General features: G+C 46.8%; 6 protein-coding genes and 1 pseudogene across 6 annotated transcripts; 5 read left to right on the top strand and 2 right to left on the bottom strand.

Moving 5' to 3' along the window:
• The first annotated feature begins 7,783 nt into the window (after nucleotides 1-7,783).
• On the top strand, nucleotides 7,784-13,106 carry LOC127665753 (RIMS-binding protein 3). Its single transcript, XM_052158275.1, has one exon. It carries the CDS (start codon nucleotides 7,865-7,867, stop codon nucleotides 12,692-12,694), a length of 4,830 nt encoding a protein of 1,609 aa, XP_052014235.1. The 5' UTR covers nucleotides 7,784-7,864; the 3' UTR covers nucleotides 12,695-13,106.
• Nucleotides 13,107-50,585: 37,479 nt separating this feature from the next.
• Tmem191c (transmembrane protein 191C) lies at nucleotides 50,586-73,750 on the top strand. Its single transcript, XM_052158287.1, has 12 exons — nucleotides 50,586-50,678; nucleotides 69,360-69,456; nucleotides 71,310-71,721; nucleotides 71,880-72,003; nucleotides 72,089-72,139; nucleotides 72,214-72,291; nucleotides 72,433-72,489; nucleotides 72,569-72,628; nucleotides 72,732-72,796; nucleotides 72,872-72,944; nucleotides 73,046-73,086; nucleotides 73,167-73,750. The coding sequence occupies exons 3-12, from the start codon at nucleotides 71,567-71,569 to the stop codon at nucleotides 73,369-73,371; spliced, it is 909 nt and encodes a 302-aa protein (XP_052014247.1). The 5' UTR covers nucleotides 50,586-50,678; nucleotides 69,360-69,456; nucleotides 71,310-71,566; the 3' UTR covers nucleotides 73,372-73,750.
• On the top strand, nucleotides 50,596-59,253 carry Hic2 (HIC ZBTB transcriptional repressor 2). The gene is made up of 2 exons (XM_052158276.1): nucleotides 50,596-50,678; nucleotides 53,292-59,253. Exons 1-2 carry the CDS (start codon nucleotides 50,653-50,655, stop codon nucleotides 55,114-55,116), a joined length of 1,851 nt encoding a protein of 616 aa, XP_052014236.1. The 5' UTR covers nucleotides 50,596-50,652; the 3' UTR covers nucleotides 55,117-59,253.
• LOC127665767 (60S ribosomal protein L27-like) lies at nucleotides 60,421-60,797 on the bottom strand (annotated as a pseudogene).
• A 2,228-nt stretch (nucleotides 73,751-75,978) lies between the features above and the next one.
• On the bottom strand, nucleotides 75,979-193,740 carry Pi4ka (phosphatidylinositol 4-kinase alpha). Its single transcript, XM_052158274.1, has 55 exons — nucleotides 193,498-193,740; nucleotides 180,950-181,066; nucleotides 177,991-178,084; nucleotides 173,537-173,625; nucleotides 168,514-168,586; nucleotides 166,980-167,239; nucleotides 164,749-164,815; nucleotides 159,685-159,833; nucleotides 156,330-156,395; nucleotides 152,315-152,411; nucleotides 150,799-150,990; nucleotides 150,189-150,289; nucleotides 149,485-149,614; nucleotides 147,835-147,967; nucleotides 146,713-146,808; nucleotides 145,560-145,743; nucleotides 144,083-144,186; nucleotides 142,147-142,315; nucleotides 139,748-139,798; nucleotides 114,551-114,659; nucleotides 113,922-114,058; nucleotides 113,642-113,775; nucleotides 111,784-111,866; nucleotides 108,031-108,101; nucleotides 107,821-107,945; nucleotides 106,903-106,984; nucleotides 106,584-106,667; nucleotides 104,857-104,946; nucleotides 103,413-103,532; nucleotides 100,598-100,690; nucleotides 99,102-99,258; nucleotides 98,749-98,876; nucleotides 94,848-95,006; nucleotides 94,559-94,710; nucleotides 91,964-92,071; nucleotides 90,350-90,477; nucleotides 88,741-88,860; nucleotides 88,403-88,482; nucleotides 88,092-88,285; nucleotides 86,694-86,784; nucleotides 85,087-85,254; nucleotides 84,180-84,233; nucleotides 82,916-83,036; nucleotides 82,264-82,393; nucleotides 80,926-80,996; nucleotides 80,294-80,366; nucleotides 80,139-80,209; nucleotides 78,902-79,011; nucleotides 78,433-78,537; nucleotides 78,227-78,352; nucleotides 77,889-78,009; nucleotides 77,495-77,654; nucleotides 76,642-76,731; nucleotides 76,332-76,415; nucleotides 75,979-76,245 (listed from the first exon to the last, which is right to left on the bottom strand). The coding sequence occupies exons 1-55, from the start codon at nucleotides 193,666-193,668 to the stop codon at nucleotides 76,194-76,196; spliced, it is 6,324 nt and encodes a 2,107-aa protein (XP_052014234.1). The 5' UTR covers nucleotides 193,669-193,740; the 3' UTR covers nucleotides 75,979-76,193.
• Serpind1 (serpin family D member 1) lies at nucleotides 126,429-134,364 on the top strand. Its single transcript, XM_052158296.1, has 4 exons — nucleotides 126,429-127,551; nucleotides 131,121-131,394; nucleotides 133,551-133,695; nucleotides 134,046-134,364. Exons 1-4 carry the CDS (start codon nucleotides 126,723-126,725, stop codon nucleotides 134,235-134,237), a joined length of 1,440 nt encoding a protein of 479 aa, XP_052014256.1. The 5' UTR covers nucleotides 126,429-126,722; the 3' UTR covers nucleotides 134,238-134,364.
• Nucleotides 193,741-193,899: 159 nt separating the features above from the next.
• On the top strand, nucleotides 193,900-219,833 carry Snap29 (synaptosome associated protein 29). Its single transcript, XM_052158288.1, has 5 exons — nucleotides 193,900-194,265; nucleotides 207,567-207,763; nucleotides 213,117-213,202; nucleotides 217,328-217,432; nucleotides 218,612-219,833. Exons 1-5 carry the CDS (start codon nucleotides 194,029-194,031, stop codon nucleotides 218,767-218,769), a joined length of 783 nt encoding a protein of 260 aa, XP_052014248.1. The 5' UTR covers nucleotides 193,900-194,028; the 3' UTR covers nucleotides 218,770-219,833.
• Nucleotides 219,834-237,063: the final 17,230 nt, after the last annotated feature.

The raw sequence follows: 237,063 nt of genomic DNA, 5'->3' as shown, positions 1-237,063 counted from the left end.
TGAGATCTGATGCCCTCTTCTGGGGTGTCTGAAGACAGCTACAGTGTACTTACATATAATAAATAAATAAATCTTAAAAAAAAAAAAGATTATTTCAGGCACTGCTAAACATTGTGAAAAAATCAAAACTGGGAGATGAGAAAGTCATTCTGTTACTGAAGACATGATACAGTCGGTAAAGTGCCTGCCTGATCAAGAAGGACCTGAGTTTCGATTCCCAAGAACCCACACACAAGCAAGCATGGTCACCAGCACTAGGGCAGGGAACTTACAGTTAGATCTCTGAAGTTCTTTGTCTAACCTGCCTAACTGAATTGGTGAGCCTCAGATTCAAACCTGTAAAGTGCAACAAGGACAGACTTCTGTGGACCTCAGGTCTCCACATGCATGTGTATGCATGCCCACACTAACATTCACATAGAGCCTCCTACACACAAGAACTACAAGGACCTACTTTTCAGGACGCCTCACTGAAGAAATACTGTGAATAAGAGGGAGCAGAGCAGCCAAAGATAAGTGGGTTGTACCTTTAATTCCTGCAGAGGAAGGCAGAGGCAGGCAGGACTATAAATTCTAGCCAGCCTAGGCTACGTAGTATGATCTTAGTAATGGCTGAAAGATCCAGAGAAAGAGAGAGAGAGCAGAAAGCAGCCCCTACACTCACCCAGCACTTTTACCAGTGGAGAGGTGTTAGAGGTTGCGGGATGAGATGTAGATAAGGTGTCGTGTAGCCTAAGGTGGCCTCAAATTTCCCTCTATAACTAAAGATGACCTTAAACTCCTGATCCTCCTGCTTCTACCCTCAAGTGCTGGGAGTACCTGTACCCCACAAGTAACTTCCATGTGCCCATTAGAAGGAATCTTGTTTTTTGGCTTTTGATTTTTGGTTTTTGGTTTGTTTGGTTATTTTTTTTTAAAGATTTATTTATTGTTATATCTAAGTACACTGTAGCTGTCTTCAGACACACCAGAAGAGGGCAACAGATTTCATTATGGATGGTTGTGAGCCACCATGTGGTTGCTGGGATTTGAACTCAGGACCTTCTAAAGAGCAGTCAATGCTCTTAACCACTGAGCTATCTCTCCAGCCCTGTTTGGTTATTTTTGTTTGTTTGTTTGTTTTTGGTCTTTTGATGCCCTTTCCATCTAGAGTGAATAGACTCCCTAGGGGGGAGTCACATGACACCAGTGGGGAAATGTGGGCTAAGTCACCAAGACCCCAGACTCCATGTGTCAAGAGGGCTGAGGTTCTAAGGAGAAACTAGCAGAAGTACAGGGCTGGCAACACGAGACCACCTGAAATGTGAAGAGCACACACTGCTTTCATTCAGCAGACTCTTCAGGACGCTTAACTCAGAGGGTTTCAAATTTGCTTCAAACAATGTAACTCTTTTTTGTTTGTTTTGTTGTTGTTGTTGCTCTTATTTTGAGACAAGGGCTTGCTGTATAACCTTCACTGGCCTTGAACTCAGAGAAATCCACTAATCTCTCCTTCCCAATTGCTAGGATTAAAGGGTTACAATACCCATTTTAGAAGCATATAATTTGGGGGCTGGAGAGATGGCTCAGTGGTTGGGAGCACCGACTGCTCTTCCGAAGGTCCTGAGTTCAAATCCCAGCAACCACATGGTGGCTCACAACCATCCGTAATGAGATCAGATGCCCTCTTCTAGTGTGTCTGAAGACAGCTACAGTGTACTCACATACATGAAATAAATAAATCTTAAAAAAAAAAAAAAAAAAAAAAAAAAAAAGAGCACTGACTGCTCTTCCAAAGGTCCTGAGTTCAAATCCCAGCAACCACATGGTGGCTCACAACCATCCATAATGAGATCTGATGCCCTCTTCTGGGGTGTCTGAAGACAGCTACAGTGTACTTACATATAACAATAAATAAATCTTTAAAAAAAAAAAAAAAAAAAAAAGAAGAAGAACACTGACTGCTCTTCCAGAGGTCCTGAGTTCAATTCCCAGCAACCACATGGTGGCTCACAACCATCTGTAATGGGATCTGATGCCTCTTCTGGTGTGTCTGAAGAGAGCAATGGTGTGCTCATTAGATTAAATAAATCTCAAAAAAATCAGATAATATGAGCCTGGAGGTGGTAGAGTCATATCCTCTGATTTTCCACACTCACACCATGAGTATGTATGAGCACACACACACACATACACACACACACACACACACACACATGGATACTCTTCTGAAGACCAAAGTTTGATTCCTTTTTTTGTTTGTTTGTTTTGCTTTCCTAATCAGGGTTTCTCTATGTAGCCCTGGCTGTCCTGGAACTCACTCTGGAGACCAGGCTGGCCTCAAACTCAGAGATCTGACTGTCTCTGCCTCCCAAGTGCTGGGATTAAAGGTGTGCATCACCACTCCCCTGCACCAAATTTGATTTATAGCATCCATATGGTGGCTTACAGCACCTATAACTCTAGTCTCAGAGGATCTGATACCCTCTTCTGGCCTCTGAGGGCACTGTATAGAACTGGAGCTGCTCAGACATACATGCATATAAAATACCAATACACATAAAAATACATTTAAAAAATTAAAGAGAGGAGGAAGTCTTGATGTGAAAGGGAGACATGGGAAGGCAGAGGCAAGAGTAATCAAATTTTCAATTCTGTTTTGTTTTGAGACAGGGTTTCTATGTATATAGCCCTGGCTGTCCTAGAACTCACTGTTTGTACCAGACTGCCCTCAAACTCACAGAAATCCACCTGCTTCTTGCTCCCAAGTGATGGGGTTAAAGGTGTGCTACACTACACCTGGCTTTTTTTAATGGTGTGTGTGTGTGTTTTACCTGCTTATATAGCTGTGATCCATTTGTATGTCTGGTGCCTGTAGAAGCCAGAAGAGGGCATTGGATCCTAGAACTATATTGATAGATGGCTGAGAGCCATCATACTGGGAGAGCGCTGAACAATCTCTACTACCTCTTTGTTAAAGCAGTGTCTTTCTTAGAATGTAATACATGACACTTATGAGGAGATCTGTACACTAGGGCAGGTAGAAATTCTCTTCCCTTTGCTTCCTTCAGGAATCACTCCTGCAGGACTATCTCCTGGGAACTCTGAAGCCCTATAGAATCCAGTTTGCTGCCCAGCACAAAGCTCTCAAAAATATAACTAAAAAAAAATAAAGTCTAACAATTAAACAGGTAAAAAAAAAAAAAAAAAAGAATCCAGTTTGAAAACAGCCCATGTAGTCTTTCTCTTTCATTTTGTAAGTGGGGAAGTGAGACTCAGAGAAAACAGTAACATGGATTAATCTGCCTCCAAGTCTGTAACTCGTTCTCATAAATCTCAAGCACAGTGGTGTCCTGGGTCCCATGAAGGAACAGACACTTTTCTGAAACACTTCTGACATGCTGACATGCCGCAGGAGGCTCTGGCATGACTAACAATGCCAGCTGGTGAGTGAGGTGACTCTAGAGATCTACTCCAAATCCTCCCCTGGAGACAGGCTGATCTCAAGACTTCATAGCCTGAACCCCAGTCAAGTAAGTCATATGAGCTGTGAGACTACCCATATCACCATGAAATAACAACCTAAATACTCAGCCTCCGTTGCCAGGTCCGACACCCGTGGACCTTCACTGTAAGGCAGCAGCTAGTAAGAGTCCCATCAAGACAGCCCTGTAAGGCAGGACAAATTCAAAGTTAAGGCTTCTCACTCACTAACCTCATCTGCTTCAGTTCTGAAAATGAATTGTGTCACTGATAAGTGGATATTAGCCCAAAATCTCAGAATACCCAAGATACAATTCACAGACCACATGAAGCTCAAGAAGAAGGAAGACCAAAGTGTGGATACTTTGGTCCTTCTTAGAAGGTGGATCAAAATATCCATGGCTCACAGCTAACCAATGGACTGAGCATAGGGTCCCCAGTGGAGGAGCTAGAGAAAGGACCCAAGGAGCTGAAGAGGTTTGCAGCCCTGCAGGAGGAACAATAATATATACCAACCAGTACACCTAGAGCTCCGCTCCCAGGGACTAAACCACCAACCAAAGAGTATGCATGGAGGGACCCATGGCTCCAGGCGCATGTGTAGTAGAAGATGACCTTTTCAGACATCAGTGAGAGGAGAGACCATTGGTCCTGTGAAGACTTCACGCCCCAGTGTAGGAGAATGCCAGGTCAGAAAAATGGGATGGGGAGTTGGTAAACTGTGGGAGGAGGGATGGTATAGGGAGTTTTCGGAGGGGTAATGAGGAAAGGGGATAACATCTAAAATGTAAATAAGGCAAATATCTAATAATAAAAAATTTTTAAGGCCGGGCAGTGGTGGCGCACGCCTGTAATCCCAGCACTCTGGGAGGCAGAGGCAGACAGATTTCTGAGTTCAAGGCCAGCCTGGTCTACAGAGTGAGTTCCAGGACAGCCAGGGCTACACAGAGAAACCCTGTCTCGAAAAAACCAAATCCAAAAAAAAAAACAAAAAAAAATTAAAAAAAGAAAGAAAATGAATTGTGAACCATAATTCTCATGTTCTTGTTTCCAAAAGGTATTTTCTTTTCTTTTATTATTATTATTTTTTTAATTTTCATTTATTTAATGTATGAGTGCTCTGCTACATATGCATCCTCAGGTCAGAAGAGGGCGTCAGATCCCCTTGTAGATTATTGCAAAACACCATGTGTTGCTGGGAATTGAAATCAGGAAGAGCAGCCAGTGCTCATAAACCGCTGAGCCATCTCTTCAGCCCTCAAAGGTATTTTCTATAGGGTCAGGGGAATCCTGTTTGAAAAATAACTATAGCAGTAATATGCCAGGTGCCAAGTGCAAACAGTTTAGAAGTCCCAGGTGTAGCCAGGGATTGTGATACACACCTTTAGTTCCACCATTCAGGAGGCAGAGGCAGGCAGATCTCTGTGAGTTCGAAGCCAGCCTAGTCTACAGATTTCTCTGTGTAGCCTGGGCTACACAGAGAAATAACTTGAAAAAACAAAAAAACAAAAAACAAACAAACAAAACAAAAACAAAAGAAAAAGGAGAAGAGAAGGAAGAAGAGGAGGAAGTCATCTTAGTAACTTCCTCGGCTTTGAAGGCGCCACAAAGGATCTTTCTGATGGACTATATGAATACAGAAGGTTAATTATCACTATGGACTTTTTGTAAGCCACTCATGCGAGAGCCTGGAAGAACAGGGAGGAGCCAGATAGGAGGAACGTTCCTGAGCTTCTAAAGTAGCCAGGCAATAGAGATGCATGTGATTTTTTTCAGAGACAGATTTTTCTCTGTGTAGACCTAGCTGTGCTGGAACTCCAGGCTGGTCTCAAACTCACAGAAATCCACCTGCCTCTGCTTCCCTAGTGCTACGATTAAAGGAATGTGCAGTCACCACCTGGCATTATTGTTGTTGGTGGTCTTGTTTTTCCTTTAGGGAAGGAGAGTCTGCTGCTGGCTGAAGACTGTCCCTCATTCCTTGCCCAGCACCTTCAGGTCTCTTCCCAACACCCCCATGCCCAGTGCACACCCTAAAGCTCCAGGCCTTGCTGACAGGTGATTCCTGGGTAATGGAACTAGGCAGCCAGGGGACCAAGTACAGTGCCCTCTATGTCCTTTCTCTCTGCCTGGTCCTAGGTCTTTATCCCCACTTGCATGTGAAGGACATTGCATTTCACCTCCTCTGCATCTGCTCTGGGGAGCCACAAAGGTCTCTTAGCCATACCCATCCCGTGAAGGTGAAGCAGCCGTGCCCAGTGGTCAACCCCATGGACTAGAGCGTCTTGGGAATGCTAAGCCCAGCCTGGGGAGTCCGGAAAGGCTCCTTGAAGTAGGGAAGTACCAAGTCAATGCAAAGGAAAAGTGAGCAGCAGGAGAGAGGACAAGGGCAGGCTTGAGCCCGAGGAGGGAAGACCGCCAGCGCAAGGCCAGCCTGGGCAGTGTAGCAAGATCCCAACTCAAATGCGAACTTAGAAAGGAGCTGGGTATAGTGGAGTGCACACCCCTCTAATCCTACTTGGGAGGCAGAGGCAAGTTGATCTCTGTGAATCTGCGCCCAGCATGGTCTACATAGCAACTTCCAGGTCAGCCAGGACATAGAAAGACTGTCTCCAAAACAAAATATACCACCACCACCACCACCACCACCACCACTACCAAAAGCTTCAAACAGACATTCAAGCATGGTGCACACCTTTATTCCACACAAGGTCTCTGTGAGTTCTAGGATAGTCTGGTAGACATAAGTTCTAGGCCACCCAGAGCTACAGAGTGAGACCATATTTTAAAAAAAAATGTTTTTGGGGAGCTGGAGAGATGGCTCAAGGGTTATGGGTGTTTACTGATCTTGAAGAAAAAACATGGGTTTGGTTTCCTAGCACCCACATAGTGACTTAAAACCACCTGTGGCTTCAATTCCAGGGCACCTGATGCTCTTTTCTGACTCAAAGAGCACCAGACATGTATGTGATGCACATAAACTCAGGTAGGCACATACACATAAATGAACAAAATAACAAAACATCTTAATTTTTTTGTGTTTGTTTTGTTTTGTTTTTGTTGTTGCTCTTTCAGACAGGTTTTTCTGTGTAGTCTTGCCTGTCCTGGAACTCACTCTATAGACCAGGCTGGCCTAGAACTCACAGAGTTCTGCCTACCTCTGCCTCCTGAACGGTGGGGATTAAAAGAATATACCCCCACTGCCCATCTTACATTTTTAAAAGGGCTGAAGACTGAAGATAATAGTGAACAAGAAAGTGCTTGCCTATCACTTACTGCGTGAGACCCTGGGCTCAGTCTCTACTACTACCACTACTAGTACTAGTACTACTTCTCACACAGAGAGAGAGAGACAGGCAGACAGACAAACAGACAGAAAGGATATGAATCTCAGTGGTATAAAATTTGCCTAACATGTTTGAGGTGGGTGCAATCAATACTTAGTCGTTGCCACCTTGCTGATTAAAAAAGGCTCAGACACTGCCAGGCAGTGGTGGTGCTCACCTAATCCTAGCACTTGGGAGGCAGAGGCAGGCGGATTTCTGAGTTTGAGGCCAGCCTGGTTTACAGAGTTGAGTTCCAGGACAGCCTGTCTCAAAACCCTAAACAAAAAAACTAAACAAAAAAACAAAAACAAAAAGGCTCAGACACAAGACATTGTTGGTCAACTCCTGCAATCCAAGCACTGGGGAAGCAGAGATAAGTGGATCTCTGACTTTGATGCCAGCCTGGACTACAGAGTGAATTCTAGAACAGAGAGAGCTACACACACACACACACACACACACACACTTACACACACAGACCCTGTCTCAAACAAACGAACAAGTTTCATTTGATATAGAAATAGGTTTAGCATGTTGGAGTCCTTGGACTTAGGGGCTCAGAGCTCAACCACAAATTTAAACAGATGCTGTAATAAGTTTTCGGTTAGTTTTAAGTTTTTTAATTTTAATTTTAATTTAATTTAATTTAATTTAAAAACCTAGTAGGGCCAGGTGAGAATCTGACCAGGCCCAGGAGCAGCAATCATCTAGGAACTCTATTGGGGATCTAATTCTGGAAAGGACTGCACACTGCCAGGGAGGGAGCGGAATGGGTCACAAAAGCCCTAAAGCAGGTATGTGTGGGCTCAGATATATACCCGGGGTATATGGGGCAGTCCAGAGGCTAGTTTGAAAGGTGTCTCAGGAGTTTATGAAAAGGAGAAAGGTTCTCAGTCTGTGGAAAGGCGGCAGGTTATAAGGGAGATCACCCCCAAGGCGGAAGAGGCGCGCGGAGGGCACCTAGGGGCGCCGGAAGGGGCGCGCGGGGCGGTTGGCAGCGGCCGGGGGCGGAGGCCGTTGGCTAACTGGCCTACCAATACCAAGCTATCTCTCTGGCTTCTTGCCCGGCTGCGGCCACAATGACAAAGGATTCACCCACCCCCTTGGGTGGTGGCCGCGCGTCGCCCAAGAAGCCAGGCAGCCCCGGCCCAGCGGCCGCAGTGCTGGAGGAGCAGAGACGAGAGCTAGAGAAACTGCGGGCAGAGCTGGAGGGCGAGCGCGCGCGCGGCCGGTCGGAACGGAGGCGTTTCGCTACCCAGACGCGCCAGCTGCGGGAGTCGGCCGAGCAGGAGCGGCAGCAGCTGGCTGACCATCTGCGCTCCAAGTGGGAGGCACGACGCCTCCGGGAACTGCGGCAGCTGCAGGAGGAGGTGCAGCGCGAGCGTGAGGCCGAGATCCGGCAGCTGCTGCGCTGGAAGGAGGCAGAGTTGCGGCAGCTGCAGCAGTTGCTACACCAGGAGCGCGATGTTGTGTTGCGCCAGGCTCGGGAGCTTCAGCGCCAGCTGGCCCAGGAGCTGGTGAACCGCGGTTACTGCAGCCGCTCGGGGGCATCCGAAGCCTCCGCGGCACAATGCCGCTGTCGCCTGCAGGAAGTGCTGGCGCTCCTGCGCTGGGAGACCGACGGCGAACAAGCCGCGCGCATCCGCCATCTGCAGGCGGCGCTAGACGTGGAGCGCCAGCTATTCCTTAAATACATCCTAGAGCACTTCCGTTGGCAGCCGGCTTTACCAGGACCCGCGGACCCCCAAGCCACGCATTCCTTGGAAGAGCCGCCCCTAGAAGCCCAGAGCAACACTGATGGCACCCCAAAACCTGCTCGTAGACTCGGATCCCTCGAAAGCCTAAACACTGCCGTCCGGGTTCATTCTCCAAACGACCTGCTGCCCACGCGCGCCAGCTCCCTCGAATCCTTGGCAACAGCACATTCCTGCTCACTGGACAACACACTGAATTGCCCCCCGGCTTCTGAATCCGAGGTAAGGGCCTCTTCGACCAGCGCCTCTATTCCAGACACCTCCAGTCCCCAGCCGCCGCCTCAGCTACCATCAGTACATAGGAAGTCTAATGACCTGCAGAAAGAAAGCTCCGAGAACAAGCCCTGCGAAGCCTCCACCTCCTCACCTCCAGGTCTGGACTACCACGAACTGGTGAGGCAGAACTCGGAGCTGGCTGAGGCATTGCAGGTGCTGGTTCGCCGCTGCTGTGACCTGCGCGAAGAGAACCTGCATCTGCGGCGCACAGGCTTCTCCGAGGAGGCCGGAGAGAAAGTGAAATGGCTCAAGGTGAAGCACGCAGAGCTGACGGATCTCGCTCAGCGCCTTGAAGACAGGGCCCGCAAGCTGCAGGAGACCAACCTGCGGGCCATGAGTGCTCCAGTGCCAGGTGAGAGCCTCGAAGGGATGGACCTGGGCCAAGTGTTTACCTGCCAGCGTGCTCAGGACCTGTCAGAACAGGCTGGTGCTCTGCAAGCCAAGGACCTACAGATCGAAGCCTTGAGGCGGGAGTGCCACCTGCTGCAGGCACGCATGGCCGCAGACCTTGGCAGCTCCTCGCATCCTGAAGAGGGCGCCACGTGCGCGCAATGGTGCAACATCAGTGACTTGGACCGGCTGCAGCGTGAGTCTCAGCGGGAAGTGCTGCGCCTGCAAAGACAGTTGACTCTACATCAGAGTAAAGCTGGCGCCTGGGCGGACGCAGGCAGCCCCAGCGCACCCTCAGAGATAGCTCGGCACCAGGTGCAGGCGCTGGAACGCGAGCTGGGTTTACAGCGGCGGGAATGCGAGGAACTGAGCGTTCAGGCAGCCGCTGCTGAGCGGCGCTACGAGGAGACAGAGGCACAATTGCAGGCCGCGCTTCACAAGGGGGCCAAGCTGTCAGAGGAGAACGCACGGCTGCAGGCCCTGGCCAACTGGATGAAGAAGATGGCAGATGAGAACAGTAATGTTTCCCGGCAGCAAAGTCACGCGAGGCAGAGGCAGGAACTTGAAGCCACTAGCCTGCTGGCTGAGCAGCTGCTGCAACAAGACGGATATGCGCCAGACAGGCGGCAGCAGCTGCAGCACTACCAGAATAAAGCCCTAAGTGACCTTAGGACTTCCGGGAAAGAGATGCAGTTTCAGCCTGGCCACCCCTCAGAGACATCGGAGACCACCCAAGCTTCAGAGTCCCAAGCCAGAGCTAACAGGAGACCCAAGTTCAAGACAAAATCTGAAGAACATGTATTGCCATTGCCGACCAGGGACATTCAACTTCCTGCTTGTCTCTCCCAGCAGGAGAACCCAGTTACCCTTGGGGAGCCAGCTGCCACCCCCCAAGTGTCAGACAGAAATCCAGTCAGTCAGCCTCTGGACTCCAAGCCCCAAGCCAAGAAAACCAGTTCACAGTCCAATTCTTCCTCAGAGGTAGAGTCCATGTGGGCTACGGTGCCATCTTGCCTTTCTCTGGACATGGACACAGCAAGTGAAGTGGATGATTTAGAACCAGACAGTATGTCTACTCCCCTGGAAATGAGGAGCCTTGAGACTCCTATCATTCCTAAGCTCAAGATCTTCTTGGCTAGATATAGCTATAATCCATTCGAAGGGCCTAGTGACCATACTGAAGGCGAGCTGCCCCTCACAGCTGGGGATTATGTCTATGTCTTTGGGGACGTGGACGAGGATGGCTTCTATGAGGGGGAGCTTGTGAATGGCCAGCGAGGGCTGGTCCCTTCCAACTTAGTGGAACCGATTTCAGGGTGCCCTCTCCTGAGCCACCTGTTCCTCAAGTCCCCTGATATCGGTCCCACTGCACTCCCAGCCGAGCACAGCAAAGCCTTGAAGAAAGGCGGTGTATTACTTGGGGAAGTACAGGAGACAGGTCTGTGTCAAGTAGGAAGGGTAGACTCGAAGACAGATATGGCAGCAGAGAGTCTGAGATCCAAGACCGAAGCCTGCTGGCTGGGCTTGAAATCAAGCGTGGAGGAACAGGGCTTCTCTAGACCCCTCCTGGAGGCCAAAGGCGCATTCTGTCTGGCCCCCATGGAACTGCAGCTGCAGAATATCACAGCTACCTCCGCCACTATTACCTGGGCCTCTGGCAGCAACAGATACCCCCATGTGGTGTACCTTGATGATGAAGAGCATATCCTAACTCCCTCGGGTGTGAACCACTACACCTTCCAAGGCCTACACCCTGGCACACACTACCGGGTGCGGGTGGGGGTGCAGCTACCTAGGGACCTCCTACAGGTGCTCTGGGAAACAATGTCCTCTACTATAACTTTTGATACACCTTTAGCAGGTCCCCCTGACCCCCCTCTGGATGTGCTGGTGGAGCACCATACCTCCCCAGGTGTCCTAATGGTCAGTTGGCTCCCTGTGACCATAGACTCAGCTGGCTCCTCCAATGGAGTGCAAGTCACCGGTTATGCTGTGTACGTGGATGGCTTCAAGGTGACAGAAGTTGCTGATGCCACTGCTGGAAACACCCTCTTGGAATTTTCTCAGCTTCAGGTTCCCCTATCATGCCAGAAGGTTTCGGTGAGAACTATGTCACTGTACGGCGAGTCTCTGGATTCAGTGCCAGCTCAGATCCCTGAGGACTGCTTCTCTTGCTGCCCATTCCTAGGGACTCCTCCCTTTAACTACACAGATGGTGACCCTTTCCCTGTCTGTCACCAGAAGCTGGTACAAGCTTCTCTGGGTGCCAAGTCCAGTCCGCGTGCCCCCGGAAGCTGTGGGGAGCCCCAGGTCAAGTTTCTAGAAGCATTCTCCGAAGAACATCCAAGGAAGCATTTACCACTCTCCAGCTTGAGCTCAGATGGGGCAAACAGCCAAGCCCAGGGGCCCACAGAGGCCTGGAAGGGCTATGAGAAGGGACTGTCCTTTCAGAAGAGTCCCCAGAACCACAAGCCACCGCTACTCTTTGGCCAGTCTGGGGTAGAGGAAGGACATGGCCCACACTTATGCATCAGTGGGGGTCCTCCTCCAGGATTCGTCCATCTCTCCTCAGAGATTGGACCTGGAAAAATACTTTGTTGGGAGAAGCTTGGCCTTGAGAAAGCCCTTCTTCAACATCAATATGCCCAGATGGTCCCAGCTCTCCAGCAAGGCTCTAGCCAGTGCCGAACAGCCGACTTCCATCATGTTTTTGAGGAGAAGGAGGCCCTGTGTTTGGCTTCTCGGTGCACAGAGAAGCCAGAGCAAAGAAAGAACAAGTCCCAAAATGGACAGAGACAAGGGACTCTGGGAAGCAAGAGAGAGTGCCAGCTTCATGAGCCTACCTCGATGCTATGCCCAGCACCAACCAGCAAAGTCATTAAGATGGCAAGTGGGGGCCCGGAGCAGCTGGAGACTGAAGCGGACAGTCCAGTCAGGGTCTTCCTGGCCCTCTTTGACCACAGTCCCCTGGTAGTATCTGTCAACTCAGAAGCTGCAGAAGAAGAGCTGTCCTTCCAGAAAGGGCAGCTGCTGAGAGTGTGGGGCCCACGGGACGTCCACGGCTTCTACCATGGAGAGTGCAATGGGCAAGTGGGCAAAATCCCTGGGCACCTGGTAGCTGAGGTAGAGGTGGGCACACAACAGACTGATGAGAGGTGGCATTTGCCAGCACATGGGCATCTGCATTCTGAGATTCAACGTGAAGACTTGGAGGGTCTAACCAATTCCCAGGGAACTTACATGCCTCAAGGGAACTCCAGAACACCCACACTGTGGACCCCAAAGACAATGGTGGCGGCTCTGGACTATGACCCCAGGGATGGGAGAGCAGGGGTCCGGGCAAAGGGCAAATTGGTATTGAGAGCTGGAGATGTAGTAACAGTGTATGGGCCTGTGGACGATAAGGGATTCTACTATGGTGAGTATGGAGGACACAGGGGCCTAGTCCCAGCCCATCTGCTCGATGACTTGCCTGTCCTTGGAGAGTAAGCACCACTCCCTTGTAGGGTAGTAGCCTCTGGTGGCCCACACCCCTGGGAAACAGAAGCAGGCACATGTACCTTCACACAATATCCCTCCTCACTAGCCACCCTAAAAGCAACACTGGCTCCAGGCAATATCACCTGAAACTGGCAACAGTCCTCAGATGTTTTCCTAGTATCCAGCAGCAGTAGGACTTCAATCTAAGTTGTTTCCAAAAGAAGAGTAAACCAGACAACCCCTGAGAGTTTGGTGGGCTATTTCAAAGACATGAATAACCATGGTGGGTATTAGAGATGCCTTTTTCTGTGGTCAGTATGTTTTCTTTAGCAGGTTAACATTATCCATCCATCCATTGCCTTGTATGAAAGTCTCAAGAAAATTTAAAAAGAAAATTTAAAAATGCTATTTTTCTATTTTATGTTCAACCCTCATTAAAATGTTCATAGAAAAAGAATACTTCGGAAGTTAAAGCATGACCAGGGAAAGAGGAGCTCGCCTCCTCTCTGCTCCCGTTTGCCCAGTGGGTGCGGAATGGTGGCAGAAGCATTTTCCTGAAAGGACAGGAGGTCAATTCTCACTGTAGGGTGAGCCTTGCTCAGGGCAGGCTGATCCAACTAAGGAGAAGGAGGTAGAAGAACCAGCTAGACAGAGCTGAGAGGGACCTGGGCTGGAGCACTGTACTGTTTGGTGGACTCAGTGCCCCTAGGCTGCCCCCCCCCCCCCAGTCCAGGAACTGCTGGTGTTCCCGAGATGCTTTGTGAGGAATCCCCTTGAGAAAGTGTTTCATGTGTGCTTTACAGAAGAGCCTACAGCAATTTGAAGGAGACTGGTAATGTCCAGGGTTGTGTGACACACAACCAAGAGCTGCCTCCTCCCATGGTCTTCCAGGGCTCTCCAGGCTGGCTGGGGCTTCCCCTCAGATCCAACAGGGTTGTTAGAGAAAGAACTCTGCCTTCTATAGTGTAGCCAGAGATGACTGGAAGCCCCCTAGGGCCAAAATATTGAGCCGTCCACCAGCTGTTCCAAGTTAACTTGGACTTGAAGGCTACTATCTGAAAGTGGGAAGGAGAAGAGAACAGCGGGGAGCCCCTCAAAGGGCTTACTCGCCACATGGAAAACCACCTGAAACTTCACCCACTCAGCACTGGAGAGCTGAGGTGGTAGAGCAGAGAGGAAACCCAGCCAACTCCCCATAAACTGAGGGCCACTGTCCTTTTCACTCAGTCTCCATGACCCTTGAGGAAGGAGCTCAGACGAGCTCTGCAGCTAATCAGAGGAGGTCACAGAGACCAGCTCACCTCGCTGGACTTCATGTCCAACTCCGGAGGGCAGGTAGAGCTTTTTCTCTTAATCCATAGCAGTTGAGAGCAACACCTTTCCCAACTGTTTTTACTTATTAGGGTATTTGTACTTTTATGCGTGTTCCTGCACACTACGGTAAAAGTGTTTGTATGGAGGTCAGAGGACAACTTGTGGAAGTCAGTTCTCTCTTTCCACCACGTGGATCCCAAAGATCAAACTCAGGACTTCAGGCTTGTTGGCAAGTGCCTTTTACCTAATAAGCCATCTTACAGGCCCTACAAATGGTCTTGTCTTGTCTGTCTTGTCTTGTTTGACTGTGTAAACTGGTGCTAATACGATGGTTCTGTATCTAATGCTGCTTGCAGGCAACCTGAAGATTTGAGTTCAGTCTCCAAAACCCACATTGTTGGTGGGGAGGACTAATTCAAGTTGTCCTTTGACCTCCACACAGGTACCATGGGACTCATAGGCCATCATACAAACACAAACAAAATAAGGGTTAAGGAGCTGGAGAGATGGCTCAGTGGTTAAGAGCACCAACTGCTCTTAAAGGTTCAGAGTTCAAGTCCCAGAAACCACATGGTGGCTCACAACTGCCCGTAATGAGATCTGACACCCTCTTCTGGTGTGTCTGAAGACAGCTACAGTGTACTTACATATAATAAATAAATCTTTTAAAAAAATAAGGGTTAAAAAAATAAAACCAAAACACTGGGCATAGGGGCAAATACCTTTAATCTGTGTTCTCAAGAGGCAAGGAAGCCGGGCGGTGGTGGCGCATGCCTGTAATCCCAGCACTCTGGGAGGCAGAAGCAGGCGGATTTCTGAGTTCGAGGCCAGCCTGGTCTACAGAGTGAGTTCCAGGACAGCCAGGGCTACACAGAGAAACCCTGTCTCGTAAAAACCAAATCCAAAAAAACCAAAAAAAAAAAAAAAAAAAAAAAAAAAAAATAAGAAGAGGCAAAGAGCAGGTGGATCTCAGTTTAAGTCCCCTTGGTCTAAAGGTTAAAGAACAGCCAGGGCTATAGAGAGAGAGACCCCTGCCACACTCCCTCATGCCCCATTCAAAGGGGCTAGAGAGATAACCCATTGGCTGGAAACCCTGGCTGCTCTTCCAGAAGACCCAGGTTTCAATCCTACATCAATGCTCACAGCTGTCTAGATCCAGATCCAGAGCATCGAATGCTTTCTTCTGCCCTCTGTGGCACCTGGCACACATGGTGCTAATAATACATGTAAGTAAAACACTCATATACGCATAACTCCTGAAAAAATTAAAATGTAGAAACCAACGTATCTCAGGAATCAGAAATATAGCTTAGAGGTGAACCATTTGCCTAGGATATGCAAGGTCTGTGTTTGACACCTAGCACATTAAAAAGTACCCTCATTTTGTTTTGTTATTTGTTTGTTTCTGGAGAAAGGCTTCCTCTGTGTAACTCTAGCTGTCCCGGAACTCTTCAGACCAGGCTGGCCTCGAACTCAGAGATCACTTACGCTTATCTCCTGAACACTGGAATTGAAGGTGTGTGCCACCTCCACTTTGGTGGCTAATTTAAATTTTTTATTAAGCTATACCAGGCTAAACTCAAACTCTGTGAGCAGAAGCTGGCCTTGAACTTCTGGTCCTCAGCCCTGGGGTTAGAAATGTGCACAATACACCCAGTTTATGCCTGGTCCTGCTGAAGACTCACTTTGCCCCACCCGCCGCTGTCCTCTAACCGCCTTGGATCTTGTTGTTTCCCCCTCCCCCAGAGACCCCCCAAACAAGGATTCTCTGTGTAGCCTGGCTGTCCCAGAACTCACTCTATAGACCAGGCTAACCTCAAACTCACAGAGATCTGCCCCGCCTCTGCCTCCCATGTGCGGGTGATTAAAAGGGTGCGCCACCACCGCCAGGCCATTTTAAAACACTTTTAGCTGTACAGTTTCAGCAGATCTCTAGAATCTCACCACCTCCACTCCCATTTTTCATTTTATAAACTGCAACTAAATCTACCAAAGTAAAAAGGCCATCCATCACCCACTCAACTCTTCCCACCTTCCTCTCAAACACTGCCCTAGGGCACTTTCTGAGCTTCTCTCTCTCTCTCTCTCTCTCTCTCTCTCTCTCTCTCTCAACCCCCCCCCCACTAGCATGAGTCTCCTGAGGCTTTCACCCCCATTGGCCTGGGCCCCCCATTTTTCTTTCCTATTTCTCACCATGTCGTTTGGGCAGACCTTTTGGGGTCACATTTGCCTTGTAAGACCTCATGCCAGGAAAATAGCATTTTTTTTTTTAACCCTAAAAACCTGGTACCCAGCCGGCTTTTCCCTTCTCCCCAAAACGTTCATTTACTGGGGAAGGGCAAATGCATGTACAGGTCAGAGGACAATCTGTGGAGCTGATGACCCTTTCATGGGGGTCCCAGAAATGTGGCTTGGGTCGCAAAGTTTGACATCTCCACCCAATGAGCCGGCACCTCCCCCACCCTCACCCCCCACTGAAGGAGCCTTAGAACTGCCTCACAAACCCAGGCAGTCATCTTCTCAAAGGACTGGAAGCAGGGTCAGGCCTGCCCGGCCTGGCACCACTCGAGACTCTTCTCACATCCAGAAACCTTAAATCCCGGGGCTCACAGGAAATTTAGTGAGTAATTCTTCAAAATATCTTGGAAGAAGCAGGACAGTGGAAAGACAGAGAACGCTGATGAACACACGGTCGGGATGCCAGGACAGAGAAAACTGAGGAAGGTGCTGGTGGGATGCTGGGATAGGGTGACATTGTTTGGGGGCCCAACCAAGCAACCCCAGTATTCAGGAGGAAAAGGCGGATGAAATAAAAGGGTCGTCATAGAGTGTGGTGTCAACCTTGTTTAAATTAGATTCTATGAAAAAAAAAAAATTCCTGCCGGGCGGTGGTGGCACATGCCTTTAATCCCAGCACTAGGGAGGCAGAGGCAGGCAGATTTCTGAGTTCGAGGCCAGCCTGCTCTACAGAGTGAGTTCCAGGACAGCCAGGGCTATAACCAGAAACCTTGTCTCAGAAAAAACAAAACAAAAAAATCCCCCCCTGAGCACATGAGGACACCAAGGTTAATCCCGGCACACAGGAGGCAGAGGTGGGTGGATCTCTCAGTCTGAGGCCAGCCTGGTCTAGGTCTACAGAGTGAGTGCCAGGGCTGTCAGGGCTACACAGAGAAACCCAGTCTCAAGAAACAAAAAACAAAAATAACTAAATACAATAAGTAAAAATCAATTCTGGAGGCTAGAGAATAGTTAATAGCACTGGCTGCTCTTCCAGATGACCAGGGTTCAACTTCGGGCACCCACGTGGGAGACCATACCATCTGGAACTCCAGCTCCAGGGTCCAGTAACCTTTTCTGACCTACCAGGCACAAATGTGGTGCATACATACATGCAGAAAAAAACCAACCAACCAACCAAGCACCCATACACAGATTTATTTATTTTTTTAATTCTTCGTGAGAGTAAGCAGAGGAGACTTCGGATACAAGGCGGAGTTCCTCACCCCCGGAAGTTTCTTGTTTGACTCTCAGCTCTAATACGGCCTTCTGAGAGGACCAATGAGAAGGCCCAGCGGATGAAGGTGCTTGCTACCAAGGCTGATGAGTTAAATCTCCAGGCCTTGTGGAAAGAGATAGCCAACTCCTGCTCATATGTTCACATGCAGATTGTAGAATGTGTGTGCATGTGTGTACACACATAAATGTAATGCTTTAAAACATGGCCTTCAAAGAAAGAAAGAGAAAGAAACAGAGAAGAAAAGAAAAAGAAACAAAACCTTAATCTTCCTCTTTGTGGTCTCCTGGAGAAACCGTCTCATCTCGCTCAGTGCTCCCTGCAGTTTGCTCTCGTCCTACAGGCTAGAGCAGCCCCTGGTGTAAACCCAGCCCCTGGAATACTAATTTACTCCAGTATCTCCCCCAACCAACTGCCTTGACCCTACTGTCCACACACACAGCTGGCTGTGGGACAGAACAGGAATGGTACCTTAGGAAAGGGCCTGCCTGCTAGAGACTTGAGACCAGGTGCCCTTCGGGACTGCCTTGCCCTGAGCCCTGACTTTGTGCCTTAGCTCACATTTTCCTGCTCTGAACAGCCTTATTCAGAGTTCTGTACAGCTCAACTTTTACAGATTTGAAGAACTCTCAGGTTCAGAGAGCAAAGGTCACCTGCCAAGGTCGTTGAGCAAGTAGGTGGCAGGGCCTGGGTCTGAAACCAGGTGTGTCCCTTGCCCTCACCTTATCTGGAAGATTCCTTCCCCCACCCTGGGGGAAAAAACAGGGGTGAGGGAGAGTGAGGAATTCAAATTGGTAGGGCTGGTGGGGGGAGGGGACAGGGAGTGGCTGCAGCTAGGACTTGGGCAACTGGGTGCAGGGCTTAGCAACAGGCCTAGGAGGGGGCCTAGAGCAAATCCTGCCTGCTGAGTCAGAGGTGCCTGAGGCACTCCAGGTGGAGACAGATTTCTGAGAGATGGATGGGGGTGGGAGTGGTGCTGAGGGTGGACTGGCTGGAAAAAGCACTCCAAGATGGTGGGCCGAGGGGTCGAAGTAGGTGCTAAGGACCCAGCCCAGGAGAAAGAGGCCTCAGAGAGGGCAGAGAGCCACCTTTTCCAGAAGCTGGGAGTGGTCAGTCTCCACAAGGTCAGGCCAGATAAGAGCAGCTATAGGCCCAGCCTCTCTTGTGATTATGACCACAGCTCTAGCCCCAGCCCTGGGGCTTCCTGGTATCCTGGCCAGGCCAGGAGATAGCCCCTTCCCCCACTGCCACATGAGACCCATCAGGCCCTGGTGATGGGGGAAGGTTGAGATTTGGACATTTCATGCTTTCTCCCAACTGCTCTGGCTCAGCCCCCAGCCGTCGGGAGATTCTTGGCGCCTAGGACCCTCCATCCAGTGCAGACTGAAAGCTGTTTCAACTGTTTCTGTCCTCTCAGCTGCTGAGAAGGAACCTCTGCTAGGGAACTAGTCTTGTACCCTCTTTATCCTGGAATACCCTCTATGCCCACTTCTCTACACAGCTGTGTGTGGAGACTGCCAAGTGCCTGCCTGATTTCCTCACATTCCCCCTAGCCTAAGAAGCAAACACAACTATTTATTCCTGTCCTAGAGGTGGGAAAACCACAGGGGTCAGTTCTGAGGCCACTGACCGGTCAACAATATGGCTAGGATTTGAACCCATGGGGTGCCCACAGAAACATACACTTCTGGCCCTCAGAAGTTCTGGCAGAAAGTGTCCTCTGCGTTACTCATCCTTGCCCCTGGCTTGTAACATCCTGCAGATAGATCCTAAGAAGACCCTGCCTGTCCACAGATAGATTCAGGAAATCCAGGGTCAGCTGAGAGATGGATGATGCTGTTTAAGGCCAAGCAGGTAAAGGGTACGGGAAGCTTGCTGACTTTTCTTCAAGGAAGGAAGGCTTCATTTGGCTTATAGTCTGAGGCTATAGGTCATAAGGGAAGAGGAAGAGGCGATGGGGAAGTTGTGAGGCAGCTGCAGACATCACGTATGTATGCGTATGCAGGAGGCAGAGAGAGCGCCTCCTCCCCACTTTTGTTTCTTTTACTCTTTTCCTTCTTTCCTTCTTTCTTTCCGTCCTTCCTTTTGTTTGGGGGGTGGTAATTTTTCAAGACAGGGTTTTCTTTTCTTTTTTTCTTTTTGGTTTTTTTGAGACAGGGTTTCTCTGTATAGCCCTGGCTGTCCTGGAACTCACTCTGTAGACCAGGCTGGCCTCGAACTCAGAAATCCGCCTGTCTCTGCCTCCCAGAGTGCTGGGATTACAGGCGTGCACCCGGCACAAGACAGGGTTTTTCTTTTTTTTTTTTTTAAGATTTATTATATGTGAGTACACTGTAGTTATCTTCAGACAGACCAAATCTCCTTACGGATGGTTGTGAGCCACCATGTGGTTGCTGGGAATTGAACTCAGGACCTTTGGAAGAACAGTCAGTGCTCTTAACTGCTGAGCCATCTCACTAGCCCCGACAGGGTTTTTCTAGGTGATAGTTTTGTCTGTCCTAGAACTCACTTTACTTTGTAGACTGTGCTGGCCTCAGATTCACAGAGATTCCCCTGCCTCTGCTTCTGCCTTCCTAGAATTGGATTTAAAGACATGTACCACTACTGCCTGGCTGTTTTTCTTTTTTTGTTTTTATGAAGGGGCTTCTATAATCCCCTTATGTTGCAGAAGATGACCTTCAACTTGTAGTGCCCCTGCCTTTTTCTCCTGAGCACTAGACTAGGGTTTGAGTTTGTAACACCACTAGCCACCTATTCCAAACTAAGGACCAAAACTAGTGCTTTTCTCATGTTAGGCAAGCACTTGACCAAGTGAATTATGCCTCCTGTCTCACTGTAATGGTTTTTCTAAAAAGCAAGCCTGTGTGGTAACATACACCTGGAGTTCTGGCTACACAGGAAGTAAACATCATTTCCAAAATGATCTGGGGAGATATATCTGTGGCTGAGAACAGAGGCAGGCAAAGCCAGCCTCATTGGAAGTGCAAGTTCCAGGACAGCCAGGGCTCCAGGAGAGCCTGCACACTGCCTTCATCCACAGCCTAGGACACTGACCACATAGGGAGGTTCTGTCAGTAATAAAGGGCTGTGTTGTTCTTGTTTTTGTTTCTTGGGTTGTTTTGTTTGGGGGGCTTGATTGCCTTTTCCCCCTCTCTCTCTTCCAGGCAGAGTTTTTCTGTGTATGCCTGGCTATCCTGAAACTAGTAGCTCTGTAAACCAGGCTAGACTGAAATGCACAGAGATCTGCCTGCCTCTGCCTCTGAGTGCTAGACTCTAAGGCATGTGCCACCACTGCCCAGCTAAGTGTTTAATATTTTATATAATCATCATCATCATCATTATTAAATTTAATTTTATGTTCATTGGTATTTTGCCTGCATGTGTCTGTGTGAAGGTGTCTGAATTCCTGGAGCTGGCGTTATAAACAGAGGTGAGCTGCCATGTGGCTGTTGGAAACTGAACCGGGGTCCTCTGGAGGAGCAGCCAGTGCTCTTAACCACTGGGCCATTTTTCCAGCCCCAGATTTTTTTAAATAATACTGTGTATTTAAGAAATAAATGAAAATACAATGGAAAATAAAATAAAATTGCACTGGTCTTCAGAACAGTAAGGTGGCTGCAGGCAAACATTCTTACTACCCAAGCCTGACAACTAAGCCTGTGGCCAGAGGAGGAGAGAAGCAGTTCTCACAGGGTCCTGACCCCCACACATGCAGTGGCGCGCAGGCATCCACTCAATAAAAAAAATTAGAAAACTAAAATATTTTAAAAACCATTTTTAAAAAATTTTATTTAGGCGGGGCAGTGGTGGGCGCATACCTGTAATCCCAACACTTAGGAGGCAGAGGCAGGCAGATTTCTGAGTTCAAGGCCAGCCTGGTCTACAGAGTGAGTTCCAGGACAGCCAGGGTACACAGAGAAACCCTGTCTCAAAAAAACAAAACAACAACAACAACAAATTAGAAGCAGGGTCTCAATGGGTAGCTCTGACTGACCTGAAGCTCGCTGTGTTCTCCAGGCTGGGTATGAACTCCCAGAGATCCCTGGCCTCAGTGTCCTTACTGCCGGAATATTAAAGTAGTACACCACCTATAAATGTTGAAGGATCAGGTGAATAAAGCTAAGGGCCTTGAGGAGACTCAGCGGCTAACCTCACTTGCCTGCTATAGGGGAGAACCAGAGTTCTATTCCCGGCACACACATGGTCACAACCCTCTGATCCAGCTCAAGGTTGGAGCTCACACTCTTCTAGCCTTCCAGGACACTTGGAAGCCATGCACAGACATGTTCTGCATGCAGAACACCCATACACATAATAAATCAATAAGTAAGAGGATGCTGGGTAGGGTAAGAGGAAAGAGAAACTCTTATCCAGTACTGATGAACTGCTAGCACCATTGTGGAAATGAGAATGAAGGATTACAAAATACAAAAAACAAGGCCTGGAACTGCCACGTGGCACTCTCCTTTAATCCCAGCACTGATAAAACCAACACAGGAGGATCTTTATGAGTTTAAAACTAGCCTCCTCTACATAGCAACTTCCACTATAGCCAGGACTACATAAAGAGACCATGTCTCAAAAAACAAATAGATAAACCTACCTGTGGCCGCTACAGAACTAAGAAAGAACTTTGCATCTTGTTCAGTAGCCTTCACACAGACACACATGCGTGAAAAACATCAACATGGCGGAAGAATTAAGACAGAAGCGCATGGGGGCCAAACGGCCTGGGCAACCTGAAAGAGGAAAGGACGCTGGAGCCACGAGAGACTCAGAGAAACGGGGAGAAAAGGGGGGAAGGGGAATAAAAAAGATGCTTAAAAATGTCATTGTGAAATATAACAGTGTGTGTGCTCATTTAATTTTGTAAGTTAAAATAACACAAGCCAGGCTCTGTGGGCATCAGCACTGGAGAGGAAGAAGGTGGCCGTGTGGGGCTCGCTAACCAGCCGGGGACCCCAGCACTTAGAGACCATTTGGTATGGTGGCACCAGGGCCACACAGAGAAACCCTGCCACAGAAAAACAAAAAGGAAGGGGTGAGGTGAGGTGATGGTGGTGACACACGTCTGTAATCCCAGCACTCAGAAGACAGAGGCAGGAGGATCTCTGTGAGTTCCTGGTCTACAAAGTTCCAGGACTGCCAGCCAGGGCTACACAGAGAGACCCTGTCTGTTTAGGTTAGGATTAGGTTATTTATTTAGTTAGAAAATCCAAATAAAATAACAAAGTGCAGCTAGTTAAGTATGAACCCCACTCTTCCACCCTAATCTTGTCTCTTCTTCCCACAGGATGCCTGCTCCCCAAGACTTTGTTTTTGCTTTTGCTTATTTTGTTTCTCTCTGTAGGCCTGGCTGTCCTGGAACTTGCTTGGTAGACCAGACTAGCCTTGAACTCATAACCCTGAGATCTGCCTGCCACAGCCTCTACTTCCCTTCCCCTGTTGAGTGCCACCACTGGCAGCTTGTTAGGAAACTTTAGGTATGCTTACTAAGGGAAGCTTACTAAGATTATACAGATGTTCCCTCTCTCTCTGTGTTTTTGTTTGTTTGAGACAGGGTTTCTCTGCGTATCCCTGGCTGTCCTGGAACTCACTCTGTAGACCAGGCTGACCTTGAACTCAGAAATCCACCTGCCTCTGCTGCACAGAGAAACCCTGTCTCGAAAAACCAAAAAAAAAAAGAACTTCAGATACTAGTCGGGGCTCCCCATCCCGGTAGCCCACGTTACCAGCTCTGGCAAGCATCCTCTGGAAGCCTGTATTCCTTCAGGACCTTAAGCTGGCCTTAGTGTGGCACTTCCTCAATTCCTCTCAAATGTCTGTCTCCCAGCTCTCCCCTGCTTATCCCCCCTGCCCACCCTACAAGACTACACAAAAGCTTCCCTAGGTAAGAAATGGTACTAGCCACAGTAGTGCTCTTGTGGATAACCAGGTTGAGATCCTTGGAATCCACAGGGTGGAAGGAGAGAACCAAACCCTAGGTGTTATTGTATGGACACACACACATACACACACAAACACACACACACACACACACACACACACACACACGCATGCACACACAAACACACACACACACACACACACACGCATGCACACACACACACCACACACACACACACACACACACACGCATGCACACACAAACACACACACACACACACACACACACGCGCGCGCGCGCATGCACACACACACACACCACACACACACACACATACACACACACACACACACACACACACACACACACACACACAGGCTCGCTCAGGAGCTGGAAATGCAGCTCAGTTCTTAAAGTGCTTGCCTAGCATACATAAAGCCTTGGGTTCAATCCCAACATAAAAACTTGGCATGGCAACTCATGTGTATAACCCTAGTGTTTGGGGAGCAGAGACAGGAGATGTAGAAACTTAAAATCATCTTTGGCCCTGTCTAGAAAAACCAAACAAAAAACAAACAAACAAAAAAATCTTTGGCCGGGCAGTGGTGGTGCACACCTGTAATCCCAGCACTCTGGGAGGCAGGGGCAGGCAGATTTCTGAGTTCGAGGCCAGCCTGGTCTACAGAGTGAGTTCCAGGACAGCTAGGGCTATACAGAGAAACCCTGTCTCGAAAAAACCAAACCCCAAAATCCAAAAAAAAAAAAAAAAAAAAAATCTTTGGGTACATAGGGAATTCCAAAACAAACAAGTAATGACTGTTTTTTGGGGGTGGGAGGTTCAAGGCAGGGTTTCTCTGTGAAGCCCTGGCTGTCTTGGAACTCATTCTGTAGAGAAGACTGGTCCTGAGCTCAGAGCTCTGCTTGCCTGTCACCTGAGTGCTGGGTTAAATTAGGTCTATGCCAGCCAGCACACTGCACTCAAATTACCACTCTTTTTTTTTTTTTTTTGGTTTTTCGAGACAGGGTTTCTCTGTGTAGCCCTGGCTGTCCCGGAACTCACTCTGTAGACCAGGTTGGCCTCAAACGACTCATTTTTCCTTTTAATCAAATAATCTGTGTGTTTGTACCCATCTCTTTCTTTTTTCTCCATCTCTCTGTGTTACCACATGTTCGTGTGTGTGTGTGTGTGTGTGTGTTTATGTATACACATGGTAGGGTATGGAGGCCAGAAGTGTCCACCTTTATTGTGCTCTGTTTTATTTGTTTTTCTTTGAGATAGGGTCTGTCACTGAGCTTGAAGCTCACAGATTGGGTGAGAGTGGTCGGCCACTGTGCTTCAAGGGGAGCCCGCCTGTTTGTGCCCAGGTACTGGAGTTCCGGTGGGCACTGCTCTGTCCACCTTGATATTTGGGTGCTGGGGATTCAAAGACAGCCTCAAGCTTACTAGAGCAGGCCTTTTACTAACTGAGCCATTTACTCCACCACCACATTTTATTTATCTATTTAGCTGTTGATAAACACCTCACTTAATTCTTGAATATTGTAATTATTGGCACAAAACAAACAAACAAACAAAAACCAAGCAGTAATTAAAAGTCTTCCTACCAAAAAGGCTATAGGATTCAATGCAGACTTCTACTATACCCTCAAAGAAGAGTGGGCAGGAACGGTCTTCAGGAAATTCTGTGAAATAGAAACTAAAGAGAGGGACATTTCCTAACTCTTTTTACACCGGCACTATTACCCTGTTACCGAAACCATACAAAGAAAGAAAATTACAGACCATTTTTTATATAAACATAGATGCAAAAATTCTCAATAAAACACTTACAAACTGAATCCAAGAACACATCCAAAAGATAATTTACTTTGATCCGGTTGGCTTCCTTCCAGAGACACAAGGTGGTTAGACATATGTAAATCAATAAAAGTACTACACCACAGAAATAGACTGAAAGAAAAAAAAACACATGAAATATTTCTCAGAAATAGAAGAGGCTTTTGGCAAAATCTCAGCCTACTTCATGATAAAAAGCCTTGGAGAGAATATGGATATAAGGGACATACTGCAAAAAATAAAATAAAGGCAGTTTATAGCAAGCCCATAGCCAACACCAGTAATCTAAATGGAGAGAAACTCAAAAGTATTTCCATTAAAATTAGGAGCAAGGCAAGGCTGCCCCGCTCTTCACACCTACTGCATACAGGATAAGGGAGGAGATACAGGAAACGACAACTGTCCAGCTGTGAGTCTGCCTCCTCCAGGCATGCTGCTCAGGGGAGGCAGAACATTATCCGTGTTTTCATCGGGGGTATGGGATGGTTGTGGTTTCCAGTCTCCTCTGTATCCAGACACCGCTGAGATGCTGCCGGACAACCCTTTGAAGGATCATATGGAAAGCTACTACTGTAGAAGCTTTCTAAAATATATGCTACAAATATGAAAGGAATCTAAATGGAGCCCTCAAATAATGGGGGAGATAGTGCCCCGACTAAACGTCTTTCATCACCAAGTGAAATATCCAGTGTCAGGAACAGGTTACATCTAGTTGAGTCATTGGCCAAAGGTTTTTCCATGGACACTCACAAACATCTCAGGCTACTACCAAGGCTGTTTCCACAAAGTGATGCTAAAGCTCTGTTGCTGAGCATGATGCTTACACGTGTCACTAAACATGGAGAAGTCAAGCTGTGGCCCACCCAGCAGCTGCAGCCCTCCTGACGAGTGTTCATGGTACTGGTGAGAGAAGGAGAGCACTGTGCCGGCCACGCGTTGCACAACTTACAAGAATGATCCACCTGAGAGATTTGCTGGTGCAATAGTGGCATAGACATGGGAGTAACCAACCACTCTCTGCCTGGCCTTAGGGCCGACGTCATGAGGTGGAACCCATGCCACAGGCTGAGTCCACCACACCAATAGATCAATGAAGCCATCATCAGAGGATCTTCTTGGGAACTAACACAGAGACCCACAACTGGAACATGTACAGCGTGAGAAATTCTGGAGCACATAGTGCTAAATAGCATGTCTTCATCTACTCCTCCTCTCAGGACTCCAGGAGGCTGGAAGACTGTGAGTTCCAGAGGTGGTGGGTGATTCCCAGGAATCAGTGTCCTCCAGACACAGCAGCACTGATGCACATGAACCCACAGACTGTGGCAGCATGCATAGGGCCTGTGCAGGTTGAAGCCAGATGGGGTCCCTCTGCAGAGAGGGAGATGCAGACACAAAAGCTTGCACCCCTAGCCAAGATGCTATCTGCAATTGGCATTTGCTTGCAAAGGGAAAACCAGTCTTCTCTACTGGAGTTTCAATGGTTGTATCAATCACACTTCAGGGTGGTCCCCATGCCCAGGAATAGATGACCAACACAATGAACTGAATAGTGTTTTTGCAGATGTTTTCTCTTCAGATTGCTTTGTCTAAGCATTTTTTTTTTTTTTTGAGACAGTGTTTCACTATATAGCTCTGGCTATCCTGGAACTCATTATGTAGACTAGGTTGGCCTCAAACTCTCAGCAATCCACCTGCCTCTGCGTTCCAAGAGTTGGAACTAATGGTATGTGCCACTATGTTGGCTTAGTCTTTTGCTTGTATATTTTGGTTTCTGATTTTGTGAAGTTTTTGTGGGGATGTGGTGTGTTAGGCTCTTGTTTTTGTTTTTTGTTTTTTGTTTTTAAAGAGAGAAGTGGGCCCAGGAGAGGTTGTTGGTGCACACCTCCAATTCTAGCAGTCAGGAGGCAGAAGCGGGAACAAGCATGGAGTCAGCTTGGTCTATAGAGAGAGTTCCGTCCCGGACAGTCAAAGCTACAGTGTGAGACTTTTGTCTTAAAAAAAAAAATAAGAGGGGGGATGATGTAGACTTGGGTAGGTAGAAGCTGGGGGGGGGAAGCATGATCATATATTGTATAAAAAAAGTTATAAAAAGGTAAAAAAACGTATAAGATAAACATGGATGTGCTGACGTACTGGTACCTCAGGTAGCCCGCTAACCTAACTACCCCAAGAGTGGTACAGCTGGATCATACAGTAGTAGTTCTGCCTTTCACTCTGTACTTTTTATTAGCATATATTAATCACATGTAACAATGGGTCTCCTGACACAGTCATGTAAGCACACTGCACAGCTGGAGCCGTCAGCCCACGACCTTCTTCTGTTTCTTTCCCAGCTTGTCTCAGCTCTGCTTTTTCTTTTTTATGTGATTTAGTGAATTTAATTAGAGCTGTTTACAGGGGAATAAGTGGATGATTATTTATAGGATTCAGCGCAATTTACCAGTGACTATAACGGCTGGAAAAAATGTTCCTTCTTGTAACCATCACCTAGGGAGTGGCAGGACCTCTACCCTTGGCTCAGTAAGTCTTCAGAAGAGCCCATTTTTAAGCTCTTCTTCATGACTGACATTTCCTTTAACACGTGCTTGATAGTTCTATTTTTCCTTCCTGAGGTAGGCTCACTGTGTGGCCCTGGCTCAACTGGAAGTCACTATATAGATCAGACTGGTTCTAATTCAGAGATCTTTAGAGTTCTGGGACTAAAGACATGCCCCACACCACCATTTTAAGTCTATTGTGTTTTCGTCATTTCTAGGATGTTTAGGCATTGTATTCTATTTCTTGGCTAGTATAACTGACAGCAGTAGCTTCATAATTTGCTTTAACATGTTAGGACAGATGTACTCTTATTTCTGTTGTTTGGTGTTTCAAAGATGATAGGTGTAAAAACAACTAGTATTAGCTATGTATTTGGATAAACTAAGAATTTTAAATTTTTTTGTTTGTTTTTGTTTTTTCAAGACAGGGTTGCTCTGTGTAGCCCTGGCTGTCCTGAACTCACTTTGTAGACCAGGCTGGCCTCAAACTCAGAAATCCACCTGCCTCTGCCTCTCAAGTGCTGGGACTAAAGGTGTGCGCCACCACTGCCCGGTGAATTTTACATTTTTATCTGTTACTTTAAGCTTTTACATTTGGAGAGCATGCTTGTCTCTGTGAAGGGCTTGTGCCTCTGGGTCACAGTCTCCTTATAGAACAGTTGTAGGTGCTGGCTAGGACTTTTCTGACCTTAAAGTGGAGGGCTTTAATGCTTAGTGTTTAAAGTAGAGAGAAGGCCATTTAATAACTCTGTAGAGAATAACTCCGTGTGAATCCTAATACAGTTGGATGGCCACAAGTTTTGGGTCTTACTGGGCTGTCTAAACTCCTGTGACCTGCTGCGGTCACCAGAAGACTCTGGATAAGCAAAGGGTGTACACGGACCTCTCTGCCCCCTGCACAATCCGGTTGACCTTCGCGAGAGTGGATGTAAGGATCCCAGGAGGAGTTTAGGGTTAAGACTCGCAGCCTCTTTTCTCCTTTAAAATCAGAACCACGCAGGCCTTCCTGCAGCCCAGGCCGTGGAGCAAGCAGCCTTTGGGGGCTAAACTTTGTAGACTGAGATACTCTGCGAGGTTGAAGATCAAGGGGCTCAAACAGAAGGAAGAGAGGCGCAGGCCACCTGAACCGGGTTAGTGGGGATGATGCTGGGGGGGTCTGGTCCGGGTCAGGCTCAAAACGGGTCAGTCTTCAGTCTGAGGGCTGGGCATAGTCCTGTGGTACAGAGCAGACTTCTGGTTCCGCTGAGCGTTGCCCGTCAAGTATTTAGCGGGGAGGTTGCCGTCTCGTTCGGGCGCCTGGATCGGGATCTCGTAGGCATCCCAGTCAGGGCTCCGGTGACCTCCCGTGCGCCCCTCCCCCATTACAGTACCCTGCGGCCACTGGCCCATCCCTGGACTCAGACCCCTCGTCCGCCACGCCCAGCCTCAGGGTTCCGCCCCCACGAGGGTCCGCCTCCAGGTCCGCCCCGTCGCTCGCCCATTCAGATGTGGGTCAGGGGTGAGCGGGTGGAGCTGACGTCACAAGCTTCCAAGATGGCGCGGGGCGGGCGGCTGTGAGCGGCGCTCTGAGCGCGCTGGGCGGGGAGCCGAGCGGGGCCGGCGGAGGGCGGACAGGGCGGGCGCGTGCAGCGCAGGTCGTGCGCCCAAGACGAGGGGCCGCTGGCAGGCACATGAGGTAAGCGGTGTCCTCGAGTGAGGGAGACGCGGGCCGGGCGCGCTCCCGGAGAGGGGGGCGTGGGCGCGCGTGGGACAGAGCGCGCGCACGGCCCCTAGTCCCGAACCGAGGCGCACGCGGGACCCTGGACGGGCAGGGGCTTTGTGGTTCAGGTGCCCGGCGGGCTGCGGCCGGGAAGGGACTCCGGGCACAAAGCCCCCAGGGCCGCGCCAGTCCTGGGGCGCGAGTCTGTGGAGCGGGGGTCGACCGGGTAGCGGGCGCCGGCTCTTTGTGCCTTTTCATTAGCAATCTAATCCGAACGGCGTCGGGCGAGCTATGCTGCCTGACAGGCGGGCGTTCTCCCATTATGCAAACGGCTGTACGCCTGCGGCTGTCCCTCACTGGAACGCGCTACGGTTTCCAGAACTGCGCTTGTGTCTGGTCTGCAGTCCTTTTCCTCCAGTACCCTTCCTGGCTAGGAGACTGGCCGTGCCAGGGACAGGGTAGGGCTTAGAGGGGCCGGGCTCCGTGGCTGGGTGGGCTTTCTGCCCTGCCCCCAGACCTTTGCTGTAGGCAGCCGCCTGGCAGGAAGAGAGATGGGCTTGGGGGAGGGGGTCGGGTGGCAAGAGGAAGGGACTGGCTGGCCCAGGGAGTGAGCTGAGGGGCCCTAGCTTGTCATTCTCTGTTTATCTTCCAAAATGGTTCATATGCACACAGGCCTGGGTGTGAGTGCTGGGGGGAACATACCTCTCCCCGGGGAGCAGTGACTTAAGGTACTTGGAGTGATTGAGGCCAGATAATACTCTGAGCAGCCGCACCCAGAACAGTTTTGGACTACCTTGAGAAGAGAGCCCATTGCTGATCTTGGCTGGCCAGAGAGATTTAGAAGTTATTTACTTATGTGCTCTATCGCCCTCTTCACAGTATCTTTTCTAGTTATAATTGTCAGGCGCATTTGGAAAGCTGTGTTTCAGGTTCCTCACTTCTAAACAGCAGGAGGGGTGTAACACTGAGGGGCCACCCCCACTGACATATGTGGCGGTGGGGGAGGGGCGGATCCTTGCCTATAGGAATCCTGTGACTGGACTGTTACTGGGGTTTGCTGGCTTGTCTTTTGCTTCTAGGACCAGGAAATCAGGCAGGTAGTGGAGGGGTTCGTCTTCTAGGCTGAACTTGGGATTTCCAGACTAGGACAAAGGTTGGAGTGGTAGAGGCAAGCCCTAGAGGGATGCCACACTTCTATGCTTCTGATTCCCCCTAGCTTTGCCCCTCTTCTGTTATCTGCCTGTATCTGGAATCCCTGGCTTTCAAGCAGACATTTTTAGGATCGTAGTCTGTAACCACTCTGTAGCTCTGTCTCAAGAAAAAGTATGCTGGGTGGAGCAGAGCTTTTGGAGTAGTCTGAAATAAAGCAGATGGTCCAGCCTCAGGCTGGCCTCTAGAGACAAATGTGTGGCCAAACCTTCAGACTAAGGTTTTTGCAAGAAGTCATGTGGCTGCAGGTGATCTTTCTGCCCTGTGCAGTTAGAGTTTGTAATGAAAACCTCTGAGACCTACAGAATAGCCATGGGAAGAGCTGTAACAGTCTGCATTGCCTGTGTGTGCGCTGAGAGGGAGCAGCGCTGGTCCTGCCCTCTGCAGCTTAGTTGTAAGGTGCTGGGAGTGCTTGCTAAGCAGCCTGTATGGCTGTGTGGGTTCAGCTTGGTGCCCAGAATTTCTTCCCTTAGTGTCTCCATGCCAGTTGTTGGCACATGTACCTTAGTCACCGAGTGTTTATGAGCAATTCCTGAAAAGAAAATATCTTCTTCCGATTGCTGGCTTTGCATGTAGGAAGAAGCAGCTTGAGGGAACCCTGTCTTTAAAGCAGAACTAAAATGATTGGCTGTAATTGCTAGAAGGAGAAGAGGTGCAGACAGGGCAGGGGTAGTGTGTCCTGTTCTGCTACATAGTACCTGCTCTGAGGACAGGTAGGTAGGATTCCTTCCTCACTTCCTGGTCTTGGCCAGCAGCCTAGCCTTTTCCACAAGCTGCAATTCTAGATTAATCCTCACGTAGTGTTTTCTTTCCACAGATCAAATTTCTCATTTTGTTAATAAGCGCAGTCTCTGATCCTCTTGGAGTCAGCTGTTGTGGACTGAGAGCAACAGGGTTTTGCATTATTGAGCTGTAGGGAATGCGGTGCAGTCTTCCTATGAGTCCTTATTGCTTGTCAAGGTCAGGCTCAAAGGGGTGAGGTTAGGGGCATGAACTACCCTCCTCCCTTTTAAGCCAGGCTGGACTTTGTTAAGAGATGATACTACATTTCTTCATTCATATGTATGCATGTATGTATGTATGCATGTATGTATGTATGTAGATGGGCAGGCACTCTGCTAGAGTTGAGGGACAGCTTGTGGGAGTTGGTTCTCTCCTCCCACCCTGTGGATCGTGGGGATCAAAGTTGTCATAAGGCAGGCACTTTTGTCTACTGAGCCATGTCTCTGGCCCAAGAAAGACGCTTTCACTGTGTACCCGTGGTTAGCTTAGACCTCACTGTGTAGAGCAGGTTTACCTAGAACCCAGAGTCACCTATGTCTGCTTCCAGAGTGCTGGGATTAGAGACAGGTACCACTATGACCAGTTCTTTGATGGTCTCTGAGACAGGGCCTCACTGTGTAGCTCTGACTGTCTTGGAACTCAGAGAATGGCCTGCCTTTGCCTAACAAGTGCTGAGGTTAAAGGTGTGTGCTACCAGAGTTTGGGGTTTTATTTTTAAATAAGAAACCAAGGGTTGGAGAGATGGCGCAGAGGACCCAGGTGGCTTACAACCATGTATCCCCAGTTTTAGGGAACCTGGTGCCTTCTCCCTTCCCAAGGTACAGGCACTCCTGGGGCTGTGTTTGTAAAGTTAAAACAACAACAAAAACAAGGAAACAAGGTCTCTTACAGCTCTGACTGGCCCAGGAGGCACAGACATCCACGTCCCTCCCATAAATCCTTTGCTGTTTTGTTTTTAAGACAGGGTCTTTCTAGCCCTGGCTGTCTTAGAAATCACTAGATAGATAAGGAACTCGGAGATCTACCTGCCTCTGTGTTGAGTGATAGGATTAAAGGGGTGCCACACTGTATCAGGCTCCTGAGATATTTTAATATAGAATAGTCCTGGCTGTCCTGGAACTTGCTATGTAGACCATGCTGGGCTCAAACTCTGGCATTAAAGGTGTGTACCACCACCACCTGGCGAAGATTTTTTTCTTCTCCCCCTAAAGGCCATGGAGGAAGGACTAGGAGACCGTGGAAAACATTCTCTTGCAGGTGTTTGAAGCTTGGGAAGTGTGTGCCCTCAGATGTGGGACTCTTGCGAACTTTGTATTTTACTCAGCCACATTTTCTAAACATAACTTACCACTTAGCCCTGATAGCATGTCTAAATTATGCTGGCTCTGGTGCCCACAAACTTGTGTACCACTGCTCTGCTTTTAAGGCAGAATGATAGTATCATTCTAGGTCAGCAGGAATCTCTTGAGACTGAGGTTCATACCTTGCTGGGATTGGAGGGTAAATGCTTTTGACTTGAGAGCCTATGAGAGCCTTTATTACATAATGTCTGTAGATGCTTGAGCTCAGACCAGGGAGAGAGCCTTTTCTCCAGACACACTGGATTTCTGTTGGAAGCTATAAAACAAGCCTGTCTACAGGTACACACACACACACACACACACACACACACACACACACACACACACACACACACACGTATGGCTGGGGAAGGAACAGGAAAAGGAGTAAGCTTGCCTAAGGGTTAGGGGACTGAACTGGGGAAGATCCCTAAGGAATAACTGATCTCTTGAGCCAGTTGGGAGATGGGGGTGGGGAGCCCTAGTAAGCCTGATCCACTGAAGGCCAGACACTGTTGCAGTCTAGGAGGGGAGGGAAAGGTGGGCCTGGGCAGGGCATGCTGGAGTGAGTGGGGAGAGTGACCCCGTAACACTCCTAGGATCCTCAGAAAGGTTACCATAACTGATGAAAGTGTTGTTGGTAGTGGGAAGAAGCATGTTTGGGGGCTTGAAGTTGGGGAGCTGAGGATCTTACACCCTCCAAGTGAGAAAGCATGAGCCAGCCACTTGCATCTGGGCCAAAAGTCCCTTCTGTTTCTTGTGAGATGGAGGTGGGTGTAGGTCCTTGTTTCCTGATTGAGGGTGAGCTACCTCACCATAACCTTCTTGTGGTGAAGTGGGGGGTATGGGATATGGAAAGCGGCTGCCTCCTCGGTTGCCCTGTCTGTCCTGTGTGAATTCCTGGAGTGGCAAGGACGAAGGGTCCAGGTCAGGATGGGAGGGCTGTTTGCTCTGCCTGAATACAGCAGTTCTATGTGGCTGTGGGCAGCAGGCCTTGTTTATTACTAGCCAACGCCTGTAAGTAGACAGACGCTTCTGCTGATGGGACCACTCCCGGTCTCATGGTAGCGTGGGCTTGAGCCCCATTGGAGTTTTCATCTACCCAGCTGAGGACTCTTCCCAGTGAGGGACCCCATGGCAGCTCCTGGTGTATGCAGCCTCCTCGCCCTGCTGCTTGGAAGCCGCATAAAGCACATGAAAAGGAAGATGGGCCTGAGACCTCAGGGCCTTTCCTTATATGGACAGTGTCTGACTGTGTGAGATGATCACCTTGGGCTGCCCATGAGTCCCGCACTGTGTCTTGTGTCATACTGGACTTAAACCTTGGGATTTGTATCAGGCCTCTGGGGAGTTTGCTTCATCCATAGGTAGGCCCTGTGTTGCTGCAGTGAAGCTGGGATGTGGCAAAGTGTAAGAACCACTGCCCGAGCGAGTGGTGTACAGAGTAAAGCCAAGGGTTGAGCAGTAAGGCTGAGCACGGTATGCTGTTAACTGATTTGGGTAGCAGTTATGCACTGGGTGAATGGGCTTAGCAGATCCGCAGGCAGCAGAGGGACGCCGAAGAAGGGTAAACAGTAGGGCCTGAGTGTGCACTGAGGGGTGTGTAGTAGAATGTTCTCTGTGGAGCCACCTCCTTCCCTGTGTGTACCTAAGACTCAGTCTCACCCAGCCCGTGGCATGTGCTTCCATCTTGTCTGGCCTTGACTCAGTTGCATTCTTGGGTTCCCACTGGCCCTCTTTGTAACCTGTGAACCTTCTTTGTCTGTTGGGGTTAGGGCTATGGTTGTGTGACAGGAGTGCTAAGACCCCTTGCTGTCCTGGGTAGGAACTGTGGTCCTCCAGAGGAGGCAGAGCCTAGGCACAGGCAGTGAACAGATGCTAGGGGCACAGGCAGAGGGCTTTTCTGTAGTGTGCATATCGGCAGACAGGCCTGAACAAACTGTTTTATAAGTATAACCTTCTAGTTTGTGTGCGTGTGTTGTTGTTGGGGGGCTTTCACACTCAACACATACATCCCTTGCTTGTACATGTGTGTAACACCATGCCTAATTTTTTTTCTAGGCTGGGAATCAAAATTCCCATGCCTGATAGATTCTCTACTAACTGAGCTACTGACCAACCCTACCTTTTCCTTTAGTAATAATCGGGGTGCTCCGGGAGCCTTCCAAAGTTCTTGGCAGAAGGCTAGGAAGGTGCTGGGGGAAGAGGGACAGCCATTTCTTCTGAGCCCTTCGTCTTGCTCAGCCTTGTGGTAGCATATAGGCAGGCCAGCATTTAATGCTTGAATGTACTGTGCAGTCCTGATCATTTCATCAGCCCCTGTTGTACATATGACTCAGAGTGGTACTGTCACACAGGTAGGAAGTGCTCAGGGACATTCTAGCAGTGGGCTGTGTGTGTCGGGGGGAGCTATGCGGACAGTCTGCGGGCGCTTTATTTATTTTCAGTGGTACTTGGGCTGGAACACCTCGGTTTCAAGATAGGATCACTATGTTGCCTTGGGCTGGAACTTCTTATGTAGACCAGGCTGGCCTTGAACTCACAGAGCTTGTCCTGCCTCTGTCTCCCAAGAGCTGCAGAGTTGGGATCAAGGGTGTTCACCACTATGCCAGGCAGAGTACTTTGTAGATATTTAGGTGTTCTTTGTTTAGTTGTTTGTTTGTTTGTTTTGTTTTGGAGACAGAATCTCACTATGTAGCTCAGGCTGACCAGTTTACCCTGTAACTCAGGCCTCTCTTGTTTTTTTCTTTTAAGTTTTAAAATTAAAATATTACAGAATTTTCTCCCTTCTTCCCTCTAATACCTTCCATGCACCTCCCCTTTGCCTTTTAAATTCATGGTCTCTTTGTTTCTTTGTTGCATATATGTATGTGAGTAAATATACATGCTCTTATATGATTTCGGGGCTCACCACTTGGAAGTAGATAATCAATTGGGGTGAGTGACTTACCCCTGGGAACAAAGTCTTCCTTTTTCCTTAGTCCTGAGTTGCCCGAGTTCTTTGTGTACCAGTGGATCTTCTTGAGATTTTTTTCCCTTCCGCAATAGTATGTCTGTTGGTGTGATTTGGGTCCTATTCAGGCAACCATATTTTTGAAGCATCGAAAATACCTTTCAATAGCAGAATTCCTGGTCCTCTGACTCCTATAGTTCTGTGCAATTTTCCCTGAGCAGGAGTTTGTTATAGATGAATGTATTCATTGGGTCTGGATATCTCTGCATTTTGACCAGTTGTGGATGTTCCTTCCACACCCCTCTCCTCCCCCCCCCCCCCCCCAAGACAGGGCTTCTCTATGTAACCCAGGTTATCCTGGAACTCATTCAGTAGATCAGGCTGGCCTCCAATCTAGCGATCTGCCTGCCTCTGCCTCTCTAGTGCTGTTAAAGGCATGTGCCATCACCACCACCACCACCCCTGTTTTTGAGACCGGATCTCAATATATAGTCTTTGCTGACCTGGAATTCACAGAGATCCATCCACCTGCCTCTGTAGTGCTGGGCTATCACACGTGGCCCTGAAGTTTTTTTTCTTTTCTTTTTTTTTTTTTTTAAGATTTTATTTAAGTATATGAGTACACCATTGCAATCCTCAGACACACCAGAAAGAGGGCATCAGATCCCATTACAGATGGTTCTGAGCCACCATATGGTTGCTGGGAATTGAATTCAGGACCTCTGGATAAGCAGTGTTCTTAACTGCTGAGCTATTTCTCCAGCTCTACCCCCTCTACCCCCTTTGGTTTTCTTTTCTTTCTTTCTGGTTTTTTTTTTTTTTTTTTTTTTTTTTTTTTTTTTTTTGGTTTTTCGAGACAGGGTTTCTCTGTGTAGTCCTGGCTGTCTTGGAACTCACTCTGTAGACCAGGCTGGCCTTGAACTCAGAAATCCGCCTACCTCTGCCTCCCAAGTGCTGGGATTACAGGCGTGTGCCACCACCTGGCTTAAGGTTTTCTTTGACATTTTTGTTTTGTTTTAAATTTTGTGTGTTTTGGGGAAGCAGGTCGGGGAACATGGGCATGTGGGTTTATTTCTATAGCATGCAAGTGGGACTCAGAAGGGAACTTAGAGGAGCCAAGTCCCTGTGGTCCCCAGGATTGGACTTAGGTTGTTAAACTGAGTTCTCCTGCCTATTTTTTCCTCTTAAGTTACTTTTTGTGTGCTAATGTTATGATGAGTGTGTGGGTCAGGAGCACCTATGGGAGTCTCCTTCTCCCTTATGGTTTGGGGAATCAAACTTGGGTTTGACAGCATGTTCATTTACCTGACCCACAGATGAGGTTTTCTTTTTAAAATTGCATTTGATTTTTTAGGGGGAAGGGTGCTGCACATGTGGCGGTCAGAGAACAACTTGAGGAAGTTGGTTCTCTTCACTCTGGGTTTCAGGACCTAACAGCAGGTATGCTGACTTGACTGCAAGCACGTTTACAAGAATGGCTGTGGCCGAGGGTTTCAGTGTAATTGGGGTGATGCTCAGAGCTGAAGGGCTCCCTGGACCACTTCACTTTAATAATAGCCCCTCTGGGATTTCTGGTACTGTACTTCAGAGCTTCCAGCCTTCCCTTCTCCTAGACATTTTTCAGTCTGGGCAATGAGAGGTGCTCAGTTGCTGCCACTGGTGGTGCTAGGAGCAGGGTGGGACTTTCATTAGAATGAGCACTGGGGCTGGAGCGAGGGTGGGAGAAACAGAGCACTGGTAATCAGGCACTGGGCTTGGGTTGCCCTTTGGCTGTGATAAGTCACCTAAACTCCAGAAGGCGGGCCAGGTGTGAGCCCGAGGCAGCCCCCATCCTGCTGAGGGAGAGGGCTGTTTCCAAAGTCCCACATTCCATGCATGTATGCACGCTGATAAGAGCAGCGCTGCTTGCTTAGCTTTCTTTGGGTAGAAGGGGACTTTGACTTCATGCCCCCAGCAGGCAGCCTGCTCATCCACATCCTGCTTCCTGGTAGCACCCTTCCCCCACAGGTCTCTTCCTTGTATCCACAGCACCAAACCGGAGAGAGTCATGGATGCCATTTCAAACAGTCCTTTCATTCATTTATTTAAAAATTGCTACTCTAAACTGGGCAGTGGTGGCACATACCTTTAATCCCAGTGCAGGCGGATCTCTGGGTTCAAGGACAGCCTGGTCTACACAGTGAGTTCCAGGACAGCCAGGACTACACCGAAAAACCAAAAACTGTTACTCTAGTTCAGTAGAGAACCTTGTTATTGCTGTGACCTTATAACATAATTCATTGTGTTGTAGTGACCCCCAACCATAACATTATTTTGTTGCTACTTTATAACTGTAATTTTGCTACTATAATGAATCATAATGTAAATAACTGATGTGTAGGATATCTCACGTGGAACCCTCAAAGGAGCTGAGAATCACTGTTCTAACCTTGATCTAGCACTTGAGAAACAGACAGGTGAGCCTCTGAATTCTAGGCTAGCCAAGGTTACATAGTAAAACCCTATCTCAAAGTTTAAAAAACAAGTTGTCACACTCTAAAGTTCTCTAGGGAAGCCCCTTTGCCCAGGATTTTGGCATTTTCAAACATCAAGTCAAACTCTGATATTTCTTAACCTCTTTGACAATGAAATGTCAAATTCTCCTTGCCTATGAAATGTGTTGTTAGAAATGTTTGAGTCAGGGGCTGGAGAGATGGCTCAGCGGTTAAGAGCATTGACTGCTCTTCCGAAGGTCCTGAGTTCAAATCCCAGCAACCACATGGTGGCTCACAACCATCCCTAATGAGATCTGATGCCCTTTTCTGGTGTGTCTGAAGACAGCTACAGAGTACTCATCATATATATCATATATATCATATATGTAAAATAAATAAAATCTTTTTAAAAAAAAAAAAAGAAATGTTTGAGTCAAAAAAAAAAAAAAAAAGCCAGACGATGGTGGCGCACGCCTGTGATCCCAGCACTCTGGGAGGCAGAGGCAGGTGGATTTCTGAGTTCGAGTCCAGCCTGGTCTACAGAGTGAGTTCCAGGACAGCCAGGACTACACAGAGAAACCCTGTCTCAAACAAACAAACAAACAAGCAAAAAGAATTTAGTATAGGGCCCTCAACTTTTAATCCTCCTGTGTCTTCCAAGTGCAAGGATTACAGGCATGCACTATCATGCCTGGTTTATTGAGTACTGGGGATTTATCCCAGGGCTTCCTGCATGCTACACAACCTTACCAATAAAACCCCTTTGTTGCTGGTTTTTGTTTTTTTAAGACAGAATCTTACTATGTAGTCTGTAGCCCTGGTTGTACTAGAACTCACTCTGTAGACCAGGCTGGCCTAGAATACACAGAGATCAACCTGCCTCTTCTTTCTTCCTCCGGAGCAATGGGAGCAATGGGATTAAATACATGCATTGCCACACCTAGTCCCAGCCACCTTTAAGGGTGTCTGTTGCACACGTTCTTAGTGTTCTCTTGTTAGCCAAACAGGTTCAGTCTCTTATGCCCAGGGAGACAGCCCCAACCCTCAGTGTAAATCCCCATTCCCAGATGCACATCTCTGAGTATTCAGACTGGTTAGTGGGAAGAACACATGAAGTTCTTCTGTAGAAGAGTTGAGTACGAGATTGTGCCCAGGACAGGTCTGTGTATGTTTGTAGTGGGAGACAAACTTTCAAACTTTTTCCCTCTTTCTTTCTTTTCTTTTTTTTTGGGGGGGGGGGTTTCGAGACGGGGTTTCTCTGTGTAGCCCTGGCTGTCCTGGAACTCAGAAATCCACTGGCCTCTGCCTCCCAAGTGCTGGGATTAAAAGCGTGTGCCACCGCTGTCTGGCATACAACGTTCAAACTTAAGGAGACTGACATTTATTTATGAACTAAGTGAGCCTTAGAAATACTGGTTGCCTATGATACATTTGAACATTCAAGTGAATATTATAATTTTGGAAAACCTGTATCCCTGACTGTGGGCTAGGCACTTGCTAAATAGATCGGTCAGTTGGCAAAGTGCTAGACGTGCAGTTGTAAGGATCTGAGTTAGGTTTTAGCAAACATAAGAGGCTGAGCATAGCGGCTTGTGCTTGTAATCCTAGTTTTAGTAGGATCTTCAATTCAGGTCCAACCTGAGCTATGTAGTAGTGATCCTGCATTAAAAAAAAAAGGGCCGGGCAGTAGTGGTGCATGCCTGTAATCCCAGCACTCTGGGAGGCAGAGGCAGGCAGATTTCTGAGTTTGAGGCCAGCCTGGTCTACAGAGTGAGTTCCAGGACAGCCAGGGTTACACAGAGAAACCCTGTCTTGAAAAAAACAAAACAAAACAAAACAACAAAAAAAGGGTATATGTATTGTATGTGTGGATGAGTGTGCACCCTGGCATGAAGGCCTGAGGCCAGCATGTGGAGGTGGCTCCTTCTCCCATGTGTGTTCCCTGAAGTCAGAACGTGCCTTTCGCTGCTGAGGTGATTTTGCTGCCTCTTGTTTGCCAGGCTTGGGATGGGACCTTGGACCTCATGTAGGCAAGCACTCTACTTAGACTGGGTCTCAGGAGGGGGTACATGTAGTTAGGTGTACCTGCTCTCCACATACATGACAGTCTGGCTTTCCGTTAGGTAGTGTGATGCTCTTGGTAAGGTCTCCAGTGGGACTGAAATCCTCCCCCCTCCCCCCATTTTTAATAGAGTTGAGTAATGTTGGGACCCTGTACTGGGTCGTCCTCACTGTGGAGCTGTTTCAGGAGTTTTATACAGAGCAGTCCCAGCTTTTCTAGGAAGTTAGGATATTATTACAGTGGTGTAGCCAGATGATGTGTAGAGTTCAGAGTAGAAAGCCTACTGCAAAGGAAGCTCTCCTGTGTGACTTGAGAAGCAGCCATTCACCCCGGCTTCTGGACGCTGCCATTTCTTTATGGCTCATGGAGTTGCCGCACATCGGTGTCGTGGACTGACTTGCATCTGTGTGGACCCTGAAACACGAGTGTCTTGTTGGAGTTGGGGAGTTGCTTTGTCTTCTGTCCACACAGTGGTAGCAGTGACAGTCGCACTCCACAGTGGAGTTCGGGGCGGTGCTGCCCCCGCCTTGCCTTTCTAGTAGCTCATCTTTCACAGCGGAGCTGTGTTGCTCCAGGAAGAGAAAGCCCTGTTCTTTTGCCTTCTGTCCCTGAATCCCCTTGCTCAAAGCTAAACCTTTCCAAAATGTGCTTTCTGTTATTTTGGTGGGAATGGGAATTGTCAGCTAGAATGTATCACAGCTTTATATCTCCAGTTCTTTGTTTACTTCTAAGGCTTATATCACCAAAACCAACTTTTTTTTTAAAGATTTATTTATTTTATGTATGTAAGTACACTGGCCTGTCACTGTCTTCAGACACACCAGAAGAAGGTGTCAGATCTCATTACAGATGGTTGTGAGCCACCATGTGGTGGCTGGCAATTGAACTCAGGACCTCTGGAACAACAGTCAGTGCTCTTATCCACTGAGCCATATCTCCAGCCCCCAGGTTTTTGTTTTTTTGTTTTAAGATTTATTTATAGCTGGACAGTGGTGGTACACGCCTGTAATCCCAGCACTCTGGGAGGCAGAGGCAGGCGGATTTCTGAGTTCGAGGCCAGCCTGGTCTACAGAGTGAGTTCCAGGACAGCCAGGGCTACACAGAGAAACCCTGTCTTGAAAAAAAAAAAAACAAATCCAAAAAACAAAAACAAACAAACAAAAAAGAGATTTATTTATTTATTTGGTTTTTGGAGATGGTTTCGCTATATGTAGCCCTGGCTGTCCTAGAACTCACTCTGTAGACCAGGGTGGCCTCAAACTCAGAAATCTGCCTGTTTCTGCCTTCTAAGTGCTGGGATTAAAGGCATTTTTCACCACTGCCCGGCTTATTTTATTTTTAATGGGTGTTTTGCTTTCAAGTATGTGTGTGCACCATGTTGTACTCGATGCCTACATAAGAACGAGTGCTCTTAACCCCTGAGCCATCTCTCCAGCCCCTAGATTTATTTTGCTTTTTATTACATGTTTGTGTAAGGGTGTGTCCACACGAGCACAGGTACCTTCAGAGAACCGAGGTGTTGGATCACCCTGGAGTTGGAGTTGCGGGTTTTTGTGAGCTGTCTGGAGTGGGCGCTGGGAGGAGGACCGTGAGATCCGGAAGAGCGCCCATCACTTGCTGCTGAGGCGTCTCTCCAGCTCTTATCTGTGCTTTGAGACAAAGTCACTGAGCTCCTAGGCAGGCCTTAAACTTGTGGTCCTCTTGCCTCAGTTTCCTGAGTACCTGGATCCCAGGCCTGTGTACCAGGCTCCTTCTTGTAAAGTCAGTTTTGAGACATGGTCTTGTTTGTGTAGCTAGTCTCAAGCTCAGTCCCACCTGACTGTGCCCTCCTGAGTGCTGGGACAGTTGCTGGGATTTTTCCATTTTTGAGGCATTATTTCATGTAGTGCAGTTTGGCCTTGAACTACCATGCCAGCCACAGGAAACTCTAGATCCTCCTTCCTCTTCAGCCTCTGAGTGTGGGATTATAGGCATTTGGCACTGTGCCAGGTGGATTGCTGGAGCTCAGACCCAGGGCTTTGTACACATTAGACAACTTTTATTTTTCTTTCTTTTTTTGGGGGGGGTGGGGGGAAGGATTTCTCTGTGTAGCCCTGGCTGTCCTGGAACTCACTCTGTAGACCAGGCTGTCTTCAAACTCAGAAATCCTTCTGCCTCTGCCTCCCAAGTGCTGGGATCAAAGGCGTGCGCCACCACTGCCTAGCTAGACAACTTTTCTAACTAAGCTGTATTCTTTCTCTCTCTCTCTCTCTCTCTCTCTCTCTTCCCCCCTTTGGTTTGTTTTTTTTTTTTTTTTTTTTTTTTTTGGTTTTTTGGATTTGGTTTTTTCGAGACAGGGTTTCTCTGTGTAGACCTGGCTGTCCTGGAACTCACTCTGTAGACCAGGCTAGCCTCGAACTCGGAAATCCGCCTGCCTCTGCCTCCTAGAGTGCTGGGATTACAGGCGTGCGCCATCACCACCCGGCTCACTAAGCTGTATTCTTGCCTCTCTACTGGGTTTCTGGGATTAGTCCTGCTCCTATTTTAAAGTATCCTCTTTAAAGGAGCTAGATGGCCCAGTGAGTAAAGGTGTGCGCATACATGCATATATTAGACACATGGGGACCATATTAAACACACACACACAGCATTCATGGATACATATGACACATGCACATTTAAAACCACCATTTTCTTTTGATCCTGGGAAATGTCCTCAGTCCTTGTTGGGTTAACTAAATTCCATTATTGTGGGTCAGAAGTTGAGAGCACTGCTTGCTTTTGTAGAGAACTTGGGTTCCATTCCCAGGACCCGCGCGGCAGCTCCTATCTGTAACTATAGCTCCAGGAAAGCTCACATTCTCGTGTGGCCTCTGTAGGCATCAGGCATTCTTGTACTGCACAGACAAACATGCAGCAACATTTCCATTCATGTAAGGTAATGTTTGCCATTGGTGGCTTGTGTCTTTCATTCCAGCATTCAGGAGGTAGAGGCAGGCAAATCTCTTGAGTTCAAGGCCAATCTAGTCTACAAAGTGAATTCCAGGACAGCCAGGGTACACATTGTCTCTGGGGGAAAAAAAAGACACCAAAACAAAACAAAAAATTTGTGTTCGTCTGTCCGTGTGTCCATCCATCCATCCATCCATCCATCCATCCATCCATCCATCCATCCAAGACAAGGTCTCTTAGTAGCCCTGGCTGTCCTGGAACTCACTATTCTGACCAAACTGGCCTTGAAGCCATAGAGATCCACTTCCCTTTGTTGGGATTAAAGGTGCATGTGTCCCCACTTCCAGGTTTAAAAAAAAGAAAAAGAAAAGAAAAGAAAAGAAAAAGCGCCATTCCTTTCTGATGGGATTTTTCAGACTCCGATCTTGTTGATGCAGTGTACCATCTCAAGTTTGTCCTGGTTAGAGGTCACAGTCGTGGGCAGTGTGGGGTGCCTGCTTGCTTTGGTGTATTGTAGTTCAGGTTTTCCTCAGATTTGTGCTGATGCTTCAGACTCAGTGCTAGATCTGTAGGCATGAGCTGCCTGCCATTCCTGGTCTCACCTCAGCTTTTACCAGTGAACGAAGCAGCTCTGTCTTGGGAAGACACCTACATAGAAATGTGTGTTTTATGAGTAGAAGATGTCAGGCATTTTATTTTACTTCTTGAGCTCCTACTTGATTTAATACTTTGCTGGCTGCTAGGGTTGGTTTTAGGGAAGTTGGAGTCTTGTCTCCCAGAGCCTTGGGCTACATGGCTGCCTAGTGACTCAGCTGTGACATACACCTCCCTCTGGGGTTCAGTTATCTCAGCTGGAGGATGTCCTCAGGCAGGTGAGATGGCTCTGATAGTCCAGCTGGGTGGCCCAGGCTTCCTGGTGCCCTTGCAACTCCTTGCCTGTGGAATTCTACTTACTTGTACCGTGCTGTCTCTGCTTGTTCTCCTTTGCACACTTACTTTACTTTTGTTTTAGTGTTGGAGATGGAACCCACAGTTTCTTCATGCTAGGCCTGCCCTGTACAGTAAGCCGCACTCCCTAGCCTGCAGAGCCTCTTTTCTTTCTCCTTTTAAAAATATGTCTTTAACCAATGGTGGTGGTGGTGGTGACTTTAATCCAACTCTAATCCTAGCCCTTGGGAATCAGAAGCAGGCGGATGGATCTCGGAGTTTGAGGCCAGCCTGGTTAAATGGTTAGCATGGCTCTAGGACAGCCAGGTCTATATGGTGTGTGTGCGTGCGTGCGTGCGTGCGTGTGTGTGTGTGTGTGTGTGTGTGTGTGTGTGTGTGTTTCTGGAGCCTGTCACACAGTACCTTTGTAAATGAGAGGGCAGTTTCTGTAGCAGTCATTGTTGTACTAGCATGTGGGCCCACCTGTAAACCTCAGTTGGTCAGGCATGGCCATATGTACTGAGCCATCACCCCAGCCCGAGTCTTTTCTCTTCCAGTCACTCTTGCCTCGTCTCTAGTGCGTGCACATTGCCCAGGAACGCCCGCATCTTTAGTTACAGTCATAGTTGAGGGTGCCCATGGTATCAGTGCTGGGTCTCAGCTAGCTGTTGTTGTAGGCATACTGTGTGTAGTCACCAGCTGTTGGACTTGTTGACTTGGAAACTGTCTTTTTTTGGAGGCTTTGTCTTTCTACTGACATTACTGTTGAGTACCTAGGATGAGTGCAGCTCCCTGGGCTTTCTAAGAAGTGGAAAGCTCGTGCTCTAGACAGTTCATCTCCTACCTAAGCATGTTGCATCCCCGGGGACTAAGGTGCAGGCTCTTGGGTGGGTGGATTGGGTCTTGAGATTGATTCCAGGGAACCAGATGTTTGAAGGAGAGAACCAGATTCCACAAGGTGTGATTTTACATCCATAGATATGTGGCCTGCTCATGTGCCTCCCTCTCTATGAAATGAATGAATGAATCTAAGAAAAATGATGTAGATTCTTATGACCTGTCTATAGTGGGGTGGGGCGGGGCCTAAGTACCTGCATTCTAAAGACTCAGCAATGTTGCTGCTGCTCTTCATCATACTCACTAGCAAGCAGGGCGGGGAGAGGCATGGTGTGGGCAGCGCTCAACTTGTCCTGTCTTGCCTCCTGAATGCTCACCCCTACATAGTTCCTTTCCTTTCCTTTCCTTTCCTTTCCTTTCCTTTCCTTTCCTTTCCTTTCCTTTCCTTTCTCTCTTTCCTTTCCTTTCTCTCTTTCTCCTTTCTTTCTTTTCTTTCCTTTCCTTTCCTTTTCTTTCTTTCTTTCTTTCTTTCTTTCTTTCTTTCTTTCTTTCTTTCTTTCTTTCTTTCTTTCTTTCTTTCTTTCTTTCTTTCTTTCCTTCCTTCCTTCCTTCCTTCCTTCCTTCCTTCCTTCCTTCTTTCTTTCTTTCTTTCTTTCTTTCTTTCTTTTCCTTCCTTCCTTCCTTCCTTCCTTCCTTCCTTCCTTCCTTCCTTCCTTCCTTCCTTTCCTTTCTTTCCTTTCTTTTCTTTCTTTTCTTTCTTTCTTTTCTTTCTTTCTTTCTTTTCTTGTCTCACTGTTTGTCCTGGCTGTCCTGGACAACCTGATTGTCCTGGACCTTACAAGATATCTTCCTGCCTTTGCTTTTCCTTGTGCAGGGATTAAAGGCATGCACCTCCACACCTGGCCTCCTGAATCCCCACTTTTACATTGCCTAGAGGGGATCCCCCTCTCCCCGTGTTGATTTTGCTTTGTTTGTTTGTTAGCTCCTGTTGTGTTGCAGGTAATCTGTTTTTTTAAAAAATAATAACTCATCCTAATCTCCAATTATTATTTCATTGTCAAGGGGACTCATCTGCTGTCCTCAACTAGAGTAGCCTAGAGTTGGGGCTCTCCAGGGCAGATGTTGCAGGGAATCTTTGTTCTAGCTCTTGTTGACTCTAAAGTTAGGCATGAGAGGGGATGAACAGATGAGGCTGTGCCTTTGAGGGCAGGCACAGAGCCTGCTGGGGTGGCGCTCTATAGCTCATCTCTCCAGACCTTCCTTGTGGCTTCTTTTTCTTTTCCTGTGGCATCTTTTTTTTTTTTCTTTTCCTTGTGGCATCCTTTTCTTTTTCTATGCTTTCTTTTCCTTTTTTTTTTTTTAAAGATTGATTTATTTCATTTACAGGAGAACACTGTAGCTGTCTTCAGACTCCCCAGAAGAGGGCATCAGATCCCATTATAGATGGTTGTGAGCCACCATGTGGTTGTTGGGTATTGAACTCAGGACCTCTAGAAGAGCAGTCAATGTTCTTAACCACTGTGCCATCTTTCCAGCCCCCCCTCTGTGGTTACTTATAGCAATGGTTACTTGCCTAGGGAGTAGCATGCTTGTGGTCTGGATCTAAGCAAGTCTTAGCTTTGGGTAGGCAGCAAGAAGTCTCTAATAGGGCCCTCAAACTTTTCAGGATAGACTGGGAAAAGCTTAGAGTATGTTCATTCTCCTCTATGTGCTACAGAGCTGCTGTTAGGGTTGGAATGGAGGGGGCGGCCATTCCTGGTCGCCAATCACATCACCTATGTTCTTAGTAGAACCTGTGAATTGCATTTTGTAGAAACTGTGGTGAGAGGAGGGCTTGGCTCTTGGCATTGAGGTGCCTGTTGCTTTCCAGGATGGTGCTGGGAGAGAGCCAGGAGTGGCTGGCTGGCTGGCATCCAGGTCTGGGCTGAATGGATTGGTGAGGCTTGCCCAGAGCAATGAGTCCCACCCGCTGCGAAGCCCAAACCTAAAGGGCAGGTGGTCACCACTCCTGGCTAGGGATATTCTCAGAGACACAGCGAGCCCTGCCTAGCCCCTAATGCTGGCAGATGGCAGCTCGCCTTTTCCTCCTGGTGGAGCTGATAGACCTGCGCCCTCTCAGTGAGTAGGTTAGAGCATTGGAGCAGGCAGGTGGTGGGAAAGTGTGCTGGATTTGAACCCAGGGCCTTACACAAGCCAGGCAAACACCCTGCCAGTGGGCTAGGCTTTGAGGCCTTCAGGGGTAGGAGGGAAAGGAGTCCGAGCTTTCCCAAACAGCTCTGTAATTAGAGGGCCTTTATGAGAGAGGAGAGTTAACTACAGCACCCTCCCAAGTCAGGTCTTAGACCCTCACTCTGTTACCTGTGTACTCTCTTTTCTGTGGGCAAGTTGCTTAACCCCCAAGAACCTTATCTGCAGCTGGTGGTAGAGATAATGGTCCTCTAAGCCTGTGGCAGGCTTCAGGGAGAGCAGGCTTGCTCAGACCTTTTCAGTCCCTGCACAGCCCCCACTCTACAAGACCTATCTGACTCGGGCAGATGAGACTGGAACGCACTGTGGTGGAAGGCCAGGGTGGATAGGACTTCATGGAGGAGTCCAGGACAGGGACAGGGTTAAATGGAATCTTAACTTTGTGACTGTGTCTACCCATAGTTAGGCCCTGGCCTGGGCATTGTGAATCTTCTAGATCCTCAGTTGCTTACTCTCTTCCAGACAGTCCAGTCTTAGGATGAGCCACGTGGAATATTAGATCACGATATGGGAAGTGAACCAACTGTCCTCACATTAAGGTCTCTGGACGGTAGGAAAATGTTTGGGGTCCTCTCTGACATTAGTCAGATGTGCTTAACTCTCTGGGGTCTGGAAGGTGCCCAGTGGTCATGACTTGTTCATCACTGTCCCTGACTCAGCCAAGCCTCTCACCTGGCAGTGGCACTCAGAATGATGGCTGTGGTGGGAGAAGCTCCTTGGGGTGAGCCAAGCAGAGCTTTCTCAGTCCAGACCTTCTACTCATGCACACTCTGGTGGGTTAGTGGCTTGGGGGCAGGGGCAGGATGAGAGGGTTCCAGAGGCCTGAGTGGGATGGCCCCCTTTCCTGGCCTTTTCCCTTTCACAGGCTTCCTGGCTGGGTGTGAAGCTGAGGAATTCCAGTCCAGGTGCCCTAGGATGCCTCCAGGAGGGTTCATTCCTGCCTGAGGTGATGAGGCATTGAGTAGAAGAAGGGTGAGGAGAATCATGTGGCTTGAAACCACACCCTGAGTCTGGGCCTCACTGTGGGCCTGGAGTCCTCTTGTCCTAGAAGCTGGGCTAGCAGCCTCGTGTGCAGAGGGAGTCACAGGAGGACCGTGGTCAGGCTAGCACTGCGGCGTGAGCCTCTGGCATTAGGGAAGGTGGGTGTCTGGGCTGATTTGGTTGGGGCAGTACTTTTTGGAAGGGATCGAGTGGAGACTTTCTCAGTTTCCTACTTAAGCAAGAATCACTTTTATCTTAAAACCTTTCTCAATTCCTAAGGCTGGGCCACAATAATGCTGTCCTGTCCCATTGTAGGGAACAGAGAGAGAAAGAAGCCTTCTTTACTAGTCCTTGAGGCTTCCTGGACACTAGCCTTCTCAGCAGGATTGTGGGCGGGCCAGTTCCCCAATGAAGCTCTAGTCTGAGAGTCAGGAGGCAGCACAGAGATAGTGGGAAGGAAGCCCAGACTGTCATGTCATTTTCATTAGCCACTTGAATGCTGTGTGTTAGGCAGGGAAGCAAGACAGTGAATATTGAGATTGTGGGTGCAGCCTGGCGGTGGTGGCGCACGCCTGTAATCCCAGCACTCTGGGAGGCAGAGGTAGGTGGATTTCTGAGTTTGAGGCCAGCCTGGTCTACAGAGTGAGTTCCAGGACAGCCAGGGCTACACAGAGAAACCCTGTCTCGAAAAAACCAAATCCAAAAAAACCTGGGGGAGGGGGGAAGAGAGAGATTATGGGTGCGTGGGGGAAGGGAGGGAGGCTCTGAAGAACTGTGCGGGTTGGGGCTTTGACTGACTCTGGAGAAACACCAGTAGTGGTGCCCCGGTCAGAGAAACCAGGGCAACAAGAGTGTGTTGCTGTGTGGTTGTTCTGTCTATGCAAGCCTGCACTGATTTGTGTCGTTTTGCCTTGTGTAGAATTGATGTCAGTTACTTCTTCGGCCTTGAACTCACAGATGAGGATTTGGCAAGTGCTGTGGCAGAAGGCTGGTCAGGTTGAGGTGTCTGCTGGCTAAGATGGTTTCACGCCTGTCTGATCCATCAGCCCATTTTGTTGGCTTTTCATTGCCCTCTTGGGTGACCAGCTGATGAATCTTGGGGCTCCAGAGCTGGTTCTTTGTTCTGTGACCTGGGATGATGAGCCCACTCTGAAACGGGAACTGCTTCTAGGACTGGAGAGACAGCTGAGCCTTACGCCAAGGACTGAGACCTCTCAGTCTAAGGTCTACACCTCAGGTCTGCTCACATTCCTGAAGGACGTGTCCTCTGGCCCTAGGGATGGTGTGGGGGAAGGGCTGTCAGAGATGGGTTCCTGGCTGCTGCAGGCTCCTCCTACTTTTGCTTGTTCCAGGGGAGGCTGCTGTTCTTTATGGAGTACTGGGATCTAGACCCTCAAGATTCTTCCTCCTGTAGAACCCAGAGTGGTCGTGCTTGGGAGCGCCCCTCACCTGGGGTTGCTGTTGGCTGTTGTGCTGGGTTAAGCCTGTAGACAGAAGAGCCCTGTTGCCAAGGAAAGAAGGGGAGGGAGGCCGGGGAGGGGAGTGGCTCTTATAAATAGCCCTTCCACACGTGCCTGGGGTTTGACCTTTTGTTATGTAAATATGGCCAGCCCTGCCCCAGCCTCCTGACTGCCAAGTCTTGCCTTTATCCTCCCAAGATACCCCATCCCCTTATTATTTTTCCTCCCTTTCCCTTTCCTTCCCTCCATCCCTTCCTCCCTCCATTCCTCCCTCCCTCCCTCCCTCCCTCCCTCCCTCCCTTCCTTCCTTCCTTCCTTCCTTCCTTCCTTCCTTCCTTCCTTCCTTCCTTCCTTCCTTCCTTCCTTCCTTCCTCTTTCTTTTGACAGGAACCCTCTTACATAGAGCAGACTGGCCTCAAATTTATAGATACCCACCTGCCTCTGTGAGTGCTGGGATTAAAGGCCAGGGACATGTACAGTGTGGTTTGAGGGCTACATAATGCCACCTAGCTGCTCATAGCTAATACAAGGCCTCTCTATTTTTGGAGGTGTAAAATAAATAAATCTTTTTAAAGATTTATTTATTTTATATACATTAGTACACTATAGCTATCTTCAGACTCACCAGAAGAGGGCATCAGATCCCATTACATTTATTTTTACTCCCATTGTGAGTCACCATGTGGTTGCTGGGAATTGAACTCAGGACGTCTGGAAGAGCAATCCCCTTTTCTGTGTGTGTGTGTGTGTGTGTGTGTGTGAGTGTGAGTGTGAGTGTGATTTTTTTTTTTCTTCTTGCTTTGTTACCTCAGGTATTTGTGGCCCTCTTTGGGAGTAGAGACCCCGCCTTGTTCCTCTCCTCTCCTCTGCCCTCACTGATGCCCGCCTTCTTTTCTCTAGGTAACCAGGCTTTGATGCACCCTCAGGAAGTCTGTGCGCTCAAGGAGGCCACCCCCGCCGGCTGCTGCTCACATGGTTTCTGGGCCCCTGGCACTCCGGTAGGCCTGGGAGGGGAAGAATCACCACTGGTTTCCAGTCCTTGGGGCTTTCTGGGTCTCTCTCTCTCTCTTTTTAAAAGATTTATTTATTGTTACATCTAAGTACACTGTAGCTGTCTTCAGACACACCAGAAGAGGACATCAGATTTAATTACGGATGGTTGTAAGCCACCATGTGGTTGCTGGGATTTGAACTCAGGACCTTCAGAAGAGCAGTCGGTGCTCTTTAATTGCCGAGCCATCTCTCCAGCCCTTTCTGGGTCTCTCATACTGCTTTGCAGTTTACACTCTGTCCTGGCCCTCAGAATTCAAGTTGCTATATGTGCACAGTGCAGGCAGGCAGCATGTGGGGTTCTAGGACTTGTGGCCCAGGCCTTGGGCACATATAGCTTTTCTTTTATTTCTCTTGCTAGGCCTGAGGTACCAAGTACTATTGCTAGCAGAGCTGGCACTGCCATTGCCTTAGGGCTGATTTACAGGCCTGGTGTGGAAATGATACCCGAGGCTCTTCATTTCTCCCTAGCATGGAGAGGAGCCTTGCTTCTCATCGTCCCCAGCCTCTCAGTATCCCACTGATGTGCTTCAGCTGCTGTGGGCAAGGGGCAGGCAGAGCCCTCTGGCAGGTGCTGCCGGGGCTGAGTGTTAGCATTCCTGTAACACTTTTGTTGACACACACAGTGTGCTTGATTGTTAGTTTCCTTCTCTGAACAGGGCAGATATTGGGCTGAAGGGAACTTTTTTTTCAAGGGAAGGGAGAGAGAGGCCACAGCAGGTCCACCCTAGAGGAAGACAGGACTGGGAACATTTTGAGGAAAGGGCAGGACATTGGGGGTGGTAGTGAGCTTCAGACTAGTTCAGCTCCGTGGACGCCTGGCATGGTGTGCATAGCACATCCCTCTGATCCTGCTGCTTGGGAGGCAGAGGAAGGGTGATTTCCCGTGAGCCGAGGACAGCTGGTCTACATCACATTCCAGACCAGCTAGGGTGAGATCCTGTCTCAAAGTCGAACCCTGGTTGGAGGCTCACAGCTCTCCATGGCCCGATGCTGCAGGGCTGGCAGCTGTGTCCCCACGGCTTGGTGCCTGGGAACTCTGGGTCTCCTTGGCACTGGTGTGGCCCGTGCTGCTGGGTGGAGTCAGGAGTGCTGCAGAGGTCCACTTCTGACCTCCTGGTGCCTTCGCTACACTGTGCTACCCTCGTTCTCCCGGAGAGCTCTTTGGAGAGTCGTGCTTCTCTGCAAGGCCGATCCTACCTGGATGTACTGTTGCTCTGCTGGTGATTCCTTTGAGACCAGAGGCCTCTGTGTTTATTACTTAGTCACTGCAACTGGAGTCTATGTGGCCTCTCTGGGAGATCCAGCTTGCTGCCTGTCCCAGGCTCCAGATGGCAAACAGTACTTCCTAGAAAGGGCATGGAGCTCATGAAGGTCACAGGTTTGGACAGTGCCTGGTGGCTTCTATACTCCTGGATAGTGGTGAGCTTGTAAGGAAGGACACGACAGTTATGGGAGAGAGGACCAGTGTTTGGGTCAGGACTCAGAGCTAGCACATGAGGCCGCCATGGCTGCCTGGAGAGGTGTTGAAAGCCATGCCAGGGTAGAACAAAGGTTGTGGGCCGGAGGCTAGCGAAGGAATTTGGTTTGGTTCATAGGGTTTTTTGGGTTTTGGTTATTTTTTGTTTTGTTTATTTGTTTGTTTGGCTGGTTTGGGCTTTTTTTTTTTTTTTTTACATTTTGGATTTTTTTGTTTTTTTCGAGACAGGGTTTCTCTGTGTAGCCCTGGTTATCCTGGAACTCACTCTGTAGACCAGGCTGGCCTCGAACTCAGAAATCCGCCTCCCTCTGCCTCCCCCAGTGCTGGGATTACAGGAGTGTGCCACCACCACCGGGCTTTTTTTTTTTTTTTAACAGAGCTGAGGACCGAACCCAGGGCCTTGCGCTTGCTAGGCAAGCGCTCTACCACTGAGCTAAATCCCCAACCCCTTTTTTTGCCTTTTTATCTTTTAAAATTTAACCTTTTAGCTTAAGGAAATTACAAAAAAAAAAAAAAATGTGGGAAAAGCAGTCCTGTGGGTTTGCAAGCCTAGGCAGGACTGGCCAGCTTATGCTACGGCCCTACTGTGCTAGAGGGGCATAGCCACCTGCCAGTCATTTTTGTAGGTTCTCTTTGTGACCTTTGTGAGTCTCTATGAATGACTTCTTTCATAACCAAAAGGATAACAAAGGAAAATTCAAACCCCATTAACATTTATTTTTATGTATATGAGTGTTTTGCCTACATGTATATAATAACCGCTTGAGTGCCTGTTGCCTGCAGAGGTAGTAAGAGGGCATTGATCCCTGGGAATCAGAATTACGGATAGTTTGAAGAACAGCAGGTGCTCTTAGCCAGCATACCCCCTGCCCAGCCTATAAACCTCGTGTTTTGCCTGGCTTGACTTGTCGGGAGTCCATGTGAGTGGATGGCAGGGAAGAGTGGACTCGCGCTCATGCGCAGTGAAATCTGTCCTGAACACTGTGCCTGAGGAGGGTGGAATCCCGGGGCTCAGTGCACAGCCTGGGCCAGGCTTTCATGCAGGTCGCAGGTTAACGATCCTGCCTGTTCTTGCCCACAGGTGGTGCCCGTGGGCGGGGCACAGGGACATGGGGCCAGACATGGAGCTTCCCAGCCATTCCAAACAGCTCCTGCTCCAGCTGAACCAGCAGAGGGCCAAGGGCTTCCTGTGTGACGTCATCATCATGGTGGAGAACTCTATCTTCCGGGCCCACAAGAACGTCCTGGCCGCCAGCAGCATCTACTTCAAGTCCCTGGTCCTGCACGACAACCTCATCAGCTTAGACACAGACATGGTCAGCTCCACTGTGTTCCAGCAGATCCTGGACTTCATCTACACGGGCAAGCTGCTGCCCACTGACCAGCCGTCTGAGTCAAACTTCAGCACTCTCCTCACTGCTGCCAGCTACCTCCAGCTGCCTGAGTTGGCAGCCCTCTGTCGCCGCAAACTGAAGCGAGCTGGCAAGCCCTTTGGCCCTGGACGAGTGGGCACTGCTGGCATAGGGCGACCAACCCGCAGTCAGCGGCTTTCCACAGCCACTGCCATCCAGGCGCGGTATCCAGGGCTTGCAGATGTGCATAAAGGACACCCTGCTCCCCAGGAGCTCCCCCAGGCCAAAGGCTCGGATGATGAGCTTTTTCTGGGCAGCTCCACCCAGGAGAGCACACAGAGCCTGGGCTTGGGGGGCCCAGCTGGTGGGGAGGTGGGCTGCAGCACCAGTACCAATGGGAGCAGCGGGGGCTGTGAGCAGGAGCTGGGCTTGGACCTGTCCAAGAAGAGCCCACCCTTACCTCCCACAACCCCTGTCCCCCACCTCACTCCTGAGGACCCAGCTCAGCTGAATGACAGCCAGCGAGAGTCACCTGCACCCACTTCGACCTCCGCCCTGCCTGTCAGCAACAGTGCCTCTTTTGTTGAGCTGGGGGCCACTCCTGATGAGTCCATGGATGTGGAAGGAGCTGAGGAAAACCACCTGAGTCTGCTAGAAGGACAGGGAGGGCAGCCTCGCAAGAGCCTCCGGCATTCAGCCCGCAAAAAAGAATGGAACAAGAAGGAGCTTGTGGCTGGGTCCCCCTTTGATCAGAGAGAAACGGGGTCTAAGGGTTCCTGCCCAGGGGAAGAAGGTGAGGGGCCTGGGGACAGGGTTCCCAATGGCGTTCTGGCTAGCAGTGTTGGAAGCGGCCCCAGTGCATCGTACGGGGAGCCATCATTCCCCTGCAAGGAGGAGGAGGAGAATGGCAAAGATGGGAGTGAGGACAGTGGGCAGAGTGGGAGCGAGGGGGGCAGTGGCCACACTGGTGCCCGCTATGTATACCGGCAGGAAGGCTATGACGAGACAGTGTCATATGGGGACAACCTTTATGTGTGTATCCCCTGTGCCAAGGGCTTCCCCAGCTCTGAGCAACTCAACGCTCACGTGGAGACACACACAGAGGAGGAGTTATTCATCAAGGAAGAAGCGGGGTATGAGGCCGGCAGTGGGGGTGCAGAGGAGGAGGCTGAGGACCTGTCGACACCCAGTGCAGCCTATGCAGCTGAGCCTCGGCCTTTCAAGTGCTCAGTTTGTGAGAAGACCTACAAGGACCCGGCCACGCTGCGGCAACACGAGAAGACACACTGGCTGACCCGTCCGTTCCCCTGCAACATTTGTGGAAAGATGTTCACACAACGAGGCACTATGACACGCCATATGCGGAGCCATCTGGGTCTGAAGCCCTTTGCCTGTGATGAGTGTGGCATGCGGTTCACTCGCCAGTACCGCCTCACAGAGCACATGCGTGTGCACTCAGGTGAGAAGCCCTATGAGTGCCAGCTCTGTGGGGGCAAATTCACTCAACAGCGCAACCTCATCAGCCACCTACGCATGCACACTTCCCCTTCCTAGAAGCCAAAGACCCGCGGGAGCCTCTACAGACTTGCCACTTGGGAACCCACGGGAGCGTGGTGGGAGGGTTGAGCCCCAAAGTCTGACGGGAGGCTCCTGGCAGCCCCTCTGGCCCAGCCTCCCCATGCCCAGAGCTTTAATCAACAGTATACCAAGGGAAGCCAAGAGGCGAGAAGCTGACCAGTCTTGCCCTATGCGTGTGGTGCTGGTGACTATTCTACCTCCACGGTCCCGCTCGGCTTTGCCGCTCCCCGAGGAGCTGCTGGAGAGCTGGTGGGAGTCCATCATGTGGGTGCCAGTGGACCTGCAGGTTGGGCTGGGCCACAGGGCTTCCCGTGGCCAAAAGTGGTGCCTGGAGCAGGCCTAGCTGGCAGGGACCTCAACTGTGTGTGCATGTGTGTTGTGTCTTTGCAGTGTGACTCTGGTGTTGGGATGTTGGTGCTGGGTGGCAGTTCCTTTCTCTCTGAGCTGGGGTGACAACTGCTAGCCGGCACTGGAACAGTCAGGGTGACCACTGCCTACCTCTCTGCAACTAAAGAACCCTCAGCCTGCACTGCAGTTATTCCTACTGAGCTGTTCCTATTTCTGTTTTTACAGTTTTTAAAAATTCTTTTTTAAAACCAAAATGAACAATATTTTCCTCCTGCCTCTTTGGGGATGAGCCTGGGTCTGCAGACTGAATGTAACTGGGGCAGCTGCCCCTCCCTGTCATTTTCCTAGTCCAGGTGCTGGGGCATGGTTGAACCTGCCTCTTCAAGGTCCCTGCCCCTTCTTGCCCAAAGGCTTTCCTGATCCTGAGCCCTGCCTTCCTGGGCTTTCTCAGGAGAAAATGCTTTTCCATAATTTCCAAGGAATGTCCCTTGTTAGAGGTACTTATTTTTATTGAGAACCATACCCTCCCCCATAAACCTTTTTGAGGTGTTAGAACTGGAAGGTCTGAAGTTTCAGAGGGTAGAGGGGAGGCTAGATTCAGTGCCACGGCCATCGGTACTCTCGCTCGTGCGTGTGTGTGTGTGTGTGTGTGTGTGTGTGTGTGTGTGTGTGTGTTGCTTATGCACAGATGCTTCACTTCCTTGCCCACTGAACATGGTGGGGAGCCTTCTGACCTTTGCTACCTCTTGAATTCAATACCCAGGACAGTTGAGGCTGAGCCACTTGCTTTTGTTTTTCTGTAGTGGAGGAACCTGGGCTTGGCTGGCCTGAGCCCCTTGTGCGATCAGTGTTCTCTGAAAGGCTGCTGCTCAGGGGATGCTGTGTGTGGGTAGGTTAGGTGCTGGGCATCTGAGTAAGAAGCCATGAGGAGGGAGCAGCTCCTTTTTATGAGCCAGGGTCTGGTGGAAGTGAGCCCACTCCATCCTGTCCTGACCCCTCCTTAGCTCAGGTATGTCTGGTAACCTACTCCTGCAGAGCCAGAGGTACTGGTCGACCCCTCCCTATGCTGACTTAGAACAGGGTCAAGCTAGCTCTTGCATGGATGTATCAGCAAGCCTCAGGTATTTGCTTGGGCTCCTGCAAGGGGCAAGGCAAGACTGAGGTTGTCTGTGCTCTGTCTAGGGGAGCCACGGAGCTGGGCCCGTAGGCCTGCCGTATCATCACGTTGCTTCATGGCTTTTCAGTTTCCTTTGGATTTTTACTTCAGACCAAAAACTTACAGAGTCGTCCCCTGTTTGCCTCCACCCCTCAGAGACCCTGGAGCCTGAGTTCAGTACCCAGAGAGTGTTGGGTGTGGGGGTGAGGGCACCTGGCCAGGCCTCCACATGGTGCCCTTGTACTGAGCCAGCTCTCCACCAGCCCTCACCTGGAATCTTGGTTCTCTGACTGAGCACCTGAGTGCAGAGCAGGGCACCATTCTACCCAGGGGGTGGCAGGGCTTGCTCGCCCTTCCCACCCAGCCTCAGCACTGAAGTCCTAGGACACAAGGTCTCCCAGGCTGTGGGCACCCTCATCTGTAGAAATTCAGGGACTGGGAGCAGAGCCCCTCACTCAGCATGTCTGCAACAGAGTAGCATGCCCACCTTAGTGTTGTACCAAACCTTTTCTGTATTTTAATAAGAAAGCAAAACACTAGTTTCCTATATCAGATTTAAGGGTTGTTGGGATGGGTGGGGTCCACACTTGGATTCTCTTTCCTTTGTTTCCACTGGTGCATGCTTGTGAGTGTGTGTCTGTGTGTGTCTGTGTGTGGAAATTTAAGAGCCTCATGGAAATCAGGCCATAGGAGGCTAAGGCAGCGTACAGTTCTCTGTTTTAGTCATTTAATTCCTGAATGTTTTGGAGAAACAGAAAATAGCAGATGTCATGTAGAAAAAAAAAAGTTTTAAAAAAATCAAAAGAAAAAAAAAGCTCATATCCAAATTCACAAACCTATTTTTTAAACCAAAGCACATTTTGAATGAGTGTGGAACCTCAGTGGGCTCAGAAAAAAAAATACTAATATATTTATCTCATTGTTTACATAAACTTATACAGTTTCAGACCTCAGCAGCTATAACACCAGTCCTAGGGAAACTCCCTTCCCACCTGGGTCCTTCTGAGTCGACCCTTGAGCTCAGGGGCAGAGGCAGCCCTGGGTGCTGGGTAAGGACTCCAAGTCCCCCTAGCTTCACCTGAGCCCTCATCCCCATTTTTGGGGGGCCTTTTCAAGCTCAGCTGCCACCAAAGAGCATGCACCAAGCTGACCAGCCCCAGGCTTCCTAGCTGAACCCAGGGCTGGATGCTGGCCCTGCCTGTGAGCCTTGTGTCGTTGCGAGTCACTCAAGCCAAAAAAGCAGGGAGCTTTATGATGCTCGGTGGACTTGTGCACGCACTGCCCCGGGCAGCAAAAGGGTCTGACGAGTCTGGTTCTTATTAACAGATGGTGCGAACACTCAACAGTGTTGTTTTTGTATCAATGTTTGTGCAGTGATGAATGTATTTATTTCTCAGACTTAGGGCAAGCTGGTGGGGGCAGGCCCGGCTCTGCCAGTGCCCGTTCCCACCGGACCGAGCTGCTGCAAGGGCTCTCCCAAGGTTGCAAAAGGCAAAGATGAACTTATGGACATGTAAGAATCTCAGACTTGCAGCATAGCCATACACCTCAGCTGTGACTCCTGACCTCATGTGGCCCAGGAAGTGTGTTTTCCGTCCATCAACACAGGGGAGCCAGGTCCCCACCTGCTGCCCACACTATCAGTATTCACTGGACCTCAGGTCCTTGTGCAGGAGTGCGATCTGCTGGGCTGTCTGTCAGCAGGCAGACTACTGCCTTCCTGAGGAGGGGAGACCCTGGGCAGCCGGAAGGGCGGGGCTCAGGGAGCAAGTCTGTGAAGGAAGGCAGAAGCTAAGGGTGAGGCCTGTAGTCAATGGACAGGCCTCAAAGCCCTGCTGTGCTCTAACTAAAGGGACCAAGGTCTTCCTTTCCCCAGCCACGATGGGGCCAATGTTCCTGAACCTATGAAATGGATGCCAGGACTGAGGGAGAGAGAGGAGCCCGACCTCAGTCTGACATTCCAACCCAGGAAGGGTGGGAGCTGTGGAGCCGCGCTGCCCGGGACCCCTCCCCAGGACGCCTGCAGCTTCAGTCACCTCACTTTAACTTTCTACCAGGGACCCCTCCCCCTACCTCACCTTGCTATTTATTGCTGTAATTTATTGACCTCAAAAATGCTGCATTACAGACCTCACTTGGGTCAGGGAGAGTTCCCAGGGTCCTCCCCTCCACTTGGTGGGGCCCCATGGGGCCAGGTGCTGAGAGGAACCCCCTGTACCCACCCATCACTCATTTCCTCCAGGAGCCCCAGGTCGGGCTCTATCCATCCCATTTGCAAATACCTCAGGAGGGATGGGGTTTATCTGTTTCATTTAATTGGAACTGGAAGAGGGATCACGATGTCCTGTATGCCCTTCCCCGAGCAGGGGAGGGTGCTGGGATCGCACTCCTGTACTGGTCACCCTATTGCCACTCATCACATTGATTTGAGTTTACTTCCCTAAAGAGTTTGGATGGATGCATTCAGGTCAGAGCTGCAGCTCTGCAGCCCTCCGATGTTAGAGTGATTTATCCACGACTAATTTCTCCATTCAAAAGCGTGCAGTCTTAATGTACAGTGATGAGAAACTGTTATTTTATGATCTTTTCATTAAAAGCTTGATTGAAAACTGGTGTGGAGTCTGTGACTATACCCTCTGACAGATTGACAAGATGCCTCCAAATCTTAGGGCAGGAGAGTTCTGTGGGACGAACTCATGGTGGGGGAAACTTGCCTTTAAATGTGGGTGTGGTCATAGCAACACTGGCTCTAGTTGAGACTTTCCAGAAAGCAGATAGAGGACAGTTAGGGTGGGTGGGATGAGGGGGTGTGACTAGTACCAGGACCACAGTCGAAACCAAAAAAAGGCTGGGATAAGCACACATACCCCGCTCCCCTAGAAGTTGTTCTGTAGACCAGAAAGAAGATCCTCTGCCCTCAGTGGGTGTAAGGCTTGTGTAGCCACCCCCAACTGGTGGAGCTATCTCAGTGGGCCTAATCTCCAGAACTAGTGTTGCTGCCCTAAATTTTAGTTAAGTTTGATTTATTTAAAAAAAGATTCATTTATTATATATAAATAAGTACACTGTAACTGTCTTCAGACACCCCAGAAGAGGGCGTCACATTGCATTACAGATGGTTGTGAGCCACCATGTGGTTGCTGGGATTTGAACTCAGGACCTCTGGAAGAGCAATCACTGCTCTTAACCACTGAGCCACCTCTTCAGCCCAGTAAGCTTGATTTTATCAAAGTGGTTCCAATGGGCTTGGCTTGTGACAAGAGTAGTTTTCCTAGCATGTGGACACTAGGACACTAGCTTGATCTTCCAGGTGTGTGCTTGCAAGGTGGAATTTCACAAGATAGATTCGTGGGCGTCAGAAGCTGACTGAGCCTGGCAGTGGTGGTGTATGCCTTTAATCTTGGCCGAGGCAGGTGGATCTCTTAAATTTAGTCTGGTGTTCAAAGTTCCAGGACAGGCAAGGCTACAAAAAGCCCAACTCTGGAAACAGACTTTGGGCATATCGCCTACAGCCAGCTAGGTTTCTCTCTGCATGTGTGTCAGTGTACCATGTGTGTGATTGGTCCGCAGATGCCCAAGGACAAGGCAGTGGCTGAGAACCGCCATGTGGGTGCTGGGCATCAGACCCTGGGTCTTGTGCAGGAGCAACAAGTGACCCATCTCTTTGTCTCAGATTCCTAAAGATTTAAAAATGCCAGACCCTGTCCTGAGCATGGCAGAGGTTCTTGGCCCCTCTTTTTTTTTTTTTAATTTTTATGACGAAAACAAAAATATACCTAAAAGTGAAGCTTCTGGAAAAACCATTTGTTCTTCCCTGTCTTGTATCGTTCCTTAAACTTGACCTTGGCCTCCTGCCTGGCCTTGTGTTTTAAAGCTGGGTCCCTGAAAACATCCTTGTTGACAACAGTCTTGTCCGAGGAGATATCCACAGAGTACCTTGCGGGCATGATGTGGTTGTAGTTACGAACTTTCACAAAGGACTTGATCTTCTTGTCCGTGGCAGTCAGCACCTTTCAGGGATGTCGGTCAGTTCCAGCCACCAGGCGTGGCTGCAAGGGCAGTTGGAGGTGCTATCGTCAGGGTTCTTCACCACGACGGAGAAGTGTCCAGCCGGGACCGGCACTGCTTTCCCGCGTTTCGTGAACTTGCCCATTTGGACAGCGAGGAGCAGGTAACCAGCAGAAAGGAAAAGGGCGCCTGTGGTCATTTCACCTGTGAGAGCGGCGCCTGCCTTTTTGTGTGACCAGTCTACTTTCTCCTGGGCCTTGGAGGCCCCTACCTTTAATTCTAGCACTTCAGAGGTAGGGGATCTCTGACTTTGAGGCCGGCTTGGTCTACAGAGACTTCAGGGCAGCCAGGGCTACACGGAGAAACCCTGTCTTGGGGGTAGGCGTGCGTGCGTGCGTGCGTGCGTGCGTGTGCGTGTGTCTCTTGACTCTTCTGTGAGTGCCATGGTGTGTGTATGGTGTTCCAAGCTCTGCCAGATGAATTCTGTCCTAACTCCTAATTGTGATCCCTCTCTCCCAAGTGCTAGGGCCTAGACCTGGCTTATTTGAAATCCCCGTGGTTGGGGGCTGGAGAGATGGCTCAGCAGTTAAGAGCACAGAATGCGCTTCCGAAGGTCCTGAGTTCAAATCCCAGCAACCACATGGTGGCTCCCAACTATCCATAAAGAGATTGACGCCCTCTTCTGGTGTGTCTGAAGACAGCTGCAGCATACTTAGATATAAAAAGAAAGAAATCTTTAGGCCCGAGCGAGCGGGGCCGACCGAGCTAAGCAGAGGTCCTGAGTTTAATTCCCAGCAACCACAGGATGGCTCCCAACCACTGTGCAGCTACAGTGCACTCATAGACAAACAGTAAAAATGTAAGTCCCACGGATATAGCCTCCTCCCGCAGCCCCCTCCTGCCCTCCTGTTCTTGAGATGGAGTCTCACCTCAAAGCTCGGCTGTCTGGGGAGTGCTGCAGACTAGGGCGGCCTTGAATCACGGTCCTGCCTCTTCCTCCCCATTGCTGGGACTAAATGGCCACAGACTGATGTCTATTTCCTTCCTCATATTTTTTAATTAAAGATTTATGTATGTATGTATGTATGTATGTAAGTCATATACTGCATGCCAGAAGAGGGGATCAAATTCTATTATTATAGAAGTGATCAGGGGGCTTTTCTAAGCCCCCTTTTGTTCCGAGTAGTTCTTGCCAGCTTTAGATCCCTGGTAAGTAGCAGAGACCTAATCATTTATTTATTTATTTATTTTTATTTTATTTATTTTATTTTTTTTGGGAGGGGGTTTCTTTCGAGACAGGATTTCTCTGTGTAGCCCTGGCTGTCCTGGAACTCACTCTGTAGACCAGGCTGGCCTCGAACTCAGAAATCCGCCTGCCTTTGCCTCCCGGAGTGCTGGGGTTACAGGTGTGCGCCACCACCGCCCAGCGACCTAATCATTTATTAACATGCTGCAGCACTCTGTATGCAGGTGTGCATCTTTTCTAACCCTCCATGGCCACCGGCTTCCCCACAGGTTCTTTTCCATGTGTCTGAGTCTTCCACTGGCCTTTCCCCTGACTGAAGTCTGCTCCTTCTGCTCCCTCTCCTGCCCTCTGCCCGCTTCGCTTGGGCCTCTGACTGAGATTGTAGGTTCTCCCTATTGTATTCTGCCCGGCTATAGGCTGAATCAACTCTCTATTAACCAATCAGAGGTGATGGGAAATAATTGTTTTTTTACACACTGAGACAGGAGATGCTCCAGATATGACAATGCCAACATCCAGACTGCAGCTGGACCTCTGGGCACAGCGACCAGCATCTGAGCACACAGTGCACAAATTACCTCTCAACATTATAGGTGGTTGTGAGCTGTGTGGTTGCCGGACCTCCTCAAGAGCTCTTGGCCACTGAGCCACTTCTCTAGCCCCAAAATTTAAAAAAAAAAAAAAAAAGATAGCCAGATCAACTGTCTTGCATAGCTTAAAGACATTTCTACCGCCCCAAACCATGGTCTCAGCTGGTTCCTTTCTAGGTTTCCTTCAGTTTTCTTCTACAGTTCTGGAGGTGAGTGTACACAGAACTTCGTTTTGTTAGTGCTATGACCAGGAAGGCCCACAGGATCTGGACCCGACCCACAGTGAAGGACCACGGTGTCCTTTGATCACAGACGAGGAGCAAGGTTAGAGAGCGGCAGCTAAAGTGCTTGGTGGACCAGGCTGTGCTGCGATTAAGACTCACTTTTTTTTTTTTTGAGAATCTCATTGTGTCACTGTAACCCAGGCTGGCCTCAAATAGATCTGATTGCCTCTACCTCCTGAGTGCTGTAGTAAAGGTTTGTGCTGGCTGGCTGTGGTGGCACACGCCTTTAATCCCAGCACTTGAGAGGCAGAGGCAGGAGGATTTCTGAGTTCGAGGCCAGCCTGGTCTACAGAGTGAGTTCCAGGACAGCCAGGGCTGCACAGAGAAACCCTGTCTCAAAAAAAAACCAAAAAAAAAAAAAAAAAAGTTTGTGCTGGGACTGGAGAGATGGCTCAGCGGTTAAGAGCATTGACTGCTCTTCCAGAGGTTCTGAGTTCAAATCCCAGCAACCACATGGTCGCTCACAACCATTTGTAATGATATCTGACACCCTCTTCTGGGGTATCTGAAGACAGCTACAATGTACTCACATATAATAAATCTTTAAAAAAAAACAAAACCAAAGAGGCTTGTGCCAACATGCTTGGCAAGCCACTCTTATCTTCCCAGAGCCCTGTGTCATCCTGGATGCTATCTCAGCTACCCTTCTGTCTCCACCTCCCAAATGCTGGGTGTGTGGGCCCAGCTGCCTTAGACAGCACAGAGCCCCCCACCCTGGAACCTGGCTCCACCACAGAGAAGGAGGGGACCAGGGGAGGGGATAACAAAAGTCTGGGTCCTCGGCAGAAGCAGAGTGTTCAGAACCACTGAGCCATCTCTGCAGTCCCTGACACCTGCTCTTTAATCTGGGGGAGGTGCCATGCGGAGGTGCATGTGCGCCCCTGGTGTGGATGACTGGGTCCGTGTGTGCGTGGAGGTCAGGGACTGGGTCTGTGTGTGCGTGGAGGTCAGCGTCAACCTTGGCCATTAGTCCTCACATTCCGCTGGAGACTTTTTAAAAATATTTATTAATTTTATGTATATGAGTACACTGTAGCTGTCTTCAGACACAGCAGAAGAGGGCACTGGATTCTCTAGCAGGTGGTTGTGAGCTGCCATGTGGTTGCTGGGAATTGAACTCAGGACCTTCGGAAGAGCAGTCAGTGCTCTTCACCGCTGAGCCATCTCTCCAGCCCAAAGGGAATTTTTGAATGTCAGTCACATTCCCAGTATCCAGTGTAAACCTGGTGGTGGTGGTGGTGGCGGTGGCGGTGGTACCATCTGTAGACAATTATTGTTGTCAGTAGTGGTGTGCTGTTGAGCTGTGCTGCCTCCTTCACAGGCTGTGAGGTCAGGTGTTGTGGTCTGTCTCAATTCCCAGAATTTGAGTAGGAACATCTGGACACGTGCAACTACCTAGCCTGGATTGCTGAGGGCTTGTGAGCCTGTGGTTGTCCCCATGATCCATGCCGGCTCCCTGCCTCCCTCAGGCCAACTTGTTTTCAGCTGTAGCGGGCTGGGGGTCAGTAAGATGGACCGATAGACCAGGAAGTTCACCAAAGTCACAGAGGGAGGATGGAGTTTGGGAGTATGTCCGGGCTGAGGGAGGGCAAGTGCATCAAGGACATATTTTCATGCCCTCAGGGCACTGGGTAAATGGTGGCCTGTGGAGAGGTGAGGCCTGGCTTTTCTGGACACTCCAGAAGGCTCTGCTGTGTGTGTGTGTGTGTGTGTGTGTGTGTCAGAGGAAGATATCTGACACCGACTTGCAGCTTCTACACCACAACACATGAGCGTGTGCACACGCGCGCGTATGCGCGCGCGCGCGCGCGCGCGCACACACACACACACACACACACACACAGGAACAAGCATGGCCTAGGGCAATAGTCCCCTGCCCAAAGCTCATACATTCCTTGGCACAGCTGCTGACCAGCAAATTTATAAAAATGTCAGCCTCATATAATTCTGAGGTCAACCTATTAATTTCAGTGTTCTTTCTGACACAGGTAACAAAACTGATCACCACAGGGTATCCCTGGTATAGCATTAAGGCCAGTGCTAAAGAGCCATCATTGCTGGCTTCCATCAGAATGTGGCGATGTGGCGGATGCGAGCTCTCTCAGGAGCCCGGCATGCTCACTCTCAGCCTCTGCAAGGACAGCTGCCCCCAGCCTGCTGTACCAGGCTCTCAGGCCGTCTTCCCAGCCTTAGCCAGGACTGGTGAGACAGCAACAGGCCGGGCCTCCGCATGTTCGTACCCCTCTCCTCAACACAGTTGGCAGGTTTCCCTCCATATATAGTGTACACACATCTGTCAACCTGTCAGCAACCGAGGACCCTCCAACGATGGGGTTTCTCCTTATATGACCATCAAACAGATGCTATGCAGTGATACTCAAGATGTTTTATTATTGAAAAAGGCTGGCCTAGAACTCACTGTGTGGTCCTGCCTGCCTGCCTGCTGGGGTTAAAGGCACTCCTGGCCTGTACTCTAGTTATGTCCAGGCATGAGGACAGGAAGGTCAATTGGTGTGAGCTAGTTTTGACTTCATGTGCAATAAGGCAATAGTGTCCTTAAAGTTTAGAGGGGAGTCTCCTATTTACCATCTTAGACCTACAGATAGGTGTGTGGATGTGATTAAAATCAGGTGCATTGTGGGAAGGTACATGTGCAACAGAGATATGTAATTTAGCTTGTCAATCAAAATAGAGTGCCACTGTGCCCCTCAGCAACTAGCCCCTCTACACGTCCCCTACACGTCCCCTACACGTCCCTCTACACGTCCCCTACACGTCCCAGGTTACTACACTTCCCCTACACTTCCCGCATCTAGCTGGCTGTGAGCCTCACTCCCACCACTGCACACCGAGCCCTGCTGTGAGTGGTATCTGTGTAGTTTTCCTTAAGTTCTGAGTAAGGTGCTGAGGACCTGCAGATGCCCAGCCCCCACCCTGAAGGCTTGTGACACAATGGGGTCTCTAGTGCCACTTTAGTATTGGAAAAGTACTCAAGGCTGCTCCTTAGATGTAGGAACGGCTGGGTTGATGTCCTGGAGAAAGAACATTGTGTATAAGAACGGGTAGCTATCTGGCACCTGTTGGAATGTTGGGTGGTGTATAGGGCACTAGTTGGCTCCCCAGTGGCCTTGAGCCCACAGCACAGGCCGGCAGGAAAGCTCAGTGGTGTGGGCTACGCTGACTGTGCTCCTGGAGCGAGCAGGGCAGCGAGCGGCTCTTGACCTGCGCATGCGCGGTGTAGTTTAGTACACACACGTGCACTCACTCACACGAACAGTGCACAAGCCAAGTCTCAACCAGCTTGACTTTGGTACCGTTCTGCCATTCCAGTGTCCCCAGAGCCCCTGCCACAGACAACACTCGTTTTGATGAAGTGGCCACTGTAGCGCAGGTCTGGGGCCCAGTGCACAGGAACATGGGTAATGCATCTGGGCACATGGCAGACAGTGGCATTCTTCAGTGTGGTGTGGGTGTCGATGAAGCAGGTCAATGGAGTCCAGACCTCTTCTCCTTCTCCCCCAGAGTACCGTCAACAATCCATCTCACCTCTGACCTGCTCACAGTGTGGGGTCAAACCATATCAAGATAGCCCAAGGTATCTGTGACCAGCCTCTAGCGCCCCTGGCGGGAACGGGAGGGGGGCGGGGGGAGACTTAAAGTTGAAAAGTAAAGGCTGCTTGCTTGGCTCTCAGTTGCCTTGATAGCCATTGGCCTAGTGAGCCTGCCAGCTGTGTCACTGCGGCGGGTGGGGTGGGGTGGGGTGGGGTGGAGTGAGAGGACAGCACGGGGAGCCTGTGTCCGCCGTCAGCTTGCCAGGGCTCTGTAGCAGAAGCAGGCTATCTGTACAGGTATTACCTTAAGTTCTGGGCACCATCCTAACTGGGTTTCTGTGGCTGGCCCAGTGCTGAGAACCAAGGACAAAGTGACAGCCTTGGGGAGGATGGATCATATTTGAGGTGGCGGGTGCTGGAAAGAGGGAGGAACAGGGCCTCCCTCTGATAGGGGCGTGTCTGGAGAGCAGCAGGTGGCAGATGTTTGTGCCTCGGGCCCCAGTGAGGACTGGCTTGAACCAGTTTTGTGAAGTCACAGTCAAGGACGGGTTTAGGAAGGTGTAGTAGGGACACGAGGCAAGCAGACCTTGGGGAATTTGGCCATCCAATCTGAAACTTGTCGCCGATGGTGTAAGCAGCAGGTAGCACAGGGCAGCCTCCTCAAACTCCATTTATGGGGATCTCTCTGTGCTGGGCAAACAGCAATCAAATCGTGGTAGGCAGAGGCAGGGGGCTTCCTACTTGTAAGTGAGAAGTCTGTGGGAGAGAGAGGTCTGTGGTTTGCAATAGGAACTGGGACAGGCTAGGGATAAAGGCTGTATACGAGGCTGGAGAAATCAGAGGCCGGCCTGGGGGCTGGACTGGAGCGATGGAAGCAGCTGCAGGGGCATCCCAATGGAGCTAGACATCGAGATGGACAGGTTGGGATGTTTGTCATGGAGAAATTAGGACCTTGGGTGAGGTGGACAAGGCATGCGTGAACTCCAAGGAGATGCCCGCATGCCCAGAGAGCAGATTAAGGTGTCATGTCAGCAGGGAGAACTTCGACGGTTTCCCTGGCAACTACAGCCTTCTAGTACCGATTGGAGTACCGATTCTTTCCAAGGCCCGATGGTCCCTAGGTATCAGGAGAAAACCTCAGACCAGGGCCATCCTTCCCAGGTGAGCCTAGGTCCAGATCTGGCCAGCATTGTGCAGTGTTTCACAACCTGTCTGTGTGACTGTGTTTAAGGTGTTTGTGGCTTGAGTTTGCAGCCACGAGACAAGGCCGAGACAAGGCCTGCCTGTCTCCGTTGTGTACACAGGACGAGCCACCTGAGTACTCAGCCGCTGTTACCAGGGAGCTGGGCCACAGCTCACAGCCCGCAGCCGGCAGTCCGCGGAGGAGGGCCCATGCATCTTTTAGGGGCCTCAGCTCAGGCCGTATGCTTGAGGCTTTGACACAGAAGAGCACTGGCCAGTGTGAAGGAGAGCGAAAGTCTCACTAAACCTCGAGGGGCTGGAGGGGTGGCTCAGCAGTTAAGAGCACTTTCCTAGAGGATTTGGTTGGATTCCCAGCACCCACAGCTCAAAGCCATCTTAGGGGCTTTGTAATTCATTTTAGGGGATCTGATGCCCTCTTCTGGCCTTCATGGGCACTGCATGTATGTGGTGCATGGACATGCTGGTAAAACACGTATACACACATATAAAAACTAAATAAAAATAAACTTACTGTTTTTGTGTGTCTTTGATGTTGGGGGGCCAGTACACATGTGCCCACAGGCCTCTGTGTGTCGATGCCCGAGCACAGCTCTTGAGACGTCTCCCCTTTCACTGTGGGTCTACAGATTATCCAGTGACGGGCTGGTCGTCCTGAGCACACCACTGGCCTAATTACAGTAATAAAGACAGACTTCAAGCACGAGGGCAACACAAAGTCAAGGTGCTCAGAGGAACAACTTAGCAAAGGCGTGGTCTCCTCAAAGAAAAGGCTGAGCTGCAGGTGCGGATGAGACAATGTCTTCGACCTCAGGGAACCGATGACTTCAAACTAAAGTGTGGACGCTCTCAAAGCCCAACGTGTCGAAGCAAGTAGTGAACCAAAGAGTTTATTTGGGTCGCCTAAAGGAAACAGAAATGACGTAAGACAGCTGCACCTCAGAAAGCCGGCCCTGGCAGGGTGACAGCTCCTGGGAGCTGGAGCCTGGACTGCACCACACAGCCTGCAGGGCTGAGTCTCGTTGAGAGAATCAAGTCAGTCTGAACCTCTTCCAGGAAGCTTGGCTGGCTCTGGCTCCACAGGATTTACTACCAGTGTAACCTTGAGGAAGGGACCTGGTCAGGTTCAGGCACTTCCTGAGTCTTTGGTTGTTGGTTAGGTTTTTTCTGTGCAGCCCTGGCTATCTTGGAACTTACTCTATAGAAGTTATTCAGAGATCCACCTGCCTCTGTCTCCCAAGCTCTGGGATAAAAGGTGTGTGGCTTTTAAGGTAGAGTCAAATGTCATTGTTTACAGTGGTCCCAGGTAGGATTTGGAGCTATTATCTTCAAAGGGTGGCCCGAGGAGCCTGAGCCGAGATCACAGGAGGGGCACCTGACAAGGCTGTTGCTGATGAGACAGGAAGCAAAGTCAATGGGGATGCTTGTGTGTCTCTCTGTGTGTGTGTTCTTGCATGTGCACACATTTTTGAGTGTGTCTATGCCCACCCAAGGTCACACATATCACACTAAGCCTTGCTACATTAGCAATCAGTATCTATAAATGAAGGACTGATTTGTGTCTAGAGCCTCCACAGCTAATGTTGACAGCAGGTGAGAGATTTCAGGACAAGGAGGGTTCCTTTCCTCTCCCATATCCTAAGTTTGTTTCTGTGTCTTGTCCCAGTGGCCACATTTTTGTGTAATACAGTGTTTTCTTCTGCCAATTTTAATCCAGGGATGGTGGTACAAACCTTTGGACACAAAGACAAGATTGCCAAAATTTGGAGGCCAACCTGGCCTACGGGCTACCCAAGGTTACTTAGCAAGAACCTTATTTTTGTTTTATTTCAAAAGCAACGCTTCTGACCAGAAGAAAAAGGCCAACCCCAGAGGTGCAGCTGGTGATGTCGGCTGGAGGCGGGAGAATCCCAAGTCATCCTTGGCTACACAGGTGAGGGCAACATGACACCCCCCACCCTGTCTCCTAGGTAATAAAAGAAAACAAAGTCAAAGAATAAAGAACCCCGGGTCAGCAAAACTCAGTAAGATGCAGGTGGCTGGTGGATTGTGAAGGGAGCCATTGAAGGCCAGCGGGGAGGGAGGAAGGGAGGGAGGGCGGGCCTGCAGAGCTGCGGGAGTGGCGCGGGCGGGGAGTCTCACGGGAGCAGCCTGGGAACAGGAGAAGCACAGAGGGCCCAGGGTGCAGGTCTCTGAGGGAGAAGACTGGGGGGGGGGGGGCTTGTCTCCACTCCCAAGCACAGCAAACTCAAAAATCAAGTGTTCAACACCTCCTCCCAAATCACTGGGGCCAGAATACCCAGTTTCAGAGACCTGGAGCTTTGAACCCTTTGTGTAGACGAGATGTGGGGAGTTACAGCACAGGCTGGCTTTGAATTTGCAGCAGGATTCCTGCCTCAGCCTCTCTAATGAAGCTGTGAAGGCTTATTACAGCGTCCGGAAAGTATATTCTCCAAACTGTGTCATAAATTAGCTTCTTAAAATCTTTAGAGAGATTAGATCACCACAGGACGTGAAGAGTTCCAGCGTGCAGGAAAGAGCACTTGCTCTAGTTCCCATCACCCCACCCACACCCACAGACACACACACGCAAACAAACTGTAGAAGAAAATGAATAAGCAGAGGTTTCTGGGGAGGGGAGGGCGTGAGTGCAGACCAGGCTGGCTGCAGGGCGAGTCCTCTGCACTAAGAGAACTCCCAGATCACAAAAACTGCATTTCCTACTCTTTCCTACTCATACTGCACAAGCCCAATCAAAGGTTTTCTAGAGCTGAGACACGGAGGAGAGCCTCTCAGGCCCTTCCGGCCCCTCCCAGGTGCCCAGCAAGGCCCTGTACTAGGAAGCCCAGCTACTGAGACCACACCAGCGCTAGCATTATTGCAACACTCGGGAGAAAAAAATTAAACATTTTAATTTTAAATGTTTTTCTCAAAATTTTAGCACTCCCTGCTTGGTCACTCAGAATCTAAGGTGAGGTACATCTGATTTAGCCCGTAATTACAGTAATTCAACTTTCTTGTTTTCTTCTTTTTATTTTTTGTTTGTTTTGGGTTTTTTTTTGTGTGTGTGTTTTTGTTTTTGTTTTTTCGACAGGGTTTCTCTGTGTAGCCCTGGCTGTCCTAGAACTCACTCTGTAGACCAGGTTGGCCTCGAACTCAGCCGCCTGCCTCTGCCTCCCAAGTGCTGGGATTACAGGCGTGTGCCACCACTGGCCGGCTCTTTTTATTTTTTAAAAAGACTTATTTGGGGGACTGGAGAGATGGCTCAGCGGTTAAGAGCACTCCTATACATAAAATAAATAAGTCTTTAAAAATATATTTATTTATTATATAAATGAAATATGTATGTATATAATTAAATATATTTTAAAATTTATATACATAAAATAAATAAATCTTTTTTAAAGTATATTTATTTATTATATGTAAGTACACTGTAGCTATCTTCAGACACACCAGAAGAGGGCGTCAGATCCCATTACAGATGGTTGTGAGCCACCATGTGGTTGCTGGGATTTGAACTCAGGACCTCTGGAAGAGCAGTCAGTGCTCTTAACTGTGGAGCCACCTTCCAGCCGTCTCATTTCCTTGAGTCAGGGTCTTCTTGTTATACAGCTAGGCTGACCTTGAACTCTAGGTGGTCTTCTAGCTTCAGCCTCTAGTATTCTGGGATTGCAAAGCGCGTACCATCAAGTTCGACCCTTCCTTAGAACTTTAGTAATCAGATCTGAACTGTGATGTTTTTGTTGTGTTTTTTTTTTTTTTTTTTTTTTTTTTTTGAGACAGGTCCGCACGTAGCCTTGGCTAGCTTCAAACTCCCTAAGTAGCAAAGGATGACCTTGAACTCCTGATCTTCGCGTCCTTCACACCCCAAGCGGTACAATTACAGCCGTGGGTAAACAAGCTTGGCTTTGGAGACCTGAATTGGTCGGGCGTGACCGGCTCAGTCCGCCGGGCTCCGGCTCCGGCGCCCCCTTCTGCCTATTGTGACGCGGGCCACCAGGTCGCCCAGGCCGCAGAGGTCCGGGTGGAGCTCTGGAGCCATGGCTGAGCCGCAGGAGCAGCTGCTGCAGCTGCAGAAGGACAACCGAGATGGCCGCCTGCGGAAGCAGGAGCTGGAGGAGCTGGTGCGGGGGCTGGAGGCGGAGAGCGAGAGCCTCACCGGGCGCCTGGACGAGCTGCGGGAGCGCGAGCGCAGGTGCGAGGGACGCGCGAGCCCCGAGCCCCGGCAGCCTTGTTGCCGTCTCGCTCCAGGCAGTGGGACGTCCGCCGGGAACTCACGGGCGGGCGGGCGGCGGCTCCTTCCCTAAAGATCCCGGGCCCTGGCTTCACCGCAGCCCAATCCCCACTGTGTAGCCTGCAGCGGAGGCGAAGTCAGGCGGCGCGAGCTATTCGAGGGGAGGCGCGCGAGGCGGCGCGGGAGCGTGCGGAGCGGGCTCGCGGGCTGCTGGAGGCCGCGGAGCAGCACCGGCAGGAGCTGGTGCGGGCAAGAGCAAGAGGGGGCGCCCGGGGTGGCCAGGCGGGGGGGGGGGGAAAGGCCTGGACAGCCTGGACCCTGTTCGCAGGAGCAACACAATCGGAAGCTGCAGGAACAGTGGGAGGAACTGTCCAGCCAGGTACGTGCAGCGTCTCAGGTCAGGCCCTCGCCCCCGACACCCCTGAGCTAGGCACTCACGAGTTCGGTCCCCAGCTTTTCTACTACGGAGGGGAACAGCTGAGTCAACAGCGAGCGGAGCAGCAACTCGGGACTCAGCTTGTGGCGCTGCAGGTACTTGGGTGGGGCCAGGGCGGGGCTGTGGGCGGAGTCCGGCTGCGGGCCAAGGATAGGCCTTGAAGGCCGGTACGGAGCCTCGAGGCCAGCGGTGGGCGAGGTCTTCAGACCCTTGACATCACTTGAATCCTCCCGAAGAAACATCTGGAGCTGGCGGAGGCCAAATTCAGCATGCAGGCAGAGGACCTGCGGCAGGTGCATATGGCGCGGGCGCTCGGGAGGCATGTGGGAGGGCCTGGCGTGGTGATGCTCACTGCGAGCCCCTGGCTTCTAGGGTGCGCAGCGGACGGAAGAGGCCTGGGCCAGCTTCCAGGAGCAGAGTGGAGTCCTGCAGGTGCGGTCCTCTCTTGTGACAGCCGTCCTCTCCCTTCCTTCCTTACTCCCTCACTGGCGACATAGCGCATCCTCTACCCTGAATCCCTGTTGCCGCCCTTCAGGAGCTGCAGGGGAAAGTGATGGAGGCAGCGGCTGCGCTGGAGGCCACGCGCGGTGGCTCAGAACCGTAAGGACTGGGACTCGGAGGCGGCGGGAGGTGCGAGGCCCGGCCTGGCGGCCCATCTCCGCGCCTTTCCTGCAGGTGGAACTCACAGCCTCGTCGGGTGCAGGACTGCGCGGGTTCACTCATGGAGGAGGTGGCCAGGGCTGACTGCGTGAGCGCGGGCTGGGGAGCGCGGGCTGGAGCTGGGCCTGAGATTTGCCTAGAGCCAACGGCTGCCCAGGTGAAAAGCTAGATGCAGCCCTTTCTCTGCAGGAAAAGCGACTGTTCGGCGGCGCGGGCGCGGGGAGCCTCAGGTGAGCGGCCAGTGGGGGCCGGGCGGTCTGGATTCGGGGTCCCGGAGCCACCACCCACCTGCCTGTTGGTGCTTCTGCAGGCTGTGGGCGCTGAGCGCACTGCAGACACTGCTGCTGCTCCCGCTGGGTTTCCTGGTGCTGCCGCTGATCTACGTGGTGCTGGCGAAGCCTGACGCCATCGGGCCGGGGCTCCAGAGTCTCGGCTCCGACGCTGTCTTCCGCCGGCTGCGCTACACGCTGTCGCCTTTGCTTGAGCTGCGTGCGCGCGGACTGCTGCCTGCCTAGGGCGCATCATGCCGGCTGCGGCCGCCTGTACCTCTGTCTCCTTTGTGTTTTCTGGGTGCCTGCTTGTATGAAAAAGGGCGGGGGTGAAGTTCGTGTGTTCCGATGGGTCCCGTGACCTCTGTCACCTGAGCGCAGGTGCCTGTCAGTGGCGGGGTTGCTTGTGCCCACGCTGTCCTTTCTCGCGGCCCTGGCTACTGAGCGTCGGCCTGAGCCCTCTAGGGTGTTGTCTGCTATTTTGAGCTTGAGCTTTGGGCAGGATGGGTGCTAGCGGTGGATTATTTTCCCTGGATGCAGATGCGGTTACTCAGTTATCTTCCTCAACGTTGGGGTTCCCTCTTGGGCAGGTTCCAGTTCTCCATACCTCGCTCAGCATCTGAGCACACCGGGTAGTGTATGCTTGCCACTCTGGGCTTTGTGAGGAACATGGTGTATACGAGTGTAAATGAATCTGGGTTGAATTTTGATCCTGCACAAACAAGCTCTAGACTACTTGTTTATTTACAGGTGTGTGTGTGTGTGTGTGTGTGTGTGTGTGTGTGTGTGTGTGTGTGTGTGGTCTCAGCCCAGCTTTGAGTTCACCAGCTAGCAGAGTGACCTTGACCTGTCTTCCTGCTCCTGAGGAGTGGATTGCAGGCCTGAGCCACCAGGGATGGTTTAGTCCGTTCTGCAGAGGGAACTCAGCTCAGCACTGGTGAATGCTAAGCTATAACCACAGCGGCTAAACAATTACAGCTCCTCTGCTGAGTTCAGTGGAGACTCCCCTAATGGCCTGACAAAGTGACCTGTAAAGTACCTCGGAGCGCTCTGTGACACTTGGAGAAAGCACCTGATGTGGTTAAGGTTCTGCAGCATGCAGCGACCTATCAGTTGTATGCATTGGTGTCTCTCACTGCCTTGCAAGGACAAGGACCTGAGTCTGATCCCAAGTGCCTACGTAAAGAAACCGGATGTGGTGGTAATGTCAGTAACCCCTTGATGGGGAGGTAGAGGCAGTGGGAATTAGTGAGCTCCAGATATTAGGAGACTGTCTCAGGAAACTTGGTGGTCAGTTTCCAGTATTCACAACAAGGTGTTTGACAACATCCTGTAATTCCTGTTCCAGGGAATCTAATGCCCTCTTGTTCCCTAACCAAGCACCAGGTATGGTCAATGTCTTAGGGTTTCACTGCTGTGAAGAGACATCATGACCATGGCAACACTTATAGAGGAAAACATTTGACTGGGGATGGCTTACAGTTTCAGAGGTTCAGTCCATATTCTTCATGGTGGGAGGGCAGTGACTAGACAGGCATGGTGCTGGAGAGCGACTCAGAGTCCTACATCTTGATTCACAGGTGGCAGGAGCCTGCCAAACTGTGCAGGTTAAACATTTGAGACCTCAGAGCCCACCCCTAGAGTGACACACTTCTGACAAGGCCACACCCACTCCCATGAGGCCACACCTCCTAACAGAGCCACTCCCTATGGCCAAGCATTCAAACAAATGCATCTATGGGCACCAGAGCAAAAGTCATAGTGCACAAACTACATGCAGACACTCACACATACACATAATCTTACAAAAAGCCAAAACCAGCTGGTCAGTGGTGGCTCACACCTTTAATCCTGGCATTCAGCAGGCAGAGGTGGAGGCAGGCAGATTTCTGAGTTCGAGACCAGCCTGGTCTCCAGAGTGAGTTCCAGGACAGCCAGAGCTACACAGAGAAACTCTGTCTTGAAAAACCAAAACGAAGAAAAAGCAAACAAAACTAGGCTGAATGGCCCCAGGGCCCGGTGTGGCTGCTCTGGCCTGTCCCTGTCTCAGACTCACCCACCTCACCCTGCTTCCAGGCCCATCTACTGACTGATAATTTGGGGGGCTATTGGGGATGGGCCTTGTGCACATCAGGCAAGTACTTTACCCACGGAACTGCAGACTGCTCCAATTTATTTTGTTTTTTCGATTTGGTTTTTTCAAGACAGGGTTTCTCTGTGTAGCTCTGGCTGTCCTGGAACTCACTCTGTAGACCAGGCTGGCCTGGAACTCAGAAATCCGCCTGCCTCTGCCTCCCAGAGTGCTGAGATTACAGGTGTGCGCCACTGCAGCCCGGCTGACTGCTCCAATTTAAACTTTTACTTTTTGAGACCACTCTGGCATCTACTTCTTTGGTGCTTGACTTGCCACAGAAACACCTATATAGGGCCTTCAGACATATGGAGGCAAAGACCAGCTTAGGAAAGTCTCTTTTGGAGAGGAGTCCTGTTTGGATGAGGCTTCAATCCCAACAGTCAAAGGCTGGGGCTGTAGCTAGGGGATACCCAGGCCCTGTGTGTGATCCTCAGTACCAGAACCAAACATAGGTGTGACTCAGAAGGTTCAGGGCTTCAAAGAGCACCTTTAACTACAGGGCAAAGTTTTGGATACCTAACAAAAGCATGCGGGGCAGTGGTGGCACACGCCTGTAATCCCAGCACTCTGGGAGGCAAAGGCACAAGCAGGCGGATTTCTGAGTTTGAGGCCATCCTGGTCTACAGAGTGAGTTCCAGGACAGCCAGGGCTATACTGAGAAACCCTGTCTCCAAAACACAAAACAAAACAAAAAAACCAACAAAACAAAACAAAAGCAGCACATTTTGGGATTTTTATTTTTTTCATGTCAATTTTTCATGTTTACACAAGAAAATACCATGTACCAATGTAGTAAGACAGATGAACAATTAGGGAATGTGTCCAGTGTGAAAGACTCACACCTCTGCGTCAACGTTCCATGGCCCGCTGCCCCAGAGCCAGGCCCTACGGCGGCAGGGCGAGCTGCTGCACACTCAGGCTTCAGGTCCAGGCCTTAGTAGGGGATGTCATTCTGGTAGTACTGGATCATGTCGTAGGTCCGGCTCCTGCAAGGTCAAGCAAGGACAGTGAAGACATCGTTGGGAGCCCTCCGCAGCTGCTGAGGAGCAGGGACTCAGGGACAGTGACTTGCCTATTGCTGAGGAAACAGTTCTGGATGACCTTCATGATAAAATTTGCAGCCTCGCGCTCTGTCATGTTTGGGCTGAACCTGTGTCTGGGCAGAGACAGAAGGAGGCATTTGTGGGGATCGGTCCCGTTCAGGGACGTTCTGTGGCCTAGTGCACTCCCTGACCCTCACCAGCAAACACTCAGCCATGTGGGGAGCTCATGGCCATGTAGCCATTCTAGAAACCCCGTCTGCTCTGGGGATCCAGGGGTACACAAAACGTTTCTAGGCAGAGCTCCAGCAGATGGATAACTCTTCCCCATATGGTACCTACTTCAAAAGTTTTATTGTCTGGCCACGGAAACACGGCAGGCCTGTGTCCAACATGAGTGTAACCAGGGAGACAACTGCATCCATATAGGGGCTGTGGAGACAGTGGGACATGCAGTGTGAGGCACCCTGCTCAGTCCTGTGGTCCAGCTACTGCTTGCCCACACAATCTGGAGGACCACCTACGGCTTCGTGTGGCTGACTGACCCTCCTCACTATGCCAGGCTTCCAGCAGCGCTTTCAAAGATGTCCTCTGTTTGGTGTTAGTCACAGAGCATTTTGGATGTGTCAAAGTGATTCCGTGTGACATTTGGTTGATGCCAGTGTCTCACACAGCCTTGGTGGTGCTGGGGCTATGATGGAACGCTAGCTGGGAAGTCCGGAGGGAGAGGACGGTGCTGTGGCCTAACGGCGTCAGGTCAGCTACGGGAGCCTACGGGACGTGGCTGGAGGTTCAGAGTGCGAAGTTGATCCCACAGGTGAGATGGGTGACCAGAGCGTAAGGCCCTTCACTTAAAAAAAGTTATCTTGTCTTTGGTTGTGAGCCTAGCCTTTAATGGCCAAGCTATCTCTATAGCTTGGTCTACATAGTGGTTCCAGGACAGCCAGAGCTATATATAGTGAGGCCAGGTCTTGAAACAAAAACTGTCTTTGTGTGTGCATGTTTGAGTGCATGCCTATGTACAGGTGCCTCAGAGGCCAGAGTGAGCGACGGAGCCGGAAGAGCTGGAGTCGGGTGTGTGAGCAGCACCATGGCCGTCCTGGACCACTCCTCTTCAGGGCCCCTAAGCTGGACTCCCCAGGGCACAAGTACTCTTTCCCACCTTGACAGCCTTCCACATTGCCCATGGGCTCACCGCACAGCCAGATAACCTCGGACACACATCTCCATGAACCACTTGAAGGGTGTGGCTTCCATCTTGCCCCCCATAATCATCACCATCTCGTCTGTCAGCTTGATGTCTGGTTCCCAGCCAAGGTTGCCACCTGGTGAGCTTTCAAACATGAAGCCGAAGTCTGCAAAATCCCAAAAAACTGCCTGAACTGGGGCAGGGTTAGGTCAGGGTGGTTTATTTCTGGTGGAGGACTCAGCCACACATGGGACAGAAGCAAGGGAGTGTCAGGTTAGAGCGCAGGCATTTCACTAGCTCCCCTCCCGCCCGGCCAGCCACCTCTGCAGTGGTGTAACAGTGTGGCTGTGGGCAGGCCTGCTCTCTGCGGAAGGAGAGGGAGGGCGGCCTGCCTGCTGACCGATGTGGATGATGTGGCCCTTCTTGTCCAGCATGATGTTGCCGTTGTGCCTGTCCTTGATCTGCAGCAGGAACAGCAGGAGGCTGTAGGCGGCCATGCTCCGGATGAAGTTGTAACGTGCCTGCATGGAGAGGGCTGTGGTCTCACCCTGGCTCTGTGGCCCACATTAGAGGCAGAGCTAAGTCTGTGAGTGCAGCTGTGTAGAGACAGCAGCACTTTCTGTGTACTGGGGTTCTAGGCTTCCATAACACCAGAGAAAGCTATGGGTGAGGGACTTAGCTCCTAACAGAGGAAGACAGAAGGCACACAGTGGTGAACTGAGGCACTGGGATAGCTACCTGCTGGAAGGCCAAGGTAGACTCATCTCCATACTGACGTGTAAAGTAGTCATACATGCCGAAGTCAGTCTGGCGGCCCAGCTGGTCCCGGGAGGTACAGTCTGGGATGCACTCAATCACTCCACACTAGGAAAGGACGGGGGAGGGACATTAGGTGGGAGCAGTGATGGGATGATGTCTCTACACCTCATGTTCCAGCAACTCACCCCGGGGGCAGTGGCCACTACCCGATAGGGGAAAACGAAGAGGTCCAGGCCAACCAGCTGGAAGATGTTCTTGAAAAGATCGATGATCTGCAGGGCTAACATGTCCTGGGATGCAGAAAGCACAGGATGCAGTCAGTGTCTCCCCTCAGCCGCTGGACCCCATACAAGCTAGTGGCCCTGGGGGCTCACACAGGTTGCCAGCAAGGGAAGGGGGCAGACTGTGGCCAAATAAGCGTCTAGGGGTCAGACTGGGCTGTCATGGGGTTGCCAGTGAGAATACCCTTCAAAAATGATGAAGGGTGGGGATGGAAGGAGGGAGGGGCTTCTGTGTCTCCTCTAATGCTGTCACAGTTCTTGAATCAAATGAAGTAAAGAAAAGGATCATGCTTCACAACATGAGGGTCTCTTCTTTGGTGTCACTAGGGGCGGTGCCTTGCCCTGCCAGCATAAGTAAGGCCAGCTCTGTCACCTGTCGGCAGTCATCCCCCACTTTGAAGATGGCTGCTTGCCAGCAGATCTTCTTGCCATCAGCCTCTTGCCCGAAGCATTCATCCTCTGCATCTGAGCGGCACTGCAGACCTGTGGGCAGGGCAGGGTTGCCATCTGTGAGCCTGACTGCTATGAGGTGGCTTCCCAGGGGCCTAGAAAAACCTGGGATCTTGAGAGTGAGTTCTGCAAAGCACTAAGGGCTCACATGGGATCCCTGGTCCAGGAGCTCCCCTAAGAACATAGAATAGACAGCTTTATAAGGAACTGAAAACAATCCCCTAGAGTCCAAGCCGAGGACTCAGGGCAGAACACATCCAGGCTACTTAAGATGCATCTCCACACTGGCCTGTGTCCCCACAGAGTTCACACCCCAAACCACAAATGTGATCTTATTTGGAATTAGAATATTTGAAGATGCAATCTTATTTTTTTGTTTGTTTTTTGTTTTTTGGATTTGGTTTTTTTTTGGAGACATGGTTTCTCTGTATAGCCCTGGCTGTCCTGGAACTCACTCTGTAGACCAGGCTGGCCTCAAACTCAGAAATCCACCTGTCTCTGCCTCCCAAAGTGCTGGGATTACAGGCGTGCGCCACCACCACCTGGCGATGCAATCATTTTAAAAAGTCACACTAAGCTGGATGGTACAGTTGTATACTTTATATCGGCAGGTGAATCTCCGAGTTTGAGGCCAGCCTAGAGTATAATGCAAGTTCCAGTACAGCCATCACTATACAGAGAAACCCTGCCTGGAAAAACCAAACCAAACAAAAAACCAACCAAACCATACAAGATGTTAACTGTCCAAAAGTGTTCTTTTAAGAGTCTGCAGGCCAGGGAGCCAGGCAGAGGGCCTGGTGCTGAGCAGGGTCCCCACAGCTGCAGGGGTGGAGGACCTCAGTGCACCCAGCTGAGCACACCACACTGATGGTGGCCTTCAGGTCTCTGAGGCTGCACACTCCCTGTGCCCCTAGACTACACTCTTCTGTAAGAGCCTGAAGCAACTGTGCCCCACAGAGGCTCAGTATTGGTACTCGAGATGGGGTTCTGGGGCTCCTGTGACAGATTCCAGGGTAAGCAAGTGTCACTGCACAGCACCCTGCCATTGTCAGAGAAGGGTGAGCTGCAGGCAGGTGACTGCACACACCTTGTCTAGGATGTCTAAACAGGCCTGCCCTGCTGAGGAGAGGCACACAGACCGCCTCAAGTTCCTTACTGACCTTCTTTCTCAAGTTCGCTCACTCCGCATCGCTTCACCTTAAACTTGGCCAGATATGGCGCTTTTGCAGCACTGAGAAAAAGAACGCAGCACATGAGACATGAGACAGCCAGTAGAGACTCCTGAGCGAGGCAGGAACTGCGAGCAGACACTCACCTCTGCATTGGAGTCCCTGACTTGTAGTCAATGTCTAGCACAATGGCTTCAGGATTGCTGGGCAGGTAGCAGCCTGGGAGGCACAGAAGAGGAGCAGCTGCACATACCCACAGGGGACACGCCCAGTGCACATACCCACAGGGGACATGCCCAGTGCCCAGCGCAGGCTTCACATACACACCAGCCTGGTGAGGGCCCTGCCTGGCAGGAAATGCTTCCCCTTGCCTGGGCATTCCTGGCTTATTCAATGATCATTGTGAGTCTGTCCTTCCTGACTGACTTCACAATCCCTCCAGACAGCTAGCAAAGGAACCCAGCCTCCCAGGACATGCTTCTCCTTCTGCACAGTGCTCTGCCCTGGGTCAGCATCAGGTTAGTGCTTCTCTGGGGAGATTCCCACCCTGGCTGCACTGGCCTAGCATGCTGTCAGCACCCCTCCATCTTCCTGTTCTGTGCATTCAGGTACTCCTGAGTAAATGCATCCAGTAAGCAAACAAGAGGAAGTTCATCCTTTGTATTGTATGCTGAAGGGGCAACGTGTGCAATATAGCGGGCTGGCCTAGCACACCAGCCTCACCCCAGGTAAGACAGTAGCTCCCTCCTGCCTCCATGGCCTAAGGATGCCAGCTTACCAGGCTGTACCTTCACTTCAGACAGAGCTGACAGACAAGCCTTCTTTCTTTCGTCGCCTTTAGGGTAGGGCCTGAGGAATAAGAACGTGGTGACTGTACCTCAATACTCAGATCTGGAAGCCTGATTTAAGGGTACCTTCTGCTGTGTAACGACTCTGAGGCCAGTATGGGTCACATACTAAACAAATGAACAAAAGATTCCTCCTTGTCTCCTGCAGAAACTGGTTTCCAGTTTTTGCTCAGGACACTGTCTTCCTCATTGATGACCCAACTGCACCTGACTCTACCATGCTCAAGTTGTCAGGAAATGACTCACAGCAATGTCTGCCCTGCCTTCCTCAATGAAGCCACATGTTGACAATTCTTTCCTCACATTTTATGGTATGTGTGCTCTGGTGAATGGGGGCCCAACACAGTTCTAGGCTGAAATGCTGTTGTATAACTTACTGTATGACCCTCACGGGTAAGTCCTGAGGCTAGGCTAGATAAGGGTAAGGCTGAGGGTGACTGGAACTTTCTGGTTATTGCATCATGATGCCTTGGAAAGGTACCTATCTGTTATGACTTGAATCTGGGAATTCTCCCCAAAGGCCAGTGTGTAGGATAAGTCCTCACCTTTTAACTCTCCAGCAAGGCTGGGCATAGCGTGTAAGCCTTTAGTCCCGCACCCAGAAGGCAGAGGCAGGCAAATCTCTGTGAGGCCAGCCTGATCTACATGGCAAGTTCCAGGACTATCAGGACTATTTAGAGAGACACTGTTTTAACACCTTCCCCATTAAAAGAAAAATCTCCAATAGGCGTTTTAGGTCATTGGGACTATAGCCTTGTGGGGTTATGGGACACCATTCTTTCTCTGCTACCGTCCACATATGCCAAGCACACAGTAAGATGTTCACACTGTCCCATGCCACCTTGCTCCCAGTGTCTCTAAGCAGGCTGGCTCTAAGCAGCACTTGTCTCTGCCTCCCAAGTGCTGGGATTAAAGGTGCGCATCTGCCAATATGCCCAGTTAGTTAGTGTTCCTCTTAGGGTGATCATCTCAGGTGTAATCACATACTTCCCAACCTTTCTGTGTCTGTGGTCACAGTCCCTGCAACATGGTAAGGACTCACAAGGAACACACAGGAACGGCCTGAACACACTGGGGAGGAGGTGGAGAAGGCTGTGCCCTAGGTTTCCTTGGGCAAGTGACGAAGGTCAGTGATGCGCCGCCTTGTCCCAGGAATGGGCAGTGCTCCTGAAAGCCACCCGGGTGACAGCCCAGGTCAGAGTACCAGTGAGCAGCTGGGATGAAAGCAAGACGCCTCAGAAGACTGTGGTTCAAGAGTAGCCACTTACTTGATGATGGCTGATACGTTGGTGATCTTGTTAAAAAAATCAAATTCTCGTTGATAGAAATCTTTGGCTGGGCCTGATAGAGACCCTGTGATTTCTTCTACTAACTGCTCCAGAAGGTCACCAATGTCAGCTGAGGAGACAAAGATGATGAGTTTATCTTTGAAACAGAGAACCTTAAAGATGTTTTTTAGACAGCCATGCTGGGGAATCTCCTACTGTCTGAAGACAGCGACAGTGTATTTATGTATAACAATAAATAAATCTTAAAAAATTATTATATGTAAGTACACTGTCGCTGTCTTCAGATGCACCAGAAGAGGGCATCAGATCTCATTATGGATGGTTGGGAGCCACCATGTGGTTGCTGGGATTTGAACTCAGGACCTTCAGAAGAGCAGTCAGTGCTCTTACCGGCTGAGCCATCTCTCCAGCCCCTTTAACTGACTTTTTTTAGTTGTGTGTGTGTACATACACACACTATGGCACACATGTTAAGGCAGAAGACAGCTTGCAGGCATCTGCTTTCTCCTTCTACCATGTGTGTTCCAGGCTGGGGTAGAACAGACCACAGAGGCCTCTGGGAAAGCAGATGCCCTGTGCGGCCTGTAAGGCGATGGTGATGGGGACAGGCCTGACAGACCAAAATACTCACGGTCTTTCTGGTGCCCTTCTTCATCAAGGTAGATGTTAGTTTTCATGTTCCAAATAAACTGGTGTGCCAGAAGCTGGGATTTGGCTGCAGCCCAGAGAATGTACTCACGCACGTAGCCCATCTGCAGGAGGTCAAGGCCACAGTCAACCTTCGCTCCTGGAAGAAACTCTCCTAACCTAGTGTAAGAAGCAACTCCCACGGCTTGACGGTATGGCTCCCGCTATGTGCCTGTGCCTTTAGAGGCAGTGCTGAGTCTAGCCAGAGGCCAGGTGAGTAGCCAGGGGCTGGGCTAGGGCTTAAAGTCGGCACCACGGGCCTAGGCGTCCTGTGTTAGTTCCCTTGGTATTTAAGAACGATGGCTCTCAATTTCTACTGCTGCCACATACAAATAACTAGATGAGGTGCCCAAAACTCACTTATAAGGTTGTACAGGGTCCCACCCAGAGGGGGCAGGGTCCAGAAAGCTCTGTGAGGGTCTCAGAGTCGCACGTCCCCCACACTGATAGTTGCCATCTTAAAGACCTTTTCCACTTCATTTGTTTCCTGCTATTATCTGGTAGCTCCAGGTTTTTCTTTCCCTTGTTCTTTCTCTCTCTGGTATGTATCTCTCTCTGGTATGCACATGCATATGATGTTTGTGCATGGCTGTGGGGGATGTGAAAGGTCGGCACTGGTGTCTTCCTCAGGTTCTCACCAAACCCGGAGCTTGCCGATTTGGTTACACTGGCTGGCTGCATAGCCCCAAGGAACCTCTTACGTCTGGCTCCCCGGGTCTGGGTTTACAGGTGATGCAATGCCTGGATTTTTACGTGGATGCCAGGGACTGACTTCGGCCCTTACGCACACATGCTCCTTACATACGCAAGGCTGCTATTTTACTAAGCCATCTCACATTCCCAGTAACTTCTAGGTTTAACGACCATGTCTTAGGCTTGTCTCTGTGACCTCAGCAGGATGTACATCTGAGGCAGCCTGAGTGGGACACACCCTTTCCAGCTCACGTGAACAGCCAGTCTGAGGGAGGCCATGTCATTTGTTGATACCTGACCCAACAAAGGGGATCCTAGAAGAACAAGCTGCCCACCCGAAGGAAACAGCCAGAAAATGTACCAGAGTCCGTCCACCCATGCAGAGCTGGGCCTCAGGATGGGCGGGTGAGCGAGGGAGCGAGCAAGCAACGGACTCGCTCGGCCCTGACTGGACAGCCCTGCTCCTGAGGGCGCAGAGCCCATAGGCAGCAGGGCAGCTCTTGGAGGACACGTACCTTGTCGTATCTGAGGGCCTGCACAATCTGGGGGATGTAGAACAGAATGGCATCCTACCAAGGAGGAAAGATTCATTTCAGAGGTTACCACCCTTCAAACAGTAATGAACCCTGGACCTGCCCACGGGACGCTGCCCCCTGCTGGAGAACTGGGGAGGTGCAGAGGATAACGACGTATCCAAGGCTTGAAACACGCTGGAGAAATCAAACAAGGAGCAGCTAACCCAGGTAAAGGGGCTGTTACTACAGACTAGCTGGTGCACAGACTGTGGCGATCAGGGCTCTAGAACATTCTACAGAAACTTCCCTGCTACAAACTCTCCACCATGGCTCCGACATAAACTCTCCAGGGCCCCTGAAAGTTTGTTGTTGGAGTAAGAGGCACACTGCTCGCCTCTCGAGAGCAGGGGCTAAGCTCAAGCTTTTTCTTAAAACCAAAAGATCTAAAAACCCCAAACAACAAACACATACAACTAGAAAACATACGAATTATAACTCAACTCATCATCTCTCTAGTGTTGGTATTAAAGGCATGTGCCACCATAGCCCAAATTTATCCTCTTCAACTACTCAAGTCAGGAATAAAGACATACATAAGATGAACCTACATAGTTGGATGCGTGTCTGGTTGAGCTGTCTTTTTTGTTTTTTAAAGAGATTTATCTATCTATCTATCTATCTATCTGTCTATTTAATGTATATGAGTACACTGTAGCTGTCTTCAGACACACCAAAAGTGGGCATCAGATCCCATTACAGATGGTTGTGAGCCACCATGTGGTTGCTGGGATTTGAACTTAGGACTCTGGAAGAGCAGTCAGTGCTCTTACCCGCTGAGCCACCTCCCCAGCCCCAAGCTGTCTACCACACTGGTACCTGAGTCGGCTTACCGGGGCTCTGGACTCACCGGAGGGAAGGATCGCAGGACTTTCACCCCGTACTGTGCAGTGAGAGGGTGTGGGGGGTACATGCTGGAGAAGTAGGAGAGGCCGGTGGGCGGGTCCGTGGGTGCCCAGCACAGAACATGGCTGAGCTCTGGGGCATCGGCATCGATGGTATGCCAGGTGACCAGGAACTGGGGAGAAGTTGAGAGACGGCCGCAGGGGCCCTGTCAGCTATGGCCTGCTCAAGAGTGGTCACAGTAAAGAGTAATAGGCTGGGCATGCTATGCACGCCTTAATTACAGCACACAGAGGGCAGAACCAGGCAGATCTCTGTGAACCCGAGGCTAGCCTGGTCTACGAGGTGAACTCTAGGCCAAGAAAATAAAAGAAAATATGATAATAAAAGCTATTTATGATAAAAATGGAAAGTGCTTCTGACATGTTATGCAAAGTAGCATAACTGCAATAAAACCAAGTGGGGGGCTTGGAGAGTAGCTCAGCGGGTGGTGCTCCAGGCCAGCAGCCCTGACTCCAGTACTGCACAAACCAGCTGTGGTTGGATACATACTACCACAGGGCAGGTGGACAGTGGACAATCAGAAATTGAAGGACTGTTGAGCTTGCTGGGCGGTGGTGGCCCAGGCCTGTAATCCCAGCACTTGGGAGGCAGAGGCAGGTAAATTTCTGAGTTCGAGGCCAGCCTGGTCTACAGAGTGAGTTCCAGGATAGCCAGGGCTACACAGAGAAACCCTGCCTCAAAAAAACAAACAAACAAATAAAAACCAACCAAAACAAAAACAAAAACAGAGTTGAAGATTTCTTATTATAAACAAGGTAATTACTACATACTAGAAATAAAAAATGCAGGGAGTTAAAAAATCTTACAACTGAGATTACCCAGTCTTTCTAGTGTGATGCATGTAATAATTTTGTTTAAGAGACAGGGTCTTACTCTGTAGTCCTTGAACTCAAAAGGTCCGCCTGCCTCTGCCTCATGACTGCTGGGATTAAAGGCATGCACCACTGTGCCCTCTTCTCTTTACTGAGACAAGTTCTCACTAGGCTATCCAGACTGGTCCAAAATTCACTTTGTAACTTAGGCAGGCCTTGAACTTGTGAGCCTCTTGCATCATTCTCCAAGTGGCTGGGATTGGAGACACTTAACAATGATAGTTAATACCAACTTAACTGAGAAATGTGTAGATTAATAAAGCACACCTTTGAGTATGTCCATGGGGCCCAAAGAGGACTGGATCCTGAAGGCTCTGACCTGATGAACAGGTTAACCTTTTGAGGATACATAATATGGTGGTGCTATTTTAATCTGGTGCACACTATCTGGGTCCCTGCGGGTACACACTGGAGGCTGTACTGTGCCTGGGCCCCTTCTCTTGCTCCTCTGTTCATCTGGCAGGATGTGAACAACCTCGTCCTGTACACGTTCCTGTGGCTATGATGTTCTGCTCAGTCATAAAAGGCTGAGTCCTCTGAAATGGAGTCAGAATAAAGCTTTCCTCCCCAGGTTGTCTGTGTCGGATATTTGGTCATAGTCATGAGGAGTAGCCAGGCCTCTCTAGAAAACATTCTAGATCTAGTTTGAACTTGGGCTGGTGTATGTGGGCTGTGCTACCTTGATGGCTTCAGGGACATCACTAACAGCTCCTGGGTCCAAGCGAACCAGACGGGTTACTTCATTTCCAATGGCTTCTGTATTCTTGAACCTACAGTGCACAGAGGGTTTGTGTTGGGTAGTCTTACTAGCAGCTACATTCCTCAATGCCACAGATGAAGCAGAGGAAACACTCGGGGAGGGAGTCAGATCAGCACCATCTGACAGACATCTACATGTAGGCAAGTAATACATTACATTTGAAAAGTTATTACAAGGAGGTGACAGGAGAATGCCACAATTGGAGGACACTCTGAGGGACATAGAAGCCTCGTCTCAAGATGGTTTAGTGGACAAATGTCCTTGCTGCCAACCTTCACACACACACACACACACACACACACACACACACACACACACACACTTCTCCAAAGCAAAAACCAAACCAACAAATAAAAGGAAAAGGTAGACCATTCTTCAAACCCACCACAGCTCTTCCCCTGGCCCTCTGTGGCAGTCTACCTGTGGTGCAGCATCTTTTACTTCAGTCTAAATCCACAAGGCTCCTTACATAGCGGTGAGGAGGCAGATGGGGCCTGTATGTGTTATGGACTCAGGCTAATGCAAGGGGAAGTCCCCATAAACATTCTGCTCTGGAAGGACGTAAGAGCCAGAGTGCTGTCCTGGGCCTGAAGACCACGTAGAAGCAACAGGAAAGTGGTAAACCTTGGCTCAGAGTTAAAGTACCTATATCTCTGGAGGTAGGGAAGAAGGCTGAGGGACCATGTGGGAGTATGTCACTGGGCCTTTGCAGCCCATCTCACCAACTGTCAGGATAAAGGTTTATTTCTGTCTAAGAGAATCACCTTATAGCTTGTCACCAGCTTTGTGTTCAGAGGAATGAGAAGATATCTTCCTCTTGGTTTGCTGCTGTACGGCATGTCAGTATTTCTTCCAGAGTGTTCTGTTCTTTGCCCTGGAAAGCTATTTGTTCCAGTCTACTTTGGCTGGCTGGCTGAATGTATATACGTATGCATGCATGTGTGTGTGTGTGTGTGTGTATGACAAACTTATGGTACACTAGGCAGCTAGTCACAGCTACAGCAAGAGTGTCTACTCTTGGCTTGAGTTGAAAGATGGCCTTATTCAAATATAGTGCAAACTCTCCCAAGTTGTCTCTGTGGACTACCTCCCAGGAGGGAAACCTTTACAAAGTACACTGTGACTCTTGCCATTTTTTAAAAAATAGTTCCAGGGATTGAACTGGGGCCTTGTGAATACTAGGGAAGAGCTGTACCACAGAGCTACATCCCCCAGTCATCCATGTTGGCTCTGACCCCTTCTTGGGCTCTGGATGCTGTGGCATCTAGGCAGGAGTTGACAAGACCCTGCCGGTCAGTGTTGCCGCCTGCGGCCTACCTGGCTGGCAGCTGCACAGCGAGGTATGGAGAGATGCCCCAGGCCAGGTTCACGTTGTCCTTCCACTGCTTCTCGCTCAGGCTGATGTACTTGGACCTCCAGTTGGCGACACTGGTCTCCCCTGCCTGGTCCAGCTCCAGTTCTGGGGCTGACAGCGGGTTGTACCAGGTGATGAGGCGCTCAATCTCAGTGGCCTGGGGGAGCAGTCACAATGTGCACTGCAGTCTCTGCAGGGGTCATGTGCTGCTCCCCTCCCCCACGTCCCGGTGGTCCGCTGTCACATAGTGGGAGTGGTGTGGCTCAGGTCTTACCAACAGCGACAGCAGCAGTGTCCTGCGCTTCATGTAGTACTTGTGCAGCTGGGAGCCCCGGTTGGTTTTCTTAGACATACCTAGGAAGCAGAGATGAAACACAGTCATTGTCCTTTGAGATCACTTCTCTGCTGTCTTTTCTTTCGGTGGTGTGTTGGCACCTGAAACAAAAGTCTTGGCCATGTATTCTACTATCCCCAGTCTCTGCTGTTTTAGAACCTAGAAGATGCTGATGTTTAATGCTCTGTCCTGCCATCTGAGTGAGTGTCCATCACTCACCAGGAAGGGAACTTAAGATCAGCTTAAAAATGTAGGAGCCACCTCATGCCCTGACCAACCTGACTTTTTGGAGATGGTTGACATGCCACTGGAGAGGGGGTAAGTGTTGATCCAGCCCTGTGTAGCCTGTTGTCGAGAGCCCACAGTTATATCCAAGTTGCTTCGGGTGTCCTGGTTATCTGTAGACAAACACATTGAAGGCTCTGGGATGAGGTGGCTCAAGACATGGCATCACAAGAAGAGAGATTGAGAGGTCTTGCTTTGTAAGCACAGGTACCTAAGGTTGACTTCCCTACAACCTACATTAAATAATTTGGGTGTGGTGGTGCACCCTTGCACTCCTGATGGAGAGATGGAGACAGAGGTGGCTCATTGGCCAGCCAACCCAGCCTACTTGTTAAGTTCCAGGCCAGTGAAGGACCCTGTCCAGAAAAGAGAAGTCATCATAGAGCAGGGTGTATGCCTTTGATCCCAGCACTCGGGATACAGAGGAAGGGAGATCTCTGGGTTCAAGGCCAGCCTGGTTAGTCTACAGAGTGAGTTCTAAGTCAGCCGAGCTACCCAGGGAAACCCTGTCTTTGAGAACAACAACAACAACAACAACATCAGAAAGCCATCATAAAGAAACATGAGTTCTCACCATGAGAAGGCAGCTGCTGCACACTAGGCCTCTGCACAGCACTGGGCTGGCTGGCTGACCCTGAGGAGAAGCCCTTTCAGACTGAGCTTTCCAAACACCCATGAATTCTTTTACTCTAACCGTTCTACATAGAAAACTTCCTAAAAGTTGTCATAGTCCTAGATCTTTAAACTAGAATAAAACAAATACTATCAGTTTCAAAAATTTTTATGTGTATGAATATTTTGCAGGGATGTATGTATAGGGTTTATGGAGGACAGAAAACTGTGTTGTATTTCCTGTTACAGATGGTGGTGAGGTAGGACCTGAGCTCAGGGCCTCTGGAAGAGCAGTGCTCTTAGCCACTGAGCCATCTCTCTAGCCCGTCACAGGTTTTTTGTTTTGTTTGTTTTTGTTTTTCGAGACAGGGTTTCTCTGTGTAGCCCTGGCTGTCCTGGAACTCACTCTGTAGACCAGGCTGGCCTCAAACTCAGAAATCCACCTGCCTCTGCCTCTCAAGTGCTGGGATTAAAGGCATGCGCCACCACCACCTGGCTTGTTTTGTTTTTGAGAAGCACTGTCTTGTCCACCGGCACTGTCCTGTCTTATACAGCAGGCATCTGAGCACCCAGGGACAAACCACACACTTTGTTGGCTCTATTCTATATGGAACAAGAAAGAGAACTAGCGGTTAATGCTTTAATGCTTCTTTCCTTTTCTTGCTTGCGAGAGACTACTGCTGCAGGTCTGCCTAGAAGAACCCATCCCTCACCTCTTTGTGTGGCTTGTCACCAGCTTTGTGTTCAGAGGAATGAGAAGATATTTTCCTTTTGGTTTGCTGCTGCATAACATGTCAGTATTTCTTCCACAGTGTTCTGCTTTTTGCCCTGGAAAGCTACCGGTTCGACCAAGGCCTGTTCTTGAACCTCCTCTATTTAAGTTCTCTTCATTTGAGTCCATGTCATTCCACCCACAAGCAGCCCTTCTGCTTCTATGTATCGGTTTCACTCCAGCCCAGCAGCTGCTGTGCTGCTCAGGGCGATGCTCACCTGGGGGAACGAGCTGGCTGGCAGTCAGGTACTTCTTATCTGAGAACATCGCAGTCCAAAACTTAATCATTATGCTTATATCTTCACGCAGCCTCTTTTCTCCTTGAGTAGGGAACTTTGGCGGACAACTTCAAGTAATCACAAGAGGGAAAGAGTTGAGTGTTTGGAGTCAGAGACTAGAAAATATTCATAAGGCAATGAGAACTGAAGTAAAAATTCACCTTTTTTTTTTTTTTTTTTTGAGGTTAGCCTGAAGCTCATCAACAGCAAGGGTGCTGTCACTAACTCCCATGGGAAGTGAGGCTATCCTAGCAGCCCAGGACTGTCTACCCCATCACTACCCAATGCTTTCTGTTTAGCTTCATCTATACAGCTCAGACTGCCTGTAACTCCATATGTATTCCTATATACTGCAGGGTGGCCTCGACATGACACTCTTGCCACACAGCCTCTAGATGGATCACACTGTAGGCATGCCACCATAGATGGCTGACATTTATAGCTTCTGGTGAGTTAGTATGCTGTGAAAGATGACAACTTAGCTATATACATGCAACCATACACCTTACATCTGCAAAGACTCATGCAGCTGATATTTGCAGGTTTTTTTCCCCCACAGCAATCATTTATATGACTAGGAAAAATAAAATTAATAATAAAATTAATCTATTTTCCCTTAAGACAGGGTTTCTCTGCCCTGGCTGTCCTAGAACTTGCTCTATAGACCTCCAGCTCAGAGATCTGCCTGCCTCTGCCTCCTGGTTGCTGGGATTAAAGGCATACACCACCATGCTGGGGATATTTTTAAAGCCCTCCCCCCCACCAAGACAGGGTTTCTCTGTGTAGCCCTGGCTGTCCTGGAACACACTCTGAACACCAGGCTGGCCTTGAACTCAGAGGTCTGCCTGCCTCTGCTTCCCTAGTGTTGGGATTAAGCCTCACACACAGCTGGGACCTCAGGTATATGCCACTGTGCCTGTCTGATCTTAATTTAGACAAATAAAAAGGCTAGAACCTAGAGTTAGAGGTTATTCTGTCACCTGAAACGGGTGGTGGGAACTGAACTCAAGACCTCTGGGGAAGTAGCAGGTGCTCTTAACGAAGCACGTTTCGAATGGTTGCATTTGGAACCACGTCAGCATGCAGGAGGGACAGCCCCAAGGTTAGCATCTCTACAGGCTTGCTCCCTGCCCTTCTCTCTTACTTTCAACCTTTGTTTGACATGGATTAGTTATGGCTGCTGAGAGAAATGGGGATAAGGAGTTATTACACTAACATGGGCAATTAATTAGTTACAGAACCACTAAAGAAAATATCTGTCTTCCAGGAACTATTAACTACCTGAAGAGCCTCAGAATCAAGGCTTTATGAGTCCCTGACCCTAATCTCTTAATTCAAGTCAAGGGACAATCTGCATGTATTCCATTTGGCTCCTGGTTCTGAGTACATGCCTGAGGATATTGCAATATAGTCATACAAGGACTAATGAATGAGGCTGGTGAGCAGGAACCAGGTAAACTATGTCCTATGTGAGTAACTTCCTGGGGACAGGGCGCTGTAAGCTGGGTTGTAGTTGTTTCTGGGCAGGTACTACAACACAGCTCGAGGTAGTACCTGAAATAGTCAAAGGCCGTTGAATATATCTTCTCTCGAAGCACGTTTCGAATGGTTGCATTTGGAACCACGTCAGCATGCAGGAGGGACAGCCCCAAGGTCAGCAGTCTGAGAGAGAGCACAAGGTTGGAGCCCCGGGCAAGGGCTGAGCCTCAAGAGGGATGTTTTCCTAAGCACCCACAGAATCCCTGAATAGACGCTAGAAACATTACCAGCATATCATCATTATCAGCATATCATCATTACCAGCATATCATCATACCAGCATATCATCATTACCAGCATATCATCATTACCAGCATATCATCATTCAGCATATCATCATTACCAGCATATCATCATTATCAGCATATCATCATTACCAGCATATCATCATACCAGCATATCATCATTACCAGCATATCATCATTACCAGCATATCATCATTCAGCATATCATCATTACCAGCATATCATTATTATCAGCATATCATCATTACCAGCATATCATCATTCAGCATATCATCATACCAGCATATTATCATTACCAGCATATCATCATTACCAGCATATCATCATTACCAGCATATCATCATTCAGCATGTCATATCAGCATATTATCATTTCCAGCATATCATCATACCAGCATATCATCATTCAGCATATCATACCAGCATATCATCATTACCAGCATATCATCATTACCAGCATATCATCATACCAGCATATCATCATGCCAGCATATCATCATACCAGCATATCATCATTCAGCTGTTCTTTCCCCACTGCCTCTCCCGTCTCAGACAAGTCTCATGTATTCCAAGATGGCCTTCAGTTCCCTTTTGGAGTTTTAGGGTAACCATGAATTTCTGATCCTCTTGCCTATGTCTTTTAGGTGTCAAAGATTATGGTGTGTTTAAAAAAAAATCTATGCACGGATAAAGGTGTTGTCCAAGAAAGCTCTAAAGTTAAAACTTAGATAACTAAAATAAAAGATTTTCCTGTTCTAAGATGCAGCTCACTAGCTTAGCTCTTCTATGGAAGAGTGAGGCCCCGCACGATGTACAGACTGACACAAGCTGGGTAGAACTCTCTGAATGAGTGCTTGGGGAGGTGCTCTGTAGAGTGCTTGCCTAGCATGCTTGATGCCCTCAGTTCCATCCCAACCACTGCATAAGATGGGCATGAGAAAACATTCTTTACAAAATAAGAGAAAACATGCTTCATTTTTGTTAAGAGAAAAGCAAATGAACTCTCTGATGTTCTGACTGGGCCAAGACTCCTTGGCTCACAAACAACCTGCAGTTCCGCCCCCATGGACAATTCTACGATTTCATCCCATGGTGGAAAGGTGGCAGTGGAGGGGTTGTTTTCCTAGTGTGTGGTTTCTGCTAAACCAAGCCCCGAGCAGGGTGCTATGAAGCATAGGTAGGAAGGTACTGTTCTGCTCTTGCCTACAGGGAGCTTACAAGGCTGGGGTAGGATGGAGGTCAGGAACCAAGTTGGTGGGTAAGACACATTTCTCTGCACAGGGAAAAGCTAATATATCCCACACAATCCAGTTGCAATGGGGTTTTTCTCAAGGGCCAGATCCCAGCTACAGCCTGACAGTGACCTGAACCTTGTGGAACAAGCATGTTCACATGTAGCAAAAACAGGGTGACCCAGATTCTGGGGCAAGGAGCTCTAGAGGCTCAAGTAGTGGTGCTGCAGGGGCACTGTGGACAGTCAGGCTAGGCCTATGGCATGGTGCAGGATGAGTAGAATATAGCATAGCCACTTTACTGAGGCTGTCTATATCAGCAGAAGTATAGATGCTAGCTTCTGCTGCTAATGAGTCCTAGGGGATAGCCTGTGGCGGGGAGCAGATCACAAATAGGCCTTTATCTACTCCAGGGAACTTTGGATACGAAAGGAAAAAAGAGAGGTCTGACCCACCATTGCAAGGGAACAGAGGACAGCCAAGAAGGGAGGAGGGTAAAGGGAGATTTCTGAGTGCATCTGGGAGGCCAGCTAATCCCGTGAGTGAGGGCTGTTCCTTTGTGGTGGTGCAGACAGAGGCAGAGAGGAAAATTCTGCTCATTTCTGTGATGGCTACATGCTACTGGAAAGCAACAACAGGAATAATTTTCTATAACTTGTCCCTGTTGCCTTTAGAAAGCTATAAGTCAGTGACAGACTAGGTATTAACAAGAGGACTGGCCCTTCTCTGTAGGTGGTTGGAGAAGTGTAGTTCTAATGGGCTCTGAGGCCATGGTCTGGAGTTCAGGGAAGAGACAGACAATACCTGGTAGAAGCACGAGCCTCTACCATGCTGGAACAGATAAGCACACTGGCCAGTCCCTCCTAGACAACAGCAGAGGCCATGTTCTAGCCAGAAGGACTGTACTAGGGGACGGGGTTGGGGAGCCTCTTATCTAGTCGGAGGCTCATGGTCTCATGTCCTCTACAAGCTCTTCTTGATAGTTCTAGGACAGTACCATAAGATTCACTCTACACTGAGCAGCAGCGTCACAGGACATTGCCATCCACCCCTACCATGATTACACATTATATACAAGTGCTCCACATACCAGTAACAGGACACCCAGACGCCCCAGATAAATAGAGCCCTCACTTGAATCGTGGTCCGATGGCCGCCACGTGCCTGTTCATGCTCCCCCTGGCTCCACCGATACTGAGGGACATGGAGCGCTGCAGCAGGCTGGAGAAGATCTCCACCTGGTCAGAGCTGCAGTACTTGGCAATCTCGAACCGCTGAACGAGGAACTGGGGAAAAGGTAATGTAATGTCACCGCCCATTCTCCCAGGTCAGGGCCCCTAGACTGGCTGGCGTGCTGAGCTGACCCACGTGTCCCCAAAGCTGTCCCTATAAAGCACAGCAGAGCTTGAGGGTGGGCACGCACATCGATCCAGATGTAGTGAGGTGTCACTTCAGGGGGACAGGGCCTTGGCTGACTGGCTTCAGATGCTGCCAGGGGGTCTGCTTCCTTGGTTTCCACAGAGAAGAGGCCGAGCTTCTGCTCTACTGTCATGTGCCAGGCTCCTGCCATCTCCCGCATGAACTACAAAGTGGAAAGAAAGGTCAGTGCCTCCAGAGAGCAGAGGGTGGGGGGCTGCTTTGACTTTGAATTCCTGAATAAAGCTCAACATGTAACTCATGCCTGTGACCCCAGTACTCAGCAGGCTGAGGCAGGAGGGCTGTAATGAGTTCAAGTTTAGCCTGGGCTACATACAGAATGAGATGCTTTCTTAAAACAAACACAAAGTAAAACTATACTGGATGAAATTAGAAGGCCACCACAGTAAGAAACAGTACCACAGAACCCTTGTCTCGGGTTACTATTTTACCGTACAAAAGCACCAGCTTTGGTTCCCTTTCTAGCACCATTACCTACCCTCATGCGAAATATGGCTCAAGAGGCTGGAGATCATGAGCACTAAAGAGCAAGGTGGAGCCAACTAGGCAAGGTTCAGGAGAGGCCCAGGCATGCTTTATAAAGTCACACCTCTCTTCTGCTACTTCTCTTGATTCCTGAAGACACAGATGCCATTGGGAGGCCATGAGGGGGAAGACAAAGGACATTCATGCTAAGGGTAGCACTGTTATAGGCGGAGCTGAAGAATACCAGGGAAATATATACCCTGCTTCTTTTGGAGTCTGGCTTCTGGCTACTGTTAGATGTAATTTTTATGGTAGAAGTTGGGGTACCAAATTGGTTGGTAGTATAGGAAACCCCAGAACTGATGGGACAAGGTGGCCAAGCAGAGGCTATACCCCAGCTCATGTGTGTAAGATCCACTTCTACAATTGGCTTTCCTAGACTCTGGGAACAAACAAATGTGGATGGTCCAAGACATGAGCGACAGGCAGCACACTAACCCTGAGAAAGCAGCAGTATGGTGCATAGAAGGAAGGGGTCCTACACAGAGTGGCCAGGGAGTGCTGGTGGGATGGAAGGGAACACTGGACACAAGTCCTGGAGACGGCCAGCAGTGACATTCACCTAAGGAAAGGAAAGGGGATGCAATCAGGCAGAGACAGCCTGGGAGAGCAGGAGCAGCGGGGTCCAGCAGAGCTACAGCAGGGCAAGCGAGGAGGCTGAAGGGACAGAAGGAGGTGCAGGTGAGCTTCAGGTCCAGAACAAGCCTGTCAGTCTAAGTGGTGGGAAGAGCACCAAGAAGGCTGGGAACCAGAGAGATTCAATCCAGTGTAGTTTTTACTGCATGCTCCTATTGCATGTACACAGGACAGTGTAGAAGCAGGGAGCCTTGGTGTGCTAGTATGAATGCCATGCTCCTGTAAGTCTTGGTCCCAGGTTAGTGGCTGTCTGGGAAGGAGTAAGTGGTGTGTCACTAGGGGAGGAGGGTTTTTAGGTTGTATTTGAACAGGTCTCCAGTTGGTAGCACTGCGTAGGGTGTTATAAAAGCAGCATGGGTGCTGTGAGTGTGTTGCTCCATTCCAGTGTTCTCAGCTGCACACTCTGACACCTGCTGCCACGCCTCTGTCCCTTACAGACTTGCCCTCCGGAATCATCAGCTAAAATAAAAACGTGCTGCACAAGTTTAGCCATGGTGTCTCATCACAGCAGGAGACAGTAACTGACACACTGGGGCCGCCCTAAGGTCAGGGGAGAGACAAAGGAGGCAGGGCCACAGATGTAGCTGGAATGCTGGGATGTGACCAAATTTTGGGTCTATTTAAAGGTAAAAAAGATAAAGCTAGGGCTGGAGAGATGGCTCAGGGGTTAAGAGCACTGACTGCTCTTCCAGAGGTCCTGAGTTCAATTCCCAGCAACCACATGGTGGCTCACAACCATCTGTAATGGGATCTGATGAGCTCTCCTGGTGTGTCTGAAGACAGTGACAGTGTGCTCACATAAGTAAAAATAAATAAACCTTAAAAAAAAAGATAAAGCTAATAGGGTATGTTCTGGACTATTTGTAGGAAGTGTAAGATGTCAGTAGCAGCCTGGTCTACACAAAGATAAGACAGGCACAGCATCATCAATCATGTGGTGTCCAAAACAGGAAGCAACTGGATCCCTACGGCCCAGGCTTTTCTGTGCTGTCATGAACTGAGCGGGGGACCTCAGATGCCAGTAGGTGTTCTTCCATTAAGCTATATACTTAGATTTTTTTTCAACCAATTTAAAAAAATATATTTTATGTGTATGAGTGCTTTGTCTACATGTGTGTATGGGCATCATATGCATGTTAGTACTGTGAACTAAACCCAAGTAAGAACAGCAAATAATCTTAGCTGCTAAGCCATCTTTCCAGACCCCTTTCTACCTTTTGAGATCGTCTCAGTAAGTTGTTCAGGTGGGACTGAAATGTTGGATCTTCTGATGCTGAGTTTGACCCCACCAGTGGGATGCCGGTTAGCTAAGCACGTGGTGCTTGTGGCAGGGGACTGGCAGTGCCAGGAATAGAGGTGCTGAATACTCAGTGATGGTGGTGCTGTCCCGGCAGGCAGAAGGAATGCTAGGGCACACCTGCTGAGGGGTCCTGACTGGGCCCACCCTACCTACTTTTTTTTTAAGACAAGGATTTACTGTATAACTCTGGCTGGCCTGGAACTTGTTCTGTAGTCCAGGCTGGCCCTGAACTCACAGTCGCCTTCCCAGTGCTGGGATTAAGGGTATGTACCACCATGCTCAGGCTGGAAGGGAGAACCCATAAGAACAGTTACATTGCCACCACAGGTACTTTTAGGACCCACAGCCACGGGCAGCTCCACCATCCTTGCCACTAAGACTCCTTAGTGCTTCAAACCACCCACCCTGAAGACTGGAAGTTCAGCTATTCAAGGGTACCTGGAATCCAAGATGCAACATGAGGGTTGACAACAGTGGTCATGACCACTGCTCTACCCTGTGAAGTTAATCAGTCCTTATTTTCTGTGGTTAGGTTCTGTGTGAGAGCTGTGGCTCTACAGAACAGTGTGGAAGGCAAGCCTGACACAGCAGAGAAGAGACCTCTTCCCTCAGAACAAGCAGGCACATTACAAATAGCGCATGGGGTGGGCAGGAGAGGTGTTCACCGGTAAGTATCACTGGTTGCTATTCCAGAGCTCCTGGGTTCTGTCCCATATACCAAGGTTAGCTCCCAGCCACCTCTAACTTCAGTTCCAGGGATCTGATGCCTTCTTTTGACCTCCTTACATACCAGACACACATGAGGTACACAGACGTATGTGCAGGTAAAATAACTATATACATAAAATAAACAAAAATAAACTTATAAAAATACTGCATAAAATTTCCTTTAGACTATGGTATATAAGATGTACATACATGAATATGTGTCTTACATAAGGGACTTGTTTCCCATAAAATGTACTTCATTATCTACATGCAGATATTCCATAATCTGAAGGGAAAAATCCACAATTAGCTCCTGTACTAATCATGTCAGACAAGTGATACTCAACAGTATAATCGTGTCTGGAGGCTCCATGACAAAGTGATTCTAGAAGCACAGACCAGGGTAAAATGGCTGATTCCATAACTAGCAAGTCTAGAAAGCACTTGCTCCCAGTCAGCTCTGACGTCAGCAGGTTTGTAACAGACAGCCCTCCAGCCTCACAAGACCCTGCTCTCCATCCCGAGCCTTCCACAGATAGTCTGTATCAGCCACACCAACGTCACTGTACCTTTTGCCACGTGCAGCATTCTTTCTGGAGACCAGAGCTTATAAGGGTGGCAGTGTCCAGGACACAATACTCACTGGTGGCAGAGACAGAATGCCTCCCCCATGTGCAGTCCCACCCACCCACGGAGCTGAGCTGGGTCCGGGGCCTACCGGCACTTCCACTCCATTCTTGCCAGCCAGCAGCCACTCCCAGCAGGCCAGTGCCGTCTCCATGCCGTGCTCATTGAACATGCGGAGGGGACCCCAGCAGAGGTGATGCAGGAGCTGTGGGTCACAATCTGGAACACACACTCATCAGTCAGAGGCTCCTGCTCTGGCTGGGCCTGATGGGAACCAGTCCTATCTAGGGTCAATAATGCCTTTCATTTAAAGTTAGCTCATCAGAGATTTCTACTAGCAGACTGCCTGTTTCTTCTTTGACAGAATTCCAGGTTATCAAGGATTTCTAAGCAAATATTCACTTAGAAATGAACCCATAATTCCATGGGCCTTGTATGTATTACCTTTGCTGCTAATGAGCATTGCCGTCAATTTGAACATGGCTTGTGTATAGTGCTGAGGATGACTGTGGTCCAAAGCTGTAATCAGGTCCTGGACCATCATTTTGTTCAGGTCAGACATCTGGCCTGTGGCACCTGAGAACCGAATCATTCCATGTACCTGTGAAGAAGTCCACTTATTAGCAGCTGTGCACTGAGACCGGCACACGACTGTGACCCTGGTAGCCAGCTCCCCCAGTCCACAATAGGACTGGCTAGACCAGAGTTCACTTCAGGGGGGCTGTTACTGAGCATTTCTCTAGGAAATATATGCTAGCATTTTTACCAACTCTGATTCTTGAAGATGGAGACATATTTTCATCAGTGTACACAGTGTACAGCCAGGACAAGGTTTACGAACATAAGCTAGATAAATAAACTTCCTTCAGAGTCAATTAAAGACTCAAACAATAAAACTGGCTTCACTATCTTTTCATATAAACTTTTCCCCCCCAGAAAGCCTGCCTTTCTTTCTTTCTCTTCCTTCCTTCCTTCTTTCCTTCCTTCCTTCCTTTCCTCCCACCCTCCCTCCCTTCCTTTTGGTTTTTTTGAGACAGGGTTTCTCTGTGTAGCCCTGGCTGTCCTGGAACTTACTCCGTAGATCAGGCTGGCCTCAAACTCAGAAATTCACCTGCCTCTGCCTCCCAAGTGCTGGGATTAAAGGAGTGTGCCACACTGCCTGGCTCAGGCATTACATTCTTATTCATATACTTGGCTATACAGTAGATATGACTCTTTCCAAAAAAATAAGCCCAGGCCCAAAGGCAGACTTTCTGCTTGCACAGCATCATTCAAAATGACATAGAATAAGCTCTCTCTGCAGTTCTCGGCATGAGGTTAGCCTATGCTGAGTACTAGACTCACAGAAGGGCAGCCTCGGAATTGAGCAGCAGCAATGATGGGGGAGGTGAGCCTACCCTCAGAAGACTACTCTGACAAATTTCATGAGATTTCAGTCTCCACCTTCAGTGTCAACGAGAGTTGAATTTGTGGAAGAGAAAACTGAAATCAGGCAGGTGAGTGACTTGGTTAGCCTGGAATAAATGCTGTGAGCGAAAGCCCTCTGTGTGGAGCCAGCAAACATGGTTCTTGAGTCTACTCTGACAAGTTATTTAACCTCAGGAGCTGTGTTTCTTTACCTGTAAGACTAGAATATTGGCACATATATCCAAGTGTCCAGGAGAATGCATGACATTCCACATGTTTGCTATCATGTAACAAAATGCCCTGGTGTGCCTGAGTGTGCCCACTGATATCACTTTCTCGCACAGGTGCTAAATAGCTGTCATAAATGCCCTGCAATGTGACACTGAGTGCTAGCACCAGGCTCCCCAAGTCAACTGAGTCAAATGAGTAAATTCCTCATCACCCAGATCCCTCCTTCACATTCTGCTATGAAGTAGCTAAATAGTATGAAGTCAAGATGCGCACAACAGCTCTGCATAGGGCAAGAGAAGTACCTCGCCGGCATAGCGGTTGCGCAAATTCAAGGACGCCATGAAGTTGGAGTAGTCTTTCTTCACACAGGCTGGGCGCTCGGTTAGCTGAGTTGCCTATAGACAGGTACAGAGAACTGTTTTAGATGCCTGAAACATATTTTTCCTATGTTTAACCAAAGCCCTGGTAAGACGCAAGCTCTGATACAAACCATTCAATCTTCAGTGTGCCAAGCTAACATGACCACTAGACACTTGCATGCCTCATGGAAACATTTATTTTTTTCCTGAGACAGGGTTTCTCTGTGTAGCCTTGGCTGTCCTGAAACTCATTTTGTAGACCAGGCTGGCCTCAAATTCAGAGAACTGCCTGCTTTCTGCTTTCCAAGTGCTGGGATTAAAGGTGTGTGCCACTACACATAAATAACTCTGGTCTCCATGTATGTGTATGAGGGATATCCCTTTTAAGAATGTGAAGTTGGGGACTATAGAACAGAGGCACCTTAGTCAGGATCTCAAGCACAACCCAATCAAACAGAGCAAAAAGCATCCTTTCCTATTTATGAAGAATCTACTCAACTGGATGTAGTGGCCCACACTTTTGATCCTAGCACTTGGGAGTCAGACTCAGATGGATCTCCTTGAGTTTGAGGCCAGTCTGACAAGCCAATGTTTCATAATGAGATATTCTAAAACAAACCAAATCCAAAAAAAACCAACCAACAACAACAACAACAACAACAAGAAAACAGACAGCAACAACAACACAAATGTCTTTTCTTTACTTATAATCTATAACTTTCTAGGACAAAGATGAAAATCCTTCCAGCAAAACAGGTCCTTTGCAAGCTAGCTGGCTAGTACCAAGAAAGAGCACTTGGCTTTAAGCCTGCCCTCTGCTCAAATGTTCTGCAAGCGGTGGAGAGCTCAAGGCTGGGGATCTGATCCTGAAACAGGACACTAAGTTGGAGAAGATCTTGGAAAGAAGAGAAGGGAAACAAAGAAGCCCCGCACTCTGGGGTCTGGCTGAAGCATTTGCCAGCACGAGAGCAAGGGTTCCAGCACAGCGTGCCCCTAGCTATGAACCTGCACTTTTCCCAGCTGCTCAGCAGAGGCGAGCAGCCTGGCAGCCTCCGTCTGCATCATCACACGGAGAGGGGAAGCTCAAGGTGTCCGGGCAGCCGCCACACTCTCCTCCCTTACCCAGTGAGAGAGAAGGATCAGAGTCTCTCAGCAATGCTGACATATAAGGTGAGAGCCAGCAGTGTGCTAATGCCTGGTGCAACTGTACCTACACCTACGGATATGCGTCCTTTCTTCCACCATGTACTTAAACACATTGTTTAATACTTAAGGGCCACATAATGAGGCACTTGTCTCAAACCAAACCAAACCAAACCAAACCAAACCAAACCAAACCAACTTTGATACAATTTTTAAAGCTGCTTCAATTCTACTGTTAGTCCAGAAATCCCTTTCAGCAGCAAAGCTACAAATCCTGGCTTGGTCTGAGCTGAGGACTGTAAAATTCTAGGGACTTCTTCAGCCTGAGAAAGGTGGCAGTATAGAGCTGTGTCTCTGTCCTCTCACTGCTGACAATCTACTGTGCACTGTTAAGAGCAGAAAGGCCAGTGACAGCTAGCTGTGCATGGTCCAACTGGCCACGTCTGCCAAGGCCATCTTCAGAGGAAGTGCAGTAACACCAGCTACAAGCTCCACAGCGACAGAGCCACAGGCTCCGGGATGGCTCAGACCCTTCACCAGGTGTGTTTTCTTGGCTGGGTGATGAAGACTTTATGCCTCCACACAGCACATTCCACAGTCCACCTATAGTCCACTCAGAGGGCAGAGCACAACACTCATCTGGCGGTAGTCTGGGTTTGTATTAAGTGTGTGTGGGGGCGGGGGCGGGGCGGGTAGAGTGAAACGGCTTCTGCTGCAAGGCCAGCACCAAATCAGCAGGTGTGTCTGTCCCATCCTGACTTAAATTCCAGTCTAATTCAACTGTGAAACTACTGCTTTTGAACCTAAATTAATCTTTTTTTGTTGTTGTTGTTTTTTGTTTTGTATCCAGACAGGGTTTCTCGGTGTAGCCCTGGCTGTCCTGGAACTCACTCTGTAGACCAGGCTGGCCTCAAACTCAGAAATTCACCTGCCTCTGCCTCCCAAGTGATGCGATTAAAGGCGTGCACCACCACTGCCCAGCCTAAATTAATCTTAAACAAAACAGATAAAGCTGGGGGCCCATGTATGTATTTGAGCACCTGCAGGAAATAGAATCATGAAGTCCTGTGAGTATTCCAGACCAGCAGTTCTCAACCTGTAGGTTGTCACCCCTTTGGGGGCCACATATCAGATATCCTGCATATCAGATATTTACATTACAATCATAACAATGGCAACGTCACAGTTATGAAGTAGCAACAAAATAACTTTATGGTTGGGGGGGGCGTCACTAAAACATTAGAACTACATTAAAGGGTTCCAGAATTAGGAAGGTAGATTCCAGACAAATTTGACTATGATATAATGCTGTGTATGTTTAAGAAGCCAGTTTCTTTCCTCTCTATAGATACTAGAAAGTCACATTTCATCAATGCATCAAATTTTACCTTCAAAAATCTACATATTTCAAAACTTAAGCACAACAGAGAAATACCTGTTTGGATGGGCACCTCTTCTGGACCCTCATCAATCCCCATCTGTCAACAGATACCCTGCGAACCTCACAAATGTGTGGGATATGGGAGCTGAAGGGTCTTTCATGAGAATCTCACATAGGTGAGTCCTTCACCTATCACAGATTAGGGCTCACTGTTCATGGCATATTTGCACATACCCCAAGAGTTGTGTTCTGCTTGTTGTAGCCGGCAAAGTGAAGGATGCTCTCAGTGGCCATGGCCAATCCTGTGTGCTGGGACAATCCTGATACCCAGTTCTGATGCTTGTTCAGATATTCCTGAAATGAAGAAAGCAAGCTACGTCATTAATGTAAAGGAAACACTAGAAGCATCGAGCAGCAGATCAGATACCAGGCTTCAGCACAGGATCTCCCCTGATTTGCCAACCATGGGACCATCAAGGAGTCAAACGCTTTTCATTTACAAATGAGGAGGGGGCCCTGATCTCTGAGTGGTGGTTATGCAGTTGGCAGGTCTTGTTATATTTTGATGTCTTTTCTTTTTTTCTTAAATATTAATGATTTGACAAAAAAAATTCTGAAGAATTCCAGTGGATAAATATTAAAACTACACAGTGTCAAAGCGTGTCCTTTATAACTAGGTGTGGCTTTGCCCTCTTCTGTGTATGAATCTGGGTCCAGGTGACCCCTTTTCCAGCATTACTCAATCTTTGCTGATGAACCCCTTTGTGGATGGTAATCCTAGGCAAAAACCAGGGATTCGGGGGCTGGAGAGATGGCTCAGCGGTTAAGAGCACTGGCTGCTCTTCCAGAGGTCCTGAGTTCAATTCCCAGCAACCAAATGGTGGCTCACAACCATCCGTAATGGGATCCGATGCCCTTTTCTGGTGTGTCTGAAGACAGCTACGTTGTACTTAAAAAAAAAAAAAAAGCCAGGGATTCTTCCTCAGTGCATTTCAAACTGACTCTAAGTCTCTCAGAGCCAGCTGCTTTGCCCTTCTTGGGCTTCACCAAGAGGAATGCGTTTTTAAAATAGCATTGCCTTGAACCAGGTGTGGTGTCACAGGCCTTTAATCCCAGCACCCAGGAGGCAGAGGCCGGTGGATCATTAGGACTTCAAGAAAAGTATGGTGTCTACATGGTGAGTTCCAGGACAGCCAGGGGTATATAGAGAAATCCTGTCTTGAAAAACAAAAATAAATGATGAACATTTTTTTTAAATTTTTGATTCTTTTTAAGACAACTTTTCCCTTCTATATTCTCTGACATTTTTGTTCTTTTTGCAAGCCAGAACTTTAGTCTGAAGAAATGCAGATATATGTATGTATGTAGCCTAGACAGAGCTTCACTGAGACTCAAATCTTTGAATGTCTGCTCACGGCCTTTGTCAAGGCCCTCACTGCACTAAGGTGCACATAATGCACCAAGCCTATCACAGGGTGGCCTGTGACACTGTCCCTGACCCCCATATTGCCCCAACTTACTTTGCAAGCAGCCACAATCCTCCCCCAGCCATAACACCCTATAGCAGTCAGAGCCAGGTCCACTAACCTGACAAGCATACTCACCCCGAAAGGTATGTCCAACTGATAACCCCTGAGTTTATATTATGACTACTTTTTTTGATATTTGCAGAAAGTACCTGTAGGTGGGACTTAGTGACCGTGGGTGCCCACTTCATAGCTTCCTGTAGGATCATTCCACAGCGCGCAGCAAAGTCTTTCACGATGCTCTGGAAGTTGGAAAATCTGAAGTCAGCCTATCTAGGTTGCAGTGACTGCCACGGACTAAACTGTGTCTTCTTCAAAGTCTTAGGTTAAAGCTCCGATCCTCAGAAACTCAAAATGAGACTGTACTTGGATAGGGCTTTGAAAGAGGTGATTAACCGGGCGGTGGTGGCGCATGCCTGTAATCCCAGCACTCTGGGAGGCAGAGGCAGGTGGATTTCTGAGCTCGAGGCCAGCCTGGTCTACAGAGTGAGCTCCAGGACAGCCAGGGCTATACAGAGAAACCCTGACTCAAAACAAAACAAAACAAAAACAAAAACAAACAACAACAACAAAAACAAAAAAGAAAGAGGTGGTTAAATTAAAGGCCACTGAGGGAAAGCCTAGCCTAATGCAGATGGTATACTTATGCGACGATGAAATGTGGAAACCTCAGGGCTACCTCTCAGAGGGAAGACCACATGAGAACACAGTGAGAAGGACCCTGCATTCCAAGGAGAGTGATCTCAGAAGACTCCCCTGCTAAGACTAGGAGAGTGATCTCAGAAGACTCCCCTGCTAAGACTTTGTTCTTGGACGTTCTCTCCCCAGCACTGTAAGAAAATTACTTTCCTTAAGGCACCTAGTCTAAGGTAATGGACATAGAAGCTTTATCAGTGACCATACACTAACACCAAAGCTTCAGGGCACAGGGATTCTTAGTACACTATAGTCTGTGGTTCTTGCAGAAGGCTGTGTGGCAGCTCCAACGACATAAACAGTCTATCTTTTTTTTTTTTTTTAAGATTTATTTATTTATTTATTTAATGTAAGCACACTGTAGCTGTCTTAAACACATCAGAAGAGGGCATCAGATCTTATTACAGATGGTTGTGAGCCACCATGAGGTTGCTGGGATTTGAACTCAGGACTTTTGGAAGAGCAACAGAACAGTGTACTCACATACATAAAATAAATAAATCTTAAAAAGAAAGAAAGAAAGAAAGAAAGAAAGAAAGAAAGAAAGAAAGAAAGAAAGAAAGGAAGGAAGGAAGGAAGGAAGGAAGGAAGGAAGGAAGGAAGGAAGGAAGGAAGGAAGAAAGAAAGAAAGAAAGAAAGAAAGAAAGAAAGAAAGAAAGAAAGAAAGAAAGAAAGAAAGGACGGAGGAAAAGGCATGTTCTAGACTGGAAAAGAGTCCTCACAGGCACCACATCAATATGTCCAGGGAGGCCTGAGTTAGGGCAGGGCCCTGCCCGAGCTGGGAGAACGCTGGGCCAGTTCAGTACTCTGTACAGGGGCACCACATCAGACTCAGTGGGGAGAGGAGCTATCAGGACATCTTCCTTATCTGTGTCTACGGTACCATTTTCGAAGGGTATGGTGAAAGCAGCGTCTACCATTCTGTTCTACAATGAACAAGCAGTCTGAGGGGCTGAGAGCTGACTCATAGTTAGGAATACCTCTGGCAGCTAAAGCAGTAATGTTGCAGAGTCAGGGACACTGAGTGGGAAAAGTCAGAGGCCTGGAACACAGACAGGCTCAGGAATTCAGGAGCTCCCCTGCAGGAGGCCAGTGCCTGGGGCCTCAGGGACCTGCGGTATGTTGAACCCTGTCTTGACATCCTCTGGGAAGCCCTCATTCTAGGGGACCAGGTGGGACTGACCTCCCGGGCTTCATATGTGTCAGGAACCGTGATCCGATAGGGGGCATCAGGAATGTCGTAGTAAGGCTGGTCCTTGTGAATATCCTAGAAACAACAACAGACCCCTTAAGTCCTCAAGGCTGCTTCTGTCAAGCATATGACACAGTCAACAGTGTCACATGCCCCACATGGACTCCCAAACTTGCTACAGTCTAGCAAGAAACATCAGGAAACAATTTGGGTACCCACTCCATTCACCACATGTGCGTAAGTGAGGCTCAGGGGTATTATTGGAGTCAGCCCAGCACATAGTGGGAAGCTCATGTGTTAGGACACTCACAGCACTCAGTGACAGTGACAGGGTCTGCAGGATGTCCAGCATGGTCTTCAGCACAGTCCCGCTCCAGAGCAAGTGTGGAAACCTACAGCAAGAAGGGTCCTCAGGGCTGAGGAGATGAGCTTTCTAGGAGCCTCCCCTGCACAGGCATGAGACACTGAGACACAGCACCTCTCTCCACAGTGAGGTATAGGGAGCCTGGTCAGAAATGTTCTCAGGTCCAACCCACTCTACTTGTGAGAGCAGATGCAGGCCACACCCCTCCTTTCCACGTAGCTCTGGTGCTTTATGGGGGCCCCCAGTATTTCTCACAGTGTGGCACCAACAGAAAACAAGAATATTGGAATGAAGGAAAGCAGTGGAATGAAGGAACAGGTCGTGGGCTGCCGGCCCATAGACTGGAAGGACACGCCCTTGTGTAGTAATCAGCTTATACGTGGCCTGACTTGGGTGTACGCCATATGTGCACGGCTTGGTCCTTGTGAATATACTAGCTGGCTCCGGCCCAGCCTCCGGAGGCTGAAGGCAGGCTGTGTGCTAATTTGGCCTTTATACTTCAGCGGCTATCCAGCTTACCTTCTGAAAGGTGTCATGTCTAAGCCCGCTGTGTCTCTCAGTACAAGCAGTGGAAAAATACAAGTGCAAGCTTTTATTCTGAGAAACTCATAGGATTCTTACTCTCCTGGGGGACTTCTAGCTACTGGGGTGAGGAGACAGTGAGCCAATGCTCAGAATGAGTGTTTCTAGGCTAAAATGTAGGCTGCAACAAACTCATTGACATTCTTCAGGGATTCGTACCACCCCTGAGTTTTTGTTCTGACTTTGTTATTTTCTGGGCTGATGATGTAACGGTGGTTTTTCTGTGTTCCAAGGTATCAACATTTATGTGCATACAAAGCATTAGGGAGAAGTCAAACTTACTTATCCACCAGACCAGACAGGTATTTGTCAGCCACTCTCCTTATCCTCTTGTGAATATGGTTGAAGTTCACCAGCAAAAACTGGGCATGCCGCTCCAGCTCCTCTTCATTCTCCTTGGTCTTAGCCTAGAGTGAGAAGACAGGTAATAGGGCTCCCCCGCGTGCCTCTAGTAGGCACTGCTGGCACCCGCTGGCACCCAGGCAGGCTTACTTTCTCTGCCATCATGTTCAGGAAGGCGTCAAATACTTTGTCAGCAACAGCAATGACACACTGCATCATCCCTGCAACGAGGAAGGTCCCAGGAGTTAGACAGTCAGAGTTAAGGTTCAGAGATCAGGCACTGTCACAAGAGCCACCAACAATCTCAAACGCACAGAGCTGCAGAGTAGGACATCTGCCATAAGCAGCCTGCCTTTGTCAGAAGTAGGAGACCTGGCGCCATGCGATCACTAGGTTCTCCCACTCATGTCCCATTTCTGTTCCTGAAGCGAATACTGCACACCACACAGAATTTCCTCACACCTCTGTCTCTTATAACTGTGTTGGTCCCTCAGTCTATTGTTGGACCTCATGACCTTGATACTTTAAGGACACAACTTACAGAAGGTTTTCCAACTTGGCTATCTGAAACCTGTTCATTAGGGTAGGGTTCAGGGGACTTGGAGGGAATAATGAAAGTGATACGACACGATGATTCATTCTCATTTTCTCTCTTTTCTTTTCCTCCTTCCCTATCCCCTCCCCCCTCTTCCCTTCCCTACCCTCTCCTTCCTCCTCGCTACCCCCTCCTCTTCCTTCTCCTCTCTCTCTCCCTCCCTCCTCTCCCCCCTCCCCCAAAACACTATGTTTCTTGCTTCTCATGTGTAGCCTAGGCTAGACTTGAACTCGTGGTAATACTATGACCTGAGACTTCTGGGTGCTGGGGTGAGAGATGTGCGCTAGTATTCCTGTTTCTATTCTCTCATCATACCAGGCGCTATGGCATCTACAATATATTTATTTTTTTATTTTTTATTTTTTATTTTTATTTTTTGTTTTTTTGAGACAGGTTTTTTCTGTGTAGCCCTGGCTGTCCTGAAACTCACTCTGTAGACCAGGCTGGCCTTGAACTCAGAAATCTGCCTGCCTCTGCCTCCCAAGTGCTGGGATTAAAGGCATGCACTACCGCCACCCAGCAAGTTCTGGGTTTTTTTTTTTAAAGATTTATTTATTTATTATATGTAAGTATACGGTAGCTTTCTTCAGACACTCCAGAAGAAGGTGTCAGATTTCATTACGGATGGTTGTAAGCCAATATGTCATTGCTGGGATTTGAACTCAGGACCTTCAGAAGAGCAGTCAGTGCTCTTAACCACTGAGCTATCTCTCCAGCCCCCTACAGTAAGTTATTTTATAAAAATAATGATGTGAGTATGTCTCTGTGGGTTTATGTGCACGTGTGTGTATAGTGCTCATAAAGGCCAGAGAGGCACTGGGCTCCTTGGAGCTAGCTAGCCATGTTACAGGGATTTGCCTGATACGGGTGCTGGGACTGAATACCTGCAGGTCTCTTAATTGCTGAGTCATCTTTCTAACCCCCAAATTTAAAGTCATTTAAGGGTTGACATGACTTTCAAATCCTTTCTGATATCAGAGCCAGTCCTGACAAAAGCCCACCTGTAATACTGGTACTCAGGTGAAGGCAGGGTCACAAGTTCAAGTCTAACTTGAGCTGTACAGCCCCATCCAAAGGAAAACAAAGCCAGCCAGACTCATAGCGCACGCCTTTAATCCCAGCACTTGGGAGGCAGAGGCAGGGGAGTCTGAGTTTGAGGCCAGCCTAATCTATAGAGTGAGTTCCAGGAGACCCAGGACTACATGGAGAAACCCTGTCTTGAAAAACCAAAGGGGGGGATGGGGTAGGGAGGGGATGGGGGTTGGTGAGGGCTGGAGAGACGGCTCAGCAGTTAAGAGCACTGACTGCTTTTCCAGAGGTCCTGAGTTCAATTCCCAACAACCACATGGTGGCTCACGACCATCTGTAATGGGATCCAATGCCCTCTTCTGGTGTGTCTAAAGACAGCTACAGTGTACTTACATACATACATACAGACAGACAGACACACATACATACAATAAATCTTTTTAAAAAAGAAAGAAAGAAAGACCAAAGGCAGGGAAAAAAAAGAAAACCTAAACTAAGTAAGTGTATACAATGTACATATATACATGCATACATATACAACACTCACACACAAAGTAAAAATAAGTTGAAAATCATATAAGCTATTTAAATAATATTTACATTGTACTGGGTAATCTAAGAAATACAAAATGTCTTACAACATACCTGCAGATGTGTGTGGCCTCTATGCAAACCCTATGCCATTTTATAAAAGGTCTAAGTCCAAATGAAGTCTCCCTATTTTAGTTCTACATTTAATACTAAACTTTACTCTTTTTAGAACATCATTGATTCATACCATTTATAATGCCAAATCATTTCAATTAAACAAAGTTACCAAAAAAAATACTATTTACATTCAAATTATTCTAACTTGTTCACTAAGAGTCTGTTTAATTGGTTCCTTGACCCTCTCAGCAACAGAAAGATCCTTCAGATCCATAAATGGCCATCTAAGGAGCCTTGGTATTTTTTAGCAGAAGAAAGACTGTTGTCTGGACACCGACCTGCTTGCACACAGAAAGTGAATTGTTTTGGGTCTTTTTTTGCAGAGTGACAAAATCAGAAGGATATATACATTTTTTTAAATTAAATTTCTTTTTGTGGTTCTCGGAATTGAATTTAGGGTCCCATACACGCCCTCTCTCATTGAGTTTCATCCCCATAACCTCCCTTTGTGTATGTGTTTTGTATGCTTGTCTGCATACCTGTGTGGGGGTACACTTTGAATGTGCACATCGAGACGCCAGAAGAGGACACGGGTATTCTTTCCTACCACTGTTTATCTCACTACACCTGAAGCTTGCTGTTTTGGTTAGGATGGCTGGCCAGGAGCGCTTGGGTCCAGCTGGCACACTACAAGCATTTTCAGCATGCTGGGGACAGCCTGCATCTTCACAACAAGCACCCTTCTTTAGCTACTGAGAAATCTTCCCAGCCCTCGTTTTGCTTTTTTTGAATCTCTAAGTTAGCCAGGTTTGCCCTGAATTTGCGATTATCCTGCGTTAGCCTCCCAAGGAGCCTGGATACCTACCCAGCCGTTTGACAGCTTCTCGAGTATCCTGCTCTGCCCCTCATGTAGCTGAGATGACCCTCAACTTCCTTCTGCCTCCACAACCCAGTGCTTGGATAGCAGGGAACACTAGTACACCAGGAACTGAGCACAAGGCTTTAGACCCACTAGGGAAGCACTCTACCCACGCAACTATAACCCAGACTACCCTGGATTATTTAAAAAAAAAAAAGGTCTTTGGGGGACTGGAGAGATGGCTCGTGGTTAGTAGCACTGCCTGCTCTTCTAGAGGACCCAGGTTCCATTCCTAGCACCCAGAGGGAAGCTAATAACTGTCTGTAACTCCAGTTCCAGGGGATTTGACATCCTTACACAGGCATGCATGCAGGCAAAATAGGTTATAAAATAAAAATAAATCATTTTTAAAATGGGAAAAAGTATTTTACATTTATTATTTATTCTGTGTGTACATGTGCACTTATATTTCACAGTGCACATGGATTTTAAGTGTCAGAAGAAAATTTATAGACTCTCTCCTTCCACCACAAAGGTCCCATGGATCAAACTTAGGCTGTCAGGCACACATACCTTTATCTGCTGAGTCATCTTGATGGTCCTACCTTGCCTTATTTTTAAGGTTATATATTTTTGTGAAGATACTTCCAATGGAGTATGTAACATCATAAAACTATTTTCTCTATGTGAACAGAAAATAGGAAATATTCTTTTTTTTCCTACTAAAGCTCAATTTGTCATTATCATGAAAGTATTGTAATAATGAGCTTACCCGATTTGTCTTTCTGAATAGCTTTATCCTCAAAGTAGCAGAACATTACCTGGAAGCGATCTGGATCTGTAGAACGCAGCACCCTAACAAAAAGAGCAGCACTGAACACATGTCACAAACATATAACCCTCCCTTCCTCAGCAGAGACCTGCCACTGCTCTGAACTGGTCTGGCTTACAGGACAGCATCTCTGCTGTTTATAGGAGCACACACTCATTTGGACTTTCTACAGGCTGATGTATACCATACATAGTCCTATCTCGTTCAATCCACTAATTACACCATTAGTGACATAGTGGTATAATTATGTGACATAAAGGTTACATGAACCAAGGCTTTTTTCTTTTTGGTTTTTTGAGACAGGGTTTCTCTATGTAGCCCTGGCTGTCCTGGAACTTACTGTGCAGACCAGGCTGGCCTAGAACTCACAGAGATCCATCTGCCTCTGCCTCCTGAGTGTTGGGATTAAAGTCATGTGCTACCATGCCTACCCTGAGACCTGCATTCAGGGTTTCTTTACCTTTGGCATATTCTGTGCCATTCTTGGGGTTTCATTTGCATGTGTGTGCGTGTATGCTGTATGAGTGGGTGTCTACTGAGGCTGGGTTAGAGGAGACTGTAAACTGCCTTATGTGGGTGCTGGGAACCATGGCAGGTCCTTGGAATCACTAGGCCATGTGCCCAGCTCCTTCTACATTTTTGTGAAGAAGCTCACATATCTCAGGCTGGTCTCAAACTCATACCAACCCTCCCGCCTAGGCTTCACCAGTACTGGTGTGTTTCCTTTTGCCTTTATGATAATAAATACCTATCTGGGTCAGCCAGATGGCTCAGAGGGTGAAGGTACCTGCCTGATACCCTAAGTTTGATGACTAGGCCCCAATGGTAGGAAAGGACTGATCTTGCAGATGACCTCAGAACCCCTGTTCCATGCTGGCATCCATGTGCTACAGTCATGTACATGTATAAGATAAAAAGAATGTAAGAAGACAAAAAACAAAATGCCTATAACCTTTAGGGAAAGGGGAGAAAAGGAAATAAACTCATGTGCTTGAGCCATGGCTATAGTGGAGAGCCGTTCAGGTTCTTGGAGCTGCAGTTAAGAGCGCAGGGCTCAATGCGGGTTAACTGGCCCTTACACAAGTCTTTCAGGAGGTAGCTGCGCTTCTGGAAAGCAAAGCCAGGGTTAAAGTGAACAGATCTGTACAGGCTCAGAGACTTTTAACTTCTCACACCATGATTTCAACATTTCCTAATAAGCAGGAACCGGGAACTGAAGTCTCCTCCTTGAGTCAGACCTCAGGGGTTGTTCCATGCTGGCTAACACCCCAAACCACACCTGAGGGGTGCAGGGCAGCTCTTCTCACTAGGCACGCTGCACTGACCGCGGCCATCATGCTTTGGCTGCCACTTAGCTTCTTTCTTTCTTTTGTTTTTGAAATGCAGGCTGGGACGGAACCCTGCATGTAAGACAAGCACTCTACTGCTGGGCGCCCTCCCTTAGCTCTCTGGATGCTTTTCTTTGAGGAAGGCGCTACATCAACATGCTATAGGAGATGGCAATGAGATGACCACTCTCTTCAACCATCCTATTCTATTTTACGTTTTTAAGACTTGTCTGTGTGTGTGTGCACACATTTGCACACGCGCACACGTGTACATGGGTATGTAGTTCTGGCTGTCCACTTGCCTCTGCCTACCAAGTGATGGAATTAAAGGACCCTTTCCCCTGCCACCAACAGTTGTTTGCTTTCTAAATGCTTGTAGGTCTTGAGAGGAGTTGAAAAAGACCCACATCTATCAAGACACAAAAGTTAAAAATTAGTTGCAATGTGTGTGGAGGTGAAGACTCATGTACCTCATGTACTCCAGCCGATACACAGACAAGAGATAGGTAGACATGGCGAAGTCCAGCTTGTTGATGAGGGCAGACACCTCAGGAGGAGGGTCTAGCAGGTTGATGATGGTGCTTCGGAGCTCACTCAGCTCAGCCTGGAGGGAGACAAACACTCAGAGGTCCATGATGGTGCCTTCCCAGAAAAAGGAAGCCTAATGGTTAGCAATATATAAGGGCATGAAAAGGATTGATTCTAATTGTTTTCTGGACAGATTAACAAGAGTGACAAGAGAACCCGTACAGGGGTAACCGTATCATTTTTCATAGCTGAGTTGTACTGGAGGACTGATCGAAGAGGCTCTTTGCTGGGAAAGGTAAGCAGAGGCGACTTGGTAGCTATTTCACAGACTCCCTCATACCATTCTTCCGGCCAGAGTCCTGAAAGAGAGATAAGGGCTGGGTGTCCAGACCAGCAGGCCACCCGAGCAATATGAAATATGAGTGAGGCCATTTTCCCAGTACAGGGTAGATGAGAGAGAGAGAGAGGGAGAGAAAGAGAGAGAGAGAGAGAGAGAGAGAGGGGGGGGGGAGAGAAAGAGAGAGAGAGAGAGAGAGAGAGAGAGAGAGAGAGGAAATATATGAGAACATAGAGTACATAATGTAAGAAGTCTTACGCATTGACTGGCAATTTTTAGAGTCCTGGGTCTCCTAAGACAATTGTCCCCACAATGAGACTCAGAAACAAATCCTGTCTAAGTTTGTACAGGACGTAGCGCCCCCATTAGGAAGTGTAATGTTTGTAAGTACCTGCAGGAACAAGCAGCTACATTTGGGCTCAGAACGAATGCACCCAGACTCTGGAGTGGTTGAGTCTGACCTTAGCTGTTACTTGCACACTCGGCATTTCCTATGGAGACACCACTCCCTTACCTGAGCCTTCCACAGCGAATCCCATTAGCACAGAGTAGAGCCAGAAATCCCGGAAAAGCTTTTGTAGCCTAGGTTTAGCTTCTTTGATGGGTGGCAATCGTCGGGTGAGCTGATGTAGGAAGGGAGAAAAGTTATTTGCTAGTAAAACTCCATTATACCTAGCACACATTTTCCAAGAGCCCATCCCAGACTTGGCCAGTCAGAATGGATGCAAATAGGTACAAGCAGCATGGCTGGCACTTCTCAATCACTCTGCCCATGATCGGCCTCATTCTCCCCTGGCTACATGGAATGCTTACTGTGAGCCAGGCGCCGAGGTTAGCGCTCACTCAAAGTGCATCCCATCTAACTGGGAGGAAAACCCTTACAATGGGGGCAGAGTTCCTGGAAATGCTCTTCTGTGTCTACATGAAGCTGAGCCAGCCAGGAACAGACGACAGCACTAGTTGCTATAAGAAACCTCAAGTCACAAGGCTGGGCCTTCAGAGATTGTACCACACACCAGGCTGGCCTCAAACTCAGAGACCGGCTGTCTGCTTCCTGGGTGCTGGGATCACAGGTGTGTGCCACCGCCACCCAGCAGACTGAGCAGTATTACAGACAGAGTGAAGAAGCACCTTTCAGATCTTTTTTTTTTTTTTGGTTTTTTTGAGACAGGGTTTCTCTGTGTTTCTCTTATTTCTGGCTATGCTGGAACTCACTCTGTAGACCAGGCTGGCCTCAAACTCAGAAATCCGCCTGCCTCTGCCTCCCAAGTACTGGGATTAAAGGCATGTGCCACCATTGCCCAGCTCAAATCTTTTTCAAAACATGACTTTGTAAAACAGTAATCTTGGGCAGAATCTCAACATGTAGTAAAAGCAAACTAGTTCTCAGGAATGAGAAGTCAGATTCCCTAAATCCTTGCTTGAGAGAGCAGCCTGCCAGCTGAAAGGTACACAGTTACATGGCAATTCTAGAAATGGTTTTATTTGTACAAACTACTCCACTGAGCACATGGTTCTTATAGAATCTCTGAGGACACAGCGCCCATACAGTCATGAGACCCTGTTCTGTATACCTGTAGTGTGGGGCTTTGCCACCCAAACACTTGTGGATGTGTGCACCAGGTCCTGAGCCAGTAGTACAGAGTGTGGAGAAGTGATACCAAATGCCAGGTCATGTTCATATGCAACCAGCAGGAGTATAAATTGGTACAATATTTATTAGGGAGGATTATGGCAGTATGACTCAAGTTGAGTGTGATCATCATGGGGTCCACTTAGATCCAACACAACTGAAACACCAAGTCAATATAAGTTGACAAAAATTTATGATCAATCAAGGCTTCAGGGCCGACTTGGAAGCTGAACTGTGACTCCTGCCCCAGCCAGAATGTTACAGAGTTTTTAGGCTTGAAACCCACAGATATTTGTTACAAGTTATAGTTACACTTTTTTCTACCAATTGAGATTTAGGGAGAGCGAATTTCCTTGGGAACACGTCTCTTTGGTACATGTATCCTGCTGTCTTTGGTTGGTTCACTCAACTGTGGCAGGGTGACTTGCTTAGCCTCAACTCATTGAACAACCAGGTTGTCAGTTATCCACACACACGCCCCTTTTTGTCAAGCAGGGTATCAGTTACCCAGGGAGGTCTTGGGACCTTAAAATTCATTTGACCCTTATTCAAAAAATGTTTTATTCAAAATGGCTTTGGTTTGGTTCCTTTTTACATGATGAAACACACCTGTAATCCCAGCACTTGGAGGGGGGTGGAGGCTGGAAGATCAGGAATTCAAAGTCATCCTTGGTATCAGTGGGTTCAAAGCCAACATAAGCTACTTAAGATCTATCTTGAAAACAATAATCAGGCTGGAGAGATGGCTTAGCGGTTAAGAGCACCGACTGCTCTTCTGAAGGTCCTGAGTTCAATTCCCAGCAACCACATGGTGGCTCACAACCATCTGTACAGCTACAGTGTACTCATATACATAAAATAAATAAATAAATAAAAAAAGAAAATAATAATCATATTATCTATGATCATTTATTACTATGATCATGTCAGTAGGTAGTTGTAAAATCAAGTGTAAAGTAAAATATACAAATCAGATTTTAATATATATGTAAATATATGAGCACAGAACAAAGATGGAAAAAAATCTCAGGTGACCAATTCCTCATTAGCTGAGTGGTCAAGGACTTCTGTTCTCTTCTTTGAGACTGTATTTCCTGGCCTCCTGTCAGAAGCATCTCTTTGTACAAGTACAAGGAGGGCACAGATGCTGGTCTGGAGCTAAGCAGCCCAGGACAGAGGCTTTGGCCTCTCCTTTAGAACTGCCAGGGTTGGTTTAGGGCCGACTTCGGAGGTTCTAAGGAGATGGGGAGTGCAGTAGTAGATGGAGGAGTCACAGGGCAGAAAGCTCAATGTTCCACAGGACGGACACTAGCCACCAAGGACAAATGACAAAGTGCTTGCAGTTTGTTGAGAGGCCAAGGATGGCAAGCTTGGGTGGCTGTGTGACTGAGGACCTCTGATGAGGTTCTAAGAGGCAGTGGAAGCCCAAATAAGGTTCCAGATAGCAGGCGTCAAGGTGAATGTCACTAAGAGGGTCTGGTGGTGGGTGAATCTCTTTTTGTGAGTTCAGGCCAGCCTGGTCTATACAGTGACTTCTGAACCAGCCAGGACATACTGAGACCTTGTCTCCAAAAAAAATAAAAATAAAAATAAACAAAACAAAACAAACCTTCAAGTGGCAGAGAACCCCAACACCATTTTGACAGGCGAGAGGCAGTTATTAAACTTTCTGTAGTTTGGGGTCCTTCTCTTTACCCTGGGACTTCCTTGGCTCCCCATAGGCTATGCCTATTCTCTGACTCCTCCTGGGCCATCAGTTAGTATTGCAGCTAAAACTGCTCTAGTGCCTAGGAAGGGCAGGTGGGGGTGGCGTCAGGAAAGGAAGAAGCAAGCAGTTCTCTGGCACGTCCTAAGACAAGGCAGCTGTGGCAGCTTAGTGCAGGGTGATACGCTCCCCCTTTAATAGGATGGAAGGAGCTGGACATCCTAGAGAAGGGCCCTAAGGACAAGCAAGAGCTACTAGATAGCAGACCTGCTTATACTTAAAAGAAATCAGAGTCCTAGGCTAGGTGGGAGTGACCAAGCAAGGAGTCTGGAATCACAACAGAAAACCGCAAAGGATGGATGAGCACCTCCAGGTGCCTCCACTGCCTCTCTGTCTCTCCAGGAGTGCTAGGAGTACAGCTGTGCGATCCAATTCCAGAGACTGAACTGGGATCCTCGGCTTGAGGGGACAGTGACTGCTCGCTAAGATACTCCTTCCCAGTTTCTAAACTAAAGCTTAGCTTAGGAGCAGGAGAGATAGCTCTGCACTTAAGGGCAGTGCTGCTGTCTGCCACAGGAGCCAGGTTTGACTCTCAGCACCATATGGCAGCTAGCATTATCAGTGACTCTAGTTCCGGGGGAATCTGAGGTCTCCTCTCTGGCCTGCATGAGCATTGCATGCATATGGTGTACGTACACACACACACACACACACACTCTCTCTCTCTCTCTCTCTCTCTCTCTCTTTTCCCCTCTCTCTCACACACACACCTCTACACACACACACACACACATTCTTTCTTTTCCCCCCTCTCTCACACACACACACCTCTACACACACACACACACACACACATTCTTTCTTTTCCCCTCTCTCACTCACTCACACACACACCTCTACACACACACACACACACATTCTCTTTTCCCCTCTCTCTCACTTACACACACCTCTACACACAGACACACTTCTCTCTTTTCCCCTCTCTCTCTTACACACACCTCTATACACACACACACATTCTCTTTTCCCCTCTCTCTCATTTACACACACCTCTACACACACACACAATTCTCTTTTTCCCTCTCTCTCACTTACACACACACCTTTACACACACATTCTCTCTTTTCCCCTCTCTCTCTTACACACACACACTTCTACACACACACACATTCTTTTCCCCTCTCTCTCACTTACACACACACCTCTACACACACACACACATTCTTTCTTTTCCCCTCTCTCTCACTTACACACACACCTCTACACACACACACACACACATTCTCTTTTCCCCTCTCTCTCACTTACACACACCTCTACACACAGACACACTTCTCTCTTTTCCCCTCTCTCTCACTTACACACACCTCTATACACACACACACACATTCTCTTTTCCCCTCTCTCTCATTTACACACAGCTCTACACACACACACAATTCTCTTTTTCCCTCTCTCTCACTTACACACACACCTCTACACATTCTCTTTTCCCCCCTCTCTCATTTACACACACACCTCTACACACACACACACACACACACACACACTCTCTTTTCCCCTCTTTCTCACTTAAACACACCTCTACACACACACACAATTCTCTCTTTTTCCCTCTCTCTCACTTACACACACCTCTGCACACACACATACACACACACATTCTCTTTTCCCCTCTCTCTTACACACACCTCTATACACACATACTTCTCTCTTTTCCCCTCTCTCACTTACACACACCTACACACACACACATTCTCTTTTCCCCTCTCTCTCACTTACACACACCTCTACACACACACACACACACACACACACATTCTCTTTTTCCCTCTCTCTCACTTACACACACACCTCTCTCACTTACACACACACCTCTACACACACACACACACACACATTCTCTCTTTTCCCCTCTCTCTCACTTACACACACCTCTACACACACACACACATTCTCTTTTTCCCTCTCTCTCACTTACACACACACCTCTACACACACACACACACACACATTCTCTCTTTCCCCTCTCTCTCACTTACACACACCTCTACACACACACACACACACACATTCTCTTTCCCCCTCTTTCACTTTCACACACACACACACTCTCTCTCTCTTTTCCCCTCTCTCTCATTTACACACACACCTCTATACACACACACACACACATTCTCTCTTTTCCCCTCTCTCTCATTTATACACACACCTCTACACACACACATTCTCTTTTCCTCTCTCTCATTTACACACACACACCTCTATACACACATTTACACACACACATTCTCTCTTTTCCCCTCTCTCTCATTTACACACACACCTCTACACACACACACACACTCTCTTTTCCCCTCTCTCTTACTTACACACACCTCTACACACACACACAATTCTCTCTTTTTCCCTCTCTCTCACTTACACACACCTCTACACACACACACACATACACACACACATTCTCTTTTCCCCTCTCTCTCACTTACATTCACCTCTACACACACACACACACACACACACACACACACACACACACACACACACATTCTCTTTTTCTCCTCTCTCTCACACACACACCTCTACACACACACACATTCTCTTTTCCCCTCTCTCTCACACACACCTCTACACACACACACACATTCTCTTTTCCTCTCTCTCATTTACACACACACCTCTACACACACATTTACACACACACATTCTCTTTTCCCCTCTCTCTCATTTACACACACACCTCTACACACGCACCTCTACACACACACACACACACACACACACACTCTTTTCCCCTCTCTCTCACTTAATACACCTCTACACACACACACAATTCTCTCTTTTTCCCCCTCTTTCACTTACACACACCTCTACACACACACATACACACACTCTCTTTTCCCCTCTCTCTCACTTACACACACCTCTATACACACACACACACACACACTTCTCTTTTCCCCTCTCTCTCACTTACACACACCTATACACACACACACACATTCTCTTTCCCCTCTCTCACACCCACCTCTACACACACACACACATTCTCTTTTTCCCTCTCTCTCACTTACACACACACCTCTACACACACACATACACACACACATTCTCTTTTCCCCCCTCTCTCACTCACACACACCTCTACACACACACACACACACACACACACACATTCTCTTTTCCCCTCTCTCACACACACACACATACACACACACATTCTCTCTTTTCCCCTCTTTCTCACTTATGCACACATACCTCTACACACACATACACACACATACACATATGTACTCTCTCACACACATACACACTCACACTCACACACTCTTTCACATACATGTACATGCACACACATATATACACTCTCACACAGACACAATTTAGTACAATATAATCCAAAGGCATTCTAATTTGGTAATTATATGCTGAAGAATGACAATAGAAACACATTTTAAGTTTTTGAGGGGAAGACATAGTGATACATGCCTTCAATTTTAACACTCAGGAGACAGAGACAGGCAGATCTCTGTGAGCTCAATGCCAGTCTGGTCTTACATAGTGACATCCAGGATAGCCAGGGCTACACAAGAGAAACCAGTCTTGAAAACAAACAAACAGCTCAAAAGGCCTATACCAATTTATGCATTTCCTAAGTCACCAACCTTAACTTTCCCTTCACTTTTTTCTTTTCCCTTTTCTTTCTTTTTTTTTGTTTTTTTTTTTTTTTTGTTTTTTGAGACAAGGTTTCTCTGTGTAGCCCTGGCTGTCCTGGAACTCACTCTGTAGACCAGGCTGGCCTCAAACTCAGAAATCTGCCTGCCCCTGCCTCCCAGAGTGCTGGGATTACAGGCATGCGCCACCACTGCCCGGCTTCCCCTTCATTCTTCAATGAGGACCCAGCTCTCCACGAGTGTACAGTCACGCCAGCCAGCCTTCTCCCAGAGGGAGAACACTCAACAGTGCCTCAGCTCCACCTAACAAGGCAGTGCAGACATGCTGATACAGAGAGTAACACTCACAACCTCAGCCACACAGAAGAACTGTAGTTTGGAAGTAGCTTGTCCCCAAGAAGTGAACAAAGTCAGTCAAAAGGGCTCTGCTGACAGAGCTACTTGAGTGGTGTTTGGATTAGGACATATTTGCTTTGGAAAACACACAACAGCCCGCACCAAAGTTCACACTGAAATCTGCTGGTGACCCTCTCTGGTTTCATCTCTGTCACGCCACTGCTCAGAGGCACAGAGGTAAGTTTGGTTTCTAACATTTTTTTGCCAATTATAAATTTTTATTTTAAATGTTTAGAGCTAAACAAATAGTTCCTTTATTGAAGTACAAATTGGGAAAAAGAATATATTATTATTTTTTAAAATTTAATTAAACATTCTTTAAAATTTAGTTTAATGTTTATATTGGCACAACTGACAAAACTGGAATTTGAATTTTAAGAGGCAAGAGTATTATGCCTTTGATACTTTAAACTGGAAACTGGGCATGGAGGCATAAGGCTGAAATTCCAACACTTGTAGCCCCTGGGTATCTATCACCCTGGGGCACAAAACCATTTTCTTTCCAAATTAAATAATTGTCTAGTAATTAAGTATGAGAATATTCTTGTTCTTAGGAAGTTTCCTCCTAAGCATTACTATTAAAGGTTAGAGGAATGTAAGAAATCCAACCTAAAAAGGCTTAGAAAACATGTACATGTTAATACATATACATCTACCCCCCACACATACACACACATCACACATATACACATATCACACCACACACATACCACATATACATTACACACACACACAAACACACACACATACACACACACCACACATATACACATCATACCGCACCACACACGTACCACATATATACTACATACACACCATGTCACACCACACATGCACATGACAGTGAACAGTAAAGGGAACACAGCGGCTGCTCTTCTACTCTATTCTTTCAATTCTTCTGTAAGTTTGAAGTTATTATAACATAAAAATGTTTCCATGTTCCTCCCTCCCTGCTTGTCCTGTCTGGTCTGGAGCAATCACAGCAGGAGACAGTGTTCTCTATGACACATGTACATAAAGGCCAACTCCAATCCATGCAACTCTCACGAAGATGCTATATGACGTTCCCATGAAAACAAAATTTTGATGATTTATCTTAAAATTATAGCACTTCAATTCAAAGACAGCAACTTTTTTGTTGTTGTTTTGTTTTTCGAGACAGGGTTTCTCTGTGTAGCCCTGGCTGTCCTCGAACTCAGAAATCCGCCTGCCTCTGCCTCCCAGAGTGCTGGGATTAAAGGCGTGTGCCACCACTGCCAAAGACAGCAACTTGAATGCATACACAACTTACAGGTAGTTTTAAATGCCTTAATTTTTTTATGAAACTGATGAGCAAAATAGAAAGATTTACCTGTCAGATCTCTAATTTTCAATGCATAAAGTAACTTTATATATTTTTCCTTTCTCTAAGAAGAGAATAATGAAAACTATGTCTTATGGCTTTTGGACATATCTTCAGGAACAGGGTATATGATGCTTACCCTCCAAAACCAAACCAAACCAAACCAAACCAAACCAAACCAAACCAAACCAAACCAAACCAAAGCAGACCAAACCAGACCAGACCAAACCAGACCAAACCAAACCAGACCAAACCAAACCAGACCAAAGCAGAATGTGTTCGGAATTCCAGGATAAGATGAAGAAGATCTTTACTATTTGGGCTCAGACTCGTCTCCTCGAACCCACATTAATTCAAGTTGGCTTTTCTTTTGTTCTTTAACACTATTGTTACTAATTAATGTTTTAGTCAAGGATACTTTTAATTGTAAATCATAAAAAGACTTCCATTAAGTTGCTTCTGTCCTTCCTTTCTCTTTTCATAAAGATGTATTTTCTTTTTATTTGTGCATATGCACTTGTCTGTTCAAGTGTGCACCACATGTGTGCAGATTGCCAGAGGGTATCAAAACTCCTTGGAGCTGGAGTCACAGATGGCTGAGCCACCCACCTGGAGGGCTGGGACCTGAACTCTTGTTCCTCTGAAAAGCAGGAAGTATTAACTGCTGAGCCCCCTCTTTAGCCCACTTAATGTCAATGATACCCATGCCTGATTCTATCTTAAAACTAGTTCTATTTGCAGTTACACAGATGCTGTGTCTAGAAATTGTTCCACATGTGTAGATTATGTAGCCACTAGTCTAAGTGCTGAGGAGGGTCAGGCATATTCATAGTCAGAAATAAGCACTTCAGAAGTCCCCCAGCCAGCTGTAGATGTACCTCAGCCGGGAGAGCGTCCAGATAGCACTGACAGCCCTGTTTCATTCCAGCACTGTATAGAATAGGTATGGTGATACAGGGCTACAACTAAGGAGGTATAGGCAAAAGGGTCAGAAACTTAAGGTCAGCCTTGGTACACAAAATTTTCAGCTAGCCTGAGATGTACAATGTCTTTCTTTCTTTCTTTCTTTCTTTCTTTCTTTCTTTCTTTCTTTCTTTCTTTCTTTCTTTCTTTCTTTCTTTCTTTCTTTCTTTCCCATTACAGATGGTTATAAGCCACCATGTGGTTGCTGGGATTTGAACTCAGGACCTCTAGAAGAGTAATCAGTGCTCTTAACCACTGAGCCACCTCTCCAGCCCCAGCACAATGTCTTTTTAAAAAGTCCCTCAGGATTAAAACCATTCTGGGCCAGGAGGTGATGGTACACACCTTTAATCCCAGCACTTGGGAGGTAGAGGAAGACTGATCTCTACAAGTTTGAGACCAGCCTAGTCTAAAGAGCCAGTTCTAGGACAGCCAAGGCTGTCCAGAAATCTTGTCTCAAAAATCAAAACAAAACCAAACAAAACAGCCAGGCAGTTGTGGCACACGCCTTTAATCCCAGCACTTGGGAGGCAGAGGCAGGCGGATTTCGGATTTCTGAGTTCGAGGCCAGCCTGGTCTACAGAGTGAGTTCCAGGACAGCCAGGGCTACACGGAGAAACACTGTCTCGAAAAACAAAAACAAAACAAACAAACAAACAAAAAACAAAGCTGAGAATGCTAATTTTAACATTATAGGGGATAGTCCCTAAGGACAGAGACCGGCAACAGTTGTTCCCCAAGTGTGAGCAGTTCTGAGAGTCCTGGCAAGCAAGGCAGAGCACATGAGACCAGGGATCCAGGAACTTAACCAGCCTGGTTCAAATCTAGTCATTATCTACCATCCCTTAATCCCTACATTTTAGTGCTAGAGATTGAACCTGATCCCATACAGTCTGGGTGAGAGTAGTTAATGTTTATCTATATTCCTGCCTCAAACCACTGCCATCTCTTAGGAGCTGCAAAGGAAGCCTACATCTCATGATAGGTTAAAATGGCAGTAGAAATTCAAATAGAGCATCTGCAAAGCTAGTCCCTAACTATCTACAGGTCTAACATGTCTGAATACTTTGTCAGGATCTGACAACCCTCACTGAATATAGACTGGCAACAGATATTCTAAATCAAGAAATGGTCACAGGCACAAAATAGACTTCTTTTTTCCTAGAAAATATACCTAGCTGCTGGGACAAGGAAGCAACAAGAGAGGTCATCTACAGCTTTAGTAACTGGAGAGACTGGAATTGCAAATCAAAGCCACTGGGCAGAAAATCTGGATTTGATAAGTTATCAAGGTCTCCTCAGAAACAAGGCGAAGGCTGAGCAGATAAAGACACGGTCAGGGTCAACATGAACCTCACTGGTCTACAGACCTCTACAGAGGTTAGGCCTCGCTGACATCTCTCTCCCGCAGACCCTGCCTCTACAGTGAGATTGAAAGCAGGAAGTAGAAAAGATTTTCCTTCTCCTGACAGCAAAGTTCACCCTTCAGCAAGTCACATTAACCTTATAGCCCCTGGGATCGCAGGAGATACCAGGATCCCAGCCATACTCCTTTCAGTGGGTCCTAAGGAAGTCTCGTCAAGTTCCAAATCGTAAACATATTAACCCAAATGACTGCACAGAAAACAGCTATCTTTACAGAATGTTTCTGGAAGGCTGGCTCACGTTCATTCCTAACACTTCCTCCCACAGGTGAGCAGGAGTTTGGTAGGGCTCTCAGGGAGGGCTGAGTCCACCCACTGGAAACTCCTCCTACCTCAGGCATTCACTCTGGCCCAGTCCCCCACATCACAGCAGCACTGTTTGGAAAGCTATTGATCCTGGAAAGTTCTCCCTGCTTGTCCCATGAATCTGTGCCCCTCAGCAGGCAGACCTCAGTGCTCTAGTGCTAGGCCTGTTTTCTGGAGACAGAATGATGTTGGTGAATGAATGAAAGAGACTAGGAATCTCCTAGGTTCCCTCTTTTACACCATTGAAGAAGGCATTCTCAGATCAGTCAGCAGGTGAAGGTGCTTCTCGTGCAAACTGAGTTTCATCATCTCCACAACTCACATAAAGGTGGAACAACCAACACCACCGCGCGCGGGCTCTCTCTCTCTCTCCCTCTCTCTCTCTCTCTCTCTCTCTCTCTCTCTCTCTCTCTCTCACACACACACACACACACACATATGTAAATAAATAATAAAAAATGCTGATGCTTGCTCAGCAGGTGCAGGTGCCGGGGACTCACATGGTAGGAGAGAGTGAGTCCTATCAGTTGCCTTAAGATGTCCACACTTATAGCATGGCAAACCTGTCCAGTCCCACAAATAAATGAATACAAAAAAACTTAAAAAAAATTTTTTTAAAGAATAAATTTTCTTCTAGGGCAGTGGTTCTTAACCTGTGGGTCACCCTGATAACCTGATATCTGATAATCAGATATTTATGATTCATAAAAGTAGCAAATTTATAGTTATAAGGTAGCAACAAAAGATATATATTGGGGGGGTGTTGGAGTTATGTCCTACACAGGGTTTCTTTGTGAAACCCTGGCTGTCCTGGAACTCACTTTGTAGACCAGGCTGGCCTCGAATTCACAGCAATCTGCCTGCCTCTGCCTCCCAAGTGCTGGGATTAAAGGAGTACAACCACTGCCCGACTGCACTGAAATACCTTATGGTTGGGGGACCACAGCACAAGGAACTGTGTTAAGGGGTCGCAGCATTAGGAAGGCTGAGAATCATTGCTCCAGGGGCTCATAGATCCCAGGAGATGTATGAAACTTACAAACACTAACACTAGTTGTCTATTTTTATCAGATAGCTGGTGCGAGCACTGGTGCTGTGAAGCCTTCTTGCTGTGTTAAATCCTCAGAGAACCACTGTGTGCACAGAGTTTCAGCAGGGTGGTGCTAGCCAGGCTGACTGCTGCTAGCCAGGCTGACTGCTGCTCAGTGTCTGTTTTTACAGGAGCTTCAGTCTGCAGAAATGAAACGCTCACTGCACACTTTTCCTCCTCTTCTCATTGTGTTCATGTGTATTGGGAGCAAAGGCCTTGCTGAGCAGCTAACTAATGAAAACCTGACCACGGCCTTCCTGCCTGCTAACTTCCACAAAGAAAACACAGTCACCAATGACTGGATTCCAGAGGGGGAGGAGGATGAGGACTACCTGGACCTGGAGAAGCTGCTAGGTGAAGATGATGACTACATTTATATCATCGATGCAGTTTCCCCGACAGACTCAGAATCAAGTGCTGGCAACATCCTGCAGCTTTTCCAAGGCAAGAGCCGGATCCAGCGTCTTAATATCCTCAATGCAAAGTTTGCCTTCAACCTTTACCGAGTCCTGAAGGACCAGGCTACCACTTCTGCTAACATCTTCCTAGCACCTGTTGGCATTTCTACTGCCATGGGGATGATCTCCCTAGGTCTGAGGGGAGAGGCCCATGAGGAAGTACACTCAGTTCTACACTTCAGAGACTTTGTCAATGCTAGCAGCAAGTATGAGGTTACCACCATTCACAATCTCTTTCGAAAGCTGACCCATCGCCTATTCAGGAGAAATTTTGGGTACACACTTCAGTCAGTTAATGATCTTTATATTCAGAAGCAGTTTCCCATACAGGAGGATTTCAAAGCTGCCGTGAGGGAGTTTTACTTTGCTGAGGCCCAGGAGGCTGACTTCTCAGATCCTGCCTTCCTATCAAAGGCAAACAACCACATTCTGAAGCTCACCAAGGGCCATATAAAAGAAGCCCTGGAGAATATAGATTCTGCTACTCAGATGATGATTCTGAACTGCATCTACTTCAAAGGTAAGCAGCAGCTTTATGTCCTCCAAGGACATTCACAATACAAAAGGACAACTCCAAGAACTGTACTGAAGTGGTGATGTAGGAGGAGAGTAAGACACTAGGTTGATTCAGGGACAGGGAACACCACGATAAGGTGGGGGCTACTAAACCCTACTATTATTTTACACTCACTGAATTTCCATCTGGTAGGTATTGTGTCAGAGTTACCAGAATCCATGTCTCACAGACAAATTCATGAAAGCTTAGAGGTAACATGCCCCAAGGGTAAGGACTGTGGGGGCAATGTTCAGGCTGGGTCTTAGTAAGCTATCCCTAGTGATTTACTAATTAGAAGAGCTAATACAAGCTCTCTTGTTACAATTTGGCCAGTGTGGGTTAGGGTTTCTTCCTTTCCCTACCCAATTATCAGTGAGTAAGAATATGGGTCAAAGGCTAAAGAAATAGGTCTGGAACTGTTCAGTGACAGTGACTGTTAGAAATACAACTTCTTTCCAGGGTATTTTTTGTTATTTGAAACAGAGTCCCCCATGTAGCCTTGGTTAGTCTAAAGCCTGCTAGGAGGAAAGGTATTAGCCACCACAGCCAGTTTTCTCAGGGTACTTTCAAATTAACGGGTGATGGGAAATACACTGTTAATTCTGTTCCTTTTATTACTAACTTTTCCTTGGAGACAGTCAGTTAGTTCTCTCTTTCTGCAATGCCGATCTCTGTGATGGAACTCAAGCTGGCAGAATTGGCAGCAGGCATCTTTACCTGCTGAGCCATCTCTCTGGTCCTAAATAATTATCTCCCACCCAACATATATGGGCGTGTATGTGCATACACGCATACACATGTGTGTGTACCTATCTATTCACTAAGACCCAATTCAAAACTTATTTTTTTCTTTTTAAATATTTATTTATTCCACGTATGTGAGTACACTGTTGCTATCTTTAGACACACCAGAAGAAGGCATTAGATCTCATTACCGATGGCTGTGATCCACCATGTGGTTGCTGGAATTGAACTCAGGACCTTTGGAAGAGCAGTCAGTGCTCTTAACCACTGAGCCATCTCTCCAACCCTAAAACTTATTTTTTTAAAAAGGTCTTGCTATGTAGCCCAGACTGACTCAAGATGCTCCTGATATAGCCTCCTACAATGCTGGGACTAGCCAGGCAAAATCTAGACCTCTGACTGGAATCTGATGAAAGCAGACTTCCATCTTATTTAAGCCACAGGGCAGCACAGGGGTGGCTCAGCATCAGAGCTAAGAGCAGACCGCACAGCACATTTGTCTTCACTGAGATCAGGACAGCAGCCAGGGGAGGGTAGCTGGGAAGCCGATACATCCAGTGTACTGTTCAGAGATGAGATGAGGACAAGGCCTTCCTCCAGGCTTCTGCTGGTAGAGGTGAGGCCAGGGTCTCTCCTGATTTGTCAGTGTACTACATATAACTCCCAGTTCTGCAGAACAGGCTGGGCTACTAATTAGCACTAGAAAGGCCAAGACCTCATGGGGCTTGAGTGCTGAGATTTGACCCCCAGACATCCTTCCAGAGCTGGGAACTGCACTAAAGTTTCAATGAGGCTAACAGCTAAACCTCTCACAAGCCTATGACCATAGACAAACATAGTTGATATTTATGATGAGAATATAATTTTCTGGTACATGGCTTTAATCCTAGCACTCAGGAGGCAGGGGTGGGTGGTTTTCTGAGTTTGCAGTCAACCTGGTCTACAGACTGAGTTCCAGGACAGCTACAGTTATACAGAGAAACTCTGTCTCAAAAAAACAAAAACAAAAACAAACAAAACAAACAAACAAACAAAACAACAACAACAAAACCCAAGCAAACAAAAAACAAACAAACAAAAAACCCACTACTGGTTCTAAGTATCAATTTTGGTACTGAACAAACAAGAGTTGAAGTTCTGGCTTTTCTTTTCTCATTTGTGTGATGTAGGGAAACTTATTTGATAACTCTTATAGAAAGCATAAGATCTACTCAGATCTACTCAGATGGGGTGTAGAGAGAACTGAGAGACAATGGTGACCAACATTTGGCCATATTGTTACAAGCAATAAGAGCACAGTGACCTTGGCAGAATGGATATAATATAGTGTAATATGATAGGAAGTATGTATGATAGTGCTAGTAGCATTTACTTTAATAAGCAATTAGCCTATGCTTGGGAATGGCTTCAGAACAGGCTGGTGGGGATACCACCAACGCCTTCAGTCTTAACACTTTGCTGATTGCCACAGCCTTTACATTAATTAGTCATACTTGTAATTCTGAACAAGTCATACTTGTAATTCTGTCAGCACTGGAGTAGGTGGGAATATAGAACAAAGGAGACAATGATCATATCATCTTGTGAATATAGTAATCACAATACACTGAGGTATAAGAGTACCTTTCCTTACTGTGCTAGGAAACTCACTTGGCTCAGTGCTGGAAATCAGAAGGATGCATCTTTTTGTTTGTTTGTGACAAGGTCTTACTAGGTAGCCCTGGCTGTCTTAGAACTCACTCTGTAGACCAGGCTGGCCTCAAACTCTCAGAGATCTGCTTGCCTCTGCCCCTGAGAGTGCTGAAATTAAAGATGTGCACCACCAAACCTAGTTGGGAAGGTTGCATCTTAAAAGTTAGAAAATTCTGTAAGTACAGTTTTGGTTTCTAATTCCCAAATCTCTGTTCCTAATTTAACTCTGTGTTATAATGGCTTTGTTAGAGCAGCTTCACAGCACTGCTGGAAGAGCAGTGATTTTCAATGGGTCTGAAGTAGATGCCTGCTGGCACTTGCGACTATTGCAACTTGAGCTGGCATATAGCTGGGGGGGGGGGGGGGCTTAAGAATGCTGTCAAAATCCCTAAAAGCACAGATAGTCCTCACACTATAGCAATGAGTAAGCCAGAACTGTCTGGTGTCTGACTTCCTCCAAAGATCCCCATTTTTCTCCTCTCAGCTGCTCTGCATACAAGTTGAAACTTTGAACAAGTTAACTTTAACTTCACTGTGTCTCTGTCACCTATGGATAAAAATTAAAATTATCTATTTTATATAGTTTCTAGGAGCTGAAAAATGAAATGATACAAGGTGCTTATGCCTGGCACAGTTACCAACTTTATTAATGATGAGTATCTTAGAGCTAAGATTAATTCCTAAATAATAGCTCTATTCCCAGCCAGCATGGAAGATCCTGAGGATACTACTATGTCACATTCGTGTCCTGCTGAATGCCAGAGAATCATAGAGTGACGGGCTAAGGCCTAAGGGGCTACTTACTTTACAAAGAACTAGACTAGAGGCCCAGACAAACTAGGTGTCCCTCGGGGACAAATAAACAGTGTCGGATTCTAATCCACAATGCCTGTGGTCTTTTAAATTTCTTTTGTTAAGATTTTGGGGTTGGACTTTTGTTTTGTTTTGTTTTTGTTTTTTTGGGGTTTTTTTTGTTTTTTGTTTTTTTGATTTGGTTTTTTTTCGAGGCAGGGTTTCTCTGTATAGCTCTGGCTGTCAAGTAAGACTATATTCTAAAAGAACATTCTTCCACCTGTCTGCTCCTTCTGACTTTACAGGAACTTGGGTGAATAAATTCCCAGTAGAAATGACACACAACCACAACTTCCGGCTGAATGAGAGAGAAGTAGTCAAAGTCTCCATGATGCAAACTAAAGGGAATTTCCTTGCGGCAAGTGACCAGGAGCTAGACTGTGACATTCTCCAGCTAGAGTATGTAGGGGGCATCAGCATGCTGGTTGTAATTCCACGGAAGCTGTCTGGAATGAAGACTCTTGAAGCGCAGCTTACACCCCAGGTGGTAGAGCGATGGCAGAAAAGCATGACAAACAGGTACTTGAGGCTACCTGCTCCTTTGCTTTCTAAGGGCTGGGGCACCCAGGAGTTCTAAAGCCATGACCAGTCTCTGCCTTTCTTTCCCCCCACTACCTCACCCCCCCCCCCTTGTTTCCTCTGAGTCAGGATTTCACTCTGTAGCCCGGATGGCCTAGAACTCGGATGGCCTCAAACCTGCAGTGATCCTCCTCATCAGCCCTCCAAGTGCCAGGATAACATGTATGGGTCACCCTACCAGCTTTTTGTTTGCTTGTTTGTTTTTTAAAAAGGGAGAACTAATAAAAAAACCAAAACAAACAAACAAACAAACAAACAAAAAACCAAGAACTGCAACATAAGCCATGCCTGTTTATTTCAGCCTAAATTTCCTGTTCCATGGGTGTACTGATGAGGAAGCCATCTCTGCAGAGCTGATTCTGGAGGGAGGGGCAGGAAGCTTTGGGTCATCTTAGGAACAACCTCCGTCTGCTATTTTATACTTTGTGGCTCTGAGCCCCAGTTCCGTCAACCCCAGGGTGAGATCAATCACATTCCCTATCAGGACTCAGGGTGAGAAACCAACAGAGCAGGCGCCTTGACTGCCTCACCGTCAGCTCCTTACTCTCAGTGCCTGGAATCTAGGAGGCTTCCAGCAAAGATGAGCTGTCTCCTTCCCTGCCTGGAAGTCCCGACCGAGCCTTGTCACTCATGATTTCCCTTGATGATTATTTATTAATTAGCATTGAAACTGTTGATGTTAACTATCTGCCAAAGTTATTATTGGACCACTGCAGAAAGAATAGAGAAAAAAGATATATTTCTGTTTTACTAGATACTTACTGGTTAGACTCAAAATGAGAAATGAAATCTATTGGACAAGAAATACAAAAAAGTGCAACAAAACTGAACATACTGTTGGGTACGCAGCAGACAGCCATGACCCCAGCGCTGGAGAAGCTGGGCTGGGAGGTCATCACGGCAAGGTCAGACTAGGAAGAGTAAGACCCTATTTCACAAAAGCAAAGCCCAGGCCAGCGAGATGGATCAGCAGGTAAAGGTGCTTACTGCCAGGTTGACCCTGAGTTCAATCCCCAAGACCCACACGGGGGAAGGAAAGAACAGACACCTGAAAGCTAGGCTCTAAGCACACACCACATACCTTGGGCAATATAAAATATGTAAATACATAGATAAGTATAAAAAAATTTAAAACAAATTAAATCCCCTAACAGATAAAACCTTAAAAGCAGCCTCTTGGAGGAGGTGAATTTCCCTGCACATTATGCTATCCCACCCTGTAGACTCCTGTCTAAACCTCCCTGCTGTAATGCTGCACTGTCCATCTTCTTGCTCGCCTGCTCTGTTTATTTCTCACTCTGAGTCCTGCCCTGAATTTGAATGAACTGGGGCTCACAGTCACAAAGTATAGCAGATGGAGGTGATTCTTAAAATGATCCAAAGCTTCCTGCCCCGCCCTCCCTCCCTTCTGAATTCATAAACTGGCCTTATCTCCTCAGCAGTGACATCCTCTCTGGAGTCAGTGAGGCCATGCCAACTCTGACGTCTATTCCTAGTGCGGCATATTATTTCCATATCCCTCACCCTCTTCATCTCCGTGGACTCCCAGCAACAGGAACCTGACCGGCTTCTAGGCAGGTCCATAGAGCTTACCCTTGCTGGTTGGTTCTGTCTAGCATCTTTCCTCTTTCCCTCCCTTGGTCCTTTCCTTCCCTCCAGTCAGATCCAACGCCTTCATGTTTCCTTATATTTAAAACTGCCTAACATTTACATGTATCCCATGCATTTCCCCCAAAGACTGTAAGTCATCTCTGCCTCACGTCTTGTAATAATACTCTATGAAGCCCTGATAAACAGTTGCTCTAGTTCCTGCTTACAGAGTGAGGAGAGAGAGAACTCTGCACATGCTTAGGCAGACGCAGTTCTCCCTGAGGCTGAGAACCCATGGCTGATGAAACTCACTGATCTAAGGGCTAACTGTAACTAGACTCACAATGGATGCTTTCTTTACAAAACTCTCAGTGGACAGTGCCAGTATATAAGTTTTAAACATAAAATATGCATGTCAATTTTGTACTAAATGCAAAGTTAGTAGGAAAACTGTAATTATTTTGTCATTTGTATCCATAAAATTGACTCCCTTCTTCTCCAACCAGAACTCGAGAAGTACTTCTGCCAAAGTTTAAGCTTGAGAAGAATTACAACCTGGTGGAGGTCCTGAAGTCCATGGGAATCACAAAGCTCTTCGACAAGAATGGCAATCTGTCAGGCATCTCAGAGCAGAGGCTCGCCGTGGACCTGGTATAGCTCACCAGTGCTAGCCCAGTCCCTACCCTTGTCTTGTACTGCTGCTGCTTCTTTCCCCAGGATACAGGGGGTTGGGTGGCTATTCTGACTCCCACGGCCTCTCAGACTATGGCCATAGCTAAAAGTGAATGTAGCTCTAATGGGCAAAGGAAAGAATGTGTGTGTAACAGACACTCTAACCTCAAGGATCAGGGGTCATTTTGACTAGGTGTGATTTGTCTTGTGGAAGGTCTCTGGAGCTTTTCTCTGATAAGAAGTCTTAATCAGATACTCCATCTCACTCCATCCCCACCTCTCTGTGACAACCTATACAACCTGATACCTTTCCTTTCTAATTTTAACAGTTCAAGCACCAAAGTACCATCACAGTGAATGAAGAGGGTACCCAAGCTGCAGCTGTAACCACAGTGGGGTTCATGCCGCTGTCTACTCAAGTCCGATTCACTGTGGACCGTCCCTTCCTGTTCCTAGTGTATGAGCACCGAACCAGCTGTCTGCTCTTCATGGGAAAAGTGGCCAACCCTGCCAAGTCTTAATGGGGACACTCTGTAATTCTGTTTTCATTCTAACAAAGAGGACAGAGCTATTTTGAGATGATAATCTATGTGGTTTATGATAATAATCTGAACAGTAAACACTGACTCGCAATGTTAATGCAGCTAATAGTCGTGCTAGCTATTCCCTAGAGGTCCTAGACACGCAGACTGCCTCAGCCCCCATGCCCTTGTCCCTAAGAGAACGGGCAGAATGGAGCGACTGTCAAGGCCTCTCCTCAGCCAGCCCTCCATGAGAATGGCACTGAGGAACTCCCGCCCGTTCCAGGGAGGGCATCAAGTAGCACCATTCCTGCCAGAGGAAAAGTGACCTTGCCATGTCTGAGAAGTGCAGACTTAATTCAAGGCCTAATCTTTTAAATCCATGTAACTATCTGCTGCTGTGTGCACACAGGACTACATATCCTATCCCAGAGAGAAATAAACAACCATATTTACCATGTATGCTATAATTCTTTTTAATTTTTTTAGATACATATTTTTATTATTTTTTAAGGTTTATACACGTCTATACAGGTGCTTCTATAGGCCAAAAGTGTCAGATTCCCTTGGAACTGGATTACAGGCCTTGTAAGCTGCCTGATGTGGGGGCTGGGAATTGAACTCAGGTCCTCTGGAAGAGTTCTTAACCACTGAGCCATATCTCTTGCCCCACCTCACTTTTAAAGAAAGGGTTTTACTATGTAGTCTTGGAACTTGCTAGGTAAAGCAAGCTGGCCTTGAACCTACTAAGCTTGGTAAACTGGCTGGCCCTCATATTTGAGGGTCTTGTAGGGAGTCTTAGTTACAGAGGACTCTGACCACATGAAGCAATACTAGTAATGGGAAGAGCTGAAAGGAGTGTGCTACTTGCTAGTGCAAAGCAGGTCTATAGGCAGCACTGTACCTGTGCTGCCACTGGCTTTGGAGGTCCACATTATCATTACCTCCTCTTGATAGCCGAGGAGGCAATGGCAACTTACAGAAGGTCAGTAATTGGGCAAGGCTTGGATCCAATGGCAGGCAGTCCTGCTCCAGGACCTGTGCTCCTGGCTAACTTGGCTTACATCTGTACCAGCACTCAGCCGGGAAGAGACAGTGCAGCACTGAGGCAGGACTTACCTGCTACCTCTTTCCAGTTTCCTAGTGAAGCTTGACACTGATGACGACCTATCACCTTTCCCCCATTTTTCCCCTCTCTCCAATGTTTTAACAGTGTTCTTTTTGAGTATTTGCTCTATATATTTTATCATGTTGGTAATTTCTCTTGCTTCTTACAGTCCTAAATGTAGTTATCTCAGAATTGTGCTCTAAAAAGCTGTATAGACATGTGCTATAATATCCCTGTGATCTCAGTTATTCCAGAGGTTGAGGTTAGGAGGATTGGTTGAGCTTGGACTAACTAGTGAAATCACCCTGTATCTTCAGCCCTTTGCTGTGTCTTCCTTTTCCTAATCCCTACTTCAGCCGCAGCCAGCCTAGGTTCTCCAGGTTCCTTACTCACATCTACTTGGTTACACCTGGGATGTCCTCTTAAAGATATTATCCTACCATTTCTCAAAGCAGTAGAGGATTAGTTCACAGCATAGCTGCCTAGGCTCAAACCTGATGCCCTGTAGCCATGACATATGGAGTAGGTTCTATATATTGCTGTCTTCATTTGTACAGTGGAGATAAAGCAGCAGTGGCCTTACAGGGTTGCTGTGATGATTTAATGCCTGGATGAACTCTAGATCAGGGGCTCAGTTCAGCAAGAGATAGGTAAGTATTTATTTTTAATCTAAGAAATATCTTACCAAAGTGTTCCTAACATACAGGTCTTGGATAGCTTTTTCATGAAACTATCATCAACACAGATGTATATCTATGGAAAGGAAAAGAAGTTTAAAGCTTACAGAAGTATCTATGACCTAGAAAAGGTTATAACCTAAGGCCACAGACCACCAGGGACAGAGATGAACCTGCGTCAGTGGGACATAAGAACCCTTCCGGGAAGTGGCCTATATCAGTAAGCTGCCATAGACGAGTCTGACAACCCTCGATGAGGCCTCTCAGCTTCAGACCCTTCTTTTTTGTTTTGTTTTTTTTTTTGGATTTTGGTTTTTTTGAGACAGGGTTTCTCTGTATAGCCCTGGCTGTCCTGGAACTCACTCTGTAGAACAGGCTGGCCTTGAACTCAGAAATCCGCCTGCCTCTGCCTCCCAGAGTGCTGGGATTACAGGCATGCGCCACCTCCGCCAGGCTCTTCAGACCCTTCAATATGCTTAGGCATAGGCTACCCAGCAACCAAAGCAACAGAGAAACAAGCTGTGAGGTCCAGCTATGGAAGCAGGAGCCTCCCCAGCTCACTTTAGTGTCAGGTTACTGACACGCATTGAGAACAAGAGCCAAGCTTTCTGCCCCAAACCTGCCCCCCTTTGAATCATTGAAAGTCCAAAACAGAGTATATCATTGTCATTGAAAAAGGAAATGGAACAAACAACAACAAAAATTACAAAATTCTAAATATTAAAAACAAAGCAAAACAGCCCTCCGCCCCCACACCTTTGGAAATGAGTTTCCTCAGAAGGTACAAGAGGTCACTAAAGCAAATGTAAAGGCCCAAGTTCCTGTGTCTCTCTGTTGAGCAATTAGATCAAATATTTGTTTCCTCCCCCGTGATATAATCATTAACTTTTGTTAAAAATACAATAATTCTGGGACACCCACACTCACCTATGAGTGTGCAAACTGTGTCTTTGCCATTAAGTGTGTGCCTGACTTCCCGGCTAAGTCTGTATGTCCCTCTTCTCTCAGTATTATGCTTAAATCTACATTAAAATCTTTTTCTTAACTCCAACTAATAATAATACACATTCTATTCATACAAAGAACAAAGGTTTCGATTTTGGGGAGCTGTCATTCGTCACAGTACTGCCTATGCTGATCCTGTACAGAGACTAACAGCTACAAGTCCGGCTTTCACGACCCTGAAGCCTGGTTACTCACAGGCAGTGTCACTATCACTGCCTTTCTCACAGAGCAAAACATCTCTGGGCTATTTCTTGAATGAACTTATACACTCTAAGAGAGCACTAATAGACACACCTGAAAGTTCACAGGCAGGGAGGCCACCGAGGGAGGGGACATATGAGAACAGAGCAGGACACATACATATGAAGGTGCCACCATAGAACCATTACTTTGTATGCTAATCTAAAAAATTAATTTTATGTGAAGCCTGAACCAGTCATATCCTGTACCAGGCAAGACTTCCAACGGAGAGATTGGGATACTAATCTAGTCACAAAACCTTTGGCCTACAAGTTGTCCTGCCTACAAGATGTGTAGGGATAAAGATGGAACAGAATTTGAGGAAGTGGCCAGCTAATGACCAGCCCAGCTTGAGACCATACAAGAGGGAGCCCACCCCCTGACTATTAATGATACTCTGGTATACTTGCAGACAGGCACCTAGGATAACAATCATTCGAGAGGCTTCACCCAGTAACTGATAGAAACTGACCAAACATCAGGCTAAACTTGGGGAAGCCTGTGGAAGAGCAGGGAAGGAGGACTGTAGGGACTAGAAAGGTAAAGGACAGCACAGAAAAACCCACAGAGTCAACTAACCCGGGCCCACAGGACTCAGAGACTGACCCGCCAACCAGGAAGCATGCGTGGGACTGACCTAGGCCCTCCGCACATGTGACAGCTGTGTAGCTGGGCTTTCATGTGGAACCTCTAACAGCGGGGGATGGGGGGTGGGAGGACAGGGCTGACTCTGTGGCCTGCCACTACTGGGCTGCCTCATCTAGCCTCAGTTACTGCAACATAATATGCCAATGCTGACTGATATCCAATGAAGGCCTCACCTTTTCTGAAGAGAAAGGAGGAGGAGTGGATAGTGGGGGAGGGACTGGGAGGGAAGGGAGGGGGAACTGTGATCGGGATGTAAATTAATTAATTAATTAATTAAAATGTAATTTTATTATTTTATATTTTGAGACAGAATCTCACTCTGTAGCTCTGGATGGCCTAGGACTTTCTATGTTAACCAGACTGGCTTTGAACTCACAGAAATCTGCCTGTCTCTTCTTCCTAAGTACTGGGATAAAGTATACATTTAAAGGTGTATACTACCATACCCTAAAAAGTTAATTTTAAAAAACTGAATGGAGGGACAAAGAGATAGCTTGGCAGTTAAGAGACAGAGACAGACATACACAGAGAGAGAGACTGTTCTAGACTGCTAACCCAGGCTATACAACAAGACTGAGCTGGTCAGTCAGTCTCCCTCCCTGCCCCTCTCTCTGTCATCTGTCTCTGTAGTCTGTCCCTGTCTCTCTCTCTCTTACACACACACACACACACACACACACACACACCTCTCCACTTCTAACTTTCGGCCCCTATGCCGCCCGCCCAGCCCCAGGCAGGTGGACTCTGCTGATAGGTAAGAAGGCTTTCAAGGCCTGAACTGTCGGCCTGGGATGAGCAGAGAACACGAGGGGGACAGAGATATGAGAGCACAGGGTCCTCAGGTCTGATGCCGGGAAGGACTAAGAATGGGGGGGAGGGCACTTCAGAGAAGGTATCTTCAAAAACTAAGTGTAGTGACACATACCTTTAATCCCTGCACTCAAGAGTCATGAACAGGTGAATCTCTGTGAGTTAGAGGCCAGCCTGGTCTATATATTGAGTTTAGGGCAAACAAAGCTATACAGTGAGACCTTACGGCTATTTTTTTGTTTGTTTGTTTGTTTGCTTGTTTTTCAAGACAGGGTTTTTCTGTATATCCCCGGCTGTCCTGGAACTCACTCTGTAGACCAGGCTGGCCTCGAACTCAGAAATCCGTCTGCCTCTGCCTCCCAGAGTGCTGGGACTACAGGGGTGCGCCACCACCGCCCGGCTTAGCTATTATTTTTAAAAATGTTTTGCAGAGCAGTAGACAAAGCATAAAACAGGACTCTCTAGCATAGCGTGCTGCATCAGGAACAGACCTTGCATCCACGGTACCCACAGACAGGGCTGCAGCCCCACTGTCTGCAGGAGAACTCCACTGAAGGAGGCCAGGCAAAGTGCCAATCAAAGACTAATCCAGGGCATGAGCACAGGGTGAGAGCAGCCCAGGCCCGAGCACCTTGCACGGAGGGAACTGCTGAGAGGGGCTGCGAAGGCTGGGCAAGGCCCGGAAACAGCACACAATGGCTGCCCCTGACGTCACTCACTGAAACAACTACATCTATAGAGTCCCGGGATCCCATTCACTTATTTATTTTTGCTGTTTGTTTGTTTGTTTGTTTGAGACAGGGTCTACCACTATACAGCTCTGGCTGTCCTGGAACTTGCTCTGTAGACCAGGCTGACCTTGAACTCACAGATCAAACTACCTCTGCCTCCCAAATGCTGGATTAGAAGTGTGCACCATTTTGGCTGGCTGAATTATTAGGATTTTAGAAAAGCATTTTTATAAGGATTCTGTGCTAACATAAGTAGCTGAGACTTAAGTTTTATGACAGATAAATACTCACCACAGCTATTACAGGAATGAGCACTCCCAAATTCCCTGCACTGCTGGAGGCCTGGGGAAAAACCAAATATGTCACTGGCAAAACATTTCTCTTATTAAGAAATAAAGACCTCAATAGATTATGCAGAAAACCAATGGGACACACACACAGGAGTGCAAAGACGCCCATCTGTGCACTATTCGGCTCTTGCTGAGAGCACGTGAACTATAACCCTAGTCCCCGTGCAGCACAATTCAGTTTCTGCGCATGTGGTGCTGAGGACTGACCCTGGAGCTGAGCATATGCTGCACCTACTCTACCACTGAGCTACATCTTAGCCCTAAAATAACTTTAATGGGGGCGGGCAGAGACAACATAAATGTCAAATATAAACCACTAATTTATGATTGTGGAATTTCTACATAATCATGACAGGGTCATTAAGAAGGCAACTTTCTGAAAAATGTAGTTGCTTTAGAAGAGTGCTGACAGAATCCAATGAAAACAAGTCAGGAGTTAAGCACCTCCTCTGACTCAGTTATACATAGGTAACATACATGCAGAGAAAACCTGGCAGTGGCCGTATATATCCTGTAAGTCAGGAAAACCCTGGAAATTTTAATAATGGAATTGTTATGTTTTCTAACTAGACCCCCAAATGCAACTCAACATCAACAAACCCTGTGGGAGCTGAGGAAGCCTGAGGGAGTGTGTACTGTGGACTATGTCAAGGAAACCTCTCTCTACCTTCGTTTAGCTTTAGCTATGTAGAGCAGGCTAGCTTTGCACTCAGAGAAATCCACTTTATCTCCTGAGAGCTAGGGTTAAAGGAGCGTGCCATCACATCTATCAGGCACTTGCGAGTGGCTCTGAGTTAGCATCTTCCTCTATGCTTCTACAGGTTCCCCTTACTCCGGAAGTTCCTCCTTCAGTGAGTACTTGGTGGGTTAACAGTAATTACTTTACAAAGAACAGGACCCCATCTTTGTATTTAAGAGAGAAGGGAATCCTGGTATTGCTCTTCTTGCCTCTGAATAAGTATTAAATTCCAGGAATCTGGAAATTCTATAAAAATGTGTGACAAGAGGAAGCAGGCCCCAGTAGCTCAAATGGGCACTAGTGCCGACTCCTGTGAGAAAAAAGGTTCGGATACGCTGACATCCCTTCTCTGGTGTTTAGTACCTCCCTTCATCACCAGCACTTTCCCCATCACACAGACACTTAAACCTCTGCTGACCGTAGAGGACAGTCTCTCCAGAGAACTGAGACAGCCACCATCCGGGGAGGCTTGATAAACTGATCAGCAGATAACCGTTGCTGGGGTCCAGAAGAACAAGGCCGAATTATGGACAAGGTCTTAAGCAGGTTTTTTGTTTTTTTGGTTTTTACATCAGCTACTCCTTGTTCAAGACCTTCACAGGAAGGATTCTATGGAGATGTCAACTCAGACATTCCTCTGTAAGGCATCCTTGACCAGCCTCGTTTCAAAGTGCTCCCTGCTGAGCTGCCCTGTTCTATATCCCACAATACCTCTCATGGAGAGGAATGGTCTCTTATTTGCTTAATCCCTCACCTGGAACAACAGCCAGGACACTGGAGCCTACGGGCCAAGTCCTAACATCACCTGTCTCTTGCACACTGGCTACAGCTGCTGTCATCTACTACAGAAACTGAGTTGTAACAGAAGCTGTCTTGAGCCTGCAAAGCCTACAATACTGACAGCCTAGTTCTTTATACTAAGTGGGCTGAGTCTGACTTGTGAGAGTACTGAGCACAGTGGTGGAGCAACTGGGAAAGGAGAAGAGGGAAAATAATGTAAGCATGAAACTGGACATGTGGGAGAGGGCTCTGTGTTAATGGGGAGATGAAGCGGTAAGGGGTGTACCCTATAGGAACATCCCCCAAATAGCCAACCCGAGCATTTTTTTGTTCCTGTGGATCTGCCTTTCTATGACAGTGTGATATCAGATAAAAGCCAGTGTCCCTAATGTTCCAATGATGGACATCTAAGGGCCTCCTCAACACAGGCTCAGGCCGAGGACACCATCAACACCCGCTTCCTCTGAGCACCCAGGGGAGCTGCCCATGCAGACCCCTGCGCCCAGGCTGACACAAGCCAGATTCAATGTTGTGAGGAAGCCATCGCCTTCTTCCCTAAGCACATCGCCGGGGGAAACCTTCCCTTTTTCTTACACCACCTAACAGGTGGAGGCTGTGAGTCAAGTGTTAGCATGTGTGAAGTCATGGCTCAAGAGTTAGCATGTGTGAAGTCATGGCTTAAGCCCCCGAACCAAAAGCAGAGTACATGTAAGACTTAATAGAGAAAGCACCACATTTCAACCAAGGCACTTCGTCCGTCTGTTCGCTTGTTCGCTCGTTCGTTCGTCCGTCCGTCCGTCCGTTCGCTCGTTCCTTCCTACCTTCAGGGCGGGCCCCTTCTCACTGGCCCTCTCGCTGGCTCTCTTCCCCTCCAGCCCCAGCTGCACGAACAGTTCCAGCAGGTTCATCAACAGCTCGTCCACGAGATGCTCCTCCTGAATGTTGGCCGCGATGTTGGCCAGGGCATTGATGACCGCTAGGGAGCAGTGCCTGAAGAAAAGACCAAAGTCACACGTCCTTCCAGACCCTGGGCGGGAGATAGATGCTGGGGGACAAGCTGGAGGGAGAGACACTGGCCTGCCTCACCACACACGAGGAACTCCCACAGACGCTGACAGCCAATCAATGACTATGGCCTCCTGACTAAGGACTGTCCTCTGAATGCTAAAAGCCTACTGAACATCTGAATGTGGAATTACTCGGTTCTAGAATGTTTTGCTTGAGCTGGTTTTCTCCCTCAAATCACATGGAACTCAAGCCTTATCTCCCAGTGATCAGCTTCTCCCCAGTGTTCCCTGCAATTCTGGGACTGATGTCCTCTTCAAGACAAGGTTTCTCGGTGTAGCCCTGGCTGTCCTGGAATTCAGAGGTCCACCTTTGCCACTACCACCTAGCTTGTTTTTTGTTTGTTTGTTTTTTAAAGGTAGGTTTTCACTGTGTAGACGGGGTAGTTTGGAACCTACTATGGGGCTCAGGCTGGCCTCTAACTCTCACAATTCTCTTGCCTCAACTTCCTAAATATTTTATTGTTTTGAGAATGTTGAGGCCTGTCCACGGACACTACAGATGCATGTTTTTGTTCTAGCATTTACTACCCATCAGTGGGTAAATAAATCTACAGAAGTAGAAACTTCAGACTTAAAAAGGCACCTGTGCATCAATGCCAGGAGCTCATACTGGTCAAGAAATTTCACAGATGTATTCTACGAAAGCAGTAGCCAGATCCATGCCTGCTTAGCTTAATGGGGACCAGCTGAGTTAGGCACATTCAAGGTGGTCAGGCTGTGCCTTTCTATTCACTCATACAACTGCACTCTTTGGCAGATGTGCTCTTTGGCACAGGCAGGCTCAGCATTTACTGAGGCCAGGCAGCTGCACTGCTTCCCACTAAACTAACATGGGGATGATCTTAGAGGAAACTTGTATTTAATAATCAAAAACTGAGCCTGGTGACCAAGAACAGCAGTGCCACTAAAGGCCCTTTTCTCTCTCCATCATCTCATTTCTTCCCTCTTTCTCTCTCTTCTGCTGACTCAACATGCAGATTCCTCAGACACGAAGAGACATGGCTCTTCCTCAAGGCATTCCAGGTAAAGTGAGGATGTATTACTCAGTCTGCCAAGGACAACTGGTCAGGCTTTATATAAATACAGAATACTTAAAGACACATCTATTCTCCCAGCCCACCCACCCCTGCCCACACCCAGGCTTCTTTATTTTTAGTGCTAAGAACCAAACCTAGGGCCCTGTACTTGCTGCCAATCGCCGTGCACTGAGTCCCCAACCACCAAATCCTGCTTTTGAAAATCTAGCATAAGAAAAGCAGACTCACATCGATTTTACAAAGCTATTACACTGGTTATCCAAGGTTACACCATCTAGTAAGGAAACTAGACAACTACCTAACAACCAAATTAGGGGCTGGTTACAGTCTTGACACAGCTATACAATGTGGTACCACACAGCTGTCTAAAACAACATACAGGGCAACATTTCAGGTGTAGTTGGCATGTTGCCTAAGAATAAGAAGCAGGTCACTTAGATATGTATTACGGGTTTGCATAGCATGGAAGGGAGAAGAGAAGGGGGCACAGGTGTAGCTTAGCAATGAATGGCTGCGTGAATTCTCATGCTACCTCGTATGTACATTAATTTATAGCATACGGTGCTTCTGTAAGAAGACAAACACAAATTCTCAAAGTTCCCTCTGAGTTAAATGCTGTCACAGTCTAAAGCAATGAGGTACCGAAGAATTACCTGTAGCCATGGTCTTTATAGTCTTTGGTGGCCGAGTATACAACTGAGCTGGCCTTCACACTGATTTGCTGGAAGAGATTCCACACTTCCTGATAAATGTATTGCTGGGAGAGAGCAAGAGATACTGTCACCGAGGGACCACTCCTAGACAGAGAGGGCCCTTCTTGTCATCATCCAGGGAGAAGGCTCTGGACTCTGAAGACCGGAGAGACTGTGCAGGGCACACATGAGGACACATGCAGGGATGTGTAAGTGTCAGGAGGCAGAGACTGTGCAGGGCACACATGAGGACACATGCAGGGGTGTGTAAGTGTCAGGAGGCAGAGCAACACTGTTGCTGCTTTTCTCTTTCCATCACTCAGGTTGGGGACTCAACTCAAGTCACCAGGCTTGTCAGCAAGTCTCTTCACTTACTAAACTATCTTTGTCAGCCGTGTTTACTTTACTGATGTATATACAGGGTCTTTTAATGAAGCTTTGGCTGGCCTAGAACTCACCATATAGAGCAGGCTGGCTTTGAACTCACAGAGATTCTCCTGCTTCTAGTTCCCAAGTGCTGGATTAAAGGTGTACACACCATGCCTGGCCTATTTATAGTATTTATTATTTTAAGACCTTTTTCTTTTTTTGAGACAGAGTTTCTCTGTGCAGCTCTGGATAGACTTGAACTCACAGATTTGCCTGCCTCTGCTTTCCCAGTGCTGGGATTAAAGGTGTACACCACCAAATCTGGCTCTAAGATTCTATTTGAAAGCATGTGGATATGTGGGTGAGTGCATGGGAGTATGTCCATGTGAGTGCAGGGTCCCCTAGAGGCCAGAAGACAGCAGCAGAGCTCCTAGAGCTGAAGCCACAGGAGTCCCTGGCCACCTGATACGGCCTTTCCACAAGGGCAGTGTGTGTTTCTGACCTCTAAGCAACATTTTCAGCCCCTGGTTTTCTTTTTTAGATAGAGTCTTATATACAGCAAAGAATGGGTTTGAATTCCTAATCCTTTGGCCTCTATGTCTCTGATGCTGGGACTATAGCCACGTGTCACGCTGTTTAGCTAAGGATCCATTTCTAGAGCTTTAAGAAAACCCCAAATCAAAAGCAAAAAAAAAAGAGTAGTAGTTATTTAGACCCCATTTCATACTAGCTATACTGATAAGAAATTAGTTGAGCCAGGCGGTGGTAGTGCACGCCTTTAATCCCAGCATTTGGGACGCAGAGGCAGACGGATTTCTGAGTTCGAGGCCAGCCTGGTCTACAGAATGAGTTCCAAGACAGCCTGGGCTACACAGAGAAACCCTGTCTCAAAAAAATGTAGTTGAAATTTCTTTTCCTAAGACCCATAAAACCACTGATCACATTATTCTCCCCATACAGTGCTGAAATCATTGTGAGAGTTTAGGTCTGTTTCAGGTATGTGAGGAGTGCAACCTTACAGTCCTCATTCCCAGCCTCCAGCTCGGCCGTACACAGGGCTCTTGCTTACATTTCCAGTGATAACCAGGCAGCCCAGCTGGTCGATGATGAGCACGTCAAGGGGGGAGGGGGGCTGGCAAAATTTCTGCTGCAGAATCTGCAGAATTGGCTCCATGACCTTTGGGGTGTCCCTCAGAGCCACTGCAATGTGTCCCAAGGCACGGATGGTATGGTCAGGAATCAAGTGAGCATCCCTAGAGGAAGAAAAGAGGAGTTTAAGAGAAGCTCTGAGGGCCAGAGAGGTGGCTCAGCCGTGAAAGGCGAGGCTCACAACTAAAAATACAAGAAAAGCTCTTAGAGTCCCAGCACTCCAGGGGCAGAGGCAGGGGCAGGGGCAGAGGGGCAGAGGGGTAGAGGGGCAGGGGGCAGGGGCAGGGGCTAGAGGGCATGGGGCAGGGGGCAGAGGCAGTTGGATCTGGGTTTAAGGCCAGCCTGGTCTACAGAGTTTGTTCCAGGACAGCTTGAGCTATTCAGAAAAACCCTGTCTCATTGTAAACAATAAACCAAAAACAAAACAAACCCCAAAAACCCAAAAAAGGGAAGCTCTGAGGCAGGCAGTGGTTTAACAAAATCCAAAGAGTGGATTTCCCACAGAAATCCACTGTGGGAAGAAACATTCCAATGGATTCCAAAATCCAATGGAAGAAGCCAGGCAGTGGTGCCGCACACCAGGACAGCTAGGGCTACACAGAGAAACCCTGTCTCGAAAAAAACCAAATCCCAAAAAACAAAAACCAAACAACAACAGAACAACAACCAAAATCCAATGGAAGAAACATTCCTCTGAAGGAGCCGCATGCCAGGATAGCCAGGGCTATACAGAAAAACCCTGTCTCGAAAAAAACCAAATCCAAAAATCCAAAAAAACAAAAAACAAAACAAAACAAAATCAACAACCAAAATCCAATGGAAGAAACGAAGAAACATTCCTCTGAAGAAGCCACTGTGGTCTCCTACCACATTCAGAGACAGAGACCAAGACTGTAACTCCAGCACTGTCATTCAAGACTGATCTGAACCCTCAGCAGACCCAATGCATGGCTGGCTACACTGTGAATAGAGAAGAGGTGTGTGTGTGTGTGTGTATGTGTGTGCAGGCACACATACACACACACAGTGGCAAGCGATGCACAAGAGTCTATTTCCCACATACAGTTACGCACTTGTCGCTCTCCTGGGAGATGTAGAGCCGGTTGGAGAGGCTGGCCAGGAAGGCCTCCACGATCACGGGGTCCACGGTGAGGCCGGCCTTCAGGCACCTGGGGCAGCAGACAGCACATGACACAAGTGTTAAGACAGTGACACACTGTCTTCTGCTTGCTCTGCTCCTTGCTGAGCTCTACAACATTGTAAATCACAGCTCTCAAGTTTGTACTCCAGAAATCTGAATAGAAGTCATTCCAAAGAATGAATCTGAAGACTTACAGCAATAACTTAATCACTTTGCCTATTTGGAAGGAATAGCTTCTTCCAGAATAATGCATCCTAGCTAGTTCCAATCTCACACTTCCTTTACCAACTGACTCAGAGGACAGAGCGCCAGGGACCCATGCATGCAGTCTCCCCGACTCCAGGGCCTCACAAATGTGAAGCACACGCTGTGCCATAAAGCTGCACTCGCCTGGGCTGCACAGAGAATGGGGAATTTAAAAGCCCCTAAAACACAAAATCTTTCTCAGGTGTGTCTTGCATGCCACATCTATTTGGCTCTTAAGGCATGTTGAGCTATTATCTCAATTTGCTTTTTGAGAATGAGGAGCCAGAATTTGATACAAATCAGAAAGCATTTGGTTTTCAAATTGGCAAAACAAGAGCATGAAGCAAAAGACTCCACAGCATAGAAACTTAATCTTATTTAAAACAACAGCAAAAACCTGACTTACATAAAATATTATACAGAAAAAATATAATTACATGTTACTTTGGAAGATGGGCTATGGATCAATCCTTTTTAATATATTACTAAGTTCTTGAATAAACATTTTGAATTTTTCCTGACCAAGAAAAGGAAGACAGCTTTATTTTAAAAAAATAAAAGCAAAACTCCTCTTTTTATAAATATACAATAAACAGAAACAAGCTTTAAACAAAGAGGATAAATGCACTCCTTTTCCATCGCCCAGCCTGTAGCCCTGCTGCTGGCATGAAGCCCTGCAGCCCCGCCCCACTGCAGCCCCGCCCCACTGCAGCCCTGCCCCACTGCAGCCCCGCCCCGCTGCAGCCCCGCCCCACTTCAGCCCCGCCCCGCTGCAGCCCCGCCCCACAGGCCTCCCAGCTGAGCCCACCTGCAGATGTTGTCAATAGCAGTGTCCCGGAGTTGCTCATACATGGACGGCTGGTTCTTTTTGCCCGGCAATACGTTCAGAGTTGGCTCAGAATGCTCATTGGTGACACTAATTTTTATATCACTGCCAGCAACTAGAAGTAAAATTCAAACTGTGTCTGACTCAGCATTCGCTATCTTTGCCTTCTTTGTGTACAACTACAATAACAAGCCTGTCAGCTTTAGCTGGCAGAAGCAAGGACTCAAAACTATCAGACATAGATCTCACCCACAGACTTCCTTTCTTTTCTCCCCTCCTCCCTCCTTCCCTCCCTCCTTCCCTGGCCTGCTTGGAGCTGACTATGCAGGACCAGGCTTGCCTCCTTAAAACACGCACCATCATTCCTGGCTAACTGACCATTTTAGAATCAAGAGCCTGAGACCAACAGGAAGGGTTCAAATAAAAGGACAGGCAGGTTATAAAGTATTAACTGGTAACTCAGCAATATTTTAAAAAATGACAAATCTAGAATACATCTTTTTGGGTTTGGGCTTTTTTTTTTTTTTTTTTTTTGGATTTGGTTTTTTCGAGACAGTGTTTCTCTGTATAGCCTGGCTGTCCTGGAACTCACTTTGTAGACTAGGCTGGCCTTGAACTCAGAAATCCACCTGCCTCTGACTCCTGGAGAGCTGGGATTAAAGGTGTGCACCACCACCACCACCACCCGACTCTAGCATACATCCCAGAACTCCAGAGGCACAGGCAAGCAGATCTCTATAAATTCTAGGCCAACCTGGTCTACATACCAAGTCCCAGGACAGCCAGGGTTATGAAGAGAGACCCAGTGTCAAACAACAACAACTACAACAATAATAACTGACAAATGTGCACATGAACGCAGTTCTTATGCTCAGCGAAGCCCAGCCCTTTCCTGGGAGGTACACTACACAGTCTGCACAGAGCAGGAAAAAGGTCTGTGTGGTTTTGGGTAGTGGTGCATTTGACAGACGCCTGGGAGATATGAGGTCCAATCTTAAATATCTACACTATTCATTAACTAAGTTATAATGACTGATTCAAAAAAAAATAGTTCCCTAAGTTAGAAAAAATTCACAATTATAAATCAAGACTGTTTTTGTTTTTTCTGTCTGCATATCTTTACTGTAAGGACCAGGGGAAGTCTTCTGATGGCCGAGTTTGGGTTTCCTCATCTGAAGGGAAATGATGTCAATGGAACAATGCCCAACATTACTTCCATTAGTGCCTCATACCCAGGAAGCTATTTAATCTACACTAATCACTATTATATGAGAAGCTCTGCGGGCAGCCTGTGTCCCCTTATGTGGCAGTGTTTATGAAACCCCTAGTTCAGTCTGAGGCATGTAAGCGTCCAGTTACTTTCTCAAGAGAAAATTCCAAAACCAAACCAAACCGAACCAAACCAACAACCCAACCAACAAAACAAAAACAAAACACAAGATCACAAGGGGTCTTCAGTGGGAGGCACAGAAAGGCCTGAAACCTCAAGAGTAGGGGATCTGTAGAGAAAGACAGAAGGAAAGATGTAGAGGAGGAAGAATGGGCCCAGACCAGTGCAGGCATAGGACTCAAATAGCTATCAACCCATTCTCAAGGACACGAGAGCCCTGAATGCTGAAGATGAGCTGTTACCTGTGTGGTACTGACTGTGGTACTTATAGAGCTTCACCAGCACTGGGGATGGAATTACCAGAAAGTCTCTCAGAGATGGCATCACTGAATGGACCACTACCGGGAACCTTTCACACAGGCGGCCCAGACCCTGCAACACAACATCAAGTCATCATACTGTCTGGAAAGGACCACCTATAAGGCCCTGGGATGCTTAGCCCTTCTGATGTCTGAGTCTCACCTAAATGTACCAAGTCAGTCACGGTGCTGACTTTTCACCAGTCAAGGCAACATACATACACACACACACACACACACACACACACACACACACACACGTATGTATATGTATATATGTATATATGTATATATACACAAAGTAGGTTGTTATACAGATAGCAGGTGTGGAGTCAATGGATCTATAACAGGTGGGAGCCTTAGCCACACAGAACTAAACACTATAACAAGGGCATCTTTCTGCGAGGCCCTGTGGTGTGGCCTGGACTGGAGGCAAGGCTGTCTCCTGTCACGGAGGACTCCAGGTCCTCTTCAAGGCACATGGCTCTTGGGTACCACTCACCTTATATGGGGCAGCTTCTGCTTAGTTCACAGCAAGCTCTACTCAGACTTTTTTAAGGGCACTTGTCTCTTGCTTGATACTGGAGAATCAATTACAGCCTGAGAAACAGTCAGGCCAGGGCAGCCTGTGAATCACCGAGACTCACCTGTAGGCAGCAGATCAGCAAGGGCAAATGGGCAATGATGACCTTGCTGGATGTCTTGGACTGCAGCTTTTCAGACAGCTTGATGCAAAGGTTTTCTGCACCTTAATTTAAGATCAAAAGCAGATACAAATGATCACCAAAGCCCAACAATCAGAAAATATGCTCTTAGTGACTAATCAAAGGACTCAGTGAAGTCCTACAGAAAGGCCTGTTGCAGGTACTAACAGTGACAGGTAGCATCGGGGCTTTGCAAGTATGATGTGTTCTTACTGTGTTTTCTATGCTGGCTGGGACTCCTTCGGTCTCAGTGTTGTACACTGCAAAAACGCTTCCCAGCCTCTCTCACCCTGGACCAGCCTCTGACCCTACAGTTATAAACTTCCATCTTTCCAGAGCAAATTCTAAAGCACCATCAAAAAACAGCAGAAAGACTGCACAGGCTCAGCAGCCTTAGGCTCTCCCCTTTCTCCCAGGTCCACTGTCTCACAATGTGGGACAGAACAATAAATGTCTGGGCCAAGAGTTCTAGAAGTTACTCTGGGAAAACACAGAAAGGTCCTTTGGGTAGGCCCAGACCTCAGGGGATGCAGGGAGGTGGTTTGGGACTCACCCTGCTCATCCTTCACAGCCCACACCATGAGGTCCACACAGGCAGCATTTGCTTGGCAGCGCAGTTTGAGTGGGCTCATGTCGCTGTGGATCCTGTCTGCGTCATGCAGAATCCTTTGGAGCTCCCCCTGGCTCATGTTGAACTGCTCCAACACAAAGTCATGGGTCTCTTTCACAAAGGAGGTGGGCAGGTCTGTGGGAAAGAAAGTTTGGGATGGGGCAGGGGACAGTCGCAGATGGAAATAGCTATACAACAACACAGGTGGCAGGTGCCAATGGCGAAGGATGTCCCCCCTCAACAAAAACAAAGGTGACCTCTGAAGCTGGCTACTGTGGGTCTAAGAATGCCTAGAGGGCCAAGCATGAACAGGCTCTGTCATAGTTCTCCAAAAATCATACACTTCATAGGTCAGAGGAAAAGAATTCTCCTGGTAAGTCAGACCTAGGCTTTTGGGTTGTTTTGGTTTGGTTTTGGTGGTGCTGGAGATCAATGCAGGTGCCCACACTTGCAGCCAGTGCTCTATCACTGAGCTGTACCCTGCGCCTACAGCAAACTGAACTGCAAACACATGAAATGCTTCAAAGCATAGGTATCATCAAATGAGATCACTTTATTGACAACAGGAAATACTTAATGATATATTTGTCTAACAGTGACAACAGAAGAACAGTCAGTGGTTGCAAATGGAAGCTAATTCCTGGGTCTGTGGAATATTCAAATATTTGAGACTTCCCATCCTTGGACTCAGACACTTTAGAGCTCCAGTGATAAGCCTCGCTCAGACCACTCACAACGAGCTGAGGAGGCTGAGGACTCTAGGACACCACTGGGCTGGCTGTCCCCGAGTGACTCCTCAGTAAACTCAAACCTCTACTGCTGGGATCCCTAGAAGACTGTTTCTCAGTGGCACTCTTACTACTTTAGATTAGAAATAGTTAATTAAATTATAGTGTATCTATATCCTGGAATACTATTTAGTCATCAAAACATATTTAAGAGGAACATTTAATGATAATTTTTGAGAGTACATGAAAAATTATTAAGATATATTGACTGTGAGTTAAAGCCACAAAGCAAATACCTTTTCCCCCCTAGAATATCTAAATTCAATGATATAAAGCTGTATGTACAGGACAATGATACAAGGTGTGTAGTAAAACATACTGGGAAATAAACCCAACTCTTAGCCAACATTGTTAGTATTAAATACATCGGGGACAGATTTTTTTTAAAAATAATTTCCTTATTCCTTCTAAATTCAATCATGTGATTGTGTTGCTCACATGTGGTCTTTTATTTTTTGAGATAGAAGGCTCTTGTTATGTAGCCCAGGTGGTCTCAAACTCATGGGCTCAGCCCATCATTCCAGGGAGCTAGGCCTACATTCATAAGCCACATCACCCACAGCTGGCTTTCACATGAGATTTTAAATTGGCATCAACGACATCAAGCACCAGCCTGTAAGAATGGCGAGGGAGCCCATCCTTGGCTCACACCCATGTCCACCAGTCCTTACCTTTCATGTGGTACAGAGTATCCCGAAGCATCTTGAACATGGTCAGGTAGAGGGGATCACTGAAGGTTGTATAGTACAGGTCAGCACTGGGATTGGCCTGCAGGGGAAAGAGGCACAGGGCCACAGACCAGAAACTCTTAGACCTCGGTTGGTCTTGCACATAGAGGCCAAGCAGCAGCCGTACTGAATCTTTGTGATCTGAACTGAGCACCTACTTACTAAGACTTTTTAATTACTCTCATACATTTAATTACTCTCTTCATCCTCTTCAGTAAAAGGCAGAAGCATACAGGTCCATGCACTACCCTGGTGTCTACAGGCAGGAGCTATACAGAACCATAAAACAACAAAACCCCAGCAACTAGTCACTGTCTTTGGCCTGATGTGGGAAATGAAGGAAGTGAAAGGCAAGCATGAGCCCACCAGGCCGGGCTTCTAACACTACCCACAGCCTCTGTAGGAAGATACTATAGCACGGCACTTCCAGGGTTAGCCTATATTTTATAATTAAAATTAATTTTGAATCTTTCTTTACCAATCAAAATGTAGTTCAGGTAAAAAAAGAGCCCTCAAGACAAAGCCTAATGAGTTAAGATGCAGTCCTCAATGTTGAGTTCTGTCCCCACCCTCCAATACCCCCCACACTGCCAACACAGCATAGCTGTAGGCATTTTGTTCCATACCTGCCAGCTATTTCATACTGTTGCTGTAATATGCCTGCCAGTCATTGACATAGAAAAATAACTCAACTCAGAGCAGTGTCATGCTGATCTCATATCCTGTTGTGTCCTGCATGCTCTGTACGAGGTTTATTAATCTTAAGAGATTCTATAGGCTGGAGAGATGGCTCAGGACCTTTGGAAGAACACTCACTGTTCTTCCAAAGGTCTTGAGTTCAAATCCCAGGAAGCACACAGTGACTCACAACCATCCATAATGAGATCTGATGCCCTTTGCTGGTGTGTCTGAAGACAGCTACAGTGTACTTACATATAATAATAAACAAATCTTTGGGCTGGAGGGAGCAGGGCTGGAGCAAGCAGAGGTCCTGAGTTCAATTCCCAGCAACTACATGATAGCTCACGACTAGATAGTTGTACAGCTACAGTACACTCATACACATGAAATAAATAAATAAATCTTTTAAAAATAATTCTACAAAGGTTTATGTAGAATAATATGAACTGTTATGTCTAAAATGGCTTGAGTTAGAGCTGACCACTGGGCAGCACTTCCTGCACCTGTATATGAGCTTGTTGTGTTTTTCTTTTCTTTATAAGGCTTCCCTGAGAACAGACTGGTTCCACATTTAGGCTCCTGAGTCCTTTTTGTGATCCTGATTGATTAGTCTTGGGTTGTGCATTCAATAACTATTCTTGCTTAACTGAGATCAGTGCTCATGTTGTTGGTACAGTGGGCCCCAACATGCGCCATCTGGATATTTTTAGCTGAAGGGGGTGGAGGAGGCATGGAGTAGAGAGTCCTATGGAGAACCAAGAATGATGAGGAAGGTGTGAACTCACAGCATAGTATCAGGAAGACACTGACAGGAGTTGTGGACTGAGGGCCAGGAGAGTCTCTGAACCCTGGCCATCCTTTCGGTAGTCCTTACAGCACTTGGCAGGGCACAGATGAAGAAACAGGCAGGGCAGACCTGAGAGCAGTACAGGTCTGTCTACCACTGTAGGTTAGGTAGTGTGCAGTGGTTCTGTAGTCATCCATGCTGCCCGTCCCAGTCCAGCTACAACACTCACTAGCTATGGACCTAGCATTCTCCAGGCCTATAAGCTGGTTTGCTATTTGCAAATGAATAATATGTTTTATATTTAAGGTCAACATCTAAAACTCCCTTTTTTTGAGTGGGGTGTTTGAAGCAGGGTCTTACTGTGTTGCTCTATCTGTTCTGAAACTAATTACTTAGACCAGGCTGGGGTCTCAAATTTACAGAGATCTGACTGCTTCTGCTTCACCCACCAAGCCATTGAAAATTTCTTCTTGTGTTTAAATTGTTAGCTGGTGGTGGGTGGGGGTGGTGGCAGTGGTGGTACACGCCTTTAATCCCAGCACTCTAGAAGCAGAGGCAGGTGGATCTTTGAATTCAAGGCCAGTCTGGTCTATAGAGTGAGTTTCAGAACAGCCAGTACTATACCAAAAAACCCTGTCTTAAAAAACTAAGAACAAAACAAAACAAAACAAAAAATTGTTAACAAACAAAACTACCAAAATCATTCTGGATCACTCACAGGAGAAAAGGTTCCTAGGATGCCATAGTAGCAATTTTCCTCAATTAAGTTTAGCCCTACTGGGCTAAAGAGATGGGTCTATAGTTAAGGGCACTTATTGCTTTTTTAGAAGACCTGGGTTCAATTCCTAGCACCTTCGTGGTAAATCACAACTGTCTGTAATTCCAGTTCCAGGGGATCCAGTGCCTTTTCCTGGCTTCCATGGCCACCAGGAAATGCAGTACGGACATACATGCTGCTAAAACATTCACACATTGAAAAAAGATAAGCCCTAAAGGGGATCTCCAGAAAGCCACAATTCTTTTTTAGGACCCATATGACTTCATTACAGGTCGTATGTAAACAGAGTAAGTCTCTAGATTAGTAGTTCTCAATCTGTGGGTCATGACCCCTTTCAAGGTCACAAATGAGATATCCTGCATATCAGACATTTACTTCACAATTCATAACAGTAGCAAAATTACAGATATCTAGTAGCAATGAAAATAATTTATGTTTGGGGGGTCGCCACAGTCTGAGGAACTGTTTTAAAGGGTCACAGTACCAGGAAAATTGAGAACTACTGTACTAGGTGTCAGCCTGCCAGTTTCCAAGCCTTGGCTTCCTAGCATGCCCTCAGCCATGTTTGACTATTTACTGGTAAAAGACCTGGGGTTGGAGAGACGATTCAGTGGTTAGTGCTGATTGCTAGTCTAGAGGACCAGGTTTAATTCCCAGAATTCACATGGCAGCTCACACTTAAGTCTGAAGATCTGTAGAAAAGCCCCAGACTGTAACTTGGAATTATGGGAACTGTGTCCCTTAGGACACACAGCATGAACACTGACATCAAAGTCTATTGATGGCAAGTGAAAGCAGAAGGGGCAGTTCAAGGGTCACTGAGGACCGTGAGAGCGCTCTCTCTACTTCAGGCTTTATTTAGCCCAGGGTTTCCCCAGTCTGTTATGTTACACACAAGAGAAGAGACATGCCAGTTTAAGTAAGGAACCTGGGACTAGGGCAAAAATGCTTAAGCAGCGTGCACATGCAGGCACACGCGTGCACACACACACACACACATATACACAGCACAGCACAGTAATTCTACTCTGACTCATCTCCACTAAGACTTTGAAACTTCCCAGAACCCAGAGGTAATGACTTTATAATTACATCTGTAGACCTTGGCTCCAAAAACATTTTTTAAAAGTCCCTCAGATAGCCGGACAGTAGTGGCACACGCCTTTAATCCCAGCACTTGGGAGGCAGAGACAGGTGGACTTCTGAGTTAGAGGCCAGCCTGGTCTACAGAGTGAGTTCCTGGACAGCCAGGGCTATACAGAGAAACCCTGTCTTGAAAAAACCTAAATAAATAAATAAATAAATAAATAAATAAATCCCTCAGACATGTACCACTTAAAAGTCAGGGCCTGCATGTCCCTGTAAGTACACCCGCAGCCTAAAGAAGCACCACAGGAGAAAGGGAGATAAACTCCAGACCCAGGCGGCCTCCAAGCTTCCTAAGCGTGTGCCATGGGCACCTCAGTTAACCTTCGTGAGCCTTTCAGTTGTGAGATGGAACACAGACCACCAGTCAGAGGAACTGTGTGGTGACATAATTAAGAGTCAGGCACAGGTAGGCAAGTGGTGGGTGTTTGGAACTAAGATTAAGATAAACTAAGCACTCACTGCAAACTCTCCTTCACTTTAACCCTCATGTGAACAATTCATGCTTGCTCTTTGCAGATGTCAGTCAGGCTAATTTCATGGTAATGTCCTCAGAAGGTATGTACCTCCATCACGCTGGCTACAATTGCATCTAAGGATTTGAGAACAGGCTCCTCAACGATCTTCTTCACCTGTCAGAGAAACAAAAACCACATGAAGCAACTTACAAAGCCTGGAATGCTAGCTTCTTCCGCCCAGTGACAAAGACGCTGATAGACAAAACCCATAATAAGCTGAGGTGGGGCTCAATGGCAAGGGACATCTTAGCATGCCCAAAATGCTGGGCGCCAAGAAAACAGCCAGTGGCTGGAAAGGTGGCTCAGCGGTTCAGAGCATTTGCAGCTCTTGCAGAGGAGGAGCCAGGTTTTGTTCACAGTACCACAACTGCTGACTCACAACTGTCTATAACTCAAGTTTGAGAAGGATCTGATATCATCTTGTGATTTCCATGGGTATCAGTCACATACATGGGGCACATACATATATGTAGCTAAAGTATTCACACACACAAAATAAATAAATAAATATAAAACAAATTTAAAACATAAATGAAAAAGAATCCAGTAAACGTGTGGTGATAAATGTGATGAGAAGCATTTCAACAGCACATCAATTGAACAATGGCCGTGCCGTATGCACAAGGCACCTCACTGCTCGAGCATCATCTGGGACTTTTCTTATGAGTGATGATAAAAATAAAGGAAGTGACTGACCAACTCCCTCAAAGTTACCAAGGTTAGATTCTTTTTTCCCTTTTTTCCCCCCTGATTTTTGAAGGCAGGGTTCTTTGTGTAGTCTTGGCTGTCTCTCTCTGTCTGTTTCTCTCTCTGAAACAGGGTCTTACTATATAGCTTTGACTGGTCTCAAACTTACAGAAATTCCCCTGCCTCTACCTGCTGGGATTAAAGGTATGCATCATCACATCCAACCTCATTTTACCTTTTGCTTTTGAGACAGGGTCTCACTCTATATCCCCAGCTGGCCTCCACCTCACTGCAATCTTCCTGCTAAAGACCCATGCAAACAATGGCACCGAAGCTGGCTGTGGTCACTTCAAAGGCTACCCAAAGAAACTCAAGTGAGAAAAGCTTGGGGTTTATACTAACACAGCAAGGAAAAGCACTGCTTAGTGGCATCTGAGTGCTTGGCCTGAGCCTGACCTGCTCTGGACCTGCAGAGTCTTGATATACACAACGTGTGTCTCTTCTGCATGGAAATGTAGGACACCTCCATATACACTCAGTGTAAGGACTAAGGGAAAAGCATCACAGAATGTGGTGAGTCATGGAGCACAGCTGTGCCCTCCCCAAGAGGACATCCCAGATGGACTTGCCAATGGTTCCCGCCCACCCCACAGCTGGGAGGAGGGCACAGATTCTCGAGAGGCCTCGCTATTCCTCCCACATGGCAATGCTGCACATGGCCTAGGGAAAGGGCTAGAGTATTCAGAGACTGGGAAAGCCTGAGAGGCGGGGAGCCCTCACTGGGGTCTTGGCTAAGGCTTTCCAGGTGTGGTGGGTTGGGGGAGGGAGTATTCACAACCCTGTTTGCATCCCCCAACCCCTCACCTTGGCTCTGTAGGGACACCCAATAAAGTCACTGATTCCTAGAGTGGACTTTGTCAAAATTCTGCTTCGGTGTCCTTGGGACCTGGGGAGGAGGGGCAGACATTTCCCCTGCTTGACATTTCCCTTAGGGAAGGAATTTTACTTCTCTTCCTTCAGTAATTTGCCAGTTCGTTACATCTGTTTGCCTAGAAATAATGGTACATACTGAGTACCCCATGCCAGAAATCTGAAATCCCAAATATTCCCAAATCCAAACTATTTTTATATCAATATGTTGCCCCAAATGGTAAATTCCACATCTGACAAAATTATTCAAGACATTGTGTAAACCACGCATGTGGCCCCAGGTACTCCAAAAGCCGTGATATAAGAATAGCTCAGAAGTTTGAGTTTGGCCTGGGCAAAAGAGCAAGTCTATTTAAAAGAAAAGAAAACGATAAAATAACCTTTCATATATATAAGGAACATGGATATGAAGAACAAATGAATTTCATGCTTAAACTTGGGTTTCATCCTAAGATCATGCATATGCAAAATTTAAAAATCTGCTAATGCCGGGCAGTGGTAGCGCACACTTTTAATCCCAGCACTTGGGAGGCAGAGGCAGGTAGATTTCTGAGTTCGAGGCCAGCCTGGTCTACAGAGTGAGTTCTAGGACAGCCAGGGCTACACAGAGAAACCCTGTCTCAAAAAAAAAAAAAAAAAAAAAAAAAAAAAAAAAAAAAAAGACCCCAAATCCTAAATGTTTCTCATACCAAGCTTTCTGGATAAAAGATATTCCACATCTATCCCAAGCCTTTCTTGTTAAAAAAAAAAAAAAAAAAGGAAAGAAAAGAAATTAGAAGCTTCTGCTGGGTCGAGGGCACCAATCTGTAACTAATCCTAGTTACTTGGGAGGCAGAGAAAGGAAGACCTGAAGTTCGAAGCCTGCCGAGGTGAAACGGCTGTGACTCTGCCTCAAAAGTAAAAGTATGCTTTTGTTTGGTTTGGTTTTGGTTTTAGGTTAAGTGAATACATCATTTTTTATGTTATAGTAATACATAATTTTGATATTTCTAGGCATAAAAGGATATGGAAAATGAGAATTCTTTTATTATTTGGATGAATAGGTTGTGAGCAGATTTTTATTAATAAACTTGGGATTGTTGGAAAAGTACACATATTTTTTCTTGTATCTGTCATCAAAACTGTTTGCTATTTCAAAAGCCTCATACAGAAAGTATGTGCAAGGGATAATACTGGTTTTAAGTTGTCTATTAATGTAATAATGTGTTTTGCACACTAAACTTAAAATTTTACAAGACTGATGGAAAGATTGAATAGTAGGTTGAGTGGTAACTAAAGTGAAATTTCAATTTAGAGTTGTGACTGATTCTAGGACTGCACTTGAACCAACATTTTGCTCATTTTAAGGCCCTGTGTGTTTTTAAAGAGAATTAATGGAGCACCAGCCTAAGGCTGTTCAAATCTGGACCAAGAGACCGGAACAAGGGGCAGTCCTCACTCCTCCTCCTTCAACCTCTGCCAAGTGACCACATCTGCACGGAGGACCGGGCACGCCACTGCCACCCATCCACAGGCTGCCTAGTTTTTGTGTTTTGGCTTTTTCTAAGGTTAAAAATATAGCTCAATGATAGACAGGCCCTAGATTCAATCACCAAGCAATAATGTCAACCAGGCATAATGATTTGTGGCCACCTTAGCCCTTGGGAGGTATACATAGGAGGGTTGTAAGTTCAAGGACAGCGAGGGCTACACAGCTCACAAAAAAACAAACAAGCAACAGCAGAAGCAATAAGTCTTCTGCTGACCGGTTTTTCTTTGACCTATTTACCCATCAGAGATTGCTCACCAAGTTTAAGAGTTCTCGAAGCATTTCCAGTGGAATATAGAACTCCTTATAGGTAATGCCATTGAACAGGGGAGAGATAGAAAAACTGGAGCTGATGGTAGAGAAGTAGTATTCGGGCTCCAAGGCAGTCCCATCAGGCAGGCAAGACGCTGTCAGGAGAAAAACCAAAATAAAACATAGAAAGACATGGCTGACCCAGTAATTCTGAGAACCAGTGTATATATTTTCTTTATTGACATTAATATTCCTTTTTATCCCAAGATTCTCTGAACTCACAGCAGTTCTCTTGCTTCAGCCAATCAAGTGCTGGGAGATTGCAGGAGCGTGATTACAGGAGAGCTTCCACAGCACTCCTTGGTTGTGAGGGAGGAAGGGCTTACGTGGGCCACTCCTATTCTGAGGGTACAGTCCTTCACAGTGGTGACAGCAGGGCACTGGAGCCTGCTTGTCACAGCAGGGTGAAGCGGGGTGTCAAGTTCTCCTTGTACTTATGTTTTTAAAGGTCTGCATGTGCATGTCTCCATGCACTGCACACGGGCACAGGTACCTATGGAGGCCAGAGGACAGCATCTGGTTCCTTAGAGCTAGTTACAGGTGGCTAGAGTCACCACCATGTGATGATGAGAACTGAATTCATGTAACAGCAAGCGCTCTTATCCACTGAACCATTCTTCCATTTTCTTGTCCTGTTTTGAAATTGAGAAATAAAGACCAGACCACCAATCCTTGAGGGGCCAGGTGCCTCATATCAAAAGCTCAGATATGATACTATTTTTTTTTAAACCCAGACAATAAAACTTAATCTGGTATGGGATAAAAGAGGGTAGAATTATACCTTTTCAAAGCTGAGAGATAAAGTTTAAAGTCCACAGGGTTCCCAAAGATATTTTGCTACCAATATTAGAATAAAAATGTAATTATAAGTTGCAAAATTTGAATAATTATGCAAGCCATCCATAAAAAGGCAATTCCTGCATGAGCTCATTTCTACAGAACTCTTAGAGAGCTCATATCAAAGATAGAAAAATGGTTGCCAAGAACTAGGTAGGAGGAAATGGAGCCTTTTGGTTTTATAAGATAAAAGTCCTGGGTTTGGATGTTGGTGAAGGTGCACAGTATTAAGAACATCCTTAACAACACTCAACTGTCACTTACAAAATGCTTAAGATGGAAGCCACAAGTTGAGTGGTGGAACACACCTTCAAATCCCAAAACTGTGGAAGCTAAGGCAGAAGGATTCAGAGTTTGAGGCCAGCCTGTACCACATAGCAATCTCCAGGCCAGCCTGGGCAACACAGTGAGACCTTATCTAAAAAAATAAAATAAAATTATATATTACATACACACACATGTATGTATGTATGTATGTATGTGTATGTATGTGTGTATGGTATGTATGTATGTATGTATGTATGTATGGTATGTATGTATATTCCCAACACTTGGAAGGCAGAGCTAGGAGGGAGGCCTGTCTATGTCATCCTGAGTTACAAAATGAAACCCTAAAATAATTGAATAAAAATTTTTTTAAAAAAGAAGTCAACAAAGAAAAATAAAGGAGAGAAATTTTTCAAAATAAAGTGAGCACCTATCACTATTAATAAACATAGTGAATTAATCCCCTAGATCCTAGCCTTAGGAACTATTTAGTGCCAGACTACATGCCAGACTATAGCAAACAAAACATCCCTCCTATAGTAACAGCATTTGCCAGGACCAGCAGAATCACTGCTATGGTAAGGATGGGGTAACCTAAAACATAACTTCCCTTGGATCTGGCTCTGACTCGTGTCTTACTTTGAACCATCTCCATCATTTCAACACTAGGTAATGTTCTGAACTTAGTCTTGCATCAGTCTGGCTGTGGAGTTACAGACATTTGAAGATAGGAACTTAGTGGGACAGGAAAATGCAGCTGTCTTTAATTGTCACTGTTGAGAAGTAACTTATAACAAACTTATTTTACATATTGAGATAACATTGAATGAGCCCTTCATAGGGCTGTCAGTCCTGCTCCAACTTGGGGTCTGTGCTGGCTTGAATGAGAATGGCCCCATAGGCTCATAGATTTGAATGCTTGGTTCCCAGTTGATAGAACTATTTGGGAATGATTAGGAAGCATGCATCACTGTGGGTTGGCTTCGAGGTTTCAAAAGGTCACATGAGGCCCAGTCTCTCTGTCTCTGTGAATCTCTCTGCCTTCTTCTACCTTTCCGGATCAGGATGTAAGTTTTCAGCTCCTGTTCTACCATAATGCCTGCCTGCCTATTGCCATCTTCTTGATGGCGATGCACTCAATCTCTGAAACTGTACACAAGCCCTCAATTAAATACTTTTTTTCTTCCTTCAATTTCTTTATGTGTATGGATGTTTGTTTCATGTGTACAGATGTGTACACCACATGTGTGCCTCCTGGATCCCCCAAAACAGAGATTACATATGGTTGTGAGCTACAATGTGGGTTCTGGCAACTGAACCCAGGTCTTCTGCAAGAGTAACAAGTACTCTAATCACTGAGCCCCCTTTCCAGCTCCAAAACACTTTCTTTTATAAGTTGCCTGGTCATAGTATCTCTTCACAGCAATAGAACAGCGACTAAGGCAGATGTTAACTTTATACCTCTCTGAAAAATTCACCCAAGACCCCAATGCAAATGATGGATTAAAAAGTCATTTTTAAAAATTTTTGTTACTTCAATTATGTGTATGAATGTAAGTGCCCACAGTGGTCCCACGTGTTAGATCCTTCTGGAGCTGGAGTTACAGGCAGTTCTGACAATTTAATGTGCATGCTAGGATCAAACTCAGGTCCTTGGGAAGAGCAGTGTGTGCTCTTAACCACTGAACCATTGCTCCTGCCCCTAGAAAGTTAATATTAAGACATTTTATCTGAAAACTATGATTAGAAAAAAAGGAGGTCTAATATTGTCATATTTAACAATGACAGACAGCCCAATGTGGTGACTTATATCTATCAGCTATTTGGAAGGGTCAGCCAGAAAGACTGCAAGTTCCCAGCCAACATGGGCTACACTGTAAGATCAAATTTCATAATAATCAAAGCTACTGGAAAATAGCTTAGTGGGAGAGCATGTGGGTTCAATCCCCAATACCACAAAAATACATACTGGCAGACAGTATCAGTCTATCAAGAACCTAGGAACCTGTTTGATTTTCCAGTACGAGAGCACAGAAGCAAGGTGCAGGTCAGACAAAATCTAGTGCTACACCACTGGCAGCACACCGTGGCTCTAAGGTGGGACACCAGCCAGCAACAGAAAGGGGAGTTTGGAATGGAACCTGGAATTGTGATGCTAGAGAGCTAACAAGAGTACTGAGACAAAGGAGGAAGCAAGGGGAGAAGAGAGGTTTAAAGGTGCGAAGAGAATCGCTTCTCAGCCTTTTGGCTAAGATCAAGTGTAAAGGTGCGAAGAGAGAAGGTAAAGAAGCTGTGTCCTGGCAGCAGACACTTCTCAGGCAGACACCATGACATGAAAGAAAAGAGCTCTATAAATGAGCTGGTATACGATGGTCACGGGTGGAGGCGGGAACCAGGGACCTAAGAATTGGTCTTACCTAAGAAATATGGAATAAAAATTACATATTTACAGAGCTGGGTATGGTGATACATGCTGGTAATCCCACAACTTGGGAGGTAAAAGTAAGAACACAGCTACAAGTTCAAGACCGCCCTGCTCTCCCCAACAAGATCCTGACTTGGGTTAAAAAATAATTGGAATTAACATTGAAAGATAGCACTGCAAACTGTGCTTTTAAAGAATAACCATCTGAGCCAGGTGTGGTGGTGCACGCCTGTAATCCCAGCACTCTGGGAGGCAGAGGCAGGCGGATTTCTGAGTTCGAGGCCAGCCTGGTCTACAGAGTGAGTTCCAGGATAGCCAGGGCTACACAGAGAAACCCTGTCTCAAAAATTCAAAAAAAAAAAAAAAAAAAAAAGAATAACCATCTGTTGTTTTTTTGAGAGAAGGTACACTTTGTAGTGCAGGCTAGACTTTAATTAGAGGTCTTCTGCCTCTGCTCCTCGAAGGCTGGCACTATAGATGCATGCCACTGTGCCGAGCAAAGTAATTATTTAAGACACGTGGGGCTGTAGCTCAGTGAGAGACTTACTGAGCACTCACAGGCACTGGTCCAGCACCACCAAATAAATTAAACATGTATCTGTTGCTGTGGGAAGAATGCCAGAAATGGGACGGACTTTACAAAACCTAGAAGTGAAATGGGGGTGTGCGAGCAAACATTCAGGAGACATTGTAGGCTACTGCATTCCTTACAAGGAGGCATGTTTCTGTTACTATGTATACAACCCTCTGCTCCTGAGCTGTTAGCAGAGAAGATGGCAGACCAGCCGAGAGAAACGCAGGCTTGTACAGACAGCATTATTTGGGTGTCTTCCCATTCAGGTACCTAACAGACATGTTTAAAGTATAGCAGTCACCAAGAGGAGCTCCTCTTACCAAATCAGGGATATTTACATTACAGGTAGAAACAGACTTAGGGTCCAGAAGATAGCTTTTTGGGTTAAGTGAGACTTTTAACTGGATGAATCTAGCCATTAGTTCTTAAACCCACATAAACTGTTACATATAATACTCTCACATCCAAGTGATACTATACACAAAGTATCTATAATAGTAGATAACTACTCTCTTTCTTTTCAAAATTTCCTCCTCTTAGAATAGCCTTGAAATATGCTCTTTAAGAAGTTTACATCACTTTGGCAAGATGGCTTAGTGGGTAAAGATCCAAGGCTATAAATGACAATGAAGTGTGATCCCTGGATTTCAGGATCCAAAAAGAAAACCAGCTCCCCAAATCTGACCTTTCTTCTCCATCTGTGTGCCATGGTGTATACACACACACACACACACACACACACACACACACAGAGTTGTGGGTTGAAATTAAATGGAAATGAGTAAAAGCTCACCACTCTAAATGCATGCTAACAGAGGGTCAGTCCCAGCATCCTTAACATCATAAGAAATCACTGCGAACCTGTTATATGATAACAGATCAATACTGGTATGGAGGTGAAACCTACCTTCAAAATAGTGAAAAGCAGATCCTCCAGGGGAGCTGGGAGGGGGTACACCACGTTCTGGGCTGACCTGAAAAAACACAAGGTACAGATCAAAAAAGGCTGCTGGGAACACAATCACTCATTCCAGTACAGGTCTCTCTGCCCACCTGATGTGCATACTCGCAGGCCAGTGTTAAGCCTTATTCCCTCGCTGAAGTCTACTGCTGCCACAGCATTTTTTGCTATATATTCTATCACCAGTCTAACTATCTATTTTGTACTTGTTTGCTAAGCTGAATCTTCCTCCCACCTTTTTGGAGGGACAAAGCCTTACTACTTAGCAATGGCCAGACTGGAATCTGCTATACAAGCTAGGCTGTCCTCTGTTTCCTGAGTGTTGGGATTACAGGCATGCAGCCTGACACCCAGCTGCATTTTTTAATACTTTGGATTATTCTTTTTCCATGACTCATACACACATGTATACATGCACACATGTATGCATGCATGTAAGGTTTTTGAGGAGAATGGTGGTAGCTACAGAACCCCAGAGTCTTATACATAAGATCCTATACCTCACTCCTCAAAGTGATATATCTTTATTTATTTACTTTATGTTTCATGTGTGCTGGTGCTTTGTTGAACACATACCTGTGTGAGGGTGTCAAATCCCTTGAAACTGGAGTGATAGACAGTTGTGAGCTGCCATGTGGTGCTGCGAGTTGAACATGGGTCCTCTAGAAGGGCGGCTAGTGCTCTTAACTGCTGAGCTATCTCTCCAGCCCAGCCCCGATTTATACTTTCTTTAAAAATCAAACAGCATCTTGCCATCTAGCCTCAAGCCTGGTTCTCCTGTTGCAGCTTGAGGAGTACTGATTGGGAATGTAGGCATATGTCACCAAGCCCAGTTCAGTTATACACTTCTTTATTTTCCAAAGAAACAATTTATTCATTATTTCTATGTGTAGTTGTGTACCTGCCTGAGTTTAGTTGCACTATGTGTAGAGAGGAGGTCTTGGAAGCCATAAGAGACAACTGGATTCCGTGGGATTGGAGTGAGTCACCTGAAGTAGGTGCTAGCAACTGAACCCAGGTCATATGCAAGAAATGTAAACACACTTAACCTCTGAGCCCCGATTATATGTTTTGCTGGTATGTTTGTATGTGTATGTATGTGGATGTTTCATTTGTATGAAACATTCATGTGTATGGTGTATGTGGAGGTTAGAGGACAACCTCAGGTATTATCTGCTGCAAGGCCATCCATGCATAGCCTTTCAGATACGCTATGAGCCCCGCCTGATATATATCCTAGAGCTACATAAAGTGGGCATGGATAATCCTAGCACTAGAGTGACAGAAGCAGGAGGATCATGTTCAAGTTCATTGTCACAGCAACTCTGAGACCAGCTGGGTTACAAGTCTCAAAAACAAATAAAGAAACAAACAAAAACCCCCACACCTCCCCCCTCCAAAGGAAATTAAAAACAAACCACTAGGAACAAAGTTTGGGAACAAAGCATTCTACAACTATGAAATCATTAACAATCTTCCCCTCCAACACAGGATTTCTCTTTGTAGCCCTGGCTGTCCTGGAACTCACTCTGTAGACCAGGCTGGCCTTGAACTCAGAAATCCACCTGCCTCTGCCTCCCAAGTGCTGGGATTAAAGGTCATTAACAATCTTAAAAAGAAGCCTGGCATGGCAGCGTCCTCCCATGCTCTCAGAACTCAGGAGGCAGAGGCAGAGTGTGCGTCTGAGGCCAGCACATATGCAATGAGATCCTCTAAAAAACAACTTGTTTCACACAACCCTAGGGACTTGATCTCACCAGGTATGCTGGTGCATGCTTGGAATCCAAGCACCAGGAGGGTAAGGTAGGAGGATCTGAGCCAGTTTGAGGCCATCCTAGACTGTGGAGTGAGCCTCTAATCCTAATTTAAAAAATAAACAAACAAAAAAGGCTTAGATGAGATCAGTCTTAAGCAAGTGTGGTAGCTCACATCTGCAATCCTAGCACTCACAGGGTGAGGAAAGGGGACCACAAGGTCTAGGCCATCTAAGTCACAGTGAGTTCTAGTCTAGACTACAGAGTGAGACCCTTCCTCAAATATAGAAAAAAAGGGACAAATCTTTATTATAACAAGAAAATCCTAATGAGAACCTCAAACTATAAACACTTGCTATTTTCTTTGCAAGGATGCTTACTGAGGTTCTCCTCCTGGAGTCCACCCCTGGGAACCCACCTCACCTGGGAGATGCTGGACACACTGCTGGTTTTCCTCTTTAGTGTGCCCTCCTGACAGACAGTCAGCAAGTTGCTGGGCAGGATGGATCGGAAGTCATTAAAGGAACGCCTTCGGACACCTTCTAGCTCTTCTGGGATTCTCAGGGAATGAGGAGAGACTTTGGGAAAAAGCTTTGAGAGGAGAGATTCTTCTGAATTACTGTAACGTCCAAACGATCTTGAGATTCCTATCAGGCATGGGATTGCATACTTGCAAAGGTATTCTAGAAGACCAAGAAGAGATATAAGGTGAGAGTTACTGATGACAGCTACACTGTACCAACTTGTACCACTGGCTAACATTTTACAACCCATTTGTAATGACTGTGAAGGCTGAGAAGAAGCCCCAGTTATAAAGTTAACACAAGGGATAAATAATGACATTTTTAATATGGCATTACCGGTGTCCTCTCACAGCAGTAAAACCCTAAGACACTGATAATGCCATATTAAAAATGTCATTAGTTATCCCTTGATAATATGGCACTACTAGTGTCTTAGGGTTTTACTGCTGTAAGCAAACACCATGACCAAGGCAACTCTTATAACATTTAATTGGGGCTGGCTTACAGGTTCAGAGGTTCACTCCATTATCATCAAGGCAGGGACATGGCAGCATCCAGGCAGGCATGGTGTAGGAGGAACTGAGGGTTCTACATCTTTTACCGAAGGCAAACAGAAGGCTAGCTTCCAGGAAGCTAGGATGAGGGTCTTAAAGCCCACCCCCAGTGACACAACTACTATAATAAGGCCACAGCTACTCTAACAAGGCCACACTTCCTAACAGTGCCCCTCCCTAGGCCAAGTATATTCAAACCACCACAACCAGTAATGTCATATTGTGTCTCTATCACATTTGCTTTCCTTGAGAGGTCTTGATCTATTCATGGAACATCCCAAACAGTATAGAGTTGGGTTCTGTTTAGGTACTGTGACCACCACAGATTACAGTCATTGCCCTATTTACACTAGAAGAAAGTGACCTATACAAGTCAGCTAAACTACCCTTATATTATACCTGACAAAACTGAGGTTCACTGGTCAAAGATACAAGGCATTTGTAAGCAGAACTGTGCTCACAACCCCACCTGGCTTCTCAGTATACCAGCACACAACAAATATAATCCAACAGAAAAGAATCCACCCAGCAGGTATACAGAAAGTAGAAAAAACAAAACACAGAAACAGAAAACAATAGATAAAGAAAAGGAAAAGGAGAAACAAACAAACAAACTATCCTGAAGGCCAACCAGATGACTCAATACGATGAACGGAGTAGGACCCTTGGATCCATGGTAGAAGGGGAACTAACTCCTGGAAGTTAGCTAGGCTTACACCCACATGCATTATGTGTACGTGCACGCACAACACACACACACACACACACACACACACACACTCACTCGCTCGCTCTCACACACAGTATGTACAGACACAAATAATAATAAAATAAAAAATTTTAAAACATAAAATAAGTCTTGAAGATTTATAATCATACCTTTTTCTTGGATCTCCAAGGCCTGGCACATTCCCAAAAGGACATGTAAAACCTGCAAAAGTGCCTCTAAAATCTGTAACAATCAAGGACACAAAACAAACCTGTTACCAAAACTGGGTACTACAAAGTTCAGTCAAAATCCGAAGGAGTTTTAGACATCATCTTGACTACGCCTGTCCATGCCCCCGCAATGGAACAAAAACCTTCTAATTCTGACTATGCTACCTTCCTGGGGCTTGTATCTGCTGGCTCGGCCATCTTTCTTTCATTTTCTCTGATAGGTGATAGGTCCTGACTAAAGGACTTGGTTCTTTTCAGTTTTACTCCATAGGATCATAATCTTCATGATACTATGTCATCTACTTAACCACTGTACAACAGGATAATTGTCTACATCTAGCTTGGAAGTATGGGGCTCAGAACACACATATGACTATTCCAGGACTGCAGGAGCTCATGCAGAATAACCCCACATTCATCAGTCTAGACTTTTTTGTATGGATCATTATTTACTTTTATAAATCCTTCAGATTCTTGATGAGAACTTTGAACCCTCGGCTTGCTTCTCAAGGGTTCATCTCAGCTGTGGAGGTGGTCTCTCCCCCCTCAGCAGATCTTCTCCCATCCCATCCCCTGAACTTTAGTGAGGAAATTAATCCTTCATTATCTGCTAAACCAGCAGTGAAGGAGATACAGACAAGACAATGCTGATGTCCTTCAGGGTCCACCTCTAGACCGACATCCAGACTAAAGGCTTAGCAGGCTGCCAGAAGGGAGAGAGAAAGTGTAGTTGAGGAGAAGGCACATGGGCTATACACTACTGAAGAGCACAATGCACTCAAGCACAAGTCTAAGATGTTAAGATGTAATAAGGACTGGTCCAGCAGGCAGTCCAAATATCCAAAAATGAGTATAATTCAACTATAGGAGGGTTTTTGGAGGTTATATAAAAGTCAGCATTCTATAGAAACATATGAACCTGGTTTCCATCAAAGGAGTCATTTCCTTTACCTGTGGCAGAGAGACTTGGTTACCTGTGTCACCTCTCAGCAAATCAAAGCCCACACTGATCTCCAGGCTCCCTCAGTATCACAAGTACCTGTTGTTCATCTCAAAGTCCATGCTAGCCAGCATCCTTCTCACCTCCTCTCCTAGCCTAAGATCCCTACAGCTCAAGGGCCCCTCCCCTACCCCACCCCTAAGATCCCTACAGCTCAAGGGCCCCTCCCTCACCCCACCCCTAAGATCCCTACAGCTCAAGGGCCCCTCCCCTACCCCACCTTTAAGATCCCTACAGCTCAAGGGCCCCTCCCCTACCCCACCCCTAAGATCCCTACAGCTCAAGGGCCCCTCCCCTACCCCACCCCTAAGATCCCTACAGCTCAAGGGCCCCTCCCTCACCCCACCCCTAAGATCCCTACAGCTCAAGGGCCCCTCCCTCACCCCACCCCTAAGATCCCTACAGCTCAAGGGCCCCTCCCTCACCCCACCCCTAAGATCCCTACAGCTCAAGGGCCCCTCCCTCATCCCACCCCTAAGATCCCTACAGCTCAAGGGCCCCTCCCCTACCCCACCCCTAAGATCCCTACAGCTCAAGGGCCCCTCCCTCACCCCACCCCTAAGATCCCTACAGCTCAAGGGCCCCTCCCTCACCCCACCCCTAAAATCCCTACAGCTCAAGGGCCCCTCCCTCACCCCACCCCTAAGATCCCTACAGCTCAAGGGTCCCCCCACCCCACCCCTAAGATCCCTACAGCTCAAGGGCCCCTCCCCCACCCACCCCTAAGTTCCCTACAGCTCAAGGGTCCCCCCACCCCAAAGTTCCCTACAGCTCAAGGGCTCCTCCCTCACCCCCCAGCAGCCTCCCCCCACCTCAGGGGCTCATCCTCTGAGAAACTGCTATTCTCATGGTGCTGACTCCATCTTTCACAGACAGCCCTGGATGAATACACTACTCTCTCACTCTCTCTTGCCATGCTCTGTTCTCTATCTCCCTTCTCTAATAAAGAATATGTATGATAATGGATATCAGAGTGTGGGATAATGGAGGAAGGAACGTAAAACTGGATCAGACTGAGTTTATCAATATGAGCTCTCTGAGTGGAGAGTCTGGGTTTAATATGGGAGTTTCACAGCTTTAAAAAAACATAGTCAAAAGTTTGTTTGAATGGTTGGCTGAAGCATTTGTCAAGGTGGCCTACTGAAAAGGAGTTGGAGATGCCTGCTATCCCTTGGCTTAGTGTTGATGAAGGGAACTGAAGGCCCAGGGAAATGGCAATTCTAGAATAGGTTCACTGTGTAAATCCTGATCCTTCACAATGGAAAATCCCAGAAGACATGCCTTCACTTACATCCTGTAAAATGTAAAATGGTGAGAGGGAACTGAATTATTAAAGACAAGGTGATCATACTTAGTATAACAGGCATATAATGTCTCTTCACTATTGCTGGGAAGAGACACCATTATCACAGCAACTCTTATTAAGAGAAAACATTAAATTGGGGCTGGCTTATAGTTTCAGAGACTCAGTTCCTTAAAATCAAGGCAGCAGACATGGTAGACATGGTCCTAAAGAAGTAGTTGAGAGCTACATCCACAGGCAGAGATATAGAGAAGGACTAGGCCAGGCTTTTTGAAACCTTAAATCTCACTTCGAATGACACGCTTCTTCCAAGACCACATTTCTTAATCCTTAAACAGTGCAACTCTTGAAGACTAAGCATTCAAATATGAGTCTATGAGGCCATACCAATTCACATCACCACAGACTCTACAAAGCAATGTCTGTAAGGCCTAATTTGGAAAGGTAAGCATAGGCAAAGAGACATGACTCCTATGGACCTTTGGGTGTTTCTATGATGAAACAGATAAGAAGCCTGCTGTATTTGCTTGTTTGTTTGTTTTATTTTTAAGGCATGGTTTCTTTGTGTACCCCTGGCTGTCCGGAACTCACCCTGTAGATCAGGCTGGCCTCAAACTCTGACATCCACCTGCTTCTGCCTCCCAAGTGCTGGGATTAAAGGTGTGGATCACCACCGTCCTGATCCCATTTTGGTTTTTGAAAATAGAATCTGGCATTCAGTGACTAGACAAGGCTGATGTCTTCACTAAGCTGTCTCTGAAGCCATTTTACTACTTAAGATATTTATTTTTCTACTCACTAGTGTGTATGCGCCTGGGTATGTGTGTATATGATGGTGTGAGTGCAGGCACGTGTGCCATGGCACATTGGCAGAAGTCAGCACACAGCTTCCTTCCGGGAGTTGTTTCCCTCTTTTCCATGGACCCTGTAACCACACTCAGACATCAGGCGTACATGGAAAGTGTGTTGATCTAGTCAGACATTTCTCCAACCCTTTTGAGTTTTGTTTTGTGTCAGGGAAGTGTGTGGATGTATGTGGTCATTTTAGTGTGTGTGCAAGTATGTGCAGGTATGTGTGTGGAGGCCTGGTCAACTATTTTCTTTTACTGTTCTCCATCTTATTTTTTGAAACAGTCTTTTACTGAGCCTGGCACTCAGCAATTCCCCAGGATAGTTGTCAGGTGATCTCCAGGGGCCTCCATCTCGGCTTCCTCAGTGACATGAATGCCCACACATGAATGCACATCACACCCGTACACAAGAAGAAATGAAAAAATTATCTTCTATGAGCAGCTTCAATCAAGAACCTAGAGGAGGAAAGCGAGCACCTGGGCCTTTCTCTGTGTGCCTCCGGGCACATGTATATGCACTTTCTCCACATGTATATGCATTTTCTCCACATGTATATGCACTTTCTCCACATGTATATGCACTTTCTCCACATGTATATGCACTTTCTCCACATGTATATGCATTTTCTCCACATGTATATGCACTTTCTCCACATGTATATGCACTTTCTCCACATGTATATGCACTTTCTCCACATGTAAATGCACTTTCTCCACATGTATATGCACTTTCTCCACATGTATATGCACTTTCTCCACATGTATATGCACTTTCTCCACATGTATATGCACTTTCTCCACATGTATATGCACTTTCTCCACATGTATATGCACTTTCTCCACATGTATATGCATTTTCTCCACATGTATATGCACTTTCTCCACATGTATATGCACTTTCTCCACATGTAAATGCACTTTCTCCACATGTATATGTACTTTCTCCACATGTATATGTACTTTCTCCACATGTATATGCACTTTCTCCACATGTATATGCACTTTCTCCACATGTATATGCACTTTCATGTGGAGGCCTAAGGTCGGCACTGGGAATCATCCTCCAATGTTCTCTACCCTCCTCTTTTTGTTTTTTAAAATAGTGCTTTTTGTGTGGCCTTGGCTGTCCTAGAATGAGCTCTGTAGACCAGGCTGGTCTCACACATGGCATGCCGAATGAGGTTAAGACTCTCAGATCCAGAAAAATACCCAAAAGTATCACAGCTAAAAGTACTACTATTAATAGCATCAAGAAAAAGGGTTAGGGAAATGGTAGAGTGGATAAAAGTGCATTCTGTGAAAGCAGTAAGACAGGAGTTGAAATGGCGAGCACCCATGTCAGAGCTGGGGGTACTGTGTGCACTGCCTGCGAAAGCAGCTTTAGGGTGTGCACACAGGTGAGTCCTTGGCACTTGATGACTAGCTAGACTAGTGACAGTGAGCTTCAGGCCCCATGAGAGACCCTGCTTCAAAAAGGCGGAAAGGCATGAGATTTGGCTCAGTGGTAAAGTGCTTGCTGAGAAGTACAGGCCTTGAGTTAAGTCCCCAGAATTAAATAAATACATGAATACATAAATACAAATGTAAATATATACATACATACTTATAGGATTTTTATGCACAAGAGTAAAAAGCTTAAGAGGAAAACACCCAACGTCCTCTTTTGGCTTCTGCATGTGTATACATGTGTGTACAACAACACATGTACATGCACGTATAAAATCAACACAATCCAATCACACTTCACAGCCCTTTTCATCATTCTGGGACTCTTCCAATTAACATCCATGCAACGTACCAGATGCTTACCTCATCCCTAAGTGAGGGGTCCCTGCAAGCCACATCAGACAGCAAGGTCACCAGGCAGAAGCTGAAGCTCTCTGCAACCGGGAGGTTCCCTGGAAGACACGAGGGATGGATGAGCTGGCGCACAGCAGCCGCCTGACTCCGCATGCTCCTTTTCTCACACAGCCTGTCCGAGGACCAGCAGACACCAGCTAGGAAAGCACATGTGGCAGCTCAAGCTCGCAATCCCAACGCTTAGGCAGCACAGACAGGCAAATCAGGAGTCAGAGTCATTCTCACCACACAGGGAATTTGAGGGCTGACTGAACCCTCCAGCCCCCAAAAAAGAACACACAGCAAAAAATAGCTAAAAGAAGGCAAGGGCTTAGTTTGCTGAGATTCGGTTCTATCCATTTATCATAGACTCCTGTATTAATTTTCAGTTTTTTAAATTGCACTTCGTGTGCGTGCATGTGTGTGCGTGTGTGTGTGTGTGTGTGTGTGTGTGTGTGCGTGCGTGCGTGCGTGTGTGTGTGTGTGTGTGTGTGTGTACATTCGCGCAAGCGCCATATGACACATAAATAAGTGACACGGCATGTGTGTAGAAGTCAGGACAACTTCTCTTCCATCAGCACGCTCAGTTCTTTCCTTCCTTCATGTGAGTCCCGGGGACTGAAGTCATTTAAGTGAACTTAACTATGACTCTCGGGCGTGGTTCTTTACCTTCCACCTTAAGGTCTTTTCCTTTGTGTTGAGCTGCATTTTCCAGCTGGCCTGGCCTGTAAGCTTCCACGGGATTCTCCTGTCCTCACCTTGCTGTAGGAATGCTGAGTTCTGTGGCCTGACTGACCAAATCCAGCTTTTCACACTGGTTCTATGGTCTGAACTCGGGCATCAGGCTTGTGTGGTCACCTCCCTGACCCAACCTTGAATGTGTGATCTTCCTGCTTCTACCTCCTAAGTGCTGCTGGGATTACAAATTTGATAATGGGATTATTGGTAATAGGTTATTTGGTGATGGGTTATCAGTTCGATGCTTAGTTCATGTGGTGCTGGAGATAAAATCCAGGGCCTCAAATGGTGGGGGCAAGCATTCTAATAAATGACCTGATCTGCAACCCCAGAGATAAAGCTGAATAGATCATAAGCAGTGGAACACAGATGCTAACCATCAAATACAGACTCAATCACCTTTAGCAGAATGAGCAGTGGAACATGGATGCTAACCATCAAATACAGACTCAATCACCTTTAGCAGAATGAAGCACACACAGCACACATTCATACTGGGTTAGAGACTGACCCAGTCTGGGAGCTGGACCTGCACACTTGACTATGGAACCACATACCCTCAACATGCCCATAAAACTTTTAAAGTCCTTCTCAAACTAAGCCTAAGAGCAGAGGGATTCTTTAAAGCAAACACCATGCACATGCAACCTTCCTCTCAGATGACCCTTTGAGTGTTAGAACTCCCACCATGGTTTCAATCATGCTTACCATGTGCTATCATGAATAATGAGATCAGTCTTAAATGACTCAAAGGCATACAAATACCTACTTTTTTCATGGATATATTATCAGATTATGGCAGTATACAATATATGGAAGATTATTAGAATTCTACTAGAATTTTAAAATGCCACCCAGACATCTATGAAACCTGTGTACACCAGAATCATTATCATTTTAGGGTTCACTACAATTTAGATTACACACTTTGGGTACCACTACTCTAAATTTTAGCAGCATGAGTTATACTACCCCCCCCCCCAAAAAAAAGAAAAGAAAAAGAAGAAGAAGGAAGGAAAAAGAGGAAGGCAACAAGCAGCTTGGGACGCAGGTTGGTAGGACTCTATCAAGCAGGCGGACCTGAGCTTGATCCCTGGTAACTACATGAACAGGCAGCATGGCAGCACACATAATTCCAGTGCCATCGAGGCAGAGACAGCAAACAGAAGGATCCCTGAGGTTTGCCAGCCAGACAGCTAGCTAAGTCTTCTTATTGAGTTTCAAGATGGTTAGAGCCATCTTATCAATGCACAGACATACACATGGACACACACAGATACCCTCCCACTCCCTATACCCCCCAATATCTTCCCCACTCCACATTGCCCCCCCCAAGCCCCCACACATGCACACACTCAGTGGTGAAGCATATAATTAGCATGCATGAGGCTCTGGGTTCAGTTCACACACAAATCCTATAAATTTATATATTTCTAACAACATTTCAAACATCAAATTTTTCATTCTAACATGAATCTGTATATATAAAACTGACCTTTAAAAGTTTTATTTATTATTCCTAAATTACATGTAAATGATGGTTCTTAAGCCTCAACAGAAACTGGGCCTAGAGAGATGACTCAGCAATTAAGGCTGCATCCTGCTTTTGCAGAGGACCCAAGTTTGAGTCCAAGCAGAGAGCAAGCTCCTAACACCACACTTCCAGCTCCAGGAGCGCTTGTGACTCTGAGTGCACTGCACTTCATGGACATACACACGGACATATCCCACCATACATAATTAAGAATTAAAAGGAAAAAGGAAAAGAATATCAATACATTCTGAGACTGCACGTCTCAAACTAGGTAACAGTTATAGATACAAACTTCTACTTAATATGGTCCTTTGAACTGTGGAAACTCATATTTTGAGGATTCAGTTTTAGGCACGGTGAGTAACTTAAAGGGCTAAAACTCTACAGATCAAGAGGTGTACAGACACATCGGGGATGTTTATGACAACAGCAAAATGTCTTTGGCAGAGTGAGCCCTTTAACAAGTTAGAGCAGTATCCCTACTTTCGGGGGAAAAACACCAATGTCATCACCAACCTGTCAGGATACACCCAAAAGTTTTATATAAAGCACCACAGAACTAAATCCCAAAGAAACTTCAGTTTTATGGGAATCTTAAAATGCTAGAGGTGTTCCAAGCTGATTGGGAGCTTCAGGGTATCAGGACACAAACATCAGTATTGTAGATAAAAGACAGAAAGGAAGGAAGAAAAGAAGGGAGGAGGAAAGGAGAGGGAGGGAGGACAAGGAAGAAGGAAAAGTATGTAAAGGAGGGCAGCAGAGAGAATGTGGGACAAGGCTGTGACTTTCTCTTTGACACCTCTAGCCCCAAAAAATCCAAAATAAAATATCAGTTTAAAAGAAAGGTGCCTATTCATTGTGTTGGTACATGCCTTTAAGACCAGTACTCGGGAGGTAGAGGCAGGCAGGTCTCTGAGTTTGAGGCCAGCCTGTCAACAGAGCTAATTCCAAGACAGCCAGGACTATACAGATAAACAGTGTCTCAAAAAAACACAGGCAGGTAGGCAGGCAGACAGACAGACAGACTAATAGATGAATAAAAATTTTTTAAAAGCATATGAATTTATTCCATTTCTTTTCTTTTCCTTTGTTTTTGTTTTTTTGGTTTGTTTTTGGTTAGTTTGTTTGTTTCGGTTTTTTCTTTTGAGACTAGAATTTCTCTGCGTAGCCCTGACTGTCCTAGCACTCACTCTATAGACCAGGCTGGCCTCAAACTCAGAGATCTACCTGCTTTTGCCTCCCAAATGCTGGGGTTAAAGGTATGTGCCATAACAACCAGCTTGAATTAATTCTATTTCAAAATGTGCCAAAGTTCAACTGAAGGCCAGGGAGATAGCTCAATAGGTAAAGCACGTCCCACCAAACTTAACCTGAGTTTAACCCCTGGTACCTATTTGGTAGAAGAAAAGAATCAATTCCTTAAAGTAGTCCTCTGACCTCCAGATGCACACCTTGGCACACAAAATCAATTAATATAGTGCTTTGTTTTTTGTCTTTGTTTTTGTTGACAGGGTTTCTTTGTGTAGTCCTGGCTGCCTTGGAACTTGCTTTATAGATGAGGCTAACTTCAAACTCACAAAGACCCACCTGCCTATGCCTCTCAAGTGCTGGGATTAAAGGTGTGAGCCATCCGGGCATAATCTTCTTTTTTTCACTTTTATTAGCATAATCTTTTAAAGTAGGAGTTTAGCTGAAGCTTAACAGCAACAAAAAATGATAAAACTATTTATAGTGAACAGTTATGGTTGAGTCCCCAAGTCCATCTTACCCTTTTGGAACAGCAAGATTGTAACCTGGAGAAATGACCTTTCTCTAGAAGTAAATCTATCAGCTCTGGGGCAAAATGGTTGATTTGGGGCTGGAGAAATGCGGATGCCCAACTGTAGCCAGTGACACCTAAGAACGGAAGTTTCTGAAGGTCTGAAAAGAGTTTGCTCATTCCCAAAAGAGTCAATGGAAGGCTCAGGCCTCGAATCCATCTAGACCCTTTTACCCGAGGGTCCTAGATGTCGGTGAGTAAGGCCACGTTGCTATTGGCAACTAAGTAGTGCCACATCTTCTGAGACCAGACAAAAGCTCTCTCATGTCCAAGTTGGTCTGCTTCCTTTTCTCTTTTCTGTTTTCATTCACGATAAATACCACCCAGCATTACCTCTGCCTTTCCGAGCTGTGCTTTCTTCTACCCAGTACACCTTTGGAAGACCCCTGAGAAGCCGGAGAAGGTAAGGAACAACACAATCTTTGTGCTAAAAAACAAACAAACCAAAAATTACATTTAATAAGTGACTAGCCAGTTTTTTTTCACACAGATTAAGCGAGCCATATCTAATAATCTCAGATTCTCCAGGAATAATGTAAAGTCCCAGCCATTCACATGCATCACCGTCCAGAAGATACCACCCAGTCTCTGCCCACCCTGTGGTGTATGATATGCAGCCTAGTGGGCTTCTCTGAGGGACAGGTCCAAGTGAGGGCCTCTCTAGAAGGTACTTACAAGCAAGTACTTAAGTCTACTGTTGATGTCAGGGGTCCAGATCTCCCCAAAACACCTGTGGATCCTAAGACAAGACTCTTGGGGCCAAAAGGTCGCTCACAGCCACAAGCTTCTGGACCTGACATTTCCTCTCTCCCTACCCGTGTCCTCTTCCTTTACTGCTGTTCAGCTGTGTGCTTTGTGTTTCCTCTCAGTCCTTGAAAGCTGAGCATCAGCCGGGCAGTGGTGGCGCACGCCTGTAGTCCCAGCACTTGGGAGGCAGAGGCAGGTGCATTTCTGAGTTCGAGACCAGCCTGGTCTACAGAGTGAGTTCCAGGACAGCCAGGGCTACACAGAGAAATCCTATCTCGAAAAAAATAAATCCAAAACACCAAAAAAAAAAAAAAAAAAAAAAAAAAAGAAAGAAAGAAAGAGAGAGAGAGACAGAAAGAAAGAAAGAAAGCTGAGCATCAGGTATTAATGGCTAATAGTGCCCAGTGAAAGAAACGACTTTCCTCCTAAATCTACAGGGTGTCACTATGTAGCCCTGGATAGCCTGGAATGCTATATAGACAGACCAGGCTGAGCTTCAGCTAAGAGAATGAGATTTAATCTCCCTCCCAAGTGCTAGGATTACAGGTGTGAACCACCACCCTAGCTTGGCACCCAGCTTTCAAGCATCTCCATCTGATGCCCAATAAACTAGAGCAAGTGATTATTCTAAACTTGATCTAAATGCAGATCTATAAGCAAAAGAGAGAAAAAATCTGAAAATGATAACAGGTAGTGGCTAGAACATCTGTCTAGAATCATAGGCACAGAACTCCACAGGGCTGCACTGCACTGCTCCTGCAGAGGAGCCACACTCGCCCCTACGCAAGGCAGTGGCTTTAGTAGTACACGGGAAGTAAACCATATCCACTGCTCAGGCTACAACTGTTGCTATGACAGCAGAAGAGGCATGAAGGTGACCAGTGCATCCTGGACAGAGTCAAGCTACACAAACTAGAGTGAACCAAGGTAAGAAACTGTGTCCTTTGCTTTCTCGGGGTCTGATAAAGCATCCGAGGTCCATCTGTGCCCATGAGTGCAAAGGCAGAACAGACAGTCAGGCAAACTGTCATGTGCCAGACCCCTGGTCACCCCCTATGTAGAACCCAAAGTGTAGAAACATAGTTTGTACTTTCTTCTTCCTTGCCATCTTAAAAAAGCCAAGTACATGTTTGGGATTTACAAGTAACTCTGTCAAGCAATGCATATATCAAAGATATTTATGGGAAAATCAAAACTAGAATAGTGGAGGGTACAACTGAGTGGTACAGGCCTGCCTGGCATGTGCAAGGCCCAGGGTGCAGGGACAAACACTATGGAAAAAGTCACATATTTGGTCAAAATATAAAACAGGGTGTGTGGACATGCCTGAGATCCCAGTATTGGAGAAACAATGGTAGGAAAATCTTATCACGTTCAGCCTGGTCTACACAGTCAGTTTGTTACTAACAAACTAAGCCAGGAATATACAAGACTGTTTCATAAAACAAAATAAATAATAATAAAAATGCTTATTAGAGTATAATTTCTAGGAAGTGTAGGCTAATGGTTTTAGATGAATGTTCAAATATATAACATTCTTTTCCTAACAGAACAATTAAACTTAGAATTCAAAATTAGTATCTACAAATGATAAACAACATATAAATGAATTAGAGTTCATATCCAATGATCCAATGAATTTGCTTCAAGATGCTGGAGAGATGGCTCAGTAGTTAAGAGCACTGACTGCTCTTCCAGAGGTCCTGAGTTCAACTGTCAACAACCACATAGAGGCTCACAACCATCCATAATGAGATCTGATGCCCCCTTGGGTATGTCTGAAAACAGCTACAGTATACTCATATACTGTATTTTATGTATACTCATATACATAAAATAAATAAATAACTTTTAAAAAATTAAAAAAAAGAATTTGCTTCAATTAGTGTTGAAAATTATACACACACACACACACACACATATATATATAAAGAAGAAACAACAGTGTACCATTTTCATTGTAGTGACAAGGCTGGAGTTCAATCCCTCTCAAAATACTATTAATATGTACTCAAATTTTATTTCTATTTAGTTTTGATAAAGATGGTCTTACATGACTGATGAACTATGTCTAATGAGCATTCTACCTGCCATAAGAAACAAGTCTACTTTGTAAAATATATAATTAGGTCTCAAAACAATTTTATCTTAGTATTACCCCTAAATTTTAAGATAGTTAAACTTTATTATTTATTTTAAAGAATCAATAAGTTGGCCTGACATGGTGACATGAGCCTTTAACCTCAGTTCCTGGGAGGCAGAGGCAGGCAGATCCAGGCTGTGAGTTTAAGTCAGCCTGGGCTACACAGTTAAGACAGTTAATACCACCAGGCTACTAGAGAGACCCTTCCTCTAAACAATTTGGCTTCCTCACATCAATGCCGCTGCTCATTTATCCCATCTAGCACATCCTGTAGGCACTGTGGTTAGGTTGGGACGCACACTTCTAGTACTGTGAGTACTAGGTAAATATATGCAATACAAATGTGGCTCTCGTTACGCCCCCTTTTATACTCTAGAAGTCATAGACTTAGTAAAGGCTTACCTGAAGATCAGACTCAATGAGAAAAATGCCCAATGCGATCACTGCATCTCTCCGCCTCTCGTCTAGTTGGAAGATTCCATGGAAATCTACTGGGCACATGCAAAGCAGCTTTTGAACCTAGAAAATAAGATTTAAGACAAGCACATGGGACTGAAGAGATGGATCAGCACTTAAGAGCACAGGCTCTTCAAGAGAACCTGAGATCGCCTGTAACTCTGGCTCCTTAACAAAACGAAACAAAGTGTTATAGAAATAGCTCAATGGTAAAGAGCACTTACTGCTCTTATAGAGGACCTGGGATAGGTTTCCCAGCACCCACATGGTGGCTCAGAACTAACAGTAACTCCATGGAGTTCCAGTGAATTTGATGCTTCTTCTGTTCTTTTTTTGTTTTGTTTTGTTTGTTTTTCAAGACAGGGTTTCTCTGTGTAGCCCTGGCTGTCCTGGAACTCACTCTGTAGATCAAGCTGGCCTCGAACTCAGAGATCTGCCTGCTTCTGCCTCCCAAGTGCTGGGATTAAAGGCATGCATCACCACTGCCTGGCAAGGACCTACCTTCTTTTCCTAGCACCCATATTAGGTGATCCACAACTGCCTGCCTGTAACTCCAGCTCCAGGGGATCCCACACTCTGGCCTGCATGGGCTCTGGCATTCATGTACACATACCCATACACATGATTAAAAAGAGACTTATCTCTCATCTTAGAGAAATGAGACATTATCAGAGATCTCAGTTAAATAATGTACAAAAAAGAAGAGATTTAATTCTTCCTGTTAAAATTAAGGGAGCCGCTGGGCACTGATGAGCAAGTACCAGGACTTTCAGTGCCTGGGAAGGGAAGGGAGGACTTTTGAGGCCAGCCTGCAACAAAAGAGACTACTAGAAGAAAGAGAGAGGGGAGGGGGGAAAGGGGAGGGGAGGGGAGGAAGAGGAAAAGGGAGAGGAAAGGAAAAGAAAGGGGAAGAGAAAGAAGCAAAGGTGCTTCTCTCCATCTTTAGCATTTACTTTAGGAAATCTGTAACTTGCTGTGAATAGCCAACCCTTCATCTGAGCACTCCTGAGGCAGAGGTAGAAGGAACTCTATGGGCTGGAGGCCAGCCTGGTCCCCAAAGTGAGCTCTAGGACAGCCAGCGCTATAGAGAGAGACCCTGCCTCCAAATTAATTAATGAATGAATTAAATCTGCAGCTGTATGTAATTCCTCTTTTCTTTGAAATGTACATAAATGTTTAAAGGACTGGACAGGTCTTTGGTCTAAGAATGTCTTTCTCAGGGAGCCATGTCTTAGCATTCCAGTTTCTGTATAAAGGTAAGAAACGTCCACAGCATCCAAAGTGCAGAATAACCTCCTATCATAAAGAAGGAGGACTCTGTTCATTGCTCCAAACAGTGCCAACTGGGTAACATGGGCAGTCACCCCCCATTATGAGACAAGGTTCTTACTTAAGGAATACATACATACCACAGGTTACACCTATATGACCACATAAAGACTGAGATTTCTTTGTCTTTGCAATTCTTAGCACTGTATCTGTGATACAGCTCACATTCTAGTTTAATGCATATCCAATTAAAAATGAAAGGGCTGTGGTTACGGTTCAGTGGTCAAGCACCTGCCTAGCATGCATGGTTTTAGCTTCAATCCTTTTCATGAGGGAGAAGGGGAATTTTCTGTCTCCACTACCTTTACAGGTGCTCTTGATTTGGAAGACCTTATTTTTAATTATATTTCCCCTCAAAGGTGTGAGTATTCAGAAATGGCACTGAATGCTGGGCGTACAATTTTAGAATGTAAAGGGAAGACACCAAAAGGAATAAATAAGCAACTCAGAGGTCTGTAAAAATGGCTCAGTGATTCTATATAGACATCCATACACATAAAATAACTAAACTTTTTTATTACATTTAGTGTGTGTGTGCATACAGGTACTCTTGTGCCAAGTTGTATATGTGAAAGTCAGAGGATAGCACGTAAGAGTTAGTCCTCGCCTCTTACTACACGTGTCCTCCCTAGGACAATGGCCAGAATCCAATTCAGGTCATGAGTTTTGATGCAAGCACCTTTACCTGCTGAACCATCTCACTGGCTGGCTTTGCTTTTCTCTTTTAAAAAAAAATAATTTTTTTACTAGTAAATTTTGTTCTTTTACACTTGCATACATATACACCATATATTGTGGTCTCTCTACCCTCATTTCCCCCTCCATCTCTTTCTCCTTCGGTTTTGTCTAGTGTCTGGAATGGAAAAGTTGAAACTAGTAACAGAGCCTGGTGGGCTGAGCAGCGGGTGTAGGACTAGACAGTATGCTCCCCCCTCTTCCAGTGTGCTGGTGTTAATTCGTCAGTAGCACCTACTATGTAGGGCTCCAGGAGCCCAGTTCCTGACTTCTGTGGACCAAGAACCACTATACAGAGCTGTTGTGAGTTTGTGGTAACCATGACTCTATATACACTGGGAGCAGGGGAGATCTAATAGGATAGCTGCTCAGCTGAACTGACAGAGCATCAAACTACCCCCTAAATAGCTATGTTTATACCCACAGACAAAGGCTACACTCAGTCTCAAAGAAACCTTTTCCTTTGGTCAGAGGTAAATGCAAAGATCCATGACTGCATAAGATGCTGGGGGAGCCGGGCGGTGGTGGCGCACGCCTGTAATCCCAGCACTCTGGGAGGCAGAGGCAGGTGGATTTCTGAGTTCGAGGCCAGCCTGGTCTCCAGGGTGAATTCCAGGACAGCCAGGGCTATACAGAGAAACTCTGTCTCGAAAAAAACCAAAAAAAAAAAAAAGATGCTGGGGGAAAAAAAAGATCTACTGAGAGCTAGGACCTAACTAAGACGTTTAAACTGCCCACTTATATCTCAGGGACCAGTGCAGAAGAAGGGGGAGGGGAGGTGCACAGGCACACATGCACACACACACACATGCACACAAGCACACACACTCAGCATGCATTCACCCACTAACTCCACTCCCAAGTTTACCGCTTGATTTTGTATTTATTATTAGTGTGTGTGTGCTTATGCTGTGACTACACAGACACATGGGCAGTATACATGTGGTCAATGCCCAGATGACAACTTTGTGGAGTGAGTTCTCCTTCTTCCAACTTTATGTGGGTTCCAGGGATAAACTCAGGACATCAGGCACCAAGTAACTTCACTTGCTGAGCTATCTCTTGGCCTCTATTTAGTACTTTTGAAACCAGTATGATGACAAGTATCTGAAATTACTGCATGCAAAAACAGGCAAGCTGTATTATATACATGTATGAAAATGCCAAAGAACAAACTTAATTGTTTACAGAACCTGTTGGGAAAAAAAACACAACAAAGGGAGAGAGAGGTTGCAATCCAAGCCCTTATCTATAATCCCAGCAGGAGAAAGGCTGAAGCTTAGAGGATGGAAAGTCTAAAGCTAGTCCGTGTTATGTGCCTAAGACCCTGTGTCTTCAAAATAAAAAAACAGGGCTGGAGAGATGGGCTCAGCGGTTAAGAGCACTGACTGTTCTCACTGACTGTTCACTGAGTTGTGAGTTCAAATCCCAGCAATCACATGGTGGCTCACAACCATCCATAATGAGATCTGATGCCCTCTTCTGGGGTGTCTAAAGACAGCTACAGTGTACTCACATATAATAATAATAAATAAATCTTTAAAAATAAAGAGAGAGTGGAGGGATGGCTCAGTGGTTAATAGCACTTGTTGCTCTTGCAGAGGACCTGAGTCTAGTTCCCAGCAACCACATCTGTGACTCCACACAACACATCACCCATAACCATCTGTGAGTCTGCACATCACATTATCCATAGCCATCTGTGAGTGCACATATCACATCACCCAAAACCATCTGTGATTTCACAAAACACATCACCCATAACAATCTGTAACTTCACACATAGCACAATTATATAGGCAAAACACTCATATACATAAAATAAATAATTAAATCTTTAAATAAAATGTTTCTAAAGATAAAGGAAAAACAAACCAAATAAACAAACAAAAAACAGCCAAGCATGGTGGCAAATGTCTTTAATCCTATGCTGCTTTCCAGATGACCCAGCTTTAATTCCCAGCACATATACAGGTGGCTCACAGCAGCCCGTAACTCCAGTTCCAAGGTATCAGAAACCCTGAGGCCTCTTTACACTGTGTTCACATGCATATCGAGACCCCTCCCCTACACATAATCAAAAATAAACAAGCACTTATGGCAGTACTTTGACCTGACCCTTTACAGAAACACCAAAGCAAGGAGAGGTCAACAAGCCCAGTCAGGACACTGAGCAGAAAGACATATGAGAATCAACCCTAACAAGCTGTAGTAAACTATGTAGGTCAAAAGAAAGCTACAACAGTAGCACTGCTTCCAGCACAACTTTTGTTACGTGAAACCTCTGGGAGAGTCCTTGCACAGATATAATTCTTTGGGAACTAAAAGCCAAGCTTAAAGAACCAGTGGTGTGAGTTTCATTGCTAAACTTTTTTTTTTTTTTTTTTAAAGACAGGGCCTCTCTATGCCAGTGGTTCTCAACCTATAGGTTGAAACCCCTGGACTGTTATCCAATAATCCTTTCACAGGGGTACCCTAAGGCCATCAAAAATATGAATATTTGAATTACAATTCATAACAGTAGCAAAATTATAGTTATGAAGTAGCAACAAAATAGTTTTATGGTTGGAGGTCACCACAACATGAGGAACTGTATTAAAGGGTTATCGGAAGAGTTATTGGAACTGTAGTAAAGTCTTAGGAAGGTTGAGAACCACTACTCTATGTACTCATAGCCATCCTGTAACTTACTATGTAGACCAAGTTGGCCTTTAAGTCACAGAGATTCTAATCCCTACTGGGATTAGAAGTGTGCACTACCACCCTGGCTAAACCTGTTTGTTTTTTCAATTGTCTTACTCAGGTGTACTGAGAACTAACATTTTCTAAGTGTCTTAAACCATCAAGACAGACAACGTAACTGTGACATGATATTCATAGTCCAAAACAGAATTTTCATTAAAAATATTCTCTTAAGGCTGGTAAGATGGCTCAGTGTGTACAGGCACTTGCTGCCAAGTCAGGCAGTGTGCAACCGAGTGCTCAGGCCACACATGGTAAAAAGAAAGAACTGACCCTAGAACACTGCCCTTTGTCTTCTACATATATGCCATGAAAACATACACGTTCATCAACAAATATCCGTGATATATACATAAATGAATGCAATAAAAGTGTCAATGTTCTTATGGTATATATATTTTCTAATGCTATTTAACATGCCTTTTCTACATTTCACACAGGCAGTATTATATGTGCTTTAACATAGTTAGTCAAAAGCTAGAAACAATAATTTAAGTCCTTTCCTTCCCCGTACTGGCTAATCTAGATCAACTTGACACACAAACTGAATTATTTGAAAAGAGGGAACTTCAGTTGAGAAGACGCCTCCATATGATGTGCTGGAAGGCATTTTCTTAGTGGTTGATGGGAAGGGCAGCCCACTGTGGTGGTGCCATCCCTGTACCAGCAGAGGAAGCAAGCCAGTAAGCAGTAAGCATCAGCTCCTGCCTCCAGCTTCCTGCCCTGTTCAAGCCCGTGCTGAATTCCTTTGATGGTGAACTGTGCCATGGAAGTGTAAAACAAATAAGCTCCTCCCCAACTTGCTTTTTGGTCATGATGTTTCATCACAGAAATAAAAACCCTAACTAGGACACCTCCCCATTTCTTGAGTCCCTTTCAAGTATCTGACAGGAGGATTGCATGTGTATACATGTCTCCCAGCACACCCATTCCCATGGACAATACTCTGTTAATCAGGGAGCCGCACAATAGCAAGTACTCAATTCATTTCAGCTCCTTCCCTTCCCTTCCCTCAGTGACCTGATGGGCAAGTAAGCTTGTTCCCTGTGTAAAGAACAGCTACTGCCAAGCCTGACAACCTGAGTTCAATCCCAGGAACCCACAGAGAGAGAATCAACTCCAGGCAAGTCGACTACCACAATAAATATGAAATGTAATAACGTAATAAATGTTAAACCTACCAAACCCTTCTTTCTTTTTTCTGCTTTCTTCTGTAAAAGGTACACAAATGGATGAGTATGCCTACAGACAGATATTCACAGACTCTTACACATACCTTAAAACTATATAAAATGAAATCTCTTCTGACCCTTGCACTTTTACCTGTAGCTATGAAGAGATACAAGACCGGGATCTCTCGTCCTAAGAAAATGGATAAATACAGGAAACCACTGTTTCATACATTAGGCAAGTAGCACAAGACTGCACTATCTAACAGGAGAAAACAATACAAGCCCTATCACTGCCCTAGATCTCTGCCAGTAAACCCTTGACTGCAACTTAGGAAGTGCATCTCATGCAGATAGTGAATACAGGTAGCCTCACTGAATACAAAGACAGAAACAGTCAGGTAGGAGGCTATCACTGCTAGAAATCCTGAAAACCAAGCACAATAGAAATAAAGCCCCAAAAATCTGCTGTAGTCTTTGTGAGTGCAAAATAGATGAAGTTAGGTTAAGAACAAGGAGCTGTGAGCCAACAGTTCTCAGCAATCAAAGAACTGATGCTGTTACCTAGGGTACAAAGTTCTCCGGACACTAGGTAGAGACTGCAGTAGTGGAATAAAAGCTATTTTAGAGGGCTGGAGAGATGGCTCAGCGGTTAAGAGCACTGATTGCTCTTCTGAAGGCCCTGAGTTCAAATCCCAGCAACCACATGGTGGCTCACAACCATCTGTAATGAGATCTGATGCCCTCTTCTGGGGTGTCTGAAGACAGCCACAGTGTACTTACATATAATAAATAAATAAATCTTTAAAAAAAAAAAAAGCTATTTTAGACCTTCTCTAACAAAGTTTGAAAATCAGCTTCAAACCTGGGTGTGGTAGCAAAGGACTGCAATTAGCCCTTAAGAGGCCCTTGCCTAGCTGTGTGAAACACCACAAAAACAAAGATATAAATAAATTCCTCCACTTACAGACTGGAGTTAACAAGCACATAGTCTACCAAGGTAAGTTTTATCTGTCCCTAATACCTCAGTGTCATTAAGTAGCAGATCAATAGCTAAGATCCTAAAGACTGGCATTCTAACTGAAGAAAAGGAAGTCATTCTAGGTCTTAGGAAAAGGACTCTGAAAGAGCCTCCTGAGGGCAGGGGCAGAAATACCAGGCAAGGGAAGCTGCCAACTTTGCAGCTTGTCCAGGACTCAGTGGCACAGAATTAGAGGCCACAATGGTGTGACATGGACCAGCAGGCCACTGTGTTCCCTGGAAGCAGAGGAAGCATGGCCAGACAGAGCCAGGGAGACATTTGGTAGAGCAACTCAGCCACATTCTGAAGAGAGCTGAGACCAGGAAACTAGAGCAAGTTCCTGGGCTGACTGACATAAGTACAGGAGCCTGGGAACTAACCTCCATGAGGAGTCCAGCACTGAAAGTCTGTTTCTTTCTTTCTTTTTTAAAGCTTTATTTATTGGGCTGGAGAGGTGGCTCAGTGGTTAAGAGCACGGACTGTTCTTCCAAAGGTCCTGAGTTCAAATCCCAGCATCCACATGGTGACTCACAACCATCTGTAATGAGATCTGACGCCTTCTTCTGGTGTGTCTGAAGACAGCTACAGTGTACTTACATATAATAAATATATCTTTAAAAAAAAAGATTTATTTATTTTATTTATATGAGTACACTGTAGCTGTCTTCAGATACACCAGAAGAGGGCATCAGATCCTATTACAGATGGTTGGGAGCTGCCATGTGGCTGCTGGGAATTAAACTCAGGACCTCTGGAAGAGCAGTCAGTGCTCTTAACCACTGAGCCATCTCTCCAGTCTGATCTACCCCTCCTCTCATCTTTCTCCTAAAGAGCAAGAAGACTGAGGAGAACTTAGTCACAAAGAACTTCACAGAAGGTATTCTTTTTTTGTTTGTTTTTTCTCAAGACAGGTTTCTCTGTGTAGCCCTGGCTGTCCTGGAACTCATTCTGTAGACCAGGCTGGCCTCGAACTCAGAAATCCACTTGCCTCTGCCTCCCAAGTGCTGGGATTAAAGGCATGCGCCACCACTGCCAGGCCACAGAAAGTATTCTTTTTCTTTTTTGGATTTGTTTTTTTTTTTTTAGAGACAGGGTTTCTCTGTATAGCCATGGCTGTCCTGGAATTCACTCTGTAGACCAGGCTGGCCTTGAACTCAGAAATCCGCCTGCCTCTGCCTCTGCCTCCCAGAGTGCTGGGATTACAGGAGTGCGCCACCACCACCTAGCCAGGCCACAGAAAGTATTCTTAATGGTAGTTTCCAATTCCAGGGGGTAAAGATTTTTGAGACCCAAGTCTTATAAGGAAGAAGTCAAAGCTCACACAGTAATCAGAATATTCTTAAAATATTTTAGAGCTCTGAGCTGAGGAAGTAGCTCAGTTAGTAGAGTACTTACTTGCCCGAGAAAGACGGAGCCCTGGGTTCCATCCTTAACACTGTATGAACCCGCCTGCTGTCCTACCACTTGGACATATCCTTGCACTATGTCTAAGAGCCTTATGGTTAGTTCCAGAATATGGTAGTAGTCTGCGTGACAGGAGCAGGATACCTCAGTAGACAGCGACTAACAGTAAGTTTGACTTGCTGCGGTTAGACAAATCACCAAATTAGGACTGTTTCTTATTTTCTTGGGCTCCCACATACCAGTGAACAGTAGTAGATCAATAAATGCTTTCTGAATGAGTGATTTAAGTAGTTAGAGAAAAAATTTAATGAACCGTCTCGGGGTGCTCTTCAGAGGATGTGGGTTCAATTCCCAGCAGATAAATGACAGCTTACAACAATCTGCAACTCCAGTTCCAGAGTATTTAAAGGCCTCTTGTGGCCTCCACATGCACCAGGCATAAATGTGGTGCATAGACAAGCATGCAGGCAAAATTCCCACACATGTAATGGTTTTAATTTTTTTGTTTTTTGTTTTGGTTTTGGTTTTTGAAGACAGGGTTTCTTTGTGTAGTTCTCTGGTTTTTCTGGTTAGTTACATAGTAGTCATTTGCCTAGCAACTATCAAACAGATTTCCAGAAGAAAAGAAGATATTTTACATAAATCATATACCATACACAGAGGCTTTAGGCACAACAAACCATGCTTATCAAACAGGGAATAGAAGTAACAGTTCAAATGCCAAAATTCTCAGATACCAGCCATGGCCAAACTCACAAGCAAACCCTGAAAAGACAGTGGCCTCGGATCTGTTCTCTTAACTCTTTTACACAAAGTGATTTCTAAGTACTTTCCAAAACAAGTGTTTTTAGGGAATGCAGGGAAGTATCAATTAACTTTACATTATACTGTGGGCTTCAAAACCCAAGCAATTATGACAAAAAACAAAACTAACAAAGTTACAATTAAAGAATATCAAGGTCTTGGTTTGCGTTGATTTGGTTTGTGGGATCAAATCAAGGGCCTTGTTAATGATAAGCAAGTGCTCTACTAAGCATACTACCACTGACCTACATCCAGGGTTCCCATAATGTTCTTCTAACTTTTTCTTTACATTTATCTAGCGTGTATATCTGTGTCTATAGTCTTACTCACTTTGCCATGTTTTTGTGACTAAGGAGCAATAAGAAACAAGTTGAGTTCAAAGTACACTTCTCAGTTGCTGAATGAGAAAGAAACCTATTACTGCTAAAGATGAAGGACAATCTTAAGAATCACCCACTTCAGGAGCTGGAGGGATGGCTTAGATGTGAGAGGCATCTGCTGGTCTTCCAGAAGATCCAGGTTTGATTCTCCACGCACATGGTGGCCCATAAACACCTGCAACACTAGCCCCAGGGATTCTAATGTCTTCTTCTGGTCTCCATGGGCACACCATGCAAGTGCCCAAAAACATATATGCAGCCCAAAAACTCATACATATAATATAAAATAAAATAGCTTGAAGGATCATCCAGTGGCCACTGTACAGACACTTGTCACCAAGCCTGAAGACCTGAGCCCAGAAGCCACATGGTGGATGGCAAACCAGTTCCCACAAGTTCTGACTCCTCCAATTCCCATTTCTCTAAATAAATGTAAACATATTTGTTGTTGTTGTTTTAAGGTGTATTATTTTATTTTATATGCATTAGTGTTTTGCTTATGTGTGGATCTGCGTCATGTGTATGCAGTACCCATGGAGAAGAGAAGAGGACATGAGATCCTGGACCTGGGGTTATAGACAGTTGTGAGCCACCATGTGGGTGCTGAGACTTGAACCTGGATCCTCTAGGAGAGCAGCAAGGGCTCTCAACTGCTGAACTATTTCCCAAGCTCATCCTAGGATGGCCTTTATTCATGCCTTTTGATTGCTCTTCCTAACACTTGACTAAGTACTGTTCTGTGTTTTGGTTTTTAGTTTTCTTGCAAGAGAAAATCAACATGTGGAACTAGCCTGTCCATCTGGACTTGTGTAATGACACTCACCCTCAGCCCAGCACTTGGGAAGCAGAAGCAAGCCAGTAGAGCTCTGTGAGTTAACGCTGAGCTCAGCCTACGCAGGAGTTCCAGAAAAGCCATACTGTGAGATCCTGTCTCCACCAAAACGGGTGGGGGGAGGAGCTATGTTTGCTCAGTTCATAAAGGCACATGCAGTCAAGCCTGACAACCTAAGTCCAATCTCTGGGACCCGTGGTTGGAGGAGAGAGCTGACACCTGCAAGTTTGTCCTGTGACCTCCACATGCCCATTATAGCATACGACAAACAAACACAAACAAACCAAGGTGAGAGGTGGACAGACAGCTCAGCTATTAGGAGCATGCTCTTTCAGAGGACTCAGGTTTGATTCCCTGTACCCATGTGACAGTTCACATGATTCCAGTTCCAACGGCTCCAACGATGGTTTTTTCTGACCTCTGCAAGCACTGGCACATATGGTGGACAGAACACATATGTAGGCGAAACACTCATACATAAAACAAAAAAGTTTAAACATACAAGTAATAAGGGATACAAATTTAGATGGTCTTACCATTCAAATTCATATACTTATTATACACACACACACAAAACTGCTGCCTTTCCTGCTTGAGTCAGGATCTTGATATGTTGCCTAAGTTGTACCACAATTCCAAAACACCTTTTTTTTTTAAATTTAAAAACGTTATTATTTATTTGTGCTCACATGTGCTCATTCATGCAAGTGCCCATGGACACCAGAAGAGGACTTGCTGATGTAACTGGAGTTACCTTCAAGCAGTCCTAAGCTGCCAGACATGGGTACCGAGACACCAACTCCCCGGAGGAGCAGCAACTGCTCAGTCACCTCTGCAGACACTGGGCTGTTCCTGGGTAGCATGGACTACAGGTGCATACTACCATGTCCAGTTTATATTCATTCTTTAATCACAAGTCAGGTTGGCATTAGATCTTCCAGAACCTGTTCACCTTGCAGGTAGGTGATAAAATCAAGTTTGAAAACTTACAAGGTCAAAGACCAGGTCACTCTGCTGGAAGCAGGCAGGTGCACATGTCACCCAGGTTCTTTCCATCTTTCAGAAAGTTGAATGGACAGAGAGCACCTCCCTTCAGTGCTAATGTACTGTGCTGAGTCTCTTCACACATTCCTGGGAGAAAAGCAGCTGGCTATTTTGTTCATCTGCGTTGTGCCTGGCCTTAATATGTGAACTCATCAAAGCTTCACATGTTTTATAGATAAGCAAATAGGCTGTGAGCATGGAAGTTTCTTCCCCAAGACTACACAGAAATTGTAAAGGACCAAACTCAGCTCTGACTAAAATCTGTCTGCTTTCTATCACAACATCCTTTTGTTGTTTGCTTTTTGTTTTGTTTTTTCCTAATGGAAAGTGGCTAGCCTCCTTAATCCTGGGTCCTACCCTTCATGACCCACTCAGTTCACCTTCCATCCCAGCTCCAAGCACATCTTTTATCTTCCAAGATAAGGCCTGGCCTGCCTTTCTCGTCTGAAGCAATCCTGAATTTAGTTCTCTGTCTACTAACAGTCCACTGCACATTCCTGACACTGCATCTTCTCGAAACTCATCTTCTGATCCAGTCTAACGCTATCATCTCTTAAATAATAATAATACGGTTTGCAGATGAGAAAGCACTTTCAGACACAGTGCTTTAGCTGTCCTTCTCCACAATCCAATCAGAAGGGCAAAAAGTGTGTAGGGGTGGGGGGTGGATCCCAGTTCACGAGAAAGACACCTCTCCAAGGTCACTGAATGAAAGCCCAGATTGGGCTCTTAGTCTTTGGCTCATCCCGCCACGCCTCACAGGCAGTCACGATGCGGCCACAACCCCCGCGCCTGAGATGTCACAGCTGAAGTCCGCCCGCCCACAGCTCACGGTCCTCCTACTCCCACCTGTACCAGACCTCCCGGTGTCCGGCCGACTTCCGACTCCTCTCTTCACTAACCCTCTCCCCCCGACCTCCCTGCCACCTCTATTCAGGAGCTCGTCTCTGGTCGCAAGTAGCCTCCTCAGACCCTAGCAGCGTCCTGCCGCTTCGCCACCTCAGGCCCCTCCTCCTGTCAGTCCGCTGGGTTACCTTCTCCAAGGATGCAGGTCTCTGCACAGCTAGGGAGCGGGCCAGTGAAAGCACTGTGTTGAAATAAAAGCCTCGGGAGGTGCTGGAGCCAGAGCTAGACCCCGACCCGCCGCCGCCGCCGCCGCCGGCGCCGCCGCCGCCGCCGCCTCCCCGGGCCCCAGCAGCCGCCATCACAGAGCGCGCCCCGGCGCAGGCGGCTGGGTTCGCAGCCCCGGGCCTGCCACCGCCGGACCTTACGGCGCAGGCGCAGAGGCGGCCGACTTCCCGGCCACGTGACCGCCTGTCTCCGCCTCCTTCTCCTCCTCCTCCCCGGCCCCTCCTCCTCCTCTCTTCCTCTTCCTCCCCCACCCCCCGCACTGGGTGGGACCTGGTCCCCTCCGCGCAGTGGTTGGCTCTGGAGGCGGGGCTCTAGCAGTGCTGGCGGAAGTAGTGCGCGCGGCGCCCACTGTGAGTCCGCCCGCCGGCGCTGGGCTACCGACTCCTCGCCCAGCTGCCCCTCCTGCTGCCTAGGTTCAGGCCGTCGCCCGCACCATGTCTGGCTATCCCAAAAGCTACAATCCTTTCGACGATGACGTGGAAGGCGAAGACACCCGGCCGGCGCCGTGGAAGGACGCCCGCGACCTGCCGGACGGCCGCGACGCGCCCACTGACAGGCAGCAGTACCTGAGACAGGAGGTGTTGCGCAGGGCCGAGGCTACGGCTGACAGCACCAGCAGGTCCTTGTCCCTCATGTATGAATCGGAGAAGATCGGAGTCGCCTCTTCCGAGGTGAGCCTGGGGCAGAACTGAGCTAAACCGGCCAATCGATGCATTATAAAAAAACGGGATGAGGAAATGTTTACGGTCTTTTGGGATTTTTCTAATTGCCTACCACAAGTTCTTGGATATAGTGTAAAGAATTATGTATCAGGATCACCTGATGTTTACCTTGGGAAGCTTTCTAATCTATTATTCTGCATGGTTAATTCCTCCCTCGATGTCCTGCCCCCATGTCTAGTTAAAAGGTAGACTCCAAATAATGTTTTGTGTGAGGGTCAGAACTGAGAATAAAAATGCCAAAGTGCAGGCCTGTATTGGGGAAGTAGTGTCTGTTTCATTTATATATAACTTGTTGGGCAGAAGCCTCAGGCTGTTCCTCTCTAGTGACCCGGTTAAAGCGTGGACTGTGTGTACTGCAGGTGTCAGGTGGTGCCTGAAGCACTGAAGCAAAGGCAGCCTTGTCCACTTCCTTGACCACTCTTCACCTTCCTAATGGGAATATTTAGTCCCATTGCCTGGACTCCTTCTGCTCAGGAAACCAGATCCTGAAGTGAGTCTAGACTCTACCTTTATAGACCATGTGCTGTAATGAGAGCTCTTTCCATCCATAGAAAATTTAAGCAACTAGGAAGTCTGCTTTGTCTTTAATTACCCTTTTTTTTTTTTAGTATGTACACGTTTGGGGGTATCCCATCAAGTCCCCCAAGGGGGCTCCAAGGGAATCTCTTGGAGCTGGAGATGGGGGCTGCCCAGTGTGGGTGCTGGGAACAGAGCTGGTCTTCTGAAACCTCTTAAGACCTTTTCTTTTTGAGGAGTTTTGGTTTGGTGGACAATCTACCTATGAAGCCCAGGCTGGTCTGGAACTTAGAATTCTTGGGTCTCAATCTTTTGGATACTGGGATTACAGGCATGTACCATCTTCTCCAGCATAGAATAAAGATTATTCCAAGACACAAGATTGCTCCTACGTCTACTAGTAAAACAGTTGTTTTGGAAAAAGAAATTACTGATCCATCAGCTAAGAATAATCTTAAGTATTTTACAGTTTTGAAATATAATAGTTGAAACAAATATTGTCCTCCTCTACCTGTCTCTGCTCTTTGGCAGACTTTCTTCTCTGACCAAGGGACTTTGGCCGATCTGAGGTGCACTGCCTATCTTCTCATATATATAGTCATCTCTGTCGTTTCTGTTGCTGCTGTTTGGGTACTTTACCTTCTCCTACCCTTCCTTGTAGTGGTCTTCCTGACTGCTAATGTATGTTCTGCCTCTAGGAAGTTGTACTTCAGTGTACTGGATTCTTAACTTTCCAGTCCAGATCAATTGGAGTCCTGTGGGTCTTGGTGAACAGGTTACTTTGTATTGAGATAAGTGATAAGTTCTCACAATGTAGCCCAGTGTAATCCAGATTGTCCTCTAACTCAAGATCCTTCTCCTTCGGCCTCCAGCTGCAAACACCAGGCTGTGAACAGTTAGGTCCTCTTTTAGAATTCAAAGCACTCTGACCTGCTGAGCCATCTCTCTAACCCCAAAAGAGAACCTATTTTTTTTTCTTAATAGAATCATTAAGTAATCCTGACTATTCTCCAACTTTATGTAAGCTAGGCTGACCTCAAACTCAGCCTGGGAGTGCTGAGGTTCAAGCCACACACCAAGCACTTTTATTCTTTTTAACTTTAAAGTGAGGTGTTCTTTACATATTGGCATGTATATTATTTGATAGTATTTAAGGTTCTTTCAGAGTTAAATACAATGAGGGGTGACTGGGAGGGGACAAGCTAATGGCTATATTATATTCCATTCCATTTATGTTTATGAAGATGTCTTTTGTTTATGAAGCCAGCCTCCTAATAATGAACATCATAATATTTGCTTTCTATATGAATATCACTGTAGGGTGCTATGGTGACTTGTAGTGTGCATGGCATGGGGAAAGGGGGGAAGGTGAAAAGACCGTGTCTCTCCAGAACTCGCTGGCTCTGGCAGGGTAGACACAGAGAAACTGCTACACGACCCCATATCGCTGGGTGGGTGTCTGGCTGCAAGAAGGCACAGGACCCCAATCTGCAGGTGTGGGGAGGGAGCAGTCCCGAGATCCCTAGGCCTCACAGAGGACAGGGGTGACAGGTTCTCTAGCTCTCGGGCATCACAGGTGGAAGAGCTGAGAACAGGGTGGGGGGGCGGAAGACGTGCTGGGGTGGTTCCCTTGTGGGAAAGTCCTTGGTCCAGTCTGGTGTCTAGAAATGCTCGGAGGCAATCTGTTGGTTTCAGTGCTTTATTGTAGAGAAGTAGAATAAGAGAGGGGAGGTAGAGAGGTAGAAGCCAGCCATGGCCACGTGGAAAGAGGGGGAAGGGAATGGGGAGAAAGGGGGAGCAAGAGACAAGACACAGAGACAGGAGAATAATATGATGACGAGATGACGACAAGAGAATAAAAGAGGAGGGGCCAAGCAGTCCCTTTTATAGTGGGCTGGGCTACCTGGCTGTTGCCAGGTAACTGTGGGGCAGGACAAACCTGGCTGTAGCCAGGTAACTGTGGGGGTGGAGTCTAGCCAGAATATTAGGGACTTGGGGCGCTACCCTATGTGACTGATGCCCACAGGATTATGGAGTTGAGGGCCTCATTGTGGCCTAGTGTCTGGGAGCATGGGCAAACAGACCTTCTGTCCCTTATGGATTAAATCCACTGGGTCGACAGGCTTTAAACCTAGCTCAACCAGAACACAGACTGCCTTACGCGGTCTGACACATCACCAAAGCTACTCCCCTTCCCAGGATACTCTGGCCCTCCTGGAGCAGTATAGCATACTACAATGATCTTTTCTGGAGCCTGGTTTTTCAGTTCAGCAGAGCCCAGCAACCAACAGAATTTCAACAAGCCAGGATTTCGATTGGTGTTGCACCAACACAGTGGAAAGCACTACTCCTCAGAGGCCTACTCATCTTTATATCTTTCCAGTGCCTGTCACTGAAGCCACACTGGGCATTCAGTTTAGAGAGGTCAGAGATACAGATGGCATCCCTCATAACCCAGAGGCGTGGCAAGGCAAACTCCCCGAGTTCTCCCCAGTTCAAGTAACTAAACCCATTGCCATAGATGTACTCTTGTTTTCTAGAAAGCTAGTGGGAGCAGTCTTTCCCAGTGAGGGCTTCCCAAGCAGACCTTCTCCTCCAGAGTTCTTTATGGCGACTCTAGTGCATCCAATTTCTGTTTCTGAATCCACTCCACATCAGGGAAATCTCAGGCTCATAAAGAGCCCAGGAAGCTCACTGTAAGCTTGGCTATCCAAGCTAGAATCTGTTAGTGAGGGTATGTATTACCTTGAGAGAAATAATGAGAAATTTCTTGCTTTCTTTTTTATTTTTTCCTCTCTTTTCCTTTGCAAAATAGAATTTGCCCAGGCTCACCTCCAACTTGTTGATCCTCTTGCATTCAGCTCTGGAGTGCTGGGATCTCATGCTGTGCCACCACACCACACCTTAATAATTTCACACCTAAAATAATTTCAGAGTTCTGAATTTAGTGCACTGACCCCAGATTGACATCCATGTTCTTATCAATTCATAGCTAAGTTTAATTTCAAACTCATTATGAGGCCTGCCTGATGTTCCAGGATGCCTTAGCTGTAAATTGAATTGTGATCTGTGGGACTCTACATCATTTGCTGGATATTTCCTGCTGGGTCTCATGGGTCCTACCTACACCCTTCCCCTCCCCCCCCCCAGACAGGGTTTCTCTGTATAGCCCTGGCTGTCCTGGAACTCACTCTATAGACCAGGCTGGCCTCGAACTCAGAAATCCACCTGCCTCTGCCTCCCAGAATACTGGGATTACAGGCATGTGCCACCACCGCCCGGCTACCTGCACCCTTCTGTACTTGACACAAGTTCACTTCCCTTCAGTTCCATCAGCTGCCTAGACTAGCTGCTCTCTTCAACTCAGGCATTTACCCACCCACCCTTGGGACTCCCTGTTATACTCCTTAAACTGTTATACTGTTAAACTCCTTGAACCCTTGTTGGGGGTTCACTGTGTGTAATGACCTTTTTGTGTTTTTTTTCCCATGAAACTAAGCTCAACGAAGCAAGAATGGTTCTGCCTAACTCAGTTCTCAGCACCACAGTGTTGTTAGTAAATTAGAAATGCAGATTCAATTTGCCCTTACCCAGCGTGGACTTTATGAGCCCTCAAGGTGGAGTTTAGGCTTGGTTAGTCCCCTAGCACTAGAAGAATGCTTGGCAGGGAGTGAGGTTTCCTGAGTGTCTTGGAGAAAGTCCCACCAACTGTTCCATGCTCAGGCAGCAAGACCCTTTGATTCCCGGAATCCTCACAGTACTCCCAGAACATAACCAGTCCATGTGAGAGTCTCCTCACTTCAGGCAATCCGAGCCCTTGCATGGCCATTGTTTCCCTGACTTCCTCTTCCCCTTGCTCTGAGGAGGATTTCACAGAAAAGAGGAATTGAGGAACTTTCTCTGTGGTTCCTTAGCAACCTAAGCATATCCTCTCTCTTCTTTATCCTGTTTAAATTTAGAAAACACTTGGGGGTGCCGGGCGGTGGTAGTGCACGCCTGTAATCCCAGCTCTCTGGGAGACAGAAGCAGGCGGATTTCTGAGTTTGAAGCCAGCCTGGTCTACAGAGTGAGTTCCAGGACAGCCAGTGCTACACAGAGAAACCCTGTCTCAGAAAAAAAAAAAAAACAAATTAAAAAAAAAAAAAAACGAAAACACTTGGGGCTTAATGAAGTTGGGGAGATCATCTGTAATCATCTCATAAATAGTCAACTTGGCCCGTTCTTCAATGGGGACCATTTTGTGTTTTCTTGTCCTCTGTCTCATGTACCTCAGACTGGCCTCCAACTCTGTACCTGAACTCCTGATTCTCTGCCTTCTCCTTCCAGGACATTACAGGCATGTCCCATTGCCCCCCCCCACCCCCCACCCCATTTACAGAGAGCTAGGATTGAGATCCCAACATCATGTGAGCCAGTATCAGGCAAGCACCCTTACCAGCTGAGCCACATTCCTCCCAGCTCACACCCACCCTTTGCCTTATTCTAGCAAATGCAGATGAAAAGGGAAACGGTTAACAGACTTTTCTGAGCTGTGGGAACACACCTCCAAACCAGAGCATTTGAGATCTGCCTTCAAAATCGCTGGGGTACAGAGTCTTGGCCGTCTGTCCTCACAGGAAAGACTGAGGAAGCACTATCAGGTCTCCTCTGTCATGTGCCCTGCCACACCCCCTTTCCTCCTTGGCTGTCCCGAGGTCAGAAGCATAGTCATTTCCTGTCCCTTTTAGGGCAGGGTTTTTAGCCAAAGAAGCTCTTTGCGTTGCTGGTCTCATATTCTCCAGTGAACAGATTCTAGCATATAAAAACTTCCAGAACCCCACTTTAACGCCCAGCCTCATCTGTTGTCCTGTACAAGCCTCCGGAACTGTGGATGTAGCTCAGCCCTAGAGCACTCAGCTGTCGCACATAAGCCCCGAGTCTGAGCTGCAGCGTTGGGAAGTAGCACTGATAATAAAGAGAAGAAAAGGAGGGGGAAAGCTAGGAACGTATGTGTATGCTACAGAAATCATTTATTCAAGAAGTATCGCTCTAGCTTGTTCCACACCAGCCTGTGAAGAGGATATACTTGGAGACTCTGAAGATGAATTTTTCTTTATCCTTTTCCTTCTGAAAACTAGGTCTTGTAAGCTTGTTTGACACAGTACAATTTTTTTTTCTTTTTACTTAAACATTTCTAAGCTAGGAATGGTGGTACATGCCTTCAGTCTCAGCAGAGGCAGGTGGATCTCTATGAATTTGAAGCCAGTATAGGCTAAATAGCAAGTTCTAGACCAGCCAGAGCTATATAGTGAGATCCTGTCTCAAAAAATGCCAGGGCTGGAGATACAGTAAATAGAGTTTAAAGATAAATTCCAATCAGTATTTTGCTTATGTATTAGATCTCTATGCACTGTATTTCTGAATTTCACCCACTAAACAGAACGCAGGTGACACACTGGGTTACAAGTGTTAACACCATGTTAGAAATGGGTCTGGGGTCTCGAGAAAATGACCACACAATCCAAAACACATCAAGGCGAAGGATTTACTTGTGCAGAAGGGTGTGGAGCCATGCCAAGTCAAGCAGGCAAGTCCACCTCAGAGAGGTCCTGGGGTTTTTATTCCTGAGGCAGAGGGATCCTGTGCCCTAGTCTGACTGCTCAGTTTGCTCTCACACTCTTAGGCAGCGGACTAACTCAAGGGCGTACTGACTGTACAAAGTGCAACCTCTGAGAACAGGCTACCATCCTGAGCGTGTACACACTGACTGAAGAAATGCTGACTGGCGGTCACAGGGTTTCAAATGGCAATCTGTCTTATTTAACCCTTTGATAGAAAAGGCAGCACATTTTGTCTACATGTCCCACAGCCTCTAAATAGACTAAAGCCCCCCTTACCTTAACTTGGTGCCTCTACACTTAACTTGACTAGTTTTCTGCGGTTGCTCTAAGTTGGCTCCAGGACTCCTACAAACACCCTGAATGCTCATGTTCCTTACATGAAATGGGATAATATTTCCATCTCATACACATCTCTGATATACTTCTATTTGTTCATTTATTGTTTAAGGCACAGACAGAACAAAGTTTTTAGTCCTCCTAACATCACTCACACATCCTGCTCAAACATTCCTCCCTACCTCTCTCCAGCACCAAGGATTGAACTAAAGGATTTATGTGTGCTAACCAAGTGCTCAAGCGCGGATTGCTGTCTCTGGGCCTTCTCGTATGTTTCAGGGTATCTCGATTACTGATAATACCTAGAGAAGACTAGGGGTGCAGCTTAGTTAGTAGAGTACTTGCCTGACACGCACAAAGCCTTGGTTTGATTCCAGCAATCAAAATAATAACCCAGGCTAATCAGAAGTTTAAGGTTATCCTAGGCTACATAGCAATTTCAAGGCTAGCCTGGGCTGCTTAAGACCCCATATCAAGAGGGAAAAACATGCAGGGCGGTGGCGCACACCTTTAATCCCAGCACTCTGGGAGGCAGAGGCAGGTGGATTTCTGAGTTCGAGGCCAGCCTGGTCTACAGAGTGAGTTCCAGGACAGCCAGGGCTACACAGAGAAACCCTGTCTTGAAAAACAAAAACAAAAACAAAAAAAACAAAAACAAAAAAAGAGGGAAAAACATAATAAATGTAAATCTGTGCATAATTACCATACTGCAATGTTTAGAGTATAATGACAAAAAGTCCGTATGTGTCCTATTGCAGACTATCGGTATCTTCTGTTTACAGCTAGTTGAGTACTCAAATATGGAAGGCTGACTATATAGTTTCACACCTTTCATTCAGATTTCCAGAATATATAATAGGTTGATGTGCTGGCTAGTTTTATGTCAACATGACACAAGCTAAAGTTATGAGAGAGAAAGGAACTCAGTTGAGGAAATGCCTCCAGGAGATCCAGCTGGAAGGCATTTTCTCAATTACTGATCAGTGGAGGAAGGCCCATTGTGGGTGGTGCCATCCCTGGGCCGGTAGTCCTGGTGGGTTCAATAAATAAGCAGACTGAGCAAGCCATGAGACAAAAGCCAGTAAGCAGCACTCCTCAATGGCCTCTACATCAGCTCCTGCCTCCAGCTTCCTGCCCTGTTCCTCCCCTGACTTTCTTTTGGTGATGAAATATAAGCTGAATAAACCCTTTCCTCTCCAACCTGCTTCTATTTTTTTTAAGATTTATTTATTATTATATGTAAGTACACTGTAGCTGTCTTCAGATACACCAGAAGAGGGCATCAGGTCTCATTGCGGGTGGTTGTGAACCACCATGTGGTTTCTGGGATTTGAACTCAGGACCTTCAGAAGAGCAGTCAGTGCTCTTAACCGCTGAGCCATCTCCAGCTCCTCCAACTTGGTTCTTGGTCATGGGGTTTTGTTGCAGCAATAGAAACCCTAACTAAGATAATTGGGGATGTGTGTTTTGTTTGTTTGTTTGTCCTTTAAACAGGGGCTCGCTATGTAGCCCAGGCTGGCGTCAGATTTGAGATTCTCTTGCCTCAGTCTCCTGGGTGATTACAGTCACCCAACCTGGCTTGTAGAGTAGGTATTTAAAAGTTGGTGAGGATTTTGCTTTTAGGTATGAGGGAAGGAAGAGCATCACATAGTTAACGTAGTCACTAAGTCATGGAGGGTGGAGGTGGGAAACATAGGTAGAGGGTTCATAGGAAGGGAGCTGAGGGCTGGAACACAGCTGGAACAGTTGTACACAAACCCCAGCACCTGAGGACATAACTCAATGGGGGAACACTTGTCTAGCATAATGAGGCCCTAAATTACGTGCCTAGCTCTTTATCCTAAAAAATCAATAGGGACTGAATAAGTTTGTCATGCATAAAGGAGGTTATTAATAGTGTAGTGAATGCATATGTGCAGCCTGCACATCAGCCCTAAAGGCATATGGTCCAGGCTGTCCTGGTGGCTGGAGAGCATCACCTTGGACAGATGTGCAGCAGATGGCTGCTGAATGGACACTGGCTGTTCACCAGTGAGCAAGCTGCTCGGCCTCATGAGCTGTACATGCTGTGAGGAGAAGCAAAGTATGTTCAAAGAGGAGGGCTGCTGGGAAAATGGCTTCTCTAAGAAAGTGCTTTAAGTGAGTGGTGCCCCAAGTCAGACAGAGGACTGAGGCACATCAATATCTCCATGGAGAGCCATATGGACAGAAAAGATAGTGTATGTATGAAGGCTGTCTGACAGGTTCATCCTTCTTACAGGTTTTAAAGTGTTAAGTATGGATGCACTGGAATCAGATACTGATCTGGCCCAGAAAGGACACCAGTATGTGAAATAGAATTTCAAGATTTGCCTGGACAAATCTTTAAAGTGCATGCCTTTAATCCCAGCACTCTGGAGGCAGAGACAGGCAAATATTTGTAAGTTCATAGCCAGCCTGGTCTACAGAGTGAGTTCTTGGACAGCCATGGCTGCTCATTGAAACCCTGTCTTGGGGGAGAAAAAAGTTTAATATTTGGCAGACTAGTAAACTTAGGTAGTCCACTGAGAATCTCCATATCCAAATGGGAGGAACACAAGACCACACAAAGGGGCCGTCCAGAGCCTAGGCCTATAAGGATTAAAACTGAAGTGAACTAAGGGGTTCTTCTATCATTAAAAGACCTGGACTCTGACTCTGCCACAGATATCTCTACCTGTCTGAGTGTGGTCCTGTGAGCCCACCCCAGGCAGAAGGAGTCAAGCAGAGAGCAGCAAATAGAGGTAGGATAGCAAAGAGAAGCAAAGGGGACTGTGGTCCTCCTTACAGTGAAGGCTCCAGTCTAGTCAGTCCCATCAAGGGAGACTTTACAAAAAGCATCATGGGACAAGAGACAGGATAGATTGACCTGCACTATGAATTTGGCTTGATGATAAAAAAGATTAAACTACTATTTCATCTTTGTCAAACTGTCATAGTTGTTATCTGCAATTGACTTTTCCTCAGAACATAAATCTACATGAGGACAACCTGTCAAGAAGACTCATGCATACAATTCCAGAGCTCTGGAGGCACGGGCAGGCCAGCCTCGATGACAATGCCAGGACTGTCAAAACTACACAGAGAAATCCTGTCTTGGGAAAGAAAAGGAAAGGAAAGGAGAGGAGAGGAGAGGAGAGGAAACTCACATAAAATGAAACAAAAACAGTGAGGCAAAGGGGTGGGAAAAAACAGGGCCTATGCATTCTATACTCCAACAGATGTACAGAACACGGCAAAACAGGAGACAACAAACACTACAACATCCCACAAACTGACAACTTCTCAGCCCTGGAAGATGATGATGAGACAGTTTCTTAGTTACAGTTTCAATTTCTGTGATAAAACTCTGATTAAAAGCAGCTTGAGAAGGACAGGGCTTATTTCCTCTTACAGCTTCTAAATCCATCCTTGAGGAAGCCAGAGCAGAGCCTGGAGGCCGGCTGTGGAGGCCGGCTGTGGAGGCCGGCCGTGGAGGCAGCTGATTACTGCTGGCTCCCTATTGTTTGGGCAGCCAGCTTTCTTACACATTCTTACACCTGCCTGGGGTTGTACCACCTATAATGCATTGGGCCTTCCCACACCAATCACTAATCAAGAAAATGCCCTGAAGACTTGCCTAAAGGATAGTCTTATGGAGGCAATTTCTCAATTAAGATTTCCTCTTCCTGGGGGCTCGAGAGATGACTCAGCGGTTAAGAGCACTGACTGCTCTTCTGAAGGTCCTGAGTTCAAATCCCAGTAACCACATGGTGGTTCACAACCATCTGTAATGAGATCTGATGCCCTCTTCTGATGTGTCTGAAGACATCTATAGTGTACTTACACATAATAAATAAATCTTTAAAGAAAAAGATTTCCTCTTCCCAGATATGTCGCAGTTTATGTCAACCTAACAAAACAAACCTACACAGATAGCTAAAATGAAAGAACACAAAATTAAGAGTCCTCCTTTTTAAAAGGATCAATGATCAAGGCCCAGCATGGTGGCCTTCCTTTAATCCCAGTACTCAAGAGGTTGAAACAGATGGCTATCTGAAAGTTGAAGACCATCTTGGTCAATATAATGAATTAGTGAATTATATAATGAATTAGTGAATTATATAATGAATTAGTGAATTATATAATGAATTAGTGAATTATATAATGAATTAGTGAATTATATAATGAATTAGTGAATTCCATGCTGGCCAGGGCTACAGAGCAAGCCTGACTCAACAACAAAAAAGACTCAATGGAGGACTCAAGTAAATTCTGTCCTGAACAAGAAAGATATGAAGTCAGATCAAATCAATAACAAAATAAAAACTTATAAATATTAAGGAAAAGTTCAGCAAGGAAGTTGATATACTGAAAACCAAACAAAATGTGGAAATGAAAGAATCAATCAGTGAAAGTGGAAAAAACAAACAAACAAAAAACCAGCATTACCAACAGACCAGCCCAAGCAGAAGACCAAATCTCAGGTGTAACAGGCAACAAAAAAACAGTGAATGTAACCAAAAACTACCAAGAACTCTGGGATTCATTCAAGAAACCAAACCTAAGAGCCATTAAGTAGAAGGAGCTAAGATAAAATCCAATGACGTAAGACTACTTAATGAGTATAGCCAAGAATTTCTCAGACTTAGAAAAACAGATATGCAAACACATAGAACTAAATCATAGACATGGCTAGAGAAGGACTTCCCATGACAGAACAGAGTCAAGATGTCAAAAATATAAAGCAAAAAAATAATACTAAAATCTCTATGGCAAGATGCCTCCTAACACAGAGAAGTAAAAGCATCAAAAACCACCAGGTCTATTGTCAGGCCAAGCAACATGGAATGTGTTGCTTGTAGTTTTAAAAAGCACACTATCATCTTTGTCAGGGACCTCTGCTGTGCTACCAGTGCCCTCCCAGCTCCCTTTTGTTCTACCTGGCTTAGCTCCAGGGTTCAGCCTCCCCAGCTCCAACTGGGCCTCTCTCTACCCTCGTCCGCTCTGGGGGGGGTGCGGGGTCTTACCATCAGCTCCCACCGGAGACCCTTTAATCCATGAGCACAAGACATAGCTCTTTTACTTTACAACTTGACCTTTAGGCACAATTGCTGGGAGCAGAATTCTCCTGCCTGGAAATGTGTGTCCTTGCCAATTGATTATCTCCATCCCATCTTCCACCATAAACTTAGTAACTTGTTCTAATTAGCCCCTGCCAACATTTTTGGCCACCTGCCTGTAGTGGGGAGGTGGGGAGTGGGGACAGGCCCTAGGTCTCCCCAGAGGGCTTATATGATTGTAGCATCCTCCTTCCCTGCACCTCCTTTTTCTCTTGGGACCTGGAAGTCTCACCTGTACCTTCTGCTCAGCAACTGGCTCTCAGCCTTCTTTATTGACAAATCAAGAACCAATTAGGGAACTAGACCTTAGTATCAGAACCTCCCCTTACACCTCACCTTTTCTGTCCAATGAAAACAAAAAAACAAACTCTTCTCCCAGATATAAATTGAACAAAGTAAATTACATAGTATGATATAAATGACATCCAGTTCATCGGAACCCTGCCGAAGGAAAAAACAAAAAAGAAAGAAAATATTACATTAAGTCCCGTAATCTAGGCTCAGAAAGACAAACATCTCACATGTTCTTTCAAGCAAATCATGGTTTCCGCTCTCACTCTCTTGTGCTCATGCTCGGTTGTTTGGCTATTTTGCTGTTTGTTTGGTTTTGAGACAGGGTTTTATAAGTAGTCCAGGATGTCCTAGAACTCACTATGTATACCAAACTCAGGTTGGCCTCAAACTCACAGAGATCTGCTTGTGTCTGCCTCCTGAGTCCTGGGACTGAAGGTATGCACCACCATGCTAGACTGGGGTCCTAATTTCTAACTGTAAAGCATGTCTATAAGATGCCGTAAGTGTGGGTAGAGTCTGTGACACTTGAAAAAGACCCTAAGATGGGAGGGTGCTTTCTGATAGGTGGGGAGGATCCTGGACCATGTGATGTGTACGTGGAAGGAGGAATACAGGGTGTGCAATGATACAGCAGGGACGGAGGAGAGCAGGGGAGCAAACCAAACATATATGTGAGATGGTTTAAGGGGCCAGCAGGCTGATTCAATTTGTACTGTCAACCCTAATAACTTTGATCTAAGTTTGATCCTCAGCACCTACATGGTAAAAGGAGAGAAGTCACCTCCCTCAGGTTGTCCTCTGATCTCCACATGCAACCACCAGCCCTCAGCTAGAATAATAAGTGCATGATTTTTTGAGGCAAAGTCTCTCTATGTAGTCCTGACTGGCCTAGAAGTTTGGGGGAGCTGAAGGGAGGAAATGTTACAAGGAAGTCCATTTACTTGGTAATATTCTAATATTATAGAAAAGGATGGAAGCAGCAGCAGCCCTGAGGGAAACCAGAGAAAGCATCGGCCGGGCCTAGAAGTTACACCAACCCACCTACCTGTCTCTTTCCCCAAAGTGCCCAAGTGCTGGGACTAAAAGCAGGGGCTACCATTCCTGTCTAGACTATTTTTTGAGACTGGGTCTCACCTGGTTCAGGTTTGCCTCAAAGTCACTAACTATATAACATTAAATTAATCCTCTTGCCTGTGCCTCTCAGGTTGTGGGGTCACAGGTGTGTGTGCCCAGGCTTGGTTGATAGAGTAGTAAGGATCCATCCAGCCAGGGTTCTGTGCAAACCGGATAAGCTCGAGCTGCCTTCCCAGCTCCAGACTCAGATATACTATGATTTTGGCAGTAGGGGAAACGACATGATGCTACTGCTTCTTGCCTTCTGCAGGAACTGGTCCGGCAGCGAGGAGTCCTAGAACACACAGAAAAGATGGTAGACAAGATGGATCAAGATTTGAAGATGAGCCAGAAACATATCAACAGCATTAAGAGTGTGTTTGGAGGATTCATCAACTACTTCAAATCCAAACCAGTTGAGCCTCCGCCTGAGCAGAACGGCAGCATCGTGTCCCAGCCCAGCAGCAGGTGCGTGGAGGGAGCGCCTGCATCTGGGTACACAGGACAGGAGAGACGGGCTCTGGGGAGGAGCTAAGGCTTCTAGACCTTGTCATGGCTGTCCTGGAACCCTGCGGGTTACTCATGGGAAGGGTTACTCACCTTCAGAATTGCTAAAGAGAAATCACTCCCCTTATACCCAACTGTTCATTTAATTCATGAAAATTACTCAAGTCTTAGAAAGTTTAATCACTAAAAATGTGACTCTTTTTACAGACTATTTCTTTATCAAGCCATTCCAAAAGCCAGACATAGTGGGGCCTGTGTGTAATCTCAGCTGTTGAAGAGACTAAAGCAGGTAGATAGCAAGTCAAGGCAAATTCAGGCAATTAAGCAAAGCCTCATTTTAGGAAAAAAAAAAGTACTGATAAGCCAGCTGTGCCGGTGCAGCTGTGATCAGAGCAGCTCAGGAAGTTAAGGCAGGAAGACCTAGATCAACGACAGCCATGAGACTCGATATGACTGGGCTGCTGATACGGCTCCCTGGGTAAATGTGCCGGCTTCCAAGCCTGAGGACCTGGATGGAAACGGAGAATAAACTCCCAACAGTGTCTCCTCTGAAATGTAATCCAATGTATCATACATACACAAACATGTAAATATGTAGGCTAGAAATGTGGTATATTAGTAGAAGGCTTGCCTAACATGTGAAGTCCTAGATACCATCCCCACCACCACGCAAAAGTTAATCATATATACAAATGTTACACACATATATGAGTATGTAAAAATCTCCTTTCCATCTTCACTATATGTAACCTAATCTGTCCATTAATTTACACTTTAAAATTACAGATTGTTTACCTCAAAAATTTTGAGCAGATATACAGTGAAATCTTACAAAAGAACCTGGCCCGCTTCAGCACTCCGTGTTCAGTTATAACACAGGGCTGGAGAGATGGCCCAGCAGCCACGGGCGCTTGGTGCTCTTACAGAAGACCAGGGTCCAGTTGCTAGCACCCATGTGGAGGCTCACAACCGTCTGTGACTCCAGTTCCAGGGAATTCAGTCTCCTCTTCTGACACTGAGCACCAAGCACACACGGTACACATACATGCGTGTAGGCAAACATAAAATAATCTCTTCTTAAAAAGGTATAAGACAAAAGAATTGGATATTTGTTAAAGCACTTGACCGCTATTCATCCCTCTGGTCATTTTTGTGTTAGATTGTTTTGTTTTGCATGTGTTTGTGGGATAGGGTAAATGCAAGGCACAACCATGTGCAGGACACTGCAGGAATTCATTCTCTTCTTCCTCCATGTGAGTTGTAGAGATGGAGCTCAGGTTGTTCCAGTTAGTGGCAAGCATTTACCTGCTGAGCTGTCTCTTACAGGCTCTTGTTTTGTTTAATTTTTGAGAAACGGTTACAAGTAACAAGGCTGGTATTAAACTCACCCTTTAGCTGAAGGTAATCTAGAACTCCTGATCCAAATGCTAGGATACGGCCTTGGACCTCCACACAGAGCTTGAAATAGTTTTAATAGTAACCATGGATGTGTGTGTGGGTTGGTTGTAACCATGGATGTAACTCCGTTAGCACGGCGCTTGCCTAGCATTCTGCAAGTGTGGCCTAAATCTCCAGCACCACTTTAACTGGGCATGGGAAAAAGACACATGGGCAGGACCGCTGAGCTAGGCTACTGTTTTCTCTCATTCCTCATTGTCATCTTCCAATGATAGAACACTGGCAACGGAAGGGCTACTGGGACAATGGCAACAAGAACATCTGTCAGGTGGTCTTACAGCCATCTCTGTTTTTCTGAGCTAGTAACTCTGCAGAGCTGCATTTCTTCACAGAAGAATTTCTGAGCAGCCTCAGATCACCGAGAAAGCCTGCTCTAGGCCTTTGGCCAGCTTGTTGCTTCATTCCCAAAGCTGTTCTTGATACAGCACCTGAGGGAGAGATAGGGTTTCTCTGTGTGTCCAGGCTGGGGTGACACTGAAGAATGTGACTAATAAGCCAAAAAGTTATGGTTAAATCATTGTACCTTGTTATCTCACTGTTCTAAGATTACTCCCCTATTCTCTACCTTTCCCTCCTCTTACCTCACTCAGGACCAGTCAGCTTAACGACTGGCTGGTAATAGTTTGTCTGGATAGTCAACATTTTTGTCCCTCTGCACTGCCTGCCTTTGAACGTTTGACCTGGTTTTTCCTATAGAAAGTCTGCCTTGAGGACAGACTGGGCCACAGTTAGGGTCTCCTTCTCATGGTCCTGGACATCCAGTATCATGGTGGTGCACAATAAACTCTTCTTACTTGACTAAGGTTAGTGTAAGTACAGTTGTGTGGCAGTTCCCAGGCTCCAACAGTTAGAAAGATGCCCCTGAGGTTAACAGTATTTGTTGCTTTTGTAAAGGGCCTGGGTCCTGTTCTCAGAACCTATATGGTAGGCAAACATCTTTAACTCCAGTCTAAGGGATTTAGTATCTTCTGGTCTCCATGGGTATCAGGCATACACACTCACATACATGTAGGCAAAAAACACATACACGTAAATTTTAAAAAGTAAAGGTTTGTTTTGTTTTGTTTTGTTTTGAGATGGTTTCTCTGTGTAAACCTAGCTATCCTGGAACTAACCCTGTAGACCAGGCTGGCCTCAAACTCAAGAGATTCACATCTGCCTCCCAAGAGCTGTGATTAAAAGTATTCACCACCATTGCCCTACAAACAAAAGTCTTAAAAGAGCCTATGAGGTAGAGAAGTAGCCGAGGAAAGCACTTGATGTGGCGCTCTGGCCTCCACAGGCATGTGCATTACATCTACATGCCAGCTTACACATGCGCTGACATGGACACATACACCCAAATACATTAATGCTATGTTTTTAAGACAGGATCTCACTATATGAGTCCAGCTGTTCTAGAACTCACTATGTAGAGCAGGCTGGCCTTGAACTCTGCCTCGCAAGTGCTGGGATTAAAGGAATATACCATTAGGTCTGAATAACTTTTAAAAAATATGTTTTAGACTTTTATTTTTAGTTTATGCTCATTTTACCTATGTGTATATCTGTGTACAGTGTGTATGCCTAGTGCCCTGAGAGGCCAAAGTGATGGAGAGTCCCTGGAACTGTAGTCTTAACGGCTGTGAGCCACCATGCAGATGCTGGGAATGGGTCCTGGCTCTCTAAAGAGCAGCCAGTGCTCCTAACCACCGAGTCACCTTTCCAGCCCCATATACATTAATCATTTTTAAAATAATTTCATTTCTTAACCAGGTAATGACAGTGGTGGCTGCACACACCTTTAATTCCAACACTCAGGAGACAGGAGGAGAATCTCTGAGCCAGAGAGCCTGAACTTAATTTCACTTTATAAACAAAATGGAGACCGAACACAAAATGGCTACAGTTATGTTAAAAGAAGCAGGCCTCAACACTAACCTCATGCCTTGGTTTTTGAGATAGGCTCTTTAGCTGACCCTGGAGCTTACCAGTCGGCTGGCTGGGTAGAGCCACTAAGCTGTGGGGATCTCTACTTGTTTATACCCCTCCCTCTCCCCAGAGCTGGGTTGACAGAGACCTGAAACAGTGCACCTGCCTTCTTAGGCCGGCATTAGGTCCCCAGGTGCTCGTGCACACACCACAGACCCGCACTCTCCCCAGTACCATGCCCTGAGCACAAGAAATGAAATCCTTAATCAGACTGACAAGTAAGTCTGTCATGGTGTACACTTATAATCTCAGCTCTTGGGATAGTGAGCTAGATGCTAGTTTGGGTTATAGAGGGAGAGCTGTCTCAAATAGTGACAAAAGGGCTGGAGAGATGGCTCAGCAGTTAAGAACACCAACTGCTCTTCCAGAGGTCCTGAGTTCAAATCCCAGCAACCACATAGAGGCTCACAACCATCTATAATGGGATCTAATGCCCTCTTTTGGGATGTCTGAAAACAGTGACAGTGTGCTCACATCCATAAAATAAATAAATCTTTAAAAAAAAAAACAAACAACAAAAGAGTAGCCAAAGTAGTGGCTCAGTGCAGCTTCCGGCTACTACGTGATGGTTCAGCTTCCAAGAATCGAATCCCTTTTCTGAGCTCTTAGTAGTTTACATACGTATGCACACACACAAAATAACTGTCTCAAATTTTTCTTTTAAATTTATTTTATGTGTATGTATATTTGCCTACATGTATGTGTGAGTGTGTGTGTGTGTGTGTGTGTCCCTGGTGCCTACAGAGGTCAGAAGAAGGCATCTGATCCCCTGGAAGTGGAGTTATAGATGGTTTTAAGACACCATGTAAGTACTGGCAACTGAACTCAGGTCCTCTGCAGCAGTAAAAAGTACTCTTTACCACTGAGGCGTCTCACCAGCCCCACAAAAATAAAGTAACTTACTAAAGCAACCGAAGAGGAAAGGAGATCAGTGAGGCGATAGAGAGATGGGGGAATGCTAGCCAGGCTGCGTGCTGCACGCCAAAGGCAGTGCACACTGCAGTTCAGAAGCTGGGCTCTGGGGCAGTGTTTCAGGGCTAGCCTAGGTTACATAGAACCCTGGGTTTCTTGTGTGTGTGTGTGTGTGTTAGGGGGCATTCTTATTGTTTTGTTTTGTCTTAATCTGTGCCTAGCTGTGTATGTCTGTCACGTGTGTGGATACCCACAACGGTCAGAGTGTCAGCTCCATGGAGCTAGAGTCACAGTGCTTGTAAGCGTCCCAGTGTGGGCTGTTAGAGCTGAATTTGGATCTTCTGGAAGAGTGCTTCTAACCGCCGAGCCGTCTCTCCAGCCCTGAGGCTCTGGGCTTTTTTTTTTTTTTTAAAGACTTAAGTTTCTAAACTGACATTACCTGTCTTTCAGGGCAAGTGGTATGTGTAAAAGCCATTCGTTGCTTATGACTATAAATAAGTGATGGGTTTCTATGTTATGTATATATGTTATCACAATTTTTAAAATGTAGAGCCAGATAAGGTACAAATCTGTAACCCCAGCACTTGGGAGGTACAGGCAGAAAGATCAGGAATTTAGGGTCATCTTCAGCCGCTACATGCTGAGGCTGAGGCCAGATTGGACTACTTTAAAAAAAAAAAAAAGGTAAGGAAAGTAGATAGTGGGTCAGTTTTGAGTAATTTCCTGACTTCCTCAAAGGTGTCCCCTTGCTCATTTCACACACCTGTTATCCGCCCGGCTCTAAGGACTCCTTGTCCTTTGTAAGGCCTTCCTCAGCCCACTGTGTGGCCTACACTGTTCCCAGGATGCCGCAGAGAGGTCAGCAAAGGAAGGGATCATGGAAAGATGGGTGACACTGCTCTGTACACACTGGCACAGAGATGACGCTGCCGTGGGTGTTTCTCCTCTGATGTTTTCTTTTTTTAATTTTAAGATTGAAAGAAGCCATAAATACAAGTAAAGATCAGGAAAGCAAGTACCAAGCCAGCCACCCAAACCTCAGGAGGCTGCACGATGCAGGTGAGTGACGATGTGGATAAGATCACTCTGGGTGCTGTGAAGATGGGTCTCTGGGTTTATTAACCTGAACACCAGTACGGGGACAGCCGCCCCTCTGCAGTGATGGGCAGAGGCTCCAAGCTGAGCCCTGATGTCTAAGCTGAGCAATGACATCAGGGACACGGTGTTCTTGGGGGGCCATGGGCATGTTTCAGCTGGGGCTCCTCCTACCTCGCTGCCTCATAGAGTCTGAATGAGGAACTGTAACCCACTGAACATGAGCCCTCTCCTGGTATAGCTCCGAGAAACTATGAAGCCGGCCGGGTAGACCACAGCTGTGATCCCAGCACAAGGGAAACAGAAACAGGACAGTCAGTGTTTAAGGCTAGCCTCTGCTGCATGTTCTGCTTGTGGGCAGCCTGGGATATATGAGACTCTGCCTCAACAAACAAAACAAGAAGCCCCCCCCCCAAAAAAAAACCAACTAATTATAGGAACAGTGCTTGTTCTAAGTAAAACAGCCCTTAGAGGTGTTTACCTCTACCCAGGGCTCATGAATATGTTAAAGGCAAAAAAATATGCTTGTGTACATAGCTTATTCTGAGGTACCAGGTTGGGTCCATTTTTAATATGTAGGTCTTTCACAGTTGGAAAAGAAGCCAGGCATGATGCCACATGCTCATAGTCCCAGCACTCAGGAAGCTAAGTCAGGAAGAGGATGAGTTTGAGTTTGGGGTCATTCTAAATTACATAACCAGACTCTCAGAAACCAAACAAACAAACAAAAATGCTAGGGTTTTACTCAGTTCTCTGGAGGAAGTGCATCAGAATTTAAGGAACCAGCTTACAATAGTAACAGCAGCAGAATCACACTTGAGAGCTGGGAACCCTGTACTGACTCAGTCCCTGAGGCTGAAGACCTCAGCAGTGAGAGGAGTCCTACAACAGACATTCTTACCAGCAGTTAACCACCAGTGCGCACTGAATCCACGGACTGGGCTTCAGTCATCCCAGTCTGCTGACAGAAGCCTGGAGGTTCTGCAAAGCCTGCTCCCTAGTTGGAAACAAAAGCTTTGGAAATTCTGGTTCTGCTATCAGTGAGGGAGACTGGTAACAGGGCAAAACCATTTTATCACTAGAAGGTGCTGCACAGGGATCTTCCCACATTAGTCAAGGCAATTTGGATAGTTCTTGGGGGACTCAGGTAGTTCTAATTTGTGGCAAGTTGCCATTAAAACCAGCCTTACCAGGCATGTTGGCATATATGAGCATAGAGGCAAGATAGCTAAAGGGTATCTTCCATTACCTAGAAAGTTCAAGGCCAACTTGAGATACATGAGATTCCTAGGTGATGGTAGCTCATGCCTTTAATCCCAGCACTTGAGAGGCATAGGCAGGTGAATCTCTGAGAGTTCAAAGCCAGCCTAGTGTGTAGAGCAAGTTCTAGGACAGCCTAGGCTACACAGAGAAACCCTGTCTCAAAAATAAATAAATAAATAAATAAATAAATAAATAAATAAATAAAATAAGGGCTGGAGAGATGGCTCAGCGGTTAGGAGCACTGACTGCTCTGCCGGGCGGTGGTGGCGCATGCCTGTAATCCCAGTACTTGGGAGGCAGAGGCAGTTGGATTTCTGAGTTCGAGGCCAACCTGGTCTACAGAGTGAGTTCCAGGACAGCCAGGGCTACAGAGAAACCCTGTCTCAAAAAAAAAAAAAAAAAAAATCCAAAAAACCAAAAAAATAAAAAAGAAGAAAAGAGCACTGACTGCTCTTCCAAAGGTCCTGAGTTCAAATCCCAGCAAGCACATGGTGGCTCACAACCATCTGTAATGAGATTTGACACCCTCTTCTGGTGTGTCTGAAAACAGCAACAATGTACATACATATAACAATAAATAAATCTTTGGGCCAGAGTGAGTGGGGTCCTGAGTTTAATTCCCAGCAACCACATGATGGTTCACAACCATCTGTATAGCTACAGTGAATGCATATACATAAAATAAATAAATCTTTAACAAAACAAACCAAAATAAACAAAAAACAGATAATAGACAGACAGAAAGACAGATGAGCTACATGAGACATCTCAAAGGAGACGAAGCTAAGTCTCCAGTCCTCATGTAAATGCCATTCTGTGTCCCTGTAATCCCAGAATTGCAGGGCAGAGGCGGGGAATCCAAGCGGCTGGATGGCTGGTCAGCCAAACAGTGAGCTTCAGACTTTATGAAAGACTGTCTTGGAAACTACAGTGAACTTTGAGTGGTAAAATACCAAGACCAAGGCAACTTTTAAAGAAAGCATTTGATTGAGTTTCTGGCTCCAGAGGGTTAGAGTCCACAGTCGCAGCAGGACCTGTTGAGAGCTCACAGCGTGAACACAGCAGGAGGCAAAGACAGCACTGCTGATGGTAGGAGGCTCATGAGCCCATGCCACGTGCCACACCTCCTCCAAAAGGCCACACCTCCTAACCCTCCTCAAACAGTTTCATCAACTGGGAACCAAGTGTGCAAACCTGAATCTTTGGAGGCCCTTGTCATTCCATCCACCACGATGGAGGACAACAGAGGAAGACTTGGTGTTCTCCGACTTCCGTATGACTGTGCATGCTCACTGCACACATAAGCGCATATACACCACACATGAACACATCAGAGAGACCCGATGGCTATGCATGGTGGACACACCTACAATGCTGGCCTCAGGAGACAGAAGTAGGAGGATTGGTGAAACTTTAAGTACAACCTGGGATACACCCTGAATCCCAGGCTTAGCTGGGAAAACATGGAGAAACGTTGTCTCAGAAAGAGAGAAACAGACAGAGAGACCTGATGAGGGAAGAGTCAGAAGTCAAGACAGACTGATGTAAACACAGTTCATTCTGGAAAGGTACAGATAGAGGGAGAAAGAGAAAACTGAAATGAGCAAGGCCCAAGGAAAGCCCTTTCACATTCATGTCCTGAAGAAGTACTTTGACCCTCCATGCAAAGATACAACTTGAGGGCATTAAAGGTGGCTCTCACTGTGTGGCACATGCTAAAAACTGTGAAAGGAAACGGACGTTCTATAGCGAGATTGGCTTCGGTAGTTAGTGCTGGAGGAAATGCAGTCAGACCCTCTGTAGCACAAGTCCCATATCTTTTAATGCAACAAACTGATGATGTAAGATATTCAGAAAACAAGCAAAAATATCACAGCACAGTATGGTGTCATCCAAGCACTGTAGACCAGGCAGGACGGCAAATGCCACACTGAACTGTACAAGATTTCGATTCTTCCCATTAGTTCCTAAACAACAAAGCAGCCATTTACAAAGCACTTAGTCTGTATTAAATATTGTGTGGTACAGGAATGATTTCATATATGAGAGGTACAATGTTTATTTTATTTTGTTTCTTTTGAGATAGAGTCTCATTTAGCCCAGACTAGTCTCTAATTTATCTTGCTCCATGTCCTAGGATTACAGGCATGCACCACACACATGGTAATTTTTAAACCTGTCTCTGCCAGCTCTGCCAGGTATAGTAGCATGCCCTTTAGTCCCAGTTATTTCAGAAATAGCTTGATCACAGAGTTTGAGGTCAGCTTGTGCAGCATAACAAGGCCCTGTCTGTCTGTCTGTCTGTCTGTCTGTCTGTCTGTCTCTCTCACTCACACACACACACACACACACACACACACAAGGTAAGAAGAATTTGTGGGATACCCCGACAGAAGAGTGCTTGCTTAGCATGCACAAGGCCTGGTTTCAATCCTCAGGATCAAAAAACAAAAAAAACAAAAAAAAATAAAACCAAAAAACTAAAATAACAAAACAGCCTGTCCCTAGAGCTTGCCCATGAGGCTGCGTTTTGCGTTGACAGTTCCTCTGTTATATGCATCTTTTTACATATCTAACCAAGTAACATGTAAGTTGAGGTTGAAGGACCAGCTAGAGCTCAGATCCGTCATCTCCAGCTTGTGAACCTGTCCCATTCCCACTCCTGTTCCTCTGCACAGCCTCAGAGCCTCTCACCTCCTTCCTCCCATTCCCTTAGTCCTTCCCTGGTGTTCCTGGGAAAAGACCCCTAGGGCTCCCAAAAAGAAAGAACGGAGCAGTCATGGAGCAACAACAATTCGGTTTACTGTTCCTCTGATGTTTTTTCAGAACTAGACTCGGTCCCCAAAGGACCCGCTTCTACTATGAATACTGAGGTTTACCCAAAGAACTCGAGCCTTCGAGCTTATCACCAGAAGATCGACAGCAACCTAGGTAAGTTTGGGAGCTGCAACAGCCTCCAGCCAGTTTGTGCTGAGCACAGCAGGAGCACCCAGCACCGCACAGCCCACAGCCCACAGCATGTCCCTCTCACTGCCCCTCTTCTCAGGAATCTGTCCACCTCTCCATTCCTACGTCAGTCCAGCCAAGCCATTCCCACTGCTTACGTGAATCCAGACCTGACCTAGGCATTTCTGGGGCTTAAGTGCATCCAAGACAGAGCCGCACAGCCTTTGCATGTGTACTGAGGATCTGTCACCAGCATGACAGACCTGCCGTCTGCCCTCGGGCTCTCGCCTTTCTCAGCTCACACGCACTGAAGCGCGTCCCCAGAACCAGCCATGCGCCTTGTCTCAGCCTTCTTTCCTGTCCTTACTGTCCTCAGACCCAAGAAGTTTCATGAGGCATGGGTGACTCCTTATTTTACTTTCCAGAAACACAAGGTCACAGGTTTCAAAGACCTCAAGAAACACAGTATACCAGGCTTAGGCCCAGCTAGCTACTGGGATGGCTAAGACAGGAGGGTTGCAAGTTCAAGGCCAACCTAGAAAACCTGTGAGCTCCTGTCTTGAAATGAAAAGTATAAAGAGACCAGGGATATGACTATGTGTCACGGTGCTTCCCTAGCACACGCAGGGCTCTCTGCCTGATTCTCCAGCACCCAGGGGAAATGCCGTATGTACCAGTGACCCTGTAATCTTCTCAAGTGGAGAAAGCAGGGAGGGTTTGTGGCTTCAAGGCCAGCCTGGACTACTTATTGAGTTACAGCCAGAGCTATATATCAAGACTATACTTCAAAAACAAACCAGACTCATTGGTGGCACACGCCTGTAATCCCAGCACTCTGGGAGGCAGAGGCAGGTGGATTTCTGAGTTCAAGGCCAACCTGGTCTACAGAGTGAGTTCCAGGACAGCCAGGGCTACACAGAGAAATCCTGTCTCGAAAAAACCAAAAACCAAACCAAACCAAAACAAAACCCTTAACAGTGGTTGTCTAGAGGGAGGAGATACACAGTGGCCTCTCCCTACATTAACCACATATCACTGTGTAGTAAATATTTCTCTTCACTTCTGCATACTCTGAATGTATGCTAGAAGCCGTGGCACACAGCCTCTTAGGCAGGCCTCCGTAATGCAGAGGCACTGTGACCGACTGTCATTTCCTTCTCGCAGATGAGCTGTCCGTGGGCTTAGGCCGCCTGAAGGACATAGCCTTGGGGATGCAGACAGAAATTGAGGAACAGGACGACATCCTTGACCGACTAACAACCAAAGTGGACAAGTTAGATGTCAATATAAAAAGCACAGAAAAAAAGGTGCGGCAACTCTAGACATGGAGACTGAACTCTGCTTGTCCTGATGAGAAGATGACTCAGGAGGCTCTCTTAATCTCTTATGGCTGTCACTTATTACATAGTATGTAATATAACCCATTTTCAAATGTGGGGCTTTGAATTTTTAGTTTCAGTGGGGAAAATGTGTGTTCCACATTTTGTAAGACCAACACCTCTACAGTTCTGCGAGCTGTCTGCTGAGTTTTAGTCTAACAGGAGTTGTGAACACCTTGAGCCTTTGATTACTATGCTGGAGGGAGAAACAGTACTGCATTTCTGATTTCATGCATGTCTGCAAAGCCATGGGCAGAGTGTCAGAACTACTGCCCTTCACTGGCCCATTTGTTAGGTTTCTCACTCCAAGGAGGCCATACTGTGAATTCAGATGTGAAGGGACCCTGGGTTTGTGGCAGAAGGAAGGGTCCTTTATTTGCCAAGTCTGTGGCCATGCCTGCATACACACTGAGCACATGCTAGCTCTCTCCCTGGAAAGAACCCATGTTCTACACAGAACTGAACTGTGTTGCCTTCATTGTCCCCACCCCATCTTCTATTCTTGTCCTGCACTTTAGCAGAAGGACTCAGAGCAGAACTGTTAGGCATGACACCTGGGCGCCTATGGGAATGGATGCCCCTCTTCCGCCTGTTCGCACCTTGTTCTCTCTGGTGGGGACGTTCTGCACTGGCTCAAAGCCAACTATTTGGTTGGTGTGTGTGCATGGAGAATGATGTAAAACCCTCCACTGAGCCCTCTGCCTCTGGGAACAGAACCAAAGGCCTTGTTGTTTATTTGGTGCCTGGAGTCTCCTCATCCACCTCAGACTCCCATGCATTCTCCATTTCTACAAAGTGCTCCACATAGTTTTGGGACTCAGACTCCACAAATGATACTAACCTTTTGTCTGTCAGATGATTCCATCAACAGGCCCAGAGACTAGACTAGCTAGTATTCACTCACTTCAGTTTCCAAAAGAAAATAGTTAGAAGCATTAATTAAAATTGATTCCTGCAAGAATTTTTCCTTGTGTTGGTACTGTCAATAAATCACTGAAGCCACAGAACACCTGACTATCTTAAAATCAAACTCATATATTTTGAAGAAGGTAAAAGAGACTTTTTTGTTTGTTTGTTTGTTTTGTTTTTTTCAAGACAGGGTTTCTCTGTATAGCCCTGACTGTCCTGGAACTCACTCTGTAGACCAGAAATCCACCTGCCTCTGCCTCCCAGAGTGCTGGGATTACATGTGTGCGCCACCACCGCCTGGCTTAAAAGAGACTTTTTAACTACTGAGATATGTCAAAATCTAAAATGCCAGTGCCTTCTTGCCTTAAACATGGCTTTGTGCCATTGGGGGATCCTTCCTGTAGCATCTGGAGTCTGTGGTATCTTAAAGCAAAGGAAGCAGGGGCTGTGGGTGCAGCTCAGTTATCTGTCCTTCTCTCATGAGGCCTGGGGTTGGTCTCCACCATTGGGGAGAGGATCGGAAAATGGGGTAACAGGATTATTACTGTTCATGTAGCAACATGCTCATACTCTTGTCACAGAATATCCAATCTTCCTGAAAATACAGCAGCCACAGGGAGAAAAGGCCCAGAACTGAAGATCTGACTGAAGTGGACCCCTCTGAGTTCCAGTACAGTCAGGACAATATACTAAGACCAGTCTCAAACAATATAGACAGACCAATCCATATGTATTTCCACTAATTGTTTTTGGGTTTTTCTAAAAAAAAAAACCTTCCATGTTTTATAATAACTGTTCCTCTTCATCAGGCATAGTCTTATAGAAGTTCATCAGTATATCTCAGTCCCAAGAACTTTACCCATGAGAATGCCTTCCGTGGGCATCCGAGTGAATCAGCTGACGTAAGGCAAAGGGACATTTTATGTGACTTTCTTTGTTTTACTGAATTAATGAAGCCAGTCACCCCTTTCCTAGTCTTCCTGTAAACCATTAGAGGTCCTCATCCATTTTGTCCTGTTCTTCAGAATCTGTGGTCCACTGATGTTGTTCCTTGGCCTGCTGGAGACTGGCTGGAGCAGGTGCTACCTTACAAAGCAGGGTCATTTGCGAGAAAGACACGGATAACAAAGGACTTAGGGAAGCTCCAGAGCCAGATCTTCTGACTGACACAGCAGTCACAGCACTCGGGCCAGGGCAGAAGGGTAGCCATGACTTCCAGGTTCAGAGTGAGAGCTTGTCTCAAAAGCATCAGTGGGGGGGGGGGCACAGGAGGGGAAGAAGGAAAGACTGACCCCTGTGCTCTGGCCTAGGAAGGGTTAGTCTTGGGGAGGTGGCGGGCGTGAATGGAATGGACTTTCTGTGTCACAGACCAGTGAACTCATATCCTTCCCATGTAAGGTCTGCAAGACAGACTGAGCACCCTGCCTTCAGAAAGGTGGCATTTGTAACGTTAGGTTAGCTATGTGCAATGTGTACTACCAACACAAGTGCACTGTCCTCTGGAGAAGACTGACAGATACTGACATGTAAGTCACCAGCGTTAGAGTGACCTCTTCAACTGGTTCTCCTCATTCTGTAGGAGGAGGCCCGAAGTTCATTCATGTAACAAGTCAAACAAGAGAGCAGAGTCTCTTAATTTCCCTTTCTCTTCTTATAAATGTGCAATTTTAAGTGTATAATGTATCACTTCAGTAAAAAAAAATTTCTACTTTGCTTGAATAAGCCCTTTTCTTCAGAGGGGTGTGTGTGTTTGTGTTTGTGTGTGTGTGTGTGTGTGTGTGTGTGTGTTTGTGTATGATAGACAAAAGAGGGGAGATAAGAGGGAAGGCTGGAGAGGGAGGGAAAGAAAGAGAGGGAGGGAGGAGGGAGGAAAGGAGGGAGGGAGGGAAGGAGAAGGAGAACCTCAAATGTCCTTGGTCACTGTCCACCTTTTCTCACTGGCCAGGATTTACCAGCAATTCCCAAGCCAACTTTTCCTCCCTCCGATGTGTGTTGGGATTTCAAACACACATTGAGGATGCATGTGCTTTTGCTAAGCTTTCTTGTGTGGGTCATAAGATCTGTGGATTGAGTTCAGACCCTCATGCTTGTCATCTGGCAAGTCACATGAGCTATCTAGCTTCCCCTGCCCTATCTAGCACATTTTTAAAGAGTTTTACTTTTTATTTTTGTTGTTTTTTGGTTTGGTTTGGTTTGGTTTGGTTTGGTTTGGTTTGGTTTGGTTTGGTTTTTGGTTTCTCTGAGACAGGGTTTCTCTGTGTAGCCCTGGCTGTCCTGGAACTCACTCTGTAGACCAGGCTGGACTTGAACTCAGAAATCCACCTGCCTCTGCCTCCCTGGGATTACAGGAGTGCGCCACCACCGCCCAGCCTTTTTTGGGGGGGGGATTTTTTTTTATATATATATTTATTTTTATGGATGTATATGAGCTCGAGGACATGGAGTTGAGGACGACTTTTAGGTTCTCTCCTTCCCTACAAGTTCCAGGATCTAACTTGGGTCATCAGGCTTAGAGGCAAAGGCTTTTACCTGCTGGGCCATTTTGCTGACCATTCTGGAGTTTTGAAGTTTACTGATGTTAAGCATCTTCAGGTCCAGTGAATGAACCATTATATGCAGAATGGTAAGCTCCCAGTGAGCAGGAGAGCACATTCCTGTCATTGGAACACCTAGGGAGTTGAGGCAGGAAGATCAAGGGTTCAAGGTCACTGTCAGCTACCATCAAATTGAAAGCCAAACTGGGCTTCATGAGACCATAGTAAAAGAAAGGGTGAGGGGGTGGGACAGAGAGAAAAGTAAAGCCATTAAAGGCACTCATCATTTGGCAGGGGACGAGCAGAGTCTGTGTCCTGTCAGCTTGACTTCCGCCCCTGCCCTTCAGTTCAGAAGATGAGTGTCGTGCATAGGACAGGTCAGTGTTAGATCAGGACCTGTCTACATGTCATATGAAATCATGGGGGAGGGACCCTGCTTAGCTTGTGTTTGGTCGTTGAGGCCACAGTTAGGAGCCCTTACGCTGAGGATAGCCAGGTGGTAAGGCATGTGTTTGGCACATAGAGGACCATGGGCTCAATCCCCAGCACCACTACTGCTGAAAAGGTAAAAGTGAATCAGAAACCCAGTGTCATCAGAAAGCTTGTCCAGCCCGTTAGCCATTGTCAGCAGTTTTCTTCTTTGCTCAAACAAGCCTTTTTCTTCAGGGTGTGCGTGTGTTTCTGAATTTGGAGGTTGGAATGATAGTATAGTCATTGAAAGCACTGGCTGCTCCCCCAGGGGACCCAGGTTCAATTCCCAGCACCCCTGTGGTAGTTTACAACCATCTGTCCTTCCAGTCTGAGGAGATCTAGCACTCCTCCTGCCTCCACAGGCGCTATCCAGACGAAGGGTACACAGACATATCCCGGCAAAGCATACACATAGATTTTTTTAAAAAACCTGAATTTGTTTTTTATTTTCTAGCTATCCATCTCAGTAAATGCTACCACCTCTCCTCTAGTGTGGTGGCTCAAGATGAAATGCCTAGTGTTGCCAGTTTCACTACAATGAACATCAGAGGGGGTGACACAGGGCTGAAGGCTGGAGTCTAAGTCTGAAAGGGCCACAGTGTGTGTGTGTGTGTGTATGCGCGCGTGTGTCTGTGTGTCTGTGTGTGTGTGTGTATGTGTGCGTGTGTGTGTGTGTGTGTGTGTGTGTGCGCGCGCGCGCGCGCGCGCGTGCGTGTGCGTATGTGCGAGTGTGCGTGTGTGTCTGTGCGCGTGTGTGTGTGTGTGTGTACACGTCTGTGTATGTCTGTGTGTGTGCGTGTGTGTGCATGTGTATCTGTGAGTGTGTGTGTGTCTGTGTGTGTGTCTGTGTGTGTCTATGTGTGCATGTGTACGTGTGTGTGCGTGTGTGCATGCATGTGTGTGTGTCTGTGTGTGCATGTGTGCCTGCGTGTGTGTGTGTCTGTGTGTGTGTGTGCGCGCGCGCGCGCGCGTGTGTGTGTGTGTGTGTGTGTGTGTGTGTATGTCTGTGTATGTCTGTGTGTGTGCGTGTGTATCTGTGTGTGTGTGAGTGCATGTGTATCTGTGTGTGTGTCTGTGTGTGTGCATGCGTGTTGTTGTTGTTCTTCTTGTGCCCCAGTATAATACATGTGGAGGTGTCAGGACAATGTTCAGGAGTTGGTCTCTCCATCATTTGGGTCCCAGAGATCAAACTCAGGTAGTCAGGCTTGGAGGCAGGTGCCTTTACACCGAGAGCCCTCTCACCAGCCTGAGCATTCTGATTTGGGATAGAAAATTTCTTGAAATGACAAAAATTTAACTGATCCAAGCTGGGCTTCCAAGATGGCTCAGCAGTTAAGATCATCTGGCTGCTCTTCCAGATGTTCTGAGTTCAATTCCCAGCGATCATACGATGACTTGATATTCGGTGCCCGCCCGCTTCCAGTGTGCAGGCAAAATACTGTGTATATAATAAATAAATCTTAAAAAAAAAAAGTGTGCCACGCCCATAGGCTAAATGGTCTCTGTAGGACTGTCTGTCTCTCATAGCAGCACAAAACCATCCCCAATACGCAAATGAGAGTGCCTGTGTTCCAGTCAGACAGTATTTATAAGAATAAAAATGGAATGTTTCATGGGAGAGAGAAAATGACGCCAGTGGTCATAGCTTGTTGCCTCCTGATTAGACTTAAGAGGGAGGCCTGTGGAGAGGGAAAGGCCAGTGTGATCTGCAGGCAGTTCCTTGCGGCTCCTGCCAAGGAAGAGGATGGGACAGGCATCACTGCCACTGTGCTGTCTCCATGTTTGCTTCACTGGACACTGCTCTCCTTGGGCCAGTCTGGGCCATATGAGACTTTGAAGCAAAACAGACTTTAAGAGCCACAGTGGGAAGTTACAACACTGACCTTCAAAGACAGTGGCACTCTGATGGAATCCAAGTAAGCAAATGGTGCCACCAGAGTTGGAGTTTGAAGGAACCATAAAGACAGATGACAATATAAGAACAAAGACAAAGTGAGTTCAAGGCTAGCTTAACCTATATTGTGAGTTGAAGGACCACCAGAGCTACAAAGTGAGAACCTGCCTCAGAAAATAAAATAAAAACAAGTTAGGGGTAAAAGGCTACCGTTCCAGCCATGATGCGAAGGTCTCTGTCTAGTCTTACTGCATCCTTTGATGTCATCTTCAGTTTTATGCCATTCAGTTCAGTTCAGTGGGAGGCCTGCTCTTTCTGAAGGGAATGGAGGAGCGGGGGGTCTAGGGGAGAGTTGGGGGAACAGGAGAAGTGGAGAGAGGGAAGGCTGCAGGCAAGATGTATTCTATGAGGAAATAATAAATAAAACAATAAATTTCTTTTTAAAATAGGCTAAAGAGGGGGCTGGAGAGATGGCTCAGTGGTTAAGAGCACTGACTGCTCTTCCAGACGTCCTGAGTTCAAATCTCAGCAACTACACGGTGGCTCACAACCATCTGTAATGGTATCCAATGCCCTCTCCTGGTGTGTCTGAAGACAGCTACAGTGTACTTATATATAATAAATAAATCTTTTAAAAAATAGGCTAAAAAGAAGAATTTGGAAATGTTTCAGGTAAGAACTAAAAAGGAACTGCTTGGTACTACGTCACCTATGCCACCCTTGATGGCGCACACCAGTAACCCCAGCGCTAAGCAAAGGCAGGTGGATCTTTGAGTTCCAGGGCAGCCTGGTCTAGAGAGAGTTCCAGGACAGCCGGGGCTACACAGAGAAATAACACTTCTTTTAAAAGGAGGGGAGGAAAAAAGGAAGAAAAAAGAAAGAAGAAATAAAGAAGAGGAGGAGAAGGGAAGAGAGAAAAGGAAAGAGGGAGGGAGGGAGGGAGGGAGGGAGGGAGGGAGGGAGGGAGGGAGGGAGGGAGGGAGGGAGGGAGGGAAAGGAAACAGATCCCCTCACAGATACGTCCATTCATTTGGGTTTCAGTTAATCCCAGATGTAGTCAGGTTGACAACCAAAAATAGCCATCACATCCTGTCTCAGAGATTGTGTGTGTGTGTGTGGGGGGGGTGTCATCCAGAGCATCCTTTTCAAGGCTCAGAGAACATTTTGGAAGAGGAAGTAGAAAGAATGGAAGAGCCAGGAGAGGATGGGGAAATGTGTTGCAAAAACCTGCCTTCGGATGTGGGCGTGCCTTGCACTTGCTGCACCTGTGGTCATCCTCAGAAGACCTGCGCACAATTGAGTCTGCCAACATCACATCATGAGACAGAAGAGCTCACGAGACTTCATCCCTTTCTGAGGACCACTGATGTCTAGGACAGGGGTGTTGCTCTCTCCAGTGCTACTGAAAAGTTGATGAGCCGAGTTTGTCAACTTGACACAAGCTAGAGGCACCTGGGAAGAGGAAAGCCCAAAAGTATTTATTGCCTACACAGGTTGGTTGACCTCTGGACATGTCTGTGGGGCGTGTTCTTGATTAATGGCTAATGTGGGAGAGCCTAGCCCACTGTGGGCAGTCCCATTCCGAGGAAGGTGGTGCTTGGTGGTATAAGAAAGTGAGCTATAGCCGGGCAGTGGTGGCACACGCCTGTAATCCCAGCAGTCTGGGAGGCAGAGGCAGACGGATTTCTGAGTTCGAGGCCAGCCTGGTCTACAGAGTGAGTTCCAGGACAGCAAGGGCTACACAGAGAAACCCTGTCTTGAAAAAACCAAAAAAAAAAAAAAAAAAAAAAAATTAAAAAAAAAAATTAAAAAAACAAAGTGAGCTAAGCAAGCTATGAAAAGCCATCCAATAAGCTCCACTCGTCCCTGCCTCTGCTGTGGTTCCTGCCTCCAGGTCCCTGTCCTGGCTTCCCTTGATGATGGCCTGTGACATGGAAATGTAAGCCAAATAAATTCTTTGACCCCCTGAGTTGGCTTTGGTCAGTGTTTTATTACAGCAATGGACACCAAACCCGGACACTTGCTTTTGCTGCAGGACACAGCCTCCCAGCCATGTTCACGCAAGCAACCCTAACTAAAGTCAGTGCTCACTTCAGGAAGAAGCCTTTGGAAGAAGAAATGATTTAAGGGATTTCAGGGGTAGTAGGAAGGGGAAGGAAAAGTAGCAATGGCAAACAAACAAACAAACAAAAAAACAAAACCCAAAATGTATTATACATGTACGAAGCTGTCAAATGAGTGAAAAATAATAAAAATGAAGAACTGAAGGGCACCCCAAGCTAGAGTGCTAATGGAGCAAAGAGAAGCTTTGCTTCTCCAGACCACGTGGTGCTCATTAGTAACTGGTCGGCCATTTATGGCTGACAGAGACGCAAGAACTGAAGATGTTTTGGGTTTCTGGATAAAAACATTAGTAGTGGATACCCTGCTTCTTTAAAGGCTGTAAAAGTGTGATCTGACTTGGTACTGGGGGAAGAAGGAAGGAACTAGGTACAGGGTTGCTGAGTCGGAAGCATTTGGCCCATTCCATTCAGATGCACTGCTAGCTGTTAACCAATGTTGTGCACAAAACAGACCCCATCCCCGGGCGTGGTGGCGCACACCTGTAATCCCAGCACTTGGGAGGCAGAGGTAGGCGGATTTCTGAGTTCAAGGCCAGCCTGGTCTACAGAGTGAGTTCCAGGACAGCCAGGGCTACACAGAGAAACCGTGTCTCAAAAAAAAAAAATAAATAAATAAAAATAGAATACCAGCACTTGAGCATGAGTTTGAGGCCAGGTTGGGCTACATGAAACCCTGTCTCAAAGAAAAAGAAAAAATGGCGAGATGTAGTATTGCTCACCTTTAGTCCCAGCACTGAGGAGGCAGAGGCAGACAGATCTCTGTAAGTCTAAAGCAACCTGCTCTTAACATAACTAGTTCCAGGCCAGCCAGGACTACTGTCTGGGGGAAGGAAAAAAAAAAAAAAAAACAAACAAACTATAGCTTAGTGTTAGGGTTACCTAGTAAACTCAAGGCCCTGGGTTCAATACCCAGTGCACTCTTCCTCAGAAAGGAATGAGGAGATACAGTGTGCATACATACTGCACCTGAAGCTGGCCTTCATTACAGCCCTGCAGATAAGGTGGCTTACAGTACAGAAATGTACATCACAGTTTGCAGGCTAAGACCAGCAGGTTGGTTCCTCTGAGAGCAGAACCCCCTGTACCTCTCTGCTCTGAGTTTTCTTTACACCCGTGGTGAACTGCCAGGTAGGCCTTCAGGGCCTTTCCAAGATTCACCAGAATCAAGTTTACCAGTCTACTTCCCCCTGGGGACTCTGGCTGACGGAAGTCTATGCACACTTGCCTTCTAGTGACACAGAGATGCTCTCGCCTGTCTCTTTTTAGAATGTGTTTTTATTTTACCTGTTTGTACTTCTACATGCAGCTCTATGTCTTTCAGGTCTGCTAATTCCTCTTATGTCACAAATACCATGTTTTATCATGGGACTCAAAAAGCCACAAATGCTGCACCACAATCCTAAGGTTCTTGATAAATTGACATCTTTTTTTAACTTCTTAGATGAAGAGTCATATCTGGCCTAGAAAGATAACTGGGATGTTCTTATCTTTTCTTATTTTGTAGGGTTTTCTATAGTAATAAATATTTTAAAATCCCAGCCCAGAGCTTCTCCCACCTTAGACCAGATGAATGTTTCCAGACACACACACACACACACACACAGCCTTTATATCTTTAAATATACCTTAATAGCAGGGAAACTGCCTACTCTTCATGCTTTTAGAATCTACTTTCTTATCAATAACCCAAGTTATTATTGACTGTTTCATCTGGGCTGCGCCTAGCTGCAACTGGCCAGACTACATGGCCACATTTTAATGGCTCGTGGTGGATCTCCTCTTTCTTCTCCCGCACATTCTTCTCCCACAGTGGCTTCTTCCCTTCTTCCCTTTCTCATGGCGCTCTTCCTCCAAAGCCTGTGAAAACTCAATCACTTATGTCTCTGCTACTGGCTCCTCGAGTCTTTATCTGCCAATCAGAATTAAGTTGGGGGCGGGGTCTCAGGGGCCAGGAGCAGACTCCAAGTCTTGGGGGCTGCATTATAATAGACAGTAAAAGACAAAACCTCAACGGTTTTCTTTCTTCGTTGTTTGACTAATCGTTTTAAATCAGCTGATTTTATTTTATTCTTATTATTTTGTTTTTTATTTTAAATGTATGGGTTTGCTTGCATGAATGTCTGCATACTACTTGCAAGTCTGATGACTATGGAGGCCAGAAGCGGGTGTTAGAACTCCTGGAGCTGGAGTTACAGATGGGTATGAGTTTCCCTGTGGGTCCTTAGAATCAAACCCAGATCCTCTGGGAGAGCAGCCAGTGATCTTAGCCATTAAACCATCTCTCCATCCCCTTAGGGGCTTTTTTTCCTTCTTCCTTAAATCACTTTTATTTCATTTTTCCCTGTTTACTATCCAACATATTCCACAGGTTCCAAGTTTTGTTGTTGTTGTTGGTTGGTTGGTTGCTTGCTTGGTTGCTTGCTTGGGTTGGTTGGTGATTTGTTGGTAGGTTGGGTTGGTTTGTTGGTTGGTTAGGTTGATTGGTTGGTTGGGTTGGTTGGGTGGGTTGGTTAGGTGGGTGGATAGGTGGGTTGGGTTGGTTGGTTGGTTGGGTTGGTTGGTTGGTTGGTTGGTTGGGTTGGTTGGTTGGTTGGGTTGGTTGGTTGGGTTGGTTGGTTGGTTGGTTGGGTTGGTTGGTTGGTTGGTTGGGTTGGTTGGTTGGTTGGGTTGGTTGGTTGGTTGGTTGGTTGGGTTGGTTGGTTGGTTGGTTGGGTTGGTTGGTTGGTTGGTTGGGTTGGTTGGTTGGTTGGTTGGTTGGGTTGGTTGGTTGGTTGGTTGATTGGGTTGGTTTTTATCCCAGGAAAGGCTCTCTAGCATAGATCTAATTTGCGCTGTCTTTTCCATGTATCCTGCCAGCCTCACACAAGCAAATCCCTTCTAAGAAACCACCTCGGCCTAAAACACCTTTTACTATACCTAGCAGTGTCCATGCAGCCTCCATGGTAACATAACTTGCTTACATTCTGACCATGTGACCATGTGCTACTCTCTCAGACTGAAAGTTTTGTTTTCAACCTTTAACATTTTTTAGGGTACCAAACCCCACTCATCAAGCAGGCATACCATCCCATTCTACCGAGAGGACAACAGCCTGACTGGGATTTGCTTCATTGCTCCCCACTAGGTCTTCCTTCTAGGTAGAGCACTCATCTGTGGTTACACATCTCAGCACCCATTGCAGGGGCCATATTACTGCGGACACAGCAAGAAGATGGTACCATCGGGCGTGCTGGGCCAGTGGTGGTTGTTGTCATCCCCTGTCAACTAAAGAATTAAAAGGCAGGAAAGAAATGCTACCAGGATCTTGGTGTTCCCATTTTGGGGTTCTTACTCCCATTGATAAAATAATTTAACAAGCTAGAAAAACAGATCAATGGTTAATAGCACTGGCTGTTCTTCCACAGACCCAGCTTCAATTCTCAGGACCCACACAATAACCCACAAACACCTGTGACTCCAGCTCCAGGGTATCTGATGCCCTGGTACTCTTTTCTGGCAAACATGCAGCAATAGCATCCATGCATGTAAAAGAATATAAATATTCCTAAAATAAAATAAAATAAAATAAAAGCATATTGGGCTGGAAAGATGGCTCAGTGGTTAAGAGCAATAATTGCTTTTCCAGAGGTCCTGAGTTCAATTCCCAGCAACCACATGGTGGCTCACAACCATATGTAATGGGGATCCACATACATGAAATAAATAAATCTTCAAAAAACAAAAAACATTTAAAAAAAAAAAGCATACTAACTAAGGTCTGGCCAGCATGTGAAAGAAGTAAAGAGTAGTTACACCTTCCAAGTTAGGATGCAGGAAGGTGAGCAGACCCAGATGAACCCTGTGGCAGTTCGTTGGGACTGCACTAGGGGGTAGAAATTCTTGGAAGTAAAAGTACATTGTCTTAAGGTGAACCCACCTCTTAGGGGTGGTCCTCAGCCAAGTCCCTGACATGCCCCAATTGAGTTAACAATTAAGGGAGGACAGTCGCTACCTAGAGGTAGATCCATTCTTTTTTTTTTTTTTATTTGGTTCCCCTCCCCCCCCCCCACAGGGTTTCTCTGTGTAGCCCTGGCTGTCCTGGAACTCACTCTGTAGACCAGGTTGGCCTCGAACTCAGAAATCCGCCTGCCTCTGCCTCCCAGAGTGCTGGGATTACAGGCGAGATCCATTCTTTACAAAGGAACACGATCCCATGTCATGAAGGAAAAAGAAGCCATGTCCGGACCCCGCCCCCCATGGGAGCCGTGCTACCCATACCTATACCATGTATCACTCCTCCAGTCTCTCTCCTTCCTTCTTTCCTTTCTTCCTAACTTCCTTTTTGTCTTTTTTCTGGTTTTTCATGACTGGGTTTCTCTGTGCAGCCCTGGTTGTCCTGGAACTCATTCCGTAGACCAGGCTGGCCTTGAATTCACTGAGATCTGCCTGCCTCTGCCTCCTGGGTGCTGGGATTAAAGGCATGTGATAACCCACACTCTACCCAGTTTTATATTTGATTTCTTTGGTCCATGTTCCCAGTTATGCTGTGTGACACTACTGCTAGGGAAACATGATCAATACCAATAACAGACCAAAGTAAGGATACCACCAAAGTCCAACTTGAACTAATTGTCAGGAAAGTCTGCTGCTAAGGTCAAAGTCAGATATTACTGGAAAGCCCTGAGCTTGGTGCAAAATGGTGGACTCCCTCTGTTAGTGGGGCTTCTCCTTCTCTGACCTTGTCTAGGGAGCTCAAAACCCCTATACTCTCTACCTGTAGAGTGTCACATAGACTTGGTGAGATTACAGGTTCAACATCCTTTCTCCCATAAGAAACCTGTTCAGCAAGCACCTGAGATTCTTGGACTGCCTCCCATGCTAACGAGGCATCTCATCTCAGTGCCTTAGCCTTCAGCCAATGACCTCTGCATGTGCGCATGCACACATACATATATGTACACACACACACACACACATGTATATCCTCTGATTCCCCATGGATAAAGTTGATCTGTCTTCCAGAGGCTGGTCCCAGAGTGTCATCACTTCCATCTCATATGCACAGGCGTCCGAATCTCCCATCTGTCAGCCCTGCTCCATTTGCTCTTATGGACCAATATTGGCTGGCCCATGATCCCTGGGAGCAGGGAGGACCGTCGGACCAATACGTTTATTACAGAAGTAGAAATAACTCAAAGAGCTGTATCACCAAAAGTCCACCCCAAAATAGGTGGGCATTCACTACACAACTTGCTCACAGCTCGACAGGCTAGAGAGTGTCCTTTTCAGGCAGAGAGAGCTAATGGAATGGTATGGGCTTTTGAAACCTCAAAGCCTACCCTCAGTAACACCCCCTCCAACAAGGCCACACTTCTGAATCCTTCCTGGAACAATTCCAGTTCTACCAACTGGGAATCAATCATTCAAACATGAGCCTACGGGGCCTAGTCTCATTCAAACCATCACACTGCTCCTAAAAATTGTCCTGTGACCTCCACAACTACTGAATCACCATGTCTGGGTGGCTGAGCTTTTTTATTTTATATTTATTTACTTGCTATTTATTTGTTTTCAGTGCTGAAGGTCAAACCCAGGTGTAGTGGTTTTAATGACATTGTCCCCGAAAGTCTCATGTATTAGAAAACTTGGTCCCCGGTTGTTGGTGCTGTTGAGAGAATGTAGGAGGTGTGGCCTTGTGGAGAAAATACATGACTGGAGACAGGCTTTGAGTATATAAAGCCTCACACCACGTCCAGTGCTCCCTCCCTGTCAGCTTTGTGCTCTCACCATCCCAGTGCTCCCTCCCTGTCAGCTTTGTGCTCTTGATTCAGGATGTGAGCTCTTTGCATCCTGCTCAGGCCACCACACTGCTGCTTGCTGCCATGCTCCCCCACCGTGATGAACTTTTATCCCTCTGGAACTATAAGACAGACACTTCATTCTGTAAGGTTATTTATTGCCTTGATCACGGTGTTTTATCATAGCACTCGGGCAGTGGCTGATAGGCTGGGACTGTATTCCTGCCAGCCAGGTGCTCCACCAGTGAGGTGCACCCCAAGCTATTTTGTCTTGTTTTTGTTTTTGAAACAGAATCTCATGTGTCCCAGGCTGGCCTCCAATTTAATATGCAGCCAACACTAGCCTTTTGGTTTTTTGTTTATTTGAGACAGAGTTTCTCTGTATAGCCCTGGCTGCCCTGGAACTCACTCTGTAGACCAGGCTGGCCTCAAACTCAGAAATCTGCCTGCCTCTGCCTCCCAAGTGCTGGGATAAAAGGCATGCACCACCACTGCCAGGCTAACAATGGCCTTTAATAACTTTCTTCCTCTTCTTCCTCTTCATTTCCTTCTTCTATTAAGATAGGGTTACACCATGTCACCTTGGCTAGTCTGGAACTTGCTGTGTAGACTAGGATAGCCCCAAGCTCACAGAGATCCTCCTGCTTCACCTGTCTGAGTGCTGGTATTAAAGGCATGAAACACCATGCCCAGTGTAGCCCTGAGCTTACCCTCCTGCCTCAAGTTCCCCAGTGTGAGAGCATAGGTTTGTGAAGCTGAGGGGATCCCTGCAGGTGTCCTGGCATGCAGGGAAATGAACCCAGTGAAGAGCTGAGAATGAAAACTCAGTTCAGTTTGACTCGTATTAACTGGATCAAACGAGATTCTAGAGAGTCTGATGCCAGGCAGTAGAATTTGGGGAAAAGTTTCCAGGCAACAGTCATTCCAGTTCCAGGTGCACAATAAGGCTTAAGGTACTTAGAAACTCCTTTGCAAAGTACATGTGACCTTGAAGATGGGCTCTGTCGTTTAAGGGCCTAGAATCTGGTGTGGTCTCTGATCAGGATGTCACAGCAGTCAGCAGGTTGTAACATATGTGTGACAGCTCTCCCAAGGATGGGTTCTATTAACTGAGAGTTAAAGATAAACTGTAGGGAAGGAGAGTTTGAGGGATTTGGGTGAGATCTGCCTCTATAGATAGCAAAATATCACCTGGTTGTTAACAATATGTACTCCTAGCTTTCTGGATGGAATACAGATATTTTGTTTCTTCCATTGAGGAAATATTCTGTGTGATTAATATTCTTGGTTTCCCTAGTGATCTATGGGCACCCCCAACATGCTGCCATTCCTAGTTTAGTTGAACCTAGACATTTTGCCTACTGAGCTATATTCCCAGCTTTGTTTTGTTTTGTTAAAAGCTTTTTCTTTCTTTCTTTCTTTCTTTCTTTCTTTCTTTCTTTCTTTCTTTCTTTCTTTTTGTTTTTTGTTTTGTTTTGTTTTTTGTTTTTTTGAGACAGGGTTTCTCTGTGTAGCCTTGGCTGTCCTGGAACTCACTCTGCAGACCAGGCTGGCCTCAAACTCAGAAATCTGCCTGCCTCTGCCTCCTAAGTGCTGGGACTAAAGGCATGTGCCACCACTGCCCAGCTAAAAAGTTTCATTTAATGTGTTTTGTTTAAAGTGTCTATCCTCTGAGATGGGCTAATACTTATATTAATACCATGTCATTCCACCACTTAAAAAATTCTGCCCTGAACTGGAGAGATGGTTCAGTGGTTAAGAGCACTGACTGTTCTTCCAGAGGTCCTGAGTTCACTTCCTAGCACCCACATGGTGGCTCACAACCATCTGTAATGAAATCCAATATCCTTTTCTGGTGTGTCTGAAGACAACAGTGTACTCACATACATAAAAAATATTTTTTAGCCGGGCGGTGGTGGCGCACACCTATAATCCCAGCACTCTGAGAGGCAGAGGCAGGCAGATTTCTGAGTTCGAGGCCAGCCTGGTCTACAGAGTGAGTTCCAGGACAGCCAGGGTTGCACAGAGAAACCCTGTCTTCAAAAAACCAAATAAAAAAAAATATTTTTTAAAAGTTCTGCCCCCAATTGTGATGATGACAGAGGTGCTGTTTAAGAATGCCAATCAATGGGCTGCAGAGATGGCTCAGTGAGTAAGTACTGACTGCTCTTCCAGAGGTCATGAGTTCAACCCAGCAACCACATGGTGGCTCACAACCATCTGTAATGGGATATGATGCCCTCTTCTGGTGTGTCTGAAGGGAGTGACAGTGTACTCACACAAAATAAATAAATAAATAAATAAATAAATAATTTATTTATTTATTTATACATCTTTAAAACTGTATTAATATGTATTAATATGTCTTATTAAATTAAGATGTATTAATAAATACATCTTTTAAAAAAAAAAGAAGCTGGGCAATGGTGGCGCACGCCTTTAATCCCAGCACTTGGGAGGCAGAGGTAGGCAGATTTCTGAGTTCGAGGCCAGCCTGGTCTACAGAGTGAGTTCCAGGACAGCCAGGGCTACACAGAGAAACCCTGTCTCGGGGGGGGGGGGGGGGGGGGGGAACCAAATCCAAAAAAAAAAAAAAAAAAAAGAATAACACTCTCTCTGGACAACTTTGAATAATCAGTTCCCAGTCCAATAAACCCAGGAGGAGCTAGTTTCCAATAAATGCTAACCAACATCCCAAGGAAGTTTACATGAAGATGGCCATGATTCCTGTCAGACAATGTAAAACCTCTGAAGACTGGATTTTGGAACACCATGCCTGGCACAAGGTATCCAGGAACTTTCATTGAATGTAAAGGAAAAGAGAGAAGTGCAAGACAGCAAGAAATAAAATTCTCATCATGGTGTTAAAGCTTCTTTTCTGGTTAAGGTAGCCATTTGGAGAGCCAAGTTAAAATCAGAAAATTAGGCCAACTTATGCTAAACACCCCAGCAATGAGGAAGTTGAGGCAGGATTGCAAGTTTGAGGCCACCTTGGGCTACAGTCTTGGGCTTCAATTTGCTATGATATCAATCACTATGATCAAAACCATGACCAAAGTAAGCTGTGGAGGAAAGGGTTGGGTTTGTTCAGCTTCCATTTCCACTTTATTAGTCTACCGCTGAAGGAATCAGGACAGGAACACAAGCAGGGCAGGAACCTGGAGGCAGGGACTCACGAAGAAGCCATGGAGGGTGCTGCTTACTGACTTGCTCAGCCTGCTTTCTTTCTTTTTTAAATTGACATCAAATAATTGTTTTTAAAGATTTTATTTATTTTATATATGTGATGAGTACACTGTAGCTATCTTCATACTCCAGAAGAATGCATCTGATCTCATTACAGATGGTTGTGAGCCACCATGTGGTTGCTGGGATTCGAACTCATGACCTCTGGAAGAGCAGTCAGTGCTCTTAACCACTGAGCCATCTCTCCAGCCCCTCAGCCTGCTTTCTAATAGACCCCAGAACCACCCACCCAGGGATGGCAGGCACTATCTCAAGGGCTGGGCCCTTCCCTATCAATCAGTAATTAAGAAAAATGCCCCACAGGTTTGCTTACAGCCTGGTCTTAGGAAGGCATTCTGTCAGTTGAGCTTCCTTCCCTTCAAATTACTTGGCCTCCATGAAGCATCTCTGGGAAAAGTAAAAACACGGTTGTGCTGAGTTACAAAAGGCACTAGGCCTTGACATTTTTCCCTCTGCTTACTTACCATTGGGATGGAATCACCAATTATTACTCTACAATCTAAGATTTGCTAAACGGGAAATGCAAATGGCCAGATTGAGACTTTAGTGATAGAGATCTAAGTAGGATTTCTCAGGGCTTCCTCACTTTTGAGACCCCCCCCTCCCCTAAGTTTCTCCCTATTTTAGTTGGATTTCATATAGCTCAGCTGGCCTTGAACTCACAATCCTCCTGCCTCCATCTCCCCAGTGTTGAGATTACTGGTATGTGCCACCGCCACTGGCTTGGGAAATGCCTTCCTGTTCATATAATTTGGGAATGCTATGACCAATAGTCCAGCATCAGGGTTTTTTTTTGTTTTTTGTTTTTTTTGTGATTTTTCACAACAGTCATTCATTTAACAAATTTCTGATCATTCAAGACTAGATGTGGTTTTAAGGCAGGCAAAATATAGGTGAATAAGACAGTATTCCTGTTGTATTAAATTTTCATCCAGCCTGTAGGTGGTGGCTCATGCCTTTAATTCAAGCACAGGGAAGGCAGAGCCAGGTAGATGTGAATTTGAAGCCAGCCTGGTTTACAGAGTTAGTTCCAGCACAGCCAAGGCTACACAGAGAATTCCTAGCTTGATAAACAAACAAACAAACAAACAAATAGGTCTTAGTGGGGTTGGAGGGAGAAATAAGTTGGGAAGGCACGGCTGGAACTGAGCAAGGAGGACTGGCAGGAAATGAGCTGTTGGAGAGCAACGGTGTTGCATTTCATGTGTTACACTTCAGAGCCTGTAGTGGCTCAGTCATCGTCATTACACTGTACTCTTCTTAAAGCATTAGTCAAACTGATC

The sequence above is a fragment of the Apodemus sylvaticus genome, chromosome 15, assembly GCF_947179515.1.
Source record: "Apodemus sylvaticus chromosome 15, mApoSyl1.1, whole genome shotgun sequence".
NCBI classification, from domain to species: Eukaryota; Metazoa; Chordata; class Mammalia; order Rodentia; family Muridae; genus Apodemus; species Apodemus sylvaticus.
This window is presented reverse-complemented; position numbering and strand designations above follow the sequence as displayed.

Coding starts and splice junctions, on each gene's coding strand:
- Serpind1 (XM_052158296.1), top strand. CDS start 126,723: ATGAAACGCTCACTGCACACTTTTCCTCCTCTTCTCATTGTGTTCATG. Junction 127,552..131,120: donor GAACTGCATCTACTTCAAAG/GTAAGCAGCAGC, acceptor CTGACTTTACAG/GAACTTGGGTGAATAAATTC. Junction 131,395..133,550: donor CAGAAAAGCATGACAAACAG/GTACTTGAGGCT, acceptor TTCTCCAACCAG/AACTCGAGAAGTACTTCTGC.
- Pi4ka (XM_052158274.1), bottom strand. CDS start 193,668: ATGGCGGCTGCTGGGGCCCGGGGAGGCGGCGGCGGCGGCGGCGCCGGC. Junction 147,968..149,484: donor CCACAGTCAGTACCACACAG/GTAACAGCTCAT, acceptor TTTTACTTCTAG/TTGCTGGCAGTGATATAAAA. Junction 90,478..91,963: donor ACGGCCTTTGACTATTTCAG/GTACTACCTCGA, acceptor GATTACTTGAAG/TTGTCCGCCAAAGTTCCCTA.
- Tmem191c (XM_052158287.1), top strand. CDS start 71,567: ATGGCTGAGCCGCAGGAGCAGCTGCTGCAGCTGCAGAAGGACAACCGA. Junction 72,140..72,213: donor GGGAGGAACTGTCCAGCCAG/GTACGTGCAGCG, acceptor TTCGGTCCCCAG/CTTTTCTACTACGGAGGGGA. Junction 72,629..72,731: donor AGCAGAGTGGAGTCCTGCAG/GTGCGGTCCTCT, acceptor GCCGCCCTTCAG/GAGCTGCAGGGGAAAGTGAT.
- LOC127665753 (XM_052158275.1), top strand. CDS start 7,865: ATGACAAAGGATTCACCCACCCCCTTGGGTGGTGGCCGCGCGTCGCCC.
- Snap29 (XM_052158288.1), top strand. CDS start 194,029: ATGTCTGGCTATCCCAAAAGCTACAATCCTTTCGACGATGACGTGGAA. Junction 194,266..207,566: donor TCGGAGTCGCCTCTTCCGAG/GTGAGCCTGGGG, acceptor TGCCTTCTGCAG/GAACTGGTCCGGCAGCGAGG. Junction 213,203..217,327: donor CAGGAGGCTGCACGATGCAG/GTGAGTGACGAT, acceptor ATGTTTTTTCAG/AACTAGACTCGGTCCCCAAA.
- Hic2 (XM_052158276.1), top strand. CDS start 50,653: ATGGTTTCTGGGCCCCTGGCACTCCG. Junction 50,679..53,291: donor TCTGGGCCCCTGGCACTCCG/GTAGGCCTGGGA, acceptor TCTTGCCCACAG/GTGGTGCCCGTGGGCGGGGC.